This window comes from Prionailurus bengalensis, chromosome C2 (genome assembly GCF_016509475.1).
Source record: "Prionailurus bengalensis isolate Pbe53 chromosome C2, Fcat_Pben_1.1_paternal_pri, whole genome shotgun sequence".
NCBI classification, from domain to species: domain Eukaryota; kingdom Metazoa; phylum Chordata; class Mammalia; order Carnivora; family Felidae; genus Prionailurus; species Prionailurus bengalensis.
The window spans coordinates 133,665,244-133,897,541 of NC_057350.1; the positions used below are offsets into that span (position 1 = coordinate 133,665,244).

At 43.8% G+C, this 232,298-nt stretch overlaps 5 protein-coding genes across 20 annotated transcripts; 2 read left to right on the top strand and 3 right to left on the bottom strand.

Annotated features, from left to right (window-relative positions):
• Positions 1-35,652: 35,652 nt before the first annotated feature.
• On the bottom strand, positions 35,653-53,845 carry METTL6 (methyltransferase 6, methylcytidine). Of its 8 annotated transcripts, none has more exons than XM_043595458.1 (6): positions 53,411-53,845; positions 52,288-52,662; positions 50,733-50,852; positions 44,952-45,122; positions 38,209-38,350; positions 35,653-36,333 (listed from the first exon to the last, which is right to left on the bottom strand). In XM_043595458.1, the coding sequence occupies exons 2-6, from the start codon at positions 52,510-52,512 to the stop codon at positions 36,152-36,154; spliced, it is 840 nt and encodes a 279-aa protein (XP_043451393.1). In that variant the 5' UTR covers positions 52,513-52,662; positions 53,411-53,845; the 3' UTR covers positions 35,653-36,151. The 8 variants fall into 8 exon arrangements, with proteins under 8 accessions (XP_043451393.1, XP_043451389.1, XP_043451388.1 ...); XM_043595454.1 differs by having other exon boundaries at positions 50,718-50,852; positions 53,640-53,831; XM_043595453.1 differs by having other exon boundaries at positions 50,718-50,852; positions 53,411-53,829.
• Positions 53,846-54,057: 212 nt separating this feature from the next.
• Positions 54,058-73,119, top strand: EAF1 (ELL associated factor 1). Of its 2 annotated transcripts, none has more exons than XM_043595450.1 (6): positions 54,058-54,167; positions 56,051-56,145; positions 58,004-58,140; positions 60,045-60,235; positions 61,896-62,129; positions 72,917-73,119. In XM_043595450.1, the coding sequence occupies exons 1-6, from the start codon at positions 54,065-54,067 to the stop codon at positions 72,955-72,957; spliced, it is 801 nt and encodes a 266-aa protein (XP_043451385.1). In that variant the 5' UTR covers positions 54,058-54,064; the 3' UTR covers positions 72,958-73,119. The 2 variants fall into 2 exon arrangements, with proteins under 2 accessions (XP_043451385.1, XP_043451384.1); XM_043595449.1 differs by lacking the exon at positions 72,917-73,119 and adding an exon at positions 64,666-68,048.
• On the bottom strand, positions 57,444-134,243 carry COLQ (collagen like tail subunit of asymmetric acetylcholinesterase). Of its 3 annotated transcripts, none has more exons than XM_043595447.1 (17): positions 112,354-112,675; positions 106,437-106,549; positions 105,227-105,328; positions 101,280-101,324; positions 100,920-100,946; positions 98,771-98,833; positions 96,994-97,056; positions 96,568-96,594; positions 95,874-95,918; positions 95,634-95,669; positions 92,347-92,427; positions 87,365-87,470; positions 81,444-81,583; positions 80,441-80,560; positions 79,938-80,058; positions 78,228-78,330; positions 57,444-57,607 (listed from the first exon to the last, which is right to left on the bottom strand). In XM_043595447.1, the coding sequence occupies exons 1-17, from the start codon at positions 112,427-112,429 to the stop codon at positions 57,472-57,474; spliced, it is 1,404 nt and encodes a 467-aa protein (XP_043451382.1). In that variant the 5' UTR covers positions 112,430-112,675; the 3' UTR covers positions 57,444-57,471. The 3 variants fall into 3 exon arrangements, with proteins under 3 accessions (XP_043451382.1, XP_043451381.1, XP_043451383.1); XM_043595446.1 differs by lacking the exons at positions 57,444-57,607; positions 112,354-112,675 and adding exons at positions 73,697-76,282; positions 134,037-134,243; XM_043595448.1 differs by lacking the exon at positions 57,444-57,607 and adding an exon at positions 73,697-76,282 and having other exon boundaries at positions 112,354-112,669.
• On the bottom strand, positions 106,448-197,301 carry HACL1 (2-hydroxyacyl-CoA lyase 1). Of its 5 annotated transcripts, XR_006299513.1 has the most exons (21): positions 195,292-195,626; positions 195,004-195,108; positions 190,980-191,020; positions 190,274-190,354; positions 187,588-187,660; positions 185,355-185,432; positions 184,449-184,543; positions 182,568-182,680; positions 181,715-181,850; positions 173,611-173,716; positions 171,329-171,412; positions 170,287-170,388; positions 167,856-168,010; positions 167,280-167,438; positions 165,429-165,536; positions 164,313-164,499; positions 159,983-160,052; positions 153,224-153,371; positions 141,096-141,285; positions 140,362-140,455; positions 106,448-106,549 (listed from the first exon to the last, which is right to left on the bottom strand). XR_006299513.1 is itself a non-coding variant. In XM_043595441.1 (18 exons), exons 2-18 carry the CDS (start codon positions 195,379-195,381, stop codon positions 160,020-160,022), a joined length of 1,746 nt encoding a protein of 581 aa, XP_043451376.1. In that variant the 5' UTR covers positions 195,382-195,394; positions 197,047-197,301; the 3' UTR covers positions 159,898-160,019. The 5 variants fall into 5 exon arrangements, 3 of the variants coding, with proteins under 3 accessions (XP_043451376.1, XP_043451375.1, XP_043451378.1); XR_006299514.1 differs by lacking the exon at positions 140,362-140,455 and having other exon boundaries at positions 106,458-106,549; XM_043595441.1 differs by lacking the exons at positions 106,448-106,549; positions 140,362-140,455; positions 141,096-141,285; positions 153,224-153,371 and adding an exon at positions 197,047-197,301 and having other exon boundaries at positions 159,898-160,052; positions 195,292-195,394.
• On the top strand, positions 195,600-226,055 carry BTD (biotinidase). 2 transcript variants are annotated; one of them, XM_043595444.1, is made up of 5 exons: positions 195,631-195,701; positions 197,730-197,880; positions 218,150-218,414; positions 223,479-223,628; positions 224,610-226,055. In XM_043595444.1, the coding sequence occupies exons 2-5, from the start codon at positions 197,870-197,872 to the stop codon at positions 225,780-225,782; spliced, it is 1,599 nt and encodes a 532-aa protein (XP_043451379.1). In that variant the 5' UTR covers positions 195,631-195,701; positions 197,730-197,869; the 3' UTR covers positions 225,783-226,055. The 2 variants fall into 2 exon arrangements, with proteins under 2 accessions (XP_043451380.1, XP_043451379.1); XM_043595445.1 differs by lacking the exon at positions 197,730-197,880 and having other exon boundaries at positions 195,600-195,701.
• The last annotated feature ends 6,243 nt before the right edge of the window (positions 226,056-232,298 follow it).

Below are 232,298 nucleotides of genomic sequence, written 5' to 3' on the forward strand. Positions count from 1 at the left end.
CAGGCTCCAGGCTCTGAGCTGTCAGCACAGAGCCCGACACGGGGCTCGAACTCACGGACCGTGAGATCATGACCTGAGCTGAAGTCAGACGCTTAACCGACCAAGCCACCCAGGCACCCTGATACCAATCCTTATTTAAAAGGCCAACTATATTATGAACTACTAGAAGCGTTCCAAATCTCCTGGGTTATCCTATTCCATGGTCTAGATTGTCTGCTTGTCTGTTTAGAATGATCTTGATGCTTTGGGAATCCCATAGTTAGCAGTTTGCAACCTGACTTTCCATGATCCCAAAGCCTCAGATTGCATAGGAGGGGAAAGGTTCTATCCCCAAGCTCTAACACGCCTCTGAGTTGGCTTCCCAGAAGACTCTGATGAAGAGGGACACCTGGGTGGCTCAGTTGGTTAAGTGTCTGACTTCAGCTCAGGTCATCATTTTGTGGTTTGTGAGTTCGAGCCCCACATCAGGCTCTGTGCTGACAGCCTGGAGCCTGCTTCAGCTTCTGTGTCTCTCTCTCACTGTCTCTCAAAAAATAAATGTTAAAAAAAAAAAAAGAAGACTGATGAAGAATGACAAGAGGGCTGGGGATGATCATCTTTTCCGCCTGACTTTAGCTCACTAGCCACAAACACATAGGCTCTGGGAGATAAGGTGAGCGAAAGGGTCCCTTGCATTGGCCTTGACCTGCCCATATGGAAGTTGGCTGTCTTTGAGTTTGCCATCTTCTTCACACGAAGAAACAGCTGCAGAGGTTATTTCAGGTCTTAGGGATATTTCCATTTCAGCATATTTTTTTTGTTTGTTTTTCGAGGGGGGTGAGAAGGATAGCTTTCAATGATCATTCATGAATAGCAGCTGGTAGTTTTTGTGCTCACATCCCCCAGCCCCTCTGGGATTCTAGCTGTGGCCAGGCTAGGCATTCTTCACACACACTGGCAATGTCCACCTCAAATACTGGTGGAGTCCCTCAACTTTTCCTCAGGGTTTTGTTTAAAGCTTTGGTAGTTCCCTCAGCCCTTACACAGGCAGCCCAAAGTTCAGAGGGGCGTTAACACTCCCATGGCAGCCCTCAACCACTGTAGGAATGGAGATTCAGTGGAAGGATGCCCCAGTCTCTGGTTCTTCAGAGGCAATATTCCGTAGGGTGTTTTCCAACAGTTCTTCAGAGGGTCCCCAGTAAGAGTGAGCCCAGCTTCCCACAACAATAACCAGTGGATTAACACATCCCCTGCTGGCTTTTTTCTCCTTTCACCCTCCCTGATCCCTCACTCCAGAATCCCAGGCTCCCCTCCCAAAAAGGCAACCTGGACCCAAGACCCAAGTCTATCTGAGGTTTTGTTTTGCAGAGAACCTAACCTAAACCATGCATCAAGGAGCATGATGGAAGTTTACCTTTCTTTAACAGTCAGAAAATAAAGGGGCTCCTTTGCTGAATAACCAAAAGGGAAGCTGTCTTGGAAGTGCAAGAAGTGGGAGCTCCGTTCTGACCACTGGTAGCAACGCTAATTAAGCCCTCAAGTTGAGTGTGAATATAGGCCAGGATCTGTTGGTGGCTGGGAGAGGAGTAGCCTGGCTGATTCTGGGTGTGGAAGTGTTTCTGATTCTGTAGTGCTGGGCAGGGGGCGGGGGGGGGGGGTGCTGGAGGCAGATGTGTAAGTGGGAAAAGGCTGTGGGTTGAGACAGAGACAAATAAATATTCAAAGCAGAGCGGGGAGGCCTGGAAGCCTGAACAGAGGCTACAGAGTCAGAGAACAAAGTGGGTAGAGCAGACCTGGGAAGCAAAAGTGGTCTAGATTAATTGCAGGGACCAAAGGTGAAGGCCAGGGTAAAAGCTTCTGTCCCATCCCAACTTCTGTGTGAGATCCTCCAGGGGCCAATGTCCCTAATAATCCCATGGCTCTAAGAACAATGCCTTCCCTGGCTGTGAATCTATCTGTATGGGAGGTAAAGGAAAGGCAATGGAAAGAGGGAGACGGAGTAAAAAGCGGTGGGGCCTGATAGAGACACCCGCATCCCAAGGGCATGGTTTTAACTCACAGGAAAGGAAGAATAAAGAAAAGGTCACCATGAGCAAAGGAGCACTTCCAAGAACAATGAACAAGAACTGAGAAATCAATCAGCTGCCTTCCTTCCTGCTGATTTTATGAGGTTGCTTTTTTATTTGGATTTGTGGGTCTACTGAGCAAATGCAGTGCTTCTGAGGAAAGAAATATTTTTCCAGGTGCTACAGCTGCAGCACAACTTTAGTTCCATGAGAAAGCTGGGGGGTAGGCTACAAGTGGAAAGTTAAACACAGAATATTGTGGAATAAACTAGATTGACCTGTGATGGAGATAGCAGATCAGAACACATCAATGCATCTGTAGCATAAGAATCTCGACAGTACTTCAAATGGTTGTATTATCCCAAACTGGACAACCTCTATCCTACACCCAGACCCAACCAAACAAGCCCACCCAAGACTCTCCCAAGCTGTAAGTCTTTATCTGTGACACTATAATTTCTAAGTGGCTGCTGGTAGCTTTAGTTCAATTATTATACTAACCAGACAGACCTATTACTGTAGATCATCACAGCTGTTCCTTGGTGAGGACAGTACCCAGTTTCCTGATAAAGGACATAACCTTTCATCTAAACTAAAATCTTGCTTCAATTCCTAGACTTGAAATGTCTCTGCAATGTTAATTTCAAACACCGCTGTGTGTGCTGACCATAGGAACTTAACCACCAAGACCTAAAAATGAAACTCATTGAGTACATTAAAAAATTCCTCAGGATAATATGAGAAATTAATTTTTTTTTTAAAGTGAGGAACAGGACGCCTGGGTGGCTCAGGTTAAGTGTCCAACTCTTGATTTCAGTATAGGTCATGATCTCACAGCTCATGGGATCAAGCCTTAGGTCAGGCTCTGTGCTGACAGCATGCAGCCTGGTTGGGATTCTCTTTCTCCCTCTCTCTCTCCCCCTCTCCCCCCATCATGCTCACTCTGTCTCTCAAAAAAAAATACATAAATAAGCTTAAAAAAAAAAAGGAATCTAATAATTGTAAACATCTATGCCCCCAACGTGTTGTAACCCAAATGTATAAATCAATTAATCACAAACATACAGAAAACTCACTGATAATAATACTATAATAGTAGGGAACTTCAACATCCCACTTACACCAATGGACAGATCATCTAAACAAAAAATCAACAAGAAACAATGGTTTTGGATGACACACTGAACCAGTTGGACATAACTGATATATTCAGAACATTTCATCCTAAAGCAGCAGAATGCACATTCTTCTCAAGTGCATATGGTACTTTCTCCAGAATAGGTCACATACTGGGACACAAATCAGCCCTCAACAAGTACAAAAAGATCGAGATCATACCCTGTATATTTTCAGACCACAATGCTATGAAACTCAAAATCAACACAAGAAAAAATTTAGAAAGACAACAAATACTTGGAGACTAAAGAACACCATACTAAATAAGGAATGGGCTAGCCAAGAAATTAAAGAGGAAATTAAAAAGTACATGGAAGCCAATGAAAATGATAACATCACAGCCCAAAACCTGAGGGATGCAGCAAAGACAGTCATAAGAGGGAAGTAGATAGCAATCCAGGCCTTCCTAAAGAAAGAAGAAAGGTCTCAGATACACAACCTAACTTTACACGTTAAAGAGCTAGAAAAAGAACAGCAAATAAAACCCAAAACCAGCAGAAGATGGGAAATAATAAAGATTAGAGCAGAAATCAATGCCATTGAAATTAAAAAAAAAAAAAAAACAACAACAGTAGAACGGATCAATGAAACCAGGAGCTGGTTCTTTGAATGAATTAACAAAATTGATAAACCCCTAGCCAGTCTGATCAAAAAGAAAAAGGAAAGGACCCAAATAAATAAAATCAAGAATGAAAGAGGAGCGATCACAACCAACACAGCAGAAATACAAACAATAATAAGAGAATATATGAACAGTTATACGCCAATAAATTAGGCAATCTGGAAGAAATGGACAAATTCCTAGAAACATATAAACTACCAAAACTGAAATAAGAAGAAATAGAAAATTTGAACAGATCCATAACCAGGAAGGAAATCAAATTAGTAATCAAAAATCTCCCAGAAAACAAGAGCCCAGGGCTGGATGGCTTTCCAGGGGAATTCTACCAAACATTTAAAGAAGATTTTACACATATTCTTTTGAAGCTGTTCCAAAAAAATAAAAATGGAAGGAACACTTCCAAACTTATTCTCTGAAGCCAGCATTACCTTGATTCCAAAACCAAAGACCCCACTAAAATGGAGAACTACAGATCAATTTTCCTGATGAACATGGATGCAAAAATCTTCAACAAGATACTAGCCAACTGGATCCAACAATACATTAAAAGAATCAAGTGGGATTTATACCTGGGATGTAGGATTGGTTCAATATCCACAAAACAATCAATGTGATATGTCACATTAATAAAAGAAAGGACAAGAACCACATGATCCTCTCAACAGAGTCAGAGAAAGCACTTGACAAAATACAGCATCCTTTCTTGATAAAACCCCTCAAGAAAGTAGACGTAGAAGGATTATACCTCAAGATCATAAAAGCCATATATGAAAGACCCATGCTAATATCATCCTCAATGGGGAAAAGCTGAGAGCTTTCCCCCTAAGGTCAGGAACATGACAGGGATGTCCACTCTCATCGCTGTTATTGAAAATAGTATTGGAAGTCCTAGCCTCAGCAGTCAGAAAACATAAGAATAAAAGTCATCCAAATCGTCAAGGGGGAAATCAAACTTTCACTCTTCGCAGATGACATGATAGTCTATATGGAAAACCCAAAAGATCCCACCAAAAAACTGCTAGAACTGATCATAGAACTGATCCATGAATTCAGCAAAGTCGCAGGATATAAAATCAGTGCACACAAATCGGTTGTATTTCTATTCTATACAACAATAATGAAGCAGCAGAAAGAGAGATCAAGGAATTGATCCCATTTACAATTGCACTAAAACGCATAAAAGACCTAGGAATAAACCTAACCAAAGAAGTGAAAAGTGTATGCGCTGAAAACTATAGAAAGCTTATGAAAGAAATTGAAGGCACCAAAAAATGAAAAAAATTTTCCATGCTCATGGATTGGAAGAACAAATATTGTTAAAATGTTGATACTACCCAAAGCAATCTACATATTCAATGCAATCCCTATCAAAATAACACCAGCATTCTTCACAGAGATAGAACAAACAATCCCAAGATTTGTGTGGAACCAGAAAAGACCCTGAATAGCCAAAGCAATCCTGAAAAAGAAAACCAAAGTGGGAGGCATCACAATCCTAGACTTCAAGATGCATTACAAAGCTGTAATCATCCAGACAGTATGGCACTGCACAAAAACAGACACTCAGATGAATGGAACAGAAAAGAGATCCAGAAATGGACCCCCAAATGTATGAGCAACTAATCTTTGAGAAAGCAGGAGAGAATATCCAATGGAATAAAGACAGTCTCTTCAGCAAATGGTGCTGGGAAAACTGGACAGCACCATACACAAAAATAAACTCAAAATGAATGAAAGACCTAAATGTAAGACAGGAAGCCATCAAAATCCTAGAAGAGAAAACAGGCAATAACTTCTTTGAACTCAGCCGCAGCAACTTCTTACTCAACAAGTCTCTGGAGGCAAGGGAAACAAAAGCAAAAATGAACTATTGGGACCTTATCAAGATAAAACGCTTCTGCAAAGTGAAGGAAACAATCAGCAACACTAAAAGGCAACCAACAGAATGGGAGAAGATATTTGCAAATGACATATCAGATTAAGGGTTAGTATCCAAAATCTATAAAGAACTTACTTATCAAACTCAACCCCCAAAAAACAAATAACCCAGTGAAGAAATGGGCAAAAGACATGAATAGACACTTTTCTAAAGAAGACATCCAGATGACTAACAGACACATGAAAAGATGCCAAACATCACTCATCATCTGGGAGATACAAATCAAAACCACGATGAAATACCACCTCACACCTGTCAGAATGGCTAAAATTAACAACTCCGGCAACAGATGTTGGCGAGGATGCGGAGAAAGAGGATCTCTTTTGCACTGCTGGTGGGAATGCAAGCTGGTTCAGCCACTCTGGAAAACAGTACAGAGGTTCCTCAAAAAGTTAAAAATAGAACTACCCTACGACCCAGAAATTGCACTACTAGGTATATATCTGAGGGATACAGGTGTGCTGTTTCGAAGGGGCACATGCACCCCCATGTTTATAGCAGCCCTATCGACAATAGCCCAAGTATGGAAAGAGCCCAAATGTCCATCAACAGAAGAATGGATAAAGAAGATGTGGTATGTATATACAATGGAGTATTACTTGGCAATCAAAAAGAATAAAATCTTGCCATTTGCAACTACACGGATGGAACCAGAGGGTATTATGCTGAGCAAAATGAGTCAGTCAAAGAAAGACAAATATCCTATGACTTCACTCACATGTGGAATTTAAGATATAAAACAGATGAACATAAGGGAAGGGAAGCAAAAGTTACGTAAAAACGGGGAGGGGGACGAAACAGAAGAGCCTCTTAAATACAGAGAGCAAGCTGAGGGTTGCTGGAGGGGCTGTGGGTGGGGGGATGGGCTAAATCAATAAGGGGCATTAAGGAAGACACTTGCTGGGATGAGCACTGGGTGTTATACATAGGGGATGAATCACCGGAATCTACTCCTGAAAACATTATTGCACTGTATGCTAACTAACTTGAACGTATTTAAAAATAGAAAAAATAAAATAAAATAAAAGAGAAAAAAAGAGGCGGGGGATTTCAACAGAGGAGCATCACTAATAAACACTTAAGAAAATAAAAATTAACCAAAAAAAAGTAAGGCGCACAGAGATCAGTGTACTTTCACAGAACAATTCAACATATACCTTTACATGTCTGTTTTTTTAATTAGCAGTGGCTGTTTACATGAAACAGCTCCCTCTTTACGAATTGTCTGAAGTCTCTGGATTATTGTCAATAAGCTAGATGCCTCTAGGCCTGCCGTGTCCACCTGTGGCTACGGAGCACCTGAAAACCTAGCTACTCTGAACCGAGATGTGCTCGACGTGTAAGACACACGTCAGATTTTAAAGATTCAGCGTGAAAAAAGAATGTAAAGCATGTCACTGGTAAATTTTTATATTGATTATATGCTGAAACGATAATATTTTGACATACTGAGTTACAGGAAATATTTAAATTAACTCACCTGTTTCTTTTTACATTTTAACGTGTCTACTAGAAAACTCAGAAGTACAGATGCATGGCTCCCATTGTATTTCCACTGGACAGTGCTGGTCTAGCCTGTCTGTGGTGGGGGTGGGGTGCTGGGGGGCAATCTGTTAGCAGGGAGGTCAGGAGGCTTGTCTTGAAGCTCCTTTGCAAAGTGAGTGCTGTTTTCCCCTGCAGTGCGTGTTCGGGGAGGTTTATCTGTGGGGGCCGCTGGAGGTTATTTGTGAGCCAAGGAGTTTTTCTATCCCACAGTAACCAGAAATCGTTTTTCTAACATTTCCTTGTATTTTAGAAACAGCGTGGCAGTGCATTTAACAGTTTTACTGTATAATTTACATCTCATGAAACTCACAGTTTGGGGAGTTATACTACATTTACACATTATGCAACCATCGCCATAATTCAGTTTTAGGACAATTCCATCACCCTGAACATTTTTCTCATGCCCATTTCGAGCCAATCCCTGTTCCCAGCCACCACTAGGTAACCACTGATCTGCTTTCTGTATACATAGTTTTGCCTCTTAAAAAAAAAAAAAAAAACTTTTAAAAAAAGTTTTATTTAATTAAGTAATCTCTACACCCCACATGGGGCTCGAACTCATGATCTCGGGATCCAGAGTCACATGCTCTTTCAACTGAGCCAGCAAGGTGTCCCTAGAAATTTCAGGTAAATGGGATCATACAATAGATGGTCTTTTGTGTCTGGCTTCATTAGCATACTGATTTTGAGGTTCATCCATGTTCACATTGCTTCTGTTACTAAACACCACCCCCCCCCCCCCCCCCCCCCGCTCTTTCTCTATTTTTAGAGTAAACACAAATTGGTGGTAGGAAATTTGGGGAAAATTCCTGAGTAACTTGGTCTGAGCCTAGAAAAGTTGCCAAGGCTAACTAAAATTGTGCTAAAAATTTCATGTCACACTGGGATTTGAGTAAAGGGCACTGCTGATCTCTCTTCTGTTTTTAAAGAAAATTGTACTGGCAAAACAGTATTCATTTCCCCATTTCACCTTCCGGTTCTTGTCTATAAACTTCCATAATTTATACATTATTATACTCATAGTGCAGATAAAGATGTGCCATTCTACATTTTCTTTACCAAATACAATTTCTTTTTTTATAAATTATTTAAAAAAAAATTTTTTTTTTCAACGTTTATTTATTTTTGGGACAGAGAGAGACAGAGCATGAATGGGGGAGGGGCAGAGAGAGAGGGAGACACAGAATCGGAAACAGGCTCCAGGCTCCAAGCCATCGGCCCAGAGCCTGACGCGGGGCTCGAACTCACGGACCGCGAGATCGTGACCTGGCTGAAGTCGGACGCTTAACCGACTGCGCCACCCAGGCGCCCCTAAAAAAATTTTTTTTAATGTTTACTTATTTTTGAGAGAGAGAGAACAGTGAGAGAGAGTGCAAACAGGGGAGGGGCAGAGAGGGAGCCACAGAATCCGAAGCAGTCCCCAGGCTCTGTACTCTCAACACAGAGCCTGACATGGGGCTCGAACTCATGAACCGTGAGATCCTGACCTGAGCCATAGTCGGACGCTCAACCGACTGAGCCACCCAGGCACCTGCCTTGACATCAAATATGTTTTCTAAATAATGATGATAAATTTCCTCGCCGGAATCCACACTCTGTCACCTGGAAACTGAGCAGATGTAACTGCTTTTTATGGAATTTAACACTGTGGCAGTCATTCATGTATTCAAAGAACTGCAGGCTCTTAGGGCTGTGCTTACACTGAAATCTAACCAGATGAATCTAACATCCCACAGTTCTAAGATTTTGCAGTGCAAATCATGGTGTTTGTTTGATTAACAGACAACAGCTAAAAAGAAACATTCCAGGAATTCAATTTTCTTGGCTAATCAGCAGATACCTAAATAATGAGTATCTTCTGACATTGCCCCCCCCCCACTCAAATCACTGAAAAGTTTACCCATAATAGTATGTGGACTTTAAAGAGTAGGTGGTGAGAATTTCTGATAAACACCCTTAAAGACTAAATCACACGTAAGTTGCAAAAGGAACCACCTGTGAAAATCACAGACTGTGACAAGTGAAGGTGGGAGGGGTAGAAGTTGGAAGACCCAGGCTGGGGTTGAACCTCTTTCAATCGCATTTTTATTTTTATTTAAAGTTTATGTATTTTGAGAGAGAGAGAGAGAGAGAGAGAGAAGAGAGAGAGAGAGAATGGGACAGGGGCAGGGAGAGGGAGGGAGAGAGAATCCCAAGCAGGCTCCAAGCTGTCAGCTCAGAGCCTGGCAAGGGGCCTGAACTCACGAACCCGTGTGAGATCATGACCTGAACCAAAGTCAAGAGCCAGACGCTTAACTAAGGAGCCACCCAGGCACCCCTTTCAATTACATCTTTATTCACATAAAGTCAGAGTGAATCTGTTTCCTGTCTCCCATGCTTACTGTGGCCAGGGTGTTTAAGTCACCCGCCCTACTGAAGCAGGCGTTGTCAGAAGACAATCCTTCAGCACCCTGGCTTTCTGCCTTAGGCACCCCCGTGTCTCCATTCCTTCAGGCTTTTGGCCACGTGCTGGGCCCACAAGCAAGACCGGCCAGGAGTGCCGGGGAGTAGCACCCCCAGGACTCCCCTCAAGAGATGACGATAAACCCACCGGCCCCCTCAGCCCTTGTGGGGCAACTGGAGGTGTCTTCCGTACAGCCTCACAGAGGGGCCCCGGCAGGACTGAGGCCCAGCTGCCCTCCGAGGAAACCTGGGAGGTTGGCTTTCCTCCCTTCCCCAGCTCCCTTCCTCACCTTCTTGTTTCCCAGGATCCCTTCCCAAATATACTACTGGCCCCAAATCCCTTGCTTCACTGTCCACTTTTTGGCGGAGTCCAACTAAAACTTCTGTTGAAATTTCAGGTAAGTATGGACTTTAAAGGGATTATATTACTACTTTTTAGCAGAATTTTCTGGGTCATCCTGGAGAAGACCCAGAGAAAAGTAACCACACGAAAGAGTTGTACCATATTGTGGTTCTCTTCTCAAGTTGGCTTACCTGAGCTTATCGCGCCTCCCTAATTATACTCTAAACACACTGCAGTCTGGACCCGCGGGGACAGGGAGCTGGACACAGTGCTCACACTTCCTGCATATGAACTGATTTCATTCTCACAACAATGGCACGAAATGCGTACCATTACTGTCCTTGTTTTACAGAGGAGGAAACTGGGAGATTCAAGGAATTTGGTCCAAGGAACACGGCTAGAAAAGATAAAGCCAGGATTCCGGCCCAGGAAGCCTGGTTCCAGATCCCCGGAGAACAAGCCTCTGACACAACCCTGAGCGTGTGTGAGGTACTGAATCAGTGCTTGCTCGATTGGAAAGTTACTACACGTAGAGAAAGGAAAGAAGATGGCCCACTAATCCCTTCAAATGTTTGAGGGCTTTGATCTGTAAGCCCCTTTGTTGGTCTGATGAAGTCCGTGGAGTCTTTCCCAGAAGAGTATTTTTAAGTGCATAAAAGAAAACACAGAGGAGTACAGAGAGGAAACCAATGATATTAAAATTCACTTATCAGAACTGTACCCGAGGGGCACCTGGGTGGCTCGGTCGGTTAAGCATCCAACTTTGGCTCAGGTCACGATCTCGAGGTTCATGAGCTCGAGCCCTGTGTTGGGCCCTGTGCTGACAGCTCAGAGCCTGGAGCCTGTTTTGGATTCTGTGTCTCCCTCTCTCTCTGCCCCTCCTCCACTCGTGCTTGGTCTCTCTCTCTCTCTCTCTCTCTCTCTCTCTCACTCTTAAAAATAAACATTAAAAAAATTTTTTAAAAAGGTACCCCAAATTGTTGTCTGGCAATATATGCATTTATCCTATGAGGAGATTATACCATCAATGGGTGTAATCTCTGTCATCGGGTTCCATAAATGTGTTGAATCTCTGTCCTTAGACTGTGACAGGAACGACTGTCCTAGTGGCTGGTTTCAGGATAGGCATCGATGGTTGGCTCCAGAAACCTGAACTACCAGACCTTTTCCCTCCAAGCCACCTCCAACCCCACTAATGTTCTAGAACACAGATTTGATAGTATTTCTCACCAATTCTGAACCTCTCAGTGCTCCCTCTCCATTGTCCTCAGAATAAAGTCTAGGATGCCCAGGATGGCCTTCAAGGCCCGTGGGATCTTGAATGCAGTAATTTACCATACTCACCACCGACAGGTGCCTCCCACATTCCTTACACTCAGCCACAGTGAAGTCCCTGCTTCCCAAATCCACTATACACTTCCCGGGGGGTCCCTGCTTCCTCTGCCGGGGATGAGGGACAGCCCCAAAGCAGAGTCCTTCCCCCTCAGCTTCTTCGTAAAGTCTTCCATGATGGCCCCTCTCCTAGGTAAAATTAATCACTCCTCCTCCCAGTACCCATTAGTCTTTCCACATGCCTCCACTCTAGCGTAATGAACACATTACATTATGGTTATTGTGGACGTATTTGAGGGCCTACTACAACATGAACGCTATCTTATTAATCTCAAACAGGGCCTGGCAGAATATCGTGCCTAGGATGAAAGTCAGTTCATGGTGGTTAAGACGGATTTGAGGGTGGGAGACGGGTAGTTCAACTGACACAAGTATGAGATAAGCTGCATCAGGTGCCTCAGTATTTCCCATCAAAGGTCATGGATCTTCGGGCGACTGGAAACAAAGTTTGAAGCAGCCCGCCCAAATCATGAAGTTTCCTTAAAGACTTGTGTTCTCTTAAAATTTCCTGTAAAACTGGCTCTCTCTGGCTTACTACGGTAACATTTGTTACCAAAGCGATGTTATCAGTTTTGTCGAAATTTTTAAAATAGACACTCCTAAAAACATCTGTCCTCTCTCATGTGGCTTCTTGCTGTCTCTGGCCTGCCAATAAACCAGTGGGGACAGATACCAGGGCTGAGAGGCAGGGACCTGGAAGGCTCTTCTTCCTGACCCCAGAGGTGAGGGCACCATTCGGCTGACTTTGACTGGAAGTCCGGGGAGAGACAAACCGCCCCCCCCCCCCCCCACCGCCCCAGGCAGCTGGATGCTGAATATACTGCATTTGGCACACCTAGCCTCCCAGCAAACAGTTCAGGGGCGTAATTATTCCTCAACCTGTCCGGTTTCTAATCTTTCTCCAGGGCCTTTCAGTGACTTGTTCTGTGAAGGAGAACAGCTTGTTGGGTTTTCCCAGAATGTCTCTCTGGGATTGTTACAGTTTTCGTGATTCTTTGGTTGCTGTTTAGACTTTATCATCCCTGACACGTGACTTCCTTATCTTTACGGGGCACACTTTTCTTGGACTGAGGAGGGCCTGAGCATGTAAGCAAGTTCTTCCCTTCTCTTTGAATGTGATCTATTTCTTGAAACTGTGGAATGGAGAGAGTGTGGATTTTTTTTTTATGTTTATTTATTTTTAGGGGGAGAGGGGAACAGAGAGAAAGACTCTCAAACAGGCTTCTCACTGTCAGCACAGAGCCCGATGCAAGGCTTGAACTTATGAACCTCGAGATCCAGACCGGAGCTGAAATCAAGAGTCGGACGCTTAATCGACTGAGCCACCCAGGTGCCCTGAGAGCATGAATTTTTGAATCAGGCAGAGTTGGTTTCAGACTTAGTCCTGAAACTCACTGGCTATATAACAGCGTGCAAACGGTATAACCTGGCACAGAGCAAACAGTCCATAAATGTGAATTTTCATTTCCTTCCTTTTACTAGAAAGAGACAGTATCTAGTTCCGGGGTCTGAAAACCTAGCTGGTGTTGGCCCCTCACCAAGAGCTAGTCGCCATAACATCTGAGAGCTTAAAATCAGCACCATTCTTTGCTGGAAGCAAAATTGGCTTAAAATTTGTCATGGAAAGGGGCGCCTGGGTGGCTTGGTTGGTTGAGCATCCGCCTTCGGCTCAGGTTATGATCTCACGGTTTGTGAGTTTGAACCTGCTTTGGGCTCTGCGCTGACCGCTCAGAGCCTGGAGCCTGCTTCAGATTCTGTGTCTCCCTCTCTCTCTGCCCCTCCCCTACTCACACTCTGTCTCTCTCTGTCTCTCAAAAATGTTAAAAAAAAGTTTTTTTTTTTTTTAATTAGTCACGGAGGGTGTGCTGCAGATGACAACTCCCCATGAGTGGGATCTGAGATCTATGCCTTTGTCGTGATGTCTCCAGCTCCTACCCAGCACGGGGACTTGACAAATGTAGGTTGACCGAATGAGTGAATAAATGGACAAAGGGATGAGTGAATCATCCTTCTAGAATGATGAAGGACTTGAGATGAAAAACTAAATCATGTCAAAGTAATCAAATAATTTGTAATATGTGAATCTTATTTCCAAAAATCTGATCCCTGAGACACTAATAACAAGTTGATGATGGAAGCACACAACGTGGGGGGTGGGGGGTAGGGGCCGTACAGAGGGTAGCAGAGCCTTGAGAGCAGGTGGACTAAGGAGGTGGCTGGCTGGCAGGAGTTAATTGTTAAGGCAGTCAGGAGTCAGCAGGGAAGGCACGAGAAGGAGGGGCCCTGTAATTACTATTGTTTGAGCATAAACACATGTGGTTTTTTCTGGCACATAATTGCTGTGTTTCTGGGTTGCAGTGGTAGGTTGTGACTGCTGGAGATGTTTTGGAGGAACTTCAGATGCCTAAGCTCGGCTTTGCATCACCAGATGGTTTCCTGCCGTTGGCCGTCTCTGGCCTCAGCAGCAAGCTCCCTGCCTGTCTCCCGTTTCCAGCCTCGCCCCATCGCGGTCTTTCCAAATCACAAATCACAGTGACCTTTCCCAATCGCAAATCAGATCTTAGGAACCTCCCCGCTTAACACTTCCCGTTCCTATTTCCATTGGAACAAAAACCCCAACACCTGAGTGCTAGTCCCAGCCCCTGCGGCGGCGTGAGCAGCCCTCGCTGCCCCCTCCAGGGCCTCCCCTCACGTGTGTGACCTTGCAGGGCTCTGATGGCTCCGCCGCTGTTCCAAGCCCGTGCCCAGCTCCTCCTGCTCTTCCCCACAGGCAGGCTCTTCCTCCCCTCTCAGCTCGCAGATTTTTCCATTCCCCACAGTGCCCTCCTCTGACTTTCTGAGCTAAGGAGTTCTCTCCTGTCCTCCCCGCTTCTCTACATGCTTATTTTCTCCATGTCACTTAGGTCTACCTGAAATCATCTTACTAGTTTATCTTTTTAGGGCTGTTTTTGTTTATTTTCCCTTTCCCTGGTAGCATATAAGGCTTAGGGGTTTACATTCGTCTGTCCCCGGCACAAAGTGGCCATGACAGGTGCTCAAAAATTATTTGTTAGGTGAATAAATAAAATCTGTTCCACGGAGAATAAATAAGCTCATGGAGCAGAATCTCTGCCACACTGTCACCATCATTTGTTAGAAAGTGGGGGTGCAACCGTTCCTGCATGGAGGAGAGAGAAGTGTCCGGAGCAAGGAGCTTAGAGGCTGCCCCAGTCTTCTAGGAACCTAACCTCTGAGGGGCAATTGCCCTGCATGACACAACTGTTTCAAGAAGCTCCTTAGGAGTCCCTGAAACTGCAGGAACCCCGAAGAGCTAGTAAATCTGGAAGCTGTCAATGACCCCACTGCCCCAGAATCCTGTTACAAGCAAAAATGGGTTTGCTTGGTAACTGTCCTCACAGCTGACGTGAACACCAGTTTAGATGCCTGTACTAGTCAGCCCTCTTGGGTAAGAGTAATGGCGTTGCTTAGAAAAGTTCAGTGGCAATGACAACGGAACCCGGGTATCTAAACAAAATGGGGATTTACTAGAAAGATATGAGAGGCTCAGCTTCTAGGAGGAGGGACTGGCCTGATAAAGTCAAGACGTAAGGAAATGCCGGGCAGAGAAGGTGAGCCACCGGGGACGGGAATGCAAGCCAAGAAGGGTGCAGAGGCAGGAAGCCCATCCGGTTTCCCAGGCACAGTAGGTGGGTCCCTGCCTTCCCTCTTCCGTTCCTTTCAGGGTTGAGAAAGGGCAAACTTGTCTGAAGCAGGATGTCCACAGATTACGGAAGCAGTGCACTCTCCCCTGCCAGCTCTGCCTGTTGAAAAACGAAGAGGTGACGGCAACACCTTCGTCATTCACCTCCACAGGACGTGATTACGCCCAGGCCTTGCCAGGGCCACAGGGCAAAGCGTTGTGTCACAAAGTCACATGCTTGCAGGGACCAGTGGGTCAGGGAAATGTGGAAAGCGAGCTGGGCGAGAGACAGCTCGGGGGATGACGCCCCTGCTGAGCAGAGATCAAGCCCAGCCAAGGCGTCCCACCCCGGGTGTATTTGTGGGAGGATCGGGTGTATTTGTGGGAGGATCGTGTGGTTTCTCTCCTCAACATATTGATGGAATGGATTCATCAGTGGCTTTCCTGATTTTGAAGCAAGCTCTAGCGGTGTGACGCAGCTTGTGAGAGCCAAGTGTTTAACGTTCAGGAGTTTTCAAGCCAGTTGAAGTCATGTTGGTAGTTTAAAATTAGCACCATTCTTTGCTTGTGCGAAATTAGCTTAAAATGAACTATGCTTTAAATTAGTCACAGTGGGGGGCGCCTGGGTAGCTCAGTTGCTTAAACGGCTGACTTTGACTCAGGTCATGATCTCACGGTTTGTGAGTTCGAGCCCCGCATCGGGCTCTGTGCTGACGGCCCGGAGCCCACGTCACCTTCTGTGTCTCCCTCTCTCTATGCCCCTCCCCCACTCACACTCTGTCTCTTTCTCTCTCAAAAATAAAACATAAAAAAAATTAAATTAGTCATGGTGGGAGTATTTACACCACGGGAATTGACAAATGCTACAAATCAGGGCTTTTGGGTTTTTTGTTTCGCTTTAAATCTTTCCCAGAGAGCAGGTTGTTAAACCACTGCCCTACGGCTTGTATTCCTGAAATAAACTGTGCTTGGTCTTATGTATTCTTATTTTTTTAAGTTTGAGAGAGAGAGCACATGCATACGCAGGTGTGCAAACAGGGGAGCGCCAGAGAGGAAACCCCAAGCAGGCCCCGTATCACCAGCACAGAGCACAACTTGGGACTTGAACCCACAAACTGTGAGATCATGACCTGAACCGAAACCAAGAGTCAGATGCTTAATCCACTGAGCCACCCAGGCACCCTTTACTGTAGTATTTTTTTTTTTTTTATCATTACTGGATTTTATTTTTAATCATAAATGAGATTGGTCTGTAGTTCTTTTTTATGGTGGGGGGGACGTCCTTTATCAGCTTTCCATGTTTCTGTATGGCTCAGGTTGAATCTCTGATTCTCAATCATCTGAGGAATATTTTAAAATGCAAATGCCCAAGTCATGTACCTGATTAATTAAATCAGAATCTCTGGGGGTGGGGCTCAAATACCAGTATTTTTATTTTATTTTATCTTATTTATTTATTTATTTATTTATTTATTTTTAAATTTTTCTTTTAACGTTTATTTTTGAGACAGAGAGAGACAGAGCATGAACAGGGGAGGGTCAGAGAGAGGGAGACACAGAATCTGAAACAGGCTCCAGGCTCTGAGCTGTCAGCACAGAGCCCAATGCAGGACTCAAACTCATGGACCGCGAGATCATGACCTGAGCTGAAGTTGGCCGCTTAACCGACTGAGCCACCCAGGCACCCCAAATACCAGTATTTTTAAAAGCTCCTCAGATAATTCCCATGTTCAGCCAAGATTGAAAACCACTGCCCCCCACTGCCCTAGCTTAGGGCTTCTTAAACAATGCAGAGCCTCATTTAGTGGGTCTAAGTCGGGGGTGGGGGTTCTGCATTTCCAACCAACTGCCAGGGACACGGATGCCACCAGTCCCTGGACTACACTTCGAGCGGACAAGATTTTGAATAATCTTGTAATTATCTGTATTTCAAAAGTTAGATAAGATCCAGCTGTGCAGCCATTTCATCAATGCCTTTTCATTTTTTAAAAATTTATCTGAGAGAGAGAGAGCAAGTGAGAGTGTGCACCCATGCACAAGCAGGGGAGAGGGGCAGAGGGAGAGAAAGAGAGAGAATCCTGAGCAGGCTCCACGTTCAGCACAGAGCCAATGTGGGGTTCCATCCCACGACCCTGGGATCACGATTTGAGCCCAAATCGAGTCGGATGCTCAACAGACTGAGCCACCCAGGTGCCCCCCAATGGCTTTTTCAACAGCAAATCTCATTATTTTTTCTAATCTCTTCCATAGTCATTGATTTATTTATAGTTTCCACTTCTTTCTGTGTCAATTTTGCTATTTTGCATTTCTCGAAAAACCTATTTTTTCTAGGTTTTCAAATTCACTGCCAGAGTGACATGTGACATTTAATAGTCCCTCATCATTTTAAACACCCCTATATCTGTAGTTACAACAATTCAAATTCAAAAGTTTGAAAAATATTGAGACAATCAACCAAACATCTGTGACTGACTGATCCTTGGACTTCCAATTTGAGATCCTTCCAAAGACCCCCAATTACTCCACCATTTCTCTGGTTTTTAAGTCGTTGCTGACTCCAGAAGATTCCATTAAACTAGTTACTGAAGAGGTAATCTCAGAAACAATTCCGGAGCTGGTCATAGTTAACCCTATAATTCAATCACTTTATATTACAGGTGGGGAAACTGAGGCCCATAGGGGAGTATGACTTATTCACTTATAATGGAAAGATTAAAAGTAGAATGCAGGATGTCCAGGAATCCAGTCGGGGATAGGAGACATATCACCATTACATCCTTAGTGTAGCCCCCACAATCCAACAATTTAAGAATGGTCACCAAATGTGAAATGATGTATAAAGTAGGGTGTTTATCTGGCACCCATGGCCTTTGACATTGAGACCATTTTTGTCGTGTTCACACCTTTTTTCTATAACCCTGAGAAGGTGATGTAATTAAGAAACCAATGATTGGAGCTGTTGTGCGCTGTTTGTGGGAGCATAGAATGGCATAGCCACTGTGGACAACAGTACGGTGGTTCCTCAAAGAATTGAAAATAAAATTACCCTATTATTCAGCAATGCTACCTCTGGGCATATATCCAAAATACACGAAAGCAGGGTCTCAAAGAGATAGTTACACACTCACGCGCACAGCCGCCATTATTCACAATGGCCAAAATGTGGAAGCAACTCCATTGTCCATTGACACATGAATGGGCAAGCAAAATGCGCGATATACATGCAATGGAAGATTATTCGGCCTTAACAAAGAAGGGAATTCTGACCTGTGTACAACCTGAAGGCAAAAGGGAGTTTTTCCCAGAGCCCGTGAGCCCACACTCATTCACCACCAATGCCCTTGGAGCTCCGGTCTCTCCCATTGAGCAGAAAGCCGAGGCCCACCTGCTCGTGCCACTGAAACTGCCATCAGAGCTGCTGGAGCCCTCAGCGTCCCCTCGCCACCGCCTCGCCCCCGCCCCAGGACCCCAGCAGTGCACGGCCCACAACCGTCTACCACAGCTGCTGTCGATGTCACAAAGAGGGGCCTGGGAGAGGGCATTTCTCCCACCCTCCTGCCTTCCAACCGACCCACACAAGGGCCTTGCGCCGGCAGAATCTAACTGGCATGGAACCCAGCTGGCAAGGAAGCTTGGAAAATGCGGTTTCCAGGCTGCCATCCTCTGAGATACAGAGAACGTGGAAAGGCAGCAATGAGGCTGAAAGGCCGCAGACGATAGCCGGGTGTAGTTACCCAGAGGGAGTGATGAGGCAAGGAGGCGGGATCTGAACATCAAGTCTTGAGATTCGCACACGTCCCACCAAGTAACGCTCAGCAGCCCTGACTGGGTGGAGGGGGCGGGGGCACAGATTCCATCTGGCACGGCCCTGCTTCTCTGGTCTTTCCATAAACACCGCCTAGCCCAGAGGAGACTCCTGTGCTGGCCTTAGGAGGGAAGCTGGAGGTTGCGGAGTCCTCCCTGCGGAGGAGCTCTATGTGCTGAGGGTCTTCTGTGAGGTCGAAACAAGCCTAGAAACCTGAGACCCTGTTTAGGAGCTGCGGTAGTCTGCTCGGCTGCCATAGCAAAATACCACAGGCCGGGCAGCTTGAATGGCAGGCATTTATTTTCTCACGGTTCTGGACACTGGAAGTCTGAGCTCAAGGTGTAGGACTGAGACCGGTCTCCCTGGCTTGCAGACAGCCACTTTCTAGCCTCGTCCCCACACGGCCTTCCTTATCTCTGTGCACACGTTCCTGGTGTCTCTTCCTCTTCTAAGAAAGACACCAGACTTGTTGGATCAGGGCCTACCCTTATGGCCTCATTTAACCTTAATTACCTCTTTAAAAGCTCTGTCTTCAAATAGGTCACATTGGGGATTTAGGGCTTCAAGGCAAGAACTGGGAAGGGTAGGGTGGTGGGCACCGTTCAGTCCATAACAGGAACCAAGTGGGTATTTGTGACTCACAGTAAACAGAGACCGGGCTGTTAAGTCCTGGTCAGGAATCTGCCGATCACCCCCATCCCTTTACCCCCAGTTAAAACCTATTTTGGCCTTCTGTTCATTTATACAGGCAGGCATGTACTGGAGGCATGGATGTTGACATCAGGCAGATGATTACAGAGAGACAGTGGCATACTCACAGCACTTAGGGCACAGGCACCCAGAAGAGAGCTCCCCACTCAGGCTGTTGGTGGGAGGCAACGCAGGCAAAGATCCCAGGGAAGTGTTCCCGGAGAAGGAGACCCTAGAGCCCGGTCCTGAAATAGGAGACGGACTTATCCACTTGAGAAAGGGATTCGTTTAACCAGCAAGCTTCCAAAAGCCCCAAGCGTCCCTATTTGACTACGGCCATCCGGAAGGGAGCTTAGAGTCCGTGTACAACATTTCTACTTAAGATCTGGGCCGCTGGATCAGGAATAGGAGAATCACCTGAGACCTCATTAGACCCTCAGGACCCATCCCAGACTTACTGAATCAAAATCCATAATTGAACAAGATTCCTAGGAGATTTGTGTGAAGATTAAAAGTTGGGAAACACTGATCAAATACAAAACTATTGTTTCACAGAAGGAAAAACCAAGGCCCAGAAAGAGGACATGGTCCTTTTAAGATGACACAGCATTTACAACAAACAAAAAAGTCCCGAATCTAAGCCCCTGCCCCTGCCTTGCAAACAACCTTCCTACCGTGGACTGACATATTTACCAGCTCACCTGAGACTGCTACGTCACATTCTGATGCTGACCTTTGTACTCAGTGAGCCCTTGGAGGGCTTGTTAGTAATTCTAACTCACGAGGTGAAAACGAACTTGTGGGGGGGGGCTCCCAACAATATACCTCAGTTGATGCTGTTCTGCCTTCCGTTTGGGATGGTCTTGACTGCTTTCTGGCAGGCTCCCACCATGTCTATATTTTCCTGGGGGTTCACTATTCTCCCTGGTGTTGTTGCCACGATCACTGCCTCTACCTACAAGATACTAAGTTCATCCTAGCACCTGGGACCCCAGTGCCAACCTCAGGTGGCCCTTGTAGGCCCATCTTCCATATTCAATGTGTGTCTGCTTCTTATTATTCCAGTTTATTTCTTTATGTGGTAGCCACCACCAATTGTCTGGGTCAGGGACTATCCTTGAACTTGGTTTAAGGTGTTTTGAGACTCTTGGTGCCCCTTGTACACCTCACAAAAGCATATGCAAGTACTTCTTGAAGTAAGGTACTTTCAATATAGAGGCCTCAAATAAGCCAACAAGGTAGATCAACAAGGCACATTTGTTGATATCTTTGGGAACAGGAAACTATAGCAACTGATACAGTCTTCCCAGAACTAAGTAGAACTTCTAAGGGAAAAAAATGCAATAACCAAAAGACATAGAAGCATACCTACAAATCTCAATGGATAACTTTAACCCTAAAAGAAATACAACTGAAGACAGAATTAGAGAATTGGAAGATAGCTCTGAAGAAATTCTTCAGAGCATCATTCCAACAGCTAAAAAAGATAGAAAATGCAGAGGTGCCTGGCTGGCTCGGTTGGAGGAGCGTGCAACACTTGATCTCAGGGTCGTGAGTTCAAGTCCCACGGTGGGTGTAGAGATTATTTAAAATAAATAAATAATTTGTAAAAAAAAAAATTTTAAAAGAGGGAAAATGCAGAAGGAAAGATAAGAGACATAGAAAATATATTTTTAAAGTCTAACATACGTTTTGGGACACCTGGGGTGGCTTGGTTGGTTAAGCGTCTGACTCTTGATTTCAGCTCAGGTCATGATCTCACAGTCATGGGATCAAGCCTTACACTGTGCTCCATGCTGAGTATGGAGCCTGCTTGGGGTTCGTTCTCTCTCTCTCTTTTTCTCTCCACCCTTCCCCCCAGCTTGTGTGCGCTCTCTCTCTCCAAAAAAAATAAACATTTAAAAATAAAATAAAAGTCTAACATACATTTTATCAGAGACTCAGAAGGAGGAGTGAGAGAGAAGGGGGTGGAAGCAATCCTGAAGATGTAATGAAGGTCTGAAAAGGTGACCCTTACAGCACTGACCAAGAGTAAAAGGTCTGCTGAAAAGAAACAGATAGTCTCCATGTGTGTGCCTAGTGGTGGGTTCTTTCTTCCTCCCCGGAACCGGAGAAGCCAAATCAAAGGGCTGAGTTTCACCTCCAGTCTCATCCTTGGGTACAATACCCACCCCCCCAGTTGTCTTTTGTTGTTGTTGTTGTTGTTGTTGTTTTTCATCTGTTTCCAGCAGGTCCTTAGGCTATATGTGAAAATTTTTTTAAAAATTCAGTGTTTATTTTGGATTTTACATACATGGCAGACAATCTTTAGGCAAAAATGTATAGTCCACTGAATAAGAAAGTGTTTTCTTTTTTCTGGCATTGTTTATGTTAGAGATATCTGGGACAGGAAACAAACCCCTTTGGAGTCCGAGTGGCAGGCCTGTTGCCAATGGCTGTGTAGTTTGTGCACTGCACAAACATACTGATGAATGAGCACTTTTATGCAAAATAGAAAACAGTACTGCTCTGGGCAAGTGCAGCTCGATCATAGCTTGGTGTGGAAGGTGCCCTCTGGCAGACACAGTCCCTGTAGCCAGAGGACACAGCGTGACCAGGAGAGCCACGGCGGGTTTCAGATCCCATCCTCTCAAGCTGTGTAACACCAAGGTGCCCCACCAAGCTATGATCGAGCTGTACTTGCCCAGAGCAGGACTGGCTTCTATTTTGCATAAAAGTGCTCATTCATTAGTGGGGTGCTACCAAACTGTCCACTGGAGAAATGTCTGATAAAATATGAACCCCAAAATATATAAAGAACTTATCCCACTCACCACCAAAAAAACAAAGAATCCAGTAAAAAAAAAAAATGGGCGGAAGACATGAACAGACATTTCTCCAAAGAAGACATCCAGGTGGCCAACAGACCCATGAAAAGATGCTCAACATCACTTGTCATCAGGGAAATGAAAATCAAAACTACAATAAGATCACTCACAGCAGTTGGAATGGTTAAGATAAAAAAAAAAAAATACAAGAAACAGGGGCTCCTGGGTGGCCCAGTTGGTATAGAGCATCCAACTCTTGATTTCAGGGTCGTGAGTTCAAGCCCCACATTGGGCGTGGAGCCTACTTAAAAACAAAAAACACAAGAAGCAAGTGTTGGTGAGGATACAGAGAAAAAGGAATCCTTGTGCACTGTTGGCAGGAATGGAGACGGGTGCAGCCACTGTGGAAAAAGATATGGAGGTTCCCAAAAAAGTTAAAAATAGAACTATTCTATGATCTAGTAATCACTCTACTGGGTATTTACTCAAAAAATACAAAAACACTAATTCAAAGGGCTACATGTGTCCCTGTGTTTATTGCAGCATTATTTACAATAGACAAATTATGGAAGCAGCCCAAGTGTCCGTCAACAGATGAATGGATAAAGAAGATGTGATATAGATAGATAGACAGATAGATAGATACAGTATAATGCTAAGTGAAGTAAGTCCGAGAAAGTCAAGTACCATATGAGTTCACTCATATGTGGAACTTAAGAAACAAAACAAATGAACAAAGGGGAAAAAAGAGAGAGAAACCAAGAAACAGACTCTTGGCTATAGGGAGAAAACTGATGGTACCAGAGGGGAAGCAGATGGGGGGATGGGTAACAGAGGTCAAGGGGATTAAGAGTACACTTACCATGATGAGCACTGAGTAATGTATAGAACTTATGAATCACTATATTGTACACCTGAAACTAATATAACGCTGTATGTTAACTACACTGGAATTAAAATCAAAAACTTAAAAAAAGAGGGGCTCCTGGTTGGTTCTGTCGGCTAAGTGTCTGACTCCTGATTTCAGCTCAGGTCATGAACTCATGGTTTGTGAGTTCAAGCTCTGCACTGGGCTCGACACTGACAGTGCAGATCCTGCTTGGGATTCTCTCTTTCTCAAAATAAATAAATAAATGAAAAGAAAACAACCTTAAAGAAAGATGAATCCATTCTCAGTTATCTCGCGAGGGCAAGCCAAAGCTAGGTAACTGTGTGTGTGTGTGTGTGTGTGTGTGTGTGTGTGTATGTGGTATCCCATGCCTTGTCAGGCAACTAATGCCCAGGTTTACCTGGCACTAGGGGGTTTCCTGTGATGTAGGACTAGCCAACTGGGATGGTTGTCCACCCTGCTTTTGGGAATTCCCACAAGTTGGGCAACCTTGGACTGTTATTACATGAAGGACTGAAATTCCTAGTGTTTTCCCTTTCTCTTCCCCTGTGGTTCCCAGGCCTCGGGCTGGGTTTAAAGGGTATGGGCTGTGTCACAGTGGGAGGACGTCTTCCCATGCAAAGTATGCATCTAACGGGGATGTTCCAGGATCAGCTGCTCAGAATTCTTGGTTGACTTGGAAGGTTACTTTTCTCCCCATCCATCCCTCCCAAAGGTGCTGCCTGACTACTACTCATTGTTTCTTACTCTTTGTTCTGTTCTCTTTTTTCTAACTCGGTCCTGCACGCCTTCAGAACACTATTTCTCCGCTCTTTGGGTCCCTGAATACAAAAGACCCCTTTCCTAATCTGACCCCTGGTCTACCTCTGAGCTTCCGGTTGTTTTTTTAAATTGCCTTCCTCCCTCCTGATTATAAAAGTATATATATTTGTTGTAAAATATTTAGAGAGTGCAGAAAAGAATTAACATTTTATTGTACTACATTTCTTACCAGTATTTTTTCTAAGAATATTTTTATATAGTTCAGAACAGACTGTATAATTTTATATTTGGATCTTTTTTAAGATTAGCACTGAAACATAAACATTGTATTAAAATGTTAAAAACATTTTCCTATGACAGTCACATCAGCAGGATGGCAGACTAGGAAGGCACAGGCTTTCGTTCCCCCACAGAGGTACACAGGTTAACTACATGTATGGACCAAAATACCTCTGTGAGAACTGTACAGACCAGCTGAAAGCTACAACACCCAAGCCCTTGTAAAACCAAGAAAGGACTCCAGCAAAAAGGAGATGCTACAATATACAAAGAACTCCTATAACTCAATGACAATGGCAAACAACTAAAATGGAAAGGACTGGAATGGCCATTTTCCCAAAGATGGTATACAAATGGCCAAGAAGCATATGAAAAGATTCTCAACAGCACTAGTCATCAGATAAATGTGAATCAAAGCCACAGTGAGATGGGGTGCCTGGGTTGCTCAGTCAGTTAAGCATCCAACTCTTGATTTCGGCTCAGGTCATGATCTCATGGTTCGTGAGTTCAAGCCCTGCATTGGGCTCTCTGCTGACAGTGGGCAGCCTGTTTGGGATATTCTCTCTCTCTCTCTCTCTCTCTCTCTCTCTCTCTCTCTCTCTCCCCTCTCCCCTGCTCATGTTCTCCTCCCGCCACCCCCCCTTCAAAAATAAATAGATAAACATTTAAAAAACCCACAATGAGAATGTAAACTGGTACAGCCACTCTGGAAAACAGTATGGAGATTCCTCAAAAAATTAAAAATAGAACTACCCTACAACCCAGAAATGGCACTACTAGGTATTTATCCAAGGGATACAGGAATGCTGTTTCGAAGGGGCACATGCACCCCAATGTTTACAGCAGCACTATCAACAATAGCCAAAGTATGGAAAGAGCCCAGATGTCCATCGATGGATGAATGGATAAAGAAATACGTATACAATGGAGTATTACTCGGCAATCAAAAAGAATGAAATCTTGCCATTTGCAACTATGCAGATGGAACTAGAGGGTATTATGCTAAGTGAAATTAGTCAGCGAAAGACAAATATCATATGACTTCGCTCATATGAGGACTTTAAGAAACAAAACATATGAACATAAGGGAAGGGAAGCACAAATAATATAAAAACAGGGAGGGGGACAAAACAGAAGAGACTCTTAAATATGGAGAACAAACTCAGGGTTACTGGAGGGGTTGTGGGAGGGGGATGGGCTAAATGGGGAAGGGGCACTAAGGAATCTACTCCTGAAATCATTGTTGCACTATATGCTAACTTGGATGTAAATTAAAAAGTAAATAAATAATTAAAAAAAACACAACCCTCAGTTTACTAACCACACAGCCCATCATAGCAACCCCTTCTAGGCCTGCTCACTGCCTTCCTATCCCTTTGGATAGTTCTTCCCTACACGAATAGCTTACTCTGTAATCAGCTAACAAACTGTCCTATCTCAACATCCTTGTTAAAACCAAATTTAAGCGTTTCATCCACCAATGAATTGTTTAAATACTTCTGATTTCTTGGCATGCTTTCAAATACGATTTTCTATTTTTTCCCCAAATATAAGTACTTCGAGTACTTAACACTTTGATTTTGGCCCAATAAAGCTGATTTCACACTCCTGGCCTCCAAAAAAAAAAAAAAAAAAGACTATTAAAATTGTGGAGGACTCCAAAGAATTTTTATGTGAGTTCTAGCTACCGATGTCTACCATATTGGAAATTAAAACTAAGAAATATCTAAAATGTTTGTTGATTCATTTCAGAATGACAATAAACCCACTACATGTGGGTTTAAATAACATACTTTTATATGAAAGTGAATACATTTTCAGAGCTAAATAAATAAATAAATAACCCACAATGAGATATCACTTTATATCCGTTAGAATGCTACTATCAAAAATATACACATTAACAAGTGTTGCTGAGGACGTGGGGAAATTGGAACCCTCGTTCCAATTGGGTAGGACTGAAAAATGGTACGACCACTATGGAATGCAGCATTGAGGGTTCTTAAAATTTAAAAACAGACCTGCCATACAATCCAGCAATCCTACTTCTGGGTACACGGCCAAATGAGTTGAAAGGAGGGTCTCAAGAGATATTTGTACACCTGTGTTTATAGCGGCATTATCCGCTGTAGCAAAGGATAGAAGCAACCCAGATATCCATTGGCAGATGAATGGATAAGCAAACTGTGGTACATACACAAAGCGGAATTTTATTCGGCTTTAAGAAGGAATGAAATCCTGTTACATGCTACAACATGGATAAACTTTGAGGATGTCACACTAAATAAAATAAGCCCGTTACAAAAAAAGACAAAAAACGATACGATTCTGCTTATATGAGATCACTGAAGTAGTCAAATTCACAGAAACATAAGGTATAATGGTGCTCACCAGAGCCTAGGGAGGGGAGGTGAAAAGGAAAATGGCATTAAGTGGGTACAATGTTTCGGATTTACAAGACGAAAGTGTTCTTTTTTTTTTTCGATTAAAAACAATGCTTATTTGTTTTGAGAGAGAGAGCATGAGTGAGTGGGGGAGGGACAGAGAGAGAGAGAGACAGAGACAGAGACAGAAAGAGAGAGAATCCCAAGCAGGTTCCGCACTGTCAGTGCAGAGCCCAACATGGGGCTCCATCTCACGAACCACGAGAGCATGACCTGAGCTGAAATCAAGAGCGGATGCTTAACTGACTAAGCCACCCAGGCGCCCAGCAAGATGAAAATGTTGCAAAGCTCTTTAACAATGTGAATACAGTTAACGCTACTGAACTGTCCGCTTAAAAATGGTTGATGATAAATTTTGTTATGCGTATTTTTCACCAGTTTAAAAACACTTCCTATATATAATGTCCATTGACTATATTCCATTTTGTCGTGTGATGTACTTCAGTTGGCTTATCCATTTCCTCACTAGTCATTTGGACCAGGGGTCAGCAAACTTTTTATTAAAGGACCAGTTAGAAAATACTCTAGGCTTTGCTGGCCATAGTCTCTGCTGTGAGAGCATGAAAGGAAATATAAACAATGTGTACGTGGGTGTGGCTGTGCTTCAGCGCAACTTTACTTACCAAAATGGGAGAAAGGCTGGATTTGATCCATGGGTCACGGTGGCTGAACCATGGTGTAGACTGTTTCTAATATTTAGTGTTACAAATCATGCTGCTAATAAACACCTTCGTAAAGGAGTCCTTATAGATATGTTAGCTTGTCTCGGAGGAAAGAATTCTACAAATTAAGTTAATGTGAAACAAGGCATGACCATTTCTAAGGTCCTTGACACATACTCTGGGACACAGGTTAAAGCAGCTCTCTGAATAGCGACCTGACCCTGATTCAGCAACATCCTGGACTCTGCCCAAGAGAATACCTGGAACTAGCCTATCTTTCGTTCTAAGCACATACCACAAGGTCAGCTCCCCTGAGTTTTCTCCATCCCTCCAAATCCTTCAGCCCCTTTGCACTCGGCGATCACACCAATCTCTTTCTTCCTCAAATTGTCCCTCAGTCTATGCGCGGCCCTTTCCTCCCTGACCCCACTGGGAGCAGATGGCAGACTAAGTGGCAGAACAAGTGCGCTCATTTCAGCTCCTTCTAGAAACCCCACTAGAACGATAACAAAAGGGTTTTGTACAGGATAAAGTCATAAAGACACGATAGAATGGGGGGAGAGGGGACTTGAAAGCAGAGGGACGAGTAACAACTGACCTAGTGTACCTGAGAAGCTGCATCTGAAGCCAATAGTGATGAAAGAAAGGTAAGAAAGCAACTCAGTCTGCACGGAGAACTCCCAAAGGTTTTGTGCCTCAGGATTGTGGGTACAGACGGCATTGAAAATAGGTCTTTGAGGAGCAGTTATACCCCCAAGCCCCCTCCCCATGTCCCCAAGGCCAGACAACCGAACAGTCCCCACCCCAGAACAAGACTAGAGGCTAGACACAAAATGTGTCTGTTGGCCTAAGGGGACACACCAGGCAAGACGGAGGATGCACCACTATACCGTAAATAGTACTCCTAAACACTTTCCCAGCAAACTCTGTGAAAGCTTACGTGCCAAATGTTGAGATTCTCCCCACTCCACACTGGCTTGGCTCCCAGATCACGAGCAGCGTGGATGGTATCCACCCGGCAGGGGCTGAAAGCTTATTTTCGGGAGAGACCTAAAGATAGCAGACTAGAGGTTATACAAAGCAACAGCCTCGTCAGATCGCCACACCGGGAAGCCCACATTGACAGCTCCCCCTCGTGCTCAGAGATTCCCAGCAGCTCCCCGTTCTAAAATATAAATGGAAAACCAAGGATCACTACACATCTGAGAAAAGCCCCTAAAAATAAAGATAGAGACCAAAACAGGAAAGGGGAAAAAAGAGAGAAAACAGAGTGATGGTTAATTTAATAACCATGAGTTAGATGAATTCTTTCTCTCTGCCTCACTATCCTTGACCTGGGACTACAGCTCTTAGACTTCTTAGCCTTCTTGAGTGTGTGGGCCAGTTCTGTACAGTAGTTCTCTCTCTCTCTCTCTCTCTCTCTCTCTCTGTCTCTCTCTCTCTGTGTATACATAAACTGTATACAATTGAGACTTGAACAACATGGGTTTGAACTGTGTCCATTTATATGCAGATTTTTTACAGCACAGTACTTAAGTGTATTTTCTCTTTATTATGGTCTTAACATTTTCTTTTCTCTAGCTTACTTTATTGTAAGAATAGAGTATATGATACAGGTAACATACAAAGTATGTGTTAATTGACCATTTATGTTATCAGTAAGGCTTGCAGTCAACAGTAGGGTTAAGTTTTTGCAGATTATTTTACTAGCCCCTGTGTTGTTCACGTGTCAACTGTATATATCTATCTATATACCTATCTATACATAGGTTCTGTTTTTCTGGAGAACTCCGACTAATACACAGGGACACTGTACAGGGAGATAGCCTAAATTACACCTCAAGGAGAAAAATTAGAGTTCAATTTTATTTTCCCTAATGAGACAAATTAAGTATTAAAGAATACGATTTTGTCTGATAGGGTTGAGTTTTGAAGGGTCACAAATCATTGTACGGTCTAAGATTTTTTGGCCAACCGCCAAAGAACCAAGTTTTGTGCCTTTGGGGACAAAAGTGTCCCTGAGGAGAACGCATGCCTTGGAGAGATAGAAGACACTGCATCCATGAAACAAGACTAAGTTGCTATTTTTAAAACGAACAATGCAAGAATACAAAAGGGTTCCTGAAATTTAAAAGTATGAAAGCAGATGGGGTACCTGGGTGGCTCAGTCAGTTAAGCATCCGACTCTTGATTTTGGCTCAGGTCAGGATCTCACACTTGGTGGATTTGAGCCCCACATCAGGCTCTGTGCTGACAGTGCAGAGCCTGCTTGGGATCCTCTCTCTCTCTCTCTCTCAAAATAAATATAAACTTTAAAAAATATATAAAAAATAAAAATATGAAAGCAGAAGTTAAAAACTCAGTGAAGGATTGTGAATCAAATCTCCCAGAAAGCAAAACATGAAAAGAGAGAGATGGTGGAAAAAGAGAGAACAGACTGTAAAATTATAGTATTGGTAAAGAAAGTTCAATGTTTAATAATAAGAGCCCCAGAAAGAGAAGGAGCAATGTGTGTGTGTGTGTGTGTGTGTGTGTGTGTGCGCGCTCGCGCACGGTGGTAGCTGGGAGTTGGGGTGGGGGGATCATTAAATAAATGTTTGTTTATTTTTGAGAGAGAGAGAGAGACAGAGAGAGACAGAGAACAAGTAGGGGAGGGACAGAGAGAGAGGGAGACACAGAATCCGAAGCAGGCTCCAGGCTCTGAGCTGTCAGCACAGAGCCCAACACGGGATCGAACCCACAAACTGTGAGATCAGGACCGGAGCTGAAGTCGGACGTTTAACCAACTGAGCCACCGAGGCACCCCGGGAGGTCATTAAATAAATAATTGGAGTAAATTTCCCCAAACTAAATGACCTGCAATTCCAAATTCACAGCAGGGTGGATGGCCCAGCTGAACAGATGAAAACCCCTCCCAATCTGGGGCACCTCACTGTGATTCCAGGGCATGGGGAGCAAAAAGAATCCGTACAACACCCAATCTCTCTCTCTCAGGAGATGTCCTCTGGCTCCTGGTGGGTGAGAATATTAAAGGTTGAAATGGCACTTGTAGCAGATTTGTCATAAGGATTTTAGTTCATTTAACTTGCAAGTTTTGGAAAGGAGTTCTGAGGATGCTAGATTACATTTTTGTTCTTAACTTAAAAGCAGTATATGCTCATTACAGAAAACATGTAAATTTCAGAGAAGTATAAAGAAGAAAAAGTATCAGCTGTAATTGAACAGCCCTGAACTAAATACTGTAACCATTTTAAATTGGTTCCTCCCTAGGTGGGCTTTTAAAATATATATATATATCCTTTTACAATATTTACTATTAAACATAACTGAAACCATTATTCGGTGCAGTTTTATATTCCTGCTTACATTATGAAATGAGCATGTTCAGTGCTCATTACAATATTGTAATTTTTGGTTTAATTTATATAACCAATCTCCTATTTTTATTTAAGCTGTTGTCACCTTCACACTGTTCTAAAAAAAATTTTTTTTTGACGTTTGTTTTTGAGACAGAGAGAAACAGAGCATGAACGGGGGAGGGGCAGGGAGGGGGAGACACAGAATCTGAAACAGGCTCCAGGCTCTGAGCTGTCAGCACAGAGCCCGACGCAGGGCTCGAACTCACGAACCGTGGGATCATGACCTGAGCCGAAGTCGGATGCTTAACCGACCGAGCCACCAGGCGCCCCACCTTCACACTGTTCTAAACAGCGTTTTTTATGACCATCTTCATATATATACTTCTAATTATTCCCTTAAATTGGATTCCTAAACATGGGATTACTGGATCAAAGATTATGTACAGATTTATGAAATCTGCTACACAATGCTTGCGTTCTAGACTTTCATTGTCCAATACGGTAGCCACTGGCCACATGTGGCTAGTTACATTTATATTTAAACGCAATAGTAAAATCGGTTCCGCTGTTGCACTGGCCACTGGCCTTAGTCCTCAGTAGCCACATGTGGCTAATGGTTACCATATTGGACAATGCAGATAGAGATCATTTCCATCATTTCAGAAAGTCCTAGTGGACAGTGCTGTTTTACAGAAGTCATACTTTTTGTACCTCCATAAGCAGTCTCTCCATTCCTTTACCAGCATTATTACCGTGTGTGTGTGTGTGTGTGTGTTTTAAAATGTTTACTTATTTTTGAGAGAGAGCATGCATGCACGCGCACATGGGTCAGCAGAGAGGATAAGGCAGGAGACAGAGGGAATCCCAAGCAGGCTTGTGCTGTCAGTGCAGAGCCCGATGAGGGGCTCAATCTCACGATGGATGAGATCATGACCAGAGCCAAAATCAAGAGTCAAGACACTAACCAACTGAGGCACCCAGGCACCCTGAATGTGAGCGTGTCTTAAATTTTATTCATTTGTGGGGTGCCTGGGTGGCTCACTCGGTTGAGCGTCCGACTTCAGCTCAGGTCATGATCTCATGGTCCGTGGGTTCAAGCCCCGCGTCAGGCTCTGTGCTGACACCTCCGAGCCTGGAGCCTGTTTCCAATCCTGTGTCTCCCTCTCTCTCTGCCCCTCCTCCAGTCTCACTTTGTCTCACTCTGTCTCTCAAAAATAAATAAATATAAAAAAAAATAAATTTTATTCATTTGAAAGGCAACAAAGGGAGTCTCAATTCAATAACTATTTCTAATTAGAGCTGACCATTTTGTTAGAAGTTGTAAATTGTCTCATTTTGCCGGTCACAATGTTTTTCTAGACGTGCTTGGGAAGATACTCTAAAGGAGCTCTGCGTCACGTTCTCATCTCCACGGCCATGCCCTAAACCAGGGCATATGACGCCTCTAATGCGAAGTGTGGAAATATTCTTTCCAAGTGATGGTGACAGTTGTCACACTCAGGTTTTCCATAGCCTCTCTTCCTCTTTTTCTTTCCTGCGGTGCCGTGTGTTTGTGCTTGGTTTCCTAGCTGCCCCACTTTGGCTCAGTGAAGTCCCCTACCTCTGTGTGTGCCCACAGTCCTCCTACTCCTATACTCCAGCCAGGGTGACCCCACAGCACCCTGTTTCCAGTTGGTACCTACTGAACACTAGCTACTGAAATGCCACGTGTGTGAGAAGGGCAGAAAAGTGAAAACGTAGCTAATTTTGTGTTTAATGACTCATTTGGCTTCAGAAGCAGAGCCTGTTTACGTTCATATTCAATATTTGCCTCCCAACAGCAAACATGGTCCCGCTTTACTCTCTCGGTGCACGTGATTTCTTTCACAATTTTCCCTTTCTTGGTTGACTGTGAAATAGGAAGCTGAATGCTGTCAAAGATAACTATGAATAATGTGTGAGGCAAATAAGTATCCATGCTGAGACCCTTCTCTTGCGTTGCCTTAATCCCTAGCAACAGTAAAAATGAATCCATGGAACCATTCAGGGATGGGGGGGGGGGGGGGGCGGGCCTTGCAGACCCTCTCAGAACCTATTACCTAAAATGTTGCCCAAATTCAGTTGAAAGCAAACCACCTTCCATAGGTAAGGTATATTGAACGCTGGATAAAAGCATCCTTGCTATTTCCACAATGAGGCCAAAATTGATCTTATGGGATAAAGTTGACCTAGAAAACACATTTGTAAGCATTTGCCTTCCTTTTCGATGACAATAAAAATGGACACGCTGGAAGGGCCAACGGGATTATTTAGCGTCTGGCGCCCCCTTGCGGCCTCTTTTGAGGACCCTATGCTTAAAAATGACAGGCTTCAGGAAGAGAAATTGGGGTTTAAGAAAAATGGGAGAGGTTATTTTCTTGGGGAATACAAACTAATAGAAATAACTAGCACTTGGCGGGCACATTTTAGTGAACAAAGCACTCCCAAGTGGATGATCTCGTTAAAGGCTGACAGCAGTCCTCTGCTGTAGGTGCCAAGAACTCAGCCTTACGGATGTGAAAACTGAGGCTCTGTAAAGCTGGCGACTTGTGTGGGGCAAGTCCTGGACTTGAACCCAGATTTCCAAACTCCAAACCATGTGATATCATTTTATTAGTATTATTTATGTAGTATATCAAAAACTCAAAACATATACCTAGTACTGTATAGTACAGTATACAGTATACATCGTATAGCATATAATATATGTACTATACTATATATAGTACAGATACGAACTATATAATACTATGATACTTCTACTACTTTCTATAGTACTGTTAACTAGTACTCACTACCTTTCTGGAGCCGTTTTCTGTCTGTGAAAACAAGGCAATACTTGGTGCACCCTTTGTAGTCTATGATTTAACAAATGCCGTTAGTTTTGCTACTAAACTGTGGCTTTGCTTTCCTGGGTCCCTGGCGCCCAAAATGTGGAAAGCCCTGCTGCTCTATTGTCCTAACCTGCGGTGAAATGAGAAGAGGTTTGCCTGGGGAGAATCAACAGGAAGGCACAGAGGCAGTGGGACTGTAGCCATGTTTTTATTATGCTTAGCCTTATTTTTGTTGTTTCTTAATCCAATCCATTAGCTCATGGCTAAAACTCTGATGGACTATGTCACCTCATTCATTTAAGTAGTATGTTTCATAGCCAACGTATTTTAAAGTTTTCATTTTTAAGCAATCTCTATACACAATGTGGGGCTTGAACTCACAACCCCAAGATCCAAGAGTCACATATTCCACCAACTGAGCCAGCTAAGCGCCCCTACAACCAATGTATTTTAGAGTGGGGTAACTGAGAGGTTACCTATGTCATCAGGCCAACTTTAAATACTCCAAGTGAAAACTTTGCAGCCTTTCCTTTATGGGGTAGGACTTTGGGGCCATAACTGCTCCTGTTAGTCTTATTCATGGGTGTCCCCTCAGCCAACTACTAGTGAAGGTAGAGAGGCCTTTTCCTACAGCCAGGGTCCTTACTAGCCTGTTCAGCTTTCTGGAGAACATCACTCCTGTTTCTCGGCATATGATCCGCCTCGGACCAGCAACCTCCGGTAGGCGTGCTTCTCAGCAGCTATCCCCATTTTACAAATGAGGGTAAACGATGAGGTCACGATTCCAAGTGACTTCTGATAACAAAAGCCCACGCTTATCCTACGCCCTACACAGCTCCCTACTTTCTACTTTAAATACCCTGATTTTAGTCAGCTCAGCCACGGAAATCCAAGCAGCACAAGTCATATCTCATGGAGGGAAGGACTTTTGTGGAAGGCGCGTCCTGGGGCTGAAGCTAGGAGTGGGGTTCACTCGGAGAAGGCTAGAGGAAGGAGCCCTGGACCGGAAGTGGGGACCCTGCGGCTGGTCGTGGCTCTCCTCTACCAGATGCTCTGGGGCCAGGCCTGACCCAAGATCTAGGAGAGGGCCCATGAGCCCTGCAATAGATCCATCTTTACTAGCTGATTAAAAGAAAGAAAGAAGAAAAAAAAAAAACACTGCAAGAGACAAACTCTGTACAATTCCTCATCGGTTTTGCTCTCACCTAGCAGAGCCATCTTTTAGCCCTCGAAAGAAAGGGAGAGAGTATATGAAGCAACAGACCAACAAGAGACCGGGGTTCCTCTTGCATCCCCTGCCCCATCCCCAGAAGCCCCTCCCAAGAAGTCGGGCCCAGAGGGCAGGATGCCAGCCGGCACTCTGCCTGAGCCCCAACGCCTGCCCCGCTTCTCTCCAGGAGCCAGGATTGATTCTAGTTGTACAGACCAGCTAGGACTATTATGCAGCCCATTCCCCACTGGGACCTCCCTCCTCAGATGTGGCAACGGTGAAAGGCCCTTAGCTTGCTGCAGGTGCAGACCACAGTCAACGTACTTTACACAAATGTTCTCATAGACAAACTCTCTGCAGAGGGGAAACCTGAAGGCTTATAGGATCTTTTGTTAGTGAGCCAACAGCGCTTGGATTTTATGTCATAGAGTGAAAGGCATTATTTGGAGATGCTTGGGAAACAGGTCAGCAGACTAATTTAAGGATTTCCCCATATCCCACTGCAACACTAGCTGTGTGATTTTGGCCATGTTGGTCAATCACTTCCCAAGCCACTGCTTCATATCCCAGTGGGGACTTGGGTCAGTCCATCCACCGTATTCCTGGAGAAACTGCATCGGGAAGATGGCCTTCCCCTCTCTCCCTGGGGCAGTGTGGCCAGGGCCTGGTTCAATTACAAAGGGTCTCAAGAATTAGGCAGGGAGCCATGGTGGGTTCTCGAGTCATAGCAAAAGCTGTATTTGTGAAACACTGGTCTTGAAGAGGCACATAAATGAAGCAGAGAAAAATGGGCAAATAGGAGACACTGGAAATAGAGAACAATCCTTCAGGCTAAAAATACATCTGGATGTGTTATTTCAGTCTATTTGGCCTCATTTTTCCACAGGGCTGTCTGACATGCTGCCTGGGGGCACACTTACAGACTCGCAGTAGTGACGGCAAGGATCTCTTTAAGCGCTTATGCTTTTCCCTTCGTGGAATTTCAGCCAGACAGCCTGGCTGCACTACATTATACCATCAAACTTTCTTTACTTTTCAGGCCTGGAAATTTTATTTGCATTGTTGTAATATACACACACACTTGCTACCTTTTCATATAAAAATTATATATGCTCATTTTTAAAAAGTTAAAATATAAAAATATACAAAATAGAGTTACTTCAAACTTTCCTCTTCAAGGGGAGGCACAAATGTCAACCTTGTGAAAGGTCAGGACTTGTGACCCAGGCCCAGGGTCAAGGGTGTTGGGTTCTTAGGACACTTTCGGAATTTGCTCTGAAGAAAAACCCTCGGCACACACAGGCCTTCTTTTTTATTCACCGTCTCACGAAACACATATTCATTCACCACTTCTTCGTAACCTGTGTCCATAAAGAGCTGAGCCAGGAATTCTGTAAGGAAGCAGATCAACAATGCTCATGGTCTTTTGTTTGTTTACTTATTTTTGAGAGAGAGACAGAGAGAGCGTGCAAACATGAGCAGGGGAAGGGCAGAGGGAGACACAGAATCTGAAGCAGGCTCCAGGCTCCAAGCTGTCAGCACAGAGCCTGATACGGGGCTCAAACTCACAAACCCTGAGATCATGACCTGAGCTGAAGTTGGAGGCTTAACTGAGCCGCCCAGGTGCCCTTGTGACACTCATGGTCTTGATACTACGTTTGCTTGCTGAGGTGGTAAAGGCGGGGGGGGGGGGGGGGGGGGGCAGGGAGGAGGGTTATGGTATTTTTTTAATATAACAAAAACTCCAGTGCTAAAATTTAAAGAAGGTTTTGTTTTAGAAAGTAACACACTCCTACTTCTCATCTCACACCCAAATAGAAACCCCCAACTAAATAATTTCATCAGAAAAGTTTAAGGACAACCTGGAGTATGGCCACCTTGCCCTATTATTATGAATCCCCAAATACCAATGTCTGAGTAAAAAGAAACAATATTCAAAGTGGCTATATTCATATAAAGTCTTCATGTGTTCAGTTTGTTTGCACCAAGCACCTCACCTATCCTAACACGAAGGAGGAAATTCTGTAACCAGAGTGGCGGTTTGTAGTGATATACCCTAAGGAAACTTTAACCCAAATAATACATCACTACATGTTCACTGAAACCAACAGAATGGCCATGTAGTGAAAGTGAAGACCCTTAGAGCCTGCTTCCGAGGACATGCTCTGAGGTACTCTGCAGACATCACTACATCTTCTCAATTATTTACAATTGAGATTTCAGTAAACAGGAGCATGAATATTTTTAACTTTCCCCTGACATTTTCTGGCTTTGCAGTTTTAATGGTAATCACTCATTTCTGATTTCCTTCTACATCCAAAAGAATACTTTAAGAAATACAAACGGCTGTAAAAATAGAGTTTAAGAAGGTAATTATTTTGTGGTCCAAATGATTAAGTAGGCTTAAAACTAATAGTTCAAAATATCTAGTATAAGACTGAAATAATGTTCGGGAGTTGGATGCTTTTCTTATCAAAATGACTTTTTAGGGGCCCCTGGGTGGCTCAGTCAGTTGGGTGGCCAATTTCAGCTCAGGTCACGATCTCGTGGTTTGTGAATTCGAGCCCCGCATCAGGCTCTGTGCTGACAGTGCAGAGCCTGGAGCCTGCTTCAGATTCTGTGTCTCCCTTTCTCTCTCTGCCCCTCCTCTGTGTGTGCTCTGTCTGTCTCTCAAAAATGAATAAATATTAAGGAGGAATTTTTAAAAAGTGACTTTTTAAAGACCCCTATAGTAAATTTGCATACTTAAAACCTTTATACAAAAAGGTTTCTTGCCTTTATAACCTGGGAAGGTAATCTCTAGGCATTATACTTGTCTTTTTTTTTTTTTTTAAGTTTATTTATTTGTTTTTAGTAACCTCCACACCCAGTGTGGGGCTTGAACTCACGACCCCAAGATTAAGTCACATATGCTCTTCTGACTGAGCCAGCCTGGCGCCCCATCCTACCTGTTTTCTTTGTGACTGGACGAAGTGAGGATCCGCATTTGCCCTCCCCCTTTTCCAGCACATTTCCTGGTAGGGCAGCCACGTGGCATGTCAGAGCCTGTCCACTAACCTGGGCTAACTAGACACTGTCACCAGAGGAGGCCTGTGAGCTCACCACGGCCAGGGCCGCGTCCCTGTCGTCCCAGGTGCTACGTGGTGCGCGTCGGAGACTGTTCCAGCCGGGACCCTGTGCTATGTGCAGCCGCCCCCGCCTCCGGCCAGTACCCCAGTGATAATGCAAGCAAGTAAACAATTAAAGACAAATTCCATTAATCTTACCATCAGTAAAAAAATACGATCTGGTTCCGTCTTGTCTAGCATAAAAGTTTTCTCCAAGTTTGCTGCCAGCTTTAAACCTAAGCATGGCATGATCATACAGCCCATAGTCACGAAACAAGACACTTTTGCCTGGTTTTAATACCTATGAAACAAAAGCAGGCGGCACGTAACTCTGGGGAACCCAGGCAAATAAAACTTATTCAAATAAAATAAAATCTGATTGATTCAGGGATTAAAATACCTTACATTTGTGGTAATTATGAAAGGAACCAGACTGAACCATCCATGGTTTGAAGGAAAAACAGCCTCCTAATCAAAGGTATAGCAAGACCTGCGGGGCCCCATGCATTAGAGGGATACTTCTTGAGCACCTACAAGGTCCAATGTCATATCAATTAAAATGTTAATGACGTTAAATCAAAGTCTTATCTTAAGGCATGTTCTCCTGCCATTTTATCAGCCATCTCCTAGTATATGATCCTGAAGTCAAAGTGACCCTTTAAAAAAATATGTCCTTTTGGCTTCTTACTGATTCTAGCTGGCTTTCCTCATTTTAAGTCTCCGCTTGGGTTTCACTGTGCTACAATTATGCATAGCTTGCCCACCATGCTAATAACAGAGAGCACTCGGCAGTTTATCAGACAGGAGGGAGGGAGAAAGGAGAGATTATCATCCTCGTGCAAGATGAGAAAATGGACACTACATAAGTGATTTATGCATGATTCACACCTCGGCCACTAAGTGGGGGGTAGTCAAGACTCACATTTGGGTCAAAAGGCACCATATTGTAGAATCAGAGACACCTCTTAGCCCTGGAGGGGGATTGGGGGAAGTGTCATTCCAATTCCATTCACGCTACTGACAAGAAAAGCAAGGCTAAGGGGAGGAGGGGTAAGTATTTGAGTATTTGTCCTACATGTGCCTTATAACAGGTCCTCAGGCCAGTGCAGCAGTGTAGGGAAGGGGATCGTGGTCAGGCCCGGCTGGGAGTCCCTCACTAAAGTCTTTCAGAGACAGGTGTCACAGAGTAGGTGTCTCGAAAATTGGGAGTAGGCACTGGCAGGGTGTGGGTATTATAACTACCTCCATCTTATAAAGCAAATAGCACACGCTTTTCAAAATGACGAGAAAGTGGTATGTACTGTGACATTTCCTTTTTGTGTGAGAATTCTTTCAAAATGCATGAACGCTACTAAATAAGAGCGGACTTAAAAGGCATTAATTTTATTAAACCCTATTCTGTATTTTTTTTAAAGTAGGCTTCATGCCCAGCACAGAGCCCAACGCAAGGACTGAACTCACAGCCCTGAGATCAAGACCTGAGCGGAGATCAGGGTGCCTGGGTGGCTCAGTCAGTTAAGTGTTCGACTCCAGCTTGGGTCGTAATTTCACGGTTCGTGGGTTTGAGCCCCATGTCAGGCTATGTGCCGACAGTTTGGAGCCTGGACCCTCCTTGAGATTCTGTGTCTTCCTCTCTCTCTGCCCCTCTGCCCCCGCCACTGCCTCAAAAATAAATAAAACATTAAAAAAAAAAAAAAAGAAAGAAAAAAGGACCTGAGCTGAGATCAAGAGTTGGGCACTTAACCAACTGAGCCACCCCAGGCACCCCAATTAAACCTTATTCTGATTCATCACAACAATAAGATGATTTTTAAGACGTGACATATTAGACTTTTGATGCAGTTTGATGTATTTCCTCTTGAATAGGGGTATGAAAGACTGTCCCTAATACTTCCAAGTGAGCTGCAGTTTCCTCATTTAGTAAATTCTAATCAATGAGGGATGCATTCTAAATATCATCAGTAAAGACCCTCTTGGGTAAAAACATCCTATCTTAGTCTAGAACGCCAAGTTTTAAAAAAATGTGAATTGTGAAGAGAAAATTCTGAAAAATTTAGTTTATAGGAAAAAGGCTTATTCTTAATTGCAGAAGAAGGAAGGCTCCATGGGACAGTGGGAAGAACACTCAGGAATTTGGAAGTCTTGCTTCATATCCCAGTTCTTCCATAACTAGTTGAATAATCTTGAGCAAGTAATTTCATCCCTGTGTTTTCTTGTCTATAAAATAATAAGTTCAATACTAATGCCTCCTTTGATCATAGCTAACAGGCATTTTTCACCATTACGTTCTTTCATTCTCTAAACAACTCCAAGAAGTAGGTTAAGGGTGGGGAGGGAGGGGAACGGGAGGTCTATTATAGCCACTTTTACGGCGAGCAAGGCTCAGAGTCAAAGTGACTTGTCTGAGATTTCAAGGCAAGTTGGTGGCACTGACAGACAAATATCCAGGTCTTCTGATGACAAATTTTGTCTATTTTTACTTCATTCTATTCCAAAACTGAGGGAATTCAACCTTAAGGTTGTCTTTCAGTTGAAACCTAGTTTTAAAAATTCTCAGTGTTAACATTCTACAGTAATTACATCTATCTTACCACAGCTTATTACTGTGGTTGTTCATGAAGGCCTCAGAGCTGCCCACCTTTGGGTCTTGTTGTCAGAGGCTGAGAGATTGCTTCTCCTTCTGTAATTTCAGATGAAGCACATGGTTTCCAATTAATGACTCAGGCACTACGTATGATGGCAGAGAGATCGCAATCTGCTACTGTTGTGAACTCATTCCACATCAGCTGAAAAAAGAATTCTATTGGGGGTAAAAATAGAAAGGACTGCTGAAACGGAATTTGTTACCAAAGAAAGGTTACAACAGGGGCCAGGTGTGGACTGAGACAGCTCAACTGGATAATAATAAAAAAATTTCATTACTGTTAAAATATAATATACTGTATGTTTCCACTAAAATTTTTCTAAATAGTTTACCCTGAGAGAGAGAGAGAGAGAGAGAGACAGCACGAGTGGGGAGGCAGAAAATTCCATTAATTTTATTAAATCCTATTCTGCGCTGGTAGCATGGAGCCTGACGCGGGGCTCAAAGTCACGAAACGGCGAGATCGTGACCTGAGCTGAAACCAAGAGCTGGACGCTGAACCGACTGAGCCACCCAGGCGCTCCTGTATGTTTCTATTTAAGTCAAGAATAGGCATACCCTCAACAATACTTGGCTTTGTCAGACTTCTTTAATTTGGTTAACCTAGCGGTATCTCATTGGGGTTTTATTTTACATTTCCTGGGTTACTGAGATAATCTTTTCATATGTGTGTTCTCTTCAATAAAACGACTACTCACATCTGCCCATTTTTCTATTAATTTGCTTGTACTTTTTTCACAGGAATTTCTCACGTATTCTGGGTACTAATCTTTGAACAGTTTATAGACTTTAACTCACTTTTCCAAAGTTGTTGGTTTTTTTTCTTTGTATTACATTGTCTTTTGAAGAACAGAAATTCCTACTTTTGTTATAATCATCTTTATGCTTAGAATGCTTTGAGTCATCTTTTGAAAAAACTCCACACTGTGAGGTCATAGAGATTTTTTCCTGTATTTTCTTCTGAAAGGCTTAAATTTTTGTCTTTTTCACTTAAGTCTTTAATTCACCTGAGAATGATTTTTGTATAGGATGTGAAGGAGAAGTACAATCATTCTTTCCTACATGGACACCCAGTGGTCCCAGCATCACTTACTGAACAGTCCCTATTTTTCTAGTGATCTTCATTGTCACTTCTACCATATATCAAATTCCCATGTATGCATGGATCTGTGTTTAAGCTATCACATTCAAGTTGTCCCTCTGCTAACATCATTCTATCTTAATTACTGTAGCAGTAAGAAGTCTTTTCATCTGGTAGGGTACAGATCTCCCCCGTTTTGTTTTTCTTCAGAAGTGTTTTGATCTTTGTTCTTTCATGTAAACTTAGAACCACCTTGTCAATTTGCTCAAAAAAACAAACAAAAAAACCCTACCCAAAACCTCCAATCAATCAAACAACAACAAAAAATTAAATGTATAGGGGGCACGTGGGTGGCTTAGCCAATTAAGCCTCCGACTCTTGGTTTCAGTTCAGGTCATGATCTCATGGTGTGTGGGTTTGAGCCCTACATCAGGCTCTGTACTGACAGTGCGGAGCCCGCTTGGGATTCTCTCTCTCCCTTTTTCAAAATAAATAAATACACACAAAAATTTTTTTTAAAAAATTAAGAAAATAAAATGTGTAATATTAAATGGAAAAGTAAGATTGCACAATGCATGTTACTCTTCATTAGGTGTGAATACCTCTGTGACATTAAGCAGAGTACATTCATCTTACACTTTTAGAGTCTTAATATATTCTAATTAGACAATTACATTATTTGCAAATGAGTTTTGTCTTCCATCCCTATTTTTCCCCCATCTTTTATTTTCTTTCTTGTCTTTTTGAGCTGATTAGGACCACCAGGATAATGCTGAAAAGCAAAACTGATAGTAGGCACTCTCGCCCCATCGAGTTCCAGATGCTCTTTATTCTGTCCCCAACTCCTACTTCTCTCCAATCCCTGAAACCTTTCATCAGTGAAATCACTAGTATCCACCTCTTCTCAATGTTCCTTTCACATCCTGGTGCTAACAGACTGTTCCTGAGGACACTGTTTTCCCTGCAACCTCTCAAGTCATGGCTGTTTTCTCTCCTCACCTTTGTACCACTGGGCTTAGAGATGAGGCTGGCGCCCTCCATGCTTCTCATTGCTACTTTCTCATGTATTCTCTTTCCTCCCTAAAATCCCTAGCTCTGAATCTCTTGTCATCAGATTATATCATCTGCTATCCCTTAATATTACTGTCATCTATTAGTGCCAGGGTCATTTCCCTGTTTCAGGATGAATGTTTCTGATTTATTCTCCTCTCCTTAATACTACCCTATTCTTAGTTCAGAGTAATTTCAATATATGTGGATTATCCCTCCAAATATGCTGGCCTCTTAATGACTTGAACTTTTCCAAGATCTTACCCTTCTAAACCACTCACTCCCATGGTAACGTCCTGAAGTCTTGTCAACACTAAAAAGCATAACCCCTCCGGGCTCTCAGTGTCATACAAGTCACCTTGGTCATTCCCCCCTGCCCCATCTTTCCAGCTCTCTCTACTTCCCCATCTTTCATCATCCTTTGTCCTCACCTGGACCTTCAAATCAGGTGATCCTACCATCTTTTCCCTGATGCCCTCTCTTCCCTCTTTACTCAGCTTCAGTTCCATGCCCATTTGTGGATATATGCTGGGTCTCATCTGCTCAGACACCAGGGGCAGGGAAAGGGGAAGTAAGGAGAATAACCTTACAAAACCTCACGAGCAGAGAGCTGAAACCACCGTGGCAATATCTGAATTTCTTAAAATGTTGTTTTAAGTGAGAATAATTACTCCCTAAAAGGTTTCCAGTGTCTTGAAATTTGTTTTGCTACTTAAAAAACATTTAAAACGCCTACTTTTTCAACTTGCTGAATGTTCTTCTCTCCCTTTTATAAAGCAGACTGACTGAGGCCTCTGACTCACTGAACAGGTGAGGCTTAACAGGCTTTCCAGATTGTGTGCCCTTGCCATTTAGTGGCCCCCAGGTGACCTGCATGCTTACCACTGGTCACTTGTGTTGGTTCCCAAACTTACTTACACCAGCTGTACTTAGATTTAGAATCATATATGAATATATAAACAACGCAATGCAAGTAAAGAGCATTTTTATTTTCTCTGAAAAGTACACTGAAACTTTTGGAAAGACTTGATAGAGAAGCACTGAACTGCTGTTAGACATGGGAGAATCAAAGGTAAGTCTAGGTTAAAAACATAAAAAAATTTGCCCTTGCGTTAAGTTTCCAATCATTTTTAAGTCTTTGCTCCACTTTTAAAGAAGCCAGAACTCTACTATGCTACTATGTATGTGGTTCATTAAGATGGTAAGAAAAGTGGTAAAGAGCCCCATACTCAAAAGAAAGGGCCGTGGCTCTACATCAAAAGAATGATAAAAGAATATTAACATATTTTAAGTCATAATAAAATGTTTAAGGTAAAAATGTACCTTTTTCATGATTTTTTGATTTAGTTGATCTTTAACCAACATTGTTGCCACAGATAAGAGAGCTTCTACCGTAGTTTACAAAGCAGCCTCATTCATGATCTCACCTGCATCTCACAATAACCCTAACAGACACCCCCATTTTACAGCCAAGGACACTGAAGCCCACAGAAGGAAGATGACGTGATTTGTCTTGAGTCACATGACTTAAGAGTGATGCTTTACTTCCTGAGTGCTACAGCAGCCTCCTGATGGCCAGAGCAGTTTGGGTTCTCCTCATTCTGGCAACAATGATGATAGTGACAACAATGGCGGATTTTTGAAGAGCACCTACCACCTTCTAGGCATTGTGCTAAGCACTTTATACATATTGCGTGTATTTCATCTCAGTATCTCAGTATTACATAGGTAATGAAACTGAGGCTCAGGGAGGTAAAGAAACTTGCCTAAGCAGGGAAGCCGGGTATCGTCTCTAGGCACTCTGATGCTGGACTACGTTCTTGACCCCGAACCATATCTTCTTCTCCTTTTCCAGCAGGGACTATCTGCATGTTATTCCATGCACAGAGCCCAGATAACTACAAAATCATCCTCGCTCCAAAGCTGGCCAAACTGAAGAGCAGTGATGGCTACCAGACAAACCAGAATTCAAACTGAATGTTTTATGTAGGAGAACCCCTTCGATACACTGACTGCATGGCCTACACATAGTGAGAACGAGGGGGCTTTGTGAACTAGACATGAGCCTCAGAGGGGAGGTAAGCAAAAAGATCAGGACGTCCAACCTCCAGGCTCCAAATTACTAACCTGGTAAATGTTTTGTAAGACAAGGTGCATCTTATCAGGGTGAACAGCAGAGAGGACAAATATCAACATGACAACATCCACGGACTCTGGGGGCACATGTTCCAGAAGGTCATCTTTGGTTAGATCACACTGGAACACCTTGCATCTTTCTGTGTCATATAAAGGATTTTGCTAGAGAAGGGAGAAAAAGAAAAGAATTTTAATGCGACACCCATGTGGACACACAGAGAAAAATACAGCATCAAAAGGAGATCCGATGGAAAATGGATCTATTTCCACTTGTGCACTGCTACACAAAAATCACAGATCACTTTGTTACTGGGTAAAACTGACTAATGTGCCATTTGCACGCTAATGCATGTAGCATTTGCTGTTACTAGGAGGGGCAAGATTTCATTTTAACAAATCATCTTTAACTGAGGATAGAACACTGAGGAGATATCACATGTTCAAAGCTGCGCATTCTAGAAGCATAGATTTCTAGAGGGATAAGTCAAAACTGACCCATGCTTCCTTAATCCTCCTTTGAAATCACCCATTACAAGCCTAAATCCTCTGAGAAGTCCTTCCCAATCCACTCATGGAGATGCTCCCACAGTTCTGCATATTTTCCCTTGAGACAGCAAGCCAAATAAACCAAATTTCTTCTTCTTCCCCGCCCCACCCCCACTTTTTTTTTTTTTTTTAAACAAGTGTGTTCCTGTACATTTTGAATGGGGGGTTTAAGAGCATTATCAAAAAAAAATACATATAATACTCTTATAAATATAAGAGTATCATAAAGTCTAAGATCTTATAAGAGCATTATACAAAAATAGCAAACCTTTCTTTAAGAAAAAAATTTTTTAATGTTTTTTTTTTGAGAGAGACAGAGAGAATGTGAGTGGGTTAGGGGCAGAGAGAGGGAGACACAGAAGCAGAAGCAGGCTCCAGGCTCTGAGCTGTCAGCACAGACCTGACGTGGGGCTCGAACTCACAAGCTGTGAGATCATGACCTGAGCCAAAGTCGGAGGCTCAACCGACTGAGCCACCCAGGCGCCCCACAAACCTTTCTTTAACGTAAATAAGGACTCGAATAAATACAAAGTTCTTGGATGGGAAGATTCAATATTGAAAAGACATCAATTCTACCTATAAATCTGCTTCTAAATCCAATGCAATCTCAATAGAATCCCAATAGATTTCTAGAAACTTGACACAAAGGCAAATTTGATTCACCTGGAAGCAAAAATCTTTAGGAATAGCCAAGCCAATTTTTAAACTGAAGAACAATGAAGGAGGAGGTACACCACTGGACTTCAAAACATACTACAAAATGCAGTACTGAAACAATGAAGTTTGAGAATGGGGACAAATAGACTACGAAGACAGATCAGAGTCCCCAAAACAGACCCACGTATATAGGGGAATTTAGTATCGCGTATGACAAAAGACAAGTGACAAAGATGACATATCAAAAAAGGTAGACAATAAAAGTGACAATTATCAGGGAAGAAAAATGAATTTTCTCATTCAACTTATTGTGTTAGAACAACTAGCTATACACTTGTGCTAAAGGACAATTGGTTACCCAGGTGACTTAAAGGTTCTGGTTTCAGTTCAAAGACGTACAGTAGTATAAAAATGCAGCTCCCATCCTTACAATAAGAAAAAAGATGGACAGACAGCCAAGTAATGGCTTTTTTTGTGAACCCATCAAAGAATAGAGGCCAACGAACCAGCAGCCATCCCCCAACCTGGAGACAGATAAGTGCCTTCAGGGAGAGACAGGACTGAAGCATTTGCTTACCTGAGGCAGAAACCCCCAAACTGGAAAGATAAAACTAGAAATTTGACAAACTGCTGTAGACTGAGTGCGGATGTTATAGCGTGAAGCCTCTGGGCCTCTGGGGGTGGAAGTAACAGGAACACTCCCATCTTTTTATAGGTGTTTCTTCCAAGAACATCATGGGGCTCTCACAGAGAAGATGGAGCTCCATCTAGTACTGGACTTTCTCATCTCCTTTAAGGAAGAAAAGATTCAAACTACAGGGGAAAGGTCTCCTGAAGCCTGCAGCCTTAGGGTACTAGCGAAATACCACTGCCAAGAGGGGAGGAAACTGCTCTGCCCAGACCCATTCTTAATTTTTTTTTTTTAAGTTTATTTTTTTAGTATCTCCACACCCAATGTAGGGCTTGAACTCACAACCCTAACATCAAGAGTTGCATGCTCTTCGGACTGAGCCAGCGCCCCCCAGACCTAGTCTTTTTTTTTTTTTTTTTTTTTTGGTGGAGGTGCTGGGGATTGATAGACCTAGTCTTGATCTGAAGGGAGAATGGCCTCAAGACCATCGAGGAGGACACTAGGTAGATACTGAGGGACGAAAGGGAGAGGAAAGCTCTAGTCCTAGAGTGCAGACACACTTGTGAAGGCCACACCCCTGAGACACAGGCCCACTCTACAGTTCAAAAACTGAGAATCAGAACATTAGATGACAATCCCTTCTCCCACACCTTACCAAGTCTCCAGTGGTAATAACAACAGTGGATTGCAGCTGGGAAAGTTGTAAGAGAGAGGATCTTTACGAGGAACAGTATGAAGAGCAGACCCAAAGCCAAAAGGGGTGACATAAACCAAGTCACCAGAGGACTCTGAAGTCTCTGGTGGCCATAGCAACGATAAACCTCACAGGTAACTATAACAATAACAGATTTCAAACACAGCTCAACTCCTGTCTAGATTATTACAAATCCTTATGACCTCAGTATCCATAGCCCTACATAACATACCTGACTTTCAGTGAAAAAAAAAGTACAAGGCATACCAAATGGCAAGAAAAAATAGTCTGAAGAGACAAAGTAATCATCAGAACCAGACTCAAATATGACACAGACATAGGAACTAGAAGTTTGGGCATTTAAAATAACTGTGATTAATAAGTGAAAGACTCTAATGAAAAACATAGACAAAGTTTCAGATCAAATAGGTAATTTCAGCAGAGAAATAGAAACTACAAAAACAATCAACTAGACGAACTAAAAACCAAAAACACAGCAACAAATACGAAGAATGCTTTTGAAAGGCTCATCAACAGGAACATTTACTACCTAAGAAGGAGTCCGTAAACTTGAAGATAGGATGAAAGAAATTATACAAACTGAAAATGCAAAGAGAAAAAAAGTTAAGAAAACAAACCACCATCCAAGAAAACAAACCGCCATACAATAGCAAATGGTATAATACACATGCCATTAGAATCTCAGAAGAGAGAACAGAGCTGAAGAAATATTTGAAGAAATAAGGGCCAAAATTTTTCCAGATTAAAAAACATGATAACCAAAGCTTTAAAACTATGTAGAAGATTAGAGGACTCTTAAACAAGACTTAAGATCTTAGAGCCTTGAAAGGAAAACATTAATAAATTTGCACATAGTTTAAATCCTGCTGAAAGACAAACCATAAAGCAATGCTAAATAAACTAGAAATGTTTGTAAAAAACGAAACAGAATATCCAGAATATACCCTAAAGATAAAGAAATGACAGAAAAATGAGCAAAGGTTATGAACAGACAATTCATAGTATAATACAAGCTCCACCTGAGGGATTTTTTTTGTGTTTTGTTCACTACTTAGTCCCAGTGCGTAGAACAGTGACTGGCACATACTAGGCTCTCGATAAATACATGTGGAATAAAGAAACTCACAATCAGAAGAAAAACTAATGCTTATTTACATATATAAGGGGTAAACAAACTAAAATATGGAGTATTACTTTTTGTCCATAAGATTAGAAGATATAAAAAAGACTGATATCAAATGTTGAGGATATAGACAGAATAGTAGCTATATATTAAAATTTATATATTAAATTAAAAAAATATACATCAAATATTAAAATTTAAATGTGTGTACCATTGCTCCAAGGAATTCTTCCATCACCAAAGAGAAAAATGCACACACGTGTTTTGGGGAGTGGCACATAGTGCCACATTAACCCTATTTGTAAGAGTAAAAAATCAGAAATAATTTAAACAAACAGCAACAGGGTAACTGTTAAAGTACAATATAATTTTTTTTTTCAATGTTTATTTATTTTTGGGACAGAGAGAGACAGAGCATGAACGGGGGAGGGGCAGAGAGAGAGGGAGACACAGAATCGGAAACAGGCTCCAGGCTCTGAGCCATTAGCCCAGAGCCTGACGCGGGGCTCGAACTCGCGGACCGCGAGATCGTGACCTGGCTGAAGTCAGACGCTTAACCGACTGCGCCACCCAGGCACCCCAAAGTACAGTATATCCATTCTGTGGAATACTACAACAGCTAAGTAAAGTACAGTAGACCTGTATGTACTAAGACAAAAAAAAACCAAAGTACAAGATAGGATGTGGAGTGAAGAAAGCAAGTTATAGTACAATGTGATACCGCTATTAAAAAAAACTTCTAAAGGATGGTACAACTGTAAAAGGTTCATGGAAAGTTAGATGTTTGCCCAAGTATCCCCACATATTTGTTAATAGCAAAAGGTAAATACTTGTACCCCTTAGGAAGGTACTTTTTAGGTGGGAATTAGGTAGTTACTACCTTAACCCAGAGATCAAAACTAAAGCTAGCATTACCAGACATTAATGCCTCCTGACAGGATGCAATATCAAAGATACAACATCACTTATTACAGTATTTTTGCCACAAATATTTTACCTGGTTTAAATCTAACTTCTAGTTTACAGTAAAGGAAATACAGAGGATAAAGGAACAAGTTGAACAATGATATGAATAAACAGACCAATATGGAATGTGGGACCGAATTATAGAAAATGGCTTGCTCTTCAAAAGCTCAATGCCAGGGGCACCTGGGTGGCTCAGTCGGTTGAGCGTCCAACTTCAGCTCAGGTCATGATCTCATGGTTTGTGGGTTTGAGCCCCATGTTGGGCTCTGTGCTGACAGCTCAGAGCCTGCTTCAGATTCTGTGTCTCCCTCTCTCTCTGCCCCTCCCCCGCTCATACTCTTTCTCTGTCTCAAAAATAAACATAAAAAAAAATTAAAGAGAAAAAAAAAAGCTCAAAGCCAGTGGGGAAAAGGTCAAGGGGAAAGGCAGCGATGTTTTAGGCTAAGGAGATTTAAGGTACATTAAGAAATACAAGATTTAGTCCTCGATTAAACACATCTATAAAAGACACTTGGGACTACTTGGGTAAATCTAAACCCATTCTGAGTATTAATGACATTAGGAGATTACAGTTCATGTATTGTGCCATGCAGAAAAAGTCCGTATTTTTTGAATATGTATGCAGACATATTTGAGATGGAAGTGTCTTGACATCTATACTTTAAAATAGTTGAGCAAAGAAAAAAGTCTATAAAGCAAATGTACAAAATTCTGGCAATCATTCAATTTAGGTAGAAGCATATGGGTATCATTTTGGTAGTTCTTTCTACTTTTCTGAATAGAGCTGTATTTCTTTTCTTTTTTTTAATTTTAGAGACAGAGCATGAGCAGAGGAGAGGTGCAGAGCCCCAATGCAGGGCTCAATCCCACAATCCTGGGATCATGACCTGAGCTGAAATCAAGAGTCAGATGCTCGACTGACTGAGCCATGCAGGTACCCCAAAGCTGTGTTTCTGTATGTATGATACAGGTATTTAAACAGGAAAAACACATTCATGGTGGTCATAGCTGGTTAGCTTCAAAGAGAGAACTGGAATTAATAAGCAAATGGGCAGAGAGGGCAGGTCAAAGAAATCTAAGAAAACAGTAACGTAACAGAAACATGGACAAGGCACCAACCTTGACATACTCAACTGCTCTTGGAGAAAAGTCACAGGCATAGGCAAAGATATTCAGATCTTCTTCTAAAAGCGGGAATAAACAGTTCCCAACACCACAGCCAGCTTCAAGCACAGTCAATTTTTGATCTTCAAACTGGGGAAAGAGATGCAAAGTCGTTTGCATCATCGAGAAACAAACCAAACTACAACATGTCTCCGAACAGGAGAAGCAAGGTTTCTGCCCCCATGGGGCAGACAGTAAACAAGTGAACTGAGAACCTAAAGCTAATACTGATACCTTGCTTGTCGCCCAACACTGGGCAGCTTAGTATAAAGAAAACACAGCAGGGGCACCTGGGTGGCTCGGTGGATTAAGCATCCCTCCCCCCCTTTCTTTTTTAATGTTTTATTTTTTTGAGAGAGAGGGCGAGCAGGAGCCAGAAAGGCGCAGAGAGAGAGGGGAGCAGAAGATGCAAAGTGGGCTCTGCAAAGACTGCAGAGAGCCTGATGTGGGGCTGGAACCCACCAACTCTCGATCATGACCTGAGTTGACGTCGAGTGCTCAACCAACTGAGCCACCCAGGCACCCCACAGCATCCGACTCTTGATTTCTTTTCTTTTTTTTTTTTTAATATATGAAATTTATTGTCACATTGGTTTCCATACAACACCCAGTGCTCATCCCAAAAGATGCCCTCTTCAATACCCATCACCTACCCTTCCCTCCCTCCCACCCCCCATCAACCCTCAGTTTGTTCTCAGTTTTTAAGAGTCTCTTATGCTTTGGCTCTCTCCCTCTCTAACCTCTTTTTTTTTTCCCCTCCCCCATGGACTTCTGTTAAGTTTCTCAGGATCCACATAAGAATGAACACATATGGTATCTGTCTTTCTCTGTATGGCTTATTTCACTTAGCATCACACTCTCCAGTTCCATCCACGTTGCTACAAAAGGCCATATTTCATTCTTTCTCATTGCCACATAGTACTCCATTGTGTATATAAACCACACCGACTCTTGATTTCAAGAGTCTCATGGTGGTGAGATCAAGCCCAGAGATGGGCTCCATGCTGAGCATGGTGTCTCCTTGGGATTCTCTCTCTCTCTCAAATAAATAAACATTTAAAAAAAAGAAGAAAACACAGGATAATAGCTAAAATAACAGGCTCTGGGACGAAACTGCTTGCACTCAAATCTGGACTTCTTCCCTCACCATGTTCTATCATTAGACAACTCTCTTAAAAGAGCTTTGTGCCCCGTTTTACCTGCAAGTAGGGATAACAATGATGCCTACTTCACACTGTTTTTGTAGGGCTTAAATTACACAACACGTAGAGTTCTAGAAAAGGGCCGCGGTAAAGTGTTTATCGTCTTTATTATGAATCTGAATCTGTCACTGAAGTCACCCAGTATGAATTCACTATTTATGACTTTCAGACTGGCTTTAAGAAACAGAAAATGCCCTCGAAAGCTCTCTTTCCTACATACAAGCCAGGACCTACTAAATCCACTGGAGACCCATAGGAAGGCAATAAACACTCCTCTTCACATTTGAAATGAAAAACTCAAACAAGGTTCAATATTAGTTTACCTCTCTACATGATCTGAGTTCCTCAAACTCTCTGGTGGTCCAGTGTCTATCTTTGAAGAAGTTAGTGCTATTTCTTTTGTAAAAAAGGTCCCAGTTCTTCTGAGCCTCTTTTTCCAGTTTTTGCTGTTTGAAATCAGACATTAAAGCCTGGTCTCTTTTCAATTTCTCCTCTTCTTCAGCGCTGAGAATTCTTGCCTGCAGCCCTTTCCTTTGCAAAGAAGCCATCCCATAAGTTGATGGTAATGTATTTAACACTGCTGAAGATTCCCCAACCCTGAATAACCTGAGTAATCCAAGCTGATACTGCAGACATAGGAAGGATTTTTCCAAATGTGGTTCTTCACGTTGGGCTCAAGCCTCGGGCAGCACTGGGTGCTTTGCAGGAAAAAGGAGATTCCGGTTAGTGGTTCTAGGACAGTTTTTAAGACGCTGGTTAGTCGCTTTAGAACGGTTCTTTCACCAAACAGTTCAACTCACCACATACTAGATGCTGAGTCAACACAAAAACCCTGCCCACTCTACAAGAGGTCGGTCAGAAAGAAGCCCAAGACACAATCCCTACCTTCAGAGGGCTTACATTCCGTGGCCAGGGCACTCACGCACCAAACTCTAGTTCAAACCAGAACAAGTTAACTATTAGAATAATAAATCGGTTTAGGGACGCCTGGGTGACTTGGTCCGTTAGGCGTCCCACTTCAGCTCAGGTCATGATCTTGCAGTTTGTGAGTTCCAGCCCTGGGTCGGGCTCGGTGCTGACAGCCCAGAGCCTGGAGCCTGCTTGGGATTCTGTCTCCCTCTCTCTCTCTCCCTCTGTCTGTCCCTCCCCAACTCGTGCTCTGTCTCTACCTCTCTTTAAAATAAATAAACATTAAAAAAATATAATAATACTAAATCGGTTTGGTTTAGAAAAAGGACACTCCCAATAAGTGACTGAGAAATCTTAGGGAGGAAACATCAATTTTTAATGCCCGTGAAAGGGTGACTTAAAACAATCACACCAGCTTCCCGAAATGGCGACGGGTGGTCAAGTGGGGTGATCATTTCCCAAGGATCCGAGACCCAGTTTCGGGGGGGGGGGGGGATTTGTAGTCAAGCCCGGCGGCCTGAGATTCTGATCACACACCTAAGAGGCCGTCTCATGAATCAGAGGGTAGCGCCGTTTTCCAGGGGCTGAGGCTCTCGCTCCTCCATTAACGCGTGAAGGGTAAGAGGCCAGTGACGCGCGGGGTAGGGTCCGTAGGGCTCCGGACGCTCGGGAGAAACTAGGGCGCCCGGGCCGCCCGGGCCTGCGGAGAGCCGGCCACACTGGCTGTCAGACCCGTGTTCATCTAGTTCGCCGCGCTTGGGCTCACCGTCATCACTTCTTACATTCACCTGGACGGGTAGGGACGGACGCACTCAGCCCTCAGCCCGGACCCGGCCTCGGAAGCCGGATCAGGGAGCTTCGGTCCGGGGACAAACCCCCCTCGAGGACCTCTCCCGGCGGAATCCTTTGGCCATGGCACTGCCGCCGCCACTGCCCCCGCCACTTCCGTCACGAACGCAGAAGTCCCTCCCCGACGCCGGAAGTTCCGCGGCCCTGCTTCCGCGCAGTCCTCCTCCACCCCGCCGCAGAGGCGAGGACCTGCTTCCGGCCCCGGGTGGGCGCCGGCTCGGCTCGCCGTGCGCCCCCGAGCGCTGTCCCGGGAGCTTCGTTCCCCAGGACGCCGGCGCCGGAAGCTCGGACCGCGGCCGCGCCAGGAGAGCGCCGGTCCGGGCGCTAGGCTCGTGGGGGGCCATGAACGGAACCGCGAACCCGTTGCTGGACCGCGAGGAACACTGCCTGCGGCTCGGGGAGAGCTTCGAGAAGCGACCGCGGGCCTCTTTCCACACCATTCGCTGTAAGCCAGCCCTCCCCTCTGTTCCCTTCCGCCGCCTCTTGCCAACCCGACTCCTTCTTCTCTTCCCTCGTCCCTCCAAAGCCCAGGGAACCTCCTGCCTACGTCAGCTCCCTTCTCTCTTCGCCCAGATCCTCCTGGACCTCGATTCCACCCCCTCCCCCCCCTCCCCCCTTTTCCAGCTCACTCCCCAAACCAAACGCTTCGCCACTCCCAACTACCCATCTGCCTTGTGGTCCCAACTACTTCTTCCGAAGGTTATTGGCTCCTTTGTTTTTCATCCGCCCACCCAGCCCTGCTTTATTCGAAACTTACCCCTCTATATTACCAAAAGACTGTGACCCCACATCAGACTCCACTTCTCCCTGTAATCCGTCCCACTTTCTGATGACCCCAGCGGAGTCCTCCACATTTAAAGGACTCTTCCCGTTTGCCGATGAGCCTTATCGACTCCCTCCTGTTACATTCTCCTCTTCCCTGTGTTCCTTAGCCTTCGTTCCTCGTTCGTCTTTGTTCTGGTTACCCTGAGCCTGCGCTTCATCCCCTTGGTAGCCAAAGAATCCGCATCCTCTGTGCGCTCCATCCGTCTTCCTCCTCCAGCTTTCTGTACCTCGTTTGACTCTGCTGTCTTTTGAGGTGATCTATACTACCCCGACTTTAACTCAGTACCAAGTCCCATGTGAGTGAAGAATAAAATTGGAACGCGTGAGCCTTGATAAAGCTTGGTGTATGCTTGGAAGCGGGGGAGAGGAGGCATCAAGAATGTCCAAATAGTCGTTATGCTGGACCTTCCTTTTCTACATGATTATAGACTCTGTGGAGGGAGGGCACGTCCACTCTATGTCCTGGGTAAAGTTTTGGCTCTTAGGGATGGGCTGGCTGAGCATCCTTCTGTGTGATTCACAAGCTTCTGGTATCCGTCAGCCCTAATGCTGGTTAAGACTTGTTTTTGTCTAAGGAGCTAATAAATGTGACTCAACACATTGGAAGAGGGCGTGTTAGATAATGAAGTTCCATATTTCTGCGGTCACTTGCCAAATCATTATTGTGTCTCCTACTGACAGCAGATCAGCTCTTTCAGAGGGAGGATATTGGGAATGTGATAAGAGCATCGTTTTCGGAGCAGTTTACTAAATCGATGTTTTGGTAGAGGGAAGAGCAATGTGGAATTTAAGTGAGACACTTCATATATGCACGTGGCCTGCAGTGTGAGGCCAGTTTATGTCAGAATGGAGTAAGATGGCTGTTCGTGGTGCACGTTAGCAGCAGTTGAGAGAGATGGGCAGGATTAACCTTTGGAGATAGAGTTCAACCATCTGTTCTGTACTTTTATAAGAACTTGAGTGTGGGAAATCCTAATGTTGACAGTTTCTATGCAAAATGAAATCAGCTTATATGATACTGGGGCTTTCCTGTTTCATATAGGGTGTTACAGTCACAGAATCTTTTTAATATGCTCTGTTGCTTTTGATCTTGTACACAACAATCCTAACAAAACCCCTCTGGCTAAGAAGGCATTAATTTTCATGTGTCACTTGGGAGAAGGGAATATCTTCGCTTAATAGAATGGTGTATGAATTCTAGCTTTTTTTTTTTTTTCCCCTCAAAGTAATCCAGCAGGGATGGGAGGCAAAGTATGTAGGAGGTATAGAGAAAACAAGATTGTCCCTGAGTTCGTAATTCTTCTTGAACCTGGGTGACAGTACACAGGGGCTCATTGTACTATTCTCTGCTTTTTTTCCACAATGAAATAGGTTTTTTTAATTCTACGTTGTATTTTTCCATTTATCTGACTCACAAAAAAATTTTAATTCTTAAACAAGAATAACCAGGAGGCTTAGTATAAGTAACCGGCTGGATAAATATTCTTTTGCTTTTCCCTTTAGATGACTTTAAGCCAGCATCCATAGACACTTCCTGTGAAGGAGAGCTTCAGGTTGGCAAAGGAGATGAAGTCACAATTACCCTGCCACATATCCCTGTAAGTTTATGCACCGTGGAATCACAGTGAATCCTCATATTCTATTTATTGCAATTTGAATTTTCCTACTATTTAAAAATTTTTAGATTTCTAAAATTCCAACATAAGGAAAAAGGGAATTGGGGGGATGGGGTAGGGTGGAATTCATGGTTCCCAAGTGCTTGAGTAAAAAGGATTCTTTGCCATTTTTCCCACGCTCCCCTTTCCCCCATCTGCTACCAAGTAGACAAGGTTCCTGTCTGGATACTTAGCCCCTCTAGCCACTCTTTCAGATTGGCTTAGCTTTTCCCCCACACAGCTCCAAAGAGCAAGGCCCTCGACGCCATGTTGGCTTATAGCAACAACAGTTTAGGCGTGTGGCACAGCCAAACCAGGAGTTAAGACAGGCAGGAGCAGAATTGACACCTTTCATACATCAGGCAAAGGGCGGACTGCAGACTGAAAGTTGCAACCAAGCACCAGAGGATCAGAGCATTCAGCTAATTTAGGGATGAGGAACCCAATTAAAGGTTAAATTGAGAACCCCTACGGAGAGAGACTTTTTTTTTTTGAAGCTTTGTCCAAAGTAGCACTATAATCACACAGCCTGAAGGATCAGACAAAATGCTCATAATGAACAGGTGTCATTGGATGTCACAGCCCTGTCCTGGAACATAATAAGGTCTTGGTAACCAGTAATAGGATGAAAAGGCTCTGGACAAGAAGCTTCAGGCTGAGTAGAAATTACTTGTCTGCCAGTTCCAACTGCTATTTCATTGCATGTTGCCTTTAGCAGATTACATCATCTCCCTTTGGATCTTCGTTTGCCAAATGTAAAATGAAGGGGTTAGATAAATGGTCTCTAGGGTCCCTTCCAACTCTAAGTTTTTACCCTATGAATAAGGAGTCAAGGAGCCAACCAATTTTTTTTTATTCCATACAATCAAATCCTATATATGTCAAATATTAATTGAGTGCCTACTATGTGTTGGCCCATTACTAAGCACTGAGAATACAATCTCGAACAAAACAAGCACTTTTCTTGCCCTGGGGGAGCTTATGATCTGGAATTAAATAAATATAAAAAGCACAGCCATTTATTTTAGAAAATCAGGAAGGTTTCTCTAAGGAAGTGACCTTTGAGCAGATTTGAAGGTTGAGTAATTGAAAGAGAGGAAGAGGCAGGATGTTGCAGGCAGAAGCCTTGTTAAAGCCCTGCAAGAAAGAGCATGAGGATCTGAGAGAGGCCAGCCACCTTTTACTCTGCATCCTGCAGAGCCTAGGGCTAGGGGTACAGGGTGAGGCAGAAGGGCCAGGTATCTGGTTTAGAGATTTTATTCTTGGGTCTCAGAGCAACAGGTTAGCAGTTAAAGGGCTTAGGCAGGTGAGTGGCATGATGTACTTACTCTGAGCCAAGCAGAATAATGAGCTGCCCTTAGAGAATACTCTGTTGGTTACTTGGCATGAGGGGAAGCCCTGGACTCTGAAATTACAAGGAAATACAGAAATCACGTATTAGTTTTATTTCTTGCAATGAAAAGTTCTACTCACTATAATACCAAGTAATGGTTAATCTGTTTTTATAGTTCATACCTCACCATTATTTGTAACATGTTTTGAATCTTTAGAAAAATGTACGGTAATTTTGAAAATTTATATTACCTTTCTTGATTACTGAGAAGTAGTTGCACAGTTATAGATTCTTGCTGTATATTATATCCCTTTTCTTTTTGCCTAGGAAGCCAGAGGAGTTAAAATAGAAATCAGTTCATTCTATTCTGTTTGAGTAGCTCTGATACTCATGAAGCCACTTGTAAATTCGTTTTTAATGTTCATAACTGGTGTGTCTGGTTTGATCTTCTACTTTTGTGGCATATAGGGATCCACACCACCAATGACTGTGTTCAAGGGGAACAAACGGCCTTATCAGAAAGACTGTGTGCTTATTATTAATCATGACACTGGTGAATATGTGCTGGAAAAACTCAGTAGCAGCATTCAGGTCAAGAAAACAAGGTACGTGAATGACCAGATACAGATTGATACAGGGTTTCTAGATCTTTGCATTATCTCTTCAGTTATTTTAGAAGGATATGAGCATCTGAGTATTCAGTGTCCTGTCGATAATATCAACAACTCTACCTGTGTCTTCTCAATAAGTCAGTAAAATACCACTTCCTCAAATGCAATAAAAAGAAATAAAAGCTTTTAAGACCTGAAACGTGGAAGCCACAGGGGAAAGGGACATATTTTATAATTAAATCTATTTTATTAATCTCATGATTGTTCAAATAGTACCACCTAAGGGGATAAGATTTAAACTTGTAGACTTGTAATTAGATTAAAAACGTTAATTTTTCGCAAGATGCATTTGAGGTATTTATAACACTAAAATAAAGTTTTGCCTATTTTTAAAATTTTTTTTAATTAAAAAAAATTTTTTTTGAATGTTTATTTTTGTGAGAGAGAGAGACAGAGACAGAGAAAGACAGAGCACGAGCAGGGAAGGGGCAGAGAGAGAGAGGGAGACACAGAATCCCAAGCAGGCTCCAGGCTTTGAGCTGTTAGCACAGAGCCCAATGCGGGGCTTGAGCCCACGATCTGAGCCTAAGTCGGATGCCTAACCGACTGAGCCACCCAGGCGCCCCAAGTTCTGCCTATTTTTGTAAATAGTGAGTTCTCTTTAATCTTTAATTCAACAGGCTTTACATTTGTAATACAAAGCCAATTAAATTTTAAAGTCACAATTCATTCTATGAATAGAAGCAACCCACTGGTTCTGTTTTTTACATTGTGATACAGCAATTATTGTAATACAGTCCTAAATTCTTAAAGAGAGTGTTATAGCCTGATATTTTTCTGTTTACGCTTCTTCATTTACTCATTCCAGAAAAAAAGTAGCTACCATTTATCGAGGGGTTACTGAATACTATGCTAAATGTTTTCATGCATTATCCTACCTAACTTTACAAATAACATTTAGAAAGGTACTATCGTTATCTGTAAAAACAAACAAACAAAAAAACCACACACACACAGACACACGAACAGACTGCAGATTCATGAGCCTGTGAACCGGAGTCCAGCATCAGAACAGAGCCCTTAGCCTGGGCATGCGCGTCCAAGCCCCCTGCTCCTCTCCTGCCTGGGATAGATTTGTATTAATTACCTCCCCGAACCAGGTGCCACTGTTAATTCCCCAACAGATGATGTTTGTGGGCATTTCTCTCACTACTCGCTGTCATCTATGGACTAGCAGCATTTGATCACTTGGATGCTTTTTAAAGTGCAGAATTTCAGGACCTGCTAAGTTGGAATCTGCATTTTAATGAGATCCTCAGGCGATTTGTGTGCCCACCAAAGTTCAAAAGCCCAAAGTGGGCTCATCCATTTACAAAAGAAATTGTTAGTGAATAGAATTTTCTCCGGTTGGGGTGGGATGCTTTGCTTGTCCACCTGCAAGAGCTGGCGCGTGACAAGATGAACAGGCAGTAAACAGATTGTGGGAAAACTTGGAAACTAGCCAGCACTTCAAGAGCTGGTTTTATGTAGTAACTCATATACTTGTGACTATAACTTTATACCGTATACAAGTCAAGTAGTCCTATTGTCTGCTGGTAAAATGGGTTCTCACGATCACGTTGTGTCCTGCATATCGGTTTTATTTGCTTGTTATAAAATGTGAGCTTCTTGAGGGCTATTTTATTCATCTTTGTATCTCTGGTGTGTAGTGCAGTACCGGAATGCAGCAGGCAGTTGTTGAGTGAGTAGTTCATGGGATAAAGTGACAAACATCAGTATTTTGAAGTAGTGTGTAGAGAAGCACGATTGTGCAGAGACCTCTAGGTACTTGGTTACCTGAACAGATTTGAGGAGCACTGTTTTTGGCCCTGCAATTTAATGTCTGTTTTTCATTTTAGAGCTGAGGGGAGCAGTAAAATCCAAGCCCGAATGGAACAGCAGCCCACTCGTCCCCCACAGCCATCTCAGCCGCCACCACCTCCACCACCTCTGCCATTCAGAGCTCCGACAAAGCCTCCAGTTGGACCCAAAACTTCTCCTTTGAAAGATAACCCTTCACCTGAACCTCAGCTGGATGACATCAAAAGAGGTAGGGAGCATTTTCTGGAACTGATAGCCACTGGGAGTTGGGTGTTGAGGCTTTTGTGGCAATCACAAGGCTATCATGTTGACATCACATGGGCACTGGTGGCATGGGCATTCTCTGCCATTGAAAAAATAATCTGCAGAGTTCACCATTCCAGAGGTGACGGAGGTGGGGCTGTTACCACTTCTCTCGTTTGACAAGGGAGGTCCAGGCAAGTGACTTGAGTTGTGGCTGTCTTTGCAGCTTTCTGTTCAGAGGCCCAGGATTTAAACAAGCATGACTGTCATCCAAAAGTCTATATGCCGTGCCTTTAAGGTTTTGGGAGAAGAGAATTTCAAGGTGTTGGGGTAAAAACCAGGTGTGTCAGTGTTAGTATAGTATCGAGGTCAGAGGGATATTTAAAATACCAGGACCATTGCTTTGTACTAACAAAGGGTGTAAACATGAGAGTGCCATGGGACCTGGAAATGGACATGGCCTAGAAAGACCTAGAGGTCTGGTCGGGTTCTCACTTTGGCTTTCTCCTCATACAGGGAGGGGGTGGTTTTCGTTGTCCAGACTCTCAGGAAGTTATGAGGCTGTCGTATTTCAGATTTATAAAGTTTTATGAAACACAATGAAATCTGTAGCAGTAGTAAACAGGGAAAGATAGAGTTGTACTTGAGAAGTTTGCCTCTTCTGCCTTATAGAAGTGCTTTCAGTAAACAATCATTCTCTGCGTGGTGTACGCTTATCAAGCCTCCTGTTTTGTTTTTGTTCTTGATTTTGATTTTCCTCAGGGATATTGGAATGCTGTTTGTTAAAGTTTTCACTTTAGTTGAACAAGAATTGGACTATGAGTGGTTAGTGATTGACAGTTACGCCTAAAGGAACCATGCGTGTTTAAAATCACATGGTATGTTTGGACAGGAAAATCTGGCATCTTTCTTGATGTATCCTATGAGGTATCCTTAACGTATTCACCGACATTGAAAGGGTTAGGTAAACATGTTTTTCGTTCGCTGCTGTACTTCCATAAAAAAAATGTAATACCTGGCAGGCATGGCTGTCAGTGAAATATATACAGAGGGCAGAGGAGGCATGTTGTTTCCCCATTTTCCTTCCGTTACCATGGTTCCTCCTGCATGCCTCAGTTCCTTTGTGGGACAGGAAAGCTGAAAAGGGCCTCAGAGGCTGTCTGCTGTGGCCTTTTATTTTTTCAAAGTGTCTTGGAAAAAAATCATTGACTCCCACCTCGGTCTCACTGCTGGTTAGAGGCAGATCCAAAACAAGCACCCAGATCTTCCAATTCCTAGTCAAATATTTTTCAACCCTTTAGCATAATATTTCTCTTATTTGGTGTTTAATCCCATAATTCACAGTCTTTGTTTTTTTAAGTAGATAAGGCAAATAGGCTTAATTTACACAGAACCATCATTATCTGAAACAGTTTTCTTTTTTGTTATTTGGGGTGAAGTTAATGTTTCTGCTGTCTCTCTGAAGACAGTTTTATTTTGTTCATTTTGGTCTTAGTCGTTTTGTTTATACGTTTTTAAGGAATAAGAAGCAAGAATTTTAGTCATTCCTCATTGCTGTTGGTTTTGCCAATTCACTATTTACAGAAGGCAGCTTGCGGCCTTGAGAGTGGTTGCTGGCTAACCCCCGTCGTGTCATTTTATTCCAGAGCTGAGGGCTGAAGTTGACATTATTGAGCAGATGAGCAGCAGCAGTGGGAGCAGTTCCTCAGACTCTGAGAGCTCGTCGGGAAGCGATGATGACAGCTCCAGCAGCGAGGGTGAGGACAACGGTCCGGCGTCTCCTCCACAGCCTGCACACCAGCAGCCCTACAACAGCAGGCCGGCCGTTGCCAATGGAACCAGCCGGCCACAAGGAAGCAACCAGCTCATGAACACCCTCAGTAAGTGTGCTCTCCCTTTTCTGGCTCAGAGAGGGGTGGCATGTCAGACTAGAGATGCAGCTTCTATATATCTTACACCCGAGTCTGTAAACCAGAAGATATTTAAGGCATAAGAAAGCATCCTGACAAAATTTGGAGCAGAAAGAAGTTACCAAACAGTTAAAATAAAAGGGGCGGGGGTGTTGGGGAAGCACAAAACTAGAAAATCTGTTCTTTTTTTTTCACCCACTGGCACAAATTAGTTTTTGTGAATTCTCGAAAATGCTGAAACATGAACAGCTCGGCTCTTTGTTTTGGCATTTACCAGGCTTTACAGGCTTTAGGGGCGATGCCCTCCACTATAGTGTCCCCTGCTTCTAGGTCTTTTTACAGTCCCAAGAACACAGTTGTCCAGACTGTGGTGTCCTGCAGCCCATAGACTTTGGAACCTGAGCCATTAGGGTATATTTGGAAACCAACTAGCCTTTGGCAAGAGGAAGAGGAAGGACATTGCTATATCTGGGTGGCTCTCCGTGCAGTTGATACTAAAGTAAAGGAGAGAAAAACAAGAACAAAAACAGATTTCTTCGTATTGGAGATGGGGAGAGTGTTTGCTCCCTATGCCCTTCTCTCTCCAGTATCCCAATGAATGCTTTCATCTGGCATGACTGCCTTTGAGGAGGTTGAAAGGTCTGGAGGCAATAGTTGGTAAGCTAACCTAGTTAACCCTACTACAGTGGACCAGGCGAAGGTAATTCTCAACCACTACAGACATTGTGGGGCAGATAAATCTTTGTCATGGGGGCTGTCCAGTGTATTGCAGGATGACTAAGAGCATTCCTGGCCTCTACCCGGTAGATGCCCTTCTCTCTCCCTTGTCCCCAGTTGTGTCAACCCCAAATATCTCAGGACATTGCCAGATATCCTCTGGGGGGCAAGACCACTCCTGCTGGAGAAACGCTACTTGAGTGAGTTGAACACTGTTAGGATATCAGTCGAGGATATTGTCTGCTATCCCATTTTCTGGGCCTACATTCTGGATGTCAGGGGATGCTTTGGTGCTATTCTCAGTTGGCCAGGAGTAGTGAATTTCATATTGGGAATTTGGTATTCCTAGTGGAATAGTGCCAGATAGCTACTGTGCCTTTGACTCAGTTCTTGAGTTTGCCCAGTCAATGCCAAATTATTCTTTCCTCCTAGAAAGAAAGAGCAAAAAAACAAAACAAAACAAAACAAAACAAAACAAAACAAAAAACAACGGCACAGTGGGTGTTATCTGCTTAGCAGTATCTTAAAATCCTTTTAGCTCTTTATTGCGCACCAAGTCATCCTGATCTGCAGCTCTTCAAGTGGCAAGACCTTAACTTTATATAAGCAATTTCAAAACTAGGTTTCCAGCTCCAGTTCCACTGATCTGTTAAAGCACATCATCTTACTTTTTAAGAGATCGTGCTCAACTTAGCTGATTGGGAGTTACCAGCTGATTGGGAGTTAAGTTTAGAACGGTAGTTGTTCCATTCTTGGGTGTCAGATCTCTTAATTGTAACAATTATTGAGCACCCCAAAGAGCTTTGTGTATGTGGCTTATATCCACTCAATATTACCATTAGAAATTAAAACTGAAATATTTAAATTATCCAGTAATTCATTTAAAATAACATAATAAACTGTCACATGTTAACAAAAGTATCATTTTTATGAAAAACAAATTTTTCCAATCAAAAAATACTTAGTAAGAGAGTAACATTGCTTTAAAATTTCGGAACTCTCTTTACGATCTAGCTTAGTGGAAACCTGGGTTCAGTCTGTTGCCATAAGGTGTCTAGGTTGATGTATATGAAGAAAATCTGGCCTCACACAGGTGTGTAGTTAGAAGAGGAAGTACCCTCCTGAAAGGGTCTCAAGGACCCCGGGGTCCTCCACACAAACTGAGAAGGGCTGGTCTAGGAGTAGCAATCCAGTCGTATAGCGGTTCACTTTTGCTATAATCGGAGTGCTATCAACTGGCTCCTGTTACTCTATCGGATTAAAACGCTGAGCACTTCTGTTCTTTACTCCTAACACCTGAATTCTGCACACTAAACAAAAATCTGAGGCTAAAGTAATTGAAGCTCTTCAGTTGAGAGTTGAGGTTTAAAGTAACTGAACAGGAGGGAATGCTGGATTAGCAGGTTACTGGTATAAACAGTATTCGGCTTCCTCCGGCCTAACTCGGTGTTATTTTAGCAACTTCATGTGAACGATTCTAGATGGTGAATCGGTTATTTATACTTTTTTACTATTTATTAACACATTTAAAAGCTGTCTGGCCTGCTTCCCCCTGTTCTATCCTAGTACGTAGCATCGCTGTGCTTTGCAGATATCAAGAATAGCATTTCTTTAAAAACGTTGACTGCGTCAGTTTTGTCACTGAGCCAAATCGGTTTTCCTCCCTAATTAAGTTGAATTGGCTTGTTTTACTATAGTGCGATAACCAAGGCGGTGAAACAAAGAATTGTGGGGAAGTCATTTTTAAATTGCGCACTTTTGGTGTGATTCTGTGGTTTTTGTTTTGTAGGAAATGACTTGCAGTTGAGTGAGTCTGGCAGTGACAGTGATGACTAGAGCCAGATCTTTCGAAATCAGCGTCTCGGTGCACAGATCTGCTGCCGGACCGGGCTGCGCTCGCATGGAGCCCGTTGCCTAGAGGGACGTGCTGTGGATCAGTGACTGTAGCAGGAGTTCGAGGCTCTGGAGGTCTCAGATACTCAAGTCTTTAACTTAGTGGTGATGGGTGATTTTCTCGTGTAATTTTTGAACAATCTCATGTTGCAAAGTAGATCTATAGAAGAACTAACAGAATTCTATTGCTATTTGGTTAACACTGTTCATGAAAAACAGACAAATGTGCCCTGGTCTAGGTTACTCGAAGGCCATCATCTTAACCAGGCCAGTGATTCACTTTTAAACCTCAGCAGCCACCAGTTTGGCCAGGTGGTCTGCACCAGTGAAATGAAACCTGGTCTTTGAGGGGTAGGGGAGAGAGGGAGACCTCAGACTGCAGCATAGAAGTATTTTACAACCACTTTAAACTGTTGAGACAAAGTGGTGAGGAAGTTTTGTCTGACCCAGCTTGACGAGCCTGTGTGGAGATGGACTTGAGGAGGGGAGTCCTAGAGCGGCTGCTGGGCAGGACCCCGGAGCTCCGCGAGTTCAGCCCCCTCACTTACAAGTGAGGAAAGAGAAGCACACAGCTGGTTCGTGGCCCGTCTCCTGCCCCCGCCCCAGCTTTTCCTGCTGCTCCCGCCCTTGAATCTCATTAACTGGAACCGGAGATTCTTGTTCATGGGACTTCTAGTTGTACGTCAGAGATTTGATTGGATTCCCAAAGATGAAGTGTTGGGTGCTTCTGGCTCAAATTCTGATCCAAAAAGTCCCTAGATACACGAGGCTGGCTGAGCAGATTAAACCAGCAGCCACTGTGCTGACACATGAGATTCAATTAAATTGGGGCTTTTAGTTCCATGTAGGTCCATACTGAGTGTTTCCCGTTCAGTGAATTTTAGTAAGGGGAGGTAGGAGTGGGAGAGAGGTGTAGTGAAGGAACCTTTCTGAGCAAAAGAACCAGTAGCAGGCTTCCAAAAACCAGAATCGAGATAGGGGTTCTGCAATATGAAACGAGCACATTCTTAGATAAGGTATTTCTCTTCATGCTTTTGTACCACTGTTTGTGCCTGACTCCCAGACTGATTTGTATTTTTGATAAACTAGAAGAAAGTCACAAGATTGCCTTTTGCAGTGTGCAGTTTCCAAATGAATCTGTTGTTACAGGAAACTGGTCACTAGTAAATGTTCCATATTGAGTGAATGTGTGATAAATCATCCTGTGATTGGTATGGAGTAGCCTGTTTCTATAATTTGAATGGATACAATTTGAATGTCCTGAGAAATTTCCATTTGCTTTGGTTCAATGGGTGTTAAGAACATTGAAAATGATTTTCCTTCCTTGGGTTCTTCCACTCAAAGATGGCCTCTGCTTCCCCAGCTAGTGGATGGAAGCAGTCTGGACCTGGAAAGGAATTAGATGATTCGTGGTGGGGGCCTTGGTGAGAGTTGCACCTTATGGAGTCCCCCGTTTCATGTGCAGTGACTCCAGTGAGCTGGAGATGTGGGTCGGGAGCCATCATCTGGTGGCACACTCGCACCACCACCCCCGCCACGTGTAGGTAATGGGGACACACTGGTACTCGGCGGTGGGTTCTCAGCCCATCGTGAGGTTTCGGTGGATTTAATGGCAGGTAGGAACTTCTTCATAATGAATTGATAATTGCTTTATAATTCCTTGCTAATGACTGCTCAGGGAAGGTAAAGGTCATGATTGGGAGACTTGAATTGTTACTGGATGTGGGAATTGTTTCACTGCTTTTAACTTGCTCAGGCTGGGGCAGGTTCCAGGAACTTGAACTAAAAATAATCTATTTAAGCCTCACTCTCTTTTTTTGCCTCCTAAAGTCTTGATTTATACAGATAGAACTGTGGTTTTTCACATGTCGGGTCAAGATGTTTGTTTCTATAGGAAATGCTTGCACGTGGCACTGGGTTTGGTGAGTTGAGCTCTCTGGGCTCGTTTCCTCTGTCACCCGTCCTACCTGGCCCTGCATGGTTAGCCTCCAGCTGGCTCCAGTTTGTTCTCTGCACGAAGCCTTCGGTGGTTCCCTCCCCACAACCCCACCGCCTGCTCTCCAGCTTTACCCACCAGAATAAGCAATCTTGTCTTTTTGGAAATCAAGAATCTGGCCCCACAGACTACTACTTCTGAGTTACCTCGTGCCAGCCTCATTGGACTTACTCTTCGTGCCTCTGTGCCTTCTCAGTCCCTCCCTCCCTCTCCCCCGCCAAGCCCCAGTCCTGACGCTGTGTAGGTGCCATCTTCGCGGACTCTCCCTCTGTTCTTTTCTGCCCACTGGAGTGCTGTCTGTACTGACCTTCCTCTTGCTTGAGCTCTGGTTGGTGTGAACTCCTTAAAAGCAGGGACCGTCATTTTCATCTCTATTCCCTGGGGTGTCCACAAGAATAGACATTCAGATGCTTATAGCCTGGTGGGGAGGAGGCAGAGAAAACCAACCAGTGGAGTACAGAGGGCAGACGTGGAGCAAACATTCCAAGCATTTGGAGACAGCTGAAAACTATTTGTGATTTTCATGGTTTTGGAAGTCTCTAACTGAATTGTTAAAATTGCCTTTTCTCTGTCCTATACAACTTCTGCCGTATCGTAAGTCATTAGGCAAGATATGAAGACTTAAATTCAGGGTGCCCAGGGAGCCATGGCAAGCCGCAGTAAAGACGTGAATTGGGGAAACAATATAAACAAACGAGATCTATGATGATGCCACTCATTATTTTATTTCTATAGCAGAATCATTTTTTTTTCTGTGTGTGGTATTAATATGTATGTGCTTCAGTGGTGGGAAAACTTGAAAATTCCAAAATCCTTGCTATCCTGATTGAGAGGCTGATTAAGTAAGGTGTAAGTATGGTGTGTGTGTGTGTATGTGTGTGAGTGAGAGAGAGAGTGTGAGTGATGTATTTATTAACATTATTTTGAAAGATAATAGTATGTTCTCTTAGGTACAGCCAAATTGGATGTTTCCATTTGGCAAGGAAGGTAGGATTTCTGAAACTCAGGCCTTAACCAGTAGGTTGGAAGACAAGACCAATTGAAGCGTTATGAAATGTGTGTTTTTGTTGCTTATGTTGTATCTGTCTTGGGTTGTCTTATTCTTTAATGATTTTTGAAATCTTGTGCCTAAAAGTTTATTTTGCGTAATTATGAAGTAGATGTGCATGTTTACATTTATGTGAAATGTTTGCATTTATGTAAAATACTTGCTGTGTAAAGTTTTTTTTGGTTTATTCTCTTAAAGATCACTATATTTAAGTAAAAAATGAAGGTCAGCAGTATATGTCTTGGTGGGTTTTATTTTTTTACTAGGAATCAATGAAAACTGTAAGGTTCTATTAATCCTTTATGCTTATGCCTGCTTCTCTAAATGAATTCCTTTTTAATTTGGTGTTTATGCTCATTAGGATGAACACCTCAGCTTCAAAAGGTGTGAAGTTCAAAACTGGAAGGATGTGAGCCACGTGGCATCTGGGGCCATTACCCGGTCTGGAAAGGCAGACTTGGCTTTGACTCTAAGAACCATGCGGGGGTTAAACTGAATCTCAAGACATATCCTAATTCTTTTAGCACACCAAATTGCTTCCACCTGGAATGCCACGCCCCCCCTCCCCCCAGTACACTCACTGGCTGGAAGTGATCCTGCCTCCTGCTTCCATTCCACACACAGCAATGCCCACAGCAGTCTTGCAAACTTCTAGGTGGGCAGTGACCATATTCCTTCTTAATTCTCTGGTGTCTCTCACCTAATGGGTGCTCAATAAATTTGGATTGAATACAATTATGCACTAAGAGAACTAGCCTAGGAATCCTCTGCTGCTCATTCTGTAACTGGCTCACATTTCCTCAGGTGGAAACAGGAGTTAGATTTGAACCAGGAATCTCAATGGGGAAGTGGTGGTGTCCATTCCTCACTCAAAGGAGTGTGGTCCTCAGTTAACTGTTGCCACACAATGACACGTAACAAAGCATCCCAGAATTCAGTGGCTTAAAATAAGCATTTATTTTGCTTACAGCTCTGGATTGGTGATTAAGACTGGGTGTGGCTGGACAGTCTGGTCTTGACTGGACTCCATATGCCTGGCAGTTTGCAGACTCAGCTGATCTAGGAGGACTTGGCCAGCACGGCTGGGGCAGTTCAGGCGGGCTCCTTGTGCCTTACCCTGTAGCAACCTAGCCCAGCACATTGTCATGGCAAAGGCAGAGACGCTAGAGTGAGAGGGGAAACAACTGCCTCTGTCACAATTGCTAACGTGTCATTGGCCAAAGCAAGTCACAGGGTCAAGTTCAGAATCAAGGGGTGGGCAAATACAGTGCATTCTGCCAGGTGATGGGAGGAGTTGCAAGGTGTAAGTACAGAGAAGTGTGAGAATTCGGGCGATCACTGCAATCAATCTGCTTCCTCCACATACGCCATGTCCCTACCATGGTTGACAACACTGGACCATATAATCACTAAGTCCTTCCTCAACTTGGCTTTTCTCCTGGCCAGTTAAATAAGAGTCCACGTAGGGGTTAAGGCCAGTTTCTGTCCATGGTTCCTGCAGAGGGCACCCAAACCAAGCAAAGGCTCCTCTGGACTTGGCACTCTGCCCTATTCAGAGTAGCGTGCTTCCTTTCCAACCTTCCCAACCTAGGGCACCGTTCATTGCCTATTGCTAAGTAACAAATTACCCTAAAACTTAGTGGCTAAAACAACAACCATTTTGTCTCATGGAATCTGTTGGTTAGGATTTAGGACAGAGCTTGGCTGGGCAATTTTTCTGGCTTCAACTGAGGTCACTCAGTGGGACTCAGTTGGCAGATGGGCAGGACTAGAGAATTCAAACTGGCTTCACTCACATGTCTGGCACCGTGGTGGGATTGGCTGGAAGCAGGCTCATTAGGACTGTCAGCCAGAGACTCTCTAACACAGCAGTCTCAGGGTAGTTGGTCTTCTTACGTGATGGCTGCTTTCTCCTAGAATGAGCATCCCAAGAGCTGCTTGGTTGTTTATGACCTAGCCTGGAAAGTCACACAGCATCACATCCACAGTATTCTATTGCTCCAACAATCAAAAGCCCACCTGGATTCAAGAGGGACACAGACCCTACATCCTTAATGGAAGAGCATGTAAAAAGCCACCTACTCAAAGTCCTCCCCCCCCCCCCCCCCCCCAGTGTATTTGGTCTACGGCCATTGTTCTCACATGAGATGTTTCCCCAGAGTAGTGGCTCCTAAAATGTGGTCCCTGGTCCAGTACCATCAGCATCCCCTGGGACCTTGTTAGAAATATAATCAAGTCCCCCCCCCCCCCAAGATCTGTTGAATTGAAAGTTCCAAAGTGGGCCCCAATAATCTGTGTGACAAACCCTTCAGGACATCCTGATAAACCCTAGAGCTTTAGAACCTCTGCCCCAAGGAAACAGACTCCCTTGGTGAGCCTCAAGTGATGACTATGGTATGACTGCTTTCAACTTCCCATCCCAGGTGTTAGACTGAGGGTAACCTGGAGTGGTGCATGCAGTGGGGTATGGTACTCTATGAACTGGAACGTCAAAAAAACCAACCAACATCTACAAGAGGTATTAAGGGCGTGGAAAGATGGCAAGATAGTTCCTCACTGTCCTTGAAGAAATTACAGAAACCAAAATAATGACATATTCAATTCTCTTGAGGTAATAGCATCTTGGCAGATTTTCATGATTACATGGGCCCCGTTTCCCTTCTATAAAGGTGGTAGGACAAGATGGGGATAGACGGCAGGGGATATAGCTTATTTCTTCCTTTAGCGAGGTTGTTTCTTGTAAACTTGTCTGACTCTAACTGTCTGGGCTGAAAAGAACTCAGGTGAGCCCCCCCCAGAGAGGAAGCCCCTCTGCTAAAGGGAATGTGAGTTCACTTCCTCTATTGCCCCCGGGGTAGGGGTGGGGACATTCCTTAACCCGTTACTTTTGTGTGATTTGCAACCTCTCAGAATGGTTACAAATGAAGATGCTGGAGAGGAACCCACACACCTGGAGCCTCTGGGCCCATGGGTGGCAACTGGGAGCTGCTGAAGTGTAACAGTCTCCCTGATGAATTGCCAAGATACTTGATCTGTGAGCTCATTGTTACCAAATGCAAGATCTGAGTTTCACTGAAATTGGTTCACTATAGAGGAGGGATTGGGGGAGATAACTGAAGTAAGGCAGTCATTGGAGCAGAAGTCGTCCCAATTACAAGGTTTGGAGATTCATAAGCAATTCGACCCATGTGTCCTCTATGCCCATATGAGAGTGATGGATGACCAGTATGTCCCATGATGCTCAGAAAATTTGTCCTACCATCTTTCCAAGCACTGCTTTCTAAGTACTAGTTACCAAGTTTCCTCTAAAGACCTTACTTTGCTCACAAATTTGTCATTCAGCTGGCTTTGCAGGTGGATAAAGACTTCTGGGGCTAAACCCCATCTCTGTGCTTCCTTGGTTGTTAGGAGCCTGTGGGCTGACCTGGATCTTTGGGGATCAGTTGAACGGAGCTTGGGCCTCCGTTACTGGTGAAAGGGTTAAAAACCAGTCCAGACTGAGAGAGGAAAAGTCAGCCCTGTTTCTGGCATTCATCAGAGTGCCAGGGCAGACACTGATAAAGCCAGCTGCAAAGTTAACGGGAAGCAATCTTCCTGACAGATCTGCCGTATCATGATCACTCTGAGGGACCACTGCTCGCCTTTCAGTGACGGCCCCAGCCTTGCTTTTTACTCCTGCAACCTGAACAAAAATCACGGTGAACTTTTGTGACAAAATTTTGCAGCGTGCAATCCTATCAGTAAGATTGAAACTTTCCACTCTTGCCTGGAAGACCTGAGCCACGTGAGTCACTTTGACACAGAGAAGCAGTTTCAGTTTCTACCGTAGATACAGAAATTCTGATAGGGATTTTCAGGCATAACATTCCATGCTTTTTTTTCCCCAACTAACTTTGTAGTTTTCCAAGGAATCGGGACCTGGGTCCACTTCCTAGTCCAGGCTTCGTCTTGACCCCCATTATACACTGCCTGCTCCGCTTTGAGCCTGTCCCCACAATGCTGTTTTTACATTCTACCTATACTCCACCTCTCCCCCCAGATCCTATCATAATCTGGTCTTTCTTGGTTTGGTGAAATGCCCCATTGTTCTCTGGTGTTCGGTCTCCCTCTGCAAGTCAGCAAACCTAATTTTGTTGGTCTACATAAGTTTTGTTGGTTCATCCCTGGTGGTATTCATCAAATGGGCCAATGTGCTGCAAAGTGTGAGAACCACTGCTCTTTTTCACTGATTTGTAGTAAAGGCTGTGGTCCAAACTGCCATCAAAAGTGGACTCATGCAACCAGCCTCAAAGGGGGAAGAAAGAGACCCCAGGTCCCAAAGAGGTGACCGATCTGGTGTGAGTCACCAAATAATCATGACACAGATAAAACCCAGCCCTCCCTGAAGAGTTTCTAGGTGTCAGAAATTTTAACCATATTATCACTAAAATTCAACACAACCCTGAAAATAAGGTACTATTATTCCCAGTATAAAGATGACAAAAACAGAAAAGCAAATTACGCAGGATGATTAAACAGTGCACTGGTGACAGCCAGGCTTCGAACCCAGATACGTGAATCCAGTCCTCTTCCTGTTTTTCCCGAAAGCAAACTACACCACCTCTTTCGCTACCTGTGCCTCCCTGGGAGAGGCAGCCTCTCTCGAGTGGACCTATCAGAATCAGCCAAGAGCTTCTTAGGTGTGAGGAATCTTCCCAAATGTTTGCCTCAAGTGGCTCAGCACCTATTCCTGCCAAAAGGAAAAGTAAAACCAGAGACGGCCACTGTGACGGACACTGTGTACCCAGCACCCATTCACCCCATTTCTCCTCCCCACTATATCATCCAGTAGCCACCCTTTCCTTACACAGCCCTTCTACTTCTGGAGAGTCGCCAGGGAGTGGGCTACGAGTGTTCTTGTAGCTTTTGCCCCTGTGGGTTCAGGAACCCAGCTGTAATCCAGTTAGCAGGTGGCATTCTCCTGATGATATGAATTGGTTCAGGAATGGGCATGTGACCCCAAACAGGCAATGAGGCTCAAGGTAAGATTTTGGGGTGGCTTCTGGAAAAAAACGTCTTGGGGGCCACTGGAATAGATGTTCTCTCTTCCTCTGGATATCGTAGGGTGCAGATGTAAGCCTGAAACTGTAACAGTCAGCTTGTGAGCACCCCAAGGATCAAACTAACAGGAGAGATGCAAATAGCAGAGGACAGCTCAAGCAGAGAAATGGAGTGGGAGCCTTGATTGAACCATGCCTGATCTCCACCCTACCTCTGGAGTTTTTACCTTATATTGGCCAATAAATTTCACCCTGTGGTTTATATGATATTTAAGTTGGATTTTCTGCCACCTACCAACAAAAGCATCTAAGCTGGCATAGCCTTTTTTAGCTACCCAACTGCACCTCTGAAGACCCTATGATATTTTCAGCCACTCCATGTGACAGCCTCAGGAGCAGCTGAAGGAATCCATCACCACTCCTAGGCAGGCCCTGTCACCACTGGAGGATAGCGTCCCCACCCACGAGCTGTTAAAGCCAAAAGACAATTTAGCCCTTGTTACAGTTTCTTCCGGGTAAGGAAATGGAGGCTGTGAGACGCGACAAACCCAGCCTGAGCCCAGGTGCCAGGACTCCGGGTTCATCGTCCTTCCCTCCACACTGTGGCCCCTCAGTTCCCTACAGGACCAGCAAGTGCTCTCTGGAACCATCTAACTACCTATCCTGTGGCTGCCTGGCCTGCTTATAGCAGGTGCCCCTGTTCCTGGGGAACCTGCTCCCTCCACCACAGTTAGCATTTCAGGGCAGGGCTGGGGACAGCCCATCTTCCTTCATCTTTCATTTCTCCATTTCACAATTCCACAGGGGGAGAACTACTATTATTATATACATATATATAAACACGTGGCTTTGAACCCTTTTATTTTCAGGGCCTTTCAGAACCCCCCCTGCAATACTTGGAGACAGACCCCTCTAATACTGTGGGATCTGGTTACAAGAGCATAGGTGGAGGCTCACACACCAAATGTCTACGTATTTACATTATAATCAAACTAACAGAGTGTTCTTAAATATGTTCTCTCTGCTTACCTGTCAGTCACACCTTCATAAAGACCTAGAAGGCTGGGTTTGAATATGGACTATTTAGATTCCTCAAAGTTCTGTGGCAGCACGAGGAGAGCAAGGCCCAGCCCGCACTGAGAGGGGCCTCGTGTGTATCTCTGTGGCAACTCCAGCCCGCCTGTCCCAGCCCCACCTGCAACCCCTAAACACAGCTTGTCCCTGGTCACCCCTCGTGCTTACAGGCGTATGCAGGTCATACTCAGGCAGGCAGACTTGGGGAAGAGGCCTCAGGCTCAGGACCGCTTGGGTGAGAACTGTGGTCTCCTGGGTACCTGGCACACGGTCTGGGAGAGGGGTGTCCAGTAGGCATGTCGCCTTGGCCTCACAGACTCCCTGCCCTGTGGGGAGGGTCATGGCCAGAGGAGGGCCAGATTGGTACCCTCTAAGGCAAGAGACCCAGGACAGGGCCCCTCGTGCCAGGTCCAAGGGCAGTGCCGGAACGCCATCTCGTTCTAAACAGGGTCCTAAAATAAGGCTGGGGTGAGGCTAGGTTAGCAAGACCAGGCTCTGTGACTCTGGCTAAGTTCCTCCCTATCTCTCAACCTCTGTTTCCTCCCTTGTCTCTGAGTGGGACTGCTCCACATTCTAGAATCCTCTGCAGAGCCTCAGAAACAGTGAATTCAGACGCCTCATTCCAACCAGTAATGCTGGGACTCTGGTCCAAAACCCCCAGGGAAGAAAAAGCCACAGTGGGGAAACAAACCGCTTATATTTCTTGATATCTGGAGATCCCAGCATGAAGGTGCAGCTTTCATGGGAGCAACATCACCCCCAAGGTGTGCAGTAGAGCCTGGGGGAACCCAGCTGGCCAGTGTGCCCATCTCCGAAGACCTCACCCTTGGGCTGATCCCATCTGCTACAGACCCGCTAGTGACAGCCCTCTGAGCCGGAAGCTCTTGTCTGAAGCCCATCTCTGAAGACCTCACCTTCAGGTTGATCCCATCTACTATAGACCACTAGTGATGGCCCGCTGGGCCAGAAGCTCTTGTCTGCTGAGTCCCCAAGACTCAGGCACGTTAAAGTGCTCTGTACAAAAGCTCAACAGCGTCCCTCCATCTGGTAACAAATAAGGGAATCCCATTTGAGGTCTGCCACTGGGGAGACATCTTTCCAAAACAAAGCTCAGCCCCACTCAGGAAAGATGGTGGTACAAGGCAGCTCACAGTCATGCCAGACTAACGACCCTGCAGAAACACGAGGGGCTCAGGCACACGAGGGCAAGGCTCTGCACTCCAGAGACACAATGGGAAGGTCACAGGGTGTGCACAGGAGTCAGCAGGCAGCCAGGAGCTGGAGCTCAGGACAGAAATGGTCTCTGCCTAGAACAGGTATTCAGTCGTAGGGCCTCACATGGGGAGACCCGGGGTGGCATTCTCCTTAAGGACTGGAAACACCAAAAGCCTGCCCAAGTGTAGGCTCAGGAAGTCACACCCTCTGGTGGTGAATCTCCTGAACAAGAGATGGACATAAGGGGCATTCACAAGACAGAGGTCCAAGTACTGAGAGCCACGAGGTCAAGGTGGTGCTGGGGATGGTGAAACTATAGAAGCTACCCTCTTGGGAAACACTGAGAAGCAGGAAGGCCACTGTTCTGTTCACAAGCTGAGCACCCATCTGGGCCTCCGCCCTCTCCCAGGGGCAGAGCACCGGTTTGGTGGCTTTCTCAGGGCTTTTTCACAGTTGGGTCCCTTCTTGGGGGAGCTGCATCCACATGAGGCTGTGCTGGGCTGTGGCCAGTTGAGGGGTTCCTCAGCGGGTGCAGAGCTTGGAGCCACTCCAAGAAGGCGGGTTCATTTCCCTGCTTTGTGGTTCACAGGCCTGGAGAGACCTGACGGCCGGCTGCCCCGGGTGAGAATGCCCACATTTCTGGAGGTCAGAGGAGTGGGGAGGCCTGTCCACCACCTGACCCAGATGGGATGACGACAAATTCAAAAAGCCCTGCAGGTCTAGGCGAAGGTAACAGTTGTGAGCCAAGTCCACGGTCTGGGTTGGTAACATTCCGAAGAAAAAGGGCACTGCAGGTCGGCGATTTGGCTGGATGGCAGCAATGGGAAAACGGTTCCCAGCAGGGGCATGTGGAAGGTTCTCCGGTACCTCAGATTAAGACAGGGTGCAGTGGTCCTAAGTTCTTCCGGTTGGACCGAGTTAAAAGCATGTCTTAGCAGCAAGAGCTCGTCCTTATTTTTGTCACACGAAGGTGACGGAAACCGGACCGGGGGGTGTGAAGTCAATTTGATGAGGGTGGAAAAGCTGCTGCCGATCCTGTGGGATGCAGCCTGCCTTCTCCGCAAAGGCCCTTCACGTGAAGTAGCGGCAGGACGTGGAGTCGATGTAGCAGTAGGGGGTGCACTGCAGGTCCCCATATGACCTGAGGGGGGCAGATATGGGTCAGGGTGCGCGCAGGGCAGCGGGCACGACGGCTCCTGCCCAGGCCTCAGGACCAAGGCATGTTCTGAGGCCACCTCTGGTGACTTCTGGTCCACCCTCATCAGACAGCTGTCACTACTGCTACCTCACTAAGGGCCTCAGGGTTTGCCAGAGAGTGCTCTCATTCTCACTTGGGGTAAGAGGCTTGGGGCAAGAGGCTTGGGGCAGTTGAGTTCAGGCCTCTGCGGCTTTGCCGCTTGAGCCCAGCTGAGGGATCTGGGTGGAAAGAGTTGGTAACCATGTTCTTAACACAGCATCTCTGAGAGAATCACTCCCCTCTCAAGACCTGAAAGGTTTCCAGGCGCGATCCATTGGTCATACTGTACTGATGCAAATGTTCTATTTCTGTGCGGTCCAGTCCGGCAGCCTCTAGCCATGTGTATCTACTGAGGTCTTAAAATAAGGTTAGTAGGAATGAATAATTGGATTTTTAATCTTAATTAATTTGAAGTTAAATAGCAATGTGTGGCCGGGGGCCACCAGATTGGACAGCACAGCCTATACCTCTGTAAGCCCAAGTGCTAATGTATGATGGTTACACATTATACCCATATTCACAAGCATCCCTTGAGGCCTCTAGAGATTACATGAGTAACCACAGTGAACCAGTGGGTAAGCCCCAGGCTCTATGCAGTCCTGTGTTCCATGTCCAGTTATCTACACTGACTTGTCTCCATGAAGCCATCAACCAGCTCAGACCTGCCACCTCTCTGGCAAGTGCCAGAGGATAGGGCACTTCAGGGATAGGGCAGTACATACAGACACAGAGATACAGTCGGGTCCTGGCCAAGCCTAAAGTGCTTGGAGTTTTGGAACTACAGATCTGTAGTTCTCCCAGCCTGGTTCGAGACGCTGGTGTGTGTTTGGGGGTGGGCATTGAGGAGAATGCCTTCCATTGAGGAATGCCTTCCATTCCTTGGACAGAGGACAGAGGGGTGGACAGAGTCAGTGGACAGAGGGGTGACAGAAAGACAGGACTGGTGTCTATTTCCCAGCCCTGCTGAGGGCCTGGGTCCAAGCTTACCAGAGGAATAGGGCTGAAAGCAAAGGCTGAAGAGACTGGACTCCTGAGGGACCTAGGAGGTATGAAGGGCCAGCGATCCATTGTGGAACCAACAGAGAAGCAGGAACTAGGGAGGAAAGCCTTCTCATTTTCCCTACAACACTATACAACTCCGCATCTGTGAGGATTAGGGGGAATGTAGTATGGTTTTGCATCTCATAGGCCCAGTGTCCTTTAGCTGGCTTGGGAGATGTCAACCGTGGAGGTCAATGTGAACACCCACTGGAGAGTCCCAGATAGAAGTAGAGGGGTCCCTGAAGGGGGTACTAACTTCCCGGGGTTTTCTTGGAACAGTCATGAGCCAGCAAAATTAGATGTTAATGCTGGTGTGATCTCATCTGCACCTATAGTCCTGCCCTGGGGGTCGGAGTTGTTGCAGAGAATTCAGGTTATACAGATGCTTAGATTCTTGGAAATGCCCTGGTACCTCCATCTTCCACTGGGCTTCCTCCAGACCCACTTTCCAGAAGACTCATGTGGTCATGGTAGCCACTGGGATTGGGAGCTGTTCACCCAGGGGCAACAGCTGAACGTAGAGATTGCTGATTGCCAGGGGTCCGGGATGGAGCTGGTGACTCTCTGTCTCAGCTCGGCCTCAGAGGCACTCAGGCACCCTAAGAGGGCACGTGGTCATTATGTGTGTGTTGCCTGTCTCCCTTAGGTGAGCAGGGACCATGTGTTGTGCTATTTGTCACCATACCTCAGTGTCTAGAAAGTACCAGGAACATAAGCAGCATTAAAAAAAGTATTTGTGAAGGAAAGAGGAGGAAGCAGGCAGAGAGGGAGGCAGGGGTGTCATAACAGCACGCGAGGTGATTCCTACCCAGGGAGATAGGTCTCGCAGGTCAGGTGGCCAAAGTCAGAGCCGTCGCAGTCCTCCACTCCCTTGTGCTGGTGACCATCTCCACAGTAGGCCCGGTGACAGCCTGAGGGACACAGGGGAGTGTAGCCCTGAGAGGGTGCTGGGGTGGGGCAGGCCTACCTTCGCCTGTAAGGACTGTGTGGCCTAAAGGATCCACCCAGAGCATGCACCCTCTTAAGTGGACTCCCATAGAGCTTCAGATGCATCCGGGGACTGCCCCCTCAGCACCCCCAAATCCCACACCAGAGAATAAGGAGACCCAAGCTCCAGCCCACTCCAGCTACTTGTTAGCCAACAGAATAAGAGCAGGCCCCTTGGCCTCCCTGAGCCTCAATATCTCTATCTCAAACCTGGGGCGTGGACACCACCTCCCCTTCACAGGACACACCGTGGGTTCCCATGGAGTGAGAGTCAGGAGACTGCGCACTGGGCACAAGTGATGGCCACGGCGGCTCTCGTCTACAGAGAACTTCCACGACCCTCTTTTTATGGGGTTCCTTCCTGCTGTGTGATCTCCTATTTGACTCTGTCTGCACCAGGGGCAGAAGGGACTCCAGGCAAAGCGGGCATGCCGGGGATCACCATCCCGGGAACTGTCCAGGCAAGTACAGCTACAGAGAGAGAGATCCAGCCACTTCTCGGTCCCTGTGCCCATCGCTGCTCATTTACACATCTCCGGCCCTCAGCCAGGCCGGCTCCTCACAGCAAGGACTTAAAAATCATTCAGTCAGGGGCGCCTGGGTGGCGCAGTCGGTTAAGCGTCCGACTTAAGCCAGGTCACGATCTCGCGGTCCGTGAGTTCGAGCCCCGCGTCAGGCTCTGGGCTGATGGCTCAGAGCCTGGAGCCTGTTTCTGATTCTGTGTCTCCCTCTCTATCTGCCCCTCCCCCGTTCATGCTCTGTCTCTCTCTCTGTCCCAAAAATAAATAAACGTTGAAAAAAAAATAAAAAAAATTAAAAAAAAAAAATCATTCAGTGAAGGGACGTTGAATCCTTACTACACCCAGACGACCTGGCACACATCAGCTCGCAGCGTCTCTAAAGAGCTGAGCTGTCAGTACCGACACAGCCAATTTTCAGTGGAGGAAAGGGAGACTTGAGCTGTGAACTGCCCTCCATTCCCCACTCACTGAGAGCCTCCTCTAGGAACATTCGAACTCTACTCCGTCAGGCTCCAAATCCCCACCTCCTGTTTTTGTCACGTGATTAAAAAAAGAAGAAGGAAAGCAAACCCTCCAGTGCGGTGCTGCCTGCCTGTCCCCGTAGCATCCCATCAGCCTGAAGTCTGCTTCCCCTAAGAAGGGCTTTGTCACCAGGGCTCCATCTGGTAAAAGTCCTGATGCAAATTCTTGGCTTCTCCCTTTCATCTTTCACTCTGTATCACCTTTATCTTTTGATAAAGAACGTGAACTGGAACGTGGGTTTTGCCAAGAAGTAGGATTCAGGGAAATGGAGGGACTGGTGGCTTCTCTAGGGGCAAGACCCTTGACACTAACCCACCATGATATGCGTGGGCAGTAAAAAGTCAGCATTTGGCCTGAATGGGAGGGCCGTCCCCACAGCAGCCCAGGGGTACTCCCTCTGGCTTGGAGATCACCCCAACCCACCAGAGCTGGCATCCAGGGGCTTGCCCTCCCTCATCCAGGCCCTCCCCGAGGCAGGCACCACTCACTGATGCAGCTGTCACCCACGTCATCATTTCCGTCATCACACTCCTCCCCGGGCTGCAGGACTCCATCCCCGCAGGAGCCACGGTGGTCCACAGTATAGTCCACAGGGTGGAAAGGGGTCACCTGGCCAAAGAAACACAGGACAGTTACTAGGGATGGCATGACAGGTTGTTGGCACTGGGGTGGAGACCCCGGGTCTGGGCGGGGGGGTTCCTCCCGGATGGGAAAGGCACCCCTCTCCTATGGCCCAGAGCTCTGTACTTGGCGGGAAGGCTGGGCCAGATCAGGACAGCATCCTGGCCGTGTGGGGATGGGAGACCGTCTGGAACCCTGCCTCCGAGAGGAGGTCCTATGTGGTGGGCGGGGGCACGGAGAACTGCTCAGAGGCAGAGAAGAGGAGCGTGCCCAGCCCTTCCACGGAAACAGACTGCAGAAAGCTCTGCGCTAGGCCCAACCGGTGGCCCTTCTTTCCTCGGGTATGTCCTGAGTGTCTGCCTCAGGGTACCTGGATGGGGAGCCAGCCAAGGCTGTCCTTGAAGTACAGAGATCTCTGATCTTTGCGGAAGGCAATGGCGTTTTGGGTGTTCAGCCTCTCGAGCTCCTCCTGGTTGTTGACCACAAAAATCTGCCAGAGAACACACTGGTGAGGATTCCAGAAAACACTTCTATAGGGGTCAGGGGAAAAGAGGACACAGAATCTCCATCCTTGGGCTGGTTAACAGTGGGAGGGGGAGTCTGCATATCACACGCCGGGGATCCTCCTGAAGTCGGGAGGGATGTCCTGATTCCCCCATCTTCTCAACCCAGTTCCTAAGGTCTGGGTTTGCAATAAGAATGTCCACAATTTAAAATTTTTCTAACATTTAAAATGTTCCCGAGACTTAAATAAAAACATGATGTCATCTAATCAAGTAATTCAACATCTGGAAAGGAGTCTTAACAAAACTGTTATACTCAAAGGTGTTCATTACGGTTTTATTTACATTAGTGAAAAGCCTGGGAGAACTGTACAAGTACCCAACAACAGGGCCCTGGTTAAATAAATCACAGCACAGCCGCATGATGGATGGATGATTATGCAGCCATTCAAGTGATGAATTAATGTCCAGGGTTACCTCTAAATAATCCAAGGGAGGGTGGGCAGTAGTGAGTGGGTATAAAGAGGAAACAGGATTAACCAGGAGTTGATACATGTTGAATTTGGGTGAAGGGTACATAGAGGTTTATTACACTATTTGTTCTGCTTTTGCATTTACTTAAAATTTTCTATAATTTTTTGTCCTTAAAAAAAAGACAAAGAAAAAAAAAACCCTCAAGTTGGACCCACAACCAAATGGACAACTTGGTTTCCTAGATTTTTATTTTTCCCTTATTTTCCAATTTCCTATAATGAGTGCGTACCAGGTATAATGAGGAAATCAGTTTATTAAAAGGCTTTTACAAGCTCTTGGAGGATCAGGTGAGAGGTCCCAATGGATAACCACCAGATTTTCTCCCAGGAGCCTTACCACAGGAACATGAGGGGAGCTGGACCCATACATGGATTCCCTGTAGGAGGGGTTATTCACATTCGTAGGGGTTCCACAAAGACAACTTCCTGGAGGCCCGGGAAATCCTCTGTCCCCTTTGGGTCCCATCACAAGTTGTCCTAGGAAGCAACAGAATGCTGTGTTACTAGAGCAAAGGAAGTGAAAACCAAACAGCCCCGGGGAGATGTGAGCAACCTTTACAACAGAAAGAAGGTCAAAGTCCACAGCATCTTAGGGTAGGCCCTGGGGAGAGGTCTAAAGAGACTCTTTTGATCCAAGATATGGAGGAAGTGATGTTCTCTGTGGGTCCCTTAACCATACCGGGTGTTGGGGTACCTTCCCCAATTCTCTCCGTTCCCTTTCTCTATACTTTGGAAACCAGACAGACATTCTACTTCCCAGATGACCTTGCATGCAAGGTCTGTGATGGGAGAAGGGTAAGCATCTGAGAAAGTCTATCCTGATAAGGAAAAAACAGAGCTGGTGAGAGACCTAGCTTCCTCCTTCTTCCTGTCTAGAAGACAGACACCATGCCTGGTGCAGCAGCAGCCACACTGCAACCCTGAGGTAATAGGTATGAGAAGAGAAGCCAACATACAGGAAAGACCAGGGGCTCACGGGGCATGGGACCCTGATGGTGACACTTAGAAGCTGAACCAAAGTCAGCCATTGTTGACCTCTCTGGACCTCCTCGTAGGAGAAAAACAATCTCCTTTTTGTTTAGACTATTATTAACAGGGATCTAAGGAACACAATGCTGACAACTTCTATTATTTTTTTATTCGTTTTATTTTGTTCTTATTTGTGAGATCTTTACGAAGGAATTTCTAAAGGTGGGTTTCTTTCATTCCTTCTGGAAGAAAATGGAATGCCTGAAAATGCCCCACCTACTTATTCTCCCCTGGTACTGAGAAGAGTGTCGTGAACATATATGATTAGGAAATGTATTCCCTGCAATGTGGGTGATCTGCTTGGGCAGTAGTCTTCACCTAGACTTTCAAAGGTCCTAATGTCCAGGCCACACTCCAGACCAATTCCATTAAGAATGCAGAGAACAGAACCCAGGCATCCATACTTTTAAAAGCTCTCAAGATGATTCCAGTGTATACTAAGTTCACGAACGGTGGTCTAAGGAAACGGTCTTTGCACAAGCCATTTCCCTACCAGATTATTCTTCCTTCACCCTCCATCCCTCCTTCCTCAGGTGCCTTCCAGCTAGCTCCTGATCTGGATTCAAATATCACTTCTGCAGGGAAGCCTTCTGAATCTTCGCACTCTGGCACGTTCACTTGGATAATGTCATAGTTCCCGATGTCTTTTCTTCACAGCACTTATCTCTGTTTGCGAGTTTGTGTCTTGTGAGATTATCCGATCAAGGTCAATCCCCCCCAGTGGAATATAAGCTCCACAAGGGCAAGGTTGATACCCGTTTTCATTCACAAGGGTGGGATACACAGTAGGGACATGATACATGCTTGATGATGGAATGGATGAATGTAGACTCACTGGAAAGAAAAGGTCTTCAGAAAAGGCTTAAAAACCCCGGTTGGCAGAAAAGAACGAGAGCAAGAGCCATCCAACAGGGAGAGAGGAAAGAGGAAACATAGAGACTGACAAAGGAAGGAAGGAAGTATGCCTCCTCCTGGAAAAGTAAGGGGAAGTCTGGAGGCCAATCACTGGTTTCAGGTTGTATAACTTCCCAAGGCAGCCAGCAACTAGGGATACACCTGGCAGATTCCAGAAGGGCAGAAAGTAAAATGACTCCAGGGGAAAGGTCTGGTCAGGAACCCAAAGAAGCAGCTTTAGCTAGAGGAAGAAACCCCAATGGGAATACCCTCCCCACAACCTTGAGCCTTCCTGAGCTGGTGGACAGATATGTCCAAGATCAGAAGAATGCCAGTTCGAGGGCTGGGGCGGGCGTTGCCAACATTTCATACCAGGTTGTGGTGGTTGCTCGAACAAGAAATAAGAATACAACGCTGTAGGAGGAGCTCCAGTCCCGTGTTCTGATGTTTTCAGCACAGCCCAGAAAGACACAGACTCCACCAGGCCAGGAATACTCTGGGTAATTATCACCCCCGGGGAAACTGAAGTGGGAATGTTCTGTAACCAAGGATGCGCGAGTGGCATCGGAGAAGGCTCTGTGACCCCAACAACTCCTCCAGAACCGTGGCCTCAGAGAGGGTCAGGCGTTGGTCCCACTGTCCGGCCAATAAGTGGTGAGGCTGAGATTTGAATTCATGTATGACTTCACACTATGCCATCAAAAGACAAAGTCCAAGAATATTGATGCTTGCAGGAAGCTGGAAATTCCCAGGTACCACAGTGATTCACTTATACCCGGTCTGGGTGCAGGAAGGACTCACTCAGATTTGTAATTTGGTTACTTCAAACCACATCCTAGAGGCATTTTGCCTTGATTCCCTCGGCCACCTCCTAGCACCTCTTTCTCTGTAACTTGGGTGATAAAAAGCTCCCCCTCCACCTCCCCCCAGCACTGTCCTGCCCCACAGCTCTGGGCACCAGAACCAGAGGTGGCCTCCAGAGAGGGTGACAGGATGTGGCAGGGAGTCCGCTTCCTGCCACCACTGCAGTTTCCCTGCCGCTTCCTCTCAGCTGTCAGAGGGCATCTGTTACCCCTGTCTGTTTCCTGCCAGGATCCACTGAAGGGCACAGCAACTCGAACTGCCCCACCTCGGCCTCTCAGAGCTGGTCCAGCGGGCCTGCCTGATCCATCGTCCCGTGGAGCCAGAAGACCTGGCTCTCCATCTGTGCCCAGACTGCCTCCCATCGCTGCTGGCTGTGCAGCGGGAGCAGGCCTGACATGGGAATCTTCGAGGAGGCAGAGGGACCACAGAATAGTCTCCACATCACCCCCAGCTCTTACTCTGCCTCAGCAGAGGCTGCATGGCTAAGTGGGAAGGGTCTGTAGACCAGGAGCCACAGACTGATTCTGGGCCGGGCAAGGCCACCACCGGTCAGCTCTGTGCCTCCAGGAAGTCCCTTTTCTCTGAGGTTCAAAGTTCTTTTCTATAAAGGGAGGGCTGGATAAGACCAGGGTTGTTTGACTTGTGGTTCACAGAGCCCAAAGACATTCTAAGATGGATCTGGGGCAGGGGTTCTGGAACTCTGGGAAGCAGTGTGCAGAATCTTGGGCGCAGATACGACATGTACTTGTCCTGAGTGGGTGTGGGACTTTTATCAGACTCCAGAGATAGTCTCAGGAATCACTTCTGGGGCCTGTTCCCATTCTTGACAATTATCCAACTGGCCCCAGGTCCAGGTTAAGTTATCTTTTAAATTCCTCCCTCCTCTTCTTTCCCTACCCTGCACCCTGTCCCCCTCAAAAAAAAAGTTTCCAAAGAGCAGGATGATTGCCCCATTTTCTTTAGCCCCTTCACTCTGGGAGGCTCCCCAGAAAGGAAGTGACTCATAAGAAGGCACAGGAAGGGGACCTGAGTCAGAAATGGACTGCATCCTGCTTGCCTGCTATGCAATCACCCGGGGGGGACAGCCTGAGAACCAAAATGGCCCATGTCTGCGAGTGCTTGTGGTGCACAGCCCTGCCCCGCCCACCTGCCAGGTGCCATGGGATGGTAAAGCTGACCGGCCATCGACACTGCCTCGAGGACTTGCTATCTAGAAGGAAGATGAAACACATCTGCAGAAAAGTTATCGGTGAAGGGCCATAGCAGAGAGGCAATATGTACTTGGGCCCAGGGAAAGGAGACCCATCCTGTTAGGGACCAAGGAAGGCCTTACTGAAGAGAGGGCTTTGACAGAAGAAGATGGTTTCATCGGGTGGACCAGAGGGCTGGCCTAATGACCTCTCTTTGCATCCACACCGCTCCCCAAGATCCTGGCTACTCTCCTCAGTTTTGTGAACTGCTTAAATACCTCAAGGGCCAAGAGAGTCCTCCCCAAAGAAAACTCAGGCCTCGCGCCATGCTCTCGGTCCCTGGGGCCGGCAGCTCATGATCCTGGACCTTGAGGGGAACATTACTCATGCCGGAAGCGAGGAAGAGGACTTCAACTGACCCTTGAACAACACGGGTTTAAACCGCATGGGTCCTCTTAGATGCAGATTTTTTACAGCACAGTACTATAAATGCATTTTCTCTTGTTTGTGATTTTCTTAATAACATTTCTTTTCCCTAGCTTCCTTTCTTGTAAGCTTACTGTATATGACACATATAACACACAAAGTATATGTTAGTCCACTGCTATCAGGAAGGCTTCCAGTCAACAGCAGGCTATTAGTAGTTAAGTTTGGGGGGATTCAGGAGCTTATATGTGGATTTTCAACTGTGCTGGGGTTGGCGCCCCTAACCTCCACATTTTTCGAGGGCCAAGTGTAGTTGGAAGGACCCCCATAGGGATTGTCAAGTCAATTCCCAGAAACAGACTGTGGGGCATGGTCACATGGCCCAGGATGCATCTCCAATCTAGTTCCCTTAACAGCACAGAAATAGGTGCGGCAAGATAACTTATTGTCGTACTAACTGACATTTGTTTTCTCACTTTTTCCTCTCCCAATTTCAAGGAGGTAGCAAGATTTTGTGCTTTCTTGCCCTTGCCAAAAACAGGTACTGTGTGAAGACTTTTGCCTTTCTGCCCTCTGTTCTCAGGAGAAAAAAGCTCCTGAGACGGGTGGCGGTGCATGAGGAATATGAGAAGCCAGGCGCTGGAGGTCAGAAGAGGGGAGATGACTCCAGACATGGAGACAGAGGGACCCCCTGTGTTTTGGAGATAAGGTAGGGAAGGTCTCAGAAGGAATAGCTATGGGACTTCTTGGGAAACTGAACCACAGGGACCAGGCTTGGCAATGTTCCGATACCCGAGCATGACATGAAGATGGCAGTCACCGGGCACCCTTGGACCACGTGGCCTGGGATAGCGGGCATCTCAGAGGTGAACAGGGCAGATCAAAGGCTGGAGGGAACTCCCCTGATGTTTTTCTGCCATAATCCCCAGGATCTTTGCCCAAATCTTTTTAGGTAGTTAGAGGAGTGGAGAGAACCTCTTAATACCTGAGATGGAATTTTCCTGGCATCCCGGAAGGTTAGAATCTCAGAACCAGCTTTAATTTGGTTGAAAGGAGCTAACAAATTATGACATTTCTAGACCATCGCATTACATGGTTGTGAATATATTCCCATAGACCCAGGGAGGAAAAGTACAATGTAGAATTTTAAAATGCCTTCATTTTAAGTTAAGAATAAAATTGTAATACCAATTGTTTTGTTTCCGTGTGTATAACTGAGAGCCAAGAACCCTACATAGTAAAGAGTCTTCTCAGACCTAGAGATGCTGTGTTTATGCAGGAAATGTGCTCTGAAAGGCCATATTTGGAGCTGACGAGGGAACAAACTAACGGGTTTAGCGCATCAAATTAAACAAGGTAAACAAGCAGTGTATCTATGCCCTCTTCGATGGCAGACTTTGATTTCTTTTCAGGGTTTCTTTGTATATTCAGCGTAAACCAACAAGGACGCTTTCACGACACCACATAAGATAGAAAAATCGGTCACATCATCTTTACTTCTAGGATTAAGTAAATTGCTTGGAGCCATGAACGGCTTTTCTAGAAAAAGGTGTTAGTTGATGAAAAATGCGCCTGTTATTTTTCACTTGAAGTATAAATGACATCACCAATGTAATTATGTTTTTTTTTTTTTTCCTCTATTTGTTCTCCAAAATGCTACAACAGAGTCAGGATATTGTTTATCTCTCTTGTGTAGAAGTTGAATGAGCCAAGCTATGGAGAAATTATAAATATATTAAAAGCATCTCTGGTAGTTTCTAACTCAAAACACAAGGCAGACCTCTGCTGTGCCCTCTGTGGGGAGGTTGGCCAGGAGGGCAACACTGTGGATCAAGTGAAGCAGTGTGGCTCTTACCTGCGGATGGGGGGCCCGGGGGGCCTGGGGGACCTGGACGGCCAGGTTGACCAGAAGGCCCAGGCTTGCCTGGTGGGCCCATTACTCCACTATCTCCCTTCTGCCCCTGACAGAGAGAAAGGCAGAGCCTGTTATGACAACATGACATGGAAAACTTCTTTCCCCATTTATGTCTAAATCAGGGACCGCCTTGCACTTTGGAGCAGGAGCCCAGAGCAGGATTCAGCCCCAGAAGCCCTGACCCCCAAACTCCTAAAAAGCTCAGGGCAGGGGCACCTGGCTGGCTCAGCTGGTAGAGCGTGTGACTTTTGATCTCAGAGTCGTGAGTTCAAGCCCCACAGTGGGCATGGAGTCTACTTAAAAAAAAAAAAAAAAAGCTCAGGGAAAGTGACATTTGAGATTGTGATGGTTACAAGTTTGTAGATATTACTTCTTGCTCTATTCTGGAAACATGGCACTGACTGCTGAAAGGAACCAATCCAACCCACTCCTCTCACGGGGCAGAGAAGGAAACAGAGGCTCAGGAAAGAGCAGAGATGTACATTAAGTCACCTAGCATTGAGGCAGCAGACTTGGGCCTAACCTCAGGGCTCTGCTTGCTCACCAAGACCATTTTTCTTTTACCACAAGACCTGTTTCCGTCGAATGAATTTCTGTTGCTCTCAGGATAAAGACCCAGATCCTTATTTCACCTACAAAGGCCTGTATGGCTGGCCTTTCTAGTCACGTTCCAGCCTTTTGGTGTTTTTGGTCTTCAAGGGCATCATGCCTTTTTTTTCCCCCCTCCTCTCTGCCCCAACTCGCTCTCCACTCCTCTGCCTGGTTAACCGCAGCCTTTAGCTCTCACGTAAAATGTCACTGCAGCACAGCCTTCCCTGGCCTTGCCAGACTAAGTCAGTTCTCCCGGTCACAGGCTCTCAGAACTGGGCCTCTTTCCTTCCAGGCTTTTATCCAGGTCAGAAATGCACCAATATTTGTGTGGTCCTTTCATCAATGTCTCTCCATGAGACATAAGCTCCCTCTGGGCCCGAATTTGTCTTGCTCACCTCTCTTCCCCAGATTAAATGAGGGAGGAGGAAGATACTGAAAACACAAAGGGGAAGCAGTTCTGGTGAGCTGGAAGTCAAGAGACCTGGATTTTCACGTTGGCCATGAGACCCTGGGTAACTCACGTCATTGCTTTGTGCCTGTTTTCTCATCTATAAAATGGGGCCAGTAAGCACACACCTTCGCAGGTTTGTTGTGAGGCTAACAAAGATCTCAGAGGTGAAAAACCGCTTTGCACAGAACCAAGGGCTAAGGAAGCCAAGCTGACGATCACAGCAGCTAGTTTGCTTTCATCTTTTTCACATGGTTAGAAAAGGCCTAATTCCTTAAAGAGAGCCACACCTGTAGCTGTAGCCATTCCACATAGGATGTTCTCTTTGCTGCCTCTTCTGAGAGGGTCAAGAGCGAAGATTCCCTCCTTAGGGCTGCTCTTAGGAATGACCCTAGAAACCAAGATCTGTAGATTCTTCCCCTCCACAATTTGCTTACTGTGTGTTCGTACGCTGGTGCTAAACTGGACAGTGATTGATGCACGACATCTTTGACCTGGATCCCCTTTGTACACTTGTGCCTTGGCAAGCTTGCCCATGTAATGAAACATAATCTTCCCCAAGTCTGGGAAGCAGGCAGGCAGGGCACTCCTTTTCAATCACAACAGTGACATGTGGCCTGCTGCCTTGTCAACATGGCTCTGGGGAACCTCTTGACAATGTCCAAGGACTTCTTAAATTCTTTTGTTGTATTTATTCATTCATTCATTCATTCATTCATTCATTCATAGGAGTTCTTAAAGTCCTAATATGGGACCTATAAGGGCAGAGTTTATTTCCAATTCCATCCTGATGGAAGGAGTTCTTAATCCTTGGCCCAAGTTGAAGCTTGGTAACTAAGATGGGTCCCAGAATAGCAAAGGAGGTCACACCATCTTAATATAGCCACAGTTAAGGCTTGTTTTTCTAAAAGCCACATCATCTATGAGCACAGGAAATGCCACAGCTTGAAGGGGCTGGAAGGTACTCCTTGATTCTGACACCAGCAGTAATGGATTATTCTGCATATCTGTCATTTGTTCAGAACAAGCCATATCTCTATGAGCAGGACTCACTGAGCAGCGCTTTCCAGGAAAGGCATTGTTTATTCCTTTACTGCCATAAAATTTGGTGATCCCTCTCAAAGAAGCTGCTCTGTCTCCTTAACTGAAGATTTGTATCATAGAGTCAAGAGCCGTTTCCCTGAGCCTGGTTTAAAGCAAGCGCTGAATCATGAAGGTGAAGAGAGAAGGTGTGTGGGGAGAAGCAGGTCTCAACTGTCTAAGTTCCAGTGCTGGCTTGGAAGTTCACTTGGCTGGGGATCACTCTACTTCCCTGGCCCTTAGGTTCCTTGTGACTAGACAGAGATGAGGTGTTCTCTAAAATCCTTCTGGCTGTGAAATTCTAATCTCCTGAAGTCCCTTCTGGACCTCTGATTCCAGGAGTTGGATTGACTTACATTAACCTCCAGAAACTCTTAGCACCACTGGCCTGACAATACTTGGTGTATGAGACTCTATGCTAGGAAACTAATTCATGATTTAAAAAAAAAAAAAAAAAACAACAGGGGCGCCTGGGTGGCTCAGTTGGTTAAGCGTCCGACTTCTGGCTCAGGTCATGATCTCGCGGTTCGTGAGTTTGAGCCCCGCGTCGGGCTCTGTGCTGACAGGTCGGAGCCTGCTTCAGATTCTGTGCCCCTCCATCTCCCCGCCCCTCCCCTGCTCATGCTCTGTGTCTCTCTGTCTCTCAATAATAAATAAACGTTAGGGAGCCTGGGTGGCTCAGTTGGTTAAGCGTCCTACTTCGGCTCAGCTCATGATCTCGTGGTCCGTGAGCCTGAGCCCTGCGTCGGCCTCTGTGCCGACGGCTCAGAGCCTGGAGCCTGTTTCAGATTCTGTGTCTCCCTCTCTCTCTGACCCTCCCCTGTTCATGCTCTGTCTCTGTCTCAAAAGTAAATAAACGTTAAAATAATAAAAATAAATAAATGTTAAAAAAAAACAAACAAACCACAATGGCAGGCTCCCAAAGCTAACAACCCAAGTATCTGCTGTCTAGACAGGCAGTGAGGGTTCAGAGCACACTCAGCTTGTTTATAACATCTTGTAGGAAGGATGAGCTCATTTCTCTGAGCTCCCACACATGGCGCTGGTGTAGTTTGAAGAATGTCCCAACCGAATCATTCTCAACAGTGTCAAGAAATAGCCGTCTTGGCTCCAGCCTTCACCAGGAAAAGACAAATACCACCCCAGAAGGGCACTAGAAGCACAGAAGCCTTCTAGAACTTCAAGCATAAAGCCTTCTGCATGGGATGAGCAGTAGGGAAGAAAAAGATTTCCCCCTTTTTTTTCTCCTTTTTCTGAGCCTAGGTTTTAGGACATTGGTATCTGTGGCATCATTGTGAAGTCATGGACATGCCAGCCGTCGTAAAACCTCGAAAACTGAACTGGACTATTACGACTTCAAAAGTTATAATGGAATTTGTATTATCTGGGGTTGGAGCCTGTGTCATTCCTAAGTTCACTTGGAAAAGACCAGAATTGGCTTCACACTGTGACCATTGTTCTGAACGTTGGCTACATATTAGAATCATATAGAGAGCTTTAAAACAAAAAACAAAAAACCCCACAACAACCCATTCTAAAGCCCCATGCCAGGTCAATTACATCAGATGCTCTAAAAAATAAGGCCTAGGTGCTGGGGACAATAGGAGGCAAACTTGGAACTACAACCACTGCACCTGGGGTGGAGAAATCTGTATCGAATCAGCCCCCTAAGTGATTCTGATATAAGCTAAAGTTTGAGAACCATGGACCCAGCCTAAGAAAAGAATAGAAACATAAGAATGGAAAAAGGTTTGTGCCCAAAGATATTCACCTCTCAGCATCTGTATATAATTTTAGTTAGGCCTCTCTTGTCCAAGCAGTCTACTGCTTTACTCATTTACAAAATGCAATGCAGACATTTAAAAGAGCTTAATAAATATGTGCAGGAATGCGCAAAAATGTGTGACTTTAAGTTAAAGTTGTAGGATACAACAACTAGATATTGGATATAAAAGAAACAAACAACAAGAAAGTTCACAAAGAAATGATACTGGAAGGAAACACACCAAAATGGTAACAGGGTTATGTCTGGGTGTTAGGTCTTCAGATGATTTCCCATCTACTTTCCTGAATTTTCCAAGTTTTCTTTGATGATCACATATTACATTTATAATGGAAAAAGAGGTGAAAAGCCTACAAACAGACAACCAAAAAAGTAAAGGAATGATGCCTGTCCATTAGAGAAAAGACAAGAAGCTTCTCCGAGGCACTCAATACAGCTCTAAAGGCAGCTCAGGCAAATGTGCCTTCATCTTTCCTCTCCCTCTCACATCACAAGTGCCTGCTGACCAGGGAGCGTTCAGAATGAACAATTTCCCCAAGCCCTTAATAGTGCCCATAAAGAGAGTCACTTACAGCTCAGGGGCCCGAGTAGGGAAAAACCACTCTATTGTTGAGACTCAGAAGACCTTTCAACAGCAAGCAAATATTTGGATATTCCCCCAAACTCCATTTGTGTCTGGAGCACTGAGGCAAAAAGCAAGTTTTCTGGGTAAACAACAAGATCTGGCTTCCATTCCCAGTTGCTTTGGTTAAGGTAGACCTGTTCGTATGAAGCAAAGATCCACTCCTGCTTCTGGCCTTGGACACAGTTTGAACGGAGCATTCTAGCCCATCTGCTTCAAACCTCGGTTAGCCTAGAGAAGCAGGAGCTTCTGGAAGTGGTGCTCTTTCTGCCCACCAGCCTAGAGGACGTTGGGGACTGTGCCTATGCTGATTGGCTCCACCTGTCTGCCTCTCTACCCCATCTGCCTACATCAGGAGGGAATGACCTCAGGAGCATGGTAAGCACTGGGATCCTTACCTGCTTGCCTCGTTTTCCTGGTCTTCCTCTGGGTCCCCTGTGTCCTGCTATCCCAGGCTCACCCTTTGGACCCATTTCACCCTGGAAAGAAGAAAGAGAAGGAAGAGAGGAATCTGTGCATGTGGAGCAGGCACTCCTCTGCAGGTCCGTCTGTAGACAGACCAATCATTGGTCATGAGGGCAGTGCACTTGATCGTTCCAGATCTTTTCCAATCGGACAGTCTGAGAGACTGGGAAAGTGATGAGGTCATGTGAAAGGTGGATAGATTTTTCAAGGAAGAGAAAGGAAAGATTACCCTGGGTGGGTTATTTATTCTCCAAGACAGACAGCTCCTGGGCGCCACATATTTTGGTGTCCCAAATCACCATCCCAAACAGACAAAGTAGGAGATTCTTGCATTTCCATAACATGTATGCCTGTGATGCTGCAAGCTGCCAGGGGAAAATGCTTTCTCTTTTAGTTGCAATTTTATGTTGTACTGTGTTTTGTTTTTATCACAAATTCAAATCTGTGAGTTTTTGAATGATTGGACACAGTTTTGATAACTATCATCTTTGGGAAGTTTCTGCTCACGTAAGGACCTTTATGTAGGGTTATACACTTCCCTACTCTTCTGTAAAAACTGGTTTCAGTTCTAGCTCACTTTCATTTGATTTAGATGAAAACCATGGGGAAAAATGTTCCAGACATATATTCAAATGCTCAATAACTACAAAAGGCATGGAAGCAATACTTCTTCTTCTTCTTTTTTTTTTTTTTTTAACATTTATTCATTTATGAGAGACAGAGAGCACAAGCAGGGTAGGGACAGAGAGAGAGAGGAAGACACAGAGGCAGAAGCAGGCTCCAGGCTCCGAGCTGTCAGCACAGAGCCCGACGCGGGGCTCGAACTCACAAGGTGTGTGATCATGACCTGAGCCGAAGTCGGACGCTTAACCGACTGAGCCACCCAGGTGCCCCTGGAAGCAATACTTCTAACTGAAAAGCCCTACTTTGAACAATCAGAACCAAGTGCACCAATTGAAGAATTCCATAGTTTAAGGCCAACCTTTTGTAAAACCCATTTCTCCACTATAGTTTCTCTCTTTCCTCGTGTACTGCTAGGATTCCAGGACCACTTCCTGTTTATTTGGGTGACGGAGCCTACAGAACACCATTCCTACCTCCAGTTATCCTTCCACAGCCCAGAACGCACCACCAACAAGCTAACTTTGGCAACAGCAACCGGGGGAGTTTCGGTTAGTCAGCATCCAGTGTCCATAAAGAGCTGCTCCAGGCACTCAGAACAATAAACACCCAGTGGGCTCTTCACATGGAAGACAGGGGAGGTATAACATAATAGAAAATTTCAGGAAATACTAATAAAGAGTAAGGATCAAGAATACAGCTCTGAAATGATCGGTCACTCGGCCAACGTAACAAATTGGCCCCTACCCAAGCCATCAACTCTTGCCACATCAAGAACTGTCCTTAAACCTCTGATTTCCTGGCAACCTGTCGTGTCCTCCAGCACCTGGACAGAAAGGGAGTGTGGGAGAACGGCGTGGATTCTACATGGCTATGCAGATGTATGCACCATTTCCCTTGGTTATTTAGAGGAGGTCAGGGGGTGTTTTGTTTGGCTTGGAGAAAACAGCAGCATGAACAGTGTAAGTTTTTTGTTTTTTTTTAAAGATTGGCAGAAGGAAGTGTGGCCCCTCTCTTCATCAACTGAAAGCAGACAGTAAGTTCTTGATCTAATTTCTAAGACCTAATTACCATTATCATATCATCTCTGTCTTAAAACAGCCTGCCATGAAAGGGAAAGAGAACTCTACATGGCAAGCCTAGTAAATGGTGCAGAGGCCAGCTGTCATACTTAATTCCACAGTAACTTATTATTCTTTGATGTTCACTGTTGCACTGAATGAAAACCTAGCCTAATATTTTTAAATCAGATTAGTTTTTTCTCTTTTAATGTTTCCTTTAATTTGTTTATGTAATTATTTTTAATCCAACACTCCACCTAGGGAATAGCAGGAACAGTTTTTTGACAGCTTAAGGCAGTGGTAAATAATAATAAATTAATGGCAGATGACTGACATTATTTAAATATGCTCGGGGCACCTGGGTGGCTCAGTCGGTTAAGCATCCGACTTCAGCTCGGGTCATGATCTCACAGTTCATGGGTTCAAGCCCCATGTCGGGCTCTGTGCTGACAGCTCAGAGCCTGGAGCCTGCTTCAGATTCTGTGTCTCCCTCTCTCTCTGCTCCTTCCCTGCTCTCACTCTGTCACTGTGTCTCTCAAAAATAAATGAACATTATAAATAAACAAACAAATAAATAAGCAAGCAAGCTCTACTGACAGCAGGTCAGATAAAAATTGTTAATTCAAGTTGGAAAAAGAAAACTTTAAGATAAATTTGAAAGACAATTAGAATTCTAAGAAAGCATGCATTTGCATGTTTGAAGAATACTATTCTCTGAGGCTCAGGTGAAAATGACCATCTCCCAGGCCAACGCCTTAAGCATGAGGAACCCCTGTTACAAGTTACTATGTTAGATACAGTTGTTCTTAGGGGACATTTATGCATGCTCTCTTTATCCCAACACCTCCTCTCACCACCCCCCTTTCTTTCTAGACCCTGGCCCTAAGTAAAAGGTTCCAGAAATCTATTAGTCACTTGCCACTTCCACAATTTTTGTCATATCGGCACACCGCTCTACTGTTAGTTGCTGGATATTTTTTAAAGTCAACTGAATGAACTCCCATTTTTATTAAGACTTGTTCCCAGCAAGATATCCATGAAATCCCACTAAATAGCTAACTATTTACATGAAAAAATGCAAATAAAAAAGGGTTGTTGTCACCCAGTTAAAATAGCTCTGTGTGCCTCTGACAGTACACGTACTGCCCTCCAAGAGGGTCTAGGTTGAGGGTCTTCAACAAAGGCATTAGGCCAAAGATGCCTGTGCTTCGCGCTGGGGCCCTCGACCACTGCAGCTCAGATCTGATCCAACTGTCTGACGCTTGCTGCTTCTGAACATTACCATGGCCCTCTAAGAGGCAGGAAATGCAAAGAAAGGCCTCTCTACCCAGACGGGGCATCCTTTCCCTCCCACTGAACTGGAGGGAGGTCTCAGACCATGCGGTCACCCTCTCACCAACATGCACAGCAACCTGCTCCCCTTCTAAACCAAAACCTTCCACGACGAAACCCACTTTCCCTGCCCAGAGCTCTTTTTGTGGTGCTAAGAAGGTCCAATTTATTACTGAGGCCTATTTTTACTACTTCTAAGTACTTACTTTCTGCCCCAACATTCCAGGAAATCCCGGGAAACCCTGTGAAGAGAGCAACACACATAGTGACTGCCTCTGAGATAGTGCTTGAAAGGGCTGTGGAAGAGTGTGGTCAGCTGTTCTCAAGATAGAGCCATCAGTCAGTCAGTCAGTCAGTCAGTCAGTCAGTAGGACAGCCCACAAGATGGCGGTGGGCAAGGGCTGCCATTTCCTCTGTAGTTTATCATTCCATGCAAAGGCCATTACCTTTTCTCCTTTGGGACCCAAGTCACCCCTTTCACCTCTGGATCCCTAGGAGGAAACCACAGGAGGGAATCAAAGAGTTAATACCCTGGGGTAAAACTGGAGAGTTTCAAAATGAAAGCTCCCTAAGCCAACACACTCATTTACAGGCAAAGAAGTAGGCTTCAGGTGACTTGCCCAGGGAAGGAATGTTTTGTGGTCTACCTTTCATTTGGACCACAAAGACCCTTGCGTTAATAAAAGACAACTCGCAGAAAATTCTGGGTCCCAGATCCTCTCTCCTCCTGTGGGAAATTTGTCCCCAGGTTCTGGCTGGATTTTTTTTACTTGGTTTGGTTTCTGACAGATGAGAAAGTTGTGTGGTAGAAGCTTGGTCTACAGACAACACCAACCATCTCCCTCCAGTGCCCCGCAGGCAGGCTGTGTTTCCCCTCCACCAGTACAGACTTCAGCTACTAATCTGCTCCACGTGCGGGGCCTCTACCTCCACTGGGAGCTCCTCCCTAACCTACTCGCCCTGCCTTGGGAGGCCCTTCCCTGCTCTCTCAGTCCAATGACAAAGGACAGGGGGATATCTAGGAATGGTCACTATAGGTGCTAACTTAAGAGAAACCTGGGCCTGTCTTCTGCTCATCACTGACCCCAGAGTCAATAGCCCAGACCAGGCTCTGGGAAGCCATGGGAGACAAGCACTAACCTTTTCCCCTCTGGATCCAGGGTAGCCCTAAAAGAAAGCAAAAGGTGCATTTACGATTCGCCCTATGTAGCAGTAAACACAAAGATGTCCCTTAGGGTTATGTTTATACCAGGCCTAAAAAGAACATTGCTTTTCTTACCCCCAAAGGCCTGAACAAAGTTTTCCATCTGCCTTGTTGTTCAGAAGCTTGGCCCTCCCTGCCCAGGAGAATAACAGGAAGGACATCCCTATGCCCCTGCATCCCAGGCATGATGTCCCCCAAAGGGCTGGTAAAGACAAGCACTCTGGCACTGGGCTTTCTGGTATCTGTGACATTCCCCAAGCCCAGGACAGCAGCCCCACCCAGCCCCCATCTTTGTGGACAGCAGCTGCTCCAGAGCCTTAGTGAGAAGAGCCGGGAATGTCCTTCTGGACCAACACACTGACCTTGAAGCCCATTGGTCCTCTTGACCCTGGCAAGCCCATCACACCCAGGTCACCTTTTTCACCCTGGGGGAATCAGAAGAAGATGGGGAAAAGGACCAACGGTGACATTTACTAGAGAAACAGAACCAGGAAAATCATGGGCAAGATCATGATGGAACTAGGGGCATTGGGGCTGGCTTGTGAATCTGAGGACCCCACATGCTCCCTTGCTCACTCCCAGGGGTTCAAGGCTCCATAGTTCACATTTCGTTCTGGTATTTGAGATTAAACATAAAATGAAATTGCCCAAGGCAGAGCAGATCTCCAAACTAAATGCTAATATGCTACAAATGCTTGATCTTTTCCTGGAGTAGGTTTTGAGAGGGCGGGGAGAGAGCATGGGGGCATCGGGCCTCACAGGACTAAATGTCAACACCCCAGAAAACTTCACCTGTTTTATGCTCTGCATAGGGAGGGCCTTTCAGGCATTTTCATATATTCTCACCCTAGGTTTGCAGTCAAACAGAGTGAACATCAGCCTCTGGGCATGCATTACGGAGACAGGGGGCTAAGACTCATGGGTGGGCTCTGTTGCCCCTCAGAATGGTTCGTAGTTGGAACTTTCAGCACCCTCTGTGCTGAAAAGTAGAAATATAAGATGAGCCACATACTTTCGAATTTTTTTAGAAGTTACATTAAAAGTAAAACAGGTAAAAAGTAAAACAGGTGAAATCAACTTTAATATATTTTATTTAATCTGATTATCATTTAAACATATAACCAATATAAATTAATGAGATATTTTACAATCTGATTTTTAGAATAGATATTTTAAATCTGTTGTGTATTTTATATTTAAATCATATCTCAATTCAGGCATTAAATTTTCATCCAAAATACTCGATCTGTATTTAGATTTCATAAAATTTATACTGAAACAGCAGAGTCACACATTCAAGTTGCTATAAACATGCCTTCATATTTTCAAATAACTGAACTGAGTAAAGGTTTTTAAGTTCAAACTTACATTAAAATAAAAAATTCAGTTCCTCAGTTGTACCAGCCACACTTTAAGGGCTCAGTAGCCACATATGGGTAATTGCTGCCATAGTGGACAGTTCAGACCTATAAAGTAGATTTTTGGAAAAATATCCTTGGGACTTTTCCTAAGAAAACACAGTTTTCTATCCTGTGTAATAAATACAGCTGGTGACTGAATCAGAGCAGATAGTGACATTCACCTGCCCGTCCCTGATTTCTGCAGGTCAAATCTGCACCCAATAGTCTCTGACCAAAGGGAGAAGAATATAAACAAAGGTATGGTGTGGATGTGTCAGCTTTCCATCATCTGTCTGAAGAAGGGATTTCATCAGCATTTAGCTTAGCTAAATGCAGGATTTCAGTCTTTCCAGCTGGCCAGTGCCCATCACCCTCAACCCCCAAACTCCCACACAGCTTTCCAGACACAAGCACCTCGTGGGTCATCTCAGGGAAACCAAAGAATTTCAGGCTACATCTGAGGACAAAGGAGAACCGGGGTCCCTGTGAAAGAGGGGAGCAGCCCTTCAATTCCCCCCCCTCTCCCCCCCGCTCACAGGAGCAGAGCTGCTGGACGGGCCAAGGTCTTATAGTTCAAGTAAAGGTCCCCAAGTGTTTGGGGACCTCTGGGCAGTCCTCGTCCTTTCTTCATCCTCCTCCTCTTAAGGAAACAAGTTTCACTATGTGCCAAAGGCCGGGGGGCTGACATCCCCCCTCATGTTCTGATACCAAATGAACCCTGAGAGTGTGCCATACTTACCCTGGGTCCTTCAGGGCCGACTGGCCCAGGCATGCCAGGAACACCCGGGGGGCCAGGTCTACCCTTCAAAAATGAACAACAAAAGTCAGGACAACTGGGTTTGTTTCCTTCCTTCCAGGAAATGAGATTTGTTTTGGGAGCTCAGAGGGGACTGTGGGGTCCTTAAGCATGGCTTCTAGGTCCTTCATCCCCACCCTCCAATGACTGATAGCCTAGAAGGTTGGGTCACTTACACATAAGTTAAAGAGTTTGGTGTTATATTATGTCAACACATAAGCTCTTATTCTACTCAAGAAATGGAAGGTGCAGGGGTGGGGGGGGGGTGCGGCGAAGGACGGTGATAGAGAAGGGATTCTAAACTTCTTGGCTTATGACCTCCACTCACCTGCCCACTCACCCAAATGTTCCTTGCATTCCAACAGGTTCTTCCCAAGGATATGGCATGGAATGGGGTGGGGTTTTGTTTGGGGTACAGCAGCAGATGCTGTTGGTATTCCCTCAAGATCTTTTTCACTTGCTCACTGTGCCCATGCCCCCAATGGCTACCTGCCTTCCTGCCACAACACATTCCTGCAACCTGTAATTGTGGAATTTGCCAATGGTCAATTGGAGCTGCCCGGCAACTCACGCACCTCTTCTCCCTGCAGCCAACAACCCAGCTCCCTTACGTCAGGACAGGACAAGCTCTGTGGTGTTCACACACCAGAGATCCCCTAGCAATGAGGCTGAAGACGGACTTCATCTGACACCACACCCAAGCTGGGCTTCTTCCCCGGCACCATCCGGCTTCCCCTCCCCTCAGGATCCTTCTGAGAGAACTCCCTTAATGTGTTCACTTCTACATGGCATGTGTGGTCTCTACCTCTGCTTCTAGGGAGGCCAACCTAAGCCAGGAGCCATGCAAGAGCAAACCTTACAAGAGGAAGTGGGGGTGGGGACCTGGGGTCTATCTCAACCTCTGCACCCACTGGCTAATTTCACAGTTAGCCTAACTAGACATCTGGAAGGCTCAGCCCCTAAACTGGAGATCACAAATGCTAACACGTGTCCTCATTTCTACTCTTGCCTCCCACTTTCATGGCAGACATCACTAACTGATCGCGGTCCTCGTTAGTTCTGAGCATGAAGACCATCCCAGAATGCTTTCCAGCCCAGCGCTTCAGATAACCCCTGTGCCTTGGCTGGAGCTGTGATCTGTGTCCTTGAGGGATGTAATTTTGCTTGCAAAGGTCTGTTTGAGGCTTTTGTTGATAGTGAAACCATCTGAATAGAACATTTAACCAGAAAACTAATAATTTATATTTAGAATCATAAGCATCTTGTTTGGCCACAGTGTTACACCGCCTTCTATCACTGAGACCTACAGTTTCAGTGCCAACATCCATTGACCACAGTGAGTGGCTGCTGGTTTACTCTTTCCTGACCTGAATGAGAGCCTTGGTAACATGTGTTTGGTTCGCTCAAAGTCCCTATGACCTTAAGTGACTCCTATGTATTTCAGCTGGGCCAAAAGGCAAAAGCTATTGGCTTCTGTTTTGCACTTTATTCCAGTTTAATCAAATAGACAGTAAGAGTCATTTAGTGCCACTGGTTGGGGCCCTGGATGATTTCCCTAATGGGTGGCAGAATGGGATGGTCTGAGGTTGGGGGAAATTTGGGCAGGCTTGGCAGCCTCTGGGAGAGGTCCAGATGCCTGGCAGTAGCAGGCTCTCGACCAAAAGAACAGGCAGAAAATGGGGCACCTGAGTGACTCAGTCGGTTAAGTGTCTGACTCTTGGTTTCGGCTCGGATCATGATCTCACAGTTCGTGGGTTTGAGCCCCACATGGGGCTCTGTGCTGGCAGTGTGGAGCCTGCTCGGGATTCTCTCCCTCTCTCTTTCTCTCTGCCCCTCCCTTGCTCATGCTCCCTGTCTCTCTCAAAAAAAAAAAAAAAAAGAAAAAAAGAACAGGCAGAAAAAGCCCACTGTCATCAGAATGGCAGTGCCATCATTTTCCACCTGGATACTGGAGTCTAAGGAAGTGTACTGCTGGTGGCCTCTACCCCTAAGAGTACCCCTAAGAGGGTGCACACGCACACTCACACACACACACGCACACACACAGAGAACAGTTGCCCGTGCAATGCTGACAGAACAGCATGAACCATACCTTTCTTCCTGGTAGGCCAAGCTCCCCCTGTGGATGGAGAAGACAGGTAAGCAGAGGCTTCTGTGGAAGAGGAGTTCTGGAAGCACAGAGCTTAGTAGGGCTGACGGCTGGGCATGAGCATGTGGCTTGGTTGCTTGGCCATTCACAGCACCCCTGCCATGTCAGTGGGCCAAGCTGAAATACGCCAGTGGGATCTCACACCTGCAGCAGCAGCCCCACCATCACGGAGCCCATCCTCACTCGCTCAGGCAGAATTAGCACATTCTTTGAAATCTCAACCAGAAAATTCTCAGTGGCATCCCCAGGAAACAGGCTGGAATTACCAAGAAGGGGTGGACTGAAGAAGGCAGTGACTCATACCTTTTCTCCCTTTGGTCCTATCTTGCCAGGAAGTCCCGGTGGACCCTATGCAATCAAGATAAGAAATGAAAAGGTCTCCATCAAAACAAGGCAGGATGGGTGGGGAGGGAGGCATGACTGTGAGGGAGGCTCTTGGTGCGTTGGGCTCCTCTAGCAGCGTGGTTCCCTCTAGCAGACTCGGGGCTCCAAGGTCCCCATGAAGGACCCTCTTGTGGCCTCCAACCCAGGCTCCTTGTCCTCTGGTAACTTTCCCTGAGCTGTGTTTCCAGTGGTGCCATGGTTACAACTAGAGAGTCTTGAAGAAACGCTGTTTGCAGAAAACAAGATGCGTCACCACCTCTCATAGCTTTTCAGCTGCTCTCAACCAAGCCCCCCTGGGGCCCTGACAAGAGGGAAGTTACTCTTTGCACATAGGAGCAGCCAACTTAGAAATTTCTGTGCTGGATCTATGGGCACCAGGTGCAGTGAAAGCCTTCTTTAAGACGTTAAGAATGTGGGCAATGGTGCGTTTTGTCTCATTGCCCAGTCCCAGGAGTGGGGCTGACTCCAGCTCAGGGACTCTAGCACCCACTACACTAAAGCCTGCCACACCCACGGCCAATATGCAGCTGCTTTCTGTTCACGCGTCTATGAAACGCTCGGTTGACTGTTTTCCAAATTCCCCAGTACGGCAGAGAGGAAATCCATCAACTTGTAGCAGGCCACAATTTTATCCCCACGATCTGCTGGTGGACACACCTACCACAAAGCCTGTTTGAAATATGATTCCTTTGAGACTTGTCCAAATGATAAACAGTCCCCTCAGTGGTTCCCAAAGCTGTCTGCACATTAGAATCCCCTGAGGATCTTTTGAAAATCCTGACCAAGCCAACCCAGATCAATTATATCACAATCTCAAGGAAAGGGGCATTAGGTATCAGGAATTTTTGAATCTCCCAGGGATTCTTTTTAAATTAAAAAAAAATTTATTTAATGTTTACTTTTGGGAGAGAAAGAGAGACAGAACATGAGCAGGGAAGGGGCAGAGACAGGGGGACACAGAATCTGAAGTAGGCTCCAGGCTCTGAGCCGTCAGTACAGAGCCCAATGCGGGGCTCGAACTCACGAACCATGAGATCATGACGTGAGCTGTAGTTGGCTGCTTAACCGACTGAGCCACCCAGGTACCCCGAAGCTCTCAGGGATTCTAATGTACAGCTAAGTTTGGGAACCAGACTTTGATTTATTTTCCTGTTTGCGGGATGGGAAGAGGCAAAGTCATCATTTCATTTCCCTTTCCACTCTCTCCTTCTCTCCTTCCCCTGCCCCCACCTTACCTCTTCTTTCAAGCCCCCCTGCTCCCCCTAACTTTCCCCTCCTCCCCGCTTCTCTCCCTCCTCACTCCTGGTCTGGACACCCTTGTGTGGAAATAGGGCTTCCTGGGAGGGTGGTTTCACCCCCACTTCCCCAGCCACTTGCCCAGTGACCTGCTGGGGACTGCGCTGGCCCCAGCACCTGGCCCTACTTCAGGGCTGTGAGGGCCAGCTTGGATTGATAGCCCAGGGTACAGGGTACACAGTCCTTGAGGATCAAAGCCTAGGGGGTGCCAGGGCTCCCAGAGACTGTGACTCAGAGGGGCAGAGGTTCCCTGCTCCCTAAAGTCTAGGAGCCCATGGTGACAGGGAGCCCCAGGGCAGTGTGCCTGCCACCTGTCCAGTCCCCTTGCAAGGATGAACGCTGTTCCATTCTCTCATTTCTTATTATCAAGCCTGTTTTTTCGATTTCTTAAAATGGGCTGGAAGGATTTTACCAGGCCATTGTGCTCTGCTAGAGTGCTTTCCAAATTCTGATGTGCAGATGTTTTACTAGGGGGGCTTGTTAAAATGCAGATTTTGGGGTGCCTGGGTGGCTCAGTGGGTTAAGCTTCTCCATCTCCCAGTTTGTGAGTTTGAGCCCATCGGGGTCTGAGCTGACAGCGTGCAGCGCTTCGGATTCTGTGTCTCCTCTCTCTCTGCTCCTCCCCCACTCGCTCTCTCTCAAAAATAAACATTAAAAATGTTTTTTAATGCAGATTTTGATTGAGAGGGTGGGGGTGTGTGAAGGGGAGGAGAGAATGAGATTCTGCATGTCTGACAAGCTCCCAGAGGACGCCCTTGTTACTGATTCACAGACCTCATTCTGCTTGGGAACAGCATTTACACTATGTTCTAAGGAATGGAAGTGGCTGCAAATGCTCCCACTACCCCCACCCCACCTAGCCGGGCAGCACATTCTCTGAATGACTCAAGTGGATCACGTGAGTTAGAGGTGTGCGAGCAGGGCTGGAGAGGGTGTGAGTTCAGCAGAAAATCCCCCTTTCCTTCCCATGCCGTGTGGCTCTCAGGCATTCTGAGATCCACCAGTGTAGATAGAGGTGGGAAGATAGAAATCCACCTGGGAGGTGCTCCTCGGTGTCCATCTTGCTTTTCTGCAGACTTCCTAGCCCCTCTGTGGCAGCCTCTGGCCATTTCTGGGTTCAAAGTGCTGTTTTGTGTTCTTTATTGCGTTCAATAAATATTTATGGAGAGATCACAAGAACCCGTGCACTGGTACAGACCAGGCACAAAACAGACAATATCCCTGCTCTAGGACCACGGGTCGGTAAACCTTTTCTGTAAAGAGGCAGATAGTAAATATCTTAAACTACGCCTCTGATACAGCATCTCTGTCACAGCCACTGACCTCTGCCCTTGCAGCACAAAGGCAGAGACAATAAAGTTTAATTACAAAAACAGGCTGCTGCCAGATCTGATTGGCCATAGTGTGCCAGTCCTCGCCATAGAGCTTATACTTTATAAAAAGACCAAAGAGACCGACAACAATAACAAAATAAGAAAACCGTAATGAGAAAATTGTGCAGAGAATTAAAATAGGTCATCGGGATTGAGAGTGACGGGGGAGCGGTACCGTAGACTGGCTGGTTGAGGAAGGCATTTCTAAGGAGGTGGCCCATAAACGGTTCTGAGTAATGAAGGAGCTGGCCGTGGTAAAAATCAGAGGAAAGAACATTCCAAAAAGCCTGAGCCACGAGCGCAAAAGCCCTCAGGCTGGAATAAGCTTGATATGCTTCAGGACCCAAGAGATAGGCATTGGGTGGACAATGTTGGTATGATACACTGTAGGAGATACAGGCGGGGTCCTCTTGCGGGGGCCTTAGTCTCCTGGGATGGGAAGCCATAGGAGGGGTCACCCAGGAGGGGTGACAGAATTCCTAAGGCACTTGGGCAACTGACTACCGCCTGTACCCTTTTTCATCTCCCCACGGCAGGCCCCGAGCCCCAGGCCAGGGGGCGGTCCTCCTTTCTGGGCCCCCTCTCCCAGGCAAGCCAGGGGAGCCAGGATCTGTGAGACAGGGTCTCTGGAGGGTACTCTTGTTTGCCTAGAAAATCCTTTCTCTAACATTTCACCTGTTCCTCACTCTTTCCTTTAGCTTTAGTGGGGTGGGGGGAGGCTGCCTGGTCACAGTGTCTAATGAGGCTCAGACTAACAAGTTCCCCATTACCTCCGCTTTCCTGCGCCAAATGCAGGCACTTCTTGGTTTATGGGGGGGCGGGGGGGATTGGTCAACGGTCACATAAGGGGCAACCAATTGTCGTCAAGCATCTGATGATCATTATAATAATAATAATCATATCCATCTAGACAGCAGCTCATCTGGTCCCCTCACCACCACCACCCAAATCCAGTACCGTGGGGGTAATTACTGTCTCCGCTGTGTAGGTGAGGATATCAAGGCTGGGAGGCCAGCATTCTCCCTGAGAAGAGGAATCCGTGTACTCGCCTCGTGGCTCTGGAGCCAGAGGTGAGCTAGGGAAAGAAAAGCGGCCCCCATGTCGCGTTGAAGAGGGCAGCTCTAAGAGACTCTCCCCAGTGGGTTTTACTGCTCTGAACAGAAGACAGCAGGACAGGGTCTGGTGGAATGCACCAACCTGGGGGCCAGGGGGCCCAGGGGAGCCGAGTGATCCTTGCACACATGAGGACTGTGTGGTCTCCAGTTCCAGGATGAAATTCTTCATGTCTGGGGAGAGAAGCTTCAATGCAAGCAACACATGGTCATGGGTCAGACGTGGGGGACGGAAGAAGGGTCACTACCCCTGGACACAGACCTGCCTCCCAATCCAGTCCCCAAGATTGGTGGTTCCCTGACACCCCAGTGGGTATCCCAAGAAGATGACCTTCTGGGCCCCAAGTTCCTGTTCTCTCCTGAGACATTCCTGGCTTGAATAGATTATAGAGATAGAAGAGCTCCTTTGGATGGAGTTAGGAAGCTCATTTCAGGAGCCTTTGCCTAATGTCTAGGCCAGCACCGTCCAACAGAAATGAAATGCAAGCCACCTAGGTAGCTTAAAATTTTCTGGTAGCCACGTAAAAAAGGTAAACAGAAGGAAGTAAAATTAATTTTAATAATAGATTTAACCAATATGTCCCAGATATCATTTCAACATCTATTCAATATTAAAACATTACTGAGACATTTTACCTTCTTTCTTCATCCCAAGTCTTCAAAATTCAGTGCGTATTTCACATGTACAGCACATCTCAACTCTAACGAGCCACATGAGAGGTGTTGAAGACACATATGGCCAGTGGCTACTGCATTGGGCAGTACAGGTCTAAGAATTCTCAGAAAAATTCGAGAATCCCAAGTCGCAAGACTCTTCTGGCCTGTTGTCTTCCCAAATCCTGTTCCCTCTCACACCTCAGTATGACTATAGGGGGACCATTTCCTGCGCCCCCTCACAGAAACAGGCTATGTTAAACATGGGCTGTGGAAGGGAACTTCATAAACACTTGGGAAGAAAGGGGAAATTCTGTTCTGAGCAACTGAAGGGAGCCTAGAAAGTTATAAATTCACCTCATTGTTCTCAGGGAGATGGGATGCTTTTCCAAATCCAATTTCCTGCTGACAAGAATCTCCCTCCATAACTTATTTATGACAGCGGGAGAATGGACACACACAAGAAACTGCAAAATGCCCATTCTGGAGTTCAACCTGCTGTGTGAGAGTAAAGGGTTGGATCCCTCGAAAAGAATCTGGAGGCTTCTCACTTGAAGTGCGGGGAAGTTGGGGGCGGGGGCTGTGTGGTGGGCACTGGGGAGCCCGTGTGTCTCTTCTCTCACAAGCCCCGAGGTACTCACCAGGCTTCGGCCTCCTCTGAAGAATGGTGGTGGGAACAGCGGGGGTGGAGGGGGCGTCAGGAGGCAGCATGCTCTGTGGCTGCCACGCTTCTTCTGATCCAGGCCGGGAAGAGCTGTGCAGAGAAAATTGCTGCTCATAGCCCCGACAGTGTCGGGGCCTCTGTCATGTCCCCTGAACCCTAGGGAGACCCATGCCGCAAACTCCAGATTTCTGAATGTGATTTCCAACCAGTTAGATGTGAGTGCACCGTCTGTTTGCCACTTGATGTAGCCCTCCCCCAGCCTTTGCTGAACGAAGATGGTTAAGCAGCTGGTATGGACACCATGACCATAATAAAGTCCATGTCTCCTTCTTCGTGGACTGACTTGTCGCTTTGTAGATGTGACAAGGAACGAGAAGTCCAGACTCATAATACACCTCCAATAGAGGAGGAGAAGGAAGTGTTTGTTAATTACTTTGATGGTGCCCTCAGAGGGAGGCTCAGGGAGGGGGCATCCAGGGCCCAAGGTGGCATGGACTATACAAGACCCGGAGCCCTGATTTAAAACACATACTTGATCCTAGACTCTACACACACATTTGGGGTCACCCATGCTCACAAAAGGGTTACAGTCTAATGACTCAATACACGGGTGTGAGGAGATGAAGGCGGGGGCCCTGGACCCTGGTAGCTTTATTGAACACGGGGTCTTGCCCAGGTTCGATGTTAGGGTATGTTCAATGTTGAAGTATACCTTACAGAAAGGGCATAGATCATAAGCACACAGCCCAACAGATTTCTGCAAAGTGAACACACCCTAGAGGCTGGCCCCTGGATCAAAACACACAACTCCCCATCATCCACAAGCCCCATAAACTCCTGTCCAATCTCTGCACACCTCCCTCGCCACCATTCTGACTTCTAACCCCAGGGACTCATTGTGTCTATTCTGGAACTTTATATAAATACAATCAGACAACATGAATTCTTGTGTATGGCTTCTTTTGCTCAACACAGTGTTTGTGAGGGTCATTCGGGTTGTTGTTTGTAGCTGTTAGCGCTGAAGAGAGTTCCATTGTGTGACCAAACCACAATCTACTTATCCATTCTGCAGCGGCTGAACCTTGGGTTGATAGCCACTCCACACCCCACCAGGAATGGCTAAAATGAAAAGGACAGGAAATAACAACTGTGGGCAAGAACGTGGAACAAGCAGAACTCTCATACGTTGGCTGGAGGCGGGGGGTGTAAGTTGGTTCAACCTCCCTGGAAAACTGCTTGGTATCGTCTACTAAAGCTGAATCCAGGCAACCCCGACAGCCCAGCAGTTTCACTCAGGGGTGTTTAGCAACAGACAAGTGGGCATATGTTCACCAAAACACATGTACTAGAATATTCACGGCACTGATATCCATAATCACCAAAAGCTGTACATTTACAGTTCCCAGTTTGGGTCTCGTGAGGGGACCCTCACCTTCAACCCTTACGTCGAGCCTCTGACTTTGTAGAACTTGGGCAGGTCACCCGCCACATTCCTCTCGGGCCCTGAACCCAGTTTCAGTCTTCTCTCTCAGGGACCTGGGCTTGCCTACTGTCTCCACCCTGTGCTGCAGGACCTGCCTGCGGACATCAGGCAGCTGGTGGGTGCTCCCCAGGAATGGCTGCTTCGTGCACTCCCACATACTCCCTCCCTGACGGAGGAACATTCCACTGGCCCATGCCAATGGTCCTCGGCCCTCTCCGAGCCAATGCCTCTGTTTGTAAAGACCCTTTTATTACCTGGAAATGAAATTCATAAACAATACACCATACATATGCAATTTTAAAAATCAATATAATCTTGCAGCAGCCAGATGTGGAAGTGGCCTGTCAGGGCCATGGAAGTGGTGAGGACAAAAAAGGAAGCAACCAATGCAAACGTCACTGGGGAGAAAGAAACTGGGGGCGAGCGTGCCGCAAGAATGAATGAGGAGGAACAATCGAGGGTGGTTTTGAGGTGGCCGGGACCTGGGACAACAGTGGGTCAGAGTATGAGATGGGAAGATCAGAGGAGGCACTGGTTTGTGGGAAACCTGTCAGATTTGGTATTAGATATTGGTTCATTCCAGTGCATGCTTTTTCAGGCACTGGGCCAGGCCATGTTGAGGGGCAGAAAGATGTCTAACTGGTGCCCCTGACCTGTAGACACTAAGGGCTGAGGGGCTGCCAATGCCCTTCTGCTCATATCCCACCCCTCCCCCCTGACACCTAGCCCATCCTGGAGACTCTTACTCACTAACCGAGAACTGGCAGGTGCTGCCTCCACCAGGAAGCTTTCCTTGACTTCCCAGGCCAATGTTGAGGGTCCTGCCATGTTTTTCTCTGGGTTCTCCTCTATGTTAGCTCTTATCCATGGGGTAAAACAGTTTCCTTGTATTTTCCCGACTATAGTACTTTCTGGGACGATGGAAGTCAGCTTTTAATCCCCATGTTCTAGCACAGTACATGACATACACTAGATATTCCACAAATGTTTGCTAAATTGATAATAATAATTAATAAAACCCAAGACACTACACGCGTAGGCACCACTGAAGTGCTTCACATATAGAAATTGACCTAATCCTCACAGCAATCCTGAACGTCATCGTCACCCCCATTTTATAGATCAGTTAACTGAGGCAAAGACTAGCAGTCTGGTTCTAGGGTTCTTCTCTTGATCTCCACATTCTTCCACGCGCGGTGGGAACGTGGGAAATAAAGGTCGGGAGCTCGGAAGAAGGCAAGGGGCTCCCATGACAACTACCTGAGATACAGTACGAAGCGCCTCCAACCAACCCTTCCCCATTGGCAACACGCCTGTAGTTGAGTGAGACTGCCTCTTTGGACTCATTGCGAGGGAGGATACACACCCAGGGGAACCACGTGGCATCTTGGTAAGAGGGTGCTAGAAAGGATTTACTCTAGGATTTGGGCTTTCACACAGTGATGTTGGGGGAGACTCTGAGGAAGGTGAGTCTGGCTTCGCTCTGGACCAGATGCTGGCAGGGAGCGAGAGCTCGTCTGTGATTATCTTAGTTCTTATCTAGAAGAAGAACAGAGCAGAGGGAGACGGAAGCTGTGGTTAGTAAAGCAAAAGCACTCACGCATATTAACAAGGATCGAGGGATGGCTGGCCATTTTTGTGGTTGGATGGTGGTCTTTTGTCTGTGTCTGATATGATGACGCAGTGGCCTGGTTTTGTCTTGGTCCATCACAGTCACAGACTGGCCTTGTCTGAGGCTGTTCTATGACACTGATTTTGTTCAACAGAACACCATGGCCCAGCTCTGAGTGGCAGATCCATTCTACCTGTCATGGGCCACCTCTCTCTCTCTCTCTCTCTCTCTCTCTCAGTGGTAAAATACTATAGCTACGTTGTTATAAAACATGACATTAATGCCAATCATATTCCTCTTCAAATTCCTCCAGGTTTCTTTGCTGGACTGTTGGGTAAGCTGAGAGTGGCAGGGTCCATTGTTCCACCCTGCCTGGGGCACGTGGTGAAGGTGGCGGACACGCACCAGCACTCCAGGACCATTTCAATGCCACCCCAGTGGCAGTTTCTCCTTTGCTGCTCTTTGTGTGCTTTGGCACACAGCTAAGGGCTGAGGTTGTGGTTTTCCACAAAGTCTCTCCCAGCCAAGAGCACCTGGGAGGCTGGCAGGTTCACGTGGCTCATTTGCACTCCTCACCATTTATTTTTCCAGACCATATATGGTCTCCAGTGCCTCGCTTCACCCCACATTCTTTGTGGTCTCCCACTAATGAAAGAGTCTATCATTTGAAGCAATTCTCTTATTTCTTCCTGGAAACTGGAGAACTCTTCAGCGAGCATAAGTTGCTTTTCCTGCCGAGGCATCTGCCTTGTTCACCTCTCCCCATCCCTCCTCGCCCTTTCCCCCTTGACCTTGACTTTACTTTCAGCAGGTGAAGAGCATCTATTTCTGCCCACCCCCCCAACTCCCTGGAGATGTTTGTTTTTAGCACAGTCTAGTTTATTTACGGCTCATTCCAGCTCAGAATATTTCCATCAGGTGGATGTGTTTGGGAACAGCTTCCCACCCCTCCCTCCCCTCCCAGCCAACTAAGCCAGGACTTCACATGTCTATTTTGGTGTCATCCGAGCGGCCTGTGGGTCTCTTTCAGGACTGTGATGCCTCCGTGGAATCATGTCTCAGCCCAGGGTCCAGCTTGGAAAGGCCCCAGCAGGCTCTGTGGTAATGGAAACAATCATGCACGTATGAACACGGGGCCTGCAGAAACCTGGGTGCGCCACGTGGCTCCGACCCAGGCAGCTGCCTGGGAAATGCCAATTACCATGGAATTTCAGGACCACTTGCCCTGACTTAAAGCCACTGAAGTCCTACTGTACGTGGCCACTGCAGTGCCAAATCACGGGTAGAAATAACACTGGGTCTAATGTAGGCTTTGGGCAACTGTTTGGTTTTTGTTTCTGTTTTGTTTACTGTTATGGATGCTGGCTTTGCCCTTTTCACTCAATACCCACTTGACTCTTGGGCACTTCCTTGGAAAGTGTGATTCACTTGAACTTACTCCTGGAAACGTAGGGAGTTGGATCACAAGAGTAGGAGTCTGGGTGCAAGTGACTAAGTGGCCCAGCACAACTCATTTCTGAGACTTGGTTTCCTTACCTAAGCCCAACCCATCTGCAAATTCTGTTTTCATACATATGACACCAGGGTCACCACTGTGTCCGTCTGCATCTCCCACTCACGAGGCCAGCCCATCAGTAGGGTATGAGAGACAGCCTTTCTGTTTCTGCCTCCTGTGTTTGTATGAAGCAGTCCCCCCCGCTCCACATTCCCTACCCAATCAAGAAATTGTGTCATTAGAAGTCACCAAAGGAGGGACACCTAGGTGGATCAGTTGGTCAGGCATCTGATTCTTGGATTTGACTCAGTTTGTGGGATTGAGCCCCACATCAGGCTCTGTACTGACAGCACAGAGCCTTATTGGAATTCTCTTTCTCTCCCTGCCCCTTCCCAACTCAAAATAAATAAACTTAAAAAAAAGAAGCCACCAAAGGAAAGAAGTCACATAAACATCCTGCCTTTGTAGGGTGAGAAAATTTCAGATACAGCCATATACTAACTATTCTGCCACCGTTTGTGAAGTTGGGAGACTGCTCAACTTCTTACTCCCGCCTCCTTCCACTTTCGGGCCTTTCCCTGCCTGTTAGAACTTGTACTAGAAGGAGGAGAGAAGAGGTGAAGGGCACACATTCCACTCAGCGTTCTGAATGTGACTCAGATGTCTCCACTACAGTGAAGTTCTAGTGATAGCTGGCTTCAATCTGCTCCAAGTTTTTCCTGATTCACATATTCCAGAGAAGGCTGCACCCTACAACTTTCCTCCAACCCCCACACACCCTGGAAACCAAATTCTGATCTTAAAAGTTGAGTGTATACGAACTTCTCTGAAAGACCATGGTAGGAATTTGCCATCTTACAATTTGCCCCTGAATGGGCAAGGGGAGCAGGTGAGGACACAACCCACAAAGAAAATGACTTGGCAGTGACCACATGACCTAAGCCGGTCAGCCTGGAGAGTAATGGAGAACATCTTGGCCACCCAATACCAGGGCTGGCCCCGACCACAGTACATGACATTACTTCAAAGCCACAGGAGCAGCAGCTGCCAGCCTGCCACCTCAAAGTCAAGGTCACAAGAAGGGCACACATAAGTGCACACACCCGAGTGTGTATACCAAGGTCCCCACCAACTCCACCGCCAAACCCCTTTATGTTGCATCCAACACTGGTCGAGAAGTTTCAGATTAAAGACTGCTAAAAGCACCCAGAACAAGTCTGCCTTCCAAGCCTTTTTTCTAAAACAATGCACACATCATATATGCAGGCACACACACACACACGCACACACGCATGCAAACTCACCCGAGCAGCAAGCTGAGTAACAGAGCAGTCCTGAAATGGTGAGCAGGTGAGTGAAGCTGAGTGATGGAACCGTCATTGTGGGCAAGGCCCAAGGAGGGACTGGCCAGGGAACACAGGCTGGCGACAGGCTGAGATCTGTCACGCCTCTGAGCACTCCCAGCTGGGCATTTGGGGTGGGAGGCAGCCAATCCCTGCTTTGGTGTTGCTTCTGCCCCAGATGCCAGGGGTCCAGGGGCCAGTCCTGAGCTCTGGGGAGCAGGAACAGGTAGGCAGTGCTCTGGCCTCACCAGAGGCTACCCTGGGGGCGGCCTGGGGGAAGAAGAGGGCCCCTGTCCCAGGGAAGGAGGCGAGGCTGGGAGCCCGGGATCGGATCGCCCCTGCCAGCCAAGAGGAAATGGGAGTGTAATCCGTCTAAAAGGCTGCTTCTCATTCAGCTCAGAAACTGCCCCTGTCAATACTGTTCTGGCGAGCCTCAAAGTCCACACCCACCATGACTGTCCTGGGGGAATAGGCCCTCCTTTACTTCAGGGAAGACCTTTGTCACCAGGGTCTTGGCTCTGACCATGTCTGTGCCAAGGGGCTGCCAACAAAGCTAAACTTAATTTTTAAAATTATAAAAATTTTAAAAAGGTATATATAGATATAGATATATCTAGATACAGATATTCCCAAGGGCCTGGTGGGGCAAACCTTTTTAGATGAAGCCTGCCTGTAAAATAATAAAGTGGCATATACCAGATACATGTGGAATCTATCTGATAACAAGCATGCACACACACACACACACACACACACACACAATTCTAGATCATAAAAGACAAGGTTATTAGTACTTCTCAATAAGCACCATTGTTTTAACCAGCTTAGTAAAAATCATAAGTCATTGCAGGAGTCAGAAAACTTTTTCTGGAAAGGGCCAGACAGTAAATATTTTAGGCTCTGTGGGCTACATGGTGTCTCTCACAACATCACTCTACTGTTACACATGAAAGTAGCCACAGACAATAAAGGAATGAACATGGTTGCATTCTAATAAAACTTTATGTACAAAAACAGGAAGCAGACTGGATTTGGCCCCCCAGGCTATAGCTGACCCCTGAGCTATAGGCTTCAAAAGAAAGGATATTCTTTGGATTCATTCATTCACTTACTGTTTCATTCATTCAGAAACACAAACTGAATGCCAAATGTATGCAAGACCCAATGACTAGACACAGTTCCTCTCCTTGGCATATGTCGTTCAGTTTTATGGAAAGAATACAGGCACTGGAGTCAGGCAAACCCAGGCTGGAGTTACCCAGGCTGCCACTTACTAGCTTGAGGAAGTTATTCACTCTGAGTCTCAATTTTCTTATCTTTAAAATGGGTAAAGCAAAACCCACTTTGTTAGTTTGTTGTGAGGATTAGAGCAAAGGATTTCAGAGTTCCTGGAATAGAATAGGGGCTCTTCTATTGACGTTTTCAGAGATAACTTATACAAAGTACAAAAAGAGAAGTGGCTAACACGGGGCTAGGGGATGTCTAGAGGGATTTACAACAAGAAGTGATGGGTACCGGTTGGCAGAGGGATATAAGTGAGAAATCAGGGAAAGCTTCCTGGAAGAGGTGAGCTGAACTTTGAAAGCAGAGAAGATCTGCTGGTACCAAGATGAAAGGAGTAAGGGAGGAAAGGGTTAGGCTCTGTTCCTTCTCTGGAACATTTCCCTCTGTTCTCAAAACACAGAGTCTAAGACATCAGAAAGAGCACAGAGGGCATGGGGTGCTTGGTCCTAAATCCCAGACAGTTGCAGAAATATCATTGGCATATTGTCCCAAATGCCCCTGCACTGGGTCACATTCCTACAGCTCATTTTTCAAATCCCGTTCAAAAACTCTTAGAGATGGAAGTTTTGCCACTTTTTAGCACCACAAGCATTTCCTTTTTACCATTCAGCATCAAACTGTTCTTGAAAAGGTTTACACAGGTCAACTACTCAGCTGCACTTTGACTGTTGTAAAAATAAAGGAGACTGACCTAGCTGGTCGCTGAGGTCCTGCCCCACCCTGCTGGTGTTCGAATCTCTATTTTGAACGTAATGACTCAGGCCCACGAACATCTCTTTCTGTCTCTGTTCCATGTTGCTCTCCTTCTGCAACTCTCTTCTCTGTCCATTTCATTCTGTCTCTATGTCTCCCTATCTCCGACTTTGTCTCAGTCTCTCCAAGCACTCTGGGCTGAATGCCTAGATGTGTGCCTGACCGACTACTATTAACTGCCCTGCAGCCAAGCATGGCAGCCTGGGATTAGGACTGGGCTGGTCTCCAGCCCTGGTGCAGTCAGTAACTTGTTGTGTGACCTTGGCAATTCACGTCCCCCCCTGGGCCTTGGTTTTCCCAAATATAAAATGGGAGCATTGGACCAGCTGAGCTCTAAGCCCTTTCCAGCTCTGGCTTCTACCAGGGGTTATGATTTCTGAGACTTAAATGGTCCTTCATGAGGGCCCTGGAAATGGATGGAAGATCACTCTTTCCCCTTCTCCCCTGGTGAGCCATCCCCTGCCCTCGAGGCAGCCGGCCTGCTGAGCTCCCTCAGGTTCCTTGGCCCAGGCACCAGCTCACCACAGCAGAGTGGCCTGCAGAATCTAATTCATAATAAAAGTTTCTGGGGCCTTCCTGCAGCTGTCAGCAGGTGTCATATTCACAGTATTTTGTCTTAATTACAGCTCTGGTATTTATCAACCGGGCCAGAAGTCCACTTCTGGAATGCCGCTTCCCTGGGCACTGTTCCAGAAGCTCCTGTCCCCCTTCTGCCACATGCAGTCCTGTTCCCCAAGGATCTGGGCCAGAGTGGAGTCCTTTTTGCATCTTCCCCTCCTGTGGCTCCCACCCCTGCTGCACAGAGAGATCCTGAGGCCTGGATAACGGAGCATCCTCCCCAAGGACCCAGAGTTCTCAGTGTGAGGCAAAAACACCTGCATGTTTAAAGGCACAGCCTAGGGTTCCACCAGCCCCAGGGTACCTCAAGTCTGATGTCCCATCCCCAAACCTGCATGGGCAGAGCAGCAGACTGGAAGATATGGGATCTGCCTTCCCACCGGCAGAGACTCTCTGTTTGACCAAACTTTGTTCAGCTTCTCGACATGGCCTTGAACTTGGGCCTCTGTGTCTGCCCTTGTAGAGCTCAGTTTTAGCAAGAGTCCAGCAAAATCACTTTACAGTGACTCCCCACCCTTGATATCTAACTACCGTTGGTATCTGTCTGACCAAGTTCCTCATTCCCCCTACCCTTGACATCTTAGCACCCCGGCCCGCCTTTGGCAAGAATTCTGTTGAATGGATTTACCAAGAATCTCCCAACCCCTGATGTTTCCTCTTAGTAATTTTCCATCCACTGACCGCCTCCCCGCAACAGCTCCTTGGCCATAAATCCCCACTTGTTCCTACTACATTCAGAATTGAGCCCATTCTTTCCCCTACGGAGACAGGTTTGCACCTAGGGCAATAGTCTTGAACAGAGTCTTCTTTCCCAGGTCAACAAGAGAATAATTTCTTCTTAAACACCACCTCCAAGAGAGGCCTACAACAGATTCTACTTCATTTACTGAACACTGACTATTGTCAAGTCCTTGCTACGCCACATGGATACAGAGGTGAAGAAGCCTGAAGTGTGGCCTCTGGAGGCCAAAGAGTTTTCATCCTACCTGCTAGTGAACTGTTTGGTACAGCTTTCCTGGAATGCTATGTTAAGAAGGACTCTGCAGAAGGAGGGTCACCATGTACTAGTACTGGCCTCCCTGAGATGAGAGGAAGGAGGGGCACCTGTGCTGCAAGCTTGCAGACCCTTGCTTAGCAAAATCCTCCTTGCGAAACAAGGACAACACTGGGCTCGGCACCTCCTGCGCATCGTGGCGTTTAATCCTCACAGTAGGACTATCCTCATTTTACAGAGAAGGCATCACTTGGTCCAGGCCACACAGACGGCACAGAATTGGGGTCAGGGTTCAAAAGGGGTCTTGCACACGGCCTTGTGAGACGGTGCCCTCCTGCTGGCCAACTTACCCAGCCCTGGAGGGACGGCTCTCCACGCTGCCACCTCCCACTCTCCTGCTGTTCTCACCGCTCTCCTGGGAGGGCAGGGCGGCTTTCCCACTGACCTGGCCCTTCCCTCGCCAACAGGCTCATTCCACTCTTCACTCCCAGCCACTGACTTTACGTCCAGGAGAGCTGGGGCTGTGCAGAGAAGGCTAGTACTCCCCCCAGAGGTGTGCTCCTCCTTCCAGAGGCACTTCCCCAGCCCCCTGCAGTGTGAACAGCTAGGGGCATGGGACTATTCTTGCCAATGGTTCTGCCTCGGTGCGGAGCACTCAGACCTGAGGGGATGGTGGAGCCATAGAAGGGGTCCACATCCCTGAATGCCAGCGTGGACAGGAACTGCCCCCAGCCAGGAACCCTGGACTGTTAGGTGAGCATAAATTTTGATCAGATGAAGCCATTCAAATGTCACTGCTTGTTTATTACAGCAGATAGTGTTACCCTACCCTGGTAATGAGGCGCCAACAATAGGAACTAGGCTGTGAGCATTCAGCATCCTTCTCTGATACTAATACACACAAGGTGTATCAATACATCTTGTATTAGTATTATTATCCTCATTGTTAGACAAGGCTCAGAGATTTAGGGATGCATCTATGGTCATATGCAGCCAGTAGGTAGTAGGCCAGGAATGAAGCCAGATGTCTGACACTGGAGACTTCCGGAGATTTGGTTACCAGCACAACGTGGTGACCTCTCTCCCCGACTACCAGCCAGACAGAAGGAGCGGGGAAGCACAGAAAAAAATGGCAGGTGTCATCTCAGCCAGCTGGGGTTGGAGAAGCTTACTGATGGCCAGTTCCACGCTTTTCTAATCAAACCTTACAATCAGTCATCTTTGGGCCTCAGTCTCCTGGTTTGTAAACTCACATGAATAGACAATCCTAGTTGCTCCCTATCATCACCACAGAGAGGGTTCAATTAGTGTGTGAATGGGCTTCAATCAAACATCAACCTTTTCTGTTGAATAGTTTAGTCTTCAAAGTGGGCAATGAGGGGCACCTGGGTGGCTCAGTCGGTTGCGTCTGACTCTTGATTTCGGCTCAGGTCATGATCTCATGGTTTATGAGATCCAGCCCCAAGTCAGGCTCTGTGCTAACGGCCAGGAGCCTGCTTGGGATTTTCTCTCTCTCTGCCCCTCCCCAACTTGTTCTCTCTCTCTCTCTATCTCTTTCTCTCTCTCTCAAAATAAATAAATAAACTTAACAAAAAAGTGTGGGCAATGAATCTATAACTCATTTTGAAATCCATCCAAAGAAAAAAACAAGATGGACAAAGGGATATGTGATAGAGTAAATATAGCAAAATGATAATGATTGCATAATCTCTTTGGCGGGTGTATCTGTTTGCCAAGGCTGCCATAACAAAGTACCAGGGTGGCTTAAACAACAGAAATTTATTTTTCACAGTTCTGGAAGCTAGAAGTCCAAGATTAAGGTGTTGGAAGGTTTGGTTCCTTTGGAAGCCTCTCTCCTTGGCTTGCAGATGGCCACCTTCTTCTAGCTGTGTCCTCACATGGCCTTTCCCCTGTTTGAGCATCCCTTGGTGTCTCTGTGTGTCCAAGTTTCTTCTTCTTATAAGGACACCATTCAGACTGGATTATGACCTTATGACCTCACTTAACCTCAATTACCTCTTTTAAAGGCCCTGTCACCAAGTACGGTCACATTCTGACGTGCTGGGGTTAAGGCTTCAACATATGAATTTGGGTGTGGGGTACACAACTCAGTCCATAACTGTAGGCATACTGGGGTCTCCTGGACAGTTTTTCCCACTCATTTGAATTTTTGAACTTTTTCATAATGAGAAAGAATAAAATATAAAAAATTTAAATAGGAAACAGAGAACAAGTAGATACCTCCACAAGGATTAGGATTGGGAGTGTGTCAAAGTTAGGGCACCAGCGTTGCCTGGAGAAGCCTGCAGGCATTCATTATGAGAACTTGAGCAGGGAACTGAATCCCCCTGAAGGACATGTTCTCTTCTGCCCCCTCCCCTGCCAATAGGGATGTGTCGAGGAGGAAGGTCTGTCTTAGGCAGATGAAAGAAAATCCTCTCATATTTGCTATTTTATATTAAGTCATATTTCAAAGGTGACTCCTTTGTGCATAGATTCAAGGAGACAACCCATCCTCCTTTCTTCCCACAAGGGAATTTTTTGACCTTATCTAAAGGAAGGCATCTGTTTTTTTTTTTAGTTCAAGTTCTAATTTGACAAAATGGCATGTGGTAAACAGAAAGGAAGAAGGAGACAATGTTATTAGGAGCCAAGGGAACATCAAGACACCTCCCCAAGACTGGCTGCGCCTTGGCTCTGAATTTAATTACAGTGTCCAGCATAAAGCAGCGAGCACTATTAAATCTTCTGCTACGGCTTGACAGGGAAGGCCAAGTTTGTAGAGTTATTCAGGAGATCTGGCAATAGGTCAGAGACAAAACCCCCCCGGCTACACTGGCCCGAAGGGTTGGTTATTTCCAACACCCACTGACAATTGGGGCCGAGTGGAAAGACCCTGTGTTTCTAGCCACTGTGTCCACACCTTCATTTTTCCATGGTGACATTGTAGCTCTATTGACACTTGTGATTCAAAGCCACATAACTCACTTAACCCTTCCCCTGGAGCACCCCCCCCCCATTCTTGCCCCCAATGCCTCCAGTATTTGTTGTCCGAGAGTCCTTGGCAGGTGGGAGGAGGGAAGCATGGTAACTGGGAGTCCCCTGGCTCCCACCCAGCACAAGCATTTCTACCTACTGGTCTCACTGAATCACTCAGATCCCTGGATTCCAGAAAGTGGGGGACCGTAGGCTGACCCCTTTGGACTCAACTGAGCAATAGAGCTTCTCAATTAAACAAGTTGGAAAGATGAGCCCTAGACATTCTGCAGCACTATAACTGTGTGACTCTACCATTCTGAGATCTCAACTCCCATTGCTTTAAACAGACTTTTAAAGACAGAAAAATCCCATCCCATGTGCTCCAGATGAGAGGCTCTGTTTTGTGTGCATAGCTGGAATTTTAATGGTTTAGAATCGGTAATACATTCATGTGATTCAAAATTCCAAAAGTACAAATGAACATACACGAAAACTTTCCTACTTCTGTAGCAGTTCCAATTATTTATTATCACTCATTTAGTTTTCTGTGTATTCTTTCAGGAATATTTTATGCATATACAAGCAGATAAGTAAACAGAATAGATCCCCCCCTCTTTCTCAAAGGGTTACCTGAATATACAACTATACATAGGCTACTCCATCTTGGTTTCTTCACAGCATTTCTAAGAGCTTATTCTCTAGAACTACAGAAAACGCATCTACATTCCTTTCTATGGCTGCAGAATATTCCTTCACTTGGAAGACATCTTACCTGAAGCAAAAAACAAAATTATTCTTTAAACTACCTTCACGTAGCCTGAAAAAAATCAACTATGAAAATACTCAGTAACAGGCACTGAACACTTACTATGTGCTAAGCACTAGCCTCCAACATCCTTAATGGTTATTAATATTTTCTCCCTATGACAGATAAGTAAACTGAAGCTCACAGCAGTGCCCAGGTAAGGGACAGAGTCATGACTTGAACCTAGATCAGCTGTCTGCTTGTCTTAGTTGCTCGGCTCTCCTACAAATTCCAATTACTTGCGCAGCCTGAGACACCCCGGGTGATCTGCTTCACTCCTCATTAGAGATTTCACTTGTGTTATTTTATTTAAATGTTTATTTATTTGAAAGAGAGCACGTGCATGTGAGCAGGAAAGGGGAAGAATGAGGGGAGACACGGAATCTCAAGCAGGCTCCTCACGGTCAGTGCAGAGCCAGACACAGGGCTCGATCTCAAGACTAGGAGATCATGACCTGAGCCGAAATCAGAGCCAGACACCTAACTGACTGAGCCACTCAGGCGCCCCTCATTTGTGTTATTTTCGTGTCACAAATAGACTATGGGTTCCTAGAGTTAGTCTTACGAATCTTCTTCAATATAATAGTCCAATACATAGTAGGAGGTGCCATAAATATTGGTCATTATGTTGATGGGAAGCATATCAAAAATTATATATCTCAGGGCACCTGAGTGGCTCAGTCGGTTAAGCATCTGACTTTGTCTCAGGTCATGATCTCGCAGCTCGTGGGTTCAAGCCCCATGTCGGGCTCTGTGGGACAGCTCAGAGCCCAGAACCTGCTTCAGCTTCTGTGTCTCCCTGTCTCTCTGCCCCTCCCCTGCTTGCACTCTGTCTCTCTCTCAGTCGCTCTCAAAATAATAGTAAATTTTTAAAAAATTGTATCTCAAGTAATTGTCACAATTAATTTAGAGATGGAGACAGATTTAAACATGCTAATAATAAGAGAATTTGAATCAATCCAAGTGGATTTTATTGCCCCATTTAGAAAAATAAAGTTGAACAAAATGCAAAGTGGTCGCAGACAGGTATTTGGTCAGAAAACTGAGCATCTTGTTCAAATCAGCCACCATTTGCTGGCATTCTATTTGAAAATTTCATACTTAATAATCTTCCTCTTACTGCCTGGGAGAGCCCACACCGGGCAGGCCTGGTGACTTGGCATCCACTGTCCATTTTGAAGGGGGGAAGATTGTCAAAGATTGTCACTCCACAGTCCCCTTCTCCTGACAGGGACAAATTGGATACAGGAAATGGCTTGTCTTACCAGCCACGCTCCACACAGGATTGCACAGTTTCCAGAGGGTAGACACTCTCAGGATTCCAGTGCCCTGCCAGGGTTCCCAGAAAGCTCACCTCCGTCTGCGGAGGGAGGGCGGCCTGTGGTGGACTGTGCCCATCGGCAGGCCTTTCAGCTGAGAACTCAGTGTGCTAAGGCACTGCCCTTAGGTGTGAGCCCGTGCTCCCCACGTCTAGCAAGCCCAGTGTCGCCCCTCAAGGCACAACGGCACCCAAGTACATACTCGGCCAGCTTAGAGCTAGGAACTCCCATGCTTTCTCCTTGGATCCTCACAATGGTCCCTCAAATTACCTTCCATTGCATCCCACTGTCCAGGTGAGGAACACTGGCTCTGACATTCAAGGTCTCCTGGAGTGCAGACCTCCAATTCCAAAGCCCAGGCACCGAGCTGGCCCCTGCTCTGGCTTTAGATGGGAACTCGGAATTCTGAAACGGACCCTTCAGTATTATGAGCAAATCTCTCCAGGCTCAACAGGAGCAGAGGGGATCACAGCAGAAATGAGGCATCCCAGAAGGAGGCAAGCGGCCTGGAGTCCAGCCCTCTTAACACTATTTGGAATAACTGCTGCAGCCAGCAACTGAGCTTAACTATGTTCCAGGTGCAAGGCTCTGTGCCTATTAGCTCATTCAGTCCTCACTGCCATCTAACGAGACAGGTACTCTTATCATCCCCATTTTACAGAGGTGGAAACTGAGGTGTTGAGCTATTAAACCGCAACCATTTGGCCAAGATCACTCAGCTAGTGAGTCATGAAGAGGTCACTCAAGGCCAGGGCTGTCTGAATATGAACCCCATGCCCTTCAGGCGCATACCTGTGGATTCTCAGGTGCCAGGGCTCAGAAGAGAAACACGTGCCAAGACCCCTTATCACGTAGGTGCTAATTACATAAGTCAGCAAGCAACTCGTTAGCCACGAAGTCAGAGAAGTCTACGGCTTTCAAATCTGGTCCATCCCTTCACGTTACAGATGAGGAAACAGTCTCACAGAGAGCAAATAGGTTGGCCAATACTACACATGTGTCCTGGGAGTTAGTAGTAGGTCCAGAGAAATAACCCACGTTTCTTGAATTCTACCTCAGTGCCTTAGCCCTGTGCTACAATACCTCCCTAAGAACATCACTCAACAGGCCAATGTGATTGACTAGATGTGCCTGCGCTTCCTTCCAGCTGGACCCAAACAAGAGAACCTTAGCAGCAATCACTATGGTGGCCAGCTCTAAGCCTGTCAGGAAGGTACACTCTTTCAGGGCCTGCCAGAGGAGAAGGCGCAGGCCAGAGCAGGGGGCCCAGGTAACTGAAGGAAATTAAAAAAAACAAAACAAAACCCCTTTACCTCAGATACTTTGGGGAAGGCATTTCCAGGGCCCGAACTGTCCAGACAGCCATCTCAGGCTTCCACTCCTTGCTTTCCATGGGCAGGCATGGAGAGTGAAGGACAGTGCCACCCAGAATGACACCACTCCCTCGGGCCCTCATGTTCCTTGGACACAGAAGACATTCTTCTTTTCCGGGGTTAACTTTCCCTACCATGACCTTGCCAACACAGCTCTACTAAAGATGGGCCGGGAGGGGAAAAGGGCTGTTGTTCTTGTTTAGAGCACCCCTCCCCACCCCCCATGCTGAACACGAATCTCAATGGTTCAGAGTTTGGTTTCCGAAGGACCATAGAGACTTTGGAAGGCTTCTGGGGGCTACTCTGTGAGGTTCACCCAAGTATAGATGATCTCAGAAGCGAAACCAGTTCATTTGGGGCACAAAGGGGCAGCCCAGTTTCAATTTTCAATGATAATGACCCACCCCTTCCTATAGGAGACAAGTTCAAACACTTGAACGAACCCCCAGTCACAGTAAAGTAAGAAAGCCCCAGGAGGACAGGTAGGTCTCTGCGGTTAGGGTGGCCATCGTCACTCCATCCCCCACCCACCTGGAACCCTGAGAAGCTGCATGCTAGGCCTGAGACCCCTGGAAGGTCCCTCCTGGAGCACGTGTCCCCAGAGAGAACTACAAGCTGCAGCAGGAAAGCTCGTGGGGGCTTTCTCCAGACTTCTCAGAAACACACCAAGAAGGCCAGGTGAGCAGCAGGGCAGCATGAGTGGGGAAAGGAGTGGGGAGGCCTGGGAGGGAAGGAGACTGCCCAACTCACATTCATGTTTCCTTCTTGGTGTTCCTCTCTTTTTTCAGCCCCCAGCTGGTTTACGGTGCAAAGCCCTCAGCAGCCACGAGGCCTCTCCGTCAGCTGTTGCCAGCTCCCAACACACGCCTCACGCTTGTGCTTATGTTGGTTGCTGTGGAGACCTAAGTGTGGGCTTGAATGGAGCTAAATGCTCCTGGGCTGGGAGATGGAATCGGGCCAGGTGTATTTTTAAAGCGATCTGGGAAAGCCGGTCATCACGAGAAGAGCCTTTTTTCCCTGGTCAACGTGTTCCTGCTTTCGGGACTCATTCACAAATGCTAAGTAATAGCTGAGCCCCTATTTTTGCCTTAGCTCACTGGATATTTTAAGTAAAAAGTTATGGTGTGGGTTGTATTTGCGACTTTTGCCTTTTATAACGCAAGTGCATCACAGGGGAAATCGTGCCCTTTGGCACGTGTACAGACACTGTGAGGTTCTGGAAATAACGACAGAAATAATGACACACTATACACCAGGCACTGTAGTTTAAGTACCATATGTTCCTAATTAGCCCACTTAATCTTCACAACCCCTCTGTGAGTTAAACCCTACTTGTGGCCCCATTTTATGGATGGGGAAACTGAGGCATCAAAAGGGCAATTTGCTTGCCCAACATCACAAAGCTAAAGAAAACACAAGATTTGAAACCTGGTAGCAAGGCACCAGAGACCCTACCCCTAATCACTAGAATATTCTGCTTCTACAATGTTTTGAGAGTCAGAAAGTTCTGATTCGGAATTTTGGCCCTAGTACTGTGTGACCTCAGATAAGTGACTACCCCTTCCTGAATGTTAGTTTCCAGCTTGGTAAAATGGGGGTACTACTGGCTCACGAAAATGTTGTGAGATTAGAAGTTATATATGTAGGGATGCCTGGGTGGCTCAGTCGGTGAAGCGTCCGACTTCGGCTCAGGTCATGATCTCACGGCTCGTGGCTTCGAGCCCCGTGTCGGGCTCTATGCTGACAGCTCAGAGCCTGGAGCCTGCTTCGGATTCTGTGTCTCCCTCTCTGCTCCTCCCCTACTCATGCTCTGTCTCTCTCTCAAAAAAATAAACATTAAAGAAATAAAACAAAAAGAAGTTATATATGTAAAGAGGCTAGCAAAGAGAAAGCACTCAATGCAAGGTAGCTGAATTAGTATAGCTCTTTTAAAGTATCAATGGCAGACACAGCTGCTTCCCTGCCCATAGGCCACAGCACCCATCAGGCTCTGCGGGCTTCAAGCTCCTACCACAAACACTTGTAACTATGCCAGAGGGCTCCTCCAGTCAAGAAATATGCTAGGGGCAAGCATGTCCCCAGGGGTTGGTGGGTAACTATCCCAGTCTTCTGTCTCCCTGCCCTCCTGTTCTCCCAGAACTGCACCTCAGCAGCAATCTGCTTATGATCTCCCTCCGTGCTGCCTTCCCTTCCCTGTCTCATGTCCCCACTGCCCTACTGGGATTACCTCCTACGTAAACTACTGACACACAAATCCTTGTGTTGGGATCTGCAGTTAGAAGGAACCCAAACGAAGACCAGTATATATGCTGGTGCCTTTGATTCTGATGCCACTTAACCCTCGTGGGACGCTTTACCCAGTGGAAAGGTAGCTATGGTAGACTGAATAAAGCCTCCAAAGAGGTCCAGACTGGTCCCTAGAACCTGTAAATATTACTTTATGCGGCAAAAGGAACTTTGCAGATGTGATTCAACTAAGAAGTTTAGGATGGGGACCTTAAATGCAATCACACGTGTCCTTTTAAGAGAGAGGCAGAAAACTTGACAGAGAAGAAGGTGGCAATATGACCACTTAGGATGCTATGTTACTACTGGTTTTGAAGATGAAGAAAGGGGCCAGGAAACAAAGATGGCAATGAACATCGCTTAGAACTAGAAAAAGCACGGAAACATTTGCCAGAGAGTCTATGGAGGGAGCACAGCCTTGCCAACACTTTGATTTCTACCAAGTGAAACTAATTTGGCATCCAACTTCCAGAACTACAAGGGAACAAATGTGTGTTAAGGCACTACATTTGGGGTGATTTGTTCCAGTGGCCAAAGGAGACTAATACAGTGGCTCCGAGGCAAACTTGAGCAGTGGCTCTCAAAGTGTGGTCCCTGGACCAGAGCATCAGCAGCACCTGGGATCTTATTAGAAATGCAAACTCTTGGGCCCCACCCCGGATCTACTGAAATTCCAGAGATGGGGCCCAGCTGGCTGTGTTTTTACAAGTCCTCCAGGTGATACGGACGCTGGTTACAGTTCGGTGGTTAACTCAAGTCAGCCATTAGGGCACCCAGTGAGCTTTAAACACTATCAATGCCTGGGCACATGCCCCAGAGAGTGATTTATTTGGTTTGTTCAGTCTGGCCACTGGGCTTCTATAAAACATCCCAAGTGATTCTTATGTCTAGCCCGGGCTGAGAACCAGCACTACAGTTTGAGAATCGCTGATCTGCAACATTCACTTTCAAACTGAACTCTGCAGAGCTTGGGAATTCAGGAAAAATGCCCCGAGACTTCTAAAGGCGGAGGAGGAGGCAGGGACATCTGGGTGGCTCAGTCGGTTGGCGTCCGACTTCGGCTCAGGTCATGATCTCACTGCTTGTGAGTTCGAGCCCAGCGTCGGGCTCTGTGCTGCCAGCTCAGAGCCTGGAGCCTGCTTCAGATTCTATCTCCATCTCTCTGCCCCTCCCCTGCTTGTGTTCTGTCTCTGTCTCTCTCACAAATATGAAAAATAAAACTTAAAGGCGGAGGAGGAGGCAGGGACATCTGGGTGGCTCAGTCGGTTAAGCATCTGACTTCGGCTCAGGTCGTGATTTCGGTGTTCATAAGTTCGAGCCCTGTGTCAGGCTCTGTGTTGACAGCTCAGAGCCTGGAGCCTGCCTTGGGTTCTGTGTCTCCCTCTCTTTCTGCCCCACTCCTGCTCACACTCTGTCTCTCTCAAAAATAAACATTAAAAAACTTTTTGTTTTAAAATACAAAAATAAAGGAGGAGGAGGAGGAGGCAGAGTCCAAGCCAGCATGACTGCTGGACCCAGAGGTCAAAAAGTCACATGCCCGGATGGGGCTAGCTAGGTAAATGCAAGAAGTGGACCAGGCTTAAGACAAGAGGGTGCAGTGGGGGTCTGAGGAGCTGGCACTGAGCAGCCACCAGCCACTGCATTCCAAACAGTCCTTGTCATATCAGAATATGTCCTGTGGGTCCGCACTGCCAGGCTGTCCCATTTGTCAAGAATTTTGTTGTTGTTTTTAAGAGACATCAGAAGCACCTTTTTAAAATGTTAAATCACTCTATGTTAAACGTTAGCAATGAAGGCCATGAAATACTTCTCTATTTTAAAGGACTACAACGTGAAGTCTGAACATGCTACACAGGAAGACTGGATTCCATCCTTGGGCAGCTGGTGTGGGCCTCCATCCCTGCCGCAGGTGTCTTTCATTCACGTCTTGGGACCAGCGGGCCAGCCTGGCCAAGTGCGTTTCAGGGTGATGCCTGAACTCCATATGGGTGGAATGTGCTTGTCTGCTCACTGCTGCATCCAGTTCCACGTACATGGCTGGCACTTATTGTTTGTTGAGTGAATACTTACAGTAATTCTGGGAGACAGAATTTTATACCTATCTTACAGAGGAGGAATTTGAAGCTCACTGTAGTGAAGTGGCCTTCCCCCAACACACACTAATAACCAACTAGCTCAGGATTCAAACTACTGTGCAGGGCAAATGCAAACAGAGCTGTGAAAATGCTTTGCAAAATGAGAGGTTTGGGGATAACTGGTACCAATTATAAGAGCAGTACGAGTCAGTACTCACAATGTGAACCACATTTCAAGATGATGGGACACCAGCTTATTTGGTCCCACAGGAGCCAGAGGGGCTTTCTATTCATTCTGGGGCTGTGCTGCTGTTGTGTGGCTGTGGCAGTGGCGGTTGTGGATCTGGGGGAAGCAGGTGTGAGCGAGGTGGATGGTGATGTGGGGGCATGCCTCTGGATATCGGAAGGGAAAGCTTCCCATCTCATACCCAGCTCTCTCTGTACCTGAGCTGCAGCTGAGTCCACTGCTTTATTCAGAGGCTTGGGGTGAGGTGAAGGGGGAGGTTGGGACCCATGGGGAGCCCTCTAATTTAAGAACCCTCTCTGATTGCATTATCCAGAGGAAATATGAAAAGCTAAATCAGAGGAGATGGTTAGGAAGTGCATTATGGAACATTAAACAATAGCTGATCACCATCAGACACAAATAAATGGCCCATAATCTACTGCCAAGAACATGAATGGTTCCCAAGTGGTGACCTGGCTGGCTTCCAGGTAGGGAGGGCAGAGCTGGACAGCAGGTCTTTTAGGCCACAAAAACCCTGCTCGGGGTCACACCCCAGTAGCCAACAGAAGATTCTGGTGCCCAGACAGTATTCACTTTTTTCCACATGATTGCATTCTACGGGACTGAATTGGGATCTTCTCACCATCTGGTGTGGGAGTCCCGCCTACCTGGGAAATCCTGTATTGGGAGAGGCATAGGATAGGTGGGCTCACGGTACATGAAGAGAATGTCCGTGAAGTAGTATTCCCCTCATTCCAGAAGGTTTCATCCCCCAAAATACCCTGGTTGAGGCTCATCTTACTAGATCATCCTTTAGTTCAAATCCCCATGAAAATGCAAATACCTTTTTATCAACAATAGCCAAACTATGGAGAGAGCCCAAGTGTCCATCGACTGATGGATGGATAAAGAAGATGTGGTATATACGCAATGGAATAGTACTCAGCCATCAAAAAGAATGAAATCTTGTCATTTGCAAGAATGTGGATGGAGCTAGAGTGTATTGTGTAAGCAAAATAAATAAGAGAAAGACAAATATATAATTTCACTCATATGTGGAATTTTAAGAAGCAAAACAGATGAATATATGGAAGGGTGAAAAAAGAGAGAGGGAAACAAACCACAAGAGACTCTTAAAGATAGAGAACAAACTGAGGGTTGATGGAGGGAGGTAGAGGGGCCGTGGGCTAGATGGGTGGTGGCTATTAAGGAGGGTACTTGTTAAATTTTTGTTTTGTTTTTTACATTTATTTATTTATTTTTTTTTTCAACGTTTATTTATTTTTGGGACAGAGAGAGACAGAGCATGAACGGGGGAGGGGCAGAGAGAGAGGGAGACACAGAATCGGAAACAGGCTCCAGGCTCTGAGCCATCAGCCCAGAGCCTGACGCGGGGCTCGAACTCACGGACCGCGAGATCGTGACCTGGCTGAAGTCGGACGCTTAACCGACTGCGCCACCCAGGCGCCCCTACATTTATTTATTTTTGAGAAACAGAGTGAGTGAGACAAAGCGTGAGCGGAGGAGGGGCAGAGAGAGAAGAAGACACAGAATCCGAAGCAGGCTCCAGGCTCCGAGTAAGCGGTCAGCACGGAGCCTGAGGCGGAGCTCGAACCCACGAACCATGAGATCATGACCTGAGCTGAAGTCGGACGCTCAACCGACTGAGCCACCCAGGTGCCCCAAGGAGGGTACTTGTTGTGATGAGCAGTGGGTATTACACGTAAGTGATGAATCACTGAATTCTACTCCTGAAACCAAAACTGCGCTGTATGTTAACTAAGTAGAATTTAAAAACAAACAAACAAACAAACAAACAAAATGCAAATACCTTCAAAGGAGAGAGTAAGGTAGGTAGGCCCTACACACTTTACTATAAAATAATCTTTAATCTTTTGCTAAGACCTTTAGGCATTGATATGCTGAGGAGAAAGTAGGAGGGAATGGAGAATAAAGAATCTAGAGGAGAGTTTCTGGAGGGTAGGAGGGTAGTCTGCAGGGCTTTAAAAGCTACTGTCACTATTTGTCCATGGACATCGATCTAAGTTAGTAAAATCCCTGGACTTAAAGTCAGAGGATGGGATTCCCGTCTCCAGCTCTCTTATTTTATACCAGCTGTGTGATCTTGAGGAAGTCACTTAACCTCTCTGAACCTTCACCTCCTCGGCTGAAAACTGGGAGTCTCGCCACACCCATCCCAGAGGTGCTATGAGAATTACATAAATCGAAGTGCGTGCAAGGTCTGCCCTTCTATAAATATTGTCCTTGGGTCTGTGCCACCACATTCTAGAAATTGTACAACCACTGAGCTATATCTGTGAATGGATATTGGAGCTGAGTCAATCCACAGACCCATAGCGAGCCCAGCCAGGGCCTGCCAAACCCAGGCTAGATCAGCTGACCTTGGTTGGCCCACAAACACGTGAACTTCAGTGATAAATGACTGTTATGTAAGCCACTGAGTGTTAGGATGCTTTATTACTCAGCGATAGTTAACACAATATCCCAAAATTACGGCTCCTGACGCTTAAAATTTTAAGGCCATGTTCAAGAGAAATCATTCTAAAACATACCTGACACTTATCTGCCTCTTTAAGCAAAATTAAGTGCACACAATTCAGTCTTCACTGGGCCATTCATGCTCCTAATAGTGAGAAACAGTTAATGTGTCATAAGTCAATGGTGCCCTCAGGGGTTACCTACAGAACAGGGGCTCTAGACATAATTCCGGTCTGCTATTCTTTTTGATCTCAGAACTATTCCCTGCTGATTGGCCATTTTTCTTGTAATCACTTCGGTCAGCTTTTTTTGTTGTTGTCATGGTGTCCATCAGAAGCATGAACTCACCCTCCCCAACCTAATGTGCCACACCACCCTTCCAGAAGCCTACTATCTAAGCCTGCTCGAACGGTATCCAAAGCAACAATTAATAGACTTGGAGGAAGAGTCAGAACTAGTTTTCTGTGTATCAAATGCATGTGCTTTAACACTGGGCGTTCTGCCATCAATTCTGGCCTCTTTGAGGCTTTTTGCGCCCTTCTGTGGTTCTCCTCTGGGACCCGGCAGTGGAGTTTGCTAGGGAGTAAGCCTCTCTCTGGTCTAGATAGTTGGTGCTGTGTCTGGGTTGTGGGAATACAGTCCTTCCTGGAGACAGTGAAGGCCTGGCTCAGCTTTGAAGGAAAGTACTGCCCAACAGGCCTGTAAGAGCTCTTTCTCCGTCACACCCTTGCTGGGCCATTTAGCACATGCTGCCTGTGTTTCAACAGTGGATGTTCACAAACTCCCCCAGAGCAGAGGCAGCATCCGACTTGTCTCTGTGTCCTCTGTACCACTTAGCCCAGTGCTAGGCACATAGTAGGTGCTCACTAAGGTATGGTGCGTGGCCCTTGTGTCTACGAGCATAGGGCTTGTCTTCCTCAGAAGAGTAAGAATCTATAAGATTCTGAATATAGAATATTTTACACCAAATTATTGGAAAATATTTTCAAAGGATTAAAGTGATCCTGTGTCAAAGAACAGTTCTCATTTCAGGGCAGAAGTTTATTTCTGAACTGTGTTATGAAGAAGCCATGGTGACTAAATGTGGGAACAAGGCCAAGAGACTCTATAGGTGAAAGCAGATATTTTTTGCTCTATTGAACTGTTACCTTAGTGATTCTCTCTAGGTGCACTCCCATTGTTTGTTTGTTTGTTTTTTAAGTAGGCTTCACGCCCAACATGGAGTATAACCCGGGACTTGAACTTGCAACCCTGAGATCAAGAGTCTGATGCTCAACTCACTGAGCCACCCAGGTGGCCCCTTCCATTGTTTTACCAAATGTCTAGGGACCACATTCACAACCAGAAGATCTGGATTTAGAAATTCATCAGGCAGGGGTGCCTGGGTGGCTCAGTCAGTTGAGCGTCTGACTTCAGCTCAGGTCATGATTCAAATCTCTCACGGATTTGAGCACCGTGTCGGGCTCTGTGCTGACAGCTCCGAGCCTGGAGCCTGCTTCAGATTCTGTGCCCCTCTCTCTGCCCCTCCCCCGCTCATTCTCTCTCTCAAAAATAAATAAGCGTCAAAAAAAAATTAGAAACTCATCAGGAAGTGCCAGTGGACATATGAGCTAGCTATTCCACATTCCCACCCCTCCCTCTCACTCTGTGCCCCAGAAGCTAATTGCCATAGATTGTATCCAGAGGCTCCCCCTGCCCCCTAGCTTCGGGCTGGGTTTGGCCAATGGAAGGCACTGCCAAGAGGAGCTGGGGCACCTGGGTGGCTCAGGCAGTTAAGCATCTGACTGCGGTTCAGGTCATGATTTCACAGTTCATAGGTTCAAGCCCCGCGTCAGGCTCTGTGCTGACAGCGCAGAGCCTGGAGCCTGCTTCAGATTCTGTGTCTCCTTCTCTCTCTCTGCCCCTCCCCCCCCCCCCCCCCACTCTCTCTCTCTCTCTCCTTCAAAAATAAATAAAATAACAACAAAAAAGAGGTAGCTAGATTGGAGTAGAGAGAGGTTGTGGTACTTCTTCTCTATTTTCTCCTTGCTTTGGGTCCTTCTGTGGTCATAGCTCCTGTTCAATGGCCCCTGCTCCAAGGTTCCAAATCTTCTTAGGATCAATTTCCCCATTTCTTCCTCTTGCCTTTCCTTTTTCTTTTCTTTTCTTTTCTTTTCTTTTCTTTTCTTTTCTTTTCTTTTCTTTTCTTTTCTTTTCAATATTTATTGATTTTGGGGAGAGCGCAAGCAGGGGGGTGGGAAGGGGGCAGAGAGAAGGGGACAGATGATCCGAAGTGGGCTCTGCATTGACAGGCTGAGAGCAGACAGCCCTATGTGGGGCTTGAACTCACAAACCATGAGATCATGACCTGAGCCGAAGTTGGACACTCAACTGACTGAGCCACCCAGGTGCCCCTCTTCCTCTTGCCTTTTTAAGCAAAAGTGTGGTAAAGACTTCCCAAGTTACTAATTCCTCAACTTTCCCTGTTGGCTCCCTTAACCCCACTCACACCTCTGAAAGTGGTCCCTTCGTTCAAATCTTCATCTGAACCATCTGGAGTGCTTCTTTTTCCTGTTGTTACCTTGACTGCTACGATCTATACAATGTCCTACCCAAAAGATGTCTACACTGCACCAGCAGTGTCTCTAGGGCAAGGAGTTAAAAAACAAAAATCAGAGGTTCTTTTCTCTCTAGTTTCCAGAACCTAGTAGCCATCTGAGTCTATCTAAATTAAATGATATAAAATGAAGGCAAGCCCCAATCTACAGATGAGAAAAATTATTATTCCTCCATTCACTCACTCATTCATCAAATATTTATTGTGCACCTACCATGTGCCAAGGCCTGCTCTGACCCTGGGGAACCAATGATAATATACAAGACAGTCCCTGCCCACATGATGCTTACAGTCGAATGCCGACTGTCTCCCAGAAGTCAGAGCCCATCAGAGGCAGGGCTAGAACCAGAAGCCAGAGTTTCCTTAAGTCTGGAGCCTTCAGGAGATTCTCAAAGGACTCTATTACCTAAATAAGGTTAAGAACCCACTGGATCAGACCGAATGAACTATCCAGCTGCCCCCCCTTAAACAGAAGGATCATGACCCACCAGCTCCCAGAAGTGTGGCACTCCCAACTGGAATTTGTGGGGGCATATTGTCATACAGGCCTGGTGACACAACCACCCACCTTTCCTACCCTCCCTACTCTTCACCTCCCAACAAGTTCCCCTGTCCTCTCCTTCAGCTTCTCCCATTTTCATAATTTGCCCTGTGCCCTTCTCCGAGCCCTTCCCTCAGGGCCCACAGATGCGGGCAGGCCTGGCAGCACAACACGTTGCTGAACTGATTTTATGAACCGAGAGGGGCTGGGGTCTGGATTCTGAGACATGTCCTCTCTGAGAGCCTGTGTTTTCAGCAAAGGCAGTGAGAATGAAATGTCTGCCTGCGTGAAAGTATTTGTGAGATTCAAGTTGGAGGGCATGACTGAAACCGCCTCTGCTGGGGGAGAGGGGGGAAACCAGGGGCGGCTGAGGTGAATTGAGGGGGGCTATAACGGGACAGGCAGCAAAACCGGGGGGTCTGCCTGGCTCCCTCGAGCCCTCCGGAAACATTTGAGTTTCCTCAGAAAGGTTTAAATAGGCCATGCCAGTAACACAATACTTCCCCTGCTCTGGGTCAGACAGGACGAGGGCAATCTGGTGCCTGCTGCCCTCAGAGAAGTTTGGCAGGTCAGCTTAAAAAGCCCTCTTCCCCAAATCACCCAGCCCTATCTCTGACAGACACAGTCCACTCTAGGCCAGGCCAGGGGCACTCTGGAACCCTCCACATCCCCTCAGAAATCTCCCGTCTCCCACGACCTCCAGCTGCCCTATTTGGGCAGAAGTCTCACCGCGGGAAGAAGGCACAACAGGAAAGCAGCCAGGGCTGGAAAAATGGGAGACCTAGGACTGAGGATGCAAGGGTCCCTGCCCACGGGCGAATCACTGGATTCCCCTTTTCCCTGCTGGGACAGGAAGGGAAGAGCTCAGTGGAGGCGTATTTGCTCCACGACATCCCCCTTGAGTCAAGCCCCCTTCAGAAGGGGTTGGGGATGTGTTCACAGAAATGTCTGGGGCTCACTTCTCCCTTCCATGCTCTCCTCTGTGTCTCTTTTAAGCTCCCCACGATTCCCAAAGTGAAATCACGCAGCAAGTGGGGAGAAGTGGGAGAGGCAGAAACCATTTTTAAAAGGGTCTCTGGCTTTGAGCAGCTGGGTGGGGGCCACTTGGAACAAGGACGGAGCGAGCTTCTGAGACAGCTCCGGTGACAGGAAGCTGCTGGGGTGGCTGTCTCCCTCCAGCCTCCTTCCACCGAGAGCAGAAGGGGGAAAATATCAGGACACGCTGCAAAATAATCTTCCACCACCACCCCCGCCCCCAACGGATGGAAGAGAGAGGAAAGTGTGGTCATCATTTACCTGCTGAAATTGGGAGGACGCTGTTGATGAAAGTAGGCTGAGACACGATAAAGCGGAAGAAAAGCTGCAGATAGATTCCCAAAGTCACTGGATTCAGGACAACCATGCTGGCTGGGGTCTGGCAAGTGTCAAGTTCTCTAGGCAAGGCTGCTCGGGAAGCCTTGCTTATCTCTGCCTTTGTCTTCCTCACTGCTGTTTGCGCCTCTCTCTCCCCCCTCCCCCTCCCCCTCTCCCTCTCTCTCCTGTCTCCCTCTCCTTTCCCCATGCCTTTACCAAGAAAGAATGCCAACCATTTCCCATTAAACCTTCTCCGTACTACACAGGGTTATATTTATCTCCCGCACTGAATCAAATGCCCACATTAAAATACTATGTCAGAACTTCTGTTTTGGAGACTGAGGTGAGTGGCTACTGAAGAGGCGGTGAAAAGGCGGTTGAGTCTCAAACGTTCACTACAAGCAGTCCTCAAAGGCAGTCAGATCCCCAATTATCCCCCAGCAGCTGCCTGCTCGGAACGGAGGTGTCCAACAGCACCACAGAATCACTGAATTTCCACAGACACGAATCCCTCTGCTGTCAGCCTGTGACACTTTTACCCGCTCGGTGACAAATGCAAAGTTGACCTTGGATTATTTTTCTTTAATCGTCCAATAAAACGGGGGAGGTGGATTTTCTCAAACAGCTTTCTCCAGGAGAAAGTGTTTGTTCTCCCTGCAGAAGCAGCACCCTTCTATCTCATCCACAGCAAAATAAGTGAAAAGACAGAAAGTGAATGATTATCAAATTACACTTGGAGAAAGAGCATCAATGACTTGATCTTTGGCTGGGCAAAATCCAAGTAAAAAGTGCTGCGTCCTTAAATGAATACCTCTTATGAGTTTATGAAGCCTGTTACGGAGATCCTTAGATTATTAAAATAATGATCTACAGAGTTGCCCAGTTGGCTTTAATGCACATAATGTACTCCCGGGGCCTCGTGGGAGTTTGTTTGGGAGTGGTTTGGGAGTTCCTGGCCTCTGGGGTGGGTGTCCTTGGGGAAGAGCACCTGTCCTCATCTCTGGGGGAGGCAGAGCCTAAGGCAAGGCTCCCTGGCTTTCGCACCAGTCTCGTCCGCCTCCCAGCTCTGCTGTGACCGCAGCCAAGCGTTTGCCTTCTCTGAGCCTCAGTTTTCTCATCATAAAATGGAGGCGGTGTTCCCTTTAAAGGTATGCCGGAAAGGTTAAATGAGGTAACATGGATGGATCACAGATGAGGTAAAATCTGTGTGTGCAGACAGCAAAAATGAAACGCAGGGAGCTGTGGTGGACTGGGGGCGATGATGGCCACTGAAAATCCGTCCCGTCCCTGTGCGCGTGAGCCACTCTCCCCGGCAAGAGCTGGAGTCTGTTTCCTCCCCCATTCAACTGGGCTGGGCTTGTCATTGGCTTTGACTAGTACAGTGTGGCAGAAGTGACACTGTACCACTTCCAGGCTGAGGCCCTAACGGGCCCGGCAGCTCTGCCTTTGCCTTCTAGAAGCTGCCCCATAAAGCTGCCACATAGGAGAGTCTGAACCATCGGATAGCAGCAGGGAGGGGGAAGCAGCCAGCCCCTGTCTGGCCATCTCAGATGAGGCAACAGCCACGTGAAGGAAGCCAGACCACGTGGGTCACCAGATGACGATGGCAGTCACAGGTGAAGAACAGCCCAAATGAACCCAGTCCAGAATATGGATTCATGAGCATATAAAATGGCTGTTGTTTTAGAATGATTTATTGTACGGTCATAGGTAACTGATAAGGGGCTTATAAGGAAATCTTTTGAAAGCTTGAAGAATATACTTAGGTTATATTCAAAATTAACAGGACGGGGCGCCTGCGTGGCTCAGTCAAGTCAGGTAATTTCAGCTCATGTCATGATCTCATAGTTTGTGGGTTCAAGTCCCACGTCAGGCTCTGAGCTGGTGATGCAGAGCCTGCTTGGGATTCTCTCTGTCCCTTCCCAACTTGTGCACATGCTCTCTCTCTCTCTCGCTCTCTCTCTCTCTCTCAAAATAAATAAATAAACTTAAAATTTTTTTAATTTTATTTTTTATGTTTTATTTTATATTTGAGAGAGACAGAGAGAGACAGAGTGCGAGCAGGGACGGGGCAGAGAGAGGGAGACACAGAATCTGAAGCAGGCTCCAGGCTCTGAGCTGTCAGCACAGAGCCCAAAATGGGGCTCAAACTTATGAACCCTGAGATCATGACCTCAGCCAAAGTCGGATGCTTAACTGACTGAGCCACCCAGGTGACCTAAACTTAAAAATTTTTAACAGGACAGCTTCATGGTACCCCCATTTAGCTATTCCCAAACTATTTAACAGAAGGATCTGTGATTGTTGGCTAATCCCCACTAGGAAATTCTCAGGCTTGTTCTTGTTAACTTTTGAAACCTATAGTCCCAGCAGTGGTCTTTGGAGAACATGCTACCTGGGAAGAAGGTACCTCTTGAGTAACCTGCTGCCAGAATCTGAACTTTGACCATCTAGCTCAGATCCCTCCTGTGAAGCAAGAGTGATTTCTTCCTTCTCTCAGCACACAGTTCTCACCACTGACTCTGCTGTTGGCACAAAGTGGGTCACTATGTCCTGCCTGCAACGCCTGCTATTGTTTTTGAGCTGCTTCTAAACCACCTTGCATTGCTATTTAACTTGTGTTAATGTCTCCAGAGATAGAGGACGGTCCCATAGCTCTGTGTACCCCAGGACAGTCCTTGCCACCTAATCCTCAACAATGTCAGTTAATTTGATCAAATCACACCACCACAGGATGAAAAGAAAAGAAAAGAAAAGAAAAGAAAAGAAAAGAAAAGAAAAGAAAAGAAAGAAAATGGCATAGTTTTATGCTCCAGCCACACTAAGCAAACTGCATTTCCCAGCACCCCTTTATGCCTTTGCACAGACAGTAGCTGGCTGGCCCAGGCCTGGTACAAGAAAGGACTTTGGTAAGTATGGGGAGAAAGTGAGAGGGAATGTGGACAGCCAGCCACGCAGAGGCTGCATATACACATTCAGGCCACTGGGGGGGGCGAGTCACCTCTACCCTCTGGGGAGGCCCCAGCACAGAGGTATCTATAAGCCCCAACAGTTATGAAACAGCTCTTTGTAAATTTCCATTTCCCACGTACTGTGTATTTTATGAGTCTATTTCTTACAGGGTTACCCTAACTGACTGAGAAGTTATCTTTCTTCAAACTCTCCTGGAAGGGCTCTCAATCTTTCAGAATCTAATAACACAGGCTATTAGATTACCTAGAAGGAAATTATTTGAGATTTGTGAAAGGCTTATACCAACAAAGCCAATCAAAGCTAGAGCTTTCTCTCACAGGCCTCGTAGGTAGGAATGTATGGTATACAGATAGGCAATCTGATGGCACTCATCAACACATGACATACACATGTGTCGTTTGATTCAGAAATTCCACAGAAATACTCATTCAACTGCCCAGTGGTTGAGGTGCAAGGATGTTCGTTACAGCCTCAGGTCTGAAACAGCCTAACTTTCAATGAATATGAGATTGGTTGAGTAAATCATAGGACTTCTCTTCAGTGAAACATTATACAGTCATTACAAAGAAGAAAGTAGTCTTTGCAACAAATATTGCTGGAAAAATCAGCAATATTTGGGAAGAAATGGTAAGAAAAATCAGTCGTCCATATGCAGAACAAACAAAAATTATTCTTAACTCTTACTTTACCCCATACATAAAAATTATCTCAAAATGGATCATAGACTTAAGAGAGAAAATCATTAAACTTCTAGAAGAAAACACAAGAAAATCTTAGTGACCTTGGGCTAGGCAAAGATTTCTCTTCAAATTAAAATTTTTTTCTTAAATAAAAATTGCATATATTTAAGATATACAGCATGTTTTGGTACACATATATTTTGTGAAATGATTACTGCAGTCAAGACAATGAACATATCTGTCAACCCATATAGTTACCTTTTTTCTAGTGAAACACTTAAAAACTACTCTCTTAGAAATTTCCACTGCACCAAAACAGTATTGGTAACCGTAACCCCCATGCTATATGTTATTATTCATCCTATATAACTGAAACTTTGTACCCTCTGACCAATGTCTCTCCATTTCCCCCATCTTCCCCAGCCCCTGGTAATCACCATTTGACCTTTGGGTTCTATGAAAAAAAAGTGTTTTAAATATTAGGACATAAAATGCATGAAGCATTTAAGAAAAATGTTAAACTGGACTTGATCAAAAATTTTAAACTTCTGCTCTATGAAAACCAATGTTAAATTGAAACGACAAGCCAAAATGAGCACCTGGGTACCTGGGTGGCTCAGTCAGTTAAGTGTCTGACTTTGGCTCAGGTCATAATCTCATGGTCCATGAGCACAGAGCCTGCTTCAGATCCTCTCTTCCCATGCCCCACTCATAAACGTGCTCTCTCTCCCTCTCTCAAAAATAAACAAACAATAAAGAAGAAAAGAAAAGGCAGGGCAGGGCGCCTGGGTGGCTCAGTTGACTGAATGTCTGATTTCTGCTCAGGTCATGATCTTGCAGTTCGTGGGTTTGAGCCCCATGCTGGGTTCTGTGCTGACAGCTCAGAGCCTAGAGCCTGCTTCAGATTCTTTGTCTCCCTCTCTCTCTGCCCCTCCCCTGCTTGCACTCTGTTTCTCTCTCTCTCTCTCAAAAATAAATAAACATTAAAAAAAAAACCTCTCTAAAAAAGAAAAGACAAGCCAAAGACTATAAGTAAATATTTGCAAAACACGTACATATAAAGGATGCATATTCAGAATATATAAAGAACTTTACAAGTCAATAATAATAAAGCAAGCCAATTAAAAGAAAAGGGCAAAAGGTGTAAATAGATACTTCACCAAAGGAGATACGTGAATGGCAAATAAGCACATGAAAAGATATTCAACATCATTAGTCATTAGAGAAATGTAAACTAAAACCTTAATGAAACGCCAGTACATACTACTAGAATGGCTAAGTTTAAAAAGACAGACATTTCCAAGTGTTAGTAAGGATGTGGAGCTGCTGGAACTCTCACACATTGCTGCTGGGAATGCAGAATGGTGCAACCACTTGGGAAAACAGTTTGGCAGTTTCCTTTAAAGTTAAATATGCACTTACTCTACCACACAACAATTCTACTCATAGAAATGAAACCGTATATCCACCCAAAGACTTGTACATGAATGTTCATAACTACTTTCTTTGTAATAATGAAAAACTAGAAACAACCCAAATGGCCATCTACTGGTGTAACCGGTTGTGTACAATACAATACTACACGGCAGAAACAAGTCATAGGGATGAATCTCAAATGCATTATGCTAAAGCCAACACCACAAAAGGCTACATACTGCATAACTCCATCTATAAGGCATTCTGGAAAAGGCAACACTACCGGATGGAGAACAGATCAGTGGTGACCAAGAGTTAACGGTCGTGAGAATCGGCTACAAAGGGAACTGTTGGTGGTGATGGGGGATGTTCTTTATCTTGACTGGATTGGTTGTTTGCCTCCTTTGTCAAAACACGTACTCTTAAAAAGGGTGAGTTTTATGTGAATTTTCCTGCAATAAGCTTGATTTTTAAAAAATGAGGCAAAGATAGTTTACATTTATGCGTGGACATGGAAGGCTGTCCAGAGAATATTGCTGACTAAAACTGCAAAGGTGCAGTGCATCTGACCAAACATCTGAACAAACAAGCAAATCTATTTATCAATTATGTACATGTGCAGAGAGAAAGATCTAAAATAATACACATTTCACACTTGGGGATGGAAGTATGTAGGATAAGAGATGGAGGGAAATTCCCTCTTTACTCTTATACATATTTGTATTGGAAATTTTTGCAATGAGTGTAACTTAATTTGTAACTTAAAAGATATATTTTTTAGCAGAATCAGAGTCTTGGCAATCTTAGGAGTAAGGAAGGAAGAAGGGGGGGGGAATAAAAGGTGTCTTTTCTCCATGTATGAGATCCAACAAGTCCCTGCCAACGTGCTGAGAGGCACAGATAGAACATTTTGATTGGTCCTGCCAGAGAACAGATCTCTGAGCATGTTCTGGCCTGGAATTAACGATGATTCAGTTATGCTAAGGCCCTGGCCACCTCCTGCTGGCAGCTGCACCAGCAGGAGAGAGATAAGACAGGGCAACTGAGAGGCCCAGGGAAAGTCCCTCCTCACAGCTCCCTGTCCTCTGACAACTCAAGCTGAAATCAGAGCCAGAACCCATGGAGCCTCAAGATGCAACAGAAAGACCCACCAGAGAACCAGAAGAACTAGTAAGTCTAATTAGACGAATTAGACTCACCAAGGCCTTGAATCTGCAGTTCTAATCCCAGGGCAGGGAGCTTGCTGTCCTCACTTTCAGGGAAGAGATTTGCACCGAGTTGGCCTTGAACTACCTGGATGCAATCACAATAACAACAATAATCTTACCCAATTCAGTGTTTCTCAAACTGTGCTAGAGGCGCTCCCACTGTAAGAGATATTCCATTTTTACAAGGTAGAGGAGTTCCCATAAATTGAGAAACACTGTCTACTTTATGCTCCTCTTGGAAATTTACAATATATATAAATATACTAAAGCCACTGGCGTGTCCTGTAGTAAAGAAACCATTTTACTTGCTCTTACCTCTCAAAGTATTTGACTCTCAAACCCATTTTTATTTAATTCTTATTTGATTCCCCCTTTTCTTTTTATCTAGGTTCTATACAATAAATACATTACTGATGTGCTAGATAAATAATTGCAATGTAGGGCTTTATTTTTTTATAAAATCTTTTTTTATCATTTTCCCCCATTTGTTGTTCATGCAGTGAACAACAGTGAGATTAGACTTGTAATTCCTATTTTACAGATAAGAAAACTAAGGCTTATGTGAGGCTCTGGTGACAGCAGCAGACAGCGGGTCACTGGCAGGTGGAGTGATTACCAGCAAGACTGGACCTGAACCCTCGTGCTGGTACACTGAGCCAGAGGTCATCAGCGCTCCCAGGCCTGGACTTGTTCTCCAAGGGAACATCAATCAACCTCATCTTTACCTGGAACTGGACCTAGAAATGCTGTGAGTCCAAGAATCGTTCAGCTCTGAAGATGTGAAAGCACACTCTTTCCTCTGGTAGGGAGGACAGGAAATCTTTTATGGTAGGAAGTCAGGGAGGGCTGGAGACTTCAGAGGAGATCTCCCAATGGTTTACGATGACCGAGGAGTGATGGTTCTTGAACTGAAACCTGTAAGGAGGGAAAACACCCTGATTCCCAAGCAAAGCCAGTTTCCTGGTGTTACTTATTTCAAGGACGATAGAAAGGTATGAACTCAAAAGAATAAAGCCACCAAAGAACATAACAGATCTTAGCCCTACTTTTGTAGGTCAGGCGGTGAGTTTACCCCAGATTTCCCCTAGGGTGAACCCCAGAAAACTTAGTTGAATTCACTTCATTCTCTTCTAGCCAGTCCAAATGCATGTTTCTAGTTAACCACTGTTTGAACTTACCATGTGTTCATTGCAAAATTTTATTTTTACATATTTATTGGAAGAACATTACCACCCCAGTTCCCCTGCCTCCCCCTTACCTAAGCCCCACTGCCTCATCACATCACATCCAGCACAACCCCACTTAGAGACAGTGGTTCTTCTTATCTTCTAGGAGATTAGATGGAGTACAGAGGAAGGGCTGCCCTCACAATTTGATTTGGTTCAAGGTAAAGACAAAGCATCATTTTCAAATGATCTAGTCTCTGTCCAGCTGGAGGTAGCAATCATACCTTTCTATGGCATGTGGCTGTGTTGTTTGGCAAGGCCCTAGAACAGGACCATTCCTAACACATCGATAGGCAGATGCTGACCAAGGCTCTGAGGTAAAGGGCGGGAAAGGGCACTGCCTGTGCCACATATAATGATGCATCCTCCCATGGCATTGTGGGAAGGGAGATATTGGCCAAGATTAACAATAATCGGAAGCTGCTGAGGAGCCTTTTAGAATTACAGACTTTTAGGAAACAATACACTATGACACAAAGGATGTACACGGGGACTACAGTCCATGCTGCTTTGGGGTCCATGTAATTCCTGTAACCAGGAGGTTCTCCATCCTGTAGGCTATCATGGAACAAACTGCATAAACTGGGAGCCACAGCGTTCCATATTACTCCACTCCTTAAAGTCTTAAAGTGCTTTAAAAATACTCAGCCCACAGAGAAAGGGTGGCCTGCAAGGCCAAATATATAGCTATACAATCTTGGATAAGAACAGGTGACTTTTTTTTTTAAGCACTAGAGAGAAAAAATTTTCCATCGAGTTATCATGGATTATGTGATTACCTGTTTCCTTATATACAGAGTTACCCAATATAACTGTGATGTTTCACAAACACATGCATGTCCCCAGGAAGTGGAGGCAAAAGGCTAAACTGGAGAAGATGGAAACAGAGAAAGAATGATTCGGGAAGGTAAGAGAGAGGTCAGAGGACTCATTCATTCATTCAACAAATATTTACCCAGTTCCTACTGTGCTCCAGGCAAAGATCTCAGAGTTGGGGATTCAGTGTGAATCAAATGTAAGAAATTTCTAGCCCCCAGGGACTTAACTTCTAGTGGGAGTCTCAAGACAGACAAGAAGCATGTATAATAAAAGGTCCATGTTATTATATTATTCATCGTAATCAAGAATAACGGAGAGATATAATTAATCAAGAGAGCCTCATGAAGGGAAGTAAAAGGTAAGAAATTAGGAAGGTAAGAGAAAAGTTTGCCTTTAGTCCTCAAGGGGGTGTTCATGAAAGAGTCTGAGGCAATTCTGACCTTACAGGTCAGAATTACAGGATGGAAATACCAACATCAGCCACTGTTCACTAAACATCTATTGCACTTGTACATATGTACTTGCACATTTTTTGAAAGCCTCACAGCAACTCCATGAGGTAGGTGTTACTATCTCCATGTGACACATGAAGAAACCAGGGCTGATAAAGGCAATTGAGGTCATCTGCCCAAGGCCACAGAGCTAGAACACAAAGCTGGCTGCATACCCCAAAGCGTGGATTCTTTACACTGTACTATTCAGCCCCAGGCCCAGACACCACAGGGAGAGGGCAGGTGGGTGAGGGAAACTACTCTGGCCCAGGGCTTAGAGTGGGCATGAACATGGCCTTTCCAGGGCCACCAACAGGGCCTCTTGTCCAGAGTCCTCAGAGCGAAACAGAATGGGCTGAGCCTAGGTGACAGATGCTGGCAGATTCTGACAGCCTGGAATAGCAGAAGGTCACTTCCAAATGGGAATGACTCTACAATGACTGGATGGGGGATATTTTATATGTGCTCAGTGCATTCCAGCTCCCACTCATGCTGGGAATTGCTAGCAGGGACAGTTTGCCTTGTGTTCTCCCTGGCCTGACAGTCAATTCCAGAATACCTGTTCTTCTATACTCCCACCCCTTCATGTCCAAATGCTCCCAGTTTTCTCAAGTTCAAATGTGTCCTCTCCACGAAGAGTTTGCCAGGAGGAATGTGTTCTACCCCCCAGCCCCCAGGAACTTCCCTAGCACATTCTTGGATCTTCATTCTTGGCACTTGAAGGCAGTGTGCGTGGGGTCAACAGCCACAGTTTAAGCATGGCTTTGAAGCCATTAGCCAGTTCAAATCCTGACTCTGCCACTCACTGTGGGGAAACTCTTCAGGAGTTCAATAAAGATAATATTCCTTGATGTTATCTCTATGAAGTAGAAGTGATTAACCTAGAGTTTCCTTGGGCTAGAAATACCCACGTCTCAGGATTCCACTTTTTCCCTTCAGGACTCCTGAGGAGGGGTCTCCACGCAAGCCTTACAGCAGCCAAATGGGAACACTTTATTACTTGTAACAACCCAGACAGAGTCTGGGAAAGGCTGAGTTGGAAGGTGTTGGCTAGGCCTGCAAGCCACAGAGGGTGGCCTGCTTCCTCCCCCAAAGAATTGTGATGGCCAGCCCTTCTTTGAGCTTCTGCTTTCCTTCCTCCACGCGCCACCCCCCGCCCCCCTCCCCTGCCCCGCCGCCACCACAGGAACAAGAATGAAGAAGATGCAACAGAGGCCACACCTGGGTAAGCAGCCCCTAGGAAGCCTCCTGACCCCATGTACAGAAGGACAGGTGGCTCTCCCACAAAGCTGATCTTAACGTGGAGTGACGCTGCCCGTGGGCAAAATGGCCCAATCCATGTCCTGGGTTCTGACCAACCAGACCGATAACTCCTTTCCTTCTAAAAAACATGGAGACATAAATTTAGAAGGGGATGGCCCAGGGTGGAAGTATGGGGAGAGAGGTCTCCTCTTTAACAGTATGGATTTGATATAGCCTTCTAAACTGCCTTACACAATGCTGCCACATAATAGGGGCAATCTAAACTACTCAGAAGTAAGAATACTTATGTGGGTATGTATATATGCAAATACGAGTATAGATCTAGTCTGTGTGTTCAACCTTATAATATGCTACTTAGCTGTATTTTATTTCTGAGTAAGTTGTTAATCACTTGAGCACAAGGCTCATGACTGCTTGATCCCTTTATTCCCCTAAGTGTCAACTCAGATACACAGCAGGCCTTCAGAGTGTCAAATCGGTTAATGAAATGGTTTGGATGGTATACACAAGACAGATAAACTACACTGCAGTACATCCAAAACCTTAAGAGTAATTCACACTGGGGCATCTAGGTTGAGCATCCTACTTTGGCTCAGGTCATGATCTCATGGTTCATGAGTTTGAGCCCCACATCCAGCTGCTGTTAGCACAGAGCCCACGTTGGATCCTCTGTCCCCCTCCTTCTGCCTCTCCCTGCTTGTGCTCTCTTTCTCTCTCTCTCAAAAAACATAAATAAAAAACATTAAAAAAAAAAAAAAGAGTGATTCATACTGGATCAAGAATTCCGTTGTGATGTTTCAGAACAGACTTTTCTATTGTCAAGGGAATCATGAGTTTGCAGCTGCAGAGGAGTCAGCTTTAAATGAAATGACACATGTAAGGTAGCTTGTGCATAGGCTGGTCTTTAAATGTGAGGTTCCAGAGGTCCCTCTCTGAATTGGTGCCTTTGTGAGGGCCTTGGCTTCCACCTGCCTCCCCCAGGCTCTATGATGTGCCAGACTCCTCCCATGTCAGTGATACCACCTGGCCCGCGACGAAAGAACCAGCTCAGCCCAGCTCTAGCTTCAGGAAATAAATGTCATCAACCCTTGAGAAATAGACTTCAGAGAGGAAGATGCTGACATACCGTCAATTACAGTCTGGGATTCTCCACACACTGCCTGAAAAATGCATGAACCCAGTGTATTTGTTTGCTAGGGCTGCCCTAACATAACACCACAGATTGGGTAGTTTCAGCAAACAAATGTGTTTTCTCACAGATCTGGAGGCTAGAAAATCTCACAGATCTGGACAGGAAAAAAAAAAAAAAATGGGCCACGTTTTCTCTCTTAGATGCCTAAAACTAAAAACCTATGAATGTGGAGTAAGTAGATTTGGCACGCACCAGATTTAGCATGCTCCAGATCACCCAGAGGGTTTGTCAAAACACAGATTTCTGTTTCTGACTCAGAATGTCTTCGAAGCTGGGTGGGGGTTTACATTTCTTAGATTTCAAGGTGCTGTTGCTGCTGGTCTACTTTAAGAACCACTAGTCTAAGGTTCAGTTAGCAAAAGGAGTGTATCCACAGTGATTGAATTATTGGGGCATAATTATCCAGATGACCATTTGTTTCAATGGGGAATTCGGACAAATTTATAACTGCCCTAGAGAATTCTACTTTGTAGCAGTGTTCTTCTGGTCTCATCTTCCATGTTCCTCCCCTCCCTTTACCATTGTATTCACCCTAAAAGCATGTATAACCTTATTTCCAGATTACAGTTGTAACTATATTTCACTTTATTGGTGCAGAAATTCTCTGGAAGAGGCCTGTGGTTTGCAAATTCAAAGACATACTTTGAATTGAAGCCAATTTAAATATATAGCTCATTACTTTTTTTGTCTTTCATATAGACTCCAAATTTCTTCTACAATTCCCCCTTTATGTATCAGTTTGAATTGCATTTTTAAAACTGAATGGTTGTTGAATTAGGAACTCCACAAACCCAAGGCAACTGGTAAGCGGTAGCATCCAAAATGCAAATGACCTTCTAAAGTAATTTTCCATTTTTATTCCTGCCCTATTTCAGTCAGTCTGGGAGATTCTTGGAAAGAACATGTGCTAAAAGCATTTCCATTTATATTAGTAGTTGGCTCCATAAATAGCCAATTTGTTCTACTTTTCTCTGGATCATCCTCAAACCTATTAGCCTAAGCTGAGTCACACCGTCAAAGAAAGCTGACATGGTTTATATTCAAATAGATCAAACTTGTTAGTCCCGGTATACAACTATAAACACATTTAGAGAGAAAAGAAAAAGAAAACTACAATATATTCCCAGAAATCAGTAGCGTTTCTATACAGTAATAATGAAATAGCAGAAAGAGAAGTTAAGAAAACTCCATTTACTTTTTTTAATCATTTTATTTTTTAATTTTTTTGAGAGAGAGAGAGAGAGAGAGAATCCCAAGTAGGCTTTGCACTGTCAGCACATAGCCCAACATGGGGCTCAATCTCATGAACTGGGAGATCATGACTTGAGCCTAAATCAAGAGTCGATGCTAAACCGACTGAGACACCCAGGCTCCCCACAACTCCATTTCCAATTGCACCAAAAAGAATAAAATACCTGGGAATAAACTTAACCAAAAAGGTGAAAAACGTGTACTCTGAAGACTATATACAACACTGATGAAAGAAATTGGAGATGACACAAATGGAAAGATACTCCATGCTTATAGACTGGAAGAATTAATATTTTTTAAATGGCCACACTACCCCCAGGGCAATCTACAGATTCATTGCAATCCCTCTCAAAATACCAACAGCATTTTTTCACAAAACTATAACAAACAATACTAAAATTTGTATGGTACCACCAAAGACCCTGAATAACCAAAGCAATCTTGAGAAAGAACAAAACTGGAGGTATCACAATTCCAGATTTTAAGATGTACTACAAAGCTGTAGTAATCAAAACTGTATGGTACTGGCACAAAAACAGACACACAGATCAATGGAACAGGAACATATAATCCACAATTATATGGTCAATAAGTCCATGACAAAGGAGACAAGAATACATATTGGGGGAAAAACAGTCTCGTCAACAAACGGTTCTGGGAAAACTGGACAGTTACATGCAAAAGAATGAAACTGAACTGCCTTCTAACACCATACACAAAAATGAACTCAAATGGATTAAAGACCTAAACATGAGACCTGAAACCATAAAAATTCCAGAAGAGAACACAGGCAGTCATTTCTCTGACATCTGACACCGGCCATATATACCACCATTGTTTTTGCTGGTGACCTCTCTCCAGCCATAGTGGTCTATTTGTATTTGAAATGGAGTATGGCTTGGGGCACCTGGGTGACTCAGTCAGGTGTCTGACTTCAGCTCAGGTCATGACCTCAAGGCTTGTGAGTTTGAGCCCCACCTTGGTCTGACAGCTCAGAGCCTGGAGCCTGCTTTGGACTCTGTGTCCCCCTCTCTCTCTGCCCCTCACCCACTCATGCCCTCTCTCTCCTTCAAAAGTAAATAAACATTCAAAAAATAAAAATAAAATGGAGTCTTTCTTTACTTATTGTTTTATGAATATAATTGGCTTTTTAAAAATAATGAATGTAAAGTGTTTACTATGCACTGTTTACAGGAAGGATCAAGATATATTAAAAGAGCTAGTGGGAAGCAATTTTCAAAGACCCCAAAGACAAAGTCTCTGGTGAGCCCTTTTTCTCCCATGTCTGTTGGCTCTTATGAAAGCAATCTCCTGTTCTGTTTAGTTCCATATTGTCAGAAATTTGAGGAGCAGCCTCAATTGCACATGGCCAAGCATGTTGCCATGTGTTATCATTGCTGAGGAGCTAGATTTACCCCTTCCATGGCTGTCCCTCAGAGCCCGGATTCTTCCTCTGTGCCTAAAACAGCCTCCCTTCATACTCTCTTGCAACTTGAAAAACACCATCTCACCTGCATCCTCTTTATTATCAATCTCATTGAGTCAAATCTCAGCCCAAAGTTGGTGTGGAGACCCCAGTAGGTGTTCCAGGGTAGAAGTTTCATCTCGTGACTTCTCAGATAAGCAACCTAGAACCTCATATCTTGCCACATACAGGGTGAGCAAAATGAATGGCACATGGTAGGGATTCAATGGATGTCGAATTAAATAGAAGCTTTATGATCTATTTCTTTATCACTTCATCACTGCTGTTCCTCATACTCTGTCACTGTTCTTTAGGTAACACTGATTTTTTTCCCTAAATCTTAAGCCAAGCATTTTGTGAGATCATCAAAATGGAAAATTCCAGAAATCCTCATGTCAAAATCACAGTTCCATTTGTTCTCTTTCAAATCTTTTCTCTTTGAAAATTGTCCCTTCAATGGGGCGCCTCAGTGGTTCAGTTGGTGAAGCATCCGAGTTTGGTTCAGGTCATGGTCTCACGGTTTGTGAGTTCGAGCCCCACATCGGGCTCTCTGCTGACACCTCAGAGCCTGCTTCGGTACTCTCTTTCTCAAAAATAAACATAAAAAAGTAAAGTACAAAATTAAATTAAAAAATAAAATAAAATTGTCCCTTCAAGATAAAACCACACAATATGTGATTTTGGAAGTCACTTGATTTCCCTAAGCCTGTTTCCTTATCATAGAAATAACAATAATCACTCCTTTCAAAGGTTGCTGTAAAGATGAAATAAAATTATGTGTGTGAAAGCTCTTAAGGGCTAGCCAAACCTTATCATTATCATTACCTTAAACTCAGATCACAGCAATACTGATATTCAACATTAATAGCTACCTAAAACAGAACAGCCTCACTGATGGAGCTTTCTTTAAAAGGTTATACTACTCTATTTAGAGTTTAGCCATTTTCTCTTCCATATTTTTTTCTTGTTTTCCCACAGCCCTTCATTCCTTGAATCAGTGGCATTCACTTCCTCAGGAGGTAGGTGGGTAGGTCAGCCTGGTTTTGGGAATCCCGTGGCAGAAGTGGGGGAGCCTGGCTCCCCATAGCGTAGACCCAGAGGAGAAGCCATATCCAACATGGCATCTGGTGGTAGCACTACAATGTCTGAGGGAGAAGTCCAGGCAGAGGGGCCTGTGAAGCCCTGGACATGCCAGGACAGTGTGGAGAATGCAGCCAGAAATTTCTCAGGGCCACAGAGGGATGTAGAAAGGACTGAGAAGATGGCAAAAGAGCCCTGACAGTTTGCAAAAAGTGGATGCGATCAGCAGAATAGCAGGGTCTGAGGCAGATGAAGCTTCGAGATGGGAACTGCCATGAGGAAAAAGGACAGCTGTGGAAGCTGACCTCCAAAGACGGCCCTCAGTGAAACCACGCCTCCTGACGGTCATGGACCTGCGCAGTCCTCTCTCACACTGAATTTGGGTTGGCCCTGGCACTCACTTTAACCAAGAGAATAATGGCACAAGTAACACAGTTCCAGGCCAAAGTCTTAAGAAAGCCTGGTAGCTTTTACTTGTGCCCTGGTGGAAGTCAGCTGCTTTGTGAAAAGCCCAGGTCTTTCTGCTTGTGCAGAGAGACCACGCGAAGGAGTGCCAAGGGCCTAGGGCTGTCCCAGACCAACCAGCTCATGGCTGTCAGGAACAAACCTGTAGTCTCACAAAGTCAGGTTTATTAGCCCACTGCAATGAAACAGACCACATCCAGAGGAACCACGGGATGACTCACCAAAGGTAGAGTTAGCACAGGATTGGAGGGAGGGATGGAGTTTAGGTGGAATATAAATGAAGCTGAGTGCTTTGTTTCTGAATTGAAGAAATCATTTTATTAAATTGAGGTCATTGAGGAAACTCAGTGTAAGGTGACATTAAAAGCCAACAATTTTCACGCAAAGCATTTGCAGAATACGTATGCATTATATGAGGAGGGATGAGAGGGCTCAAGGAAGATGAGTGGGGTGCAGACGGAGGACAAAAGATGGGGGTGCATGAGAGAGTTTCAGTATTCCAACCCAGTTACAAATTGGAACAATGGAGGTCTGCTAGGAGCCGGGCAATGGGATTATGACAATAATCCTGGCTGGCCTAGGAAGTGCCAATGGATTCAAAGCCACACATAACATTCTAATTCTTTCGATGGCTATCATTTAAAAAAATTGGGATGCCATCTTTCATAGATCATAAATTCACATACCACGAAATTCACCATTTAAGAATACACAAATAAATGATTTCAGTATTAAATCAAAGGTTCAATTGGCTCAAAGCAAAGCAGGCTCCGTGTAAAGGATTCCATGTCAGATCTGGACTGTGAAGCGGACCCCGAGGTCCTGTTTCCTGGAATGCTATAAAGTTATAACAGATGGAGAAATCTGTGTCCAGAAACTCTGCATGTGCATCGCAAATCAAGGCTATTTGGGCATGTCACGCTTACTGATAAAAATTCCTGATAATCTATGATTTTAGAAAGCAAAGTTTCTCATGAACGAGAAAGATGGATGTTAGGGCACTTCCAGCTGCAGTGTGTCCTTGGCTAAAATATTTCCTTCTGTTAACTGTGCGTCTGACATTATCCATGTCTCTGATTCCAGCCTGATGAATGGCTAGGCAGATGTTTACATTCATGGTCTGAGCTGATTTTTACTTTCTCAGAGTAAAGAAGGCAACTCAGGACTTCCAGGCCAATGGAGCCTCCAGCGGGCCCAGTTCCAGCTGCCATCTGATGGCCGCTGTGAGAGAGGCCCCAAGCGAGGTTAGGAGAATCAGCTGAGTCCCACCAACCTGCAAAGCTGGGACAGAGAATAATGTCTTGCATTTAGCTGCTAAGTTTGGGAACGGTTTGTTACCCATAGATTATGGAATCGGCCAGGCTTGAAGCAAACCTCTCCCCTGATGGCAGGGAAGACCCCCCAAAATGAGATCATCCTCAGGTAAGAAGGAAACAGGGGAGAGGAGTGAATCGAAAGTAGATGAAGCACTTAGAAGAGACTGAGTGTTACCCTCTGGTGATAGAAGTCAGAAAGCGGCTACCCCTGGGGGATGGAGGTTTGACTGGAAAGAGCATGAGGGAACCCTCTGCATTGCTGGACGTGCTATGTGTCTCGATCTGGGAATGGTTACCCGGATGCATACCTACTTAAGAATTCATCAAGCCATATGCGTAAGATAAGTAGAAATGGAGCTCAGGAGCTGATTTCTATTACAGAGGAATAAAGAAAAGTCAACCAATTTCGTGAACTATATACCTGCCACAAACATACTATATAAGTGAAAATAAGAGATTATGACAGACACATGAAGGAAACAAATATTTATGTAGGAGAAAAAGTACAAATTATGAATTTAAGGAGGAACATGATTGTGAGCAGGGAACTTAAGAAGAGTATAAAATTACAAAATTGCTGGAATATTAACTCAGAATTCCTATTTTATGAATGAAATTAGAAATAGACTTTACCTCTTCAAGGTCATGTCCCTGGAATTAGAGATGGAAGGAAGCTTTGAAACCCTCTTTCACTAGTTCTCAAACTGGGCTGCACACCGGGATCACCTGGGGAGCTTTAAAAATACTGATGCCTGTGCCCCTAGAGATTCTGATGTAATTGGGTTACAGTGCAGCCTGGGATTCAAGATTTTTAAGATCCCCAGGTGGTTTCCGTGTGCTGCCAGGATTGAGAACCACTGATCAATTTCAACCACTCTTCACAAATGAGAACAGAGGCCCAGTACTGACAAATGGCTTGCAAAGTATCCATTAATTGGCCAAAGCCAATTTTCTCTGATGTGCCTTAATAGGAGGGAGCTGTGGCATGGATAATACCAAACAGTGAATAATCTAAAAATAATTTCTATTTGGTTTGGGAAAGCAGCACGTGACTTCCCGGCCACTGACTGGTCTGCTAATTCAGTTTGGCTCAAATGAATGTGCCTTTTCCTGAGTTTACACTGACAGCCCAGGCCTGTGCTGAGGTGTGGAAGGAAGGCGGCCAAACTAAATATTGACCATGGTCAGTTCCCCAGCTGTCCAAAGCACACAATAACTATACAGACGTGCGGACTTCTCTTTCTTACCAGAAGACTCCACAGAGGGACAAAACTAGCTTTTTCCTGACCCTGTGTTCTGTGAGCGGTGGGTGCCTGAGGCATGAAGAGGGAGTGAGGGGGAGGGGCTAACGGTTATCAAGGGGCATTTTTGTGCCAGGTTTCATGCTACCCATTCCTATAAACAGCATGTGCTCCAGACAACTCTATGAGTTCGGCATTCTATTATCCTCGTTATAGAGATGAGGAAACTGAGACTTAGGTTGTAGAAGCACCAAAGCAGAGCCAACATGGAAACTCGGGCTTGCTTTACTCCGTCCAAGAGGGATAGTGGAGGCCCGAAACTGAAAAACAAGCTGCAGGAGGATCCTTGGATTTTAAGCCCTGAACAGGCCCTGCCTCCCTGCTTTTCAGCCCTAACAGTCTAAAGGCAGCAGTAAAGAGGCCTCCAGAAGCGCCTGTGGCAGCCACGAGGAGCCAACTACCAAAATCCCCAGCTGCTGCTTCTCCAAAATCCATCGCCTGATGTGTGCCAAGCTCACACTTCCCAGGCATTGTGCTGCTCCCCTCCGATGTCTGCGTCCAGTAGGATATGAAGGGGGCCCGTTCCTGGGAGACATGGGACTGTGACAGAAGCTTTGCCAAATCTTCCTCAGACGGCAGGCAACGGGAATGCTTGGGCCCAATCTTCTCTCCCTCCCTCCTTTCCCAGGGTGAGGTTTGCATGGCAGTCTGATGGCTCTCTCAGCCTTTTCCTGCTCCTTCTGTTTTCTCTCACACGAGTGGTTCCCTGAATAAAACCCTTGGAGTGTTCAATCCCATGCAATGCCCCTCCCCCACTGGCGCCCCCAACCATATATGCATCACTGTGGGGGGAAAGGAGGTCATCCTCTGCTGACTCTTCTAGAAGAACATGGTCCGAGATTTTGAAGGTGAAGTCTACAGAGGAACAAGTTTCTCAATATGTTTGCCCTTGTCATTGGTCTTAGTGCCATGAAGGAAGACAGCCTAGGCAACAAATGGTTCACTAGCACACCAACTAGCCCTAATTCATTTGCCAAGAGTTACCTTTTACTCCAGGCATCCAGGAACACCAGTACCAACTTAAAAAGGGTAGGGATTCTTTTCCGATTTCACATCCTTTGGGGAAGACATTCAAGCCCTGCAGCCTCAGTGACTCCTTGTAGGGAGATTCTCTTGTCATCTTTTGCTGCTCCTGAAAGAAGAAAGCAGATAAATGATAAGCTGATTCTAAAACACCTAGAAGGGGGGCGCCTGGGTGGCTGTCAGTTAAGCATCAGACTTCGGCTCAGGCCATGATCTCATGGTTCATGGGTTCAAGCCCTGTGTTGGGCTCTGTGCTGACAGCTCAGAGCCTGGAGCCTGCTCCGGATTCTGTCTACCGCTTTCTCTGCCCCTCCCCCACTCATTCTCTCCCCCTCTCTCTCCAATAAACATTAAAAAAATTTAAAACACCCAGAAGGAAAGTGGTGCGTGCCACAGTCACCAGTATCAGTCAGAGTTGTTCTGGAAGTACCGACCAATGCCTCCAGATAAAAGAAAGGAAGAAGAGGTGTTTTGAAAATTATTTATTTTTTAAGTTTGTATTTTAATTCCAGTTAGTGAACATAAAGTGTAATATTAGTTTCAGGTGTACAATACAGTGATTCAACATGCCCGAACATCACATGGTGCTCATCACAAGTCACTCCTTAATCCCCATTGCGTATTTCACCCATCCCTCCCCGCCTCCCCTCGGTTCCTTCTCTAGGAAAGGAAGAAAAGGTTTAAGAGAACCCATTAAGTATGAAATTAATACACAAAATATGTAAATAATAGCTAACTATAAATGTAGTAGAAGAATTTATTTACACTAGCACAAAACGGATTAATGTCCAGGAACAAATTTAATAAAAATGGGGCAAGGCTACTATGAAAACTTTAAAATTCCACTGAGGGACAAAGAAAACCCACTTTCAAAAAATCAAAGATACCCTAGCATTAGTAGAAACAATACTTTAAGATTCAATTCTCCAAATATCATAAGAACTGATATTTGAGAAATATGCATTTAATGCCGTTCTGTATTAACCCTGTCTTTTTGTTTTCTGTAATTCTGATTCTTTGACACCGGGCTAGCTTACCCTGGAGGGACTGCCCCTCCCAGGTTAGTTAGTTCCTAGAGAGAGCAAATAAAACCAAATGATCCAGAACCCACAATCCCAACCACCCTCTTTATCACAGTCCTTACTCCTCTTCTTCTCCCTCCCCACCATCCTCCTATCCTAACCACCCCAGGGTCACAGCACCAGGTCACCAGGGGCTGCCCCTACACTCCAGAGCCCTGGGAAATTATTCAAACTGGCCAATCCTAAACCTGTTTACTGTGCCTCACCTTTTTCTTCCCAAGATCACGGTAGAGACTTCAGCCCACTACTTCCCTTTCTCTCTATGCCTGAGATCGACCTCTGTGTCTTCTGTGGCCTGAGTGGTGTGGCACACTCCTCTTAGGAATTGTAAGAAACTTCTCTTTTCAAGACAATGGTCTCCTGATCTGTTGGCCTTATTGAATCTCGAGTTTTTCTATTATTACACTGTATTTTAAAGCACAATCCAAGGAAAATACCAGGGTTTTTTTGTGTGTGTGGTACTGAATATACAAAAATAATCAAGTGGTTATTATGAAGAGAACCATGAACATTCTGGCAAATGAAAATGTAGGTAGGGTAGTGGGGAGGAAGATAGAGTGGCTGGTGGAAGGTGGGGAGGCAGAGATGGCAGTGAGTTATGAAATGGTTTATGGGTGTAGTGGGTGTAAATTTCAGTCCAAAGCACTCAAGTGTGAAAGAAATATTTATTTTTAGTAATTCGACTTCAGTCATGTCAGGGCCTCATGGCCCACAGCCATCCTCCCCCACCCTGCTCTAAGAATCGTGGGGCTCATCTAACACCCAGGCGTAAGGGTGGGCTTCTGATTCTTGGTGGCTCATCTATCCACCCCGCATCCTTGGTTGAGGCTGATGCAGCTTTTGGGACATAACCCCCTCCTGGGTCACCTCCCAGGCAAGAAAATGTCTGTGACGTTTAGATTGCTATATGCCATGTGGAAGTGGACTCTTCAGGGGTGAACTCAGAGGAGCATGCCAAACAGGAGCACAAGGACACAGGCCCTGGAAGATGAGGGGTGGGTGACATCTGGGTACACAGACACTCAGTTGAGTGGGGGAGGGGAATGGGAATTAACTGTGAACATTCTGAGTAGTGACAGATGCCCATACAGGGTGTTGTAGGAGTGCTGGGAGGGAGAGCAGTTTCACAGAAGAGGGGTCTTTTGAGCTAGATCTTGAAGGATATAGCTGATTTCATATGGCAAAAATTGGTAGGTGTGCACAGGGCACTGCAGTAGAAACAGCATGAACAAAACTCAGGCTAAGGTGAAATCAGATCTGATTTCCTGAGCCCACCTTCATCAGTGGAGGGAAGGAGGCAATTCCCAGGAAACTGCTGGGACCAGGGCATGAGCCATGTGCCTGTTGATTAACCATTCCATAGACCACAGGTCATCTTAGTGACTGCTGGATACAAAGTACAAAATTGTGGATGATGCCATCTCTGTGGATATTTCCAGGCCTGAGTCAAAATTTAGAATGTTTCCTTCAAACTTCGAAACTGAAGATCCAGGGGTTTCTGGGTGTGCCTTTTTTCTGCTCCCTAATCGGAGTAAATTTACAACCTGGATTTACCATGGGCTCACTGACTGGCTAGGCCCTCTCCTGGAAAAGGCCTTAGAAGGGACAGAAGATCCTACGATAATCCAGTGGAAGCCAGAGGTGTAGACAGCGCTGCTTGTCAGATCTGAATCTAAGCAAGGTATACTTTTGCTTGCACCTCATCAATGGGGAGAATTCATAGGATCTTCAATTTCCTTTATCCACATTACTCCATTAGTCACATTAGCAGCAGCAAATGCAACCAGGAAACACCAGATGCTTCAGACTTCTTTCTGTATACATTTCACTTTCCAACGCAAGTAGCAGAGTTTCTCAGTCATAATTCCCATCTAGAATTTAACTGGTTTCCAACTTTCTTTAATGCGTTCAAATGAAATGCCACCCTAGTCACTCTGAATTTCCATTTGTTTCAGTCACCTGGCACTTCCACACGGGAATGCACTGCTCCCTGCTGCCTAGTGAAGAGTCTTGCAAATAGTAAAGGAACAAAAACATTTTTGGAATCCGTATTTTCATTTTCCTTTGGGGTTCAAAAGTCCTACTACTTCTTTGTAATAGAGTTGAGACCTTTTTTCCTAAGGAAAATATACTCACTTCACATGATAAACGGAGCTACTTCAAAGGTGCATGTGTTAAAAAACCATAGAAGGTATCCACTGAGCTATTTCCAACCATCATGAATTCTCATTCAACTATTACTTAGTGAACCCCTGCAGAGCAGGTGGCTGTATAAAGAGGGAAAAACAGTGGCGCCTGGCTGGCTCAGCCGGAAGAGCATGTGACTCTTGATCTCAGAGTCATGAGTTCAAGCCTCATGCTGGGTGTAGAGATTACTTAGAAATAACTTAAAAAATAACTTAAAAAAAATAAGGTAAGTAAAATAACTTAAAAAAAAAGGTAGGTAAAAACACACAACCCCTGTTTTCCAGGAAATGACTTATCTACTTGGGGAAGTATTTAAACTTCCCCATTTATTTAAAACATGAGGCCACACTGCTCAAGGCAGGATGTAATTCAGCCAGTGTCTCCTCTAAAGTCATATATTCCTAAAACACAGTCGCATCAGCATGCCTTCTATAGGCCAGGCATTGGGCTTGGAGTTTCAGGGTAGCATTCTGAATTCTCAAACAATCTCATGATGTAGGAAAGCTTTTAGAAAGAATATGAGTAGAGGAACTAACCCAAGAAGTCGTTTCCCACCCCAGATTTAGTTTTCCTAAATCAAGAAAGCAACCCAAATCTTTCAAAGTTCAGTTTTTATGAGACACTTGAGTATTCAACATACCAGGATCACATAAGAATGTTCATCAAATCAAGTAGGAGGTGCAAAAGGTTGTATCATGGTAAATTTGACTATCAACCAGTAGATTTATCTTAGAGGGGCTTCTTCAATATCTTATCCTTCTAAGGGAAGATTCTTAGAAGGAAACCAATTTCGAGATTACTGTTACAAAATAGGTAGTCCATGGACAGCGTCATCAAAGTGCTCCTAGACTAATCGGGTCTTCATATGCTCAGACTGACCTCTGCTGGATAGTCTACTAATGTGTTAACATGTTTGTTTTTTTTTTTCCTCTTGAGCTAAATGTGGCTAGGGAACAAGCATTTTCCCCAAATTATATCTAGTATTTAGATTTACATAGTTCAGTTCACAAATATTCATCAAAGCTTCTACACTACTTTACAGCAAAATCTTGCATTGCACTTGGCTGCCAGAGGCAACCATCCATGGGTAGAGTAGGACACTGACAAGGTTACACGAGCTACCCACTCTCAACACTGTTTTTGATATTCTCTATGCTTTTATGCAGCCCAGGCCCTCTAGTGTGTACCTCAGAAGTATGTAAGTGTGTTTGCCATGTAGGCCCAATTTCAGGGGCTCACTGGGTAAAACCACAGCTCCCCGCAAGTGTCTTGACATCTCAAAGCTGGACTCCACTCTGTAGAAGTCACTTATGCCCCTAAATAGCCAATGGAGACAAGTCTTATGTGTATATTGCAAACCAGCTGAACTTTGAGATAGAGTCATATGCTCCAATTCATATAAAATTCCAGATCATAAATGATACTTTTCAATTTCTAACATCCTTTTAAAATAATGTCTGTTTCTGATAATAAAAATTAAATAATTATTTTTATTTTAAAATTTCGTAAAAGAAGGAAAAATTAAAGAAAATAAAAATTGCTTATAACTCCATCAACACGTTACATTAAAATTTTGGTTTATTTTGTGCCCATCTTTTTCTTTCTGTGTATGTATGACTGTGCGAGTATAGGTGTATACCCTGACCTGGATCCATCCATTTTGTAGCTTGTCTTTTCACTAGTATTATATTGTGATGATTCCTCCAGTTATATATACTCTTTTTTTAGAGAAAGAGCAAGCATGGCAGGGGCAGAGGGAGAAGGAGAAAGAATCTTAAGCAGGCTCCACACTGGGTAACACGGGACTCGATCCCATGCCCATGAGATCATGACCTGAACCGAAATAAAAAGTCAGATGCTTACCGACTAAGCCACCCAGGTATCCCTATACATACTCATTAACACAATTTTTATTTTATGAGGTCAATAGGTCATAACATATGTAGCCAATGTCTTATTTTTTTTTTTTTTTTAATTTTTTTTTCAACGTTTATTTTATTTTGGGGACAGAGAGACAGAGCATGAACGGGGGAGGGGCAGAGAGAGAGGGAGACACAGAATCGGAAACAGGCTGCAGGCTCTGAGCCATCAGCCCAGAGCCTGACGCGGGGCTCGAACTCACGGACCGCGAGATCGTGACCTGGCTGAAGTCGGACGCTTAACCGACTGCGCCACCCAGGCGCCCCATGTAGCCAATGTCTTATTATTAAACATTGGCACTGTTTCTAAATTGTGCTGAATGGCCCTATATATAAATATTTGACAAAATATTTTATTATTTCTTTAGGACACACTCTCTAAATGGGCTCCCTGGGTCAAAAGTTATAGTGTATGAACATTTTTTTTTTAAATTTTATTTATTTATTTTGAGAGACACAGCAAGTGGGGAGGGGCAGAAAGAGGGAGAGGGAGAGAATTCCAAGCAGGCTCCACGCTGTCAGTGCAGAGCCCAATGTGGGGCTCGAACTCATGAAACCATGAGATCATGACCTGAGCTGAAACCAAGAGTCAGACACTTAATCGACTGAGCCACCCAAGGCTCAGTATGAACATTTTTAAGATTCCAAATACAAGCACTGCTAGGATTACTCTATGAAAATGTACCAATTTCATCTTCCACCATAACACAGCAGTTCCGTCTTCATTTTACCCTCACCCTCATTGAGAATTATAATTTTGAAAGTGTTCTGCCAAGTGGATAGGCAAAAATAAGGGCTTGCAGTCTAACTTATATATTCACATTTATTCATACTCATTTTATTGTATTTTTTCCACTGATTATATGCTCATGCCCTTTGCTCATTTTTCTACTAGTGTGTTAATATTTTTCTTATTTATAAGAGTTCTTTATATATCAAAAGACTGTTGCCTCTGCTGGTCTCAATGTGGTACACATAAACTAAGGTTGCTAATCTAAACATACCCTGAAATTATCAGTTTAGGTATGGCGTGACTTCTCCTTTGGCTCAGTAAGTTCTCTCCAGAAAAACAAAACAAAACAAAACCCCAATTCATAAAGTATAGAACAAGCCCCATTAAATACTGGGGGGGTCTAAGGTACAAAGTGATCAACAGATAAACTACAAAGTAGAAATAGCCTATATACTCCAACTTACTGAACATGCTTCTACATTAGAAAATTCTTGGGAGATTTTTTTCTCCGAAGATGTTTTTTAAAAAACATGTGACTTTAAGAATGGATTTATGTGAAAGAAGACTGATGTTTAACTCAGCAGCTAGGCAGTTATAATGCTATTATTTAATAAAACTCTCTTTTTTCTTTCATCTGCCAATTGTTCTCTCTGTGGTAGAATACTGGTAACTTTTTCTGGTTTTAGTCACAGTCAATTCCTTTACTATAAGATGTCATTTGGAAATGTTTTTTATTTTTCTTTGTACGATAATTTTAACATTTTAGTATTTTGCTGTGGAAAATAAAATTCCATCTTACAGGAAAGAAAACTCCTCACGACCATTCCCGGACATCTTTATATCTTAGAGCGTGTCAGCCAGTGAAAATCCTAGAAAAAGACAACAAACATTCAGTGAAAGAAGTAATTGTCTCAAACTATCCTCCTTTGCTTGCTCTAAAATCTAAAAGTCCCATTATAACCACATTTACCACAATGGTGGTAAATGAAGTCTGTCGTTGGTCTTATGCCTTTCCCAAAAAGAAGCTAAAAACTCACAGTGAATCTTGCAGTCTTGTCCTATAAAATAACTATTATCAAGTAATTAGGGCACAAAAAACTAGAGTCCGAGAGAACCAGAAGTCGAGTCAAAAGAAGAAAGAAGAGGGGGAGTATCCAAATCCAAAAAGAAGCTGGGTAGGAAGAGCAGTGCACAGAAGCCAAGCCTTTCCCAGGATTCATACTATCCCACACATGTGGCCTGCACAGAGGTGACTGCAGAGATTAGGTCCTCTCTATAGTACAGCAGGAAGCAGTTAGTTTACATCACAAATCAATGACCAAATGGCTGATGGACACACAGACAATCAATGAAAATGAACAGCCTGGAAACAGTATGTGTGGAATTTACTGGAATGAGGATAACTCACGTTGAAGTGATAGATTCAAGAAATATAAGGATGATCCTTATGGAGTTATCAAAGAAGAGATAAGAACCTAAATTTCTCCAGCAATACCTCCCAAAATTCATAGAGAACTTGGAGAAGAGATCATTAGAAACCTGAACTCACTAGCGAGACGGAACAATTCATTAGGGCTTTACTGTGACAAACATGGTTTCAAGACTATTTTGTGTGGTTCTGAATATATCTATTAAACCCATCCAATCTAATGTGTCATTTAAGGCCAATGTTTCCTTCTTGATTTTCTGTCTGGATTATCTATCTATCCATTGATGTAAGTGGTGTATTAAAGTCCCCTACTATTTTTTGTAGTGCTATTTCTCCCTTTAGGTCTGTTAATATTTGCTTTATATATTTATATATATAAATATATATTTATATATATATTTATATATATTTATAAATATAAATTTATAAATATAAATATATATAGGTGCTCCTACGTTGTGTGCATAAATATTCACAAATGTCATACCCTCTTGTTGGATTAACCCCTTTACTACTATGTAGTGTCCTCCTTTGTCTCTTATTAAAATGCCTGTTTTAAAGTCTATTGTGTCTCCATCCCCAAAGGCAAGGGAATTAAAAGCAAAAATGAATTACTGGGACCTTATGAAGATAAAAAGCTTCTGCACAGCAAAGGAAACAACCAAAAAAACTAAAAGGCAACCAACAGAATGGGAAAAGATATTTGCAGATGACATATCGGACAAAGGACTAGTATCCAAAATCTATAAAGAGCTCACCAAAGTCCACACCTGAAAAACAAATAACCCAGTGAAGAAATGGGCAGAAAACATGAATAGACACTTCTCTAAAGAAGACATCCGGATGGCCAACAGGCACATGAAAAGATGCTCAACATCGCTCCTTATTAGGGAAATACAAATCAAAACCACACTCAGATATCACCTCATGCCAGTCAGAGTGGCCAAAATGAACAAATCAGGAGACTATAGATGCTGGAGAGGATGTGGAGAAATGGGAACCCTCTTGCACTGTTGGTGGGAATGCAAATTGGTGCAGCCGCTCTGGAAAGCAGTGTGGAGGTTCCTCAGAAAATTAAAAATAGACCTACCCTATGACCCAGCAATAGCACTGCTAGGAATTTACCCAAGGGGTACAGGAGTACTGATGCATAGGGGCACTTGTACCCCAATGTTTATAGCAGCACTCTCAACAATAGCCAAAGTATGGAAAGAGCCTAAATGTCCATCAACTCATGAATGGATAAAGAAATTGTGGTTTATATACACAATGGAGTACTACATGGCAATGAGAAAGAACGAAATATGGCCCTTTGTAGCAACGTGGATGGAACTGGAGAGTGTGATGCTAAGTGAAATAAGCCATACAGAGAAAGACAGATACCATATGTTTTCACTCTTATGTGGATCCTGAGAAACTTAACAGAAACCCATGGGGGAGGGGAAGGAAAAAAAAAAAAAGAGGTTAGAGTGGGAGACAGCCAAAGCATAAGAGACTCTTAAAAAGTGAGAACAAACTGAGGGTTGATGGGGGGTGGGAGGGAGGGGAAGGTGGGTGATGGGTATTGAGGAGGGCACCTGTTGGGATGAGCACTGGGTGTTGTATGGAAATCAATTTGACAATAAATTTCATATATTGAAAAAATAAATCAATAAATCAATAAATAAATAAATACATGAAGGGCAAAAAAAAAATTCTTTATCACATTAAAAAAAAATAAAGTCTACTGTGTCTCAATGGAGTACTATGTGGCAATGAGAAAGAATGAAATATAGCCCTTTGTAGCAATGTGGACGGAACTGGAGAGTGTGATGCTAAGTGAAATAAGCCATACAGAGAAAGACAGATACCATATGTTTTCACTCTTATGTGGATCCTGAGAAACTTAACAGGAACCCATGGGGGAGGGGAAGGGAAAAAAAAAAAAAAGAGAGAGGTTAGAGTGGGAGAGAGCCAAAGCATAAGAGACTCTTAAAAAATGAGAACAAACTAAGGGCTGACGGGGGGTGGGAGGGAGGGGTGGGTGATGGGTATTGAAGAGGGCATCTTTTGGGATGAGCACTGGGTGTTGTATGGAAACCAATTTGACAATAAATTTCATATATTTAAAAAAAATAAGAATTTGTAGATTAAAAAAATACAATTCCTAAAAAAAATAAATAAAGTCTATTGTGTCTGATATAAACATAGCTATCCCAGCTTTCTTTTGGTTTCCATTTGCATGGAATATCTTTTTCCATCCCTTCACTTTCAGACTGTGTGTCTGAGGTGAGTCTCCTGTAGACAGCATATAGTGGGTCTTGTTTTCTTATCCATTCAGCCACTCCTCTGATTGGAGCATTTAGTCCATTTACATTTAAAGTAATTACAGATAAGTATGTACTTATTGCCATTTTGTTCATTGTTTCCTGGCTATTTTGTAGTTCTGTTCTGTTCCTTTCACCAAAGTCTCTGATATCTGTTTTTATAGAACATAATTTCAGTAGAACTTTATATATCTTATAGTTTCTAAATCAGTTAATTTACATTTCACTGATTGTCCAGGCATCCACTTGCCCACTGGTCTACTACCTTATTCAAAAAAGAAAATGATCTCATGGCATATATATGTATAAAGAACCAACACAGAAACTTCTTGAAAAAATGATCTGCTCTGAAAATAGTGACTGAGGGGCGCCTGGGTGGCGCAGTCGGTTAAGCGTCCGACTTCAGCCAGGTCACGATCTCGCGGTCCGTGAGTTCGAGCCCCACGTCAGGCTCTGGGCTGATGGCTCAGAGCCTGGAGCCTGTTTCCGATTCTGTGTCTCCCTCTCTCTCTGCCCCTCCCCCGTTCATGCTCTGTCTCTCTCTGTCCCAAAAATAAATAAAAACGTTAAAAAAAAAATTAAAAAAAAAAAAAGAAAATAGTGACTGATACACAATGTGTAAGCATGGAAGATAGATATATCAGAGAGGACAACTGGCAGGACCAGGATCAGAGCACAAAATTAAGTATGAAAAGCAACTTAATCTGAGATGGGAGAGGATTATGCTACACACCTTATCATTTATTTTACAGCTGTAATCTACACTGTAGTTTTGCTATGGAGGCCAAAGTAACCAATTTTGAATGTAAGTGCACAAATCTTCCTGTTATGGTCTCATCCTCCCACTCTGTCTCCCACTCCCATTCTGCCTTTCAGCCACTGCGGACTTCTTTCAGTTCCTCAGACCTGCCATGCTCCTTGCTGCCACAGAGCCTTTGCACATCTCTTCCCCAGCCTCTTTGCTTGAGACTGTCCCTACTTATCTTTTGGATCTCAGCTGAAGCATCAATCAGTTCCTCTGAGAAGCCTTCCCCTGTGACCCCAATACAGATCAGATTCCTTGATAGTATATTTGTTCAGAACTGGGTGCCTTTCCTTCACAGCAATTGCCTCAGTCTGTTGTGATGCATTCAGTTGTGAGGTGACTAGGCTGTTCCTCTCCCCTAATGAACTGTAAGCCATTAGGTGAGGCTGAGTCCAGGTTTGCTCATCATGCTATTCTTAGCAAGTAACACAACATACCTAACACACATCTCAACAAATATTTATTGAAAAAACCCAAGAAAGTGCCAAACTCAGAAACGGTTTAGAAAAAACAGTGTTCTATTTGGTAGATACTTCTAGGGATAGGATGGGAGATGCATTTCTGATTTCTGCTTGGCAACTGAATTTACCTGGGCTTTCCGCGTGGCTTGTGGCTCAATCATGATATTGATAAGAGAAGGTGCAGTTGTGTCTGCCAAACTCTCCCTCAGTGATTTTTGGAGCTCTTCCGGTGTTTGTACGAAATACCCTTTGCCTCCAAACGCAGTCATAACCTGCTCGTAATGTGAGTTTGGCAAAAGACAGACGGGAGGGGCCCTAAAAAAGGTCATAGGTCAATAGAAAAAAAGCCATTCTCTGAAATAATCTGTGGAAAAATTTAGGCTGAGCTGAAAGGTGTACATTTATGTTCAACACCTAAAGATGCCAGTACACTAAACTTTCCATATGTTTTTTGTTGTCTATACAGCAATGTCTAACAGGAATTTTTGTGATGAAAGAAATGTTTTATATTAACATTTAAATATATATATCTATGTATACATTATCCAATATGATAGTCACTAGCGACCTGTTGCTGTGAGCACTTGAAACGTGACTAGTTAAAATAAGAACGATTTTTAAATTTAATTTAAATAGCCACACATGGCTAGTAGCTACTAGCTACTACACCATCAGCTACTATGAATCCAAAAGAAAAAGAAGAAAAGAGGAATGGTTACTGCAAAACACCAAGTAACAACAAAATGAGAAATGGAGTCAGTGAGGCAGAAGCAAACATACTCACATCCCATTCCACCCCTAGGCTGACTCCCACACGGCTAGCTACGATACTGTCACAGTTTGACTCTGCCACCAGATAATCAAGAATTAGTTAAGTAATAAAAAGAAGGAAGATCTCTGGACCATAAATAATGTGTTAACATCCATTTCCTCCATGGTATAGTAGGAACAGAAGGACTGGAAGCATTTTGCAACAAGCCCTTTCATTAACAAAGCTTGCACATCAATCTTAATTGTCTGAGTCTTTAGTGGCTCCCTGATCATAAATTATTTATTGAAGCACCCCATCATGGGCAGTTGTACAAAGAGGGGCCATGCATATGGGGTTCCTGCCCTTTAGGGGGGCTGAAAATATAAATAAACAATATTCACACCACAGAAGCACATTATAATACAGCAGACTTTGTAAGGAGACATTAAAATAGATGAGGGAAAATAAATACATACTGTTCTGGGTTACTTACACTGCAGTAGCATCTCCAAATTTTAACATTTCCTTCCAACTATCCACATCAAAACCTTGGTAAATTCCATTATTATTCACCACCAAAAGAATGATGGGCAAGTTGTACCTAAAATTGAAAGCAAAATATAAAGGAAATCATTCTTCATTCTAAAGCACTTTATTATCTTCAGGCTGAAACTTTAACTTAAAAATGGATAGTTTTCTAGAAATAACCTTTTTTGTAATATTAGGGTAAGACTAAAACTTAAACATTTGTTACCTAAAAAGGAACATCAAATCATTAATGGAAATACGGAGTCAGAAAGGATGTAAGAACACCAGGTGCTGGCATTATGCATCTATGGACCTCACTGTGCTTTTCCGAACCTTGGTTTTCATAGATCCAGGTGCTAAGAAGGACACCTTCCACCTTCCATTTTTAATACCTTCTGAAGCACCACTTCTAGGTGGTGCCTAAGAGTACTATTTGAAAAGTATCTTTTTGTTTCCTGAACTCCTCACAGACAAGCAGTATTTGCTAGATGCTGTGGGAAGCATACAAGTGACTAGCATACATTCTCTTCTCTCAAACCACTTCGCTCCAAGTTAGAAAAGCATTATATGGGGATGCCTGAGTGGCTCAGTTGGTTAAGCGTCCGACTTCGGCTCAGGTCATGATCTCACAGTTCGTGACTTTGAGCCCCGCATTGGGCTCTGTGCTGACAGTTCAGAGACTGAAGCCTGCCTCAGATTCTGGGTCTCCCTTTCTCTCTGCCCCTCCCCCACTCTCTGTCTCTCTCAAAAATAAAAACATTAAAAAAATTAAAAAAATAAAAGCATTGTATAATAGAGAAAAACAGAGTATTTAATAATGTGCTAAACAGTACTGTAAAGATGAAAGGATGATTAAATTTTACTAACGACTGACAAAAGAACATGGGCTTTGTTTTGTACACACATAATTTCTGAGACCAGGTGTAAAAACAAAACTACACGGCATACTGTTATGTAATAGGACTGTGGAAACTACTTGCGCTCCATGCTCAATGGGAATCATGACTCTCTAGAAGGCTGGCTTTTCCATAAATCATCTTTTTGGTGTATACCACTCGGGTTGTCAATACAGACATTCTAACAAGTACATTTTTCCATCTGATCTTAAAAGTGTTGTATACCAAAGCTCTGAAAGCCCCCAAAACATGATTTACAAAGGGTCTAATAAGAGTCCTGGCTAAGAATAAAGAAGGACTTTACTACAGTTTAAATAATTAGGGAGAAAAAAGTCCCCATCCTTCTATAGCAGGATCTACAGCTCGTGAGTTTCTCACTATAAACAACCCTCACAACTATAAACATAATCTGAACAGCTCACGTTCAATGAACAATCGTCTCGAGCTTTACCTAGATTACCTCAATCCTCACTACCGTCCTCTAAGGTAGGAACTATTACGATTCCTCTCCTTATTTTAGAGGAGACAGCAGCTTAGTAAAGTAACTTAACCCACATCACCTGGCTCTGCTGTGGTCAACCGGTATTTAAATCCAGACCATGGACCCAGAGGCTGTGCTCTTACCCACAAAGCTTTGCTGTCTCCCTGCCAAAAACAAGCTTTTCTCAGACTAGAACTTTTTGCAGTGATCTCAAAACCACTCCTCACAGTTTTGCGGGTTTGGGGCATGTGGTAAAGAGGTCATGAACACACTGTCCTAGATGAGAAAGACCCCAGGGTTATTTCACACTAGTATTCTCAGGACACAGCACAGAGTGTGTACAGGGCATTTGGCACATGGTGAACACTGAGTAAGCATCTGTTAGGCAAGTGAGTCTTTATTCTTTATCTTTTGGAGAAAGAAATGAATGCTGTTGTACCTACAGATGGTTTCCACTTCCATGCCAGAAAACCCAAATGCACTGTCTCCTTCCACACAGATGACCTGCTGACCTGTGTTTCTAGCTTTAGCCAGTATAGCGGCTGCAATGGCAAAGCCCAAACCAACTCCCATGGTTCCAAAAGTACCAGCATCAAGCCTGTTGGGGGAAAAAGCTAAAATGAAACCCTCTGGGGCACGTTGCAAATGGTGGGCGGGCACAAATCTAGTCATACTCATGTGTAAAATAGAGAACAATAAAAACATTCTCTGTCTTTAATATAAAGTTTTTAGACTGTGAGGAACCGACTAGTCAAGAATAAGCAGTATGAGAGGAAAAAGTCTCTCGTGATGGCTTGGAAAACTGTGAATATATCCTTGGAACGGTAAGTATACAAATTATCACATGACCTCAAAGACCTATCAAACATAAAAACTCTGCCAAATCTCACCTAAGAATACTTTTATGGAATATATCCTTATGCACTGAACATGTATAATCCTCAAATGTTTTATGAGCCTGCATTACTGTAGTTTCAAAGTTAACACATTAAAATTACTTTTCTGGAAGCCTTACCTGTGACGAGGAAGGTAGTTTTGAAGCACAGTGCGTCCAATATCCATAGTATTTGCTCCTTCACTTACTACAAAACAGTCTCTGGGTAGCTGTTCTTGAACATGATAGAATACTGTGTAATAATTCATAGGCAGAGATTTTTGGGAAGCTAATTCCTAAAGTATTTGAGGGAAATATAATCAAATTAGGTTGAGATACAGTGAAAAATGAGGAATGTCAATAAGCTACTACCAAACTCATTTGGAAAGAGGCTACAAGCTACAAAGTTCCCAAATGGCCTCTCTTAGAAGCTAATGGATCTGTGGACAGTCCTGTGGGACAGGCTAAGAAAAATGGGTTCCACAGTCCCAGTCTGGGACACAATCAAATAATCTAGGGAATATCTTTCTCCTTGGAGATCCACAATACACATTAGCATCCTAAAGTCAGACAAGTCGTATGGTAAAGATAGCTGGAAACATTGGGTTAAACAAAACTAAACAGTCTTATTTGAGTACTTTTATGAATACACTGCCTTAGAAAGTAAAAATTTTATTCTAGAATACTTTAATCTGAAATACGCCCTGAATCTTAAAATAAAAATGAAGTCAGGATTTGAGAAAATCTGAGAATCTGGTTCTTCTCCACATGCATTAGAGAGTAAAGGAGATACGCTTCACCCACTAAAGAGTCTTTGAATGGAGCAAGATAAGTGCCTTTGTCTAGCCATATGTCTTTTAGAGCAGAGAGAAAGCCACATGGGGCTTTAGCAGCAACAGTCCCAAGGGTTTCCAGCATTGGCTCTTCACCTGTGCTGTTTTGGCCTGTTGGAGGTTATACCTAAGATGGATGAGGCACCGTCCTATACTCCTGCACCAGAGAAGAGAGGCAAGTTCCTCCCATCTTAAACTAGTATGATTCCTAGGAAAAAGAAGGGATTAATCATGACACCACTGAGGAAAATAGAATTGAGACTGTCTCTTGATAGAAATAGCCACTGATTAACATTCCAATAAAACACAGAATTATGTATAGTTAATTCTGCTGTTTTTGAAAATGTGAATTTATTCCAAGACATATGACATATAAAGGAATAATATGAGCACAATGCAAATTTCACATTTGTTCCTGTAGGATTCCGTCAGTGAGGAACACTACATGAACACAGAAAACTGCACCCAGCTGAACCAAGATGCACAGGAATACACAAAACATCAGAACAAATCATGAACAACCTTTCTCACAATCAAAGAAAAAAATTCTACCTATATACGAAGACCCTAAATAGAAATCACCACATCCTACAGAGGTGGTTCATTTCACTGCTAGTAGTGGATGGTCTGGTAGTTTCACACATTACTATAGTTTCCAAAGCCTTTAGATATCAGGCAAAGCCTTGAATGTAGATGAGGAAGTCACAAAATAATTTTCTGTGGTGACACAAAAGTTAATTTAAAAAGGGTATAAGTAGTCTCACAAAAAAAAAAAAAAGAAAGAAAGAAAAGAAAGAAAAGTGAGGTGATGGATGTGTTAGTGAACTAGATGGGGGCAATCCTTCTACAGTGTATATGCATTATCAAATCATTGTGATATACCTTTAAATATCTTACAATTTTAAGTGTCAATTATACCTCAACAAAGCTGACATTTTTTTTTTAATTTTTTTTTTTTCAACGTCTATTTATTTTTGGGACAGAGAGAGACAGAGCATGAACGGGGGAGGGGCAGAGAGAGAGGGAGACACAGAATCGGAAACAGGCTCCAGGCTCTGAGCCATCAGCCCAGAGCCCGATGCGGGGCTCGAACTCACGGACCGCGAGATCGTGACCTGGCTGAAGTCGGACGCTTAACCGACTGCGCCACCCAGGCGCCCCGACATTTTTTTTTAAAAAAGGCTATACATTGGAACAAATTTTCAATTTTGATGAAACACTTATTATACATGCATGCCTTGAAGGACTTATATCTTAAGGGTAGAAAAACATGCCCCAGATTAAGATTCCAAAAGATTTCTTAATTGTGATTTGGTGCCAAGGTCAAACTGAGGACAGTGAGCCCTACCCATTCACATGGGCTCTTATTACTTTCTGTCCAATGTCAGATCAGCCTCCTCCCACCATGTCACGCTAACTCACAAGCTGAGATCCTCCCAATGCCCACTTCCACAAGAGACTTCAGGTCTTTTTCAAGGAAAAGTACTGTATTTATTGAAGTACATATGTCTTAACCATTTAACATGTGTAGAATTTTGCCACCATTTTTATTAGGTTCCTATCTTAATGTTTCAAAGTTGACAGCTGTGCCTCTAAACCTTTTTCCCCATAAATCCCACGGTTTTTACTCCATGATTTTACATAGTGTGGTGATTTAGGAATGCGTAGGTCATGTTATGACAGAGCTACTGGAAACATGGGCCTGAAGTGTTTCTAGATTTCTGTGAGTCTCGTATTACCTTGGATGCGGCTTCATTGCTCTTCATTTTTTCTCTCAGAGTTTTCCACCAGCTGCTCTCTGGAGGATACTGCCATGGCGTTTTATCAAATTGTTCTAAAAGCTAAAAAACCACAGACTTTTACTTTTTGAAAATAAGCTTATGTCATATTAACACAACAATATCTTGTTAAAGAAGATGATACTGCTATGCTATCCTGCCCTTCTCATCACTCCTACTGTCTGCACTCTAGGCAGCTAACAACTGGTAGAAAATAAATAGGCAACACGGAAAGCGTTCGTTTGGGTCAGTGTGGACTTCTGCCAAATGGGATTTCCACAGAACACAAGGGAAATGCTACCTCACCTCACAGGCAGGGGCTTTTATGTCCTCCTCAGCTTTTGACACTAGAAAGAAAATCACCCCCACCGTAGAATCCTTGCGGAAAGGACAAGAGCCCCAAATATCCAGGGACTTTCGCGATACAAGCCAAATGTTCCAGGATGTTCTAATATGTGATTGGGGATTGCTTCCTAATATTATGTAGTCATGATAACACCACCAATTTGTATCCAATATCAAGTGAAAGATGTCACTATACTTTATCTCCTGATATAGTGAACTGTATAAATTACATACAAATAATGAGTACCATTTGAAGAGTAAAAAAATCTCTTTATTGCCTAATGAAATACTAAGTTAGGTTTTTCCAGTACATTAAGACATTTCTTGGCTGTAAGTTCAGTTACTCTGGAAGCTGTATTATAATTTTTCAGAGAGCGGAATCCTATTTAGTATATCACTGTTTGCCTACTGACTGCCTTTAAGTCTTCATCGCCTTCCAAAATGATTAACTTACTTGCTTAAAAATGATTTATATATAAGGAGTTGGATTTACTGAGTTCCAGAGTTCTTTTCAAGACTAGCTTTCCATCATAAATTTTGCTTAAAATAGATATTAATAAGCCTGTCATCAAGTGAATCAAGGCTGAGACATTTTTAACAACAGACTATTGCTTAAAGACCAATCCATATAAATTAAAGCCTAGGTAAAAGCTCTTACCTGTTTAGTGACAGCATTTATGTCTCCTAGCAAAGTCACAGCAGGCTTTACATTATTCCCCAATTCTTCTGCACAGATATCAACCTAAAAGAGATAAAGCTTAAGAACAAGCCATGCTTATTCTTAAAAATCTTTAAGAAGTCAATTAACACTGGGGCACCTGGGTGGCTCAGTTGGTTAAGCGTCTGACTTCAGCTTAGGTCACGATCTCGCGGTTCATGAGATCGAGCCCTGGATCGGGCTCTGTGCTGACAGCTCAGAGCCTGGAGCCTGCTTCAGATTCTGTGTCTCCCTCTCTCTCTGCCCCTCCCCTGCTCACGCTGTCTCTCTCTCTCAAAAATAAATATTAAAAAAAATGTTTTTTAATAAAAATAAAAAAGAAGTCAAGTAATACTGAATAAATGAACTGTGTATATGTAACAAATGATAAAGATGATTTTATATCCAAGATATTTCCTAATAAAAGTAAAAATCCATAGAACTGTAAGTATCACAGCAAGTACAGAAACCTCATCATCTTCCTTCATTTTAATGTCTACTCTGTAGATTTGGGTATTGTTCTATTATACCCACAGGAATCCATCTGACTTGATCAATTATAGTTTTGAATCTCATCAATAATAAGGTTCTGTTTAATTACACTGTAGTTCCCTACTTAGAGCAGCTCTCAAACGTGACCTATCAGAATCACCTGGTAGCCTTGTTAAACCACAGACTGCAAGAGTCTACTTCAGAGTTTCAGCAGCTTTGAATGAGGCCCCAAAATGTGGTTGTCTAACAGGTTTCCCAGGTGATGCTGATGCTGTTGGTCCGGGGACCACACTTTGAGAACTACTACTCCCTAGGGTATAGCATGATTACTTTCCACTTACCCAGAGGCCCCATTTCTGAATGGCCATGGGCAAGTGAAAATAGCTGTGCAAGGAGTTGTAATTTAGCCACCCTAAAGGGGATGCACTGTATTCTGTACTCAAGAGATATAATCAAGAGGCAGCAGCATCTTCCAGGGCAACCCCAGTCTTGCTTATTTGTAGTGTTAGTTCTCCCATAGCCCCAGGGGGAATGGGACTATTAGAAGTTGACTCCTTAAAAAGTAAACAGGGAGAAGATAGCAATTGTAGCTGGGTCATCAAACACCATACACAATCTCTGGAGGACAAACAGGTTCACATTGTACTATATAGGCAGTACTTTCTACACCAATAAGGAAACTGGCTTAGAAAGAGGATCATAATGATACATGAATGATTAGAGTGAGGTCAGAGTATATATTCCACTATTCAGTGACAGGTAAAAGCATTTAGAGATTCCTAATCAAAGGGTGTTGGAAAGATTTGGCATCTTGGGTGCCTGGCTAGCTCAGTCAGTGGAGCGTATGAATCTCGATCTTGGGGTTGTGGGTTCAAACCCTATGTTGTGTGTAGAAATAACTTTTTAAAAAAATCTTAAAGAGAAAGATTTGGCATCTAAAAAAACAACTCATGGACACATGGAAGCTTGCTCATTAATGTCTTGTTAGCACATATCTGCATTTGTGGCAGGGCCTGAGAGCTGCTATCTAATCTTCCCTCCTTCCTTAGGAATACCCCTTGAAGACTGTTTCTTAGTTCCCTTCATCCAGAGTGGGCAGTGAGACATAAGCAAAAGTTGTAGGGTGGGGCTTCAAGAGTTGGCCCTATTAATAAAACTACCATATCCCCCCTTTCCCAAATCGTCCTATTTCCTGCCCAGAATCATAACCTGATGGTTGGCACTCTAGCAGCCATTTTGGATGATGCAACCTTGATGGTGGAAACCAGGCACTAAGGATGGAGAAGAAAGATAGAAAAAGCCAGAATCCCTGATGGCATTGAAAGTCTGCATTCTAGCCATGAACCACCTACTTCTGCATTCACATTATGTAAGAGAAAAATAACCCCCTAAATCTTTTTAAAAAATAAATAAAATAAAAAGAAAACTCAATCTCTAACAATGCTGAATGTTTTGTTCTAATCTACCATTGTACTCAAACCCCTTCTGTCTGCCTTTAAATATACTTGAACTATGAAGAAGAGGCAAATTATGCTTTTCAAACTATTTAAAACTTGGTTTTGAAAGGTTTTCTGGTTAGAAGTAAAGTGGCACATTATGTTTCATAGGCTTGAAAAGGCAGCTTACTTTGGTACCTGTAATTATGTTAGATGATAAAAACCTACAAAAGCCAAGAAGAAAGCGGAGCTGACAATAGCTGAGGACAATAAGTCACAGATAGCTCTGGTTTTAGATCTCGGCACTCTGAGTACCTGGATAAACTTCACATCTGGCTGGTATCTTGGAGGCAGTCCAAAATGCAAAATCCAATTTAATCGGGCACCAAATAACACAATTACATCAGCAAATTGCAAAGCCCTATTAAAAAGAAAAATCTGTTTAATGCAAAAAGTATGTATCTATTATTTCTTATTTGAATTATTCTAAAATCATTTTTTAAATATTTATAAAAGTTCAAATGATTTGGAGGTTATTTTATTTTAGTTTTCAGACTCAGCTTCTAGAGTAAATTTGATCTTTCAAACCAAAATAAGTTATGAAGCCATTCTATTTAAATAGTAATCTACAAGGTAAAATAAGTAGAAAAATATTATAAGACTATACCTATTTCATTGTTTATTATTTTTTATCATTAGAAAAATTATTATAAGTCTACTGTAGATAATGTGGAAGAATAGAAACAGTATAAAGAAAAAAAACCTCATGCAGTAATACTATCAACTTGAAAGCTATTGTCAGTAGTCTGGTATATTTTCATCTCTAGTCTTCTTTCTATGCAAGCATATTTTTACATAGTTGAGCTTATATGCTATAATACTGTCTCATGCACTTTTGCTTATTATTACATTTTCCTTATCATTAGGTTCTTAAAATTTTTATCATTTTTATGCTCTATTTATATTTTTTTAGTAATCTCTTTACCCAACGTAGGTCTTGAACGCACAACCCTGAGATCAAGTTGCATGCTCTTCTGACTGAGCCAGACAGGCACCCCTTAAATACAATTTTGAAAGGCTGCATATTTTGCAGAACACATATACCAAATTTATTAAATCTTTTAATTACTGGATAATCTGTTATTAATAGTACTGGGTTGCACATCTTTATGCTTAAATCTTTTTTTTATGTTTACTTATTTTGAGAGAAAGCGAGCAGGGGAGGGGGAGAGAGGGAGGGGAGAGAGAACCCCAAGCAGGCTCCACGCTTGGTGGAGCATGAGCCTGAGCCGTTATCAAGAGTCGGATGTCTAACTGACTGAGCCACACAGGCGCCCCTACACTTGAACATCTAATGCATGTTTCATACTGATTCCTAGAAGCAGGTATTTGTAAGACGACTGATTCATATTCCCAAAATGCTTTCAGAAAATTTACCAAATGTATTAATAGTTTTATTTTATATATCTTAATATCCTTGTCAATACAACGAATTTTTTAAAAATAATTTTTACTTTGACATGCACACTGATATTGTCATCTTTGCTTTGTTCTTACCTCATACACCTTTGCTTACTTTATGCTGTATCATTTGCTTCAGATGTTCTTATATGTAACTGTCTTTTTATTGATCCAATCAATAATGTTTCTACCTTTCTACAGAAGGATTTATATCATAATTGCTATGGGGTTCTTTTTTCACTTCTCATTTTTCTGCTTCTTGGCTGTTTCCCTTTTATCCTACATTTTTCTATAGGGGATCTATTCTTTTGCTTTTGTCTTCTTCAGTGAGGATATCATACATGAAATAGCATTTTCATATACTGTATTGGTCCTGTGGGACCCAATTTAACAAACAGATAAAAACTGCAATTAGAAAAATAGATTTGCTTATTGATACTTGATAATATTGATTCGATTATTTATGACTGCTTGGAATCTTTTTCACACTCTTAACTTCTTTTTTCAAGATATTCTTCATTGTTATTCTTTTTTTTTCTTTTTTAATTTATATCCAAGTTAGTTGGCATACAGTGCAATAATGATTTCAGGAATAGAATCCAGTGATTCAACCCCTACGTATAACACCCAGTGCTCATCCCAACAAGTGTCCTCCCTAATGCCCCTTGCCCATTTAGCCTATCCCCCAGCCACAACCCTCCAGCAACGTTGTTTGTTCTCTGATTTTAAGAGTCTCTTATGGTTTGTCCCCCTCCCTGTTTTTATATTATTTTTGCTTCACTTCCCTTCTGTTCATCTGTTTTCTATCCTAAATTCCACATGAGTTATATATTTGTCTTTCTCTGACTAATTTCACTTAGTATAATGCACTCTAGTTCCATCCATGTTGCAAATGGCAAGATTTCATTCTTTTTGATCAAGTAATATCCCATTGCATATATATACCACATCTTCTTTATCCATCAATGGACATTTGGGTTCTTTCCACATTTTGGCTATTGTCGATAGCTCTGCTATAAACATTAAGGTGCATGTGCCCCTTCAAAACAGCACTCCTGTATCCTTTGGATAAATACCTAGTAGTGCAATTGCTGGGTCATATGGTAGTTCTATTGTTAATTTAATATAATTTATTGTCAAGTTAACTAACATACAGCATATACAGTGTGCTCTTGGTTTCAGTGGTAGATTCCCGTGATTCATCGCTTACATACAACACCCAGTACTCATCCCAAGAAGTACCCTCCTCAATGCCCATCACCCATTTTCCCCTCTCCCCCCCCCGCCATCAACCCTCAGTTTATTCTCTGTATTTAAGAGTCTCTTATGGGTTTGCCTCCTTCTCTGTTTGAAACTATTTTCCCCCTTCCCTTCCTCCATGGTCTTCTGTTAAGTTTCTCAAGTTCCACATATGAGTGAAAACATAGATCTCTTTTTCTGACTTAGTTCACTTAGCATAATACCCTCCAGTTCCATCCATATTGTTGCAAATGGCAGGATTTCATTCTTTCTCATTGCCAAATAGTATTCCATTGTATATATAAACCACGTCTTCTTTATCCATTCAGCAGTTGATGGATATTTGGGCTCTTCCCATGATTTGGCTATTGTTAAAAGTGCTGCTATAAACATTGGGGTACAAGTGCCCCTATGAATCAGCACTCCTGTATCCTTTGGATAAATTCCTAGTAGTGCTATTGCTGGGTTGTAGGGTAGTTCTATTTTTAATTTTTTGAGGAACCTCCACACTGTTTTCCAGAGTATGGAAAACTACATCCTGAAGTCCAGAATTGTGATGCCTCCAGCTTTGGTTTTCTTTTTCAGGACTGTTTTGGCCATTCGGGGTCTTTTCTGGTTCCATACATATTTTTAGGATTGTTTGTTCTAGCTCTGTGAAGAATACTGGTGTTATTCTGACAGGGATGCACCGAATATGTAGATTGCTTTGGATAGTATCGACATTTTAACAATATTTGTTCTTCCAATGCAGGAGCATGGAATATTTTTCCATTTTTTTTGTGTGTGTCTTCTTCATTTTCTTTCATAAGCTTTCTATAGTTTTCAGTGCACACATTTTTCACTTCTTTGGTTAGGTTTATTCCTAGGTATTTTATGGGTTTTGGTGCAATTGTAAATGGGATCAATTCCTTGATCTCTCTTTCTGCTGCTTCATTATTGGTGTATAGAATAGAAATACAACCGATTTCTGTGCACTGATTTTATATCCTGCGACTTTGCTGAATTCACGGATCAGTTCTAGCAGTTTTTTGGTGGAATCTTTTGGGTTTCCCACATAGAGTATCATGTCATCTGCGAAGAGTGAAAGTTTGACTTTCTCCTTGTGGATCTGGATGCCTTTTATTTCTTTGTGTTGTCTGATTGCTGAGGCTAGGACTTCCAACAGTATGTTGAATAACAGTGGTGAGAGTGGACATCCTTGTCGTGTTCCTGACGTAAGGGGAAAAGTTCTCAGCTCTTTCCCATTGAGGATGATATTAGTGGCAGGTCTTTCATATATGGCTTTTATGATCTTGAGGTATAATCCTTCTATCCCTACTTTCTTGAGGGATTTTATCAAGAAAGCATGCTGTATTTTGTCAAATGCTTTCTCTGCATCTATTGAGAGGATCATGCGGTTCTTGTCCTTTCTTTTTTTTTTTAAATTTTTTTTTTCAACGTTTATTTATTTTTTTTGGGACAGAGAGAGACAGAGCATGAACGGGGGAGGGGCAGAGAGAGAGGGAGACACAGAATCGGAAACAGGCTCCAGGCTCTGAGCCATCAGCCCAGAGCCTGAAGCGGGGCTCGAACTCACGGACTGCGAGATCGTGACCTGGCTGAAGTCGGACGCTTAACCGACTGTGCCACCCAGGCGCCCCTCTTGTCCTTTCTTTTATTAATGTGATGTATCACACTAATTGATTTGCAGTTATTGAACCTGCCCTGCATCCCAGGTATAAATCCCACTTGATCATGGCGAATAATTCTTTTAATGCACTGTTGGATCCGGTTGGCTAGTATTTTGTTGAGAATTTTTGCATCCATGTTCATCAGGGAAATTGGTCTGTAGTTCTCCTTTTTAGTGGGGTCTTTGTCTGGTTTTGGAATCAAGATAATGCTGGCCTCGTAGAATGAGTTTGGAAGTTTTCCTTCCATTTCTATTTTTTAGAACAGCTTCAAAAGAACAGGTGTTAACTCTTCTTTAAATATTTGGTAGAGGGGCGCCTGGGTGGCTTGGTCGGTTAAGCGTCCGACTTCGGCTCAGGTCATGATCTCATGGTCCGTGAGTTCGAGCCCCGCATCGGGCTCTGTGCTGACAGCTCAGAGCCTGGAGCCTGTTTCAGATTCTGTGTCTCCCTCTCTCTCTGCTCCTCCCCTGTTCATGCTCTGTCTCTCTCTGTCTCAAAAACAAATAAACGTTAAAAAAAAAAAATTAAAAAAAAATAAATGTTTGGTAGAATTCCCCTGGAAAGCCATCCAGCCCTGGACTCTTGTTTTTTGGGAGATTTTTGATTACTGATTCAATTTCTTTAGTGGCTATGGGTCTGTTCAAATTCTCTATTTCTTCCGTTTCAGTTTTGGTAGTTTATATTTTTCTAGGAATTTTTCCATTTCTTCCAGATTGCCTAATTTATTGGCATATAATTACTCACAATATTCTCTTATTATTGTTTGTATTTCTGCAGTGTTGGCTGTGATCTCTCCTCTTTCATTCTGGATTTTATTTATTTGGCTCTTCTCCTTTTTCTTTTTGATCAATCTGGCTAAAGGTTTATCAGTTTTGTTAATTCTTTCAAAGAACCAGCTCCTCGTTTCACTGATATGTTCTACTGTTTGTTTTTTAAATTTCAATAGCATTGAGTCCATGGGGAGGGGAAGAAAAAAAAAAAAGAGGTTAGAGACTGAGAGAGCCAAAGCATATGAGACTCTTAAAAACTGAGAACAAGCTGAGGGTTGATGGGGGAGGGAGGGTGGGTGATGGGTACTGAGGAGGGCACCTTTTGGGATGAGCACTGGGTGTTGTATGGAAACCAATTTGACAATAAATTTCATATTAAAAATAAATTTCAATAGCATTGATTTCTGCTCTATTCTTTATTATTTCCCATCTTCTGGTGGTTTTGGGGATTTGCTGTTCTTTTTCCAGCTCTTTAAGGTATAAGTTTAGGTTGTGTATCTGAGACCTTTCTTCCTTCTTTAGGAAAGCCTGCATTGCTACATACTTCTCTCTTATGATGGCTTTTGCTGCATCCCAGAGGTTTTGGGCTGTCATGTTATCATTTTCATTGGCTTCCATGCACTTTTTAATTTCCTCTTTAATTTCTTGGTTAACTCATTCATTATTTAGCAGGATGTTCTTTAATCTCCAAGTATTTGTGGTCATTCCAAATTTTTTCTTGTGGTTGATTTTGGGTTTCATAGCATTGTGGTCTGAAAATATGCATGGTATGATCTAAGTCTTTCGTACTTGTCAAGGGCTGATTTGTGTCCCAGTATGTGATCTATTCTGGAGAATGTTCCATGTGTTTAATATTACCTTCTTAAACTTCTGATGGAATGAAGATAAACTTCAGCTCAAGCCAAGTTAAAATACAAATATATAAATATACACATGCACACACTAAAACCTTAACAGGGTAAGAATTTGGTTACTGTACAATGTATACCAATATGAAAAAAAAGTAAAGGTATAGTCTATACTTGTATAGATTAAGGTATAATCTATTTAAGATAGCATTAAATGAGCAAAAATTACATTCTAAAAACCCTCAATGTTAATTTTAGTGTGTGCATGAGATTATGAAAAGCACCAAATGCATAACCATGGTGAACTCTGTGCAGGGAGGAAGGAATGAGATCAGAAAAGCTATTCAGAGGACTACAAATGAATCTGTAATTTTTTTCTTTCCTAAAAAAAACAAAAAAACAAAGCAATGACATATTACTTGATTACTTAATATTACATATTACTTAATAGATTACATTATATTTAATAAAGCTGAGTGGCAGTTATATAAGTGTTAATTAAATGACCTCTCATTTGTATTATTTAGAATATTTCATAATAAAGAAATTTCAAGAAATTAAAAGAAAAATGTATAGTTTATCAAAATGTATGTTTTAAAAATCTAAAAAGGAGAGACTTCTAGTGCCAGCCAAGACTGGGTAAGCCCACCATAGCCTAGCTCTCTAATCACAATGGAAAACTGGGAACAAAATATAAAAAGCAACTGCCTGAGGATTCTGAAAAGTAACCAATAGTAGATGGGTGGGGGAAAGGAGTCAAAGAAGTGACTCACACAAGGGGTGAGTTTCTAAGGTTTATTTCCCTCTCTTTTACTTTGTAGCTTTGACTCAGGGCGGTGCTGGTTATAGAACTGAAGGGTAACAAAAACTTGGGGAGAAACATTGTTTTTTTGGACAGGTGATCAAACAAAGGGACCCTGAAAGCCAGGGAGGAGCACGACGGGGAGAAGTTCAGGTTTTTTTCTTTCTCCTTTTTTGCTCTCACAGCCATGCTCTGGGAGCGGCCCTCCTGCACAGCTGTATCATGGTAGATCCCCAGCAGCTAAAATTCTGAGAGACTTCATTTTTCAGGCAAGAAGAACCAGGAAAGGGGCCCCTTTGGACTGTAAAGGGTATGGGGACAATCCCCCTTACTTTTTATCTTTCTTTCTTTCTGTTACTTTGCCCCAAAGGCAGTTCTGTTTGTGCAGTACTATAAGGCAGCAGCAAGGGACTCCTGGAAAGGGCAGGGGGTGTCCTACAGAGTGTCACTCTGGGGAAAAGAAATCCCTAGTTCTGGAGAGGAACTGGCACACGACTGGGGTTCACCCTTGGGCTTTGCATATGTGGACAAACACAGCAAAGGCTTTGAAACTCAACTGACTCTGGAGCTACTGCCCCTCTAGTAAGACCTTGCAGTCTGAACCTAACCAGACTAACTGCTTGCTAAAACAAACAAAATCAACATTCAACAGAGGATGTAAATAGGACCTAGAATCTTGCAACGTAATACTTAAAATCTAGGATACATTCCAAAAATACTCAATATATGAAAGAATCAGAAAAATTTGACCAATTCTCAAAAGAAATGAAAAGACACCCATTCTGTGATGACTCAGATAATGAGTAAACAAGGACATTAAAACAGCTATTATAATATGCTCCATAAAGTGAACAAAAATACTCTTCCAATAAATGGGAAGATAGAAGCTCTCAAAAGAGAAATATAAAATATAAAAGAGACAAAAGCATTGAAAAGAACTGAATGGAGAACACAGCATAATGTATAGAGCTATCAAATCACTATGTTGTATACCTGAAACAAATGCAACATTGCATAGCAATGATATTTCAATTAAAAGGTAGATAAAATAAAAAATTTATTTAAAAATAAATAAAAATAAAAAACATTTCATATAAGAAATTTCTAATAAACTACTTTAAAGATGAAAAAAAGTTGAACAGATATTTAGGGACCAATGGGACAGTATCAGAATGTCTACAATTTGCATTATCCCAGGAAAGGAGAAAGAGATAGGTACAGAAAAAATATTTAAGAAATAGTGGTCAAAAACTTTACAAATTTGGTGGAAGACATTAATTTACAGATTGAAGATTACAGAACAAGGATAAACTGAAAGAAAACCATGCCTAGACATATAATCAAACTGCTGAAAACCAAAAATAAAGAAAAAATCCTGCAAGCAGGCACAGGAGAACATACTACATGTAGGGGAACAAGGATTCAAATGACTACAGATTTCTCATCTAGAACCAGGAGGGTCAGAAGGCAGTGGGCAACATCTTTAAAGTGCTGAAAAGTCTAAAAAGAAACAGGTGTGCTTAAAATTACATTTCAGAACTTCTCCTAGATTCATTAAAGTCACAAAATAATTTAAATTAGCTTAAAATCTGCCAGGCCATTGTACTCAAATTCTAGAATGCCACTCACCTGGATCTGGCAGCAGCCACACAGTTCGGATGGTTATCAGGGATAACACCCTTTCCCATGGGGGTGGGCAAAAACGGCAAGTTATACCGCTCCACCAATTTCCTGATACCCTCTTCTGCATGGGCATAAGCAGCACCTACAAGAAATGCACACATATTAGACAAGTCAGTTAAGCTCCAGGCACTGTGATTCTTAAAACAGTTCACATGAAATTGCTTTTAGAACTTCTCAAATTTTCTTCCTGGGAATCTATCTTAAAGCCTATATATGGAAGAAGCTTTAAGCACAAACATGTTTGTCACAACTATACTAAACAAACAAAAAAAATGGCAAAGATTTAAGTATCTACCAGTGAAGTATTAGTATATACATGAGCAGACATTAAAATTATACTTAGGAAAAAAAATTAAGACTGAAGAAATGTTGTTATAATATTAAATGAAATAACCAATATAACTAAAACAGTCTATATGGTGTGATCACAATATACAAAATATACACACAAAAATGAACGTTTAAGATAGTTGTCTTTGGAAGAAGGGATTTCTTCTTTCTAATCTTCTGGATTTTCCAACATTTTTAATAATGATCACATATTATTTTTATAGTGGAAGAAACCATAATTCATGCATAGAACTGAAGAAATAGAATAGATATTCCCTTAAAAGGGTAAGATCTCTGGGCATTCTAGAATAATTCTGTGATTTCAAAATTAATAAATAATGCTAAATGAAAAGAACTCATACTCCAATTTTGAATATTAGATATGTTAATAAGTAGTGAAGACAATTTCTAAACAGAATCAACATTCTTTTGACAGCTGGGCAAAGTTTAGAGTTCCAATCAATGCTACCTTTCCCGATGATAAGAAGGGGCTTCTTGGCATTTCTAATAACAGTTGCTGCCATACATATAGCGGAGGTCTCTGCCATACTAACAGGAGGTGGCATGCAACACTCCATGTACCTGGAAGTGAAGAGCTCTGTTCATTAAAAGAGGCAAGTTTTAAACTTTTAACTGTGAAAATAACAAATACATAAAAAGGTAGAAAAAAAGCAGTACAATAAACTCCATATATCCACCTGATATATTCAACAACTTAATATCATTTTACCACATTTGCTTCACACGTACGCACACAAATATGTACATAAATTTGTTTCCTGAACCATTTTATTTATTTTTTTTAGTTTTTTAATGTTTTATTTATTTTTGAGAGAGAGAGACAGACAGAGTGCGAGTAGGGGAAGGGCAGAGAGAGAGGGAGACACAGAATCTGAAGCAGGCTCCAGGCTCCGAGCTGACAGCATAGAGCCCGACACGGGGCTCGAACTCATGAACCGTGAGATCATGACCTCAGCCGAAGTTGCTCAACCGACTGAGCCACCCAGGCGCCCCATTCCTGAACCATTTTAAAGAGAATTATAGGCAATTAAAAGCTTTTCCATGCAGCTCTAAAATATAAAGACTTTCTCCTATATAACCATAATGTCCCTATCACACCTAGTAAATTAAGTTATTGCCTAATACCATCTAAAACCAATCAAGTGAGTAATTCATTGACAGGAAATTTGAATCAATGGTTTTACATTGTAGTAATAGTTCTTGTAATAATAGTAAAAACATACTAAAAGCCAGTGTTTAATACTATGTGTCATTTAGTCTCATTTAATTTTCAAAACAATGAGGTTAGGCATTTTATTTCCATATCACCACTGGGGGAAAAACTCAAAGTAATTTGCCCAGCGTCCCCAGATGGTATGTGGCAGAGACTGGACTGAACTAGGTCATTCTGTCTCCAAAGCCCATGCTTTTAACTACCTCACTGTATTTCCATTCACTGGGAGAGTCAATATTTTAGTATACAACATGCCTTAGAAAAGAAATATTAAGTATAGTTAGCATAGAAATTTAAATTATAGTTAAGTATTTCTAGACACCAAATCCTCAGTGTTTTCATTTATTTGAAAAAACATTGCACACTGTACAAAATTTGAACATATAATACAAAAAAGACATTCAACCTTTACAAAAATTTTAAAGAAAGCTTACAGAGTTAACTTACCAGAGACTCATCTCTGCCTTCCCTCCGCTCAATAATGCATTTATCATGTTCAGGTATTATGCAGAGTAGATGACTCTCACCAAGAGAAGCAACTCCTTGGTATACTGAATACACAGAAATGCACACTGTCTCTCTGTAGTCACTGGAGAACCACTGGGTCCACAACAGCAAGAATATACTAAATGGTACCCAGAGGGATGCATTAACCTAAGTATCCATCCTTATCTGAGGTGACTTTGATCCCAGTGAAAAATGTTTCTTATATTCTTTATTCACCCAGTGTTTATTTAAGAAAGAAGGGAACATGGCAAATCATAGTAACACCTGAGTTGGAATAATTTTAAATCACAGAGACAGACAGAAAGACTAAAATTTTTTATGCCGAGTGCTAAAGAATTTTTCAACAGTCGCCTGATCTCTTGGTTTACACTATGAAGACTCTATATAACCCCTACTACATTGATGGTGATGTATTATGTATAGCTATTAGAAGAGTAATTTAAAATGAGTGCTCAGAAAGCTCCAGGCCTTTGGCCAGGATTTAGTTTAATTATTAAATTGTCAAAAGTTAAGACAAATGAAGATTTATAAACTGCTAAGTAATCTGTGAAAAAGTTAAACATTATAATAACACAATTAAGAAAGAACTCCAGTGTAACTATTCCTTACCTTACAGAATTCACATTCACCTGCAAGTTCACAAAATCTGCAGGTATGTCAACATAACAAGCACCTGGACGACCATAAATGCTGCTTCTCACTGCCTAAATTTATTACAAATAGAAGAAAATATTTTAAAACTCTCATTACATAATTGAAATACATAATTCACTCAAAGATAATTAAAATTGTGAAAGGAATACGATTTTAATTTTTCTGGACATCCTTAGCTGGAGAAATAAACAATTTTAACTAAAACTGAAATGCCCTCTATTGAAATATATATTTTAAAAGTATTTTTTTAAAGGGGAGAGATATGAAAGAAAATGCTCGCCAAAGGTTTTAAAATTCATGTTGTAGCACGCATTGGTCTTAGAAATTACCCACCAAGCTCTGCCTGCCAAGTCTTTACTCTGTAACATGTACTTTTCCCTGCTTCCTAATCCTAAAGACTTGGCCAACTGTGATATTGTAATATGTACCACATGGTTTTGAAACAGCTCAAACATAACTCCATATACCAATGTTGGCCAACTAAAATCACTTTATAATACACTGTTTAATCAACTAAGACACAGTTTTATATACATTAGTATAATTTTCAAACATAATCTTTTGGAAAAGCATGACAGAAAGGGAACTCAGGGTCTCCTTTTATCTTTCTTTTTACTTTTCTGTAATTAAAAATAATAATTTAAAAAACTTAAGGAGAAATTTTTTCAAAAATTATTTATTTTATCTCTGTGTCTATAATTAAATGACAGCAAAATTAAAATGTACATAGCTCTTTATATCATTTTTGACTGCCTGAATATATACTAAATTGTTGCTCATTCTATTGAGAATAAAAATAACACAGGTATGAGCAACTGAGAAAAACCAGTTGACTTGGAGACCTGTAATTAAATACTTTACCTTCTCGATAATAGAGGGAATAGTCTCTATGCTGCTTGGCCGGGCAGAGAACTTGCTATATAATCTACAAGCTTCAACCTATATGCAGAAAGAAAATCCCTTAAAATTCAGCTTATAGATCATATTACTCTTCTGAAGGAAGACAAAATGTTAACTCATTACTTCCTATTATGTTTAGAGAAAAGATGGAGAAAATACATTACTTGGGCTGTTTCTGTAAAGCCTATGCAAAGCCCAATCAAATTTAAGTCTCAGTATGATTCAGACAGTAAATAAAAAACAAGACATCATTTTCCCTTCTCAGACTAGCAAAAAAGAAAGAGTTTGATAATATTCAGCGTCTACCTCCACACAGGAAAACAGGCACTCTCCTAAGCTGCTGGTGAAAGTCTAAATAGAAGGGAAGTTGATCATGTCCACTAAAAATTAAAATGAGCATATCTTGGACCCAAAAATTACATAGCCAGGAATACAAAACTTCATCTGTTTCATGTTGTTACAATGATAATCTAACCTTACGTTTCTGCCAATTTTCCTGTTACATATTTTACTGCTATGCTGTTTGGGACGTGTCAGTTCAGTATTGTTGATTTTTCACTGTTTAAGGTTCCCTGAGGCATTATATAGAAATGGTGTCTCTTGATACTTTTTGGTATGAAATCTATGGAACAGTTGGTAGTCTTAGTCCCACAAGCACAAAGGAATTAAGATTTTCAGTCTCTTCCTGGTCATGGCAGTATTTCCACAAAAACAGTATTTAGATTTTAAATCAAATGTAGTGATCTTTCTCTTCAAATTTCTCATTTCATCTAATAAACTTATTTCATCTTCCTTTTCAGGAAAAAAATATCTGCAATGGACATTATCTCTACTTTCTTTTCATCTATAAAGTTTCTATAGCAATCTTAAATTTCCTTTTAAATAACTTATCTGCTCTACTTATTTCTCAAATATATCAGCATCTTTTATTTTAATTTTTTAAAATGTTTTTTTTTTTAATTTTTGAGACAGAGAAAGACAGAGCATGAGCAGGGGAGGGGCAGAGAGAGACGGAGACACAGAATCTGAAACAGGCTCCAGGCTCTGAGCTGGCAGCACAGAGCCTGACGCAGGTTTGAACTCATGGACTGTGAGATCATGACTTGAGCCAAAGTCAGACGCTCAACCAACTGAGCCACCCAGGTGCCCCTATCAGCATCTTTTAAATAGCCATTGTTATTCTTTGCCATTAACGAAGTAAAACTTCAATTCGCTTTCAAGAGGACAGAAATATAACTTTTGCATCAAACTATGCCAAGATCTAAAATTTTACAATGATTTAAACCATATATAAAATTCTATGTTTATATTCTGAGGTTCTCACAATGACTCAGTAGACTCTGCCTAACGGTTTTAACTTTGCTCATAACTTTGTACTATGAATGGGTAAATATATGCTTAAGAGTTAATCATTCACTCTCACCTATTTGTTTCTACAATGATTCTTAAACCTGTAGCATTTTGTTTTATGCATCTATTTATGAATACCTCTGTTGCACCTGTATTAAATATGTAGAAAAGCAAAAAAAAAAAAAAAATCGCACTATGCCATCTTGTTGACAAATTCTTTTAAGTTTTTAGAAATTTTTAAATATTTTCTTTCCTCAGCTTTCTAAGATAAAAATGAACTTGTCCAGAGTCTACTGACAGTCATTTTATTTTTTACTGATAGTCATTTTAAGTAGGATTTTTCCTCTCAATTTTTTACTTCCTTAAAGTTCGAGAGGCATTGTCCTACACCATTTTTATTCCTGCATCTTTAAGACTTATTTTCAGAGTGTAAAAGCCTGTTAAAAAGATGTATTTCTTAGGGTGCTTGGGTGGCTCAGTCGGTTAAGTGTCTGTGCAGACAGCTCGGAGCTTGGAGACTGCTTTGGATTCTGTGTCTCCCTCTCTCTCTGCCCCCGCTCCCTGTCTCAAAAATAAACATTAAGGAAAAAAAAAAAAAAAGATGTATTTCTTGGAAGACTGCTCCTAAGCAGGCAGAGCCTGCTTTAATATCCACACTGAGATTATCTTGTAGTTAAGGAAAAATCACCTTTAAATTATCTCAAATATGTCTATTTTATTGTCATTGTTTATTTTACAGATAGGTTATTTTTTCTCGTTAAATCTTTTTTTTTCTTCTCATTAAATCTTAATAGCATTGATTTATGCTACTAAACTCTGTAATAACAATTTTAGAGTTGGATACCTGAGGAAACTCCTGGAAGGCTCCCATAGTTTCCTGACTTCTTTCAGAAGAACCACCAATCACAATCAAGGGCCTGAAAAATTTGTTGTTTTAAAAGAGAATTACAAATAAGATAGACATGTAAAATACTGAGGAAAGTGCCCAATAAGTAAACAGCAATGTATGTTGACAGAGAAAATTTCAACAAACTAAATATTTAGTAGGCAACCGGATATGAGAGAACCCTTCTTTAATTCCTTAATTTCAGAAAAATCTGAAATTTATAGTAAATGCTTTTCCTCCATGCCTCCCTCTTCCCAAGTCCTTCTGGATATGATGCTAAATCTCTACCTGTGATAATGTAAAAGAACTCTTTATGCCCTTCCCATTATTAGTCTTGGGATTAAGAGGAGGAAACATTGTTTTTCACACCTTCCTAAGTGAGTCTATTTGGAAATGATGGAGTGAAAGAAACTCCACACCAATAATCCAATCTTATCCTTCAAGGAGAAGAAAAGTTATGGCAAACTTAAAAGTTACGAAAAACAAAGTCAGGCCCTAAAGAAGGTAAAGAAAGAGAAAGACTAGGAAGGGAGAAAGAAGGCATATGTCAAGAAAGTGAACAATGCCCTCTTACTAGGACATTAGTCTAAATAACACTAAAATATTTAATCTTCTTTCATATTCCTAGTATTAAAGAAGATTAAATATTTTATGAATTGACTAGAACATAACCCCCTCTAACATGATCTTATTGGCTAAAGCATGGATCTTTGATCTTCTTTAGTAACAGATTCATTTAAAACCATTTCCTCGGGGCACCTGGGTGGCGCAGTAGGTTGAGCGTCCGACTTCAGCCAGGTCATGATCTCGCGGTCCGGGAGTTCGAGCCCCGCATCGGGCTCTGGGCTGATGGCTCAGAGCCTGGAGCCTGTTTCCGATTCTGTGTCTCCCTCTCTCTCTGCCCCTCCCCCGTTCATGCTCTGTCTCTCTCTGTCCCAAAACAAATAAACGTTGAAAAAAAAAATTAAAAAAAAAAAAAAAAAACCATTTCCTCTAAGAACTGCAAGTTACAAATACTGTTTATTTTCAATCTTTGGAGTTTTGTTGGTATTCCTTTTATGGCCTCCACATGGTTAGTTTTTACTTTTAAACTACTATAAGAAGAAAGGAAAGAAGGCATCTGGCAAGAAAGCGGACAATGTCCTTCCTACTAGGACGTTGGTATAAATAATATCTAAATATTTACTCTTCCTTCATACTAGGATGATACTTCTTTGTATGAAGGAAGATTAAATGTTTTATGAATTGACTAGAACATAACTCCTTTTAACATGACCTTACTGGTTAACCCCAAAGATGGGGTTAAGTGCAAGGTCAAAGAGTAAGTACTAAAGAGCTTATAAAGCAAACTCAAAAAATCTAAGAATTTCAATTGTCTTGCTACTTATGCAAAACAAGATAAAGAACTGGATACATTCTTACATTCTGAGCTGAGGTGTTTTAAAAATAATTCTGCACTTAAAGAGAACTGCACACACATTCACATATATAGAGAGACACATACACATACATATACACACACACTCCAAAACGTGTTGGTTTTTCTTTAAGGTTTATATACAGTATAGTTTTTTTTAAAAAAAATTTTTTTTCAACGTTTATTTATTTTTGGGACAGAGAGAGACAGAGCATGAACCGGGGAGGGGCAGAGAGAGAGGGAGACACAGAATCTGAAACAGGCTCCAGGCTCCGAGCCATCAGCCCAGAGCCTGACGCGGGGCTCGAACTCACGAACTGCGAGATCATGACCTGGCTGAAGTCGGACGCTTAACCGACTGCGCCACCCAGGCGCCCCTACAGTATAGTTTTAATGAGTTAAGCGTAAGCCTGTTCCCACAAGCTTCTACACGTAAGTTTATAAACACTTTTATCTTAATGAAAGATGAATATGAATGACATGTTATACACTGTCTAGTTTCTATGAGTTAAACACAGACCTATCACCATATGCTTCTACACATACGTTTAGAACCACGTATCTTGGGACACCTGGGTGGCTCAGTCGGTTAAGCGCCTGACTTCAGCTCGGGTCACGATCTCACAGTCCGTGAGTTCGAGCCCCATGTCGGGCTCTGTGCTGACAGCTCAGAGCCTGGAGCCTGCTTCAGATTCTGTGTCTCCCTCTCTCTCTGCCTCTCCCCTGCTCATGCTCTGTCTCTGTCTCAAAAATAAATAAAAACATTAAAAAAACTTTTTTAAAGGAATACTTATATCTTTTTTATTTTTTAGTAGGCTCCATGCCCAATGTAGGGCTTGAACTTATGACCCTGAGATTAAGAGTCCCATGCTTTACCAACTAAACCAGCCAGGCACCCCTAGAAATGTTTATATCTTAATGAAGGAAGATGTTACTTGAAAGAAGGTTTATACACAAGGGAGACTTAATGAATTAAGCATACGTGTATTCCCATATGCTTCTACACATAAGTTTTCCAAAAACTCAAAAATGTGTTTACCTCTAAGTAAGATTACTGATATTTTTTTGTTGTTCTTCCTAATACTACTCTTAATTTAATTTTTTACCAAGCCATTCCCTCAAGCACCTGATTCCAGGTCTTCTCACGCTAGATCAGTGGTTGTTCCAGTAGGTAAAATCACACACGGACATTTAAGAAAATGTTTTCAGTAACAGCAATTTAATTACCAACAGTTCATGTTTGCATTTGCCATACCACCCAAAGCATGGATGAGACCTGGGCCAGAAACAACAAGGCATACGCCAGGCCTAGAAGCAAAACAGAATTTATTTTATTAAAAGCAGGTCAAGTGGAACAGGTGATTATATCACTTTAGGGGGAAACATGGCAACTTTCTTGGACTTCAAAGGAAGGACATTCAGGTCTTTACTACAATTGGTAAAGCAATTATTAGAATATTTTGTGAATTATAAAAGAAACAAAAGAAAGATTGTATCGGTCTTCCTGCAAGAAAGAAGAGACCCATCATCTTCACACTGTATTTCACTAACTTCTTCATATTTTGAACCTCTTCATATTTTAAAGAGGTTATATTTGGGCCCCATTGATTTAACTGTATACAAAAGCAAATTTTTGACGTGGAGTACATTTTTATGTGGAAAAATATCTTTAAAAAATTTTAATAGATAAATATGTCAATTGATATCTGACAGAAAGTAATTCTGAAATGGAATGACCTGCCTCAACTTTTTTAAAAATTTAATTTGAATGCTTTACCCTAGATGTGACTTTCTAACTTCAGAACACTCAAGGAAAAAGTATCTCCATATATAATTCAGTTTGCCATTTTATATTCACAAAGTAATTTCTTAAGAAACTCTGTTTAAGACAGCCTTTAAAAGAAACAGAAATAAAACACAGACTTGAGTTTACCTGCCTGTCAGATATCCAATCGCAGAGGCAGCATAACAAGCCTACAAAGAAAAAATACTGGGACTTAAGCATACTGGGATCATTACCGTAAGTACCTGTATAAATATTTACTATTAAATAAAAAACTAGAACAGAGTGGTAAAGGAGGAACTGGAACGCTTTCAGTTTTAATAAGTAATGTTCTACCTGTAAATTTCAAGTAATGGCTTAGGAATCTAATCTAGCTCTTAGTGTTTCAAGGAATTTGTCTATATCATCTAGTTTATTAATAATATCCTCTTAGATTATTATTAATAATATCTGCAAGATCAACAGAAATGTTCACTCTCAATCCTAATATTGGCAATTTATGTTTTCTCTCTTTTATTCTTCATCAGTCTTGCTAGGGATTTATCAAATTTATTAATCTTTTAAAAGAACCAATTTTTGGCTTTGTTGATTCTACCATTAGATTCTACTGTTGTTTTCTATTTCACTGATTTCTGCTCTTGTATTCATTATTTTACTCCTTTCATTTTAGGTTTAGTTCGGTTTTCTTTCTCTAGCTTCTTAAAATATAAGCTTAAAGCACGGATTTTTAAAAATCTTCTTTGGTAATAGATTTACTTAAATAGATTTTACTATTTCTTCTAAGAACTGCTTTAACTCTACCTTACAAGTTTGAAATCTCATCTTTTCTATATCATTCAATTCAAAATATTTCTTATTTTCTGCTGTGATTTCTTCCTCAACCCATTGGTTAGTCAGGGTTCATAGTGATGTGTCCTTTTTCATTCCTGCTATTAGTAATTTGTATTTTCTCTCTTTCATTTTTGACCACTCTGCCCTAAAGTTTTTTAGATTTTACCAATCCTTAAAAACGTTTACCAAGTATCAAATATGTTATTTCACTTTCAAGTTTGGGGATTTTCTAGTTATCTTTCTGTTACTGAATTTATTTCTACGCTGTCAGGTTACATATACTGTATGTTTTCAATCTTTGAAGATTTGTTGAGATTCCCTTTATGGCCTCCATATGGTTAGTTTTTACTTTTCTTTCTTATTTTTTTATGTTTATTTATTTTTGAGGGGGACGAGGGAGCCGGGGAGGGACAGAGAGAGAGGAAGATAGAATATCTGAAGCTTGGACCCATGAACCCTGAGATCATGACATGAGCTGAAGTTGGATGCTTAACAAACTGAGCCACGCAGGCACCCTGGTTAGGTTTTACTTTTAAACTACCCTTCAACTGCACAGGAAAAAGAGGAGGTGCTAAATTAAACACAAGATAACCTGAAAAACTGCTAAATACTCTCTCAAATAAATCCTTTTTCTTAGTCTGAGACATCTTTTTCTAGTATTATTTCTTCTCATTTTTTTTTTTAGAAATAGTAATAAAAATGATATTTTTCTAAACTCCACTCAGTTTTATGTGTAGTAGACTTACTTAAATAAACGTTTAGGATATAAGGGTAAAAAAAATTAAAAATACATTTTTAAGAATCTTTAACTGCTGCCACTACCATATGCCCAACTAAGAAAGGGCACACAGGCTCCATGCCGTTTCTTTGTTACTATTCTCCGCTGGCCCTTATCACTTTCCCTTTTGCACACAAGACCAAATTCACACAGGATAGTAATAAGACAACGCCAAAAATGCAAGTGCATAAAATACAATGTCTGGTGCAATCTGAACACTGAAGAACACTGTCCACTTATTAAAGCGGGGTAAGAAATATTGCTACAGAATGCAAAATACAAAACAACATATACCAAAAATTATATCCTTCTGGTAGCAAATGTCAAAAGCTGAAAGGAGCTCTTTTTATGATCATAAAACATGTATTTCTCTACCAAATTACCTCCACTCACAAGCAGAATGCTGTGTGTAGTACTTAAGAGAGCAGACTCTAGAACTGAATTGTTTTGATTCGAATCTTGCTCCTCTCCTTTCCGCTGTGTAGTTTTGGCAAGTTCCTCTGTACCCTGGCTTCCTTATCTATAAAATGAACATGACTGACAGCACTGCTCTGAGGATGAAATCAGTTAACATATATGTAAAACATTCAGAACACTGCCTGCACAGTTAGTCCTCAGTAACTGTCACATTCCCAACAGTGTGCCTCCTCCCTGGAAAGCCAGTCAGCGTATGTCTTGATCACGCTAAGGATCTGATGAAAGACCACCAGGTCACAACCATCCACAACCAACTACACCTTTCTCTTTAGCACAAACGTGTAATTGGACGCCAAGTCCTCTTCGGCCTCTTGAATGGCTTCGGAATCTGTTCTCACACTCTCCTTTCATCACCCTGTCATTACCCTGAATTCAGGCACTAGTTAAGTCTTCCTGAGTACTGTACTGTGAAGAGTCAGGTTGACTGAGGGGACTACGTACCGGGAACGTCCTACAGGCATCTCACAGTCATCAAATTTGCATTCATTACGTTTTCCCTCCAAATTGGTTCTTCCATCTGTATTCCCGATCTGAGTCAGCGGTGCTGGGATCCCCCTAGTCAGTTAAGCAAGCCCACATCTAAGAATCATCTCCAGAAGAGCCTGTCCTCTCGTTCCTAGTTGGTTAATGCCCACTCATACTTCAAGACAGCTCAGGGATCATCTCCAGGAAACCTTTTCTGAAGCTTTAGGCTGAGCTGAGTACCCTTTTCTGGACTTCCACAGCACCCTGAATATATCTCTATCATAGCACTTAACACATTATAATAAAATTGTCTGTTTATGTCTGTCTCCACAGCCAGGTTATAAGCTCCTCAAGTACAAGGATAGTATGTCATTCATCTCCATATTCCATATGTCCAGTAAAGCACCTGGGACCTACGGAGGCCCTCTACTGAGATTACAGGGACTGAAATAAAACTTCAAGCTGCCCTGCTGATCCATTTTCTCACATAGACGACAGAATAGAATATTGTTCCAACTAAGAAGAAAGAAATGATACAAACTCAAGACCTGATTTAAGATTTTAAAAAACCCATACTCCTCGAATCTTACACTTAAGGCCTGCCATTGAGTTAATAAACAATGTGGTAAGCATTTACATCATGCAAAAGCCCCAAACAAGCCAGGCACTCTGGGGATATAACAAATGAACTACAACTCCTGCCCTCTAGGAGCCTACATGTGATGGCAGAGAAAGGGTACCACTTAGGGAGGTCAAGGCAGCTGTCTGGGCAACAGATGGTAAGAGCCTGAATTAGAGAGCAACAAACAGTGAGAGCGCAAAGCAGGAATACTTAGCTTTAGACGGACTGACAGGGTATGACGCTGCAGAAGTAGTTTCTTGATCTTTTAAACCAGCCCATAGTAAGCACTGAGACTGGGTTGACAAAATGTCTCATCTTCCTTTCTTTTGCTTCCAAATAAGCCTCTAGGAAGAGTGGTTGCATGACGCAGTGGAAGGAGGACTGGACTGGGATTTAGGACACCAGAGTTCTAATCATGGCTTTACCATTTGTGAACCTATTACCTTGCAGGGCCACCTACCATATAACATGAGAGCCTTGGCCTTCACCCATTCATCTCTAGGAAAGGCCTGAGCACCTATCATGTGCTAGGCACTGGGGATACAGATGTGTCAAGAAGAAATAATATCCCCACTCTCCTGGATCTCACAGCCTAATAGGGAAGTCAGACCAGACAAATAATACACAGAAAGAGATACATCATAACAGGTAGTTATGAGAGGACAGAGGGACTGAATTCAGACCAGGAAAAGTGTCCCTTTCAGTTCCAACGCTCTAGACTTGGCAGAGAACGACCCGGTGTAGTGTCAAGAGCATGGACTTCAGACCCCAGAATACTTGGGTTCAAATCCTGGCTTCTGACACTAGCAACGTGTCACCTCGGGCAAATTACTCAACCTCTCTGTCAACTAGGATTAACAAAAACAGTTCTTGCTTCATAGGATTGCTGCGCTTGGTCTGCTTGAAGAACGGTGGTAAGGGCTGAGTGTCTGCGATGAATATCTGCTGCTATTATCAGTCATTCCCAATAACGCTTTCGGCCCCCCACTGTCCATACTCACCGCTTGCTCATTCCTCATCCCGACATATCTGATGCCCATCCTCTGGGCCGCAACGGCGATTTCGGTCACTGGGATGCCTACGATGCCAAACATGTACTCCACATCCTGGGGGCCAAGAACAGGGGAGTAAATGCCCGGGCCCGCGCCACACCGTTCCCTCCCGGGGCGCTAAAAGGAAAGCCTCAAGGAAAACCTCCCCACCTCCCACCGCACCGCTCTTCTTGTCTCCAAGACAACGTTTCCGCCCCCCCCCCCCCCCGCCGGCTTCCGTAGGAGAGTCCACCGTACTTGCGTTTTCAGGGCCTGGGCGATGACTTCAGCACCAGAAACCTGCTCCTCGTTTCCGTCGCTACGTGCGGCTCTGTTAGTCTCCGACATCTTCCACCTAAAACTTCGAGATACTCTCTCAGTCAAACATCAAGCTGACACGTAGACGCCCAGCAAAATAAAGTCGGGGGGACAGCCGCTCACCAATTGTGGAAACCGCTCCTCTGACTGACAAGGAGGAAGGCAACCAACCAATTTGAAAAGCGGGAAGGAAAAGGCGGGGCTTAAATCCGTCGGCTCGCAGCGTGAGTTGAGAATGTAAACACACTCCTCCAATCAGAGGCGTGCCCTTTTTCCAGCTCCTCCATTCGCGGGGCCAGAGTGCCAGAAGGAGGCGGGACTAGCAGGAGGCTGAGCCCTATGCCAAGCAGGTGAGACGCGGAACCTCTGAGGCCTCTAGCTCCTCTGTGCCTACCCTCCGGAGGCATTTGGGGGTTCGCTAAGGCGAGTGGAGCACACGCAGAGTAGGAGCGGAAGGAGGGCTAGGAGCACTAGCGGAAAGGGGCGTGGCGGGCGCTCTCGCCTCCGCCCCCCCCCCCCCCGGGCGCCCTAAGGGCCTAGGCAGGTTTCGCAAAGGCTGCTGGGACCCGGGTGGGCTGGGTGGAGCCTAGCCTAGTGCAAAGTTGAGTTTCGGTCGTATTGTGCTTGTGCGTCTGCTGTGTACTAGGCGTTTACTACACGCTTTTTGGTTTACACGCTCTTTTGTAACTAAAGAAGTTTCACAACTATGTAGTTCGTGAAACATAGTCAATAGTACACGTCAGTTAAATCCATAAACGGATTTGCTCTTTATCCCAATATACATGGGGACACCGAATTTCCTAACCAAAAAACAAAGTAATTTTGCCCAGAGCCATTGAACCCATCCCATTCTTCAGAATCCCCAGCTTGTACTCTACTCACTGTTTAGCCCTTAGGCTACAAGAGACACGAAGGAACCCTTGAACCTAGTTACATTTGACCATTGTTTTCTCTAACCCTTGCGACTAGCCCACTCTTCCTCTCCACTCTCCATTCTTGTCTTTCCCAAATCAGGAAATGTGGGTTTTCATAATTTTTAGATGTAGTCCCTGTCTACCACCAGTCCCTGTAGCTTGATAACCTTTTAAAACGCATTTTTGAGCGAAAAAGATGTTTGTAGTGCAATTTCTGAGGGTGTGGTCTCCGTCCAGGTCCTGAAACCACCGGTTCCGTAATAAAATCTCCATAACAAAGAGTGGAACTTTAAATTTTTGAGGATTTGGAGTGTTTCAAAGCAAAAAGGCAAGTAATATGTGGAAGGTAGAGTGAGGAGAAGGGAGTGGATCATGGGTAGAGGAATGAATGAAAAGCACTGGAAGTGAAAGGATTTCTAAATCCAGAGATTTTCCAACTGTAGTCATGGGCCCTTCCAAAAGGTCTTCTTTTTGGCGGTTCAAGCCCTAACCTCCCACTCTAAAGACAAGAGAGTGAAATAGTTAACCTCCCTGGATACGGGACCTAGCCTAAGGTAGCCGATCAAAGAGGGAGATTTCTTTGATGTCTCAGAGTTCCTCTGAAATATAAATGCAGGTGTTGCATTTCCACTCCAAAATGTATCCATATGTTAATATAAGTATTATCTTTTTATGAGGTAAGATAAACATGCAATTAAATGTACAGGTCATAAAGAAGTTTTGACAATTGGCTATACCTATGTAATCGCCACCCAAAATAAAAATGACATTTTAAGCTTACCAGTCAAGTGAAATTGATGTTCCAGAAAGATGCAAAATGTTCTTTGTGTGGCTTTGAATAGTCCTGTTCTTCGTCTCCCGTCTCTGAGAAGCATGGACCTCTTCTATCAGGTAGTATTGTTTATATCAACACCTATGTGAGAGTCTGTACTACTATTCTATCAGAATCACTTGGAAAGCTTTTTAAAAATGCAGTTGCTTAGGCCCTACACCACATCTTCTGAATCAGTGAGTTAGGACAAGTTAGGCACCTATATATTTTTTAAAGCTGCTACCTAATTTTGATTTGCAACCTGACTTGGGAACCCCTAGCTCTGTACTCATGGTTGAGGCATTAGTTAACAATGAAATGTGTGACTGCCTGTTACCAAAGTAATACTGTTGATTCGTTTGGATTTATAGGTTCAAGGCTACTTGTTTGACATTGGCAGCACAGACCGTGTAGATCGTTAGTCCATTCATGGGACCTTGTGTCTACTTCTGTGTCAAAAGAATCATGGACAAAATCACTCCACATAAAGTGTGGTGAAAACTGTGCCATGAATTGGAACAAGTCCCCTGAATTTAGATTAATGGGTTTTACAAAAAGGATAAATTCTCAACTGACTGGATTCTGGCCTTTAGCAAGGGGAAAAGTCAATGAGACTATTTAAACTTGCTTTCACCTTTGTATCTTTGGTTCAGGGTACAGCGTTCCACTGTGTACTTAGTCGGATGATTCAGCAGAAGTGATCCTTGTCCCCAGGATTAGCAAGCCCTGAGAGCAACTCCTTTCCATCCAATTGTGATTACAGGATTCTGCTGTGATTTATCCAGGCCCTTCCATGCAAACTTTGTAAGCATTAACCACATTCTTTATTACTTTGATTGGTGGTAGGCATGGAATTTTATTTGGTGCATGTTTTATTGGAATTTTTTTGTTTGGTTTTGTTTCTTTATCCATGGAATGAGGTCAAAGGAGGAATAAGTCTGAGATGTTTTGTTTTGTTTTGTTTTGTTTTGTTTTGTTTTTTAAGAAAAGGCTAACACAATGATAATATGCTCTCTAAAGCACAGAGCTGGGATGACTGGGTGGCTCAGTTGGTTAAGTGTCTGACTCTTGATCTCAGCTCAGGTCTTGATCTCATGGTCATGAGTTCAAGCCCCACATTAGGCTTCGTGCTGGGTGTGAAGGCTACTTAAAGAAATAAAATAATAAACAAACAAAGAGCAGAGGTGGTCATCAAAGTGTCTATGCCCAAGTTCATCTGGGTAAAGAGAATATCCAGGCAACCAGGTAACTTATTAAGAGTTGCAAATATAGTGCCTAGAGAAAATATATTCTCTAAAGGCAGTTTCTAAAAGTAATAGTAACTCCTCAGGCCCCCAAATTATGATAGTATGTTTTAATTTCAGTAAACAAAGACACTAAAAATCCTTGTGATTATTTAAAAAGCAAAACACCAGCTGAACTTATAAGAAATTGTCTCACAAACCTATGTTATCAAGATGTGAAGTGTTTGGTTATCAAGTGAAGAAATGAATTAGGGTTATTTGTGATATATTATAGAATGGCTGGGGCACCTGGGTGGCGCAGTCGGTTAAGCGTCCGACCTCAGCCAGGTCACGATCTCGCGGTCCGTGAGTTCGAGCCCCGCGTCGGGCTCTGGGCTGATGGCTCGGAGCCCGGAGCCTGTTTCCGATTCTGTGTCTCCCTCTCTCTCTGCCCCTCCCCCGTTCATGCTCTGTCTCTCTCTGTCCCAAAAATAAATAAAAGACGTTGAAAAAAAGAACTTTTTAAAAAAGAATGGCTGAAAAGAAAAGAAAATTGGCTGAAATAAAAGAAAGCTGAAAGTAAGTACCTTAAAAACAAACAAAAAGCAAGCAACAATAACAAAAAGAAAAAAGGATATCTATGTAGAATACTCTTTAAAACCAACACTGAAAACCGTACAGCAAGAAATGTGCTATAAAAAAAATGTGTGAACATAATTAGAGCAGAAAATAAAATATAAAATAAAATGTTCTTTGAATAAAATAGGTTAAGTTGATCTTTGCTTCTCATTAAATTGATGGACTGCAAAGTACCAAAGCTCAGAAATAGGCTTGAAGCAAAACCAGTGAAAAGCAGTTTTATTATTGAGGTGTCTGGGACAGGTTTAATGCCTATTACTGGGAGACGGGTACTCGGGGACGGGTACTGGGTTTTTTTCCCAGTTGTCTGTGACCTAGAGAAAGGTTGGATTTCTGCCCTTGGCTAGGACACACAAGCACCTTTTCTCTACATTTGAATGCCAGCTAGACCCAGACCTGGAGTGGGAAACGCAGTTGGGCAGAAACTGAAGAAACATTGTGTCCCTCTTATTGCTGTGTCTTCGTCCATTGTGTTTGGTTGTTTGTTTGTTTGTTTTTCAATTTAAATTTGGGGTGGTTTGACTTCAGCAATCGTTAAATCACTAATAAACATGTTACTTTATGTAAAGTGCACCAGAAAATGGTGACAACTGTGTGTCATGCTATGAGGATGTAAGAGATTTATCTCAAGTGGCTTAGAAACCGTAATCCAGTATTTCTCAGTATGATAGAACCCCACACTTGGGGGTGGCCCATGGTGGGGGTGGGGTGGGGGACAGCTATCACTTATGAAAAATGGTAGCAATAGTTCAATGCTTCTGTTTTCATTTGTTTCTTCTGTTTTGCCATTAGCCTTCATTACAGTCCCTTTCCTTAGCTTTTAAAAGTGTACCTTATTGTTTTGTTTTGCTTTTAATCTGTTCCTCATGTGAGCAAAACAAAGAATCCACTCTGGGGCAGAATCTCTGAATGATTCCCGGGGTTCTGAATGGAACTGCTGGGGTGTAATCCCAGGTGAGGGACATCTTCCTGATTAAGAGTTTAGGCCCTTGAACTTCCTTCTATGTCATAACCTTTGAGTTCCCCTTCGGAGCTTACCTGTGACATACTGTTTTATTCGCTTTAAAGTTTGTTTATATTTAACATTTACAGCATCTTTCAAACCCATGAATGGGAACAGAGATGGATTCATACACATGTACCCAGCCCCTAGCTCAAGAAATTCATTAAAAATACAGTGAAGCTCCCTGTGGATCCCTTCCCCAGTGCATTTTCCACCCCCTGTCCCATAGAGGTAACCACTATCTTGAATTTGGTGTTTATAATTCCCACATTAGCCATTCTCTCTTTTTTTTAGTTTTTTAATGTTTTTATTTACTTTTGAGACAGAGAGAGACAGAGCATGAGTGGGGGAGGGGCAGAGAGAGAGAGGGAGGCACAGAATCTGAAGCAGGCTCCAGGCTCTGAGCTGTCAGCACAGAGCTCGATGTGGGACTCAAACTCAGGAACCATGAGACGATGACCTGAGCCAAAGTTGAACATTTAAATGACTGAGCCACCCAGGCACCCCTCACATTATCCATTCTTTACTGGATGGACATTTAGGTTATCTTTAACTTTTCATTGTTATAAACAAATTTCTCTAAACATTTTTGCATGTCCCCTGGTGTGCCTGTGTGAGTTTTTATGTATATGTGGCTAGGGGCGGGTCACATCAGTGTTACTAGATATTGCCAAATTGGTCTCCAGAGTTACTGTACCAATTGATAGTCCCACATTCTGTTTATAAGAGCTCCCCTTTCTCCACATTCTCAATCATGAAATTTGAAATTTTTGCCAATCTACGTGAATGTGAAATGGCTTCTCATTTGCATTTCCCTGACTACTAATGAAGATACAGGTATAGATATGCCATCTGGGTTTTCTTATTCTGTTAATTGCGTCTTTTAGATCTTTTGCCCATTTCTTTATGGATTGTTTATCTTTTTCTTATTTATTTGTAGATATTCTTTATATATTCTGAATGCTTATGCTTTGTCTTTTAACTTTGTTTATAGTTACTTTTGAGGTGCAAAGTTGTGGGGTTTTGGGGTGTGGTCACATTTGACAATTCTTTTCCTTTCTGTTTTATACTCTTTGTATCTTGAGAAAATATTCCTTAACCTGGGATGAGATTTATTTTTCTATATTTTCATCAAAAAGTTTAGCCTACCTGGAATTGATTTCTACATGTGATGGAAAGTATCATTCCAAGGGTTTTTTCCACATAATATCTATATCAATTAGATTTGCTGTGTAATTAATCACTCTAAAATTCAGTGACTTAAAACGACGACCATTTATTTAATTTATAGTCTTGTGAGGCTGGACTCAGCTGGGCTCCTTCATGTGCCCGTGGTCAGTTGCTAGGTCACTCTGCCACTGGAAGCTGACTGGTTACCCACTGGGGTGGCAGGTATATTGCTACTGAACCAGTTATCTCTCATCATTCAACAGGTGTCCCTGGGCTTCTTCAGATGGTGGCAGCAGATTGCAAAAGGGGACAAACCCCATTGTGGAACCTTTGTGTATCATGGTTGCTAACATCCTATCAGCTAAAGCAAGTTACATGGCCGAGTTCAGACTCTGACTAAGATGGCATTAAAAGTGATATGATAAAGAAACATGAATATGGAGAGAGGAATCATTGCTAGCCATTTTTGCTAGTCAATTTCCCAAAATATCCATTTTCCATTTACGGTATAGTTCATTCTTATCCCAATGATCCATAGTGTCATCTCTGTTATATATCAAGTTTCCATATATGTATGTGGTCTGTCTCTGTACTCTGCTCTTGCTTAATTTTTTTGAAATAAGTCTTATGTTGGTAGGGAAGTCCTTCTATTTTGTTCTTTTGAAAACACCTTGTCAGTTGCTATAATGTCCTATTGCTGCTATAACAGATTACCACAAATCTGGTGGCTTAAAAACAACATAAATGCATTATCTTATAGCTCTATAGTTCAGAAGTCCGAAATGGGTCTCCTTGGGATAATATCAAAATGCTGGCAGGACTGCGTTCCTTTGTGGAGGCCTTAAAAGAGACTCCTTCTAGCTTCTAGAGGCTTCCCACATTCTTGGCAATGTGAACAATATCAGGCCTAAACCTTCGCATGCTACCATCCCTCTGGTTCTCCCTCTTCTACTTTCACTCATAAAGGCACTGGTGATTGCATTGAGCCTACCTACATAATCCAGGATAATGTCTATTTTACAGCCAGCTCTTTAGCAACCTTTAAAAATCATATACACACATATATAATATATATAATATATATATGTATATGTATATATGTATATATGTGTGTATGTATATATATGTATATATGTGTGTATATATATGTGTGTGTGTGTATATATGTGTGTATATGTATATATGTGTGTATATGTGTGAAGCAGGCTTCACACTCGGCATGGAGCCTAATGTGGGCTCAATCCCATGATGCTGGGATCATGATCTGAGCCAAAATCAAGAGTTGGATGCTTAACCAACCGAGCCACTCAGGCAACTTTAGCATCTTTAGCAACTTTAATTCCCTTTTTGCCATGTAACCAACATACTCACAGGTTCTGGGGATTAGAATGTCTTTAAAGGGCCGTTATTCTGCCTCCCAGATCTATTCATGGTCTTTTTCTCTTTTCTACATATTATAGAATCAGTTTATCGCATTCCAGTTTAACACTCATTAGAATTTCAATTGGAATTATATTGAATTTATAGATTAATTTGGATAGAACAATGTCTTTATATTATTGAGTCTTTTTGCCATAAGCATATCTCTCCATTTATTTTATTCTTCTTTAATGTCTTTCAATAAAAATATTTCATTATACTTGCTATATTTATTCCTAAGCACCTAACTTTTTATTGATTTTTTTGCATTTTCTAGTTTTAGGGGGCCACTGTATTAGAATGCAATTAAATTTCGTATGTTGGTCTTAAATTAACTATTTTACTATACTTTCATATTAATTATAATAATTTCTTTATGGATTCTCTTGGATTTCTTTGTAGATAATCATAGAATCAATGAAAGTTTGTTTTTTCTTTTCTTGGTCTTTTATCTTTTCTATTTCTTTTTCTTAGCTTAATGCACTACCTAAGACCTCCAGTACAATATAGATAAGAAGCACTGATAAGTGGCATTTTTATTTCATTTAACCTGTTAATACAGTGAATTAAGTTGATATACTTTTTCATATTAAATGCTTTATCATTCTTGTGATAAACCTCGTTTGGTCATGATGATGATTTTCTTCTTATACATTGCATAATTCAGTTTGCTATTATTTTTATTTAGACTTTCTACATTTGTGTTTAAGAGTGAGAGTCAACCATTATTTCATTTCTTGAACTATCCTTATCTAGTGTGGGTATCAAGGTTATACCATCTTTTTTAAAAGTTTTGGGGGGCGCCTGGGTGGCGCAGTCGGTTAAGCGTCCGACTTCAGCCAGGTCACGATCTCGCGGTCTGTGAGTTCGAGCCCCGCGTCGGGCTCTGGGCTGATGGCTCAGAGCCTGGAGCCTGCTTCAGATTCTGTGTCTCCCTCTCTCTCTGACCCTCCCCTGCTCACTCTCTGTCTCTGTCTCTCAAAAATGAATAAACGTTAAAAAAAAAATTAAAAAAAAAAAAAAAGTTTTGGGACAGTTTGTATAAAATACGTAGGTGTAAATATCTTCATATAAAAAAATACAGTATGTATCTTTTCCTTAAATGTTTGGGAGAATTCCCCTAAACAGTAGACCAAGATTGGTGCTTCTGGGGAGGAGCCTTTGATAATTTAATTTTTCTTGGATAATTGGTCTGCTTAGTTTTTTTCTTTTTTGGACTTAGTTTTGGTAAATTTTATTTTCCTAGAAAGTTACGTGTTTCATCCACGTATCCATTCAACATACATTTGTTCCAGAGTAACAGATAATCAATTCTAAATCTTTGTTATGTTCCCTTTTGATTTTTTCTTTATGTTCATGTGCCTGTTTATTACTTTTGTTCCTGATCAATCTTGATGGAGATTTGCTTAATTTCATTAGTCTTTTCAGAGAATCAATTTTGTACCCAGGCTCTCTGGAGAAATGGCTACTTCTAGACCTGAGCCAAGGAATGTGCAAGAGAAGCTTGGGACATAGTTTAATGTCAGATTGCAGAGAAGCTATTAGAAACTACTAGGGTAAGATCAAGAAGAATCCATAGCTAACTTGAAGAGGCTGCCATTGGCCAAGGATGGGATACTTTGAGTTTCAATAATGATAATAATTGAGATGGAGAGAAACTCATAAAATATGTTTAAATATATGAGTTCATAAATGATATTTTTTAAAGATTTTTTTTTTAATTTTTAAGTAATCTCCTCACCCAACATGGAGCTCAAGCTTACAACCCTGAAATCAAGACTTGCATGCTCCACCAACTGAGCCACCCATAAATGATATTTTAAAAAATTGGCCAACTTCAGAGAATAACAGAGAACCAATTCATTATCTTGAAAACTGATTTTAAAAAGAATGGAAGAGAGAATCTAGCATTTATCCTGCCTTTTCTATATGCACTGTGCCACTAGATAACCAAATAGCAGATAAAATAGAATGTCTTTTTATAAAAAGTATTCCAATTAATAAATAAAATGATGGAATTAGAAAGCTAGCACTTTGCAATCCCCAATGAACATATAAAGGCATTAAGTATCAATGTTTTGTGCTAAGATTATGAGAAGAGAGTTAGACACGTGCCTCGTGATGAAAATACACACTGCCACCCATAGCCTTGCCAAAAGGATGGACACTGAGTCTGATCCAGTCTTGGATCCAGCTGCCAATTGGCAAGAAATAGCAAAGAAAGAGGAAAAGTTTGAACCTCACCATGCATTTGCAATAATACAACCCATTTTGTTGGAAAATCTACAGGTCTAATCTACAGGCTTCTTCAACAAGTTTGTTTTATGGAAATAAAAGGGACGAAAAAGGAAATTCTAGATTAAAAGAGACTTAAAGCCTATATCAATGTTTTAATTTTTTTTTTAATTTACTTTTTTAGTAATCTCTACACCCAACATGGGGCTTGAACTCACGACCCCGAGATCAAGAGTTTCATGCTGTTCTGACTGAGTCAGTCAGGCACCTCAATATATCAGTGTTTTTAAATTAGGAAGACTAAATGTCTAGGGATGCACATTGGGTCATAAAGCTTTTTTTTCTTTTAAAGGAAGCGATAAGCATAAAAGCCATGGTAGTGGTTAGTTGGTCACTTATGGGTAGAGTTGCCAGATTTAGAAAAACAAAACAGGGCACCCAGGACTCCCAGTTAAATTTGACTTTCAGATAAACAATGAATAATTTTTTAGCACAAGTATGTCCCAATACACTTGTTTATCCAAAAGTCAAGCTTAACTTGGCTTCCTATATTTTATCTGGCAAAATCTTCATTTTATTCAAGATGGTAATGCAGGACTCTTCCCAGCCTTCCTTGTAGCTGGGGGCCAAAGCAATTTAAATGAAGTCAAGGGGCAGGGTTTGGGGTGGTTCTTCCAGCCTGCAGCAGAGTGGAATTGGGTATGGAAGTCGCACTGTCTTGCAGTGAGCCCGTGCCTTGTACTGTGAACTTCACAAGTTCACCGGATGGTGAGATGGGGCTGGAGGTGGGTATTTCCCCTTCCTCCAGGTCAGTCAGGCTCTGATAAAACCTTAATTGGTTAGCTCGGTTCTCTTGAGGGCAGTCCCCCTGAAGAACAGAATGCTCTGACTGCTTTCCCCTTCTCCCTGCCAGAAACATGAGATTTTTTCCCCAGTGTTCACTGGGACAACTGGTAGAGCTCTTGGAGGCAAAACTCACAAAAGTGTGGGTACCCTGCCCCCCAAGCCGGAAGTTCTTAACTCTGACTTACCTGCCCTGAGCCTCCAAAATTTGTCCGTTGCAGTTGAAGTTTTCCTGTGCTAGTACTGGCTCCCACGGAGGTTTCTGTGCTTCTCTGTATCCACCTGTCTGTCTCTCTAATTTTGGAGGCAACGGTTTGCCCCGTGACCTCAGTTCTCTGAAACAATTACGAAGAGTTGTTGGTTTTCAGATCTTTTAGGTTTTTACTTATAAACAGTAGAATGGCTCCTTCCAAGCTCCTTATATGCCAGACTGTAAGCCAGAAGTCTCAGCTGTTTTTTTTTTTTCCCTTACGTTTTTCATTTATTAGAAAAACAGGGTAACATTTAAGAAAATATTTTAAATCCCCGTAAGATGACCTGCCATGTTTTCATTAATTCACATTCTCTTCTAGTCTTTGGTCACATGTATACATGTTTTACTTAGCTATTATCATTGTAAATACAGAAAGATATTTATTATATGTTTATTTAGCACATCTTAAATGTGGCCCATCATTAGAGTCTTCATAACTGTTTTTTCCGTGTTTGCTTAATATTCCACCTGGTTTATATACATCAATTTTCATACCTTTCTTCATATTGAATATTGTTTGTTTCCAACTTTTAGCTGCTGGGAGTTATTCTTCAATTTGAACTGGCTTCCACTTCTTGAACACTAAGCACTTTACATTTCTAACTGACAGATAACTTATTTACTCAAAGTTCTATACTGAGTAAATCGTAGCCAGGATTTGAACTCACATATGTTGAAACTCAAAAGCCCGTATTCTTTACTTCCATGGTATGTTGTCATTTCAACTAACTTTTGTTTTGAATGACTTCCTAGGATAAAGTCCCAGAAGTAGACTATAATTCATAATAGAAATTGTCAAACTTTTTTCCCAGTGAGAAATCACTATTCTTTATCATTTTACTAATTTACCTTACTTCTTTTACAAATTTAATACTTTGGACTAAGACTAGTTAATGTCTATTTTGTACATAAATTCAAAGTCTTTTTTTTATGTTTATTTTATTTGGGAGGGGAGGGGCAGAAAGAATCTGAAGCAGGCTCCGGCTGTCAGCACAGGGTCTGACCTTCAGCTGGATCTCCAAAGTCAAGAGTTACACGCTTAACCAATCAAGCCACCCAGGCACCCCCAAGTTCAGAATCTTTCAAAGTGTTTGTTTGTGATTGTTTTCTTCTCATTTATATCTGTTCTTGTTCATTGCCTGTTTATGACTGTTGTCTTGATGTTTATATTTTGCATGTAAATTTTAATTTGTCAGTCTGTTTCTTCTGTTGTTTAAACGCCTCCAGGTTTTAGAAAGTGGTTTCATCAAATATCTGATGGCAAATTCTAATTTATGCTAGTTTTCCTATCATTCAAATAGCTCTTGATTTTGAGTTTATTTTTGTATATGGCCTAAGATGTCTAAACTTAATTCCAGGGACGCGTGGGTGTCTCAGTCAGTTAAGTGCCCGACTCTTGATCTCAGCTCAGGTCGTGATCTCAGGGTCATGATCTCAGGGTCATAAGTTCAAGCCCCGTGTTGGGGCTATTTAAAAAAAATAAAAAATAAACTTCATTCCAAATTGTTTGTAAGTCAGTCATCCCAATATCACTTATTCAATCACATGCTTCCCCCCATTGTTTTTATTGGCATAAAAAGAATGTAGGCTTTTGCACAAAATCAGTTTGGGTTAAATCCTGACTCTGGGTCTTGATCCCCTTCAAGTTTAGGAGTAAGCTCTTTCCTAAGAAGAGCTAGACTATTCCCCTCTGCTTTGTCCCCAGTGCTCAGGAATGTAGCACCAACTATCATGGCAGAGTCAGAAACCTCCCCATCCAACTCCACCCTTCCATCAACCCCAAAGAGCCCTGAGCTTGGAGGAGATGCAGCTGTGGCTGAGCGGGGACCTTTACCAGAGGGAAGAAGGCACACGAGTAACTACTGATCTGATCAAAGTGGAAGCAAACAAAACTACTCAGGGCCGCCAGGAAGTGAGACAAAGGTGGAGATACTAACCATTTCTCTACACCTCTACCATACCGTGGATGGAGAAGACAACCGACTTAGTGAATAGGCTGGATTGATTGTGTACTGTGCTCTAGCTGAATACCGTGAGTGCCTGCCCATACTGTGGGGTCGCCTGCATGTTCCCACCACGTTTGTGTCAGGAGAATGTTCTATAGGTACTCAGAACGGATCACATTTGGACCTGTTTGCCTGCTTTGTGCTGTTTCTCTCTTGGTGATCTTGACTGTGCCTTCCCCGCGATGTAATAACTTCTGGTTTCTCCTTAGGAAAAAGTAGACTTCAGCATGTTTTCTTTAGTGCTATGTCTTACTTTAGCTTTGTTTGTTGTTTGTTTCATACTTCCTACTGTTATTTATTTTCAGTGTTTCCAGATTTTTTAAAGTTTATATATTTATTTTGAGAGAGAGAGAGAGAGAGCGAGAGAGAGCGAGAGCGCACAAGCAGGGGAGGAACAGAGAGAGACAGAGAGAGAGAATCCCAAGCAAGACTCTGCAGTGTCAGTACAGAGCCCAACACAGGGCTCGAAGTCACCAACCGTAAGATCACAACCTGAGCCGAAATCGAGAGTCGGCTGCTTAATTGACTGAGCCACCGAAGCACCACTCCAGATCATTTTATAAGGATTGTTCTTTTGCCTTGGGGAGTGTGGTTCCCTGGCTGTGGTGCCCATTCCATTGTTCTTCACTGTCTGCATCCAGGGCATTTCCACCATCGTCGTGGTTCTGTGATTTGGATTTTCACTCCTGAACACTGGTAGGTAAGAGCACAGGGGTGATGGACTTACAGTGATGTTTCACCCACTCCACCCTTAGACATGTTGTGTCCATACACTTAATAATCACAAAGAGTCTTGGGGCACCTCAGTGCTCAGTCAGTTAGGCATCCAACTTCTGCTCAGGTCATGATCTTGCAGTTCATGGGTTCGAGCCCCACATCTGCTTCAGAGCCTGCTTCGGATTCTGTCTCCCTCTCTCTCTCTGCCCCTCCTCTGCTCATGCTCTCTCTCTCCCTCTCTATCAAAAATAAATAAACACTAAAAAAATTTTTTTTAATCACAAAGAGTCTTTACATTGCCCTCATTTCTGAGCACATCTTCCCTGAAAAATTTGACGTCAGGTTTTGGGACATCATATTTTCCTTGCACTGGTTGTATTACTTCTGGAGGTCCAGCCTTCAGGTCCTCATTATCTAGAAGGTGGTTCTTCTGATGGTTCTTCTGAAGGTGGTTCCTCTAGTTGAAGGTAGTCCAACAAAGAAATGGAGGAAAAATTTCCCAAAGACTTTGAAAAATAATTCTTTGCTGACATTCACTGAGACCCATTTTGGGGAAATTGATGATTCATTCTTAGAGGATGAAGAAGGTAAAGCCTAACTGGAAGCTATAAATATTCCAGAAGAGCAAAGTGGCTGCAAGTGACCCCATCATTCTTTTCTCTGAAGACTGACTGGCAGTGGAAGAAGCCTTCTCTGTGCTTACTTATTTATTTACGTATTCATTCATTCATTCATTCATTCATTCATTCATTCATCTATTTATTTAATTTATTTATTATTTTAATTTATATCCTAGTTAGCATATAGTGCAACAATGATTTCAGGAGTAGAATCCAGTGATTCATTCCCTCCATATAACACCCAGTGTTCATCCCAATAAGTGTCCTCCTTAATGCCTCTTGCCCATTTAGCCCATCCCCCCAGCCACAACCCTCCAGCAACCCTCAGCTTGTTCTCTGTATTTATAGAGTCTCTTGTGTTTTGTCCCCCTCCCTGTTTTTATATTATTTTTGCTTCCCTTCCCTTATGTTCATCTGTTTTGTCTCTTAAATTCCACATGTGAGTGAAGTCATATGATATTTGTCTCTCTCTAATTTTACTTAGCGTAATACGCTCTAGTTCCATCCATGTAGTTGCAAATGGCAAGATTTCATTCTTTTTGATTGCCGAGTAATCCTCCATTGTATATATAAACCACATCTTTATCCATCCATCCATCGATGGACACTTGGGCTCTTTCCAATACTTTGGCTATTGTGGATAGTGCTGCTAGAAACATGGGGGTGCATGTGTCCCTTCGAAACAGCACACCTGTATCCCGTGGATAAATGCCTAGTAGTGCAATTGCTGGGTCGTAGGGTAGTTCTATTTTTAGTTTTTTGAGGAACCTCCATACTGTTTTCCGGAGTGGCTGGACCAGTTTGCGTTCCCACCAGCAGTGTAAGAGGGTTCGAGTTTCTCCACATCCTCGCCAACCTCTGTTGTTGCCTGAGTTGTTAATTTTAGTCATTCTGACAAGTATGAGGTGGTATCTCATTGTGGTTTTGATTTGTATTCCCTGATGATGAGTGACGTTGAGCATTTTTTCATGTGTTTGTTAGCCATCTGGATGTCTTCTTTGGAGAAGTGTCTATTCATGTCTTTTGCCCATTTCTTCACTGGATTATTTGGTTTTGGGGTGTTGAGTTTGATAAGTTCTTTATAGATTTTGGGTACAAACCCTTTCATTTTTGCTTTTGTTTCCCTTGCTTCCAGAGACATGTTGAGGAAGAAGTTGCTGTGGCTAAAATCAGAGATGTTTTTGCCTGCTTTCTCCTCAAGGATTTTGATGGCTTCCTGTCTTACATTTAGGTCTTTCATCCATTTTGAATTTATTTTTGTGTCTAGTGTAAGAAAGCAGTCCAGGTTCATTTTTCTGCATGTCGCTGTCCAGTTTTCCCAGCACCACTTGCTGAAGAGACTGTCTTTATTCATTGGATATTCTTTCCTGCTTTGTCAAAGGTTAGTTGGCCATATGTTTATGGGCCCATTTCTGGTTCTCTGTTCTATTCCATTGATATAAGTGTCTGTTTTTGTTCCAGGACATACTGTCTTGATGGTTACAGCTTTGTAATACGTCCTGAAGTCCGGGATTGTGATGCCTCCAGCTTTGGTTTTCTTTTTCAAGACTGCTTTGGCTATTCAGGGTCTTTTCTGGTTCCATACAAATTTTAAGATTGTTCGTTCGAGCTCTGTGAAGAATGCTGGTGTTATTTTGATAGGGACTGCATTGAATATGTAGACCACTTTGGGTAGTATCAACCTTTTAACAATATTTGTTCTTACAATGTATGAACATGGAATACTTTTCCTTTTTTGTGCGTCTTCTTTAATTTCTTTCATAAGCTTTCTATAGTTTTCAGTGTATACATTTTTCACTTCTTTGGTTAGGTTTTTTTTTTTAACGTTTATTTATTTTTGAGACAGAGAGAGACAGAGCATGAACGGGGGAGGGGCAGAGAGAGAGGGAGACACAGAATCAGAAGCAGGCTCCAGGCTCTGAGCCATCAGCCCAGAGCCCGATGCGGGGCTCGAACTCACAGACCGCGAGATTGTGACCTGAGCTGAAGTCGGACTCCCAACCCACTGAGCCACCCAGGCGCCCCGGTTAGGTTTATTCCTAGGTATTTTATGGGTTTTGGTGTAGTTGTAAATGGGATCAATTCCTTGATTTCTCTTTCAGCTGCTTCATTATTGCTGCATAGAAATGCAACCGATTTCTGTGCATTGATTTTTATATCCTGTGACTTGCAGAATTTATGGATCAGTTCTAGCAGTTTTTTGGTGGAATCTTTTGGGTTTTCCATATAGAGTATCATGTCATCTGTGAGGAGTGAAAGTTTGACCTCCTCCTGGCCTATTTGGAATGCCTTTTATTTCTTTGTGTTGTCTGATTGCTGAAGCTAAGACTTCCAATACTATGTTGAATAACAGTGGCGAGAGTGGACATCCCTGTCGTGTTCCTGACCTTAGGGTGTGCTCTTTCCTTTGTTATTAGTCTCAGACCACAAAGTCTCTGGACCCAGTTTGAGACTTATATCGTCAGTGGTTCAATTTTGACCCCTAAGGATTTCTGCTATGTTTTTGAGACGGAAACTGATACGTTTTTGCAGAATATAGGAGATTTTTCAGATTACCTATTTATTTATAAGTGTATAATTTAAATGTATAAATGTATTAACTATTTATATAACAAAATATTTATCTATTGTCTGGGTTTTAGTCTTTTAAAGTCAGGAGCTTTAGGGTGTCACCTGGGTGTCTCAGTCGGTTAAGTGTCCAACTTTGGCTCAGGTCATGATCTCATGGTCCATGAATTTGAGCCCTGCATTGGGCTCTGCGCTGACAGCTCAGAGCCTGCTTGAGATTCTCTCTCTCTCTCTCTCTCTCTCTCTCTCTCTCTCTCAATTCCCCTCCCCCACTTGTGTGCATGCTCTCTTTCTGTCTCTCTCTCAAAATAAATAAATAAACTTTAAAAAATCAGGAACTTTAAACAAATGAAAACCAGCAACAACCTGGTTCTACAACGATGTTTCTGTTAAGGCTAAGGACAAGCACTGAATCCTTTAATTGACATGGACCCAGATTGTTTGGGGGAAGTTTTCCCCCTTAGTTTGAGTGTTAAATACTTTGCCACTTATTTTCATTAAATATGGTGGAAACACTTTGAAATCTGCCCCAATTCTATCAGCCCTGTTGAGGAGGCACTCAGGAAATAAAGGTTCTGAATCATGTCTTCGACATGAGGGAAATATAGGAATCAGAACATATGTTCTGTGTGCCTTTACCTTCTAGCCCAGTGGGTTTCCAGGTATGACTGCATGCCAGGAACATCAGCATGCTAGGAATTTGTTAGAAAATGCACATTCTGGGGCCCTGTCCCAGACCTGATGAATCAAAACTTCTAGGCACGGGGTCCAGGGATCTGTGTGGGCAAGCCCTCCAGGTGACTGAAGGGATGCTCACGTTTGAGAACCACTGCTGTGGTCTGACCCCCCAGATTCTCCCTTGGGAGTGCTACTTGGAATCTGTTTCTGCTGCGGCTAAATTGAACACTACCCAGTGGTCTTTGAACGTTTGACTGATAAATTGCCCCAGTTCTTCAACATGTGCCAGAAGGGCTGGACCAGGAGTCAGGAGACTTGGTTTCCAGTCTGTTCTCACTACTAACTAGTGCTGGAGTTTTCCCTCACCGTGAAAATAGAATTTTACCATTTCACTTCCACTGCTTTCTGCTATAGGAAGATAAAATGAAATAATGGATGGTGAAAATGATTCGAAAATGTTAGCACGTAACATGTAAAAGTCAGTGTGGCATTGATATAAAATTTTGTTCCCCTAGAACCCTTAAGTCAGCTAGATTTCCGCCATTCATTGTGCTGCCTGTCACAGTGTGGCTGGGCTGTGTCACTGCAAATCCAGTCACATCCTATGAAGTGTACCACTGTAAGGTAAGAGATGGCAACAAATTTAGGACTTGTGAATACAGTCCTAAATTAGGTCCTGGAAGCATAGCAAATAAAAGAAATTTTCATGAAGCCCACATCTTGGAAAACCTCTTTTACAGTGGGAAGCAGAAAAAAAAATAAAAATGAGAAGGAAAGCAGGAAAACACCATCCACTTACTACACAAGAATCACTTTGCTATTGTGCGACTTAAGAGCGAACCAACGTGGGCCAATGATCCTCCGTTTGTCCACATGGTGGCAGCAGCGAACCTGTAGATTCCATCTCCGCAGGTGCTCTTTCTGTCCACGCAAGAAAAAGAAAGCACCTTCTTACATTAAATACTGGGGCGTTTCAGGGAGAAGGTATTATTTGACTTAAATTATGAAGACAATTTCCCATTTGAGGAAAAGAGAGAGGATTTATAGTTAGATTCAAGTGTCACAATCCTTTGATTGCTCATTTGGTGTCCTAAGGTAAACTACTGTAGTCAATGGAACAGAAATAGGCCCTAATCAAAGGCCTGGTCCAAAGTTACACTTCTGTATGTCACTCTCTCTTTTTTTTTTAAGATCATAGGTGGAATTTAAAAAAAAAATGAAATCGCAACTTACCAGTTCAATTCAGAGGACTGGGTAATTTACTCGCTGTTTGGAGTTCAGCCTTGAATCTTGACACCATCATCACTTGCCACTCACAAGTGTTTTATTTACACTTGACATTTCCTACTGAGACCTCAAAAGTGTCGTCGGTGGATAGGTTTGCATGAAACTGTCCAAGCTAAAACCATCGTGGGGCATCTTATTCCAGGGGCCAGTCCCCAGGTGAGCTCACAACTAGCATCAGCAGAGGGGGGAACCAGAAAATAGGCGGCTTTCTAGGAAATAAAAGGTCTATTTTGGGATTTCTTTAAATTCAGATTATGTAAATTAGGTGGAGATTGGACATTATTTCTCCTTCTGTAAAAGAATCCAGGCAAGGATATCATAAACTTCATAAGTTTAAAACTATCTGGAACTTTACAGTGACTTGGGGGGCATCCTGCCAGATATGCACAGGAACGTAGAGTGTGCTGATTCCTTACTGACTTAGCGGCTCTCTCAGCTTTGTTCCACAGGATGTGACATTTCCTTTGCTGACTTTTCCTGCCTCCTTTCCCAGTCATGGGACTGTTCTTCTCCCTGACAAGGCAGGCATGACAGGATCTTTTATTAAAATGATCCATAGTTCTATATATAAATTTTTAAATGTATATACCTGCCTCTGAAATTATCTTATTAAGAGTACCTTAATAACAATCCTTTCATTTTATTGCAAAAGATACTATTGTACTAGTATGGCCAGGAAGGAAATACAGCTAATTATCAAGATGAATCACTTAGCAGAGTGGAAAAAAAAAGTTTGCATGTGTAAAAATAACCAGTGAGTGATACGTTACCAAATTTCCACAAAATAGCTTTCCGTGTAATTTAGACTTTGATTTCTTTTTCTCAGAGACCACAGGAACCTTCCCGACCAGGATTAGTGTCAGAGGAACATTTTTCATGATGAAATGAGATGCTGGGGCTTCTCTGGGGCAGTTAAAAGGTCAGGATGCTTGCTTAGAGATGTCACTCCAGCAAAGCTCTCCCCACCCCGTCAACAACTTCCTGTCTCCCAGATCATTCCTATTGGCATACTGTACAGACTCTGGCTTTTCCTCTGCATGAAGTGGGGAGGCATTGGAAGATTTTGAGCAGAGGAGTGTCAGGACTGACTTAGGCTTTAACTGGATCTCACGGGCTGTTCTAGAAGGGGGAGAATGGAAGCAGACAGGGCAACTGCCTGGCATTGTGAGAGACCGGGGACGGGGCCTGTGATTTTTCTCTGACTTCACTTTTTGCTGTCTTCCTCTGCCCTGGGCTCCAGCCCACTGTTCTCCTTGCTGGTTTCTTGAACCCTCTCAGCAAGTTCCCACTCAGGCCTTGTTGACCTAGCTGTCCTCTCTGCCTGGAACATTTCCCCCAGGCATCCACATGCCCTCCTCCCTCACCTTTGGCAGACCTCACCTCACTGAGACCTTTCCTGACCATACTATTTAAAATTGTCCCCCACCCAGGCCAGACCCTCGCTGCCCCCTTCCCTGTCTTTATTTCCCCTTTGCACATACTGCGTAAGGCATCCTCAGTGTTTATTTGATTGTGGTCAGTCTCCCCATACATCCTGAGTGGGGCTGCTTGAGGAAGGGCCGGGCTTGTTCATGGCTGTACCCCTGACACCTATACCTGCGTCTGGCTCACAGTTTGATGTCTCTTGGATGTCTGAAGGGAGCATCCTCCCCACTGTGCTGTTTCCTGGCAGTGAGACTCAGGGCACCCTGTAAGCCCGAGCCCCCACATCAGAGGGTTGTGGTGAGCTGAGTGGATGAAGCAGGGTGTGGGGGCACACAGTCACCCAGACGGGGCCTTCGTGTCAGGCCTTCCTGCAGTTTTAGCTTGCCTGTCAAATGCCCTCCGATGGAAGAGGGTGTGTGTATACCTTTTCAGACTGAGCACACGCCTGTACTCACGGCTGTTTATCGTCCCGGTCCTGGCCAGCTCTAGAACTACATCTATGGCTGGGTTTCCAAGAGCCCCAGGACTTCCGGAAGCTTCTTGTTCCCAGGGAGCCCCAACACCCCAGCCCACCTGTGCTTTCTGTGGTGAACCAGCACCTGGTAACCACCGGAAACCAGATCTGGATGCTGTCCTGCCCCATTAAAACTGCCCCCCTCTCCTACCCGCTGTGCCCTCCAGAGTCTCTATCTTGGGCCTTGTTGGTTTTCTTGAGACATTTGTGTAGTGCCAAATAAAGAGGGAAAGCCAGCATTTGCAAATTTGGTTAAACCAGCTACTATTTCACCACACATCGGGACGGGCAAACTGTGGTACCTATTTTTATCATAATTACTCATTCTCTCCTACCTCATTAAGCTTGCTTCTTTCAAGCATGAATACCTGGTTAAATCTGCCTAACCTCTTATTATCACCCACCTTTGTTCACACACAAGTGATTGCCATTTACAGCCCTCCTGCCAAGCACCTTTTGTAAATAATCTACATTTTGCTTTCTCAAAATAGAAAGAAATGTAATATGTTGCTGGTTCCATAGTTTTCTTGTTTTACCATTTTGCAAGTCCTGACACTTAAACTAATGTCCTCTGTCCCCAAGTAAATGGGTGACACACAGCTCTTCGTTGAGAAAGGGGATGCCGTGACCACCTCGCTGGGCCCCAGGAACTCCTGAGCTGGCTCCACCGGGCACGGGTTCACACAACTCTCCCCTCCCCCGGCCTCAGTTTCCCCACCTCTGAGTGAGGCCAGCATCTACTGCTTGAGAAATACCGGGAATGTGTCTTTGAAGATGAAAGTTTCTCCCCCAAACCATTCCCCATTGTCATCATTCTGAAACCAGAGGGAGCGGAAACTAGATTTTGACCGTTAAAATTATCCCGTGCTCGTCTTCAGAGGCAAAATTCAGATAAGAAACCTTATCAATTATACTTTTGTTTCTACTCAAAATCTCATGACTGCTTGCTCAAAGGCTCCTTGTTCTAATCTCAGAACATCGTTCAGGGTCCCAGATGAATGGCAACAAGTCCTGGGGTTGGGAATCTGGATGGTGCACTTAGTCCCTGGGACAAGAAGTAACAGTGTGTGAGACAAGGCCGTGGGATGAGGCCTGCTCAGCCCGACAAGTGTTTGGTTTTGCAAGGATTCAGACTGAGCCTCCCGAGTCCTTGTTCTGTTGCTGAAAATACTTATGGTTACTTTTGTTTCTGGAACTATTAAGAGAAAAATAAAAGGAAGTTTGCAGCCTGGAAAGTTTGGTTTTAAAATGCAAACACAGGAGTTATGAGTCAGACTTGGACAGGGCGTCGTTGTCTTTTTAAAAAGCAGCAGTAGGATTCCTTGATTTGTCTTTGTTATCTCGATGTTTAATCTGGATTCCTGGGCACTTGGTCAGCCCCAGCGCATCTCCACAGAGCAAGTGGCCTGGCCTTGGCACACCCCCTGGTAAATCTGTGTGTCAGGCGAGGGGCTTCAGCTGGGAGGCCAGGCTGGTTTTCAAGGAAGAATTGGAATATTCACTCTAACACGGTAACACATAACTATTGGGAATAAAAACTCCTAGTCTTGGGAAAAAAAGGCACACAGAAGTGTCAGTGTAAGTGACATAATTTACTTCTAATTGCTTATGGTAGGGCCTACATAGCTGGGTGTACGTCCTAGAAAATCCTCTTACGTTTTCTAGAAAATCCTCGTATATTTTCTAGACGGTTGCATTTTATCCCTGCAAAAGGATTTTATTTCCAAACGATTATGCTTTTGAGCACGAGTGGTGGAATCGCAGAGACAGAGGTTGAGAAGGTGATGATTCCCAAATTCAAGGAGGAGAAACACAATGCTTTGATTGGGAGCCCTCTTTTTACCTATCCATAACCAAGAGTAGACACTGGCACGTAAGTAGAAGTCAGCAGCTTCTCTGCACCAAATAAAGAATGTCGTGCTAAGAAGGACTTACCCTTTATATTCATTACTGACCAAAGAAATGCAGGGAGAATTTTAATCCATCAGAGTTTTGTAGCTAGGAAAGCCGAGCTGTATTATCGGGATCGCAACAATCAGAGCTGGCGTGGATGGTTGACACGTTTGTGTGTGTGGAGGGCAGGTGGTGGGATGTGGAATATGCCACCAAATTATATAAAATAATCATGGTAGTTATTCTTGCCTAAAACTTAGGTACGTACGTGGCTAGAAAGGCGAGTAGTGACACAATGCCGTCTTGCTGAACGCTGGGGAAGAAAATCATGGCAAACATCGGGTCTGTTTTGGAAACATTCTAAAACCAGACTAACACAGCGAGCCATTTTAAACGTAGCTTGCTACGTGTTTGGAGAGAAACACAGACCCTTTTATTAGGAACATGAAACAAATCTTTGAGTTGCAGTATCACGGCGGGTAGGTTTAATTGCTGAGATTAATAAGTCACAGCTGCAAAAGTTACATTCTTGGCAGGATTCTTTATTCAGCTGTTTTCCCCTTGCCTCCTTACGTTCCAGATTTATGGTCTGCATTATGTCTGGAGCCGGCAGTCAGCTTGCTCTTTTCCTCTTTGGCTGCTACGTGGTTGCCCTGGGAGTCCACACCGAGGAACCACGCGTGGCCCAGCACTCTGAGGCTGAACACTACGTGGCTGCTGTGTACGAGCACCAGTCAATCTTCACTCCCAGCCCTCTAGCACTCGTGGGCCGCAAGCAGGCCTTGGACCTAATGAACCAGAACCTCGACATCTATGAACAGCAAGTAATGACCGCAGCCCAAAAGGCAAGAAACACTCCTGGGTTAGCCCGCGACACCCCCCCCCCCCCCCCCCCCCCGCCCCAGCTTGTCTAGCAGAACAGGGCGAATTGCTCTCTGGCTCTCCGTCAATGGCTCCCGAAGCCCTTCTGGAAAATTAGTCCAGCTGGTAAAGTGGAGCTGAAGTAGTCAGGTGGCTGGGGTCTCGCTGCTCAGTGGTCCACGGACCAGTGGCATCAGCAGCCCTCTGGAGCCTGTGAGAAATGCAGGATCTGGGGCCCGCCCGGACCTGCTGAATCAATCAACATCATAGCAAGATCCCCAGGTGCTGCTTTTCCCCTCATGTCTGAGGAGCCCGGAGCTCAGTCCCTGGTTCTCAAAACTGGCCGTGCAGAGGGAGTGCTCAGCCAGTCGTAAACTAAGTGGGTGCCTGTATGCCATACCCGCAGAGGCAGATGGGGTGTGGATTGAGCACTGGGAGTTCTAAGGCTCCCCAGTGGATTCTGATGTGCAGAAAATTCTAGAAACTTCCAGGCATGAGGGTCTCTCCTGCTCTCTGAGGCATTCAAAATAGTAAGCATCTACAGAACTGCTGTTTTCCACCTTCAGTCTATTTGGGGCTCATTTCTCGTCTCTGTTCCAGACCATGAACAGTATGAGACCTCAGTCCAGACAGAACGGAGGTGGACAGAGGGAGGTCTTTGCCAGCCTTTGTGAAGGCTTCCTGCTTGGCCTGCATTTCCCACTTCTGCCAGGAAGGGTGGGGCAGAGGGGCAGTGTCCGTGCCAGACGTGACCATAACAAAATGCCCTGTTGGGAAACCCATAACCAAAGGGAAATTTGGACTTTCACCTGGTGTGTGGTGACCAAGCCCAGTCATGTGAGGAAGCCCTGCTCTGCCTTGACAGGAGGTACACTCCACGTGAGCAAAACTTCCCTGTGCCGGTGAGTCTGGAGGGCAGGACAGTTCGGGCCAGCAGGTCCTGCTCCAAAATAGTTCCTATCTCTGTTCAGGGTACTCAGGATTGCCTGGACGGCCACTAGCTATTGCTGCATTTTAAAATTCTACCTCATTACATGTGTATGTGTATATATGCATATATAAAATTATAGGCTACCTTTTAGAGATATACATATATATAGGGGCGCCTGGGTGGCTTAGTAGGTTAAGCATCTGACTTCGGCTCAGGTCATGATCTCGAGGTTCGGGAGTTCAAGCCCTGCATCGGGCTCTGTGCTGACAGCTTGGAGCCTGGAGCCTGTTTCAGACTCTGTGTCTCCCTCTCTCTCTGCCCCTCCCCTGCTCACTCTCTGTTTCTCTCAAAAATAAACATTAAAAAAATTAAAACAATATACACATATATAAGGCTAATATTGGAAGAGAGTTTAAGACCTTGTCCAGCTTCTTCTGATGGGTGATGCTCCTCTCTCGTTCAAAGCCCCACATCCAGTCTCTCCTTGAACACCTTCTGTGGCCCAGAACGCACTGTCTGATGAGAGCGCGGGAGCTTCTGGCAAGGTTTGCCTTTCAGTGAACAACAGTTTGCCTCCCGGCAACTGCCACCCGTTCTGTCCTCTTAGCTAAACAGAACAGACCGAGGAACTGACCATGGCGGGTTGTCTTCCACAGGAGGACAGCCGTCATGCTCCCCCCCCACCAACCCCAAACCCAGCATCTCTTCTCCAGGCTGTATGTCCCTTTTACAAAGATTTCCCAGATGATCTCTGTGCCCAGAGCCGTAGGAAAGTCTCCGTATTCAAGGGCAGAGTGGAGGAGATGTAGCACCGTTCATATTCGAGACTTTGTCCCCAGAAAGCTGTTGGCAGCCACATCTCACTGTGGATTCATAAGGCATTTGCTGCCAACTCACACTCCCAAGTCTTCTTCCCACACACAGACACACGTGCCACTCTTGCCACTCGGTACTTACAAGGTTAACTTCTTTAACCTGAACACACGACTTCACATTTATGCTGTTACATCTCATCATTCCAGCCTGTTCGGCTATTTGGGGATCTTTACTGACATCCTGCATATCAGTTACCTTCACGTCATTCACACATTTGATACACACCTCATTTATGTTTACGCTGAAGTCAGTGTAAAAAAATCCCAGGCTGTGCCCTTAGACCTCCTGATGACACAGATCCACTCGAGACCATTCTGTGCACAGAGGTGTTTGCTTGCATGGTGCTGAAATACGAGCCATCCCTCGCTTCTCCATCCTGTCCACAAGACCATTCTAAGAGGTTGGGCAGAGGCCATGCTGAACTCCGGAGACTGTGACGGTGGTATTCCCCTGCCTTCCAATAACCTGCCCCCAAAGGAAACCTATAACATGTTTTTGTTGAGTCCATGCTGCCTGCAAGTCATCATTCCTTCTCTGTTTGTGGTCCAAGAGAACAGATTGTTTATCTGATCATTTCTTAGTGCTTACAGATCTCTCGGCTTCCCTGCATGGTTTTATGCGTTCAAGCAACTTCTATGACAAATTGATGCCAAGCATGTGTCAGAATTTTAGATCAAACTTGCTGGAAGGCAAGGGTTCCCGAACTAGCCAACTGAAGTATTTCTCTCTTGGTAGAGATATTTATAGGGAAGAAAAGGACTCCAACTTAAAGATATTAGCTGGTCCATCAACTGGGTTGGCAACCTTAATTCCTCAGGAGTTCTTGACCTCATTGAAGTCTCTCCGAAAACTCCTCATTTATCAGGGATGCTAATTGCTTTCTAGATGGATTGATAGTCACATTAGATCCAGCGTTCTGCCCTGGCTCAGGTTGGTTCCTCTTCTTATTCCTAGAAAATATGTATTTAGGAAATGCAATTTAACTTCAGTATTAATCTAATATGTATACATAACATAAATGGTATTGTCCATAGGAAACCACTCAACACTCTTGGGGAAAGTTTTGTTTTTAATAAAGGAAAACATTTGTCCAAGCATAATTTTCAAAAAGTTAAAACATGACTCCTGGGGTGCCTGAGTGGCTCAGCTGGTTGGGTGTCCAGCTTTGGCTCGGGTCATGATCTCACCATTTTTGGGTTCGAGCCTTGTGTCAGGCTCTGTGCTGACAGCTGAAAGCCTGGAGCCTGCTTCAGATTCTGTGTCTCCCTCTCTCTCTGCCCCTCCCCCGCTTGCACTCTGTGCCTCTCTCTCTCAAAAATAAATAAAAACGTAAAAAAAAATTTAAAACCTCTTACACAAATATAGAACGAACATGTGCCAAAACTGTCATTTAACTCACTGATCTAATGAAGAAATCAGTCAGATGGTAAACCTGGCTCAAAAGAGCATCGGAGGAACATGAGTGTGTGTATCGTTCAAATGAATGTTGAAATGAATTTGCTCGTGTATACAAAACTGGCTAATGTCCTATAGAGCAATACAATTGCAGTCTGGGGTGATCTAATATTAAATAACAAAGCCTAGCAATAGTACATTCACTAAATAATCCTTGAGTGAGCCTCTTAAATAGCACCCTAGTATATGTTAGAAAGGCAAACATCTTGCTTTATTTCCAAGTTTGTGATAATTTTGCTTTACCGTGTGCTGTAAGGTGACCAATCTTAACACTCGTATAATCTTTCTGGAGGGCTATTTGGCAATGTAAACAACTGAAAACTCTTCCTGTCTGTGAGCCCGTATCTTCACTTACAAGACTTCATTCTGAAGAAATCATTGGACACCTAAATACTTGTGTATAATACTCATTAAGTGTTTTGAGCACCCTGTATGCAGATGGTCACCAAAAGTTGGGAACAATTCAGATGTCCGCTGATAAAAGATGAATTATGGTGTTCTCTTAAATATAATGTGGCCATTGCAAATGGTATTTTTGAAAGTATCTTGGTAGTCTTGATGCTGTATGTAGTGAGGAAAGTCAAGATGGAAAACTATTTATGTATTTATTTAAAATTTTCTTTAAAAGTAGGCTCCATGCTCAGCGGAGCCCAGCATGGGGCTTGAACTCATGACCCTGAGCTGAGATCATGAGTCTGATGCTTTACCAGCTGCGTCACCTAGGTGCTCCCGAAACACCATGTATTTATCATTATCGCAATTATATACACACACACAGACAAAATAAAAATAGCCAAGATATTAACTAAACTAATATTAATATTATCTGTTCTCCAAGTTTTCTACAGTTACACTTTCGAAGCTTTTTTAGCCAGAATAAAATATTATAAAGAGTTTGCAGTGCATTCCAGAAATAAGTGACTCAAATTGCCTCTTATTTTAGATTATTCATACCTTCTCTGCCTTCCTCCTCCACCTTTCACTCTGGAGCAATGTTCCAGGCTTCGCATTTTAAGCCGTGTAAGTGGAGAGCAGCAGGAGAATGAGGCCCTGATGCTGGGAGCTGAGGGTGCCCCGTTTGTTTGGATTTCATTCGGTTAATGTGAACATCACAGGGAGCCCCAGGCTATCAGTCAGGAAACCTAGGTTGTCTCCAGGTGTGGGACAAAGGCTGGGGAATGGTTAGATTCGGAAAAGGGCCTCCTAATTCCCAGCTGGAGAACTTCAAGTTAGAGAAAGTCCTTATTTCTAAAATGAACACACTTGAATTTTCCCCACCAGCCCAGTGAAGCAGACTTTTTAGGAGTGGGCCCCAGCATCACCCCTAAACCAAGTGTTTTTTCAGGAGCTCCCCGTCTGATTTAGATGCACAATGAGTGGAAACCACTGGATTGGAGACACCCCATCTGTTAACAAGCCCAGTATTCAAGGCCTTTGTACTGTGCCACCACCAGGAACTCCAAACCTCTCCTGATTGTCTGCTTGGCAAACTCCTGCTTTCTGCTCCAATCTCACTCATTCCCTCCTTCCCTAACATGAGGTATGGTTAATGGTTGTTTCTAAATCCATCTGTCTTTGTTACCGGACAATGAGGCCAAGTGAGACAGTTTCCCCAAGACCAAGATCCCTGATGAGAGTCCAGCCACCATCTTAGAACCTCTGGTTCCTGGCACAGTACAACTACCTGATGGCTGTCCGACGAGTGAATGAAAGAATGGACAAGTGAAAGAAGGGGTGTTTCCTGTTATTGGATAATATACCATACTTTGATGTGTTTGACCTACAGGGTGTACAGATTATAGTGTTTCCAGAAGATGGCATTCATGGATTCAACTTTACAAGAACATCTGTTTACCCATTTTTGGACTTCATGCCGTCTCCCCAGTTGGTCAGGTGGAATCCTTGCCTGGAGCCCCACCGATTCAATGACACAGAGGTAAGGGAGGGTCCCAGCCTTCCTCCTCCGTAGACTGAAGGCATGCAGAGATGAACCAAGCCAGGGGCCAACAGCCAAGACAGGTTAAATGAGACCAAAAGGAGACCCTAGGTTCCTAAAAATGAAATCTGAGCTCCCCAAACTCCCTGTGCCACATATTCCATCAGTTAAAGAGTGTCTGGTATTATGGGGCATTTACTCATCTCTGGATCGTTCTATTTATTAATTACACAGGACATACAAGAATATATACTTAGAAAACAAACGAATCAGAAGTAAAAAAATTAAAGTCCCATCTTCACACACCCCACCAATTACCCTCCTTCTCTTCCTAGAGAAACTGCCATCAACACTTTGATATGCATCCAACTATATTCTTTTCTATTCATTTCATAGTTATTGACATCCTCTTTATTAGGATGCTATATGCTTTTGTAAAACCCTTGCTATTATAATGTTTCAGTCAATATCCTTGTACATATATCTTCATAAATATGTCCAAGTTTTTCTGTAAGGTTAAGATTCCTAGAAATGGAATTTCTCAGCGAAAGGATATGCACATTTTGAATTATTTTAAAGACTACCAAATTTCCCTTTTGAAAGACCTTCATTTCATTTTACATCCCTCGTGATAGTCTTGAGTGCCTGTTTCCCCACCTTTGGTCAATGCAAGACGGAATAATATCTTGAATTTTTGCCAATCTTACGAAGGTGCAGAATGAGATCTCACTATTTTCATTTGTGTTTCCTCATTACTAATGAGGTTGAGTATCTTCTCAGATGTCCATTGGCCATTTGTATTTGTGCTGTGAATCACCTGTTCATATCCTGTGCACTCTTCCAGTAGTGTTTTTTCTTTACTGATTTATGACAGCTGTTTACATATTATAGACACAATACAGGTACTTTTCTATTTTAAAATTATAAGGCAAATGGCAGGATTTTAAAAATTCATTTATTTATGCCTTTTTTTTCCTTTAGGTCCTCCAGCGCCTGAGTTGCATGGCCATCAAGGGCAATATGTTCCTGGTGGCCAATCTTGGGACCAAGCAGCCTTGCCATAACAATGACCCGGGGTGCCCACATGATGGAAGATACCAGTTTAACACAAATGTCGTGTTCAGCAACAACGGAACCCTTGTTGACCGCTATCGCAAACACAACCTCTACTTTGAGGCAGCTTTTGATACCCCTCTCAAAGTGGATCACATCATCTTTGATACCCCTTTTGCTGGCAAATTTGGCATCTTCACCTGCTTTGATATATTGTTTTTTGACCCTGCCATTAGACTCCTCAGAGACTCTGAGGTGAAGCACGTCGTATATCCTACTGCCTGGATGAACCAGCTCCCACTCTTGGCAGCCATTCAGATTCAGAGAGCTTTTGCCATTGCCTTTGGTATCAACCTGCTGGCTGCCAACATCCACCACCCATCTCTGGGGATGACCGGAAGTGGCATACACAGCCCTCGGAAGTCCTTTTGGCACCATGACATGGAAAACGCCACTGGTCATCTTATAATTGCACAGGTAGCCAGAAATCCACTGGGTCTCATTGGTCCAGAGAATGCCACAGGTAAAATGAACCCATCTCGTAGTAAGTTTTTAGAAATCTTGGCAGGTGATCCATACTGTGAAAAGGATGCTCAGGAAGTCCATTGTGATGGAGCCACCAAGTGGAACATGAACACTCCTCCTGTGTTTCATTCGGAGATGATGTATGACAATTTCACCCTGGTCCCTGTGTGGGGAAAGGAAGGCTACCTCCGCGTCTGTGCAAACGGCCTCTGCTGTTACTTGCTTTACCAGCGGCCCACTTTGTCCAAAGAGCTGTATGCCCTGGGGGTCTTTGACGGTCTTCACACTGTGCACGGCACTTACTATGTTCAAGTTTGTGCCCTGGTCAAGTGTGGGGGTCTTGGCTTTAACACCTGTGGGCAGGAGATCACAGAGGCCACAGGGATATTTGAGTTCCACCTATGGGGGAACTTCAGTACTTCCTATATCTTTCCTCTGCTTCTTACCTCAGGGATGTCCCTGGAAACCCCTGATCAGCTTGGCCGGGAGAATGACTACTCCTTCCTGAGCAAGAGCGGACTGTCCTCTGGCCTGGTGACGGCAGCTCTCTACGGGCGGCTGTATGAGAGGGACTAGGGCAGTGTGGGGTGGGCAGCCCTGCACTTGTCCAGACCACAGCTCACAAGCACTGGGACCACCTCTCTGCCCCACAGCCCGTTGTGGGAGCTGTGGGATGAGGTAGGAGAGGCACCTTCCCCCATTGTCTTTTCCTCTTTGACGTGGATTATCGAGTCTTTTCTGGTATTCCCTGCTCCCGTTTCTCTTTTTCAAGCCATATCTTCCTCCAGCAAACCTCTCATTATACAATTGGTTTTAAGAGCTAAAATAAAAATGCCAGTTTATATTTTACACATCCACAAAACAGTGGGTTTTGTGTGTGTTTTCCTTGTTCTTATTGTTCATGAAGTGAGACCCAGGACATACAGGTATCTCACAAGCCTCACCTTCTAACGTAAGAAACAAACTCTCAGAGCAAAACCTGTTTTAGAAATGGCTGCGTGGGTCCTTTTCCATTCTGGCTGAACAGAATTCTATCCAGATGAAATGGTAATGCCAGAGCCACCAGCAACATCAGAAATGTGTATCTTGAAGCAGCTTTTAAAAATAGAAGGGAAGTTTCTCTCCCATATGCCTTTCCATCAGTAAATGGAATCTGTCAGGCAGGGCTCATAATAACTGGAAAAGAGTGCAGTGCCTCAGAGAGAAAGACAGAGAGGCTGGAAACAAGTGCTGAAGAGAGGGGCAGCAGAGGGAAAGTATGAGTAAGAGGATTCTTTCTGCACAACATGTCTCATCCAGGGATTCCAGGGACCTAAATAAATCATGCTAACTTTGGGCAAGAGCCTTCCAGTTGCCCAACTGCGCAGGATGGAACGATGCAGGCATGATTCCATGAACAGTCCCCAGAGGGCCTACCCTTTGAGAGAGGCATCACGCCTCTTGAAGAAAAGTTGCAAGAGCTGCCATGGAGGTTGGCCCTCTGTAGTCATTCATTAATCTGATCACACAACAGGTGTTTTTGGAAAGCCCACCAGGTGCAGAGCAAGGCCCTCCCACAATAGGAGTTCCAGATGCAGAACCAACGTAATCAGTGAGGGAAGACATTTTTAGGCCACTAATTTCTGTATTATTTGTAGCCAACATTTCAAAGTCATTTTGACTCAATGCCTAGTAACTCAGATAATTTTTAAGTAGGAAAATGAATAATTTTTAAGAAGATGGATAATTAGCCTTCTGTGACTTGCCTCTTCCATGGTGTGGCTGTTTAGTTTTTTTTAATTAGGTTTTTTAAAGCAGTGTGTGCATATATATAATTATACAAAGTAAAAAATGGGATTCCTTCCCCACTCCCTTGAAGCATAGCCTTCTAGACCCCTTTTCTGGCTTTTAGGCAGAATAAAGAGTACAGACCCTGGTCTCAAGACTGTCCAGGCTCACATCCTTGGCCTCACGGCTTACTCTTCACTGCACAGACCTTGGACAACTTATTTAAACCCTGTCACGCCGTGGTCTTCTCATTCATATAATGTGCATTGAATAATCCATGTGGGAATGATCCAAAAAAGCAAAACCCCTGCTGACTCACTGCTCACTCGCAAAGGTTTGGAGTGAGTCACATCTTTAGGGAATAAGCAGGAAGAACTCAGAATTCCTGAGGAACGCCTGGGAAGTCCTCCTGGAATGGGAGCAGGACCCCTCCCACCAATGGCAGAGCCTGCCTGCCGTCCCCAGTGCAGGACCTGCCAGGAGGAGTGAGCTTGTCTCTCCGGATGTGGCTGTCTGCCACCCACTTAGCTCCCTGCCCCAAACACCAGGGAAATAGAAATCATCTTAAAAATGTATATTGTTGCTTCATGCCAAGAGTTTTCAAGTCAGCCTGAGAAAGAGATGTACAGAGACAGTAGACCTAAATACAGACTTGGTGGAACTACTCCACCCAGTAAGCACTTATGAAGCACCTGCTGGATACACATGCTGCCCTTCTGAACAGAGCACCTAGAACTTTCCCTGAGTTACTTTCTATTGACAAGTTAGAACCAATTGTTTATGAAGTAGAAATGAGGGAAGATATAAATGATGGGGGTAACACAAAATTATTTTTATAATAAAAAGAAGTAGCTGCCAGCTGGCAGAACGAAGAAGAGGATGGGAAAATGAGTAAAATGAATCATTTTCAGGAAAAAAAAAAACCACCTATGACTAATGGTTGTGACATGCTTTTGTCAACTGTAATCCTGAAATTCAAGGAAACAAATGGTAATCTTGACCATAACATAGAGGCAGGAAATCAAATGTATTTTTGGTCAAATCAGACTTGGGGGAAGTCGGTTGGTCCATGTGGTTTCTCATGTAGGTGCAGCTGTGCCTGTCTGTGGCTTTCCTCACAGAGGAAGTGAGAGGCACAATGAGCTGTGTTCACACTGGACTTAAAAAGGCCTGTTCCTAGAGAAGGCAAAATCCACAGCCTGATCACAGACTGTCAATGCTGGTGCCCACCGCCCCCTCCTGCAGGGAGAGACAACTGCCCATGGCCCTGCTGAGGGAAACCCACCCGGACCACCCCTTACCCACAGGTGGCCCTGCTCTGTACCTTGTGGCCCCATCCCCTGGCCATCACGCATTGAACCAGGAGTATGCACCTGACCCCAGACCAGCCAGCCAGCCTGGCACCGGAGCTCTGCCCAGAGAGGGAAAATCTGAGTCAGCTGCATGGATTCCCAGTGAAACTCAGAACTGCTCAAACACCCAATTACCCACTAGATGAACAAATGGTTTCTCAACAAAGTGAATGTACATAGGGCAAAACTTCTTTAAAAAAGTTTTAGCAGTATGAAATGTTGCATAAAAAGGCTCTGATTTAAAATAAATGCTGATATGACATGAAGATCTATTGAGTAGGATTGCTGTGGAGGCCTTTGGTCTTTTACTGCCATGTCTTCCTCCTTGTGTTGATTGCCTATTCATAACAAATCTTAGTGGCTTAAAGCAATCGTGAACATGATTAACTCACGCAGCTTCCATGAGTCAGGAATCTGGGAGTGGCTTAGCTGGGTTGTTCTAGCTCAAGGTCTCATGAGGCTGCAGTCAAGATGTGAGCTGGAGCTGTGGTCAGCTGAAGGCTTCACTGGAGGTGGAGAACGTTATCAACAACTGTGTTCCCTGCGTTGAAGTCTTAACCCCCATACATCATAATGTGATCTTATTTGGAAATAGGGTCTTTGTAGATGTGATTAATTAAGATGAGGTCACACTTAAATAGGGTGGCCCCTTAATCCAATGTGACCCGTGTCCTTATAAGGAGAAGATATAGACACACAGGGAGAAGACAGCCATGTGACAACAGAGGCATAGTGGAGGGATGCATCCATGAGCCAAGGAACACCAAGGATTACTGAGAAACATCAGAAGCTAGCGGAGTCAAGGAAGGATTCTCCCCTACAGGTCTCAGGAGGAGCATGGCCCTGCTAACACCTTGATATTGGACTTTTAGCCTCCAGAACTATGAGGTAGTAAATTTCTAGGTTTTAAACCACCCATTTGGTGGTACTTTTTTATGGCAGCTCTAGAAAACTACTACCCATCAGTTTGGTGCAGCCACATGGCTGGCTGCTGGCAGGAGGCTCAGTTGCTCAACACAGGGTCCTTTCTGTAGGGCTATTTGGCTGTCCAAAGTGGCAGCTGGCTTCCCATGGAGAAAGTGATCCAAGGGAGACCAAGGTAGAAGCCACAGTGTCTATTATGACCCATGCTCAGAAGTCACACTTCTATCATTCCATACTATCTTCTTGGCTTACCCAGATCAGCCTTGCTCATTGAAGGAGGGGACAGGACACAGGCCAGGAGGTGAGGATACTGGGCACCATCTCGGAGCTGGTTACCAAACCCCTCAGTCCAAATCCTGCTTCTCTTTTTTCTCGCCTCACTGAAGTTCATACCCTACACAACCTGCCCCCTGCCTGTGCTGAGCCCCACGCTGACCCCACACTATGAATCCAGCTCCCTGATTCCGCCATGGCCAAATTCTCTCAATTCCCTGATATGCTGAGCACAATGTGGCCTTAGCAATGTTGTCTTTGCTAAAATGCCTCTTTTGATGGGGAAACTCCTCCATCCTTGAAGGTCCACTCCATGACAAGCACTTTGTGAATCTTCTTCCACCGAATTGACTTTTCCTGTTCCCAGAGCCCTTCCCCATCGGGCCGTAATACTTATCCAGGTCCTCTCTGCCAGGATGTGAGCTGCACGAGAGTATCTGCCCTGTAGTGAGTGACAGCTTTGTGCTGGATGTGGCACATAAATGGCTCCCTTAACTTTCTCCATGAGCCTTAAAGAAGGCTTGATATGGCCATCTTGCAGATAAGGAAAACTGACAGAGATGCTAGTGAACTGCCCATGTGCTAATTAGAGCTGGTGCTGGAATCTGCATCTTCTTCACCATGACTATGGAGATGCCATCTGAGAACACAGTCCATGTGCTACTAATCTTTGTGTCTATGGCTCCTGGCACCCCTCTGTGGTTTTTAAAATCTGGGCTCAATACATGGTTGCTGAATGAATGAGTGAATGAATGAATGACTGAGCAGTCACCAAGCATGCTTATTTCATTTAGACAGGCTGAAACAACAAAAGAACAACGATTTTTTTCTCTTTTGAAAGTTTTCTAGCATTGAAGTAAAAATCTAACAAACAGTTAAAAATAAAATTACCAGTAGATCAATGAGCTGCTAGGAGTCATGTATGTGTAACTCTTTCACGCATTTTTTTTTTTTTTTTTTTTTGGTTTGAGCAAAAATTATCATTTATTGACTTATGTAACTGAAGAGTCTACAGAGTAGATCTCTTCAGGCATGGCTGGATTCAGGAGCTGAAACAGTCTGTGAACAGCGTCTGTGTGTGTATGGGTGTACGTAGTATGTCTGTACTTGGCATTCTTTATCAGCTTCCTTCCCAGACAGACTCCCCATATAGTGGTAATGATAATGGCCACCACAGCCCGAGGCATCATCTGATGCTTTAGCAACCCCTAAGGAAAGAGCTTCTCTTTTCACAAAGTCCCAGAACTGAGCCTTCCTGGCTCTGCCTTGGGCCACATGCCCAATCACTGTTCAGAGGGCCATGATATTTTTATTGGCCTGTTGGCCAGCAGCGAATCCCAGGCCCACCTGGAGAGTGAGGGATCATGGGCATGGCTCTGACAAGACACAGGAAGTGGGCAGGGCTGGATCCCCAAAGGAACGCTGAGGCAGGGTGGTGGGTGGGATATGCTTGGGCAGAAACAGTAGATGTCCACCAGGCCTGCTTCCTCTGAGCATAAATTTCTCTCTGACACTAGTTACATGCTGTTGCAGTCAGGGTCATAGCAGGAAGGAGACTGCACACCCCATTAACACAGAGGAGTAATAACAGAACAATTTACACAGGTGTGGGCAGGGGTTATAGGGAAGCCTGCAAAGGGCAGTCCAATATTCAGGGGCTAGCAATAGCAGGAGCCATTAGCCTCCCAGGCCTGAAGGTATGAAGGGCTCAAGTGGTTACAGAATCAGGGGAGGGAAGGAAGCTGTATGGAGAGAGCAGCCCGGCAGGAGCTGCAGCCTTTAGAAGGGAGATCCAGGCAGACTACAGTGATCTTACACAGAAGGAGGCCAGGCAAGAAGTACCATGTCTTTTCTCTCTTCTGCTACCCTTTCATCACCTGCTGCTGCTTCCTATTGGTTGGACCCAACAGCAAGGCAGAGAACAAGAAAGAGCAGCTGGTGCTGTCTGCAGAAGTCAGTGCTACGGTCACACAACAGGATGGAGAAGGGGGGAGTGTGTAGGGAGGAAACTGCAGCACATGATGCTCCCAACACATTCTGGGAGCTTATGAACAAGTTCATTTGAGAGAGGGAGTCAGGGAAGAGACAGCCCTGTGGACAAACAGGTTTCTTAATGAGCATACCATGGTAGCCAGGCTTAACATAGCTCCCACTGATCCCTATAGACACTCTTGTGTGGTGCCTTCCCACATTGTTCCATGGTTGTTCTATGTGACCACTAGAACATGGCAGACACAATGTCCTGTTATTTTCTGAGATTAGATATCAAAGATCCTGTGGCTTCTGTCTTGGTTGCCTACCTTCCATGTTGGATCACTTGCTCGGGGGAAAGCCAGCTACCATGTCTCACGGAGCCTTATGGAAAGGCCCATTTAGCAAGAAACTGAAGCCTCCTGTCGCTAGCCCCATAAGTGAGCTGTGTTGCAAGTGGATCCTCCAGCCCCAGTCCAGCCTTTAGATAACTGCAACCCTGGCCAATGTCTTGACTACAACTTTCTGAGAGACTCTCAGCCAAAACAACCTAGCTACGCCACTCTCGAATTGCTAACCCTCAGAAACCTTCAGATAAATGTTTGTTGTTTTAGGGGTACCTGGGTGGCTCAGTCAGCTAAGCATCTGACTTCAGCTCAGGTCATATCTCACAGCTCGTGAGTTTGAGCCTTGGGTCAGGCTCTGTGCTAACAGCTCAGAGCCTGGAGCCTGCTTCAGATTCTGTGTCTCTCTCTCTCTCTGCCCTTCCCCCACTCATGCTCGCTCTCGCTCTCTCTCTCTCTCT

Coding starts and splice junctions, on each gene's coding strand:
- METTL6 (XM_043595454.1), bottom strand. CDS start 52,512: ATGGCTTCTTTGCAAAGGAAAGGGCTGCAGGCAAGAATTCTCAGCGCT. Junction 50,853..52,287: donor AACTCAGATCATGTAGAGAG/GTAAACTAATAT, acceptor CTCTTTCCCCAG/TTTGAAGATCAAAAATTGAC. Junction 36,334..38,208: donor ATCGTATTTTTTTACTGATG/GTAAGATTAATG, acceptor GCTTCCTTACAG/AATTCCTGGCTCAGCTCTTT.
- EAF1 (XM_043595449.1), top strand. CDS start 54,065: ATGAACGGAACCGCGAACCCGTTGCTGGACCGCGAGGAACACTGCCTG. Junction 58,141..60,044: donor ATTCAGGTCAAGAAAACAAG/GTACGTGAATGA, acceptor TTTTCATTTTAG/AGCTGAGGGGAGCAGTAAAA. Junction 60,236..61,895: donor GCTGGATGACATCAAAAGAG/GTAGGGAGCATT, acceptor ATTTTATTCCAG/AGCTGAGGGCTGAAGTTGAC.
- COLQ (XM_043595447.1), bottom strand. CDS start 112,429: ATGACGGTTCCATCACTCAGCTTCACTCACCTGCTCACCATTTCAGGA. Junction 105,329..106,436: donor TCAGAGGAGGCCGAAGCCTG/GTGAGTACCTCG, acceptor CTTGCATTGAAG/CTTCTCTCCCCAGACATGAA. Junction 80,059..80,440: donor TTGGCTGGCTCCCCATCCAG/GTACCCTGAGGC, acceptor TTCTTTGGCCAG/GTGACCCCTTTCCACCCTGT.
- HACL1 (XM_043595441.1), bottom strand. CDS start 195,381: ATGTCGGAGACTAACAGAGCCGCACGTAGCGACGGAAACGAGGAGCAG. Junction 187,661..190,273: donor AATGCAAACATGAACTGTTG/GTAATTAAATTG, acceptor CAAATTTTTCAG/GCCCTTGATTGTGATTGGTG. Junction 160,053..164,312: donor AAGCCACGCGGAAAGCCCAG/GTAAATTCAGTT, acceptor GTCTTTTTCTAG/GATTTTCACTGGCTGACACG.
- BTD (XM_043595445.1), top strand. Junction 218,415..223,478: donor TAATGACCGCAGCCCAAAAG/GCAAGAAACACT, acceptor TTTGACCTACAG/GGTGTACAGATTATAGTGTT. Junction 223,629..224,609: donor ACCGATTCAATGACACAGAG/GTAAGGGAGGGT, acceptor TTTTTCCTTTAG/GTCCTCCAGCGCCTGAGTTG.